Source organism: Medicago sativa, chromosome 1 (genome assembly GCF_051527215.1).
Source record: "Medicago sativa cultivar Bolivia chromosome 1, Bolivia_mono, whole genome shotgun sequence".
Classification (NCBI taxonomy): Eukaryota; Viridiplantae; Streptophyta; class Magnoliopsida; order Fabales; family Fabaceae; genus Medicago; species Medicago sativa.
This window is the reverse complement of record NC_140749.1, coordinates 77,483,590-77,771,947: the sequence shown is the minus strand read 5'-3', so window position 1 is coordinate 77,771,947 and position 288,358 is coordinate 77,483,590. Positions and strand designations below refer to the sequence as shown.

General features: G+C 33.9%; 22 protein-coding genes, 6 long non-coding RNA genes, 3 other non-coding genes and 1 pseudogene across 45 annotated transcripts in view; 19 read left to right on the top strand and 13 right to left on the bottom strand.

The window, feature by feature from the left end:
- LOC146957693 (putative LRR receptor-like serine/threonine-protein kinase RKF3) overlaps window positions 1–1,621 on the bottom strand; it is a 2,376-nt gene extending 755 nt beyond the window's left edge. Inside the window, exon 1 of the mRNA XM_085738275.1 lies at window positions 1–1,621. This exon is cut by the window's left edge and continues 755 nt beyond it. Within this exon, the coding sequence (XP_085594401.1) occupies window positions 1–1,421 (1,421 nt within the window). The 5' untranslated portion in view covers window positions 1,422–1,621.
- Window positions 1,622–7,353: 5,732 nt separating this feature from the next.
- LOC146957692 (receptor-like cytosolic serine/threonine-protein kinase RBK2) lies at window positions 7,354–10,955 on the top strand. Its single transcript, XM_085738266.1, has 7 exons — window positions 7,354–8,251; window positions 8,461–8,712; window positions 8,971–9,125; window positions 9,559–9,638; window positions 9,753–9,888; window positions 9,987–10,136; window positions 10,236–10,955. Exons 1-7 carry the CDS (start codon window positions 7,879–7,881, stop codon window positions 10,341–10,343), a joined length of 1,254 nt encoding a protein of 417 aa, XP_085594392.1. The 5' UTR covers window positions 7,354–7,878; the 3' UTR covers window positions 10,344–10,955.
- Window positions 10,956–16,197: 5,242 nt separating this feature from the next.
- LOC146957691 (autophagy-related protein 18g-like) lies at window positions 16,198–21,943 on the top strand. Of its 3 annotated transcripts, XM_085738254.1 has the most exons (10): window positions 16,198–16,551; window positions 16,748–17,182; window positions 17,292–17,696; window positions 17,803–18,048; window positions 18,593–19,426; window positions 19,503–19,660; window positions 20,426–20,562; window positions 20,795–20,902; window positions 20,948–21,367; window positions 21,496–21,943. In XM_085738254.1, the coding sequence occupies exons 1-9, from the start codon at window positions 16,384–16,386 to the stop codon at window positions 21,364–21,366; spliced, it is 2,910 nt and encodes a 969-aa protein (XP_085594380.1). In that variant the 5' UTR covers window positions 16,198–16,383; the 3' UTR covers window position 21,367; window positions 21,496–21,943. The 3 variants fall into 3 exon arrangements, with proteins under 3 accessions (XP_085594380.1, XP_085594374.1, XP_085594368.1); XM_085738248.1 differs by having other exon boundaries at window positions 20,429–20,562; window positions 20,795–21,367; XM_085738242.1 differs by having other exon boundaries at window positions 20,795–21,367.
- A 4,375-nt stretch (window positions 21,944–26,318) lies between these two features.
- On the top strand, window positions 26,319–29,507 carry LOC146957690 (histidine-containing phosphotransfer protein 1-like). The gene is made up of 6 exons (XM_085738227.1): window positions 26,319–26,624; window positions 26,793–26,923; window positions 27,354–27,422; window positions 27,521–27,592; window positions 29,004–29,076; window positions 29,199–29,507. Exons 1-6 carry the CDS (start codon window positions 26,571–26,573, stop codon window positions 29,247–29,249), a joined length of 450 nt encoding a protein of 149 aa, XP_085594353.1. The 5' UTR covers window positions 26,319–26,570; the 3' UTR covers window positions 29,250–29,507.
- A 5,133-nt stretch (window positions 29,508–34,640) lies between these two features.
- LOC146957689 (RNI-like superfamily protein) lies at window positions 34,641–40,856 on the top strand. Its single transcript, XM_085738212.1, has one exon. It carries the CDS (start codon window positions 39,372–39,374, stop codon window positions 40,572–40,574), a length of 1,203 nt encoding a protein of 400 aa, XP_085594338.1. The 5' UTR covers window positions 34,641–39,371; the 3' UTR covers window positions 40,575–40,856.
- A 1,290-nt stretch (window positions 40,857–42,146) lies between these two features.
- LOC146957688 (U6 spliceosomal RNA) lies at window positions 42,147–42,247 on the bottom strand. The gene has a single exon (XR_015025209.1). It is a non-coding gene; the product is annotated as a U6 spliceosomal RNA (small nuclear RNA).
- Window positions 42,248–44,075: 1,828 nt separating this feature from the next.
- Window positions 44,076–49,377, bottom strand: LOC146957687 (transducin family protein / WD-40 repeat family protein). 4 transcript variants are annotated; one of them, XM_085738180.1, is made up of 10 exons: window positions 49,261–49,377; window positions 47,699–48,217; window positions 47,510–47,629; window positions 47,330–47,407; window positions 46,967–47,143; window positions 46,553–46,630; window positions 46,060–46,235; window positions 45,234–45,398; window positions 45,004–45,064; window positions 44,076–44,425 (listed from the first exon to the last, which is right to left on the bottom strand). In XM_085738180.1, exons 2-10 carry the CDS (start codon window positions 48,125–48,127, stop codon window positions 44,222–44,224), a joined length of 1,488 nt encoding a protein of 495 aa, XP_085594306.1. In that variant the 5' UTR covers window positions 48,128–48,217; window positions 49,261–49,377; the 3' UTR covers window positions 44,076–44,221. The 4 variants fall into 4 exon arrangements, with proteins under 4 accessions (XP_085594306.1, XP_085594300.1, XP_085594312.1 ...); XM_085738174.1 differs by having other exon boundaries at window positions 49,266–49,377; XM_085738186.1 differs by lacking the exon at window positions 49,261–49,377 and adding an exon at window positions 48,306–49,241.
- A 2,604-nt stretch (window positions 49,378–51,981) lies between these two features.
- LOC146957686 (uncharacterized) lies at window positions 51,982–54,136 on the top strand. 2 transcript variants are annotated; one of them, XR_015023743.1, is made up of 2 exons: window positions 51,982–52,379; window positions 53,187–54,136. It is a non-coding gene; the product is annotated as an uncharacterized LOC146957686 (long non-coding RNA). The 2 variants fall into 2 exon arrangements; XR_015023747.1 differs by having other exon boundaries at window positions 51,982–52,401.
- Window positions 54,137–70,298: 16,162 nt separating this feature from the next.
- LOC146957685 (gibberellin receptor GID1B-like) lies at window positions 70,299–72,972 on the bottom strand. Its single transcript, XM_085738159.1, has 3 exons — window positions 72,660–72,972; window positions 72,475–72,544; window positions 70,299–71,756 (listed from the first exon to the last, which is right to left on the bottom strand). Exons 1-3 carry the CDS (start codon window positions 72,674–72,676, stop codon window positions 70,761–70,763), a joined length of 1,083 nt encoding a protein of 360 aa, XP_085594285.1. The 5' UTR covers window positions 72,677–72,972; the 3' UTR covers window positions 70,299–70,760.
- Window positions 72,973–90,598: 17,626 nt separating this feature from the next.
- Window positions 90,599–91,346, top strand: LOC146957684 (uncharacterized). The gene is made up of 4 exons (XR_015019306.1): window positions 90,599–90,764; window positions 90,876–90,955; window positions 91,034–91,108; window positions 91,200–91,346. It is a non-coding gene; the product is annotated as an uncharacterized LOC146957684 (long non-coding RNA).
- Window positions 91,347–113,121: 21,775 nt separating this feature from the next.
- On the top strand, window positions 113,122–115,133 carry LOC146957683 (protein VAPYRIN-LIKE). Its single transcript, XM_085738140.1, has one exon. The coding sequence runs from the start codon at window positions 113,548–113,550 to the stop codon at window positions 114,940–114,942; it is 1,395 nt and encodes a 464-aa protein (XP_085594266.1). The 5' UTR covers window positions 113,122–113,547; the 3' UTR covers window positions 114,943–115,133.
- A 1,330-nt stretch (window positions 115,134–116,463) lies between these two features.
- Window positions 116,464–118,980, bottom strand: LOC146957682 (elongation factor 1-alpha-like). Its single transcript, XM_085738130.1, has 3 exons — window positions 118,846–118,980; window positions 117,963–118,451; window positions 116,464–117,865 (listed from the first exon to the last, which is right to left on the bottom strand). Exons 2-3 carry the CDS (start codon window positions 118,272–118,274, stop codon window positions 116,699–116,701), a joined length of 1,479 nt encoding a protein of 492 aa, XP_085594256.1. The 5' UTR covers window positions 118,275–118,451; window positions 118,846–118,980; the 3' UTR covers window positions 116,464–116,698.
- A 4,104-nt stretch (window positions 118,981–123,084) lies between these two features.
- Window positions 123,085–127,122, bottom strand: LOC146957681 (elongation factor 1-alpha-like). The gene is made up of 3 exons (XM_085738123.1): window positions 126,920–127,122; window positions 124,678–125,166; window positions 123,085–124,580 (listed from the first exon to the last, which is right to left on the bottom strand). Exons 2-3 carry the CDS (start codon window positions 125,134–125,136, stop codon window positions 123,339–123,341), a joined length of 1,701 nt encoding a protein of 566 aa, XP_085594249.1. The 5' UTR covers window positions 125,137–125,166; window positions 126,920–127,122; the 3' UTR covers window positions 123,085–123,338.
- Window positions 127,123–127,213: 91 nt separating this feature from the next.
- LOC146957680 (uncharacterized) lies at window positions 127,214–131,088 on the top strand. Its single transcript, XR_015023724.1, has 3 exons — window positions 127,214–127,492; window positions 127,661–127,732; window positions 129,110–131,088. It is a non-coding gene; the product is annotated as an uncharacterized LOC146957680 (long non-coding RNA).
- Window positions 131,089–133,562: 2,474 nt separating this feature from the next.
- LOC146957679 (uncharacterized) lies at window positions 133,563–135,774 on the bottom strand (annotated as a pseudogene). The gene is made up of 3 exons (XR_015023713.1): window positions 135,625–135,774; window positions 135,311–135,411; window positions 133,563–134,801 (listed from the first exon to the last, which is right to left on the bottom strand). The product of XR_015023713.1 is annotated as an uncharacterized LOC146957679 (transcript).
- Window positions 135,775–143,684: 7,910 nt separating this feature from the next.
- On the top strand, window positions 143,685–154,430 carry BSL1 (BRI1 suppressor 1 (BSU1)-like 1). Its single transcript, XM_085738043.1, has 21 exons — window positions 143,685–144,160; window positions 144,243–144,303; window positions 144,401–144,479; window positions 144,603–144,682; window positions 144,768–144,862; window positions 145,714–145,813; window positions 145,915–145,984; window positions 146,231–146,332; window positions 148,107–148,188; window positions 148,327–148,494; window positions 150,171–150,342; window positions 150,453–150,654; window positions 150,731–150,898; window positions 151,019–151,257; window positions 152,277–152,361; window positions 152,462–152,560; window positions 152,632–152,831; window positions 152,918–152,993; window positions 153,396–153,531; window positions 153,757–153,896; window positions 153,999–154,430. Exons 1-21 carry the CDS (start codon window positions 143,959–143,961, stop codon window positions 154,080–154,082), a joined length of 2,640 nt encoding a protein of 879 aa, XP_085594169.1. The 5' UTR covers window positions 143,685–143,958; the 3' UTR covers window positions 154,083–154,430.
- Window positions 154,431–156,357: 1,927 nt separating this feature from the next.
- SWA1 (transducin family protein / WD-40 repeat family protein) lies at window positions 156,358–158,286 on the top strand. The gene has a single exon (XM_085738036.1). The coding sequence runs from the start codon at window positions 156,530–156,532 to the stop codon at window positions 158,120–158,122; it is 1,593 nt and encodes a 530-aa protein (XP_085594162.1). The 5' UTR covers window positions 156,358–156,529; the 3' UTR covers window positions 158,123–158,286.
- A 5,258-nt stretch (window positions 158,287–163,544) lies between these two features.
- Window positions 163,545–163,889, top strand: LOC146957676 (uncharacterized). The gene has a single exon (XM_085751032.1). The coding sequence runs from the start codon at window positions 163,545–163,547 to the stop codon at window positions 163,887–163,889; it is 345 nt and encodes a 114-aa protein (XP_085607158.1).
- A 3,320-nt stretch (window positions 163,890–167,209) lies between these two features.
- LOC146957675 (rho GTPase-activating protein 2-like) lies at window positions 167,210–169,609 on the top strand. Of its 4 annotated transcripts, none has more exons than XM_085738079.1 (2): window positions 167,210–167,747; window positions 167,922–169,045. In XM_085738079.1, exons 1-2 carry the CDS (start codon window positions 167,413–167,415, stop codon window positions 168,013–168,015), a joined length of 429 nt encoding a protein of 142 aa, XP_085594205.1. In that variant the 5' UTR covers window positions 167,210–167,412; the 3' UTR covers window positions 168,016–169,045. The 4 variants fall into 4 exon arrangements, with proteins under 4 accessions (XP_085594205.1, XP_085594219.1, XP_085594212.1 ...); XM_085738093.1 differs by having other exon boundaries at window positions 167,226–167,747; window positions 168,070–169,045; XM_085738086.1 differs by having other exon boundaries at window positions 167,232–167,747; window positions 168,177–169,045.
- Window positions 169,610–174,051: 4,442 nt separating this feature from the next.
- On the top strand, window positions 174,052–177,212 carry LOC146957674 (rho GTPase-activating protein 2-like). Its single transcript, XM_085738072.1, has 4 exons — window positions 174,052–174,600; window positions 175,471–175,591; window positions 175,693–176,043; window positions 176,314–177,212. Exons 1-4 carry the CDS (start codon window positions 174,266–174,268, stop codon window positions 176,968–176,970), a joined length of 1,464 nt encoding a protein of 487 aa, XP_085594198.1. The 5' UTR covers window positions 174,052–174,265; the 3' UTR covers window positions 176,971–177,212.
- Window positions 177,213–193,576: 16,364 nt separating this feature from the next.
- Window positions 193,577–197,093, bottom strand: LOC146957673 (Mitochondrial substrate carrier family protein). Its single transcript, XM_085738060.1, has 9 exons — window positions 196,916–197,093; window positions 196,679–196,783; window positions 196,170–196,231; window positions 195,844–196,080; window positions 195,596–195,766; window positions 195,443–195,492; window positions 194,516–194,648; window positions 194,177–194,214; window positions 193,577–194,078 (listed from the first exon to the last, which is right to left on the bottom strand). Exons 1-9 carry the CDS (start codon window positions 196,938–196,940, stop codon window positions 193,982–193,984), a joined length of 918 nt encoding a protein of 305 aa, XP_085594186.1. The 5' UTR covers window positions 196,941–197,093; the 3' UTR covers window positions 193,577–193,981.
- A 5,200-nt stretch (window positions 197,094–202,293) lies between these two features.
- LOC146957672 (uncharacterized) lies at window positions 202,294–204,100 on the bottom strand. Its single transcript, XR_015023672.1, has 2 exons — window positions 203,343–204,100; window positions 202,294–203,142 (listed from the first exon to the last, which is right to left on the bottom strand). It is a non-coding gene; the product is annotated as an uncharacterized LOC146957672 (long non-coding RNA).
- Window positions 204,101–204,738: 638 nt separating this feature from the next.
- Window positions 204,739–205,796, bottom strand: LOC146957671 (uncharacterized). 2 transcript variants are annotated; one of them, XR_015023669.1, is made up of 4 exons: window positions 205,594–205,796; window positions 205,341–205,455; window positions 204,982–205,036; window positions 204,739–204,881 (listed from the first exon to the last, which is right to left on the bottom strand). It is a non-coding gene; the product is annotated as an uncharacterized LOC146957671 (long non-coding RNA). The 2 variants fall into 2 exon arrangements; XR_015023667.1 differs by having other exon boundaries at window positions 205,341–205,459; window positions 205,594–205,794.
- A 536-nt stretch (window positions 205,797–206,332) lies between these two features.
- Window positions 206,333–207,171, bottom strand: LOC146957670 (uncharacterized). 2 transcript variants are annotated; one of them, XR_015023663.1, is made up of 2 exons: window positions 206,783–207,171; window positions 206,333–206,707 (listed from the first exon to the last, which is right to left on the bottom strand). It is a non-coding gene; the product is annotated as an uncharacterized LOC146957670 (long non-coding RNA). The 2 variants fall into 2 exon arrangements; XR_015023665.1 differs by having other exon boundaries at window positions 206,946–206,994.
- Window positions 207,172–208,776: 1,605 nt separating this feature from the next.
- LOC146957669 (U1 small nuclear ribonucleoprotein C-like) lies at window positions 208,777–212,242 on the top strand. The gene is made up of 5 exons (XM_085737955.1): window positions 208,777–208,981; window positions 209,073–209,115; window positions 210,628–210,669; window positions 210,762–211,017; window positions 211,485–212,242. Exons 1-5 carry the CDS (start codon window positions 208,974–208,976, stop codon window positions 211,751–211,753), a joined length of 618 nt encoding a protein of 205 aa, XP_085594081.1. The 5' UTR covers window positions 208,777–208,973; the 3' UTR covers window positions 211,754–212,242.
- Window positions 212,243–213,195: 953 nt separating this feature from the next.
- On the top strand, window positions 213,196–213,267 carry TRNAP-AGG (transfer RNA proline (anticodon AGG)). The gene has a single exon. It is a non-coding gene; the product is annotated as a tRNA-Pro (tRNA).
- A 1,909-nt stretch (window positions 213,268–215,176) lies between these two features.
- On the top strand, window positions 215,177–225,387 carry DEG2 (DEGP protease 2). The gene is made up of 21 exons (XM_085738002.1): window positions 215,177–215,452; window positions 215,657–215,773; window positions 216,630–216,680; window positions 217,176–217,249; window positions 217,330–217,393; window positions 217,819–217,863; window positions 219,794–219,901; window positions 220,690–220,767; window positions 220,849–220,915; window positions 221,106–221,164; window positions 221,946–222,045; window positions 222,473–222,552; window positions 223,045–223,101; window positions 223,198–223,301; window positions 223,652–223,739; window positions 223,832–223,917; window positions 224,035–224,059; window positions 224,153–224,224; window positions 224,393–224,443; window positions 224,526–224,586; window positions 224,675–225,387. Exons 1-21 carry the CDS (start codon window positions 215,285–215,287, stop codon window positions 224,923–224,925), a joined length of 1,806 nt encoding a protein of 601 aa, XP_085594128.1. The 5' UTR covers window positions 215,177–215,284; the 3' UTR covers window positions 224,926–225,387.
- Window positions 225,388–226,184: 797 nt separating this feature from the next.
- Window positions 226,185–226,265, bottom strand: TRNAL-AAG (transfer RNA leucine (anticodon AAG)). Its single transcript has one exon. It is a non-coding gene; the product is annotated as a tRNA-Leu (tRNA).
- Window positions 226,266–227,320: 1,055 nt separating this feature from the next.
- Window positions 227,321–228,331, top strand: AGP26 (arabinogalactan protein 26). Its single transcript, XM_085737990.1, has one exon. The coding sequence runs from the start codon at window positions 227,658–227,660 to the stop codon at window positions 228,171–228,173; it is 516 nt and encodes a 171-aa protein (XP_085594116.1). The 5' UTR covers window positions 227,321–227,657; the 3' UTR covers window positions 228,174–228,331.
- Window positions 228,332–228,828: 497 nt separating this feature from the next.
- On the bottom strand, window positions 228,829–232,823 carry NET3C (Kinase interacting (KIP1-like) family protein). 3 transcript variants are annotated; one of them, XM_085737979.1, is made up of 3 exons: window positions 232,259–232,823; window positions 231,541–231,702; window positions 228,829–230,373 (listed from the first exon to the last, which is right to left on the bottom strand). In XM_085737979.1, exons 2-3 carry the CDS (start codon window positions 231,650–231,652, stop codon window positions 229,007–229,009), a joined length of 1,479 nt encoding a protein of 492 aa, XP_085594105.1. In that variant the 5' UTR covers window positions 231,653–231,702; window positions 232,259–232,823; the 3' UTR covers window positions 228,829–229,006. The 3 variants fall into 3 exon arrangements, with proteins under 3 accessions (XP_085594105.1, XP_085594098.1, XP_085594094.1); XM_085737972.1 differs by lacking the exon at window positions 232,259–232,823 and adding an exon at window positions 231,837–231,857; XM_085737968.1 differs by lacking the exon at window positions 232,259–232,823 and having other exon boundaries at window positions 231,541–231,787.
- An 8,484-nt stretch (window positions 232,824–241,307) lies between these two features.
- Window positions 241,308–245,142, top strand: TLP3 (tubby like protein 3). Its single transcript, XM_085737946.1, has 6 exons — window positions 241,308–242,043; window positions 243,291–243,378; window positions 243,560–243,689; window positions 243,777–243,953; window positions 244,161–244,647; window positions 244,770–245,142. Exons 1-5 carry the CDS (start codon window positions 241,705–241,707, stop codon window positions 244,633–244,635), a joined length of 1,209 nt encoding a protein of 402 aa, XP_085594072.1. The 5' UTR covers window positions 241,308–241,704; the 3' UTR covers window positions 244,636–244,647; window positions 244,770–245,142.
- Window positions 245,143–275,772: 30,630 nt separating this feature from the next.
- On the top strand, window positions 275,773–279,025 carry LOC146957662 (protein TRANSPORT INHIBITOR RESPONSE 1-like). The gene is made up of 3 exons (XM_085737934.1): window positions 275,773–276,443; window positions 277,199–277,691; window positions 277,808–279,025. Exons 1-3 carry the CDS (start codon window positions 275,956–275,958, stop codon window positions 278,600–278,602), a joined length of 1,776 nt encoding a protein of 591 aa, XP_085594060.1. The 5' UTR covers window positions 275,773–275,955; the 3' UTR covers window positions 278,603–279,025.
- Window positions 279,026–288,358: the final 9,333 nt, after the last annotated feature.

The window sequence follows — 288,358 nt, the reverse complement described above, 5'->3', positions numbered from 1 at the left end:
GCATACTCAGGAGCAACATACCCCATAGTTCCAGCAACCCTAGTACTCATATGAGTCATTCCCTCAGGATTAAACTTTGCAAGTCCAAAATCGGCAACCTTAGCTTCAAACTTATCATCCAAAAGTATATTATTAGCTTTAATATCCCTATGAATGATAGCAGGTTGTGCTCCATAATGCAAATAAGATAATCCCCTAGCAGTTCCAAGAGCAATCTTCTGACGAGCCGGCCAACTAAGTTTCACCCCATTAGATTCAAACAAATGATCATGAAGACTCCCATTTTTCATCAAATCACAAACAATAATCCTCTGGTAACCCTCTAACCGCGTTGTCGCACTACAATAACCTCTCAAAGCAACAAGATTCACATGCCTAACACTAGCAATAACCTCAACCTCATGAGTGAAACTAGTATCACCAGCAGCAGAACAATTCTTAAACCTCTTAAAAGCAACTTCACTTCCATCATTCAACAACCCTTTATACACATTCCCATAACCCCCTTTCCCAATTATATTATCCCTATGAAAATTCTTCGTTGCCTTCTTAATATCATCAATTGAAAACCTAATCAAAGTAGTACTATTATCCATTGAACCCAACCCAGAAACCGAACCCGACTCACCGATATTAGCACCATGATCCTTACCATCCCCAATTGCCTTATCATTAAATTTCCTATAAGCCCAAAACCCTATAACTATCGACAACACAATCAAAGCAGAAACAATTGAAACAACAATAGCAACAATCTTTTTCTTACTACCAGATGAACCTCCTGAAGTAAAATCAAGTTGAAATAAACACTTAACAGTACCAGGATCAGACGGTCCAAATTGATTGGCAAAAGCTGCAGCATAAATTGAAGGATAACCAGTACAATCAGATAAATTACCAATGGGTTGACCAAGAGAAGGTAAACCAGATAAACTAGTAGTACAAAGAGCACAAGGTGAGTTATCTTGAATTGATTGGTTACAATTTGATTGCATATTTTGAATAGTGGATTTAGGAACAAGTGCTTCAAATTGTTGTCTTGTAGTAACGTTGACACAACCTTGTGAGATCCATTCAGTTTGGAAGCCACAATAAGAACGAATGTTGAAGGTTGGTGCGAATTGGTTGATGTAGGATTGGAAAGAATCCCAGCATGGTGTGGAGGAATTTGAGGGAGGGATGAAAGAGTCGGTGCGGCGGAGGTAGTCGGATTGGACAAGGCGGAGAGCTTGCCGGACGAACTGGCATCGTGTTGAGGTGAAGGAAGATGGTGGCTTTGAGGTGGCTCTGCCGCCGCTGAGGGTGGTTAGGAGGGTGAAGTTGAGAGGACACGTGGCGGAATGGGAAGTTGTTAAGAGGGTGGTGAAGATGAGGACGAGGATGATGTTCATAATCATTGTCATGTTCATGTTCATGTTCATGATGATGTTTTATTTTTTGTTTTGAAACAATGAAAGTGTTATGTTTATGTTTATGTGAATGTGAACATGAATGAGAATTGGTGGAGGTGGTTAGTGGTGGTGATAAGATATTGTTCTTTTCTTTTCAACGATCTTGTTCCTTAAAGAAGACAAAACCAAAAAGGAACAAGTGAAATCAAACACAGACACAGTACGTATGTAGTAGAAACTAGAAAGGCTGCTAGCTTTAGTTACGACTCGAATATCTGATTTACTGTGAAACAAGACAAAAGAAATGCTGCTTTGACTTATGACTGATATATGGATCGTTAATGAATCTATTTTGATGTCTTTGTCTATCTTACTAGGAGTAGTTTTTTGCTTTCTTTTCTTTCTTCTTAAAATAAAATCAAATCTTATTTTCAATCACTCACCAAACTAGGAGAATTTTTATATGCTACATGAAAGGATGCTGCATTAATTTAATTGATTGACTTTGAATAGATAAAAACAAACATCGAACTAGTAGTGCTTGGATTTAAACTAATGGTAATTTTAAATTTACAGGTTCATAGTCAACAAGCATGTTATCTTGTGTTTTCTCCTCGAAATACCCGTGCTACAATACGGGTAACGTGGCTTCGTCGGACGGTGTTGTGTGCGGTGATGTGTGGTTGATTTACATAATTCAAAACATTAGTTAGTTATACATAAAAATTGAAAGATGGAAATGACTTACATGGTCAGCTTAAAAAAAATGTAAGCAAATAATATATACAAATCAAACTAAGATAAATACAACTTTTAGTCAAATATTAGTTCATACATGACATTGACAATATGATATGAAAATAATAGATTGGTAAAGAGGTTATTAGGGTAAATAATATTTAAAATCTCTAAGTTAATATAAACAAATAGTTGTCCTTGTTACGTGGCATTAGATCCCAGGCAACATAGATTCCATATAGTACTATAATTCTATTATACGTATAGATATAGAAATTAAACTAAAACTAAAGTTGAAAATGATAAAAGATAACAAACTTATGGAGATAATTCTCGATTTAAAACATGCCTGGTTGTGAATTGAATCTTCACAACTTTAATAACATTTGAAGTTGCTTTGCTCACAAAGTTAAAGCGCAAAGTAATCTAAAAAGAAAAACTTTCATTCAGTTCCAAATTTTGTTTTTCTCTTCCCATCTTTGTTCTTTCTTTTAAGACAACACATTGAATCTTGGTTCGTTTCGGTCCGTATAGCGAAACAGCATCATATCCGGTTGATCTAACATAGTCACTGAATTTAGTGTTTAAAGTCTGCACAGTAAAGATTTGTATTAAAATTCCAATTTGTTATGCTTAAAATACCAACAACATTGATGCAATTATTTGGAGTACTTACCAATTGTGACGCAGTTGCAGCATAATTAGTCAGAGTGACTTTAAAAATCTATCTCGTGAATTGAATTTCCTTTCATTTGTGAAACGTACGCGACAATCAATACAATACATAACTTGAGGTGAAACTTTGATTTTACATTGTCGAGAGCTTTCTCAACTAGAGATGGAGCCTCAACTTTGCATTGTCGGATGGATCCGCAACTTGAGGTGCAACGTCTGACTTCACATTAACCGGAGAATCCATAGTTGGATGTGAAATAAGTCGGAGGATCAATAAGAGCATCCATATATGAAATAGTGCCAATTTCAAAAAACTAAACTATTTATGTAAAGACAGAGTTTGAATTCTATAATATAAACCGGGTATTTGAATTATATAACTCAAACGACGTCAGTACAAATAACTTAATGTGAATGAAATGAAAACACATGGAATTCGAATGAGAAAGGTTTTAAAGTCACATTACCATTGTGTTCAGACGGAAATAGTGTGCATGGAGTTCTCGTCCTAAAACGTGATTTAAATCAATATTTATTATGTTTGATTAACTACAAAATTGAATCTCTAAATCATGGATCAATCCCAAACACGAGTCACTTAAAATCCATGAATTTGAGCTTCTACGATAACTTCAAGCTATTTGGTGACCAATACATTTTCTGTGATCACCTATTACTTTTTTTCTATTTTTCTACAAAGTTGATCAAATCGATGATTTTGTTGTTTCTCTCTCCTTCCCTCTCGACGAAGTTGAAATTGGACTATTTTTTTTTTGTCAAAAGGAATTGGGCTCTAAAAGCCCATTAATGTTTCCCTTCTTAGACAAGCTCATTAAATGACAAAAAGTGAAGAAGAAGAAATATTATAGTTTTTATTTTACCAACAAGTAAGATAAAATACTTTTATTAATTACCTTTTATACAAAATATTACTTAGTAGTACAAAATCACCCTAATGGGGGTTGGTGTAAATGTGTAATAGCTAAATGCCCCACTAATGAAAATTTTCTTATCTGGTGAAAATGGATTAGAGCCACCAACCAGAATAATCAAATAATTTATTTTTTGTGTGACTCAATAACCAAATAATGTTGACACTGCTTAAACCTCAATCAATCAAACTATTCAACGCATAAGAAATAGATTCATTCACTATATTTTTTTATCTAAAGATATACTATGATTCTTTTTGTTTAGAAAAAGTGAAAGGAACTCTAGACAGATAATAAAGAAGTCTATAGCACGAGATCTATCTTTCAGCCCTTCTAGTACTAAATAAATTATGCATATAATAGGATCTTTTATTTTTGTTGAGGCAAACATATATAGGATCTTTCAACATGAAAAATGATATATACATTTTAATTACGTTCTCTAATAGGAATAGGATTCGATTCTGTTAGATCAATTGTTAACAAATAAATAAATAACCATTTCTTTACATTACACATGCATATATATAACAAATAATTACTATAAGAGTGTTAAAACATTAACTATTAATTTTTTACTATATTGTTTTGATGTGCCAAATCCTCTATACTATATTCCCATATTATTGCTTGCAAGAAGCTATATCAGAGGTAACATTGAATTTGAGTCAAAATCGCAGATTCCCCTAGAAGACTCCTTCATGTTACAACCAGAACAGTATAAAAATGATTTCATATGAAGGTATGATTAAATGTGGACCCTTGAAGTTGATTTGCTGGCTAAGAATGGTCTGTGTAATAATAAAAAACAAGTATGGTATTGAGTGCCGTAGTTCCGTTTCTTGGCTGAGGGGTTTGGTTTTTGTGTAGTGATCGATTGTGTTAATTACGCTGAAATGATAGCGATCATGTTAATGTTTATTACTACTAGTATACTTTTTCAGAATTGGTGGCACGTTACGCCGTTTACAGATATATGAATGAATTGAATACGATTTAATGAACAAATTAGCAGTCACAGTTGATTGGGATTAATTAATTAATTCAGCATGTACATGTATTATTAATAGGGTTTTTGTGTAAGCTCCCATGTATTGACTGTAGCATATCATCATGGAATTTTTTTATAAGAATACCATCTTGTTAATAGTGTTTAAAAAATAATTATTGAGAAATATAAAATATTATTCTATTTAATATGTTAAAATTGTATCATAAACTACAATTTTTTTTTTTTTAATTTTCAGAGTTTTGGCAAAGAAAAGGGCAGGGCCTCTATGTCTTGTACTCGTTTATATATCATTTATTAATTACATGACGAAGATTATAGCGTGGGCACACGTATAATAACTAACTTGTGGAGTTGTGGTATTCTTTTTAGTATCCTTCTTTAATAAAGGTCCCTAAACATTGTTTAAATGCCAACGGAATCTAGAGGAATGTTCTGTATTTTATGTCAAACAGGGTTGATATGCTTCCTTGATGTGGATTTTTTGCAATTAAAAATGGTATATTTTTATTTATTTTTATAGAAAAGGGGTATGGTTATTGGCTAGCTATACAAGTGAGTTTGAACACCACATCTTCATTGAAAACAAAGATATTGGGTATATAAATATTATACTTTGTTCAACATCTATTCTTTTATCAAACTTGAAACTTTTAACTAACACTTGATATGACACCTGAAACACTTTCATTCCCCAACAAGTTAAATCAGGCTCTACCTCTACCAATGTTGGGACATGCATGAGAGCTTACACACTCTCTATATATCGACATAATAATTGGCTAAGAACAACCACATAAATTAGTTTGAACACCACATCTTCTTACAAATCTTAAGACAACATGTATATGAATCATCTCGATTATATGTTGTTCAAAACCTATTCTTCTATCCAAATTGAGACTTCTAATTTACACCTAACACGTCAGAACACATTTGACATTTTCATTTGATGGTGACCAAAATTAGAATTCTTGTCTTATTTTAGTTAAGGAAGCAAACTAAATTTATGAGAGTAAGATGAAAATTAGAAATAGATTCTATCTAAAAAAAACATATTTTTGCCCATGGACATTGTTTTAGGTAACATATTCTATCAAAAGTAAAAATTTCTATTTCCTTAAAAAAGAGACAAAATTTCTATTTATTGATCTTTTAACCGGTGCTTCGCCCAAGACACTGATTTGCAAGATCCAATTAGAAACAATACAAAATAATCTTAAAAAAAAATACAAAATATAAAAGCAGTCACCATTGCCCTAGAAAAAAAAAAAAGTGACCAATGACAGTAAATATTTAATTAAGAATATTTTCTTTTGAAAAATTTAATAAAGAAGATATATCGTTTTCCTTACAAAAAAAAAAAAAAGATATATCGTTTTAGTCATGTTACAATATAATAAATTTTTTGACAAGGCAATGTAACAATTTTGGTCCTGTTAAAAAATATAAATAAATTCTTGACCTTAAAAAAAATGCTCTGCAAAAGAAAATTGAAACGAGGCGATAGCTATCAAAGAGCCAAGCATACCGTTTATTTATAATACTATGTTAAAGATTAGAGCCATCTGATTTGACTAATTGTAAAATCAATTGATTGCCAATTGACAATAACCTTTATAATGGAGTACCTAAACACCAGTACTACTGAGAAAACATTGTAAATTCATGAAAATGAAATGTTTTATTTTTTTTAGAGGAAAAATGAAATGTTTATGAAATTTTGATAAAGTCAAAATTGCATTTTTTGAATTAATAAACTTTCACAAACATATTAGCATAAGCACCATTTTCCACGTGAGATATCCAAAAAGAGACCACAACGCATAAAGACAGACATGAGAGCCGTCTCTGACCCGGACCAATGAAGCAACCGTGACAAGGACAAGGATGATTTATTCTAACCTTAATATTTGTATAATAATACTCCTATATTATAAAATCATTAAACATATTTTTCTAAAAAAAAAAAATTATATAAAAAAACGTGTAAAAAGTGCATAAAAATCATGTTGGCAACTTGGCATGGCCGATGGCTAAAGCCACTCAACTCAATAATCCATACTTTTATTTGCATAATTATACTTCCCATCTTCAAATCTCATTTCTTAATTTATACTCATAAAATATTATTATTTACACCCAAAAATGTATATATCAAAGATAACACTCCAACCCAACCTATTGAATTATTACTATTTATTATTTTTTTTAGTCCTCAAAATAGGGAGGATATATTTTACAATATTAGGAAAGAAACTCAACTCCCACGTTTATTTTATAGCATTTAATGTGTCAGATCAATATTAAGCTTATTGATATTTTTAAAAATAAAATAAACTATAAAACATACAAAAAATGTAATAACATTTAGACATTCCAAATTTCTCAAAACTCACGCAACACTTCATTTTATATCATTCTTTTCGTTATATCATCTAACACATCACATCTATTTTGTTACTCTATCTATTATGTATTTTTTTCTCAATAGAGGTGTTATTTAGGTGTATCCATGAAATATTTTCTTAAATAAAAAGTGCAAGAAACATTGTGACTAGTAGCACTAGGGAAACATTGAAAAGGGTAATGATAGTAGTTGTTTGTTGAAGCGGAGAGGTCAAGTAACTGTAAAATAGCAGCTTCTCATCTTCCTCTCTCTTCTCCCTCTCCACTTTTTCTTATTGTTCTGTTTTCCTCTGTTTCTCTCTGTTCCATTTTTAAACTGAAAAAACAATTCTTCTTTTTCACTCCACCTGTTTCATTCAATCTTTTATCATCTTCACAAGTTTCTTTTCATACTCTAACTTCTGTTGTGAATTGCATAGCAATCTTTCTTTTTTAGGTCTCTTCAAATAATGGTTTTTCTCTTTTCCTTTGGTTTATCCTATCCCTTGGGATTCTTTGATTCTTACACTTCCTAAATATTTCCTTTTTCTCTTTTCCTATTTCATTTTCCAATCTTGGATTCAATTCCTATTCTCTCTAATTTTTCATTTGATGGATCACTCTTAATTTATCATCTTGGTTACTTTTTGTAGTATATAATTTATATATTTTCATTGCAAGAACAAAGAAAGAAAAAAAATCCATTAAGCTTTTCTTAAGCTTTATACATAATTTATCTTTCACCATGAAGGAAAAAGTGGATTCACCTATTACAGTTCTTGAGGATTATTTCAGAAGTTCAGATTCAGAATCTAGTTCTTCCAAAGAACCTACTTTGGATTCTGAGTCTCATCATGATGACATTTCAAAACCTGTTTCAAGGTGGCATTCATTTTTACAATTGTTGAAAACCAGATCAAAGAAACAGTTACCACCTGCATTGAATTTGAATCATCCTCTTAATGGACAATTCTCAAGAAGAATGAGCAGAAGCATGAGGGAAAGCATTCTTCCAAGTTGTCTCACTCTTGCAAATGCAACTTCAACACCTTGTAGATCACCATGGAAAATCTTTTCTCATCATGATATACAAGTTGCAACCAATAATTTTAGCCAAGGTATGCACTATATGCTACGTGAAATCGTAAATGTTAGTAAGTTAGTCGTTAAGTTAGTTTTCAGGGTTTGAACTTTGAAACCAGGATTAATTCACCAACCGAGCTTTCTGCGTGGGACACATGCTTTAGATTTTATTAGATTTCTTATTAAGGTAACATTGAGTGTTGCTTTGCTTGTTTTGAAATTTACTACAATAAGTTTGGTGCAGAAAATTTGATTGGAAAAGGTGGTTATGCTGAAGTGTACAAAGGTTGTTTGCCTAATCATCGATTAGTAGCAATCAAACGGTTAACAAGAGGAACTCCTGATGAAATTATAGGAGACTTTTTATCCGAACTTGGTGTAATGGCGCATGTAAACCATCCGAATACTGCTAAGCTGGTTGGCTATGGAGTGGATGGAGGAATGTATCTAGTTCTTGAATTGTCCGAAAAAGGAAGTCTAGCTTCAGTGCTATATGGTATTGAATCTATTGATTAATAACTTAAATAATTTTGTTGCGCTGAAATCAGATTATCTACATTGGCACGACCAATAATTGCCTATATTTGTGTTAGATGAAGATCAGACGACTCTTGTTTTCAGCTATATTTCTGAAGTTAGCTTAGTGGAGTCACAATACGAGTTGTCAGATCTTCATTCAACGACTAAGATTCTCGAGAGTGCGTGACCGTGTACTTTTTTTAATCAAATTTTTATCTCTTTCTTCTGACATTAGGTTCCAAGGAGAAAGTACCATGGTGTATTAGGCAGAAAATTGCATTAGGAACAGCAAAGGGTATATTATATCTTCATGAGGGCTGTCAAAAAAGATTTATCCACAGAGATATAAAAGCTGCAAATATCTTGCTCACAGAGGACTTTGAGCCTCAGGTACATTATATATGCTTTGGATTCTTTTATATAGCATTTTTGTGTTTACCTTATAGACAAAATACAATTTTTTGGAAGATTCTGCATTATATGTGATGGACCAAATCTCTCTTTCTACATCACCTTTCTTGTCTCGTGATCCTTTTTTGTTTTGTTACATGTTATGTATTGTTCCATTTCAACATGTTTACAAAACTTTTAGTGCCACATTTAATATTTTCTTTTAGGGTCATGTTAACTTGTGTCCTAAGGGTACATGTTAAGCAATCAAAAAATAGAAATATTCCATTAAGATTTGTGCAATCAATTAGTTAAAAGTTAAAAAGTTAAATTCAATGCACAAATTCCAACAAAAAGTTTCTACATTTAACTCATTACCTTTAAGGACACAAGTTAGCATTTCCCTTTCTTTTAATATTTTTTTTGGGCGCAGATTTGTGATTTTGGGCTAGCAAAATGGCTGCCAGAGAATTGGACTCATCATAACGTTTCAAAATTTGAAGGAACTTTTGGGTTTGTAACCTTCAAATTAATTATTACTGTACTTTCTGTAATAGTAAAATTTTGTGGCTTCCCATTAGTATATTAATTAACTCATCAAGTTTAATTTATGATGACTTTTCACAGCTACCTTGCTCCTGAGTACTTGCTTCATGGCATAGTAGATGAGAAAACAGATGTATTTGCATTTGGTGTATTGCTATTAGAATTAGTCAGTGGGAGAAGAGCACTTGATTATTCACAACAAAGCCTTGTTTTGTGGGTATAGTTTCTTAATTATTTACACACAAATGTTATGTTCATGTTGTAAGATTAGGACTCTAGGCATTAATTTTGTTTCCTCTTAAATGATACTTTCAGGCAAAACCTTTGTTGAAAAAGAATGATATAATGCAGCTAGTAGATCCTTCACTAGCAGGTGAATTTGACTTTAGGCAGATGAATCTTATGCTCTTGACAGCTTCTTTATGCATACAACAGTCCTCCATTCGCCGTCCCTCCATGAGACAGGTATGTCATCTGTCTATCTATTTATCTATCGATATAAGAATGGCTCGATGCACATTCATCTGTGTATATTTTTACGAGAGTTTCACCGTTTTGGTGTAGGTTGTGCAGCTTCTGAACGGAAACCTTAGTTGCTTCAAGGCCATGAAGAAATCTCGTTTGCCATTCTTCCGAAAAGTATTTCAGGAAGAACTCATTGATTCTGATTAGTAAATGGAATGGAAATTGTGATTAATGAATGGGTTTCTGCAGCTAGAAATTGTCTCATCAAACACAAAATTTTGTACTTTGGAATGCACAAAAGAAGCATTATGTTGTCCATAGTCCTATGTACATAATACTAGTAGATTTTTTTTTCTTCCCTTTCGAAGTAATACTCCAACAAAATATAAGCAAACAATGGATTAAAAAATATTGATGTATTTGGTCGATCAAATACATCAACTTTCTTTGATCATTTTGTTTATAGTTTGATGCAGAGAGTAGTTTTGTAAATACAAAGAAATATTGTAATACCAATGAGTTTTGACTCATTTGGCGTCTCTCTTCATCTACTCCCTCCGGTCACATTTATAAGCAAAAAACACATTTTTAGGTACATTGAATAACTAACTAATGTATCTAACATATAAATGTGACCGGATACATTAATTATTCAATGAACCTAAAAAGGTGTTTTTTGCTTATAAATGTGACCGGAGAGAGGATTAGATTAGGAGATGCAGTAGTAGTAGTAGAATCTCTCCATGTTTTTATTTTATTTTTCATTTTACAATGTATTAAATTTGTTTTTCATATTATACACATGATTATTTATTATCATTTTTTAATTCTTGTAACTTTTCAAATGAGTATATTTCGAGTAAAGAAAAAAAAATGCTAACTTGTGTCATGATGACATAAGTTATGAAGCCAAAGGTAGAAGTTTTTATTGAAAATTGTGTATTCAATGTCTTAAAAATTTCAAAAGTTACATTTCAAATTGTCACGGATGAAAACTTGTTTTTTAAAAAGAAAAGGGTTATTAAAATTTATATTATTTAAAGATATTTGGAAACAATATTATAAAATATAATACAATTTATAAATTTGTTAATATTTCAGGACCACTGTATTATTTATTTTTTTGAAAGATCAGGACCACTATATATGAATCCTTTTAACTTTTTGTTAAATAAAAAAATGAATACTTCTAACTTGTATTAAAAAATGAAGGGTACACGTTTCTTAGCCAACCCGCCCCACAGACCACAGGACACATGTTTAGGCAGTAAACAGTTTGCATACACCAATGAATGACTACTAAAGAAAGCTAACTGTAATTTAAGAAACACGAGAGATAAGTGAATTATGTGTCATTTTCTATGAGAAAATACCCGTTTATCATCCATAATAATACGATTTACATTTCGTTAGGACACCTCTAAGGGTTTTACTTTACGGATCACCTTTTGATTGGGTTTAGATGAGATAATTTTTTGGGTTAACGGTGTTTTACCCTCTGTAATATAGGTCATTTCCGGTTTTACCTCCTGTAAAATATATTTTTTGGATTTCATCCTTGTAATTTGAAGATTTTTGGTTTTGGACTTTCTTGAATTTTGACGGTACAAAATAGAAGATACGACAGAGGGTAAACTGAAATTTGCTCAAATTAACAGGGGGTAAACCGAAATTTTCTCAAATTACAAGGGGGCTAAACCTAAATTTGCTCAAATTACAAGGGGTGAAATTTTCCATGAAGGTCCAAAATCAAAAAATCTTCAAATTTCAAGGTTGAAATTCAAAAAAAATATTTTACAGGGGAAAACCGGAAATGACCTATATTACAAGGGGTAAAAGACTATTAACCCTAATTTTTTAGATAATAACAAAAGAGTTTACACATGATCGAAAGTCTTGTACAACAATGTCATTATCTCTTAGGTGTACGAATGTTGTGTTTACAATGACTGATTTTTTTTTATCTAAAATGGTCTAGCGACGTAATTTGTTGTCTACTTGTTTTCTATTCATGTGTAATTAAACTTTCATAAATAAAAAGAATTTCATATACCTTTAAAAAAAAAAAAAAGAATTTCATATAAAAAGTTATAGTCTAAATATTGCAAATACAAATCTCAACTCTCAGTCTCTGATATTGAGAATGTGTTTGTGGATTTTAGAGAATAATTCAAATTTATAAATGTAAATTACATTGTTTTAATGATAAATTTAAAGAATTTCTAAAACGAAGAAAACTATTTATGAAATATTTTGTCAAAACTAAATTTCAAGACCACATTTAAAAAAGAAATAAAGAAATCAAATGCCACATTAAAACATAGGAGACCCATAGAGATTCTGTGAGTGTTTAGAGTTGGAGTAAAGTGGCTCGAGTTTTGGAGCAAGTATTCACCTTTCTTTAGGATTTTTTTTTTCTCCATTTTTCTTTGGTACAATTTTTTTCTCCTTTATTTTGATTTTTTTTTTTGACAAATCTCCTTTATTTTGATGAACACTATTATTCTTAATTTAATTTTGTTTATGATAATTAACAACTCAATCCTCTTCTAGCATCTATATTGGATCTTGATATTCTCTGGTCTAAGGTCTCACATATAAATAAGTTGTTAAATAATTAATGTATTTTTTTCTATATTATAAACGAGATACTCTCCTATTTTTCTTTCTCTCTTCCTCCTACCATTTTTCTCATGTTTCCTTGTGTTTGGGTAAACTTTCATTTTTATTTTCCACTTAACCTTTTTAGCATTGATTGTCAATTTCTTTATGTGAATTAGCGTAAACGTTTATCTCATATTAAATCCTTGAATCAACTTCATGACAAACAAAATGTATGTAATATGATTTATCAAATAAATAAATTTTAATTAGGATTAGTCTCTTAAAGAATGACCAAAAGATTCAACAAAATCATTAAATGTTATGATTGCTTCAACAAAACATTAAATCCAAAATCAATTTAAGACTAGAATAAGGTATTTTGTGATAGTTTATAATAGGATATAGCAATCATCAATACAAAGAAATCTCAAATGATAGCTTGGATCCATATAAGAATTAAGATCATCACGAGGCTAAGAATGTTTAGAACCGGAAGTGGAATTACAGAGGAAGAGTAAAAGAAAGTTGAGAAATACATAATCAAAACTAAAATTTATTCACGGTCCACTCACGAAAGATATTTTTACAACCATAATATTGTCAACTTATGTATTGTTGAATTTCGATCGTTTGTGTATTGTTAATATAATGCTGAATTGATACAATGTTATTGAACTGTGAATAATGATGTTTTGTTGTTGATTATAAGCGATATTTGTTGTTGGATAAATATTGCTTATTGAATGGTGTTTCTTACTAACATGTGTGTTTAGATAAGCCATTTTGTGGTATGCAGTCTAGTTTCACAAACTTGGTTTTTCTCAATAATTGATGCTCAATTTCTGTTGTTGAAAACAACAATTAACTATCATTCAAAAGCAAACAATAATTAATTGTCGTTATGAGTAAGTTCAGAGCTTGAGAGTAAATTATGGGTGCCTAAAGAGCAATTTTCTAATTATTATTAGGCTATACATTTACGAGTTCGACATGACCCATGTGAGATAAAGTGTCAGCCTGACCCATCTCATTTTTGTTTTTCACCTCCCCTGATTTTTTACGCCATTCTAATGTATTAGTTCTCCGCAATAACAATTTGTTGAGATATGATTTTTTTTTGGGAAAATAGTCACTTTGGTCCTTAAATGAGTGATGAGTAGTCACAATAGTCCCTAAATGTATCGAAATAGCAAAATAGTCTCTGATTGTGCACTTTGTTAGTCAAAATAGTCCTTGATATTAAAATATTTCGTTAATATTGTCATATTAGTCCTTCAATAGACTTACTTATTGTCATATTAGTCCTTATACGTACTTACTTATTGTCATTTTAGTCCTTATATCAAAAGAGTTATTGTGAGTATTAAGGGGTTATTTAAGCTTTAGGGACTATTTTGACTAACAAAGTTGACAACAGGGACTATTTTGAAATTTTGATACATTGAAGGACTATTATGACTACTTGCTACACATTTAGGGACCAAAGTGACTATTACCCTTTTTTTTTCAAAGGTTGAGATACGATTGGATGCAAGCGTAAATAATTTTGCATTAACATTAAATATTGATTTACGCGTGTCTAAATAACACAATTTTTTTCAACTACCTCGTTAACACACAATATTTTTTTAACAGTCCCTTAGACTGACGCGGCTTATCTATACTATATATAAAGGAAACTACCCCTTTCAGCACACTTTTGGGTTGAAATTTTCTTTCCAAAAATACCCTTAATTTTAAATACAAGTAACACAAGTAAGAAATAGATAAGAATAAATTTAAATATTAAAACAAATGTAACAAACAAGATATATATATATATATATATATATATATATATATATATATCCTTTACCATTTAAAAAGTATAACAAACTAGATAAGTATATTTATACTTACTTTTTCATTATTCCAATTATACTCTTAAACAACTTTTTCTATAATAAAGATTGTTGTTCGTGTCATTAAAAAAAGCAACAAACATTCATATTTTTACTTTTAATCAAAACCAAAATTTCATAATAAAAAATACTGTTCATAATTTTCAAACGTTAGCACGACGGGCACGGAGTGCCCGTTTTTTGCTAGTATCAATAAAAAATACACATTAGTAAATTTTATTTTTATTTTTATGTTAATCTTTTGACTTTAGGGAAAGATGCCTTAGTAACTCGGAGTTCGTTCGAGAATTTTTAACTCTATCAGATATCAAACTCAGATTCTTTCGAACAATTCGTTTATATGATGTTTATTAATCACTTGAACTCAAGCACTTAGTTACATATAATTAAATTTCTATGGTTTCGTTTACTTCCCATATTTCATGTTTTCATTTTATCACTTTAAATAATAATGTGAGAAAATATAAATTCAATCACTTGAAACCCCATATTTATTTTAAGGGCAAATTACACTCACCTCCCCTTAGTTTTCTTTAAATGACACAAACAACCTCTCTATTTGTAAAACAAACACTGACCTCCCTTAAATTCTCGTTAAAAGATAAATACTTCCCTTCTCTTTTATCTTTCAGTTAAAATACAAACATGAAGTTGAAGTTCTCACCCCTGACTATCAAGCGATTTCCCTAGTTCAAAAAAAAACTTAACAAGAAGCTTTAAATTTTCCGGAGTCTGAAATAAAGCTTCACCCTGCATCTAAAGCACACAAGCCAATTTAAATAGAAAGTATTCTAAAACACATCAAAAACAAACTTTGCAGATGAACAAGATTAACTAGAAGCCAATTCAATTTTAATTTTGATTTTATGTTTTACATATCCCTAGCCTCTGGACTCTCTGGTAGGTTTGGATAAAAAGGGTTTGAAGGGACCTTAAATTTGATTTTCTTTTTTGTGTGAAAGTTGATGTTGATTACCATAGATATATATTAGATTTCTAGTGATACTAATTGGTGTAAATAAAAAACAAATTGACGAGGAACACACATTGAATTAATGTTGGATTAATCAGAATTGAAAAACAATTTAATAATGTAACCATCGCTAAGAATTTGGATTAATGTTGTTAGGATTAAATGGCTGCACAGGCTTAATTGGTAATGCGTAGCACCAAGATTATTTTGTGAGGTTTTGTCTCTGAACCTAACAGATTGTTAACATGGTTAACAGAGTTAAATTGAGGGGAGGCTAGTGTATTTTTTAAACTAGAGGGGAGGTGTGTGACATTTAACAAAATCTTAGGGGAGGTTAATATAATTTGCCCTTATTTTAAATATTCCTATTTTCCTAGATTCACTTTTATTCACCCCATTTTAAGAAGCAAAACCAAATAAACCAAACCAAAAACAACAAGAGAAGCAAAAAAGACGTTAGAAACATAAAATAAAATAAAATATTCAAAAAAAATAAAAATATGGGGAACAAAACATAAAAAGAAAGTAAATTGAAAAAAATAGAGAAGAAGTGAAGAAAAGAAAAGAAGCAGTCACATTCATCATCACAACAATAGCAACAAACAACAACGATGGACAACGATAACTTCTCTTCTTCGATTCTTCTTCTTCTTCCTTCTTAACAACGTTTCGTTCTTTTCAATTTCCAACCTCAAAAGTCAAACAAATCTTCTACGATCATGTTTTTTCTTTTCGCTCTTCTTCAAGATTAAACAATAATCAAAGAACGATGAAGAAAGGTAAAGGTAAAAACAACGGTTTATTACCTAGTTCCTTCAGAATCATCTCTTCTTGTCTCAAAACTGTTTCCACCAATGCCTGCACCGTCGCTTCCACCGTCCGCTCCGCCGGCGCCTCCGTCGCTTCTTCCATTACCTCCGATGATCATAAAGACCAGGTCTTTCATTAATCTTCATTTTCATTAATTTATTTCATGCGGTTATTAACGTTTTTTCAATTTTAGTTAGTTAGTTAGTTATTTATTGCTATATGTGGTTAATTCATTAATTACTATTGGCGTATTAATTTTATTGTAATTATTGTTATTAATGGTAATCATATAGTAAAGTTTATATTTTGATTTTATTGGGTAGGTTACTTGGGCTGGTTTTGATAAACTAGAGCTTGTTGATCAGAAAATTTTCAAGCGTGTTCTTTTACTTGGTTATTTGAATGGATTTCAAGTTCTGGATGTGGAAGATGGTTCTGGGTTTAGTGAGCTGGTTTCGAAGCGCGACGGGCCAGTTTCGTTTTTACAGATGCAGCCTTTTCCTGTTGGTTTAGAGTCTGATGGTCAAGAGGGGTTCGGAAAGTCGCATCCTTTATTGTTGGTTGTTGCCGGGGATGATGAACAAAAAAGAGACGGTGATAAGGTGGAGACTCAATCTGGGAATGGTGGTAATTTGGCCACGGCTGTTCGGTTTTATTCGTTGAAGTCTCATTCTTATGTTCATGTTTTGAGGTTTCGATCTGTGGTTTGTATGATCAGGTGTTGTTCCAAGATTGTTGCTGTTGGTCTTGCCACACAAGTATGCTGCAGTTATTTCAGAGTCTTTTAGAATTTTGAATTATAAAATTAGAGCATTTTCTTGTGTATACCGTGATTTATTTACTTTCTTGGTAATTGTTTTTTCACAGATATACTGTTTTGATGCATTGACACTTGAGAATAAGTTCAGTGTTCTCACCTATCCTGTTCCTCAGTTATCGGGACAAGGAACAATAGGAGTAAATGTGGGTTATGGTCCAATGGCTGTGGGTCCTAGGTGGCTAGCATATGCTTCCAACAATCCACTGCCTTCAAATGTCAGATGCATAAGCCCACAGAACCTGAGTCCTTCTCCAGGAGTTAGTCCATCAACATCTCCAAGCAGTGGTAACTTGGTGGCTCGTTATGCAATGGAGTCCAGTAAGCATTTGGCTTCTGGTATATACAAATACTGTCAAGAGTTTCTTCCGGATGGTTCTACTTCTCCAGTACCATCAAATTCTGGATGGAAAGTTAGCAGAGTAACTGGAAATGATGTGGACAATGCAGGAATGGTTGGTATTATTTCATCATGGCTCAGTTTATTGATCTGGACGTTTTTACACTTCAGAGTAGAATATTAATCTCTGATTTGTTCTTGGTTCATGTGCTTGGTTGCAGGTAATTGTTAAGGATTTTGTTTCCAGAGATGTTATCTCACAATTTAAAGCTCACTCTAGCCCTATATCTGCTCTATGTTTTGACCCTAGTGGGACACTTCTGGTCACTGCATCAGTCTATGGAAACAGTATTAATATCTTCCGGATAATGCCGTCTTGTGCACGCAAGGGTTCAGGGGTTCCAAGTTGTGACTGGAGCGCTACTCATGTGCATCTTTTTAGACTTCATCGTGGAATAACACCAGCTGTTAGTATATCTTAGTTGCAACATTGTTTTTTTTTTTTTTTTGTTTTTTTTTTTTTTTATGGATAAATTACACTCCCCTTGAGAAAATCTTGAGCTACTGTTTCCTGTCTTATTTTAAATCTACACTCGTCATTTTAACATAAACAAACCTTTGATAATGGTGAACAGCTATGAAAAAGCCTTCCATCAAAATTTCTCGTTTCTTTACAACTTTCAATGTCACTTGCAACTAGTTTTGAACACTTTGTTATTGATTTTAGGATTTTAAAAGATAAAATGAAGTTTTAAACATCTATTTTAAAGGCTTTGGAACTTTACCCAAAATATTTATTTTACATTTTATTGTTTTGTAGTTGATAGTAGGGGTTTAAAACTTATCAGGGGAGGGATGTAGATTCTAAAATAAATGAGAAGGAAATGTAATTTAAGCTTCTATCATGGGGAGGGGAGTATAAATTTCTCTTGCTTCCTTTGTTTTGAAGTTTGTGATTCCATCTGTGGTCTGCATTCATAATTTTCATCATTGTGTTTTCTTATTTGACAGATGATCCAGGACATTTGTTTTAGTCATTTCAGCCAGTGGGTTGCAATTGTCTCCTCCAAGGGCACTTGCCATCTTTTTGTTTTGTCACCTTTTGGAGGCGATACTGGTTTCCAAATTATCAGTTCCAAGGGGGAAGAGCCCTCCTTACTTCCCGTTTTGTCTCTGCCTTGGTGGTCTACTTCGTCTCTCATTTCTCATCAGCAGTCTTTGCCTCCCCCAGCACCTGTTGTCCTTTCTGTTGTTAGCCGAATAAAGTATAGCAGTTTTGGATGGCTTAATACCATTCACAATTCTACTGCAAATGTATCAGGAAAAGTGTTTGTGCCATCTGGGGCTATTGCTGCAATATTTCATAATTCCATGTCTCACTCGCCGCCACTTGTTAAGTCAAAGATGAAATCCTTAGAGCACCTGTTGGTATATACACCATCGGGTCATATAGTTCAACACGAGCTTCTTCCATCTGTCGGTCCAGAACCAAATGAAACTGGTTCGAGAACACAGTCAGCTTCAACCCTGCATATGCAGGAGGATGAGTTCAGAGTGAAAGTTGAGCCTATTCAATGGTGGGACGTATGCAGAAGGTTAGAATGGCCAGAAAAAGGGGATCCTTGCGGCAATACCTTTGACAGACAAGATGGTGTCAATAGAGTTCAAGAGAGAATGTATTCTGGTGATGGCTATGAATTTAATTTTGTAAATATAAGTGATGGTGTTGGGGAAAAGACAACAAAGCCCTCTATAGGGAAGCCCCATGAGATGTCTCACTGGTATATATCTAACGCGGAGGTGCAACTAAATTTTGGAAGGATTCCAATATGGGAAAATTCGAAGGTATTTTATTTGTGCAAAGTTTTGATTTTCATATACGGTACTTGGCATTGGTTGCTAACTTATTTTGCTTCTTCAGATTTGCTTCTACTCGATGAATTCTGGCAGAACTGTTTCTAGTGCCGGTGGTGAGTCTGAAATTGAAAAAATCTCGGCCAACGAAGTTGAAATAAAACGGAAGGAGTTGTTGCCTGTCTTTGACCATTTCCATAGCATCAGACCGAGCTGGAACGAGAGGTGGTGACTTGTTCTTTTTTCTTTTTAGTAGACTGGCCATGTTGGCATGTCAATCATGTTGTGCTATTTTCATGCGGGTTTACGACAACATAGATTATTAAAATTGATTGACTATGGTTCATGATGCAATCAAAACGGACTTTTGGCAAAGATATTAAGAAACAAAATGATCATTTAGAGGCATTTTTGGGAAGAACTTTTGTTACGAAGGATAATTCCTACAGGGTAGAACAATATGATGCCATTTGATTTGATCATCATTAAGAAACAATATGCTGGCTTTAGTTTTGTGTGATTGAAAATTATTGGTTTTCAACTGCATCGTTGGCATATGCACCCCAACTGGCTTGCTCTATCATGTCGTAGATGAACAGGTTTCTGTATTCCGCAGCTTAATTCATTCTTTCTGTGTCCCCCTTCGAAGAGAGAAACCATCTATTCTTTTCAATTTTTCTGTAGTGTTATTTCAAATCTTGAACAAAATTAGACTCGCACACTTTTAGCAAAATTAGACTCTGACAAAGAAATACATTAGTATTATCCAATGTCGCAATTGTCTCTGCATGGTCATTATTTGTGTTCATCCATATTTTAGCATTTTCTGCTTTAAAGGAATTTGTAGGGAACTATTACCTCAACAAGTTAGGTATAATGTCCTACAAATTTCATAGCTTATCACTTGAGACATTTCTTGTGGTCTTGGTTTATCTGCGATCATCAGTAGTCCTTTATTTCACCATATGCTTACTTGGCTGTTTGACTCAGAAGCCTTCCAGAGGGAAAATATTTGCGGCCTGCATCTCCTGCTCTTGATGGGGCTGAAGACAAGCAGACTGCCGACATGACTGTTATTTGTCACTCAAAACCAGCATCACTAAGCTCCACTGAAAGCTCTGATGGAGGTAAGAAACTGGTATTGTAACTTTCAAGGAGCAAATACAAATTTAATCATTTAAAACCCATCTTATACAATAACATGGATGTATATTTCCGTAATTCCGTTCTAGATCATTGTAAGCAATTTCCTTTTTTTTATCACAAACCTCCTGTTTGAATTTTTTTTTTTTTAAAATATGTTATTGGAATCTCCTGTAATAATCTATGCATATATTGGATGTTTGTAAATTAATTCAGGTTCATCAAGAAGGACTGAAAATTTGCTTGACCTGGATCAAGTTTCTTCTTGTTGTCAAATTCTTGGTGAAATCTACCTGGAAAGAATGGAGGCAACCAATGTCGAGCCTTCTCCGCTCTGCCTGGAAAGAATGGAGGCAACCAATGTCGAGCCTTCTCAGCAAAGCAAGATTGTGTTAGAAAATTTGTCGCAATCTGGAAATATGAAGCATATGGATTCTCCATATGACCATTGTCTCAATGGCAGTCCATTACTGCAAGGGAAAAAGACAAACTCTAATGGAAGGGATAGTATAGAAGGTGTTGGGATTAGCGACGGCTCAGCATTGTTCCCAAAACATGATTTAGATAAGATAAATTTTTTGGATGCGGCCTCTGAAATTCAAAATGCATGTGTCGAGCATTCTTTCCCAGATGACCACTGCAAGACACTTGTGCATGATGAAAGTAATGTGTTAACTGAAGAAGTAACTGATGATGTTGACAGCAGCAGCAGCAGCCATGAAAGAGACCAACCAGAAGATAGGGAGGATGACGAAATGCTTGGTGGCCTTTTTGCCTTTTCGGAGTAAGGTAAAAACAATATAGCCTATAATGGCAGCTGCATCTTTTTTCTTTGGGGGGCGGGGAGGGTGTGTTTAATGTGTATCATCAATTTATCAACTTTCATTAACGAACTTATGAATTTTATTCTTCTTTAGGTTGATTACCATAAATGAAGTTGAAGAAGTCTCGGAATCAAAAGAATCATCTCGTTTTCTATTACCGCTGAAGTCTCAGTAAGAAAATGCAAAGCAATGTCCACATTTGTGAATAAGAAATGACACGAGCAACTATCATGCTGATCTGTTGCTCAACTGTGTGACCTCCCTCTCTGTCCCTCAGCCCTGTACATTGCTGGAGATGGGCATCCAAATATTCTTGATGGCTTTACCAATGTCGGGAGCTATCAGTATATCAGTATATGTGTGGGTTTGCAATCAGTCCTAAGCTTAACTTTTATCAAGCTTGCATGTAAATATGAATTGAACATGGATTTCATTCAATGTATATATTTTTTTTTATTAATTCTGGAATTTGGCTATGAGAATAAATGTACTATTTTTCTCCTCAAAGGGAAAATGTTGAAAAGCAGGTTTTAAGAGGTCATTTAATGGTGCTTCTTTGTTTATTTTTTAACTCTTCAATTTATTCTCTATTTGGTAGGAGACTACTTTGTGTTTTTATATCAGGAATAGCATTGACCGTTATACAAGGGAAAGAAGGGTTGAGTCTAGTCTCATACACCATGACAAACTAATACTTAAATTTAGTTAATAGGGATCCACATTAGTGTTCAACGGTGTCTCAATGGGATTTTCTCTAATCTATAAGAACCCCTGAAAAACATGACCGATTTGTTAATTCAATTTATTATATCGTAGACTTGTGAAATTAACCGAGTGTAAAATATTTAAAAAAATATTTAATCGTTATCAAAAAAAAAATATTTAATCACATTAGTTACTAACTTTTCTTTACAATCAAGCAAGATGAAAGTAACCATAATATCCCTTGATGTTAAAATTTTAGAATTGCATGAAACAAGTTGAAAATGAATTGGGAAATGCTAACCGGTGCCCCCGGGGCACTGGTTAAGGATATGAAAAAGGAAATTATATAGTAGTTAATGCATTGGAATTGTGTAATAATTTATAATAAAGTCAAAAACAGTTTCCTTTTATGATAATAATTCTCTTTTATGGTATGCTTAACCAGTGCCCTGGAGGCACCGGTTAGCAGGACCCAAATGAATTTTTGGTTGAGGTTTGTAACTCAATGCATTAAAGAGATTTATGATTTGTCTTCCAACACACTGAAGCAATAAATTCATGTGAAGATAATAATAGTAATTTGGAATAGAGTATATTAAATTTAGATAGAACAACTTATTCAAGTTTTTTTACTCATGAGTGATGATAAAAGTATTTGACAAAGTCATTCATGTGATAATTTAATGAATCTTTTTACAAAAACACGACTAAGTAAAACTTTTGAAAAGTTATGAATATGAATACAGTGAAAAGTATTTAATATTGAGATTTATGGTCCGTTTGGTGCGCAGGATATGATAAAGACATGATAGGATTAGAAAATGAATAACAATAGGATAGGATAGGATAGTGACAGGATAGACACTAAACCTTTCATGCATTTGGTGCACGCTTGTTACTGACATGATAAAAATCAACAACCCTAACATAATGTTCATCTTCCACCTCCGTCTCCTTCGTCATTCAATCACCAGATTCATAGTCTTTGAGCACCGTTGCTGAGACTCCATCTCCGGCCGATGAAGCACCTCACCCTAAACCCCTGACTTCACCAATTGGAATTGGATTAGGATTGGAATTGAAATATAACTGATTGGGAAGAAAACGTTGAAATTGTTATTGAAGAACTAATTGGGAAGAAAACGTTGAAATTGCTATTGGAGAACTGATTGGGAAGCACCTCATGATTGGAATTTGGACGAAGCAACCGGAATATATGCGATTGGAGTTTGAATAGGAATTGGAATTGGAATTGGAGTTGGATTTGGAATATATACGAATGGAGTTTGAATAAGAATTGGAATTCTTCTCAATTAGTTGGAATTGGAATATAATTGAACGGCCAGGTCTTGTGAAAATAATCGATTGGAAAAATAATAGTAAAAAAAAGATGAAAAAAAAAAACAAAAACCAGAAGCGGTGGGAGTTGAAGAGAGGATACGCGCGTTTGATAGCTATCAGGTTTCTAACCCACCAAAAACTAAGGATAAAAATAACAAAGGGGGAGTTGGATAGGATTAGAAATAGGTTTAAGTTATCCTTTCCTATTGATGCACCAAACAGCGGATTGAATCAGGATATGATAGTTTTATCATATCCTATCTTCCTATCGTGTGCACCAAACGGGCCCTTATAGTCTTAGAGATGACTGTTTGTAAGAAGAGAAGTAAATGTTACTTACTCTTTTTCCGATCACCAATATTTTGTTTCGTGGTTTTTTTTTTAATGACTATTGACTCATTTCGTATACTTACCAAAAACAAATGTGTGCGTCCCACTTAGTCAGGATTCTGTAACCAAAAAAAAAAAAAAAACTTAGTCAGGATTCAAACATTATTTTTCTACACTGCAAGAGATTAGTTCATTTCTCTAAAAAAAAAAAAGAGATTAGTTCATTCCATTTTCTTAAAAAAAAGAGACTAATTCGTTCCGCTAGATGCAATATTTGTTGGTCTAAATTTGACTAATTTATTTTTGTTACAAGGGAAAACTAAATTGTACTTATTTCATAACAGATATTATATTTCATTTACTCAAAAACACTTAGATGAGATGATATGAGATTTTTTTTTCTCGTTTAACTTGAGGTTTTGAGTTTGAATCCAATCCTTAGAGTGTATCAATGCTAAATCTTATGAAAGAAAATTTTGGCATCTATTGCGGTTCCATCCCAACTTCGAATACCCGATTGACACCTTATAATTGAATATCTTTTAAAAGGAAATTAACACTTTATATCGGGTACATGTTTATTTATACATTAATAAAAGTTGAATGTTTTTTATATAAAATATACAGATTAATTATTAATAAATGGCAATAACTGAAAATTATGAAACATTACTTGCCTAGGGTCAATGATGAGACGATAAATACAAACTTGAACTTCACAGTTAAACGATTGAAATATTCAATTATAGTTTAGTTTGAAGTTCCTTTTTTGTTATTTTGTTATACAATTTGGTATTAAAAATATCAATATACGTAACCAAAAATAATAATATCAATATAGAGTTATATTAGTGTTAGAAAAATATAGAAATATTAGCAAAAAAAATACAGAAATAATAACAACAACTTATTATAAATATATTTTTCTTCAAAATAAAAAAACGTATTATATATATTAAAATTTTATTCTAATCTTAATTGTCAATTTCATTCTTTTCTTTCTTATATGGTAAAAAAAAAAAATTCTTATAAAGCATCATTTTACGGGGAACTTTTAAGTTTTTACTCGTATATCTTCTTCTTCAAAAAAAAAAAAAGTTTTACCCGTATATCTAAAAATTAACTGTTAAGAGAGTTGTGTCAAAAAAAACTGTTAAGAGAGCTCTCTTTTTTCTTTTATTTTTCTGGGTACATTATTGAGAGAGCTTCTAAGCACCTCCGAATGAAAAATCCATCCAATAATAATATTAATTAAGACATTGAGAAAATATTATGTATATTTTTTTTTTGAAGAAATATTATGTATACTATAAAATCCAACAATCTATATGTACTCTTGTCAAAAAAAAAAAATCTATATGTTCTATTGCCAAATCTATCTTTCCTTAGTCTATAGTCAAAAAAAATCTACCTGTCCTAACAAGTTAATCAAAATATTAGTCAAAAAGAATCTATCCCTCCTAACAAGTTAATCAAAATTAGTCAAAAACACATCTATCTCTCTTACAAGTTAATCAAAATTAGTCAAAAAAATCTATCTATCCTAGCAAAGTAATCAAAATTTGTCAAAAAACTATTATTCAAAAAAATTAGGGTAGATTAGTCTCAAAAAATCATGATTAAAAAATCTATCTCTCCTAAAGTTATTTTGGAGTCAATTAACCGAAATAATCTATAAAAAAAATTAATTAAGAAATTGCACATAAAAAAGAGTGAAGATTCATTTGATTCTCTCAATTTAGTTTTTGACAAAAAGTTATTACTGCCACATTAGGATAAATTAGTCATTAATTTATTATAATAGAGATAATAATTTTTTATTATTTTTTTGTTCAAAAGAGACTAGTTTATCACGGTATAAAAAAATTAATAATTAGGCTAGATGGTTTGTCAGAGACGGCGGATCATCTTTTTCTAGCTTGCGACGTTTTTCGTATCGTTTGGAATTTGTTATGGCATTGGCTCGGCAATTCATATGTTGCCACGGGTGAGCTAGGTGACCATTTTACTCAATTTACTCATATGGCAGGTATGCCTAGATCTTAATTTTCATTCCTCAAAATAATTTGTTTTGCGTGTGTGTGGATAATTTGGAAAGAGAGAAATGACCGTATTTTCAACAACGTTGCTTCTGATCTGATTACACTCACCGAGAAAGTCAAGCTGAATTCGTTTCATTGGTTGAAATCTAAGAATTCTCTGTTTGTTTTTAGCTACCATGAATGGTGGCGCCACCCACTTCATTGTATGAGTGTTACTATGTAATTTTTGTTTCTTCGTGATGCCGGTGTCATCTATTGTAGGCACCCGCTCATCTTGACATTGTAAAGTTTTGAGGGGTTCACTCTTTGCACACCTTGTGCGGGATAAATCGCTTTTGGTTTTAATTTTATATCTCATTTTGACTTGTTCAAAAAAAAATTAGGTTGGATAATATTATTTTTTGTCATGATTAAATTGGACCCATAGAAAAACCCATGTTGGGTCTTCACTCACTCTCCACTCTAAAAATAAAAAAGGAGCTTTTAGAGTTTTTGACTGAGAGAGATTGTTTTGACTAAAGGGAAAGAAAGTACGGAGAGACATATATGTGCAAATTAAGGAGGAAATCCTCGTTTTCGGAAACAAACAAAACAAAACAATAACGTTTTCATCTCCGAATTCAGACCAGACCAGATACAGACACCAGAATTTTTAGTACTATTTATTATCCTTTTCAATTTCAAGTCAAAAAACCTTCAACCCTGTTTCTGCGTTGAATTGAGATTCAATATCGAATCAGAAAATAACACATGGATCATTTACATAGGAAGCTACGCGACCACGAAGCTGCTATGTTTCAACAGGTTCCTATAATCTTTTCGTTACATGTTTTTCATAATTGTTTCATTCAAATATATAATTACCTTTTTTTTTTTGTATTCTTATTTTTGAGATGAAATCACGTCAAAAAAGCTTGATTATTGTTTTATTATTTTTAATAAATTTGATATTATTGGTTATTGGGGGAGCAGGGTTATCTGGATGATCAATTCAGTCAGCTTCAGAAACTGCAAGATGACACTAGTCCTGATTTTGTGATTGAGGTTATGACTATGTTCTTTGATGATTCTGAGAAGCTTCTCAACAACATGTCACGTGCCCTGTAAGTACTATTACTATTACTCTCTTTAATTAATTGGATTTTATTTTCTTAGACTGTGAGATGACACATACAAACATATGAATCACATACAAAGACACTAGATACGATATTGACACTAACATGTTGACACAAATAATAATTTGAGAAAATAAAATACTTAAAACATCTTAATCAATTAAAAAGGCATCAGATACGACATTGACACTAACGTATTGACACATCTGATAATTTTAATTATTGAATAATATGTGCCGGGTGTCGCACACGTGCTACATAGCACAAAAGTTGGAGGGAGAGCGCGAGCTTTGCTGCCCAAATTGTCGTATCCTAGGGTACGATACCTGGGTTATACCAAAAACTTTCGTAGGTGACTTTTAGTTTGTTTGATGCATGGAAATATTCAACTGGTTCTATTTGATTATTTTTGTAGAGAGCAAGTACCTGTGAATTTTAAACAAATAGATGCTCATGCCCATCAACAAAAGGGAAGCAGTGCTAGGTATTAAAGCTGTATTTGTATTTCATGATCTGTAGTGTATTAGTGCACTAACCTATGGAAGTAGATTTTATTTATTTGTGAATTTATTTGTTAAACAGTGTTGGTGCTGCTAGAGTTAAAAATGTTTGTGGCACGTTCAGAAATTTTTGCGAGGCTCAGAACCTGGAAGGGTGAGTTTTCTTAAATTCTTTCATGTTCCCGGAAACATTTAGCTGCTTAAATCTATCGACATGCACTTCGATTATTGCTTCAACATTTGTATCTCATATCATTTGAATTATCTTGTTTTTGCACGTCTTTGAATACAAGATTATACTTTGTTTGATTCATATGTCCCCATGTATGTTTGGTGTCGAAGTCAATAGAGCTTCACTTGTTAAAATCTCTAAAGCTTTAGCAATCTACCGAGGATCTAATTCAAAGAAAACATTTAAAATGCTACGTACAAAGTATTAACTACATCTTGAATCTGCCCGGTAGTATCTTTTGTAATCCCCTCTAAAACTTATTCTCAGCGTTCTTTGGTATGTACTGCAAGTGCTGACAGCCTATTTAGTATTTAACCCTTACCTATAATTCTGACTTGGACTCCTTCACAACTTATCTTGAGGCCACTGATTTTAGCTTAATTCGTGGTGAGAAATTATAGTGATAATTTAAAAGAAAGTTCTGAACTCCCCAAATTGTTTTTGTTTGTATGAATTTTTTATTAAAGTTTTATACATTTTTGCGAAATTCCTAATACATATAAATTGATGTGTAAGAAACAAAATTCTCCCCTTTTGAGAGTAAAAAAAGGGCAAAAAAGGAGCCTCCTAATTCCTGTTATTTTTCTTTTTCAAATAAATTACTGAAGTGTTATTGGATTTTGCATTTCCTACACAATTCTCTACTTTTGAAATGTATGAAATGTTTGTGCAAAACTTTACGGGAAGATTATGTAGATTTTTCAAGATTATACTCTACTTTTAGCATCATCTCTTTTCAATCTTTTCCTTCTACGTTTCCCTACCTATAAACCAAATGAAATGTCATCTAAGTCTTCCACGTTTATTGAGAAAGTAGTATTGGAGACAAAGAGAACAAGATGATCTGAAGTAGTTGACAAGAGTTTCAGAGATCTTTCTTGAATTTTCTGATTTGTATTATATGAAAGGTCGATGACTGCACGAAGCATACAACAAACAGAACTAAACAAATAGAATCTACAGGAAGCCACAACACAGTGATAGATGAGCAAACAGAAAACGTAGGCAATAAGTTGAGAGACACATCGGTAGATAGCAACAAAATTACTGTGGAGATTCACATTGTCTAGACTTTAATCCTCACCTCTTGGACTAACTTTTGAGGTTTAGCTAGCTTGAAAGTCTAAAATTTAAGATGGTATTAGAGTCTATTTTATATCAGTTATTCGGCTACTTGACCAATGAAATGTCCACAATAATCCTTAAAAGGTGTATTCAATGGTTTGATTTAGTGTTTATTACATGTTTTCTCAACACTCATCAAAACAATGGATTATACATCACTACCTATAAATGTTGGAGTATTCACTAACAAAAAAAATGTTATTTGCAGGTGTGTTAGATGTCTGCAACAATTGCAACAGGAATACTCTCTACTGAAGAACAATCTTAAATACCTATTTAAGGTATGTACTGTTACGTTTCATTTTCGGAGTCAAGCTATTTCGTTAAAGACGGAGTTGCTTTTCGCCTCCTAATACACACCATCTATTCCGTATATTATATTGCTTGTATTAATTTTTTGCAGCTGCAACAAGAAATCAAGGCTGCCGTTAGATCTATTCACACAAGAGATTAAGAGATGACATGATTGCCAACAGTTAGAAATCAAGAAAAAGAAAATGAAGCTTTTAATTTAGCAGCTGATTTTGCTTGTTTTGGTTTTTGCTGGATTATTCCTTCAGAATTAGAGGATGTTTGAATGTTGGGATAGAACAGATGTGGATAAGGATTTATTGCTTAGTTTGATAGAAAGATGATATGATTTTTTGCCAATAAACTTGAGACTTATTTCAAGTTTCATGTTTGCTCAATATATGATAAAAGTTTATAATAATATTAATTGTTGTTTGTTATTGCTATACATGATTCAGAATGACACGATATAATGGTTGGATTGGTAAAAATTTGTGTTCCATATAAAGTTTTATTGCTGTTGTCAATTGTCCTTTTTTTTTTTTACAATAAAAATCAGATTAGCTTATTCAATCTCAAGAATACAATAATTACTAGACATTTGCTCCATAAAACCCCTCATGTTTGCTCAAAAGCTTATCAATTTATTGGAATGTATCTTGATTGTTTTTATTAACCAATAATCCATCAAGAACCTATCTTTCGATAGGCTTTTTTGCAGGGTTGAGCATTCAAGAGGGCCTATAGAGCAACTTTCTAGTTACTTACTGGCCATTGGACTTTCCTCAATCCAGAATCTATGTGGATTAAAAATTGCTCTTTAAACTTCTAAAATTATTGTTAGCTACCCCAAAATTACATTAATACCCCCAACAACACCTAATTTGGTATGCTTAAAAAGTGCGCCGGGACATTCGTTAACAAGACCCATAGTTAATTGCCATTCCAATTGCATTTAAACGTCGTTAGATCATTTTTTTCTTCTAATTTTTTTTTTTCTATTGGTGCTATTAACTGCATAGAACATGGAGCAAGCAAGCAACCCTTTTGGGGCACTTTTGAATTAGCCTCGAGTTTATTACGTTATTTTCCTCTTATCCAATATGAAAATTGTTCTTTCCACTTCAAAAATTGCTCTTCCACACCTCAAAATTCCACTTCGAATGGTAGTTAGTTACCGTTCGATCAATTACCAATGACATTTAACTGTCTTTTTATCAACATTACTTAATTGTCGTTTATCGCAGAAATTTAGGCAATAGACTTGCAATCTCAACCAAGCCATAAATCGTCTTGTCTATGGACCTATAAGCTCAGAACGACAATTCTAGAAGCAGCACAACCGATTCACCAATAATACTAGATCATAAGCAATGGTATCACGTAATCTTTCATAATTCAATAACATTAAATCAATTTTACTTTACATTAACAATACACGAATGATTGAAATTCAATAAAAGTGCAACATTAAGAGTTTTAGACAACATATTACAAAACAATACATAAATAAACTTAAAAGTTCATAAAATGACATCAAATCTCTAACGACAGTTTGGACAGTTGCAGTTGAAACGAACACAAAGAATTTATTATTTTCAACCATTGACCTAAACATAGATGTAACATCGCCATCATTCTGAATAACCTGAGGCTAATAAACATTTTTTCACATGTCTTCATCTTTATCCGCTCACAGATCTACACATGGTACCTGTACAAATACACGAGACGTGGTATGATTTTCACCAAGATGGACAAAATATTTGTGAAGTTATGTTTTCAACTCATCCAACTTGTCGGTGGGAGTTAAATAAACCTCAATCGTCCTCTTAAAAGCGGAGTATCGAATATGAACTTCAATTTGTCCATCTTCAGACATGTTTCACATCACATAAGTTGATGGAATAGCAATATTAGAATAAAATGAAATGAAAGGTAAAGTAAATTATTGATGAAACATAGACATATATTTATATTAAATGTGGATCAATAATAACCAATAAAATTGTCGTTGATTTGTCAACCACATAAAAGTCATATATTTATATAATTTAAATAATGTTGGTTATATATTGACCACAAAAATTAGTGTTGCATTATCGACCACAAAAAATATGTTGGTGTAATATCGACCAAAAAAGGGACGAACACTGGCAAAAAAGTTTCATAGCATATCTAGTAAAATTGAATCATCTTCATCTTCTTTAATAACTTCAAATTTTTCTTTTCCTTTTTTAGGAGTGTCACACAAAATTGGATTGACTTTGTTTGACTCCTTTTTCAATGGTGACAGTTTCTCTCCTTTTTCAATTTCCATGAGCTCTCGAAACCAAGTTTGTATATGCAAAAAAGCATCTTCTCATGTCTCAGCCTCTTCACTCTTGTATAGCTTGCACTCCATAGATGATATAGGTATTGGATAATCATTTAAAAAAAAAAACAAGAACAAAATGACTGAAGATTAAGCCAAGACACATGATGTGGGTTTTTGGGTTAAGTGGTGGCCTACCTTTAATTGGAAAAAAAGTCTCTGAAATATCCACTTCATGATTTGTCAACTCAAGTGCAAGCCTATCGTAACAAGATGGGATTCGACTAGTCGATGTCTCTTTTGGTGTAGATCTTACTTTTTTCTTGTCCCCTTTGGTTTGTACCTTTCTTGGAGGTGGAGACAACATTGTCGCTTCTAGAAATCCTAACTGACACATAACCTTTTTCAAAGAGGCTTATCTCACCTAATCGAATAGGCTTGTCGTGACGAATCTTCATAACACTAATACATGCACAAGGTAACCCATACGATGTACTTATCATGTCACTTCCACATTTATTCTTGATAATTTTTTTTTATCTTTATTCATTTTAAAAACTAATATTTTGATTTGTCGTAAATATCTCAACAAACTACATACATTACTTTGATCCTATCCACTAAATATTTCATTTAATTTTAATCAATTTATGATATTTAATGTAGCATAAATATATCAACAAACTACACATAAGTATTCATTTATCCAGCCAAATATACACATTTTAAAAATTTCTAATTGTTTTAAAACGGTCTTTCAATAAGTTTAATAATTTAATCCAAATTCAATTTTTTTAAATATATTATATTTTGATTTTTTAAGTACATGTGTCACTCCAATGTTAATTTTGTTTTACCTTTCCTCTATTTCTTCATTTGTTTTTTTATTGTGTGAATTGAGAATTGTTTCAGCGCAACTACATTGATTAATATATTGAGTCGGTTAGGATCACAATGAATGGAAAAGCTCTTAAAATATATATTAATTTGATACTACCATCTAACTATTTCATTTAAATGTTTAATTAATTTTTAATATTTATGTAGGATAAATAAATAAATATATATATATATATATATATATATATATATATATATATATTAAAAATACACATAAATTTTGATTATATAAAATTATTTTCTTTCTAATTTCTAATTTTATTTTAACATATTTTTTCAACTAATTTAACTATTTAGGATTAATTCAAATTTAAAAATTATATTTCGTTTTTCATGCACGTGACCACTCCCATGTTAATTACTATAATTTTTTTATCTTTGCATAATTAACTTATTTTTTTATCTATCAAAAACATTTCAATAAAATGCACCAACTTTCGGTCACTTGCAAATTTCAACACGTTGCTAGTATTTGTCATTAAAAAAATACTTTATTTTAAGGAGAAAACTTAGGTGTGTTTTCCTTCCATGCTTTTTGTATGGTTCTTCACATAATTAAAACTCTTTTTTTTTGGGTGGTTATTACAAACTTTAAAAAAATTGTGGATTGAGAAATCATAGGTAGTTGTGAGTATTTTATGTGAAGTACCACACGAAAAATCATTTAAAAAAGTACGCCTAACTTTTAACCTTATTTTAATTCTAACCAAAAACTTAGGTGTATTTTCTTTGGTGCTTTTCATATGGTTCTTAAATAAACTACTCATGAAAAGTGTACTTTTTAGCTAAGAATCATATGAAAAACACATAAAGAAATTCACATGAGTTTTGTCCTTCTTTTAAAAAACTATTTATTTGTTTCTCAGTTTTAACCTCCATTAAATTTCATTTTTAATCATATTTTTCATTTAGCATAGATTTTGTCAAATTTAATAGATAATTCATTCAATTTTTAAAATATTAAAGCAATGGAGAAAATTTTAGATGATTGTTTGCTTAAATTATATATTTTAAATAATTTTTTTATATTTATAAGGAAATAACTTTTTTTCCCTACATATTCTTATTACTTTCATTCTAAACACACACTCTTGATAATTTTCCAACTTAAATATTATGCATATAAATCAAACATTAATATTATTGATAATTTTTTTCAATTTGGATAACAAAAATTTACTTATTTTTTTGTCAAAAAACTAGAATTTATTTATTTCATATTTTGAGCAGATATTAATAGTTTATTTAATAAAATACGAGTTATAATATGAGTAATCTTTTTATAAAATGATTTATACGAACTTTTAGTAAATACTATACATAAAAACACAAAACATTAATATTATGTATACTAGCGGTTGACGTGCACTTCATTCCCATCTATATACTCTTTTATTGCGTGAACACGTGTAAATTATAAATACTTTTTTTATGAAATTTAGATTTTGATAAAAGTTATATTCATAGATGTTTCTAAATTATCGCAACAAATCATGCTTATCTTTTTCAATTACACAACAATATTGTAAATATTTATCCTTTTCAATGACATAAAAAACATAACATTATCATAGAAAAATTTGTTTAAGGGTATAATTGGAATAATGAAAAAATCCAACCTGAAATATCATATTTCCATTATATTATATAATTATATAAGATAATATTGTTCTTGTTGTAGTGGGGTATTTTAATGAGATTTTGATAAATAATTTTTATTGCTCTTTTATTGCGTGAACGCGTGTAAATTATAAATACTTTTTTTTATGAAATTTAGATTTTGATAAAAGTTATATTCATAGATGTTTCTAAATTATCGCAACAAATCATGCTTATCTTTTTCAATTAATATTTTAAATGGGGTATTTTAATGAGATTTATCTATTTTTTTAATTAATAATTTAAATATTGTTATAAAAATGATAAAATAGTAAATAAAATACTTTAAATGAAGGGTAAAATTGGAAAGGGAAAAGGTCAGCTCAAACTCATGTATTTTCCTTTATATATAGTATAGATAACCCGAATAACGATGGGAAAATACACTAGTTTTTAAGAAAATAAAGTTTTAGTTCCCTTATTTTAAAAAACAACTTTTTGGTCTCCCAATTTTAATTTTTCTTGAGTTTTTGTCCCCCACTCCATTTTGAAGTGATTTGACATCATCATTAATGACGTGGCAACACCTATGTAGACAATTTATTGTAAATGTTATTTCTAATATTTTTAAATTTTATAATAAACAATTACTAAAAAAAAATTAAGTCATAAATTCTACCGTTGTGTTCATCATCTTCAACAATAAACTCAAACAAATAAAAAACATCTTCTATTAACTTCAAACATTTCTTTATCATCTTCAAAAATAAGTATGCCCCGAATTCCACCTCCACTTCTTTCCACCCGCTCCCTTTCCCCTTCTCATTCTTCCCCCAAGCCATAACCCACGCCTCTTTCACATAAAATAACCTCGTTGATGAGTTTAATGTAACAACCTAACAATCTCTTTCGTAAACTTCACTTAACCTATAAATTAAAGATGAATCATTGAACTTAAAGTTGATAATTTATTTGGAAACTAGAATTCTACAACTAGATATTCAATTAACCCAATATTTCCATTTTCATTCTCCAGTTCAACCAAGGAATTCAACCTGCACCTATCGACAATGTCACTTGACATAACAAGTGGTGGGAGTTTTTGTTGCTGAAAATGTAGGGATAGTGTGCTTTTGTTTTGTTAATTGAGTTATACGTGTTTGGTAGGTCGTGTATGTTTTGTTTAGTTTATAGTTGCATTTGTTTGGAAGGCTGTTTGTGGTTTCAAAACGAAGGTCTTGGCTACAAGGATTTATTGTTGTTCACTTTTTATTGAGGTGCAATCGATTTTGATAGCAGGGTGGTGGGGGAGAAAGAAGTAGAGTGAAACTGTTCACTCAATTGTTTTCAAACTGAAGATTTTTTTTAAAAGCTATGAAGATAAAAAAGTATACTCGTCAAAACCTAATGTTACATGTTTAGATTGTTTGGATTGAGTTTTGTATTTAATGTTACTCGATATAAATTTGGGTTATGTATTTTCTTTTCAGACTCCTCTAATTGATACATAATAAATATTTGGTGATATTATTCTGTTTTGTTTTAGCATAAATCAACACTTTAGCTTCTATGTATAAAGTTCATTGATAGTTAAACAATCAAAATTTATTATTTAGTTTTTATTGACATTTTTGCTTCTATCGATAAATATAATGGATTATTAAGCAATCAAAATTCATTCTTCTTAGCATAATTGACATTTTAGCTTCTATAATAAAATGGATAGTTAAGAAATAAAAGTTCTTTTTTTAGCATCATTGACATTTTGACTTTTATTCGTAAAGAGAATAGATAGTCAAGCAATTACATTTTCACTAGTCAACATTTTAGTTTATGTCCACAAAGAAAATGGATAACTAAGTATTTTTAATCAATGTAATTAGAAATTTCATATTTTTTGTATTTTCCAAGTTGAATGCGTAGTAAACATGTTCCAACTTGCGAGGGAATATTACTTGGGCTTGTTCTCATCGGCTATATAAGTCTGGTTGTATCCTTTCATTTTTTTTTATGAATTGTTATATCTTTGTATAAACAACAATTCTCTAATTAATCAATATATTTTCTGTATTTTTCTCTCATTTATGAGTTTTATCAATAATCGTAATAAAACCAAACATAAAAAAAATGGTCAAACCATATTTGACAATTTGCAAACTCAAATTTGAGAGTTTCCACGATTGAACCATACAAACACTCAATTTTCTTTTCCATAATCAAATAAATACATTTTCATACGGAATGACAAATAGTTTGATGGAAAGAGAATTGAAAATGTTGATGGAAAAAAATAATACCATATGATCATAGCAAAGGCAGGACGAAAAAGACAACACAAGGATGTTACATTAATACGCATGCGGAACACTAGAGATAAATAGTGCAATCACCGCTTATTAAAATAAAAAGTAGTGCAACTGCCACACCAGCCTCAAAAGCCACCACCTTAAACTCCATAAATTGAAGATAATATTGAGCCCGAAAGACACATGTTTTTGGTGGTTATGGTTGGTACGATCTTCAAAACTTATAAGGAAACGATGACTATTCTAGGAGGATACTATTTTTCCTGGCCATGTGGAGTGTTTCTTTAAGGTCCGACTCAAAGGCTCGTAGAGCATTAATAAAGTTACCTACAAAATTATTTATTAAATAGATCATCACGCTGGTAATGAGAGTTGAACTTATTATATCTTTGTGGAATATGAGTCAACTATTTATAAACTAAACCAATTTTTGTTAGTGATTTTAGTATATTTTCATAAGCTCAAGATATATATGGCTTAAACAAACAACTTATAATTTAGAAGAAAACAATTTTTTATTTTATTTTCTTGTTATATAGAAATAATTTACAAGTAAACATTTATCATGAATAAACACTTCTAATATAAACAACAAATTAAGCTATTTATCCGAACAGAATCGTGGATAATGTGATGCGATGTGATCTGAAAATCTGTTAATAAGTGAAATACATGTAAGTTGATTTTTTACAATTGAATTCATTTAAATAAATTCTATAAAAGTAAGAGTGGTTTGATCATGATCACATTCTATATCCAGTAGGTGGCGTGTCGATAATCCACATTAAATATAAAATGACCTAAAAAACCTAATCTTTGAAGAGATGAGTTAAACAAAATCCAAATTGTAAGAAGTAGCAATGTGGTTGTTCGTTTTCTTATGTTTGGGACCGAATAAATTAACTCAAGGGACATATATCATTCTTTTACATTCAGAAAAATGCTTTTTATTTTTGTCTTTATGGCTTGGCCGGATTTGAGTTAGAGGTAGACACATTTCTACTACCACATTAAATATGTAGCCAGGTTGTCTGTCTTGTGTTCACTTCACTTTAATCTTTATACAAGGACACCTTTATGTTTGTTTCTCATACTCACTAATGAATATGTGGCAATTTTATCAACTGCCATGTCATATCACAGATTTCTACTAGAAGCCATAACCATATTTTAACTAGTCATAATTAAGTAAGTGTACTTAAGTGTGAACTTAGAGAACAAAGTATTTATAACCTCAGAAATTGTCATACGGATTTGTAATAAGACTTGCCCTCCACGAAACCGTTTTTGTTAGAAAATAATTTAGTTATCTGGGACTACCTTTAATATTTTTCATTTTTTTATAATATAGGTTGATTTTAATGTGACTTTAGACCCACGCAAAAGCAAATACAGCTCAAATAGTTTTTGGCAAAAGAAGACAAGAGTATAGAGGACAAAAAGGTGAACAATTTAGGAAAACGTAACAAACTTTCCCCAAGTACGTAGCATAGCACATGATATAGTTGATTTGGTTCTGTTATATATGTTGACTTTACACTCTGTAACCCACCCAGAGAATAAAAATAGGATATGAAAGTATGACACAATTCTTCTACACAGTAATTGGTGAAAGCTCAAAGCATAATGTATGTGAATTGCCAAACAAGCTTTGAAACATACATGACTTTGACTGAATATGATATTTGACTATGCTTACTTCACCTTCAAACTACCTCCTTTAAATTTTATCCAAGAAAGACATGTATTTTCATATCAGTGTATGTTCCTTTTAAGATAAGTGTTCAAAAAAGAAAAAGGTAAAAAGTGTAAGCCAACCACAATATTTATCAATTGAAGAAATATTTCAATTTATGATGGTTACCTTGATTAATAAGAAAAAGATTGGGGGAGTCTCTCATAAATGACATTTATGCTATCTATCAAGGGCTTGAAGTCCAAGCAAAGTATGCATCACAATCAATTTTCCTATTAATGGAACTCATTCATCAAAGTATCCAACTTTGATTGATTAGGTAACTTTTAAATGTGATCTTACTTACTTAAAACAGAATTGGAATCAAAATGAGGAATTCACATTTATTGGTTATTATGATTTATTTACCCATAATAACTGATCATATAGCGAAATGGGACGCGTTCCATATATACCAAAAAGTCTCAAACAGCAAGAGGGTGAAATTAGAGAATCATAGCCCAGCTTTTACTTTATGGATGTCCTATTCGATTATGAAGTATCAGCTGCATTACATTAATAGCTGTCACTCACTCAATATATCCACTCCACTACTACCCCCACATAAAATTAAAACCCACACTTACCCTCTGTCTCTTCCTAGTGTGTGCTAATTTGTTCCTTTGGTACCAAGCTTTTGTCACACTTCTCCCCACTAGTAAAATTAATCATATTTTTCACAATTCCTATTATTTAATAGAAAGTGAAAGATGTTAAAATTCAATAGATTCAATACTTAATAAACATAAGGAAAAAAAAAAACAGATTCTATGTCCTTTTTTTTAGAGAAGTGAGAAATATGTCCATAGTGTTGTCTTACAATTTGTCAACAAAATATTAATATTAATTTTTTACAAGGCAGTAATTGGGTCAATATTGCCACGTGGTGGTAGTAAAATAATGACCAATCATTTTAACAGCTCCCATAGCTATCCAACGTGTTTTTGCTTCAGGTTCGGAAGAGACATAAAGGACATGCGAGTCACGTGATTTACAGTGTTTACCCGAAGCAAAGATGATGACATGTCATCCGAAGCTAAGGTACGGAAGCCAAGTAGGCTCGGACAACCGTTTGATGAGAACATTTCCCAAGAAACAAAAAAGAATAAAAAATTATTACAACCATTAAAAAATTAAAGTTCGTTGGAAGCGAGTGAGCGTACCAAGTACAACATAACAACAAAACAAAGTAGTAAAAAGTAGCAACATAGTTGTTGTGTTCGTTCTCAATATTCATTACTCTCTGCAACTTCTCTCACAAGCCAAAAAAAAAAAAAAATTCAGATTCAGCTATTGCTTTCTCTTCAAGCTTAATCACATTCTCTCTTTCTTCATTTTTTTTTTTGCTATAAAACCAAACACTTATCAACCAAAAAAAAAAAACCAAACAGTCTGTTTGTTCCTCTTGCATTGAGGGATTTTGTGTTTTCAATGGCGAAAACTATGATTCATTCATGTTTTCTTCTGTTTTTCTTTTGTTTCTTACACAATCAGCTTATTGTAAACGCGATTTTAGACCCAACTGATTTTCTAGCTCTTCAATCCATTCGTAAAGCTCTTGAAGACATGCCTGGTTCTGATTTCTTTTCTTCATGGGATTTCACTGCTGATCCATGCAACTTCTCCGGTGTGTTTTGTGATTCTGATAAGGTTATTTCTCTCAACCTCGGTGATCCTAGAGCCGGTTCAGCTGGTTTAACCGGTCGACTTGACCCGGCCATTGGTAAGCTTTCTTCTCTAGCTGAGTTTACCGTTGTTCCGGGAAGAATATATGGTCCTCTGCCTCAAACAATTTCAAGCTTGAAGAATCTTAGGTTTCTTGGTGTTAACAGAAACTTCATCTCCGGTGAGATTCCGGCGGAGCTGGGTGAGTTACGCAGTCTTCGAACTATTGATCTTAGTTACAATCAGCTCACCGGAAAAATTCCTCCGACGGTGGGTTCATTACCGGGGTTAACCAATCTCATTCTCTGTCACAACCGTTTAACCGGTTCACTTCCCCGGTTCGATTCTCAAAGCTTAAGCCGGTTGGACCTAAAACACAACTCTCTCACCGGTTCGATTGGTCCAAATTTTCTCCCTCCGTCACTTCAGTATCTCTCATTGTCATGGAATCAACTCACCGGTTCAATGGACCGGGTTCTAACCCGGCTCAATCAATTAAACTATTTAGACCTTAGTCTTAACCAGTTTACTGGACCTCTTCCGGGTAAGGTATTCTCATTTCCACTTACCAATCTCCAGTTAGAAAGAAACCAGTTTACCGGTTCAATTGAACCGGTGGATCAAGTTGCAATTCCCACCGTTGATCTTAGCTTTAACCGATTATCAGGTCAAATATCACCTATGCTAGCTAATGTGCAGAATCTTTACCTGAATAATAACCGGTTCACCGGTCGGGTACCGGCTAGTTTTGTGGACCGGTTATTGGATGCAAGCATACAGATATTATATTTGCAGCATAATTATTTAACTGGAATTGAGATTAGTCCAACGGCTGTGATTCCAGAGAGAAGTTCACTGTGTATGCAGTATAATTGCATGGTCCCTCCCGTAGAGACTCCCTGCCCTTTGAGAGCTGGGAAGCAGAAAACAAGGCCTACTACACAGTGCAATCAGTACAAGGGTAGATAGAGTGACGTTTATCTTCTTCACATTGATTAAAAAATCATATAGGTTTCAATCTTCTTGCTTCTAATATTATTTTATTTTGGTTCTGTCTATTGATTCATTATTATTATTATTATTGTTAAATTTTGTGATAGCTGCCTGTGGGGGAATGGATAGTGAAATAAGAAGAATGTGAATACTTATGAAACTGTAGCTATTTTTGTTGTTTTATGCTCTAAATATATTACTCATGTAATATTATGATTCATTATGTTATGCAAAATTACTGATCATTATATCTCATAACACTATTGTGTTGCTGTTACATTTATTTTATATGTAAATCTGTCTGAATTGAAACTCTATTATGCCATCACATGTGAAATTATTTCACTTACCATTTACCATAACAACAAAACTTTCTTGTGTGATAAATGAGTGAGACTCAGACAACATTTTTTTTTTCCAAGGACAATGCATATGGAATGCTTAATCATATATTTCTGCTTTTTTAAGAATAATCATATATTTTTATTAATGGTCAATTTATTTTTTAATCTCTCTATAATCACCTTCATTTAACTGAATTCTGCTATTTCAGACAGAAAGTTTCCCGCATTCATGTAGTGAAGACATCAGTGGTCGTAGGATTAAGACCAAATGGTCGAGATTCAATCTCAATTTAGACTGTCTAATCTTGATTACCACCTATGTCACATGAATACATGAATAGAGAATTCCCCGATTACAGGAAATCCAAATTTAACTATTGGGATTCTCACACACACTCTTTTTTCTCTTTTGTTATGGTCATTTTAAATGATGTTTGGGTCCTAGTAGAAGTTAGTTCCTAATTATTACAAGAAAGTAGCATGGCACCCCATCCATTCTAAACTTAGCACATGTAGAAATCAAGGCTGCTTGGTGATAGTTCCACTCATTTCAGTTTGGTTTTTTGTATAAGAAAAGTCTAAAGTCTAAAAAATGATTGCAATATTTCAGCTTGTATCCTTTAGTGGGAAGAGTTGTGGTTTGGCTTGTGGCTATAATTAACGTTTTTGTTCAGCTTTTTTTAGCTTTACATAAGCACGGGGTGCTGCTCTTTGTAGTGGAAAATGTTTGTAGGGACAACATCACTCATTTGGAAATCTCTTTATTGTAAATGTAAGCTTTTGAGGCTTTGGCTTGAAGTTTAGAGTGTGACCACAAGGAAGCTTTGTAAAAAAGGCAACTGTGAACAAACACACATGAAGCAGCCAAACAAACCTAACACTCATTGTTAACTAATCAAATGTCACTCCTTTTTCTTACTCGTTTGTCTTGTCCTAGTCTCGTCATGTTGCCTTGTAAGATTGGATGTTTTTCATTACATAAATTTTAGCACAGTGCATTTCTCTATCTGCTAATTTATAGTTAAATTCATCTTCAAAAAGCTTAAAGTCTGATTTGCTAATGTTTGAGCCAATCCATTGGGAATTTTCTTGTGATTCGGCCTAACTTCTAATATTAATCAACTTTTAAGGGTACTTGTGTCAATCAGAAAACAAAATAAAATCAATGCTACTGTCATTTATGCAGTTTATTTTATTAATACGACCACGAGTACCAAATTTTCAATTTGTGCGCGTCATCCTTGCCAGAGACCATGCTAATCTTTTCTGTATCGTACAAATTTCATGAGATGTCCTCAAAGGGACAACTACAAGTACCCAATTTACTTGACATTCATTTTCCTTGTGATTTATTCCCTCTTCTCTATTAAGTAAAAGTTGCATCCCTCACTTTACAAATCAGTTGTAAAAATGAGTTAGACTCATATAAAAACTTAATATTGAAATATATCAATTCGGGCCATCCACCATCTACCCACACATCAAGCTCAATGGTGCTAGGCTTGAGGTATATCGCGAAAAATTAAAGTCCTGCATATTTTAAAGACAAGGCTTGACAAAAGTTTATAAAAAAAACATCCCTCACCTTACAAACCAAGCCACCCACCATTTATCCACGCATCAATCTCAATTGGAGGTGAGGAAGTGTATTGAAAAAACTCATGTCCCACTTGTCTTAAAGATAATGTCTAACTAAAATTTATAAAAATAAGAATCTCTTACATTACAAGCCGATGTTATGAAGATGGGTTAGACTCAATATTAAAACCTAATATTAAGTGATTGGTTTAGCATTACTTGCGTAAATAAAAAACTAGTAAACTGTTTTTTTGGAACTCGGTATCCGAACCAATCTTCGACTAAATGAAAGTAAGATTAAAACTTTGTAGCAACTGACCCAATACAGAAAGTAAATTGTTATTTCTACTAAAATTATCTTGTCTTTCCTATAATACTATTAACTATTTTTATCTCAATCAACCTATTTATTTCTCTGCAACAAATACTTGAAGTATTATTAATTAAATAATAATATATTGCATTAAATTTTAAAAACAACGAAAAAATAAAAACAAAAAAATTATAAAAGCAACAAGTGATAAAGGAAAGAGGCAATAAAAGTTAAGGGTCACCAGACTTGGCATTATTTGGTTCCAATATCACTGGCTACACTACAGAACAGAAGATAGAACACAGCCCCAATTTTTTTTTTTACAAAATGTTAAGGTATCACCTTCGTGAGGGTGTTGGCCCTTTCTGGAGAAAGAGCTATCTCCTGCCATCAGTGGCGATGCTAGCACAATTTTTACGAGGGGGTCAAATATAAAGAAAAAATTAATATATTTAAAAATTAATATATTAAACATAATCAATAGGTAAGATAAATTCACAATAATTTTTAATTATATTTAATGAAAAGACAACGAAGAAAATAAAATCTACCAATAATTATTTATGCAAGTTGAACTCTGAAGTTTTAATTTTTAATTATATTTATGAAACGACAACGAAGAAAATAAAATCTAACAATAATTATTTATGCAAGTTGAACTCTGAAGTTTTAAGAAGTCAAATTTATCTATAATTGACATTAAAATAAATAAATTTTCAACATTTTATTAATATCGTCCCTCTTTAAACCAACAAAATTGTTTGGAGTAGCCAAATAATATATCAATGAGGTAGCTCGATACAAAACTATACTAATTATTCTAAGATATTTTTTTTCTTTTGGGGGGTAGCATTGGTATTAATATCGTCCCTCTTTAAACCAACAAAATTGTTTGGAGTAGCCAAATAATATATCAATGAGGTAGCTCGATACAAAACTATACTAATTATTCTAAGATATTTTTTTTCTTTTGGGGGGTAGCATTGGCTACCCCATTGATACAAAGCCAATCGCCCCTGCCTGCCATCAATGTGAGAATATTCTCCTTTCTTTTAAAAAGAAAAAATCAAAAAATTTGGCATACATATGCCTTTTAGGCAGCAACTAGTTTGTCCTGACTTTCTATAATAATCGTAAGTTCATGACCTGAGTCTATCAAATTCAAGGAAACATGGGCATCATGACAAAGAAAATAATACCGACCAATCGCACTGTGTACAAATGAATCAATCACACTATCAATTTTTAAGTTGTTTTTTATTATTTATGTACAAGATTGTGGTAGTTCATATTACACCTTATTATGTCAAACACCATATACAACTTCAATATCAACAAGTTATGTATCTTTCAGATCATTTCGTAATTCTTAACTGATCTAACTGACATCATAGGTAATCTTCATAAAAATGTCTTTTGTATACCCTCTTCTTAACCGACGAGGCTGCCACATCAGAGCTCCCAGCAGATTGCCATTTTACAACATCTCCATCCCAAGAAGAGCTAACGAGCATAGGGTGGAAAGGATGCCAACTACAATCTCTTACAGGTGATTTATGGTGCTTCAATGTTGCAACTTGTGTTCCACTCACCTGTAATGAATCATCAAAGTTTCTTATTGAGCAAGGCATTGTATTTTTATTGGGAAAAATAATAGAATTGCAAAAATTCATGTTTTTTTACCGCTTAAAAATAATACATTACATGAATAAAAGAGAGATACTGCTTATAAAATTTGGTTATGAACAGCGGCGAGGCCAGGAATCAAAGTTCAAGGAGACCATGAACAAAACTCTAATACTCGTATAATATATTATTTATGCTGCAGAATCAAATAACAATTTGACATAGTAGTTTGCTGATTGTTTAGGCATTTTGCTATGTTCGGTGCAAAAATGACTAAAAATTCTCATTCTACCACTCCAAATCTTAAATTTCATCTTTTATTAGTCTAGCTAATATTTTCATGCAGAAATGGCTTGATAAATTATTCAATCATTGGACTATAAAGTAATTGACTATGTAACTCTCAAAATAAATTATAAAACTTGAGGGGATCATGAAACTTGCCTATCCTCCCTCTTCCCCCTAGTTATAGATTATACTATTTTAAAAATTATTCCGATGATAAAAACATAAAATCTAAAGCAACAGTATCTAAAATACATACCAAATCATATACATAAACACATGCATTGTGTGATCCAGTATAGATATACTTCTGGCCAGTGCTGTAAATTTGAAGAAAACAACATCAGGTTAAGCACTAAAAATAATTAAATCTCCAATAATTTTAATATGCTCAAGCGAGCTGCATGCTTGTCCAAATATGAAAATCAAAGGGGAACATGACAAAGAAAATGAAGAATGATGAAAAGGTAAGGCCAGTTTAGTGGTCACCTAAAAGCTGGAGAGAAAAAGCAGCGGACAAGAGTGCGTAAGACTGAATGGCCTCTATACGTAGCCACTGACTGATCACAAGGATGATTCAAGTCTTTTGCTTGTGGCGGGTAATCCATCCACCTGTAATCCCATTCAAAACTCCTATATCCACGAACACGGTTACTGAAATTTAGAGAAAAATCGGTTAAGAATAAAGCCTTTGCATTGCGAACAATCATATAGAATTAGCTTAGTCTCGGATAGGAACAGACAACATTAGCTAGGCTAAAAGTTCAATTTCCAGACAGACAAGCTGACACAAATTGACACAGAATCATCGTTGATTGGTTAGTTTGACATAACTTATACATGAAATGTAAAAATAATTCTATAAAACTCTGTATTTTTCATTTTGGCTATGAAATGTAGTGATAAATTGAAAATACTCCATAGATAATTCACAAGTATACTGAGCCTCACAATTTTACAACATAATTACCTTATAGAAATGTGTGCTCGGATGAACCTGTATCTCTATTATGCATTAGCAAGCATAACCATACCCATCAGTCACAGACTTATGGTTCAACCTAATATAAGTCGTCTAATTTATTCCAGATACAAGTTAACTAGAGTTGAATCATGAACAAGACTCTAAATTTCCATGAACAAGGTGTATTTTACTTAGCACTTTACAGTCTTTTTTCTTGTTAAATTCCACATGAATTTTATCTTTCCCATCAGCAGAAGTGCTCTAGCACTATTATTTATGAACATTTTGTCAAAACATGTCATATTCATATAATTCAACAGATATGGATACCAAAAGGCTAAAAGAGCATACCTGGTAACATTGGATGACATTTTACGTATGTCCCAAAGTTTGATGGTCTGATCTTTACCGTTTGAAATGAAATAGCGTCCATCTCCACGGGTATCAATAAATGTAATGCCCTCAAGGTGTCCCATCAAAACCCCTGCCGGCTTGTCTTTAGCATTTAAGCAACGACGATCCCAGACCTAAACAATTTTGTACATTAGAATATGTCCCTAACCTGAAGTCCAGAGGGAAAGAACAAAACAACTCCAACTACAATATAAACTTTCTGCAATAAGTGATGATAATCAAAGCTAAGATCTTTGAAATTTATCTCAACTAATAACTACTCTCAAGTTCAATACTTAATTTAACCTTGACGATATAAGTATGAGATTGAACTCCTGTGTAAAAGGTGTTCATTACTTCTATGTGAAATCAAAAGTTGGGATACTCAAAAGGAGGGAAAAAGCAAATAATAATAACATAACAGAAGAAGCCATCTTATTGTAGAACATACCTTGCAGAAACTATCATCACTTCCAGAGTAAATAAGATGGCCAGTTTCATCAGCAAAACATACGGTGTTTACATCAGCCTGCACGTAAAATGAAAACCAAAATTTAGAAAACCTATGGTATGTGTAAATACTTTTGATCCATATAGAGCCATCCCAATATGAAAATGATTTCTCCATAAAAATGATAAATAAATTATCAAGCAGAAACTTTGAAATAAAATTTCATAACACTAATATAAAGACACTGTCAATAGATTAAGTGGTTGCATTCCTATTATGCAGCTAAGCAAACTATTCTATCACATGAATTATAAAAACCACCCGCTTCAAACTGCACCATAAATTATAGATTCAGACAATGGTCCAAATCATATGAAGCTAAATAGATGTAATATTTATGGCTAGTAACATTACCGTGTGCGCTAAAATTCGAAGCGAAACCTTATTTGTTTCAAGATCATATACATATATAGAATCGCCACTAGTTCCTGCAACTAATTCCCTCCCATCTGTTGAAAATTTCACAGAGAAAATTCCAAAAGAGTATCCTCCATCGTCATTTGATGAAAAATCCAACCCATCGTGGATCTCCTGCATATTATAAGAACTGAAAGCACATTATGAATATGAAAAGAACACCATCAAACGGAACCTTGTACATACACCAGTTACAGACATCTTAGAAAATCCAATTTGTATCTATTCCTCTGATCATAGCATTCAAAACATTATCGAATTACAAGTTAAAAACCAAAGATCATAATTCAATGTGGATACCGTCACATTTGCTAGTGACTCTGTCTCAGAAGATCCAACATTTACAATGTGTACGATAGGTGACATGCTGGCATAAACCTGAAATTGAAGAATGCAAATGCCATAAGAAAAACTATGACAGTTACAGAAGAAAAATAATTGATTAAAAGGATGTAGACATTTTTGTTTCCAGTTACTTACTAGATGGCTTTGATCAGGGGAAAGAGAAGTATCAGTGATTGTCCATCTCAAACTCTTAGTTAGAATGTTTTTTTGAACTTTCCAACCTTTGTCCACATTGTATATTTTTATGTGGTTTCCCTGAAAAATAAATTAATTTAGAATTAAAACTATAGATGCATACATAGGGTTAAAAGTGAGAATGCTTACCTGGAACCCAGCAACAAAAAGTGAACCATCAGCTGAAAACTGAGACACGTATGCTCGACTAGGCATTTGGTCGATAGGCCAAGGACCATTTACAGGTAAATATCTGCTCAAAAGATGACAGCGATCAGCGGAAGAAAACCTTCCCCGTCCTGAACAATTGGATTCGCGGCCTGCCAGCATCTTCACCGGGGAAACAGGCAACTCTTTCCTTCCAGACCCATCATGTACTAGCAGTTGATGAGGTGTTGATTTCAACTTGGTTATCTGAGCAATTTCATTGTCTAAATTTTCAAATGCCTTTTTAGATTTTCCAGTGCTAGAATCTTCAAGGATTGCATTTCCATCTTCAGTATCACTAGAGTCCACGTCTAATCTACTCATAGCATAACCCATTTGGTCAACGTAAAGTGCACCAGATATAGCGTACATAACTATTCAAATCAACACGGAAAAATGTTGTGGTGCCAAAGCATCTGAGCTATTTAAAAAATCTTCATAAATCCCCTGTGTTTGTCAATCCTGCAAAATAAAATGTATGACGAAACAATAGGTAAGTTTTTCGATCTAACTTTCCATATAGATAAGAAAAAATTGTTAAAACAACAACCTGGTTAAAACGTAAAAAGATACGAAAAAAGCAAACAAAACACATGATATTTGATCCCGGATTACGGTCAATTGTGTCTAACTCTCTTAACTGCAGAGCAATTGCAATAGAGAATACTCTATTCATACAAATTCCTTGTGTTCTCCTATTTATGCACATACTCTCTAACTAATCCAAATAACAAACTAACCAATTCTCTAACAACTCAAAACTATAACCCAAATAACAAACTAACTAACTTCTCTAACAACTCATAGCTATTTCAACTACTCTAATTTTTATCTACTACACCCGCAGTTGAAGCCCAACAAACTCGAGCGACCTACCCACTTATCAGTAAACTATGAATCATACCCGACAACTCAATGCATAAAATTGACTCAAGTTAAGTTCTTCCCTAGTGAATACCATATGCATACTAGTGTATCAATATGGGGGAGCTTCGTAGAACAAGTGTGGTTCTTTCGCCTTATAATGGGGATGGTTTTCTTCGTTGACACATCAAATTTACAGAAAAGTACAAAAACAGGTTCATGGGACCAAGGAATTTGACAAACATCATCAATCATCATATTCTGAAATCAAGAACATTATTTCCCAAGCCACTTCTTTTCAGTCGTTGTTTACACTTTATAAAGCATGATAACAAAACAAACCCACCTCTATGACCCCAAAAACCCTTTCCACAACATCATCAACAGTGACTAAAAATTCACAGGAAAACAAACAAAATTCAGAAATGAATAATACATCAAATAATGCACAAATACATATTAAGAGGTACAATTATGATAATAATCACATAGATTAAATGGGAATCATCAGAATAAAGTGAAAGTCAACTGAAAGGGGAATTAAACTTGAATTTGATTCTGTAAATTTTGGATAAGACTGAAAATGAAAAGACATAAACACAAACGTAATAGTAAAGTCAATACTAAAAAGTGATACAGACCATACCTCTTAGGATGGAATTTTTGGTTTGTCTGATATGGTGTGATTCTTCTGAGATAAACTATGTGCAAATTGTTACAAAAAGGGAAACATGTTCATGGAATCTTCTGCTTTGGGTAATTGGTACACGATGAATCTTCAAGATAAAGATATATTTTGTATTTTTTTTTAAAGAATATATTGTATTATTATTCTGATAAACAAATTGTATAAATCCCTTTGTCAAAAAACAAATGTATAAATTTGAGCCATAAAAAAAATATTGGATAATAAAAACCAAAAATGTTGTCTAGAAGTCCTAGCTCAACTGACAAATGCCAAAATTGCAAGGCCGGACGTCATGACCCAGGTTTGAACTCGGAATCTCACAGTTGTGTGTGAAATGTCTCTTTATATATTTCTGGTTTGTCTAAGTATCGAACCAAGATCATCAAAATTTAAAAACGAATTTTTAACCAAATGAATCTAAAATGAAAAATACATTTATTAAGAAAGTTAAATCCTTAAATAATCACAATTTCTTTTAAGAAATTAAATTAACACGTCGAAATTGGTACATAAGATAATCGAATTTGAGACTTTGAAAGGAGTAAGGCCCAGGATCTCAAACCAACACCACCGCAACAATCCAACTCGGTTTAAATGATCATATTTAATTCGAGAAAATTAATATATGTAGTTGTGCGCGGATGATATCATTGTCGGATATCACTTTGGTGACATTGGCCAACCACAATGTCACAAGTGTCTTTATTCTCTCTCTTTCAAAAAAAACAAAAAAATTGTGAAAGGGAGAGAATAAAGACACTTGTGACATTGTGGTTGGCCAATGTTACCAATATCACCAACCACAATGTCACTCTCCTTCAAAAAAAAAACAACAATGTCACTCAAGTGCTGCCCATCTTTGTCTTAATGGTTTCTTATACAAATCTCTTTTCAATTTAATTGAATAGCCGATGTATTTGATCTATTTTATAATCGACCATACTCGTTGATAACCGATAAACAAGTTGATTATCATGTTGCACTTAACTCTTATAATGGACAAAAAAAATTGAATGATAGCATTGCCTAAGACATCTAATCAATGACTATTTAATGATTTTATAGTTTTAGTTGTTTTTAGTATTAAGTAATCCTTTTGAACCAGTAATGCTTGTCATGGATGTTTGATGATGTAGGTTAAGGAATGGCTTTGAAGATATGGGAAGCTACAGCGTGGACGAAGGTTGCTTTGCTGAAGATTTGGAAAGTTGCAGTGCCCTGGATTGTTAGCCGGGCCGTACATAGTACAAACGCATGAGACCACGTTTGGCCATTGCTTAATGAGGAAGAATATGAGTTGTCCCCAATGATTGACATCCTAGGAATAATAAAGGAATATGACAGAAGTAGGTAAGATATGATAAGGACAACCCATATGTAAAATGATCAAATGGTACAACTTGTAGTGGTTGGCCTTGTACTATAAAAGGACAACAATGTGTTGGTGCCAATGGTTCAAAAATTCATTATAGAATTGGAGAGACCAGTTTACGGCTAGGATTAGCAGCTTTAGAGTTCTCATTCTTCTCCATAGATGAGCATGAGTGCTAGATTTTAGAGGTTTAAATTTAGATTACATGGTGATGCTTCGGCTCACCATTTTCCTTCAAGGATTGCAATATTGTACTATCTCTATTTAATCTATCAATTTAGTTTTCCATATTTTTATTTATGCTTGTCTTTATTTCTATTTCTGAGGTTCAGCTCACCATTAGCTAAACCTCTTCTTTTGGTTTAGATATGGTGAGGTTATGACTTTTATTTACTTGCAATATATAAAGTTGTAGCACCGAGTTACTTTCTAACAAATTGTTTTAACTCAAAATCTTTAGAAGTAAAATTTGATCACTTTTATTTCTAATAATATAGCTCCCTGATCCTTAACCAGTATGAGAGTGGAACATGTTTGTTAGATATGAATTTGTCCTTATGCATCGTGAGGTGAAAGAACCACAAGAGACTGTTTGAACGTTAACTTGAACTTAGAAGAGACTGGTAGCTATAGGTAAGCGCTAAGATCTTGGTAGGAATCTTGTTATGGGCTAAAGGGCTCATGTGGAGTACTCTTCGTGAGGAAAAGGTGAGCACCTAACCTAGCAATTGTTGCGTGTTAAGTTCTGTATAATCGTACCCCTAACGATTTGTCGTTGCAGCCTTAACATGATGGATGAGGTAACACTCCCTAAGACCAATTGGTTGCCAGGAAGCCGGATAGAGATACAACTTTGTAAATCACAGTAGCTATAGGAAGCTATAACTCTGTGAGGCACAAGAACCATACAAAGTTATCGCTCTGTAAATCGCAGTAATGTTTTATTATAGCTGAACCTAGTTTAAACCACACTTTCCATCTTGAGAATTTCTAAATCGTTTTAACTGTTTTCCTAAACTTAACCTTTTATATTTATTGTTGTGACAAATGATTTATTTTATTTTCTTAGAAACAAGTTTTCTACTAGAAAACTATACAAAGCTATAACTTCACAATTCCTATGGGATCGATATTTTTTTTATACTATAACTTGGACATTGTATACTTGCACTTAGTCTTTCCACTTTAAAATACTCATAGTGTTTTGGGAGACACCGCCCGTCCATTCGTTGTGGCCCTAAACTCTAGTAGGCAGTTTAAATTAGGTCATCGAGTCATTGAGGTCATTCGTATGGTCAACTACAAATTGGTCTGGGTGGGTTTTTGGTTCCACCAATGACCGAACTGAACAATAATTATTTTGATTTTTTACCCTTGGCCCAAATCCATTTTCTGAAGCCCAATTCCCCCTGACCCAAATGTGTTTCCATTATAAAATGCAATATTGCACAACTACAAGCCACTTATCAAACCCTAACAGCCGCAACATCGATATCCTGAGAGGCACAACGAACCATTTCTCTCTCAAAATCATATCATCATCTCTAAAAAATGATTCTTTTCTCGATCTTCATCTCTCAATTTTCCCTTCATCACTCAATTATACTTTCTGTCTCAAAGTTTTCCTTTTTTGTTGATATAGTTTTGGCACGAAAAGGTGTAACAAGGAAGCAAAAGGAGCACCGAGGGCGAGGACCATTGTATGGTTTTCTTGAGTTTTATGTTGGTATTCCTTTAGATCTATTGTTTTGGGTTGTTTTCTTAAGTTTTCTGTTGGTATTATTTTAGATCTATTTTTTAGGTTTTTTTAGATCTATGTTTATGTTTTAGTCTACCTTTTTTTTGTGTTTTCTTGAGTTCTCCGTTGGTATTCTTTTAGATCTGTTGTTTAGGATTGTTTTCTTGAGTTTTCTGTTGGTATTAGTTTAGATATATTTGTTGGGTTTTTTTAGATCTATGTTTATGATCTAACCTACCCTTTTGTTTTGTGTTTTCTTAAATTTTTCGTAGATATTCTTTTGGATCTATTTTTTGGTTTTTTTTTTTTTTAGTTTTCCGTTGGTATTCCTTTAGATCTATTTTTTAGGTATGTTGTTGTTATTGATTTGAAAGGACACATTTTATTTTTACCTTGTATATTCATGATTTAATTCATTTGTGTGTAATCTAAGGGACTATTGTCTATTGACACATTTTTTGGAAGCTCGTTTATTTTATTTTTACTCCATTCATTATATATATATTTGACATAAAAATAATAGAAAATATAAATAATTTTCAACTACGATCATAAAATGGAAAATAATTGCTAACTTAAGTGCAACTATCCCGTTTTGGTTTGCTTATCGGATAACTAAATTGTGATTTTCAGGTATACCGCCTAATTTCGGAAAACTTTAACATGTTTTCCGATTATGGATTTTTCTTTTTCGTTTTACATCTTTATAGGTTTCTAATTGGTTTTAGTTTGTTGATTTTTATGTAGTAATTCTTTGACATTTTTTCAGTGGCGTAATGCAAAAGATGAGATGATAGGATAATACATGTAGGGCACAACGACACAACACCAAGTCATGATATGGTTTGTGATCAGCAACATGATCAATCACTTGATTCAGACGAAGAGCAACCCATACATCAAGAGATGGAGCAGCTTGCACATGTGGCAATGGAGCAAATCATATATCAGGAGGTGGAGTAGCCCATAGATGGGGTATAGGGGAGGACCTTATGACTTGTCTCTTCTCACATAGCATGAGGACCTCATTTTTTGTAGGTTGTGGTATGGTCAAGTAAGTACTTAGTTGAAGTTCAAAAAAAAAAGTAACACCTTATTAGAAGAGGTTTTGAAACCCCAGTTTTGTCAGCTAATAATAAGTAACTAATTTAAACGAGACATCTTTTAAAAATCATCAATTCAGTACCACTTTCACACACCAATTTTGCAAGAGCATCCACACAAGAATTGAATTCCTGATAAACATGACAAATTCAAACATCCTAATCCAATCCCAAAATCTCTCAAAAATTAATGAGTAAACTCTATCAAGATGCTGAAACACCTCTACCTTTCATAAATTATTATTGTTTTGATATTTATTATTATAATAATTTATCATGGTTTCAATTTATTATTATAGTTTTGATTTATTATTATTTCTATTTTTTTATTTTGTAACACTGTTGGATTCTTGATTATTTTTTTTTCTCTTTGTAATCGACCACAGATCTAGATTTTCTGAGATGGGCCAGGAAGAGGTGTTGCTCGAGCTATGTGATGGAAGTATAAACAGGAGACTCTTAAGGTTCATCAGATACATAGGGTGATAGATGACATGTCTGACACTTATAGATGTCATATGTCATCCATTTGAGAATTGATGTCAGGTAATCCCTGATAGATAACTGGCAAGTGTACCAAAAACTATCGAAGTAATAAAATTTATAAGTTCGTATCCACAGGGACTGTTTCAATTTCTACTCGACAAAGACGTTAAAATTTAGGATGTATTAAATTTATAGGTTGCCCTAGGCAGTTGGATTTGGTTTTATAAAACTTAAACTAAGTAAATAAAAGGATTTGATAATTGGATTAAAAACAGATGATCAAGCCTTTCGAATCCTCTTTTGCTCACTGTGAGTAATTTGCCTCTCTTCTCTCTCAAAGCAATTAACCTAGCTTTACGACGGATTAACTAAGTGGTTTTGATCAATCTCTTGACTCAAAACCCTTTCCTAAGCTATAACCCTATTAATCTCTTAACCAGATTGAATAACCGTGGAAGCAAAGTCAGAACGTTAATTGATATGTCATAACTCTCAATTTCCTATCTCTAGGTTCCTAGTGTTGAGTTAAACAGAATTACTATTTCAGGATTAAAAGCTAGGGCTAGTAGTCATTCAATTCCTAAGATCAATTTATGTGATTGAAAGAAGCTAGGGTTAGTAGTCATGCAAACAATCATACAAAAAGCAATGAACACAAATAATTCTGAATAAAGACTAAGTTTTCATTGATGTCAAAGAGAGTTCGTAACAAATTACATGGTTCACAGATCACAAAGATTCATCTCATGGCTTAATCAATCTAAGAGTTTAGCTACTCATAACTAAACAATCAAATACATAGAAAATAGTGAACATGCATAAACCAGAACCAACTATGAGTTGGGTGAGATCCACTGCGTGTTCTGCGGTTTCCTGGTGCCGTCTATGCTCTGTTTTAGTCTCCAAAATCGCTCCCCAAGCTTCTGGTCGCTTCTGGCTTTTATAGACACAAAATTAGGGTTTCAGAAAGCCCACCATCGTGCCACGTTACGATCCAATCGTGGCACGATTACTTCATTAATCCTATGTGGCAGCAGACAAACTTTCCTATCGTGGCACGTTCTAGACTTCATCGTGGCACGAAATTTCCAGTGACAAATCCTTTGTCCCACGTTCATCAAACGTGCCACGAGATGCTCCCATCGTGGCACGATGCTTCATTCTTAGGCATTTTTCAATCTTTTCATCAATTTCTCCTGTCGAGCTCTTATTCCAGTTTTGATCTGATTTCACCATGAATTACAAGTAATTGACTCTCAAAACATTACAAAAAGGACTCAAATATGACTAAAAAACTAGTAATGACGTACTGTCATCACAACCCCCAACTTGAACCATTCCTTGTCCTCAAGGAATCTACTTGCAATATTGACAATCGACAGTAAAATAACAATTACCTGATCAAGCGATAGTACCCAAAAGTTCAACACCTTGCTAGCTAAAGATGAGCTAGTTTGACTTGTTAGCAACCACCAATTCACAACTCCACGCAACAATATGAAAAGGGTTCACACACAGTCGACATGCAATCTACATATTACCATAAGCTTGAAAAGTGTCTAAACGTCAATCAAAATCAATGTCAATGCACACTTTGAGGTCTTTAAGGGTTATAACGGGGCTTAGGTGAAGGTGGGATAATATTTGGATAAGTAGGTTACACAAAATTTGAGTTAGGCACTCCTACGGATATTAAAGCATAGATTCAATCCCTCATTCACCCTTTGAAACAACAATTTGTAAAGGTACTAGAGAACATTTGTAGCTTGTTGGGACAATCGAGATTAAAGTTACTCAGATTTTCAATGTTTTGTCCCTTTTTCATTCTCTTCTTTTTTTTTTCTTTTTTTTTTGATACACCATTTTTGAGTGTATATACACCATTTTCCAGTGTATTTTTCATGATATGTTCTTTCTTTGTTCTCTAGTACCCCCACCCCCAACTTAGTTGGTTGCTAATTCCAGAAGCAACCTCAAACTTAATATTTAGCAACATTCTACAATGCCTAACTCAGAAAAACAATATGGGACAAGTCCTAAAAGTCTCTAAGCTTGTAATGCAGTTTGTCACCGAACAAAAAGATCTAAACCTACCGGCTCAATTTGGCTAAAGAAAGGATAATTATTCAAATATAAACAGGGTAGGCTTCAAAAAGGCTCACAGGACCAAGCACTTTGCCTTAGTGTGCTAATGACAAAGATCAATCGACAGTAGAGAAACAATGCAAGTTCTAGAAATGTAAAAGCATGGAACACTCTATATAAGTAAATTGAAAAAGGAAATTTGGCCATGAACCTTACATTTATGATATTTGGGAGTTGTGACTACCTATCTTTAACTGCCGTACACTTCGCCTTTGAAACACAAGTCACTCCTCCTTTTGAACTTTTGGAATACCACTTGAACAAGCATTTGTTACTAAACTGGAAAAAGTCAATAAAACAAACAAATTCATCAATAATAAACAAGTGCAAATTCAATACATAACATGGGGTACAACTGAGTTATTCAAACACACCGACAATTGTCTGACTCAACAATAGAAATAAAATACTGAAAATAAAGACATAATAAAAAGGATGGGTTGCCTCCCACCAAGCGCTTTCTTTTACGTCATTGAGCTTGACGCTTCAACCACTGTTAGGGTGGCAAATATGTTAGAAAGAAGACATCATCCTTCTTCTTCCTCTTGTTTGGTAGGAATTCCATGAATTTGTAACAAAGAAGTAGATGCTCCCATGCGCTCACAGTTAAACCTTTGGAATTTAAGCTCTCCCACCTTAGAGAAGGATATGCATCCATTTGCACACGAGTGATTTCCTTAACCTCTGTTTGTTCAGACTTCGGGAAAATGTCAGCACTCCTCACTTTTGGATTTTCTTCCACCACAACCTTGTGACACTTAGTCTCCATCTGAACCAACTTCCTCTGAGACTCATGTGCTTTCTCAACAAGATCACCACACTGAACATCAAACTTCTCAAATGAAACTTGATTGGACACCAAGAAATCATCTAAAATATTTTGCAGTTGAGTATTGTAATCGATGTTGATCACCTCTTTCTTCCCTTCACAATTACTACCTGGTTGATTCGCCTCATAATGACCACAACTCGAGATTTTGTTGTCCAAAATTCTGATCTTAAAAGATAGCATATATTTTTCATACTGCAACTTAGCAATCTCTTCTGTGTCATAGAGGAGTACCCTGTCTATCATAGCTGCAAAACTTGGATAAACTCTTTAGTAGTAAAGCACAAAGAAATAGAAGTGAAGAGCATAAATAATAATTTTTTTTTATATAAACAAAAAATATAAATGACAGAAATCCTAAATAATAACGAAATTACCAAGTTGAAATGATTCAACAGTCCCCGGCAACGGCGCCAAAAACTTGATAGATAACTGGCAAGTGTACCAAAAACTATCGAAGTAATAAAATTTATAAGTTCGTATCCACAGGGACTGTTTCAATTTCTACTCGACAAAGACGTTAAAATTTAGGATGTATTAAATTTATAGGTTGCCCTAGGCAGTTGGATTTGGTTTTATAAAACTTAAACTAAGTAAATAAAAGGATTTGATAATTGGATTAAAAACAGATGATCAAGCCTTTCGAATCCTCTTTTGCTCACTGTGAGTAATTTGCCTCTCTTCTCTCTCAAAGCAATTAACCTAGCTTTACGACGGATTAACTAAGTGGTTTTGATCAATCTCTTGACTCAAAACCCTTTCCTAAGTTATAACCCTATTAATCTCTTAACCAGATTGAATAACCGTGGAAGCAAAGTCAGAACGTTAATTGATATGTCATAACTCTCAATTTCCTATCTCTAGGTTCCTAGTGTTGAGTTAAACAGAATTACTATTTCAGGATTAAAAGCTAGGGCTAGTAGTCATTCAATTCCTAAGATCAATTTATGTGATTGAAAGAAGCTAAGGTTAGTAGTCATGCAAACAATCATACAAAAAGCAATGAACACAAATAATTCTGAATAAAGACTAAGTTTTCATTGATGTCAAAGAGAGTTCGTAACAAATTACATGGTTCACAGATCACAAAGATTCATCTCATGGCTTAATCAATCTAAGAGTTTAGCTACTCATAACTAAACAATCAAATACATAGAAAATAGTGAACATGCATAAACCAGAACCAACTATGAGTTGGGTGAGATCCACTGCGTGTTCTGCGGTTTCCTGGTGCCGTCTATGCTCTGTTTTAGTCTCCAAAATCGCTCCCCAAGCTTCTGGTCGCTTCTGGCTTTTATAGACACAAAATTAGGGTTTCAAAAAGCCCACCATCGTGCCACGTTACGATCCAATCGTGGCACGATTACTTCATTAATCCTATGTGGCAGCAGACAAACTTTCCTATCGTGGCACGTTCTAGACTTCATCGTGGCACGAAATTTCCAGTGACAAATCCTTTGTCCCACGTTCATCAAACGTGCCACGAGATGCTCCCATCGTGGCACGATGCTTCATTCTTAGGCATTTTTCAATCTTTTCATCAATTTCTCCTGTCGAGCTCTTATTCCTGTTTTGATCTGATTTCACCATGAATTACAAGTAATTGACTCTCAAAACATTACAAAAAGGACTCAAATATGACTAAAAAACTAGTAATGACGTACTGTCATCAATCCCACTTGATAATATATGTCTTTACGGTGGTTGTCGTCTTTGATGGTGCAACAAAGTGATTCTTACTTGTCTGAGAGGTGCCTCCGACATGTTGGATACATAAATATATACCACCACCACCTTCATATGGCCATACCTTTGATGTAAACACTGAGCAAATTGATTACTATTTTAGTGTGCATTGAGTCATTGGAAGAGCACTTTTGATGACTTATCCATTTGAGGTCACATGGACATACATGGAGTGGTACTACAAAGTATCACATCCTTGTTTGATATGCCTTGCTGAGATATGTATAGACTAGTCTCTATTCCAATGTATAAAGTCCCAACTGATGCATGATCTTCTTATTTGAGATCGTCTTTGATTGCTTGAGAGCTACAAGGTTACTTAGACGAGTTTGGAGAGATGCCAAAGGAACCCATTTTAGGGGTTTGTGTGAGCATTAGACTTGACTCGTTGTGGACATTTAGATTAGTTATCTTATCTTATTTATCTTAAAGCCCAATACAAATGCCTAAACACGAGTTCTTTTGCATTCCCCTGAACTTGTCTATGTGACCATGTAGCTCGGAAGAAATTGAGGACAATCTCGAATTAAAAGGTTATACCAATCTATCTATGTTTATGTGGATCCTCGGTAGGGCATATCAAATGAGGTTGTGAAGCTTTGTCATACCAATTTATCTATGTTTTTTGTGACCTTAAATTAATGTCACCATAAGTGATCCTTCAATGAATCGATGCACACTAGAATGGTAATCAATCCACTCGACATCTACATCAAAGGTATGAAAATCTAAAGGTGGTGGTAGTATATAGTCTATGTCCAAACTGTCGAAGGCAACTCTCAGGCAAGTAAGGAACTACTTTGTCGCACCACCAAAGACAACCAATGTAAATACATGTATCATCAAATGAGATTATCTGACAATGACTCTCAAATGGATGTCATATGACATCTATGAGTTTCTAAACATCTATCAACCTATGTATCTAATCAACCTTAAGAGCCCCCTGCTTATACTTCCACCGCATAGCTGGAGCAAAACCTCTTTATGGCTCATCACATGAAATCTAGATTTTTGCTTGATTATGAAAAGTTATAAAATATTTATGAATCTAACTGTGCTATATAATAAAATAAAATAGAAATAATAATGCATTATAACTATAATATATGAAAACTATAATAATAAGTTGAAACTATAAAAAAAATTATCATAATAAATAATCAAATCAATAATAATAAAAATAAATAATTCATCTATAACATTACTATAAAAAATACCTGTAGAAGAGTCACATATCCCCTGAGCTACTTACAAGTAAATATAAAGCCATATCTCAGGTACTTGTACAATGTAACTGAAGCAGCGACACCCCAATAACCTCTACCGCAATTGGACAAATTCCTAAACAACAATATATATTTTGCCTCTACAAGAATAAAATTCTTGCCTGTAGAAACAGCACACCCAAATAGCAACAACATATGTATAACCTAGCAACACAAACAAGCATTCCAATTTGAGGATACCTATCAAACAAAGATAACAAGTTCAATAATTCCATCTTTATTTACAACCACGCCTGACTATAATAGTTAATCCTAATCCTCTTTGTCTCTTCCCCAACTTCAGGAACACTTATCCTCAATAGCTCCTCAACAAGTGAAGTTTCTCCTTCTTCATTTACACATGGACAAGTAGCTAGCCAAATACACTACTTTCATCGAAATTTTCTATAACTATAGATAGACTATGTGAAAACTTTGCTTAAATCGTACATCCAACAGTTTTCCCGTTGAGATACCGCTGGATTTTATGTAACTATAATTATAGGTTAAGTCTTTAGCTTGAAATTGCATGATCTTCTTTTTTCTCTTTTATTTATCAACTTAAATCGGCAAATTTGCTTGGATGGTTCCTCTATTGAATATTCTCGTGCAAAATCACCCTTCATTGCAACTGCATTGGTGTTATTGAATATATTAGAGATACATAGTTCTATTAGTATATATAGGTGTAACCTCCCCATAAGTGGGTTAACTTTCTCATATTGTAACATTTCATTTTCCATCAATAGAAAGAATTCACAAGCTTTTCTCTCCTTCATCAATGGATGCCATGTTTCCTAACATGGTATCAGAGTGAATCTGGTATCCACCTTGAAGTAATTTTCCGCTGCATTTTCTCGAGAAAACTATTTTCTCATCTTCTATTTCATTTTCCTTTTTCGTCTTTTCTTTCTTATTCATTTTTTTTTTGCTTCTTTTTCTTTTCTGAATCAGTTCAGTTTGCGTCATCCTCCTTCCTTTTTTGGATTCGGTTTCACTTTCTCGATCGAAATCCAATTCCTGATTCCATTTCATCTTTGATTCGATTTCACTTTCATGATCCGTCTTTGATCGGTTCTGTTTCTTCTCACACTGCATTTCTTTTTCGTTTTTCTATCCGATTGTCTTCGTTTTGATTTCGATCTTTTTCGTTTATGATCCGTATCTCAATTCTGTTCGCAATTTGGTTAGATTGCGTTGTCATCATTTTTCCCCAATTTCTAGGGTTTCATAGTTCTGAAATCATCATTTTCTTTTGTTTCGATCCGTCTCTTTCATAGTAATTTCGTTTGCTCTTGTTTGAGATTAGATTGCATCACTGATAGATGTTTTTCTTGAAATACATGAAGTTATTAGCAATACTTGAGGATTTCAGATTGATGCAATTTTTGAGATTTGTCTATGAAGCCTATCAAATTTCTTTGATGTTTTGGAGTTATCAGTTCAGATGTGTGGAGCTTCGTTCATTGCTTTGAATTTCCACATCTTCATTCATATGCTCACAAGGTGTTTGTGACAAGTTTTCAAAATTAGGTTCTGTTTTTCAAACACCGTCAGGTTCTTGATTTATCTTTCTTCAAACTGAATTTTGCATCAATAATCCGATTTGATTTGTGCGGTTAAGACACTGCAATTCCAGTCTGAGATTTTGTTCTGGAATTTGTTGGATATGCTTTTGCAAATGGCTCTATATTAGAATCACCAATTCAGGTTGCTACTTTCAGTTTTTAGACTTGACTGATAATGGATAACTAGTACTCTTATATGCTGATTGAAGATAATTTTGGATTGGATTTCCTTTGTTGATACATATGGCTTTGTTACTACACTGGAGTTGTTCCCAATTTGAAGAAATATGCAAATTCATGTCTTCCTATACTTCAGTTCAAATGAATTGGAAGTGGTTGTAGCTGTTTGTTCAACTTTTTTTTGTTCATTGACAGTGAATTGTGTTTTACCATTTCAGTTCTTGGTTATTTTGAGGTTTGATGATATGACATTATGTGTTATGATGGTTACTAATCATGCCTGGTATTAATGGTCATGGATGTTGAGATGGTGCATACTCATTAATTTGAAGTCTTCTATTTGGTGATTTGGACCATTATTCACAGCCATTGATTCTTAGTGGATTGGTTTTCTTCTTTTGAAAGTACAAGGCTTGCTGCCACTCATCAGTTGGTACATGTTGACTGCATAATTGTACCCATCTTTTGTGTTCTATTTCTGTTTTCCAGCAGCTGCACTTTATTGGAGATGTAAGTTTTGTTGTTATTGCCAACAGTCCCTGTGCATTTCAGCTCATTAGTTTTGGAAATGTTGGACTGTTTTTTGGACATTGGAGCCTTGTCACATGTATTATGGACTGTTCAAGGGTTTCTCACTACATTTGTATGTTTTGGAACCGTGATATAGTTGTCAAAAGATTCTTGCTCAAGGAATTGTTTGTTCTATTGGTCTTTAGTGAGGTTTATGATTCTGGCTCAGTTTTGGATTGTTGGAAGATTCTTGGATTGATTATCTTCCCTCGGTTTCTTTGTCCTGGATCGTTGTTTGGTTTGGCTTCATTATTGGAAGCATTGGTTTTTGGCCTATGGTTTGAATGCATCAACATGGTTTTGTTTTCTATGATTTGAAGACACATCACATGGCTATGCATCTCTATTGGCTTGCTTTTGATTTTTCTTGTCTCGGCTTGGCATAGGAGGGCATCACTTTTATCTTTGGAAGCTTGGTCTTGTTGCTTCATGGTCCTTTTGGTGTGAAGTTTGTTCAACATATGACCTCCTTCCATTGTTGACTATGGCTCTTCCTTGCATTTGGTTTTTCTTGTCTCGGCTCGGCATTGGAGGGCATCAATTTTATCTTTGGAACCTTGGTCTTGTATATGACCTCCTTCCATTGTAGACTATGGCTCTTCCTTGCACTTCTTTTTGGATATCATCATTGATTTTGGATATCCTTGTATTTCTTGTCTTGTGCTTCTATCTTGAGTGATTGAATACTCTTGATGGTTAAGCGTTGTGCCTTAATTGGCTTTGTTGATATTGGCTTCTACCGGATGGTGGTTAAGCGTTGCTTTGATGCTCCTTCCTTCAATTGGTTCAACCTTGAGTTGTGGTTGCTTCTTGTTGGATGAGCACTTGTTTGATTTTTTTTCTTAGCCGATGTATTTCCGGCATCTTTACTTGTATTTTCTCATTTCAAGTTGGATGTGTTTTTGAACACCTTCCAACTTGAGGGGGACTATTAGAGATACATAGTTCTATTAGTATATATAGGTGTAACCTCCCCATAAGTGGGTTAACTTCCTCATATTGTAACATTTCATTTTCCATCAATAGAAAGAATTCACAAGCTTTTCTCTCCTTCATCAATGGATGCCATGTTTCCTAACAGAATATACAAAGAGTATGGGAGAATGAATTCTTATTGATTATGAAGAATGAACTGAACTATAAAAATTAGCCTAAAGTTTTTTTTTTTGACAAAAAAATTAGCCGAAAGTTAAAACAAATAATGAATTAGTAAAGGACGAACCTCTTAAATAAGTGATCAGAGGTTTACCCATTGTCAAGTAACAATAATAATTTCATACCAATTTACGTAAAGAAAAAATAACAATAAGTTTATACCAATCATTTTTATTGGTTAAAATCAACGTGAATCTCACCTTTTTTGTAAGAATTGTTTTTAAAGTGTAGAACTCACATAATTTTATCAAACAAGAGAGTAATTATTAGAGAAAGTGTTGAAAAGACAAGGTTGTTAGCACTTCCCAAATAAAAATTCTTAAATGAAGTCTGATTGGTACATCGAGCTCTATCACTCGATGAAACAATTTTTATTGAGGCTCTAGTTATCTTTCAACTAAAGTTTAGATAATTAGGTCTATCTTTCCGTGAGAATGGGAGTGTTAAAAAGAAAGAAAAAATGATATGTCTAACACGGACTCTTAAAGAAATACTCCCTCTGTTCCGTTATATCTGACGTTTTTGCCAAATTCTCTTCAACCAAGGCGGAGGTTAATTAACTCTCTTTTTCCTTTTCTACCCTTAACACTCTCTTTTTCCTAGGTACTCAGCTGTTCTTTGATATGCATGCAGCAATACATAGTTGACAGCTCCACAAATCACGTTTCTTTGATATGCAAACAGCTCCACCAACCAAGACTTGACACCTATGTATTAGAGCTCTATGTATTGGAATTAAGAGAAATGGGTGTGGAGCTGTATGTATTGGAATAATGAAGAGTGAATTTAATAATTGAGAGGTTAAGGGTATAACTGACATATTACTCCAAATGTGACACTTATTTAGGAACAATTTTTTTTAGCAAATGTGACAGTTAAAAAGGAACGGAGGGAGTAACTAAATATGAATGAGAGTCTTCCACTTTCTGATTCGGGCATTACTTTTTAGGCATCTAACAATTACTTAGAAACACCTCAAAAAAAACATTCTCAACGGTAGTTAACTATTGTTAGCTGCCGACCAGTAGTTAACTATCATTAGTCACTTTCTTATTCTCTCACTGTTCTCAAGTGTAAGGTAAACTGGCTTGTGTTATTTGTTTTGGGCATTTTTTTTGGCCACATTGGATAAGCTATTTTTTGCTGGACCAATATTATCTTCAATTGGGTTTTCTTATGTACCCCTACATTTTTTGTTTAAGAGTATCTTTTACCCAAAAATCATAAACATAAGAAATAGATTTGATAATCATTATAATTAAAAAGAGAATCTTTAAAAATATTTCAAGACTTTTGCATGATGAATATGGCCTTTTTTTAATACTAGGCTAACTTTACCATCGAAATCTAGAGACCAATTCAATTCTAATCAGAAAATGTTTGTAGTGGTTTTTTTTTTTTCTATTAATGTTTGTGGTGAGTTTCAAGCATTCTGCTGCTTCTTTTTTCTTTCCGTAATATAATCTTTTGCAAAATTATTGCTTATGTTATTTATGTTCGGTGGATCAGATACGAGGAGTACGAGACAAGCATGGAGAAACATGGGTCGAATACTGAACTCAACAAATGCATTTTTTTAAGCACGATATTGGTATGAAGTTTTTACCGCCGTCTATAGTTTAGTGATGATTAATCTCTGTCAGAGAACTTCTAGGACACACAAGGTGGATTCTCCTTTTTTAATCGAATTTTTTCATATGCATGAACCATGGATGATGGATCAAACCACTAACCACATTCTTAAGGAACTTAAGTCCCTTACCATTTGGATTCATCCATTATTAGTAGAAAATGCATATTTTAACTCATCAAATATGAATCGGGATTTGGCTCATCTCATTTTTCAAATTACTCTTTTCTTCAATTGTCGATGGTCCAACGACAGTTAACTGCAGTTCGACTTTTCAAGCTGCAGTTAATTGTTGTTGAACGCTTTTAAAATCGGTTAAACCAACTTAAAAAGTGATTAGACCGTTGGAAAAGCCAATCAGTCGTTAACTGCCACCGAATATGTTTTTGAACAATTTTAGAAATGAGATGAGCAATTTCTTATGAATTGAGGTGTGTATAATTTTGTGACAATCCATAACCTCTAAGCATGATTTGGCTAGTTTACATGTAATATTTTTATCAAATGATTTTGATCGATTAAAAGAATATCTTTAAAAACGGTTGATTAATTGTTACACTAAATACAAAAGTTAGAGAGAAATATTTCTACCGTCAATCAACTGTACACACAAATAGAAAAGGAGTTTGTTTGTTAGTCCCCTTTCTTTTTCAATCTAGTCTTCTCTATTCTAAAAGTTAAAGTTCCTTCTGTTCATGGATTTCGGTTTCTCAGAATGACAAGTAGTTTTTTAAATTTATTTGTTAGAAACATTGAACAAGATACGTAGGCCCCAAACCCATTTTTACCCATTTGAAGACATGTTTTATAGCACAAATTTTGACTACAAATCAGTTAATAACAAGCTGTTTTTGTTAAGTTCTGTCTTTTGTGATGAACCGTATTTTATTTTATTTTTATCCTCTTTGTTCACCTAACTTGTCTTTGTTTTTACTCTCAACTCGACATGAAATTTTACATATAATTTTAAAAAATATATATTTTATTTGTTTAAAGTTATTTAAATATTTTCGTAAAACTTAATTCAACTAACAATGTCGATATAGTTAGGCTGAATTAGGGGTGACAAAGCAGGCCCAATCTACGGAACCGACTCGTTTAACTTGCTATTTTTTGTGGGTTAAGCTAGAGTTTTGAACTCCCCGCTTCTAGTTGACTCGCCCCGTTAGACATAATTTAAAGTAAAACGAGCAAATATCTATCCAAATTTGTCTCATAAGCTTGTGTTTTACAACAAATTGACTTGCTGCCAATTTCATTTTTATAAAAAAAACTGCACCATATTCATTTATAACAATATAGTTGTACAAAAATGCATTAAAAATCATGTTTTTTTGTTTGACAGACCGGTCCGTCAACCCGCCTTAAAACAGAGCTGGAAGAAATTTTAGACTCGATCACCTAAATTAACTCTGCCATTCTCGTCCTGTTTTTAGCGGACTTAAGCGGGTGGCCTAAATGGGATTGGGAAGGGCTGGTTATCTTCATCTGAATTTAAGTCTAAAATCTCGAAATTATGTGTAAATTTTAAACAATGTTTATGACTTCGTCACAAAATATCAAATCTTGTATAAGTATTATAGCTACATCAATACGATTTTTTTTTAAAACCGTCGTTAAAAAGATTTTTTCTTGTAAACCTTGTTAGAAGACTTTTCAAGAAACTCAATATTAATATAAAATCTATTAATATTACAAATTTAATTAATTTTGAAACAGAATCATTTTACAAATTCAAATGAGGAAACGTTACTTGTTTTAGCAGCATATACAAATGAATTACTAATACCCTACTCCCTCCGGTCACTATTATAAGCAAAGTTCATTTTTTAGATTCATTCAATAAATGATGTATGTAGTCTATATATAGACCACATACATCATTTATTGAATGAACCTCAAAAGTCAATTTTTGTTTATAATAGTGACCGGAGGGAGTATGTAGTTGCATCTAGTCAAATGCCTTTCTTTACTTTTATAAGGAAATTTAAATTAAAAGAGACACACTCCAAGTAAGATCAGAGACTTACCAACTTACAACGGATATGAATATATACGTGATCTCAATTGGTAATGAAAGATCTCCATAGTAGTTTAATTTAACTTATCTGATATAAATAAGACAATTCATTGTAAGTTTGATAAATAAACATGAACTATGTGATCTTTATTTGCAGTCGAGACCATCCATAATTGCGGAAACTGCTAATAGTAGCGAATTGCCTTTACAAATAAAAATATGCTGCAAGGAAGTCGTTCCCCATTCACATAGCTGAACTTTGGACTCGTGGTAAGGCATTTTCTATTATGTTTTTTATGAGTTTTTTTTAACAAGTTAAAATAGAATATATTAACATCGAAGGAGCATTCTCCTTAACACAAGATCTCCTAAAGAGAAACATCAAAGTTTACAACAATAACAATCCGAAAAAGACAACAAAAGAAACAAATTAATCGATGTTCAAACAAGCAAAGAAGTTTTAACTACCAACTGTGATAACCAAAAACAAAATTTACTACCTTCATCCCAAAAAAAAAAAAAAAAGCAGTTTTACTTTACGGAGAAACACATGGATTGATTTTGCTTCCATTTAGTGTCACAACTCTTACCAATAGCATTTTCTAAATAGGAAAAAGTTAGTAATATAACTAGTATTTTGTTATTATTAGAAATTAAACTATCTTCTTGATTATCATTATATATCTTTATATATCTTATGCTCTTATAAGTAACATAGTCTATATTTGATATCACGGTATGCATGTCAAAGTCACGGTGACTCTTTATAATTTTGTAAAGGGGGCTGTTAACTTGCACCCACCTAAAAACACTAAGGCGCAAGTTAACAAGCTGCAACTACTTGTACTTTACTAAAACACCATTTTGTCTCTATTAAACTTTATTTTAATTAAAAGGACATTTTTGTAAATAGCATAAATAATATTTGTTTATAATAGAAAAACATGGGTGTTTTGGTAAATAACTAGTAGGTGCAGCTTGTTAACTTGCACCTTAATGTTTTTAGGTGGGTGCAAGTTAACAGTGGGGGCTGTTAACTTGCACCCACCTAAAAACACTAAGGTGCAAGTTAACAAGCTGCACCTGCTTGTAATTTACTAAAACACCATTTTGTCTCTATTAAACTTTATTTTAATTAAAATGACATTTTTGTAAATAGCATAAATAATATTTGTTTATAATAGAAAAACATGGGTGTTTTGGTAAATAACCAGTAGGTGCAGCTTGTTAACTTACACCTTAATGTTTTTAGGTGGGTGCAAATTAACAGCCCTCTTTTGTAAAAGCCACAAAATATAGCTTTTAAAAATTACAGTGGATCATCGTGATTATGACATACTCACCGTAGTATCAAACATAAACATATTGATATGTTTTAAACTTTTTCATTTCTCATGTGAGAATCCAATTATGCAGAAACGGATTTGAGCTGAAAGCATAAAGCTAAAAGTAGGTAGAAAACCAGAGGTGGAAGAACTATGATTTAAGAATACAAAGTTCATCTCAATTATATAGAATACAATGTATATAAAATTAGGCACTAACGACACGCTTGAGTAGAAGATTCGTCATAATGGTATTGGTGTGAATGCACAAACCACAAGTAATGACCCATCAAATATTTTTAATTAATAAAAAAGCAAGGTACCAAGCAAACAAATAAAATTTGTCCATAATCCAAAATAAAGAACTCCCATTTATTGACAATGACTCCCTTCTCTGTCGTATTAGGGAATATTTTCAAAGACATAAAACAGATTAATAATATTACTAAGGACTATTCATAATAAGACATGTAGTAAAGTAGAATAATCTTGCACAACAAAGGTGGATAATCAAGCTTTTCAAAGCCCTAACAAAAGTCTTTGTCCCTTAATCGAATAAATTTGCGGTGTTATACAAAGGCTCCACGCACAAAAAAGAGGTAGATAAGGATTCCCAAGAAAATCAATAAAAGACAAGAGTTTCATGTCTTTGTCAAAGCTTAGCTGTTCCCGAATACTAGTCAGCATAAAGAAGAAAAGAAAATGATATTAGTATATAGTATAGTTCAGTATTTATGAGATGATGAAATCAAATGGAACAAGGTAGAGGGGATAGAATAGAATAAAGTCGTATTTTATTGAATATTTTTCAATGAAGCTTTTTGTTAAAAGAACAATGACTCCATCCTATACCCTCAAATTAAAGAGGAATAAAAGGTATTTTCTGATGGAATAAACACAATTCATTGTATTCTTCATGGAATAGATGCATTTCATCTAGTTTTTCACATTGTACTTTTTTGGGATACATTTTCAAAGTTCTAATTCAAGATTGAGAATCTATGAATATAAATGAGACACGTTGTATTTTATTCCACTTGATTCTTATATTTATTTTATCAAATTGTAACATAGCCTAAGAATACATCCAAAAATTCAATAATTGAAATCCATCATTAACTTTGGTTACAATAATTAGAGACAATTTGTTTTCTTAATCACTATTTTTTGTAGTTAATTCAATTATTTCAAGAAGTGAAACATAGTATTTGAGAATAAGGAATATGATGATAAAAGAATTAATCAAACTGTTGTTTTTTTTTTTTTTTTTTGAAGAATAATCAAACTGTTGTTGAAAGATGGACAAATTCATGATTCAAATTCGTGCCAAGCTTCTGATGTCCTTTTGGTGGATGGGATTTGACTTTAAGGTAATCAATGAACAAGGACTGAGGATTGTCCTCCAAGCCTACCCACCCCTGTCATGTTATATTACATGTTCCATTATTCCTTTCTAAAAGATAACTAAAGATCACACATGACAAGAAAACGCATCCCTTTTCCACATTGGACATTTTATGTCACCCTTTTCAAGTGAATCTTATGTTTGAACCTGTGTCTGAGATTTAAAAGAGTGGATGAAAAACCATAGAATAATTCAAATTCATATGCAAGCTTCACTATTTTAACCAGTGTTACTGTTTTATCTTATATATACTACACTTGGTCATGATTTCAATGCTATATACTCCAAGCTTATTGAAACAGACCAAGTGAATAACAAAAAGGTGTAAAGGGTAAGATATTTTCCAACATTTTACTAACTTGAATGCATAAACAAAACCAAATATATATATAACTTCTGTGTCAAGAAATTGAAAAAACGTAATACAACATTAGCATTTTGGACAAAAATATAACTAAAAACCAACCAAACAAGATATTTATATTACTATATAACATACAAAGTTCATAATAGGATGGGCTATACTCAAAAGTCCCCACTCTATATAATAGTTATACAACATAAAAGACACTCACATAATCAAATTGATCATCAACCAAGCCCTATCTTGTATCTCCCCTCGTGCTTTCGAGGTCGAACAAGTGGAATGGGGAAAGCCTTGTAAACGGTGGCGCAGCCAAACCCTACCTCAGACGCCTAAAACTGATGCTACCCTTCAAAAGATATAGGCATACAACAGGAAGTAGTGGTTCACACCGGTTACAGAAAGCTCAGATTTACCACCATAGATGTTAAAACAGAAAGTAATGCTACATAATAATATTGTAACTACACACCGCCACTATAAAGTAGGGACATAAAAAATACAAGTCAGGCTTTTAGTCATGTATGGTTAAGTGGTAGTAGCAGTATATCAGCAGTTAGGATGCACAAAGGCGTTTATCTCATTCATGAGGCAATAGAAATGATCATTATTAGGAAGGAAGTAGAAACCAATAGTGGCTTCCTTTAGGTAAAGAAGTTTGACATCTTGGTTAGATTTCTGGAGACCTTCCACATATTCCAATTGCCAATCTTGTAGAAGATCCAAACCAGCCACACAAACAAGGCTTTTAGGGAACTTGAGTCCTACAAGGCTTTTACCTTTAGGACCAAATGGATTACAAGCAGGATGATCTCTATCTTCCCCTTCAGGTAGAAAAGCTCGCCAATACCAATCACGATCTTGCAACCTCACAAAATACTTTCCATCCAGTTTCTTCTCCGATTCTGTTCGCTTCTCCCCACCAAAGAGTGGATGGAGAAGAATGTTACCTAGTACCTCAACATCTTCCTCGGCAGCTCTCACCGCAACGTGATGAGCAATGTTGCCTCCGGAACTATCACCAGCCATGTAAGCATAAACCTTGGAGTCCTTTCCACTTTGAAGCCATGTCCTTGATTTGACCCAATTTAGAGCATTCCAACCATCTTCGTAAGCACACGGATACCGATGCTCGGGTGATCTCCTGTAGTTTACAGAAACAATAACAGCCTTACACATGCTCACAAGGCGACGGCAGAAAGTGTCATAGATAGCACTATTAGCCGAGGAATGAGAGAAACTTCCACCATGGAAGAAGATTATGACAGGGACAATCTCTGTTGTGCTCAAGGGCTTTTCTAGCTCTATAATTCCCCAAGTAGTAACATTCTCTGGAGCAGGTTGATAAACCCTATTGAAAAGTCCTGAATTTCTATCGACATGATCGAAAGAGAATACTCCATCTACAGGAATTGTATTGGCTGGGACCTTGCGGTCAAGAAACTCAGCTAACTCTCTATTGAATGTTCCATCGGCGCGTCTTAGTAGATTGTAAGCAAGCTTGAAATTGGAGATAAGCACCCAAGTATTGAGAGGAACAACACTCTACAAAGATTGTAACATGTTATTAGAACCCTGTCCATATCAACTATGCATTTCATTTGGCACAACAGTACTTAACAAGAAAGAAAAAATATTCTCTAATCAAAGCTTATGGATATGAACTATGTTATTAGAACCTTATCCATATGAATTATGCACTTCATTTGACACTATAGTACTAATACTTCAAAAGAAGAATAAAATCATCTAATCAAAGCTCATCCCTTTAGAAAAGCAAGAAATTATTGAAAAGAAGGATCATAAAAAGGAAGTATAGGCGTGAAAGAACCTCACAAATCTTTGAGAAAGGTGGGCAATTTTTCAACTTTGGAGAGTAAACCAAACAGAAATTTACCAACTTACCAGAACAAGTAAACCAAGAGGCCTACATGTAAGAAAAAATAGAAAGTACAAAACAAAAAATTGAAACAAACCCCAAAAACTACATAGGGACCATCATTATCAACAAAACCCAGAAAAGGATAACAAAAACAAAGAAACAACACTCTCTTTAACTCAAAGATGTTCCCAACAAATATGCAATCCTTCGCAATCGATGTTAAAGATTCAAACTTTTCCCCTTCAACGCCAAAACCCAACATCAAAAACACACAAAAAAAACTTCTAGAAACAAATTAAAGAAGGAATACATAAAATAAACAATGCTATAATCAAATAAAGTAAGAAGAAAAAGACCAAAAAAAACTAAGAAAGTTGTTACCTTAGATTCATTAAGGTTGACTTCATTACTTCCAGCCATGTTTATGTCTATGTTGTTAGTTTTCTTCGCTCTAAATATGAATATGAATGAATATATCTATAAGATAAGAGTGTGATTGAAAAACAAAATCAAAAGAAACACGCTTAAAAAGTAACAGTGATCCTCACAAACACAAAATAACCGACCTTTTATGCCGCCTCATAATAATAATAATAATAGTAATATTAATTAATAAACTAATTAAGGATTATAAAAGTAGAAAGAAATGATGGGTAAGGTTGATTTGTCGGTTTAATGTGAAGAGTGAAGAAAGAAATGAAAAGTTGTATGTAGAAAACTGAAAGAGATCACGAATCACATTCATTCATTCATTCAATGAGATAGTATATTATATGATATGATGATGAGGTATGAATGAGAAATGAGGAAGATAAGAAAGAGTGATGAAGAGGAGAGAGAAAGTGAGACAGGTGTAGAGAGAGAGAGAGAGTCAAACACAAAGGAACGACGGAGCGAGGGAGAGAGATGTAAACGGAGACAAGAGAGACGACAAAGCTGGCGGCCGAATTAAACTGTTCATCTTGGGTCCCACTTTTATCTTTTCCTATATTAAATATGGGAAATGTTAACTTGTGCCCTGAGGGCACAAGTTAATGATTCAAAATAGAAATATTCTAATGTAATTACTGCATTTGACTTTAACTTTTCAATAATTGAATGCACAAAATTTAAGAAAATGTTTCCATTTTTGGATTGCTTAACATGTGTCCTAAGGGCACAAGTTAACATGACCCATTAAATATTTGTCATTGCGATTTTTCTTTATCGATATCATTTGCGTGTAACTGCAAAGATTAATTTGTCTATAAATAAAAAAACAAACACTCGAAATATTTAACATTTTGCATTCTCAAACTTGGATTTGAACGGAGACATGTGGTTAAGGTGGAGTAAACTCACTTAAATTAATATGATGGTATTAGTTTAAGACTTGATAGTGTATTCATCTTCAGGTTTTTGTTTGATTCTCTCCGATGTTTGAGCTAATTTAGTTTCTTAAAAGAAATTGAAAGAAACAATTTATCGTCTATTGTCGTGACCAAATTATTATACTTATATTATTTATTATTGAGAAATGTTATCAACACACTTTTTAACACACTATTTTTGATTGGTTAAAATTCACATGGATCCGCCAAATTTATATGAGATTCATGTGAATTTTAACCGATCAAAGAAATTGTGTTAAAAAATGTGTGTTCAAATGTGTCGCTAGCATTCCTCTTTATTATTTATAGCTATGAATAAATGAATTAAGATATTTATTTTATAGTTTTTTTGACAAAAAATAATGGGTTAAATATGTTTTTGGTCCCTGTAAATATACCAACTTTTCGTTTTAGTCCCTCTAAAATTTTCCTTCAACTTTTAGTCCTCAAAAAAATTTCCATCTTCACTTTTGGTCCCTCTTTTAAAGTAAACTCATATGTAGAATTCATATTTTTGAATAAAATTTTGTAGAAAAAAAATAGAATCTCTCCAAAAAAAAAATAGAATCTTTTACTAAAACTTGAATTAAATATGAATTTTTACATGTTTGGTGGTAAATAATCATATTTAATTTATGTTTTGTTAAGAAAATCTAATTTTTTTTGGAGTGATTTTTACAATATTCTACACATTTCTGAAAACTTTTATTAAAAAATACAAAAATTTACTTAAAAATAAGGACCAAAAGTAGTGATTGAAAATTTTATAGGGATTAAAAATTGAAGGAAAATTTTAGAGGGATTAAAACGAAAAGTTTGTATATTTATAAGGACAAAAACATATTTAACCCAGAAATAATTTATGGTTATTGTTTTGTCTTTATGCTAATGTAGTTGAGAGAGAAATGACTTGTGACGTACGAGTTTGTGTACAGCCGAAGATTTCTTGTTCTTGTTCTTGTTGATGGCTATTGACAAAACCCCGTTTTGGACTTGTTAACAAATTTATGTCTTTCAGTTAACCTTTTTTTTCCTTACAAATTCCATGATTTAAGTTTTGTTTTCCCACATTTATCATAACGGATATTACCTATTACGTCCACGCAAAGCCCCCCATTGTTTACTTACTAGACCATCGACCCGTGTGCTCCGCACGGGTCCCACTGACTAAAATATGTACCAATAAATTATATCATAATAATAAAAAATATATGAAATATTCACATGATAAAAATGTATTACATTAATCATATCATTTTGACATTAATATATAGTTTAAAAACCGACATTTTACATTGGATATCATACATTATGAAATACTATAAAAACGACATTTGAAGTGGCATTATATTTTCACATTCATCATTGGAAATCATCAACCTTTTTTTTTTTTTTTTATGTATTCAACCCATCTCTTAAATAACTCTTGTTAATAGTCATTACAAATAAAACAAACAAAAATTGACTCCTTTGAAACTTGATCCAAGCCTTACACCAATTCCATATTAAGTTTGTGCTTGTGTGGCAAGAGTTTGTAATTCCCCTCATTAAATCCTATCATGACATTCTCTAGCTTATATATTCCTCCTTCTTCAACCATTCCTTGAATCGTTGGCACCAGGAACTCATGAACAGTGGCATGGATCCGTCCTCACTAAACAAAAAATAACATGTCATTAACATAAACCATAGTATATGTTATCGTAGTGGCAACTTGAAAAAAGGATCATTTATTTATACAATCGATTTATATAATATACCTTCTCATCAACCAATATCATGTTCATGAAGATGATATCGTCTGGATTTTACTTATCACGGATCAGCCATATATGGGCCACACAGACAATCAACTTCAAATCCTTCTTTCCACCTGTCACAGCTGAAATGGGGGTGAAAATGTTTGTCATATTAGCAAGTGCAAGAAAGAGTTATATTTGCTTAATTTTGCTTAAAGTCGAGAATGGCTGCATTAGCACAACTAAGTGGTATTTAAATAGGTAATTGACAATTCTCTTCGTTAGTTTCAAATGTGATTATTAATCATAGTTTTCTATTGGTAATAATTACTATTCAAAAGTTTTTAATTGCCATTAACTACGTTCTTGATTGCCATTAACACTACGTCGTAATTACTATTCAAAATCAAATCAACCTTGATAAGTGTTATTTTTTGAAATAAGTACGTCATAATTGCTTTTAATAGGTAGTAATTGGTAGAGTGGTTAGTGCATAATGCATAAAAGCAATTAAAAGTAATTCCTATACGAAAATATTCGACTTTCAAGTTTTTAATTGTCATTAACGACGTTTTCAAGCCATTAACTACATTCTTAATTGCCTTTAACAGTACGTAATAATTACTATTCAAAATCGAATCAACCTTGATACGTGTTAATTTTTGAAATAAGTACGTAGTTAATTGCTTTTAATAGGTAGTAATTGGTAGAGTGATTGGTGCATAATGCATAAAAGCAATTAAAAGTAATTCCTATACGAAAATATTCGACTTTCAAGTTTTTAATTGTCATTAAAGACATTTTCAAGCCATTAACTACGTTCTTAATTGCCATTAACAATACTTAATAATTACTATTCAAAATCGAATCAACCTTGATACGTGTTAATTTTTGAAATAAGTACGTAGTTAATTGCTTTTAATAGGTAGTAATTGGTAGAGTGATAGGTGCATAATGCATAAAAGCAATTAAAAGTAATTCCTATACAAAAATATGCGACTTAAAAGTTCTTAATTGTCATTAACGACGTTTTCAAGCCATTAACTACGTTCTTAATCGCCATTAACAATACGTAATAATTCATATTCAAAATCGAATCAACCTTGATACGTGTTAATATTTGAAATAAGTAGGTCATAATTGCTTTTAATAGGTAGTAATTGGTAGAGTGATTAGTGCATACTTTAGTGGTAAAATTCGAGGGAAATTTCACCTTGAAACGCATATCTTCCTATCACTCTATATCGGATAACACATTATAATGTAAAAAATGCATGCGTGAAACATTGAAATATCAGTAGAATAATGTGATAGGAATTAGTGTATGCGTGAAATAGTAAAAAATGTACGCGTGAAACATTTTCAATTGCCGCTTTCTAAGGGATGTTTATATTATTTCTGATTAGCAATTAGTGTAGGGGAATTAGTTATTTCTGATTAGAAATTAGTGTATGGGAATGTTGACCGACTTGATTAGGCTTTAATACGTATTCAATTGCATTAACGAAGTGAGAGAACTTTTTTCAAGTTTGAATAAACGGATGTGATCAAGTGCTTGAACGAATGAGATTACTCGAGCAAGTAGTACATGTTTAGGAGGGAAAAAAGCTAGGGAATTAGGGCAAAGTAGGGAGGATTAGGGCAAACATGATAGCCAAACAAGTCTAGCTTTTATAATAAAGGATACTTTTGGATCTAAATAAATAAATGAAGCTCTCTCTTTTGTACCAAGAATAAATTAAATTTCCATAGTTTATTGTGACATATGAATATGATTGAAACAAAGAATAAATCAAATTTTTCAATTGTCTTTTACTATGATCAAGTTTTGTTAAAAATAAAATAAAAACTACGAAAAAATTGTATTTGAGTTCCGACTTGATTGAAATATTGAATTGCCTTTTTTTAAGGAAAAAAATGAATTACCTAAATTTTTTAATAATCATTGCAACATCATATCATATTCATATACATTTATTTAGGCCGGATGCCCCGATCTATGAGCGTAGCCCCCGTTAAAAAAAGTATTGTTAACGAATGTTTTTAGTATATTTTTTTAGGATCCTAAATTTATAAATTATTAGTCTCTCCGGTCCTACTTACAAGAGACATTTCAGTCAACAAAAGTTAATGTATCTGGTCTAATTTTTTTAACTAGATACATTCGCTTTTGTTGACCCAAATTTTTCTTACAAATAGGACCGGAGGTAGTATTCTTTAATATAATGAACATGCGAATTTTCATAAAAATTTACCATTTAAAGTCCTTAAAGAATGCCTCAGACGCATTGTTAGCATTTTCCTAAAAAAAATTGTATAAGTGTAGCCCAAACACAATACCAACATCCTTGAACCATCGTAAATTAATATGGGTTTTTATTCGAGAACACTTATGTCTAGGACCGCGATATCCTCAAACCTTAAATGAGACCAAGTCGTTCCAACATAAAACTCATGTGACCTTATTCGATCGCCAAAGCCACAATCACATGACATGGGTAATAGGAGGCGATTATTCGTGATAGAGAGTATAAGCCACATTACTGACCATGATTATCGCTCTCTCTATCCTACCAACCCTGTATATATACATGACTAGTGGTACTTATTGATCCATTCACTTTTCTACACCATATATACTAACACCAAGATCATGACCGCGGTACATCAAAATCAAGGTAACCACCACACATCTAAGCAAGAACATTTGACCCCTGGCGTGGGGTCGCGGTAAAGCAGTTTCCTCAACCACACCAAACCAGTAGTGAAGATGGTGTGAATCCAATCTTCGTCGTCAGGAGAACGAGGATCTTTACGAAATTCAGCCATGATGGAGGAATTGCGTTGCAAAATGAAAACTTACAAACTCAAGTTCAACATATACATCAAGAGAGATTTGTCAGCGAACAATCTGGCGACAAACTAAAGGATTCACAATCGCTATCTCAAGAAATCTAAAAAGCCCAAGTATCAGAGAATTTCAAATCTCCCTATTTACCAACTTTTGACAATAAAATTGATCCATTGCAGCATTTTTGTAGCAGTGGAGACCCAGATGGCCAACATCGAAGCTGCATATATAACCCCTCAAATGCAAACTCTTAACGGGAAATTTGAAGGATGTTGCCTCTGATGGTTCATGAACCTACCTAGGCACTCAATCACGATATATGATGACTTCTACCACAAAGTCTTTCAATTTTCGGGAAGAGAACACCAGAAGGTCGTTATTACCAACTTCTTCAACATACATAGGGACATTCAAAATACCTCTTAGAGTATCTCGCCAGATTTAGCGAAGGTTGATAGCAATCAACAAGTTTTATTCACGACGATCCTAATGATTGCCTCACTAAATCGAAGCCAGTCGTTGGAATTCTTCTTATTGCTACCTTTTAATTTTGTCCTTATAATATTGCATACCTCTTTTCCATTGTCACATCAATTTTAGAAATTTATAATTCTTGTTCTAATCATCACCATTTTGGAATTGTATGTGAGAATTGTCAATTATATGCATAAATAATGACAAACTAATCAATTTAGGCAGACATCAACATGCCACCTTTTTTATCACTCCATTTCACCTATTGAGAAATTTTTGCGTCAAAATGTTTGTTAAGTTAAATACAACATCACTTTTGTAGATTGACAAGGCCAATACTTCGCTCGTGGACAAATTGGTTTGGAGCATTCACCAAAATTGTGATTCATTATGGGTACAGGTGTTAAAACACAAGTATATTAATCAGGACATGTTCCTTACCATTAGTATGAAACTAGTATAAGTCACTTGAGATGTTATATGAAAGCTCCTTTTCCCCTGAGGGAAGGTTTTGATTTTCGACTAGGTGATGAAAACTCATATTTCTAGTTTACAAATTGGTATGGCACTGGTAAATTAGCGGTGCAGGTCCTCTACATGGATGTCCACAACTTGCACACGAGTGAGGGACATTTACATCAATTTTGTACACGTGAATAAGGGTGGAAATGGGCTATGTCGGGCCGAGCTTTGTAAGACCTAAGTTTGGTCAACTTCAAAAATTATAAGCTTGGATCTGGCCTATTACCTGTAATAGGCTCATTTTAAGGTATGTCCTTACATTTTTAAAGGCCTAATAAAGCCTTAAAGGCTATTTAAAAGTCTATTTTGTATTAAGGCCTAACAACACCAATAAGTCTATTGCTAAATAGGTCAAAAATTATGAAGGCCTAAAACACACGAATATGTCTGCTACTAAATAACAAAATCTTACGAATGTCTGATCACACCAATATATCTACTAATGAATAACCAACTCATATGAAGGCTTGATTTTATGGAAAAAAACTTCAACAATATCAATGATGAACCGACCTGACAGGCTTAATAGATTTTTTTTGCAAGCTTAAGACTGGCCTATTCAATTAAATAGACTTTAAAAACAACTTGAGTTTGACCTTTTTATTAAACAAGGTTGACCGAACTAAGCTTTAAAATAGGCTAGGTTGTATGTCCATTTCAGATGGTCAGACATGTTTCCACCCTTACACATGAACACTAGTCCAAAATTATTAAATTATAAGTACATATATTATTAACTTGGTTTCTCTCAAAAAAAAAATATTAGTAACTTGATTATATATGAGTATATCGGTTACTTAGATAGTATTGTAATTAGAGACAAGCGAATGTTCTAAACAGATTATGTGTAATTAAATGCTAATTTTGCTTTAGGCAATCATAGTTGGTGGGCATGCTTTTTCGTTTGTTTGTGCATTTGTTGATTTTTTTTCTCTTTGCAGTTTTTCTGGATTGTTATTGTTGTAAAGTTTGGTGGAAACACATTCTTCTGCTAGGAAGAATCCTCATTCAACGTTACTCCCTCCGTCTTAAATTAAGTCAGATATTTGCTTATTTCATACTAATTAAAAAAAATGTATAAGTGAAAAAGAGAGAAAAATGATTTTAAGTGTTTTTGTCAAATATTGGTACATTTTCCATTATCATAAATACAAAGTGGAATATATTGAATTATAAGTGATGAAAGTGATATTAATTAGAGTTTTTTTAACCAACATTAATTAGAGTTATATTTGATAAAAAGTAATTAATATTGCATTGAATAGTAAAATGACCGAGTTATTTTAACACAATACTTTTTTACAAAAAGATCACCTATTAAGAAACGGATGGAGTAATATCTTTCATTTTAACTTGTTAAAAAAACACTTATAAATTTGTTAAAAGAATTATTCAAACACATAAACAAAAAAGTATTTGATTTTTTGTTGTTTTATTTTTTTTTTAAATCGTCTTCTTGGTGGCGGGAGGTGGGAAGGTTGAGGGATGGGGTCGGTGGGGTGGGAGGTGGTTGGTTTGATGGGTGCGTGTCCAGGAGGGGGGGGGGGGGGGGGGGGGGGGGGGGGGGGTTGACACGCTCTTTTGGTATGATAGGTGGTTTGGGTTAGCTGAGAACAAATCTATTACGGTGGCAAATTTGTTTTCTCTTGGTGTGAAGCAGGGGGGATGCGTGGAGGTGTAGGTTGTGGGCGTGGGAGGAAGATATGTTAGAGGAGTGTATGACTTTACTTCTTGATGTTTCTATGCAAACTAATGTTTCAAATCAGTGTGCGTGGCTTCTGGGCCCCGTCCGGGGGTTATCACGTTCTTAGCGTGTACTCCATGCTGACTACGAAGGATGTCGCACTTGCGGCTTCAACAACGGACTTAGTTTGGCATCTGCAGGTTCCTCTAAAGGTCTCAGTTTTTGCGTGAAGGTTGTTGCGTGACATATTACCCACTAAATCAAATTTGGTGTATGGAGGTGTCATGCAACAAATGGTGGAAAAGCTAGCCGATCATTTCTTCAGCTCATATGACTTCTTTGTGTCTGGGTTGTATGGAACGAGCGAAATAATCGCCTGTTTAATAATTTTGTGTTCGGAACTACTAGTTGGTGGTCGAGCCCTTTTAGTTGTCTAGACATCGGCTAATTGTTTTGTTGGTTTTAGCTTTGACAAACTGACTTTGTGTATCTTTTATAGTTTCTTTAGCACACATTGTGTTATTGGATTTGCTTGTTTGTGGTAATATATATATTCCATTTTGACTCCATTTTTTTTTTCTTCTTAAATTGGTTTGAAGTTTTATTTTAAAAAAATTAATTGGATAGAGTTGGAAGTAGTGAAAAACAGCGTAGGGGCAAATAGAGCTGTACCTATACGAAAACCTTTTGAAGCCAGCCAGAAGGAGACAAATTAGTTTCTCAGCGTGCGGCCGACGCCAAGCACGTGTCGACAAAGGGTTTCCTCTCAACGTTTTTTTCCTTTGCCAAACGCACCCTTCCCTTTTCAATTCCTCAAATACCCTTCACCCTTTCACTATATTTCTCAAATGCCACTGACCATGACAGCTGTTTTGTCCGTTACTGAATACGCGTGACGGCATGTTTTTTGTCAGGTACTGAGTAATAATAACAGGGAAAGCAACCTTTTATTTTTCGTTTTCTTTTAGGCGTGTATTGCTTTATTTTTTTGATGAGGTGTATTACTTCTTCTCTTTAATAATTTTATTTTAAATAACAAGGTGTTATATTTTCCCGTCGAAAAATAAATAAACAAGTGTTGGATTCTTTATCTTCTATCATAAATGCATTTTAATTTTATCATATTTTAAATGTATTTTAGTCTTTTATCTTTGTAAAATGAATCACATTTTTGTCCTTTACTTGTAAATCATAACATACGTTAACGGAAATTTACTACGTGACACTTACAATGTTAACGTAAACTCATTGAATCGGAAAACAACACCATTTTTAAAAATATTGAAAAGAAATATTAAAACAAAAACAAGAACATAGCCGTTTGAAGAAGATCCTTAAAAAAATCATTTGAAGAAGATTTTACTATGATGTCTTTGAAGGATCACAATCTTGCACAATTTTATGCTTTGAAAAAATATCTTATCTTTTTTTATTTTTATTTTGGCAATGAATGGTTGAAAAAAATCTTTGCTAAATCGTATTATTGATTAGATTAATTATTAGCAAGATTTATTAATGATTAAAATTTGTCGTATTGGGTGGAACCGGTTCTGTATAGCTCACCGTGTGGTGTACAAACAAGTAGCATAGTTTTTTTTTTTTTTTTTAGGGAAACAAGTGGCATAGTTATGAAGCACTCGTTGATGAAATGGGTCCCAATCATATAATCACAAAACGAGTTTGTATTTGTACGATGATCAAGGGTCCCTTTGTGGGGTGTATCATATGTGTCCCTCTCTCTTGTTCTAAGCTAGTGCCATGATCAATCAGATTTTGATTTTTCTTTTTGACGATTGGTTGGGACCCACTACTCCGATGGATTACCGCCGTCGGTTTTGCTTGATTATAATTGGTGATGATAATAATACGAAGGTGTGAATCAAAGATAGGCACGCGGAAAATGAATGTGTAATTGTGGGGATAATTTGTGTGTCACAAATAATCAAATGGAAATGGAGATAGCCACGCTGTACCAATTCATTCTTGTAATATATTCTTGAATTTGGACCCCATGCTTGATCAAGTTCATGCTTGTTTTGCACACTCACTTCATCAATAAAACGGTCACTTGTTTAGAGCGAATCATATCATGGATATGTTGATGGAGATGATTTTAACTCGTTGTTGAGGCAAATGCAAACAGATGATTAAATCAGGACTGCATGATGAAGATCACATCTGGTCTCTCTACATCTAATCTAACTTATTTCTAATACTAATTACAATGTTAAGAAAAATTGTCAACCCTAATTCTACTACTCTTTGGCGCTAAAGATGCTTTGTTGTTATTGGTCCACATGATTTTATAACTCATCTATTTACTAAATATTTCCATTTACATATATTAATTATTATATTTATTATGTAACTCACCATTTGAGCTTTGTAACTTCCCACTATCTATTCTTACATCTTTCAACTACATCTGGCTGTGTTTTTTGTACGATTTATTCATCTATAAGTAGTGCTAACTCATTCATTAAAAAAATAAAATAAATAAACGGTCGGTTACATTCCTATTCATATGTAAATAACAATTAATTATTGTTTGTACAAAAAAAAACAATTAATTATTGTAACTCCTTTTATTTTTATACCATCACTATAGGATGTGTCCCTTTACATTCCTCCACGTAAAACCTAAAAAAATGTTAGGCTTTAAATCATCTTAATTCCCTTATTTCCCTTTCACGTATATAACCAACACTAATCTCTCATATTCCTTTTTTTACTCATTATATGTTGCATTTGATCATTTTTCTCCTGATCTTTTGGCTTTACCACCAGGTTTGTTGTTGATGTCAATGACACAAAGTAAGCTATTTTCTACGTTTTTTTTAACCATGTTATTCAAGTGTTCTAATCTTATTGTCTAATCTTTACTTTCACAGGCTGGGAGTAGTTAAAAACAAAGGTATGCATACCTTTGTGGATGATTTCTCTAATATGCTAATTGATGAGAAGGTATTGATTGTTCCTCTTAAATTGACCATATGGTTAGGTTATGTAATTATCTATACTTATCCTCTTTCATTTGTATTGCTCAGTTTATTCTCTTATATGAATATGATGTTGTTTAAGAAATTAAGAAATTTCTTAGTTGTTTCAAGTGTTTATTTCTAATATTTTTCTCTATGATTCTAAGAACTCCAACTAATCCTGCCAAGGCCGGTCCCAAGCCCGGGTAAAATGGAGAGGGTTGTGTTAGGCCTCGACAGCCAACGTAAAACTTTGTCGAATCTCTATGACATGGACCAAATACGAAATAGTGTGAATGCTAGGTCGTTGCCCGGAAGCAACGCGCTGTATGGCTCGAGTACAGTGTCAAATGAGCAAGGGCCGCTGCATCGCCGCCTGGATGTAGTGAAAAATAAGCAAGGGTTCCCACATCTTCGTGAACGGGTGCGGGTAAAGAAGCTAGTTCATGAGAGTAGGATTCGTTTTGGAACTTGGAATATAGGTACTCTTACGGGTAAATCTATGGAAGTAGTAGACACTATGACTAGGAGGAGGATTAACTTTATGTGCCTACAAGAAACTAAGTGGGTGGGGAAAAAGGCGAGAGAATTAGATAGTTCAGGATTTAAGCTTTGGTACACGGGTGAAGTTAGATCGAGAAATGGGGTAGGCATCATTGTGGATAAGGAGTGGAAGAAAGATATTGTGGATGTTAAAAGGATAGGAGATCGGATTATAGCCTTAAAGTGTGTAGTGGAACAAGACACCTTTAACGTAATTAGCGCTTATGCACCTCAGGTAGGACTAGAAGAACACCTTAAAGTAAAGTTTTGGGAGGAGCTAGAAGGATTAATTCAGGATATTCCATTAGGAGAAAAGATTTTTCTAGGAGGGGATTTGAATGGGCATGTAGGGAGGGTTTCGAGAGGTTTCGAGGGCGTGCATGGGGGGTATGGTCTCGGGGAGGTAAATGCGGAGGGAAATTTCATCTTAGATTTTTCATCGGCTTTTGATCTTACAATAGCAAATACGTGTTTTAGGAAAAGAGAGGAGCATCTCATCACTTACAAGAGTGGGGCCTCTTGTTCTCAGATCGATTTCTTTCTCATTAGGAAAACAGACAGGAAGATCTGTTTAGACTGTAAAGTCATACCGGGAGAGGGCTTAACTACCCAACATAGAGTAATGGTGATGGATGTAAGGGTTAAGAGGAGGGCAGAGAGAAGAGACCGTAGCGGGGCTCCGCGAATCAAGTGGTGGCATTTAAAGGGTGACAAACAAAGGATATTCCAACACAAGATATTAGAGGGAGGTTTCAGGCAACCACATGGAAGCGCTAATGATATGTGGGAGAGGATGGCTCATGAGATTAAGAAGGTGGCAAAAGAGACATTGGGAGAATCTAGAGGTTTTGGACCTAGGGGTAAAGAATCTTGGTGGTGGAATGACAGTGTTCAGAGTAAAGTTCGGATCAAGAGAGATTGTTTTAGAGATTGGTCTAAGTGTAAAAATGCCGAAACTTGGGATAAATATAAGATAGCTAGGAAAGAGGCTAAGAAGGCGGTGAGCGAAGCGAGAACTCAAGCATTTGAAGGATTATACCAATCTTTAGGTACCAAGGAGGGGGAGAAATCTATATACAAGCTTGCGAAGGGACGAGAACGAAAGACAAGAGACCTGGACCAAGTGAAGTGTATTAAGGATGAAGAGGGTATAGTTTTGGTGCAAGAGAGAGATATTAAGGATAGATGGAAGAAGTATTTCCACAACTTATTTAATGAAGGATATGAGATCTTACCAGACTCTAACAGGTTAGACATCAGAGAGGAGGACCGAAACTATAACTATTATCGCCGGATTCAGGAGCACGAGGTGAAAGAAGCGTTGAAAAGGATGAGTAATGGCAAGGCAGTTGGGCCGGACAACATACCTATTGAAGTGTGGAAAAGTCTTGGCGATAGAGGAATTGGGTGGCTCACAAAACTTTTCAACGAGATTATGAGGACGAAGAAAATGCCGGACGAGTGGAGAAGAAGCACCTTAATTCCAATCTATAAGAACAAGGGGGATATACAAGATTGCGCGAATTATAGGGGAATTAAGCTAATGAGTCATACCATGAAGTTATGGGAAAGGGTAATTGAGCGAAGACTAAGAAAAGAGACTCACGTTACGGATAACCAATTTGGTTTTATGCCTGGGAGGTCGACTATGGAAGCGATCTACTTACTTCGACGCGTGATGGAGCGATATCGGACGGATAAAAAAGACTTGCACTTAGTTTTCATTGATTTGGAGAAGGCGTATGATAGAGTACCTAGAGAGATTTTGTGGAAAGCCCTGGAGAAGAAAGGGGTGAGGATTGCCTATATTAGAGCTATCCAGGATATGTATGAGGGGGCTTCGACTAGTGTGAGGACGCAGGATGGGGATACCGGAGATTTTCCCATAACAATAGGACTGCACCAAGGGTCAACCCTAAGTCCTTATCTTTTTACTTTAGTTTTGGATGTACTGACGGAACACATCCAAGAGTTAGCACCGAGATGTATGCTTTTTGCAGATGATGTAGTCTTGCTTGGTGAGTCGAGGGAGGAGTTAAACGGGAGGCTAGAGACTTGGAGGCAAGCCTTAGAAGCGTACGGTTTCCGCCTGAGTAGAAACAAGACGGAATATATGGAATGTAACTTCAGTAAAAGGAGAAGTGGGTCTACCTTAGAGGTGAAAGTTGGAGATCATATCATACCCCAAGTTACACGGTTTAGATATCTTGGGTTCATAGTACAAAATGACGGAGAAATAGAAGCTGATGTACATCATCGTATTCAAGCTGGGTGGTTGAAATGGAGAAGAGCCTCAGGTGTTTTGTGCGATAAGAAAGTACCACTTAAGCTGAAAGGAAAGTTCTACCGGACAGCAGTCAGACCGGCAATGTTGTATGGTACGGAGTGTTGGGCGATTAAGAGCCAACACGAGAGTAAAGTAAGCGTAGCGGAGATGAGGATGTTGCGTTGGATGAGTGGTAAGACTAGACATGATAGGATTAGGAATGACATCATTAGAGAGAGAGTGGGGGTAGCACCTATAGTAGAAAAGTTGGTAGAAAATAGGCTTAGATGGTTTGGACATGTAGAGAGAAGGCCCGTAGACGCCGTGGTAAGAAGAGTAGATCAAATGGAGGAGAGTCAGGTTAAAAGAGGTAGAGGAAGACCTAAGAAAACTATTAGAGAAACCATTAGAAAAGATTTAGAGGTCAATGAGTTGGATCCAAATATGGTCTTTGATAGAACATTATGGCGGCATTTGATCCATGTAGCCGACCCCACTTAGTGGGATAAGGCGTTGTTGTTGTTGTATTCTAAGAACTCCAACTCAATACACATGAAGGCCACAAAGGAAATAAATAGGAAATCAAAGTAGAATGCATTTAGATTTGTACCAAAATAATCTCATGGTCAAGTAATGTAATTTCCTACTTCTTATGAATTGAATTGAGCGATGACAACTTATGTTAGTCTTAACATAATTCGTTGCAAGTGGATTTATCACGTAACATAATTTTCTACTTATTCTGAAGTTAATTGAGTGATGACAACTTATATTAGTCTAACATAAATCGTTACATGCGGATTTCTTTATTTATATATATTGCGCCTTCTACAAGAGGAATCACATTTTGTATTTTTTTTAAAATTGGCAAAGATGTATTTAAAGAACTCCGATCCAAGCACAAAAGATGTTCCCAAATAATGGTGACGACAACTTATATTAATCTAACATAAATTTTTGCATGTGGATTTCTCTCTCTCTCTCTCTCTATATATATATATATATATATATATTGCTACTCACAAGTTGTTTTTTAATCATCAAATATATTTTAAAAGAACTCAAATCCAAACACAAGATGTACCCGATTAAGAGATAAAGATATACAAAAATATACTCTAGCAGGAAAAATAAAAAAACCCATATAATCAAAATAAGAAAGCTACTAAGTAACAAAAATACGGAGATGGTGTGACGACAAAAAAAAACAGCGGAATAAAATGACTGAGAATATATTGACTTCTTTTACATTCCTAATTTTAATTATATGACATAGGTAATTGAACAATTGTAGTTTTTTTTTTGGGATTTTTCAAGTGTGAATCACATATTCTATTATAAAAAAGAAAGATGTCAAACCACATTTGATTATAAGTTAAGTTTTTGAATAACAAAGCCAGTCATAAGCATAGTTCATATGATCCGAGAGAAAGACAAAGAAAAATTGACAAAGTTGCCTCACGGTGGAGTGGCTGTCCGAGAATACATTAGTCATGCTATTATTGGCCATTGAACAATGCATTCATTATATGCAACTTCTTGCAAACTTCATTTTTTCTCTATTGATGTTATGGTGTAACAAATTTGTGAAACTAATGTTTTAATTTGTCACAAGTGAATCTAAACTTATTTCACAAGACCGGTCCTAATATTTTTTTCTTCAAGGGAGACTGGTCCTAATATATGTGACTATCTTTTATGTTTGGTCATGTATGTATTGGTAAAATATTTCTGAAACAACTATTATCGCAAAACTCAAACTAATTTTTTTCTTGCAAGCTTCATTTTTTCTCTATTGATGTTAATAGGTCACTCCATGAAGTCCATCACATTTATTTTCATATATTACTTTTCAATGTAAATGACCCGTGCGGTAGCACGGGTAAACGGTCTAGTTTAATCAAATCTGTGTTTTGCATTCCATAAACCCTAATCCCTCTTTTATAAAGCTTATGACTCATGTCCGGTTCTAAACCTAAAAATATTGCACTTATGACCTCTACTAATTCAACGGTCGGAATGTTTGAAGGTACACTATCTTGAGGAGACGACAGTGTCTTCGTCTAATCAATCATTACTATGCTTGCAAATCTTAGGCCTGGAAAGATCAATGCAATATGTGTTTGGTGTATTATATTTTACTATATTTTGCTAGCTTTTTGTTTTTTCATTTTTATGTAAAATCAATATTCAGTTGAGGTGGAGTTTAACATGGAAAAGGTAAATCCTTTCCCACCATAGGTAAGTAGGTCTGGACCATTTGATAAAAGAGAAACATTGATCTTATCATAGCCTCTCCACACTAGATTTTTTTCACTTCATCTTCAACCATGAAAACAACCCAGAAAAAACTTACTTCTTAAACAAAAATCAAATAAAAAATCTTGTTGTGCAAGTGTGCATACGTTCTTGTAGTATCTTAAAGAATAACTTATGAATTTATCCAAATTTAATAGTTTCACTTCCTCCATAAATCATAATAAAAATCAAAGGAAAAACCAACATTCAATTCCACAACCCATGAATCAAAACGAAATCAGTGCAAATACTTGCTTATTGAAACCTCTTGTTTGAAATTTACTAAAAAGGAATGATTAAAACATATGAACCCATTCCATCAAATTACTTTACAGATTTATCTCCTCTCTGTTGAAGTCTCCAGTTTTTTCTATTTTGGTTTTTTTTTTGTTCACAAATTACTTTTCAAATTTGACAAAATTCTTTGATTTTGTTCCCCTCGTTTGAACTGATTGTTGACCCTTTGATAATTTTTTCTTCCATATGAAATGGGTTTGAGGTTTCATGATAAGATTTGAATTAAAAATGGGTCTGTAGCTAAAGGTTGTGGGGATGCAGCCGATGCAGATGATGAGAACAGTTTGGAAAGAGAAGCCAGATTAGGGCTCTGTTTGGTAAAAATAGCGGATAGCTTATAAGCTAGCTGATAGCGTTTAGCTGATAAGCTAGCTGATAGCTTTTAGCTGATAGCTTATAGCTGATAAGCTAATTAAAGTGTTTGGTAAAAATAGCGGTTGAACTAGCTGATAAATGTAAAATTACATAGAAGGACATTATTAATTCATATAAAATTTATACTACTATAAATTAATATTTAAGATATTTAATAATTTAAATTAATCAATTTAATATATATTTTATAGATTAATAAATTAATATTTTATTTTTTGGTCAAAATACTTAATTTACGATTCATATTACGTAAAAAAAATTACTTATATTTACGATTCATATTACGTAAAAAAAATTACTTATATTTACGATTCATATTACGTAAAAAAAATTGAGAAGTGCTATATAGTACAGGATTTATTTTCACGAAAATTCACGGACGCTTGAACATATAAGCAACCTGAACGGTATCTATTATTATGCACTATGTCTTTATTGTTATGCAATTCAACCAAAGAAAAAGGTGGTCAGCACCGTTTCAATTTGTTGCACCGTTTGCTTAAGATTAATTCCCTAAAAAAAAATAGTGCTAAAGATTAAAGAGTGCTAACCCTTCACGAAAAAAAATAAAATAAAAAGAGTACTTACCTTTAAACTCTCTTTTATAAGTTAATTAAATCAGAACCAAAAAGTTAATTAAATCACTTACTATTCAAAAAAAAAAAAAGTGCCGCAGTTAGCCTGTCCGTGAATTTTCGTGGCCACAAGTTCCGTACTATTTAGCATTTTTCAAAAAAAATTACTTATATTGCTAAATGAAAAAAAAATCATGTGACAAAAAAATGGGATTGAAAATTGTTTCAGCATTAACGTAACATGTTTCAGATTGTAATAAAATATAAAGGGTAAAAAGGGATTTTAGATAAAATAGCAAGGGCAAAAGTGGAATAAAATACAATAAGCTATAAGCTATAAGCTCAAACGCTACTTGAAATAGCTTCTGAAAAATAGCTTATAAGCTCGTGGAAATTCGTGAAATAAGCTATAAGCTCGTGGTAAAAGATCGTTACCAAACATAGTTTTTTTTGTCAAACGAGCTTATAAGCTATAAGCTATAAGCTATAAGCTCATTTGGTGGCCTTACCAAACAGAGCCTAGGTGTGGGAGAACCTGATAAGGTTTAATAGAAATGCAAAATCTAGCCATTTATTTTATGTGACCCATTAGTGGAAAAGGATTCACCTTTCCCATGTTAAACTCGACCTTCAGGAGTTGATTAGAGTTTACTTGATACAAATTAGTAGTGGTTTCCGACACTTTCTCGCTAGAATTAGGTTTTTTTTTTTGTTACTTCTTTCATTCTTCCTTCCCTTTTTGCTTACTTTTCTATTATCTCTTTTGCGAAAACATATTATAGTCTATAATACTTCACTCTTTAATTGCAGTTTGTCAATGACCTGCATGCTCTGATAAGTCCATCACCACAGGGCACAGGGTACCCCTCCCCCTAATTCTGTTGGGAAAGGTATGATAATTCTTAGGACATTATCCTTTTCAATCTTTAATTTATTTTCCTAATGTCTTGTTGAATTTTTGTTTTCAGTCCAAGAATGCATTGCTGTCCACTTTCTTATTTCTTGATCAATTTGTGTGGCTTGGTAGAACCGGTGTCATCGACGTAAGAAATAATTGTTTCCATCAGCTCCTGTTGTTTGCTTCTGTATTATTACCATCCAACACTATACACGGATTTTATTGTGTAACTACAGAATAAGGAACGTACTGAACTAGTTGGCCGGATTTCTCTCTACTAGTAAAATTTCTAGTTTCTTCTCGATCGTATAATACAAATGTACATACATTGTTCAAAACTCCTAATTTGGTTCTTTTCAAGCATATATAAGAAACTTTGTGTGACACCGTAAGTTCATGTGTTCGTCATGATAAAAAATAGGAGTATATAAATAAAATAAAATAAAATAAAATAAAATAAAATAAACATATATTATGTCTTAGATAACTCTTTATTTGGTAAGTTAGTTGGTCTAAACATTATAATAATTACTAATATATAAATTACTCATTCAATTCTTTTTTAAAGTGCTGTTTTAGGTTAACCTACAAAAAATAAATAATTTTATTGTTTACTATGAAATCAATTGATTTTTAATGATGTTTTTACTGCCTGGTTATTATTTTACGACACAGTTTTCTCTACAAGAACCAACTATTAATTGACAATAATAGTATTGGTATTAAATCTTTTTTTTTTTTTTTGAGAGAAAGTATTTGTATCAAATCTTGAAAAACAATGTAGCCAAAAAAAAAATCTTGAAAAACAACAAATAAATAAGAACCAACTTTTTATGAAAAATCTTATGAAGTACCGTACGGAGGAGAATGCAAAGGCAGAAAGTCACTGATACCACTTAATTAGTTGAAGTACAACTGTACAAGTTGGTAATAGTCACAAATTATTTTCTCAATTTAAAGAGTAACTACACAATATGAATCTTGTCTTGCTATGGCAGTTGGTAATAAGTGTTAGCGCACCAACAAAGTTAATTTATTTTAACCCGGACAAAGTGAATAATAAACATATACGACAAAGACAACATGCCTTTTTACTATGCATCATGCATGAGAAGAAAAAATTATGCATGATAAAACAAAAATAAAAAATGTATGAAAATATTCTTTCTAGTCTTGATTAGTTTAGGGTGGCATTTAGTATGGGAAAGGGAAGTAGTTTCCCACCATAGGAAAGTAAATATTGACCATTAGATAAAGTAGAGAACATGATTTTATCATAGACAATCAACACCAAATCTTTTTCCACACTCACCAATCACCACCAACTGTCTCAACTCTCTTTCTTCCTCTCCTACTCGTGAAACAAAAAACATGGTTCTTTTCTCAGAAGCTCTAGGAAGCTATCAAAGACAAAAGGCTAAAAATTGCTTCTCTTCAAAACAATCCAAGAGTCTGCTTCCTGTTTAAACACATCAGAGCTGTTCCACAACCTCTTATGCTTGCTTAACACCATCTTTCAAATTTCAATTGATAAAAAATTCACAGATCCAGGAAAATTAAATAATGAAACTAACATGAGGACCCAAAATCTCAATAACCAATTGCAAAATAAAGAAGAAAAAAACCTTAGATTGGATTTGGTTTTTTTAGTTTGGGGAATTGAGTTCAAGGGTTAAAGAGAAGCACAAGCCCCATTAACAAAGCTTGTAACTTTCTTAAATTCTAATTGAAATTTCTTATATGATGTTATGTTTTAATTTTTGTTTATGTTTATTTTTTTGTGACTGTGAAGAGAAACACATGTCTGTGGAAATTTTTTGTTTAATGATTTAGGTTCATCATTTTAATTGTGAAAGTTTGCCATTAAAATTTAGAGAATGGTTTTTAACAATGAAGCTTGTTGTGGTAGTTTTCCAGATTCGAATCTGTTCTTGTTGTTTTGATGTTCTAGATCTCAACTTGTAGGAAGAGAAGATTGGTGAAAATGAATGATTTGTTTGAAGAACACATAAATGAATTAATGAAGATGAATAGTTGTTTGAAGGGAGAAATAAATTGAGAGCTGAAGAAGATGTAATTTCCATCGTGACATAATAAACTGAGTTGTTAAAGATGAAGTGAAAAAATATATAGTGCAGATAGACTATGATAACAATGGTGGTACTACTTAATCAAATGGTTAGAAAAGGACTTTCCCATGGTGGGAAAAAAAGTCTCCATTCCCATTCTAAACGGCACCTAGATTTAGTTGATTTAGTTGATTTATGTCAGCACAAAGAACAAATTAAAGTAAATAGTATGTCCTAGCTAGGTCGGGTGCACTTGTGAATTCTTTTACATATTTTACTAGTGAGTGATTCTTTTATCAAGTGAGAAGAATAGTCTTTACAACAAATATTCTTAATAGCTCACCACCAAAAGGCTAAAATCATTTCCCCCTTCCATTTATAAATACATATGTTATACATTTATGTTCATGCACCTCCTTTTGTAGGGTTGATTTATATTACATTTACATATAATAGTACAAATACAATATGCTGACTAAGGAACATCTTAGTCAAGATAAATAAAATAAAAGCACAGCGTGCATTTATGTATTTGGCTGGATATGTTGTCGTATAGCATGGAACGGTGGCTATGCATGTGCCACACACACTCGAATTATACCAAACAAAATTGCCGTGTTGCATACTACTACCTTGTTTAATTCATTTTCTTCCTTATTCTATTCTCACCCTCTTTATGATTCAACTTACTATGGTGTGAGTGACGGTGTAAAATTTGAAAGTTAAGCGATGATTTGTTTTTTGTTTTTGGTAAAATTCTCATTCTCTTTTCACAAGGAGTACAATTGCTAGTAGTAGTAAAATAAAAAGATTGAAAATGTATAACGTGCGGGCCAGCATTGTGTTTGGCTTTTTGTGCATTAGGTCAACAACTAGGAACAGGTTTTGTCATGTTGTGCCGATTGGTTCAATCCAACCAAAGGGAAAAGAGTCCATTTATACATGCCTGTCTCTGTTCAATCATCACCTACCTAGATCATCACAGAGAGGTTTGTAATGCTAATGTGACACACAAAACCAAAATCATGTAACCAAATCTGCGTGTCATATTGGATTATCTCCACATGCACTCCAATATTAATTTGTTTCATTGGATTACATTTTGTTTCTACCTTAAAGTTAATTCGTTGCGTCCCAAAACATCATTGCATCAATCCGGCCTTGCAATATTATTTATTTGATAGCTTCTTCTCTACACAATTTTTCTTTGAAGACTGAGGTAGCATAGCTACGAGGTTAAAACTAAAGACTAAATACAAATTATTTTCAAAATTAATATAAAGTTAACCAATAAGCTAAATTGTACTTTGTTCTTTTAATTTACTCATAAGTTTTGGGTTAATTATGTTTCTAGTCCCTATAAAATAGCGACCTTGTAAGTTTAGTCCCTACTTAATTTTAATAGCATTTTTAGTCCCTATAAAAAAAAATTTACTTATAATTTTAGTCCCTGCTAAAACAAAGTTTGATTAATTATCCTTAAACTCTTAAATTTTTGAACGATTTTTTTGAGACAAGATTAGAACACTATGAAAGGTTCGTTTACTAAAATTTAGAATTTTCTGACATGAAATGAATTAAATATGAATTTTTTAAAACGACAAAAGTTAAAGATAAAAAGTAATAAAATCTGGATGTAGAAATCAAATTTTGCAATAATTTTTTGCGAACGAACTTTTAGTAATGTTCTAAACATGTCTGCAAAAAATTGTTCAAAAATTTAAGAGTTTAAGCATAAATTAAACAAATTTGAATTGAGTAGGGACTAATACTCAGTGCAGAAAAACAAAATTAGGGACTAAAAATGCTATTAAAATTAAGTAGGGACTAAACTTACAAGGTCGCTATTTTATAGGGACTAGAAACATAATTAACCCTTTTACTTTTGATTCTTTAAATAATTTTCGATCTATTTTGATCTGATGACGGATTCAAAAAATTTGATTTATGAGAACAAAATTATATACTAGATGTTTGTATAAAAACACGTTAATATATAAATGTTTCAAATATTTAACTGGGATAGAGTGTATTATCAATTTACTCTTTTTTTTGTCAAAAAAAAAATTTACTCTATTTTTGTCAGGGCAAGATTTACAGGGACGGATCTAGAATTAGATTTTTAGTGTGGCTAAAATAATAGTTTCAAACAATTTATCCAATGAAATTAAATATTATGTATTATTTCATCAAAAATAATAGTCTTAGTAGTTTTATTTGAGTTAGTTTTACTATCCCAAATTCATTTATAACCTTACGAATTGCTAATTAGAACAAAATAAGCACTTAGATTTCGCTAACATGTCATTATTATAGCTAACGTGTCATTATTATAGACATTCTTCATACGAAAAAAAATTGGAAAAAAAATTGGTGTGGCAATAGCCACACTAAGTTGCATACAGATCTGCCCCTGGCAATATATATATATTATATTAATTGAGTTTCAAATATTTTGCATTGGCAAAGTTAGTTTTGACCGTTAAAAGTTGAGCATGTTGCAATATATAGAAGAATTAATAATAAAAGATGATATATTTATATAGATAAAAAATTTAGTTTAAACCCACTTAAGTTGGTCTGAGGATTTTGGAGTGTATTCTTCTCAGGATTTCTCTGATGACAATTTTAGTTGATTAGTTTATTTTTTTTTTACAAAAACTTTATAGTCCCTATAAATATAATGTGTCACACGTTTATTATAATAACGAAATGTGACATTGGAAGAGACTAAAAAAACTTTATTTGCAATTTATTCTTCAATGATATGGCATTAATGTAAAATATATGTGTCACACGTTTATTTGATATTGTACATCTATACCTGTAATTATAGAAGTTAAAAGAAAGTCAATTTTGATTGACAGCATATAATTGGTAAATTTGGTTATCAATCTCTAAAAGCTCTACTTGTTCAAAAAAATCTCTAAAAGCTCTAATTAGCATTGGTTTAATTTGATAGATGCGCACATTTTTATGAGTCGGTTTACCATTCTTAAACTTATGGTAAAGACAAAAAATAAATAACATTCTCCTTAAGTGAGTTTAAAAGATTACTATTATAGAGTGAATGGTAATATTTGTTTAAGCTGAAATGTCATTGGAAGATAATGCTTCAACCCTAATTTCCCTTGGCTTTGCCATTTTTTTTAGGGTATCGGCGACTTAGCTGAAATGTGTCAAGCAATTCGGAGCATATTTGAAGTTTCATATTTGAAGGTTAAGACCAATATTTGTTACATGATTCTAAGCCAACTTTAATTAGTGGATGATGGATTGTATTCTTATTTTGTGACAGCATATACTTATATTTATGAATGTTTCCCAATTTCTGATTAATTATGTAAGGGTCATGTTAACTTGTGCCCTTAGGGCACATGTTAAGGAATCCAAAAAAAGAAATTTTACATTGGAAAACATGATATTTTAACTTTTTAGAAGTTGACTACACAACTTTTGATGCGTATATTTCTTTAATGAGTTCCTTAACATGTGCCCTTAGGGCACAAGTTAACATTTGCCATTATGTAATGTTCAGAGTTGGTGTTTGATTCCTTTAATTAGATGCCCAGTTGGTTGTTTATCATATGACGAAACATCTCAATGATTTTTCAAATGACGAAACACTATTGAATTTTATCATTATTTTATGTACAGGCACTGCTATATTGTCAATTATACATTTTTTTTGAAGGGGTTATTTTTTTATTTTTTTTTTATGTCAGGGATTATTGTCAATTATATTGCTATTTTATTTTCAATTAGTGGACCTTCATTTTAATATTAGTAAATTTGTTGAAATCGAAATTAGTTTTATACGATGGTGTTTAAAATACAGAATTTTTTTTAGATGGTAATAAAACTAGAGGAACTTAAAACTCAGTAGTCAATTCAATAGGGAAGGGTATTAAACGAATTTAACTGATATCTCTCTAACTCTTCCAAATTTTATTGCATAGTTGCATCTACATGGACAGCATTTCACTATAAATTTTCCTTTTTCCTTCAAATCTAGTATCGGTGTTAGTTATCGCACTGCGCAGTGTAGCCTTTTGTAAATTATGTTGGGTGATGTTCGTTTTTAATACTACCACACTAGTAATATTTTGAAGGAACTCTACTAATAATAAGTTGATAAAAATATTATATTAGTCTCAGTCATTTATACCACGTTTGTTATCCAGGAATTCAATCGCAAAAAGTTTGTGTTTAGTACTGTAAGAAACAATTGAAATGAATTTTATTCACAAATTTGTCGCTAAAATTAAATGCTAGCATGGCCGAAACTATTAAGATCAAGTTTGTGAACTTAAACCCACTTTGCATCTCAGTAATGTGAATCCCCCTTGTATGTCTCTTTAATTTTTGGAGGGTTTTCTATCTTGTTTGTAGGTCGTTGCGGTAGCTGTGCCATGTGTGCAACCAGAGCCAAGTTACCGGCCACTAATTACAGATATTCTTCACGAAATGCTCCAGGACACTTAGTTGCCGATGGATGGAATTGGAGATCGGCAGTTAACTACCGTCGGTTAACTCCCGCGGCTGTTAACTGCTAATGGGATCATTTTAGTAATTCACTGGTGTTTTCCAGCAAACTATGAAGTGTCAAGAGCAATTTTCATATATGTTTAGAAGGTAGCAAATGATGTTGTAAAATTTAAAAAAGGAGGAGTTCATGACATTTACAAATACTTGTCTTGGGCCGTTGTGTGTTGAGTAGGAAGGATTTAACATGTACCCCTACACATATACGTTCACCCCTACAAATCATTAGAGTTCAATTCTTTTAAATGAATCGATAGAATTCACATAATCTTATCGTTAATAGCTAAAATTTCAAGGAACTTTCTTCAAGTTTTATGGTATGTAAATTTAATTGTGAAAATTATTCCATACCAAAAATGTTTTGTTGGGGTGAATCCAAAAGAATTTTAGTGGTAAAATTGTCATTTTTCATGGTTTGTAGGGGTGAAGGATTAATTGTAAGGGTATGGGGGAATAACTTTCGTTGAGTAGCTGATGGTTGTATATTGTTGAGTTTGGGGCTTTGTCCCATTGACATTTAAAGAAATTACTTTCCCACCCCTATGTTTCTCTTGCGCCTCCAAAAACGCCTTTTATTTTTTAGATTTTAGAACCCAAAACGTGTTTTCTATCATTTAAAATGGAAAAAATTTACCCACAGTTGAACCATGACTAACTTTTGTTTTCAGGATCTTTACACGTTTGGATTCTAAAAACTGAACGACAAAAAAATCATATTTAAAATTCAAATGACCTCTTTACATGTTTCGAAACAAGAATGAAGAAAAAATAATGATCTTATGTGGAAAAATAACGAACTTATGTAAACAGGAGTGAAGAAAATCATGATAAGCTTTTAATATTGGTTGTATTTGGATAAATCATGCTTCATTATTTTTTTTTAAGGGAAAATAAATTCCATTCATCTTTTAGAATAATTATCGGTACAAATATAATGAACATGTGTTAGAACATTTTCCATTCACACTTCGAGAACAACACACATAATTAATTTTATGTTTGGTTCCACTCATAGATGGATCATAATTAAATATGACGGTGTATAATTGATTATGACATGTTTGATTGTTGAGAAGATTTGATTCCACTTTTAAAATTGATTTTACTTGAAGTTAAAATTTGCAATTTTGTTTAAGAATTGATTTTTACACACAGATTTTTAGTTCAACTCACTCTTATTTAAAGGGAATGTTGACATGTATCTTTAAAACATTGTTTAAACATTCAAAAGTAATAACTTTTATATAGAAAATTGTGTAGTTATGATTTTTACATATATTTAACTTGTATTTTTAAGATAAAATTTCTTTTTATTAATTTTTTAAACATTACTCTTAGAATATTCGTTAGTAATCCGTTCATTTAAAGTTTAAACACCATGGAGAGAAGAACACGCCTCTTAAAATTAAAGCAATCAATTCAACTTCAATTTCCTGATTTTTTTTTATAATCTCGCTCTACCACAAGACATCCAATTTTTTTTTTTTTTTTGACAAAAACAAAACGATATTCATTCATTCAAATCGATAGAGTACATCAGATACAAACTGTTGGAACAAAATGTGTTTAACAATGAACCTTAAAGAGTTTTGATGATAACAAGGTATTAAAAATTGTAAATTGGACTAGCTAATATTTGTTCAAGTGTACAGGACCATAATTATAAAGTCACATCATCATTGGTTCTGAATGAGCAAATAAAGAGCAAAAGAAAATGAAGCTTAGATGATTCTGAAGGCAAAGCGCTCCTGAAGTCAAGCTGCTTCTGAAGAAATAGCGCTCCTGAAGTAAAGCTGCTCCTGAAGAATAGTGCTTCTGAAGACAAGAGGTCCAGAAGCCACATCATCAGAAGCTGCGTCATCAGAAGCTGCAGAAGTCATATCATCAGAAGCTGCATCATCAGAAGCTGCCTCATCAGAAGCTATTTCACCAGAAGCTGAATCTCAACTGGATTTGCAAAAGATTCAAGAATTGAAGAATTATCAATGCAAAAGCTGTCCATTGGATTCGAAAACACAAACAAAGGATTAGTGGAATTTTGCAACGGTCATTTCAAAGATGTTTGAAGGCTTGTGCTTGCATTTTGGACGAAAGCGTTGACATTGTACTTTGTACGAATTGTACAACCACGTTCTCCACTACTCTGTTTTGTGTCCACGCTTCAAGACAAGAAAACAGCTCCAGAATACGGTCTCGCCTGCATATATGTTCCTTTGGATAAGGAATGGATTTCAAATTGGTTCTTCATAGGACAACAACCAAATCAGGCAAAAGATCATTGGTGAAAGATCAAGCTTCAACTAACGACTCTTTGGTGTGCTGGCAATTTCATAACGTCTCTTTCACACCTCTATATAAAGGAGTGAAGACCTAGAGAATTGGTAATGCATGAACGCAAAACGAAAGACTCACAAGATTTTCACAAGTACCAAACCTCTGCTGAAATTGTTCTGCATTCACTTAGAATTTCTGTGTCTCAAAGTCATATCTTAGAAATTCTTAAGTTCATTGAGTCTGTATCTGATTTGTATTGTGAGCACCTCTGATTGTATATCAAGTGTTCAACCTTAAACAATTTTCTGTGTAATTTTGTTTAGTTAGGAAGTCTCTTGCAGTTGTGCTTGAGCAGGAAGTCTCTTGATTGTGTTCTTGAGCAAAGGAAGTCTCTAGCTTGTGTGCTTGAGCAAAGGAAGTCTCTTGCTTGTGTGCTTGAGCATTTGTAATCAGATATTACTCATAGTGAAATCTCCTTGGAAGTGCAAGGGGGACTGGACTACTTCCGGATTGTGGAAGGAACCAGTATAATTGCTTTGTGTCGTTTTTCTTCTCTCTCTCTGTTTTATTCCGCTGCATTTAGATTCTGATTATCACTTCAGAAGCTGTCTCACCTAGCTTCTGATCAGTGTGTTCAGTTTTTAGGAGAAACGAAGAATTTTTCAAAACACAATTCAACCCCCCTTCTTGTGTTTTTCTCACCTTCAATTGGTATCTAGAGCCTTGGTCTGTTGTGTAACACTTAACCGTGCAACAGTCAAAGATCTGAGAAAAACATGTCTACTCCTCCTCCTACTGGTTCTAGTGATACTAGCTATAAACATGTCTCACATGATTATAGTGATAGTAAGAAAACCAGTGTTGGAAAAGTTCCAAAGTTCAATGGAGATGCTGAAGAGTTCTCTTGGTGGAAGACCAACTTTTACAGTTACATCATGAGCCTGGATGAAGAATTATGGGATATTCTGGAAGATGGTGTTGGTGATTTAGTCCTTGATGAAGAAGGAGCTGCTGTGGATAGAAAGAAACATACTCCAGAACTGAGGAAACTTTACAAGAAGCATCATATTATCAGAGGAGCCCTTGTCACTGCCATACCCAAAGCAGAGTATATGAAGATGAGTGACAAATCCACTGCTAAAGCTATGTTTGCTTCTCTCTGTTCAAATTATGAAGGGAGCAAGAAGGTCAAAGAAGCAAAGGCTCTCCTGCTTGTACATCAGTATGAGTTATTCAAGATGAAGGATGATGAAACTATTGAGGAGATGTACTCAAGGTTTCAAACCTTAGTTTCTGGGCTACAGATTCTAAAGAAGAGCTATGTTGCTTCTGATCATGTAAGCAAGATACTCAGAAGCTTACCTGCCAGATGGAGACCAAAAGTGACTGCCATTGAGGAAGCTAAAGATTTAAACACTTTAAGTGTCGAAGATCTTGTTAGTTCTCTCAAAGTTCATGAGTTAAGTCTTAATGAACATGAGTCTACTAAGAAGAGTAAATCAATAGCTCTTCCATCCAAAGGCAAGTCATCAAAAGCTCTCAAAGTAGTTGAATCTGAAGAGGAAGAACAGTCAAGTTCAGATTCTGAACCAGATGCTGCTGAAATGGCCATGCTCTCAAACAGACTTCAATATCTGGCCAAGAAGAACAGAAAGTTTCTCTCCAGAAGGGGTAACTCCAGAAGCTCAAAGAAAGAAGATCAGAAGGGATGCTTCAACTGTAAGAAGCCTGGACACTTCATTGCTGAATGCCCTGATCTTCAAAGAGAAAAGTCAAAGGACAAGTCAAAGAGGTCTACATTCAAACCAAGCAAACTCAAGAAGCAGATTAAGCAGAGTTTAATGGCAACCTGGGATGATTTGGGTAGTGAATCTGGATCTGATAAAGAGGAAGCTGATGAAGATGCAAAGGTAGCTGTTGGGTTGGTAGCAACAGCAACTTCAGAAGCTGGATCAGATTCAGACTCAGAAGATGAAAACGAGGTATATTCCAAAATTCCCAGAGATGAACTTGTTGAGTCACTTAAAGAACTTCTTACACATTTTGAAGTAAGAACCAATGAGTTGAAGGATTTAAAAGAAAAATATGCTGGTTTGGTACAACAGCAAAAATCAACTCTATTGGATCTGAAAGCTTCTGAACAAGGACTTAGGGGCTTTGACTTCATGTGTAAAACATATGAAGATCAGCTCAGGTTCTTATGTCAGAAGCTACAAGAAAAGTGTAATGAAAAACCTTTAAGTAACCATGAAATTGCTCTTGAAGATTTTATTATATCTGGCATTGACAGAAGCAGAGTAGCTTCTATGATTTATAGCATTTACAAGAACAATGGCAGAGGAATTGGTTTTCCAGAAGTGAAACTTGAGAAAACCAATCTAAAATCTTGTTGTGAATGCATCAAGGAAGGTCTGAAAACATTCTTTGTACCAGAAGGGGCTGAGTTGGAAACTGTTATTCAATCAGAACCTGAAGCTTCTAGTCCTAAGGCTAAGATTACTTCAACGCCAAAGAACTCTAAGTCAAAGGCTATGATCAAATCTGATTCCAAGACTTCAAAGGTCAGGATCCTGAAAAGATCAGAACCTATTCCTCAGAGTCTGGTGAAACCAAAATCTGGGGTTCTGAAGTCTAAGTTTCAGAAGAAGATAGTTACTGCTTCTGAAGTACCAAAACCTAAGGTGATGGTTAATCAGAAGCAACCCAACTCACAGCACAAGGTACAAGAAGTGAAGAGTAAAGCCTTAAGTACTAACCTTCCAGGACCCATAGAACAATGGGTACCTAAATCTAAAAATGTCAATGATGCAGGTATGTCTAAGAGCAGTGCCAAAGCAAAGATCATGGTACCTAGACAGCGGTTGCTCAAGACACATGACAGGAGACAAGTCCATGTTCCTCAGCCTAACAATGAAAGAGGGAGGAAATGTGAAATTTGGGGGCAACCAGTCAGGCAAGATCATAGGTACAGGAACTATTGGTAATTCCTCTACCTCAATTAATAATGTATGGTTGGTAGATGGTCTTGAACATAACCTTTTGAGCATTAGTCAATTTTGTGATAATGGTTATGATGTGCTTTTTGAAAAACCCAACTGTACAGTAATCAACAAGAAAGACAAATCCATTGTGTTCAAGGGAAAGAGAGTTGACAATGTCTATAAAATCAATTTTTCTGAACTGGCTGATCAGAAGGTGGTTTGCCTACTATCAATGAATGATAAGAAATGGATGTGGCACAGAAGGTTGGGACATGCTAACTGGAGGTTAATCTCTAAGCTTAGTAAGTTACAACTTGTGAAAGGGCTACCAGACATTGACTATCATTCAGATGCACTCTGTGGTGCATGTCAGAGAGGGAAAATTGTGAAATCATCTTTTAAAACCAAAGACATTGTTTCAACCTCCAGACCTTTAGAATTACTCCATATTGATTTATTTGGACCAGTGAGTACTGCATCCCTATATGGAAGTAGATATGGATTAGTCATTGTTGATGATTACAGCAGATGGACTTGGGTGAAATTCATAAAGAGTAAAGATGTTGCGTGTGATGTATTCAGTAGCTTCTGCACTCAAATTCAATCTGAAAAAGAATCAAAAATTTTGAAAGTCAGAAGTGATCATGGTGGAGAATTTGAAAATGAGCCATTTGAAGCTTTTTGTGAAAAACATGGAATTTTCCATGAGTTCTCTTCTCCTAGAACACCACAACAAAATGGGGTTGTAGAGAGAAAGAATAGAACTTTACAAGAAATGGCCAGAACCATGATTCATGAAAACAATTTACCAAAACATTTTTTGGCAGAAGCAGTGAATACAGCATGCTATGTTCAGAACAGGATCTATATTAGACCTATTTTGGAGAAAACAGCATATGAACTCTTTAAAGGAAGAAAACCCAATATCTCTTACTTTCATCAATTTGGATGTACATGTTACATTCTGAACAACAAGCTCTACCTAAAGAAATTTGATGCCAAGGCCCAAAAGGGAATCTTTTTAGGTTACTCTGAAAGGTCAAAGGCATACAGAGTGTATAATTCAGAAACACTTTGTGTTGAAGAATCTATGCACGTTAAATTTGATGACAAGGAGCTTGGAGATAAAACTTCAAAGCAAGGTGAAAGTTCTGCAGAGATACAGGTTCCTGAAGCTACTCCAGAACCTGATCAGATAGCTGAGTCTGAAGATAGTCCAGAAGCTGAACCCACATCAGAAGCACAAGATGAAGCTGCTTCTGATGAAGCACAAGATGGCTCACATCAAGCAGATCCTCCCAGAAACACATTCAAACACAAGTCTTCACATCCTGAGGAACTAATCATTGGAAACAAAGATAGTCCAAGAAGAACAAGATCACATTTCAGACAAGAGGAGTCAATGATTGGACTAATCTCAATGATTGAACCTACAACAGTTGATGAAGCACTTTCAGATGATGGATGGATCCTAGCTATGCAAGAAGAGTTGAATCAATTTCAAAGAAATGATGTGTGGGATCTGGTACCCAAACCTCAGCACAAGAACATTATTGGAACAAAATGGGTATTCAGAAACAAGCTGAATGAGCAAGGTGAAGTAACAAGAAACAAAGCCAGGCTTGTTGCACAAGGGTATAGTCAACAAGAAGGCATTGATTACACTGAAACGTTTGCTCCAGTTGCAAGATTGGAAGCAATCAGGTTACTTCTTTCCTATGCAGTTAATCATGGCATAATATTATATCAAATGGATGTCAAGAGTGCTTTTCTAAATGGTGTCATAGAAGAAGAAGTGTATGTCAAGCAACCTCCTGGATTTGAGGATATTAAATATCCTGACCATGTTTTTAAACTGAAGAAATCACTATATGGCTTGAAACAAGCTCCCAGAGCTTGGTATGATAGACTAAGTAATTTCTTAATCAAAAATGACTTTAAAAGAGGACAGGTTGATACTACACTCTTCAGAAGGACCCTTGGGAAAGATATTCTTGTTGTGCAAATATATGTTGATGATATAATATTTGGTTCTACTAATGCATCTCTTTGCAAGGAATTTTCTGAGTTGATGCAGGATGAATTTGAAATGAGCATGATGGGAGAGCTGAAGTTCTTCCTTGGCATTCAAATCAATCAATGCAAAGATGGAGTCTATGTTCATCAATCAAAGTACACAAAGGAGCTTCTGAAGAAGTTCAAACTTGAAGATTGTAAAGTGATGAACACTCCAATGCACCCTACGTGCACCTTGAGCAAAGAAGATGAAGGAGCTAAAGTAGATCAGAAGCTGTATAGAGGTATGATTGGTTCTTTGTTATACCTCACTGCATCTAGGCCAGATATTTTATTCAGTGTATGCTTGTGTGCAAGATTCCAATCAGATCCTAAAGAATCTCATATGACTGCTGTCAAGAGAATCTTCAGGTATTTGAAAGGAACAACTAATCTTGGACTCCTTTATAGGAAATCCTTAGATTATAAGCTAATTGGATTCTGTGGTGCTGATTATGCTGGTGATAGGATTGAAAGAAAGTCAACCAGTGGCAATTGTCAATTTCTGGGTGATAATCTTATATCCTGGGCTAGCAAAAGACAAACAACTATTGCTATGTCTACAGCAGAAGCAGAATACATTTCAGCTGCAAGTTGTTGTACACAACTACTCTGGATGAAACATCAGTTGGAAGATTATCAGATGACTGCTAACAGTATTCCCATTTATTGTGATAATACTGCTGCTATTTGTTTGTCTAAAAATCCAATTTTGCATTCAAGAGCGAAGCACATTGAAATCAAACACCATTTTATCAGAGATTATGTTCAAAAAGGAATTTTAGATATACAATTCATTGATACTGAAAATCAATGGGCTGATATATTTACTAAGCCTTTAACTGTTGAAAGATTTGATTTTATAAAGAAAAATTTGAACATGCACCTTGTATCTGATTAAATGCTTGCTTGCTCCTGAATAGGATTTTAGGTTCTGAAGTTAGTTCAGAAGCGGTAGTCCATCAGAAGCTCTTTATTGAGGTTCTGAGGAAGACTCGCTTCTGATGATGACGTCAGCATCTGAAGTCCAGAAGCTGGATTTATTGCTTCTGAATAGTTGAATTAGTGGAAACGTTGGAAGTTACCTTTTAAAAAGTAACTTCTGGCCCACTAACTTGGTAGTCACTCTGTGAACTTCTTACGTGGCCTGTATGTGTTGGTGTATAACTAAAAGGGCAATGATGATTTAATAGCTTTGAAAGTACTTTTCACGCACCCCCAATTTTGTCATTAATGTTATGATTGTTTGTCTCTTTTGAATTGCAATCGTTTTACTTTTAACACTTTGACAATTCACACACTACTCACTCACAACAAACACATTTGCTCTCAAACCTCTTGCAAAGTAAGCGCATTCTCTCAACCTTAGAACCCTAAAATCTTCATCTTCTTCAAATCTTCGTCAATCATCAAATGGCATCATCAAGCTCAAAAGTTTCAGAATCTACATCAAACAAGCAAAGCGTATCAGAATCTGGGTCCATCTACAAAGAGAAGACTATGGATATTCCATGGAAATCCTTAATCGTCCAAGTAGAATCACCAGTGGACTTCACTTCACTCAAGAAGTACGAAGTGGACATGGAAGGCTACGTAGAAACTCAGAAACTGTCTGGCTACTTCAACATGCTAAATGGGCCAACATATGTGAACTTGGTCAAAGATTTCTGGTTAAGGGCTGAAATCGTCAATAGAAAGCCTGTGAAGGCAGCAGATAAACCAGCTGGGTCGAAGAAAGGAAAGAAGGAGATTGAGTTGAATCCCACTTCCTTCAGTAGCCTTGAGATAAGGTCTGAAGTGATGGGTATTCCTGTAATCATCACAGAGGAGATAGTTGCTAAAGCTTGTAGAATGGATGCAGAAGGAAGGTTTCAAGAAATTGTTAAAAAGGATGATGTCCTTCTGCAAAACTACTACAACACTCTTCTGGGTGGAAACAAAGATGCTAAGCCTTCTGAAATGGAGATTCACAATAGAATGTTGGTGAAATTCAGCAATGATTGCTTCTTTCAAAGAGCAGGTGGGTCTGATCAACCCAACAACCAACAGAAGCTAGCAATCTATTTCATGACCAATCTGGAAAAGATAAACTTTCCAAGATATGTATTGGATCATCTCTGCTGGGCTATTAATGAAAGCACAGTCAAAGGAAGGAAACAAGTGCCCTATGGAAGATTGCTCTCTGAGATCTTTTATCAAGGGAAAGTGCTGAATTTGTTGAGAAGAACAAGGGATGCTTCTGATAAATGCTTCGAAGTTTCTACTGCAGAGAAGACTATCAGTAGCAAGACTTTGCATTCAATGCACTTTTTCAAGACAGCTCCTAAAGATGAGAAATGGTTGGAGTTGACCACAGAAGAATCTGAGATTATCAGAGACTTTCCTTCCATAGTTAAGGAAAGCAATCCTGAACACTTAGCTAGATTAGTAGCTGAGTACGTCTTGGAGGAAGATGCGAGGTCTCAGGAGGAAGCTGCTCTTGCTAAAGGGAAAGGCAAGAAGGCCAAAGCAGTTGCTGTGTCAGAAACTGCTGTTTCTGATGCACCTAAAGGGAAAAGGGCCAGAACTAGTTCTGAATCTGATGCTGCTCCTACTAAAGGAAAGAAGGCCAGAACCAGTACTGAGTCAGAAGCTGCTATTGCTAAAGTTGCTAAGTCTGAAGCTAAACCTGTTTCTATCAAGGATAAAGGAAAGATGCAGAAGATTGGTGCTGCTTCTATTCCTCAGAAGAGAAGAAAAGGTAAGGCAGACTTGGTAATCACTCAAGAGCAGCTGGAGGAAGCTCTTGAAGAAATGGAAAAAGAAGAGGCTGATCCCAAGCTGAAGAAGAAGAAGGCTCCCCTTCAACTTGTGAGTCCTATGGTTGAGATGACTCCAATAAGGAAAAGGATGGCAGATGAACGTGCTTCTGAACTTATTGCAGACAAAAAGGATCTAAAAGCACAATACACTCATCAAAGAGATGAAAAGCTCAAGGCTTTGGGATTGGAAGACTGTGATAGGTTCTACAAAGATAAATTGGCTGAAGTAAGAGCCATTGCTGGTAAGCCCACTGAAGACAATGAGGAAGACGATATGATGCTCATTTTTGAAAATGCTCCAGAAGAGGGAACTTCAGAAGTAGTTCCTCAAGCTGCTGATCCACAGAAGATCACTTCTGAAGCTGGCCCTGCAGATCAGGTAATTCAGATTCCAGTCACCTCTATCCCCATTTCACCTTCTTCACCATCTGTACCTGAACCAATAGAAGACACTTCTGTCTTAGACAATCTTGCTCTCCATTACTCAGGTGAGTTACCCATAGACAAATCTACTTCAGAAAAGGCCTCTGAAGCAACTCCAGAAGCAGCTGCTTCTGAAAACGTTGTTTCAGAAAACCCCCATCAACAAACACCTGAACCACATAAACCCACAACACCCCCACAATCACCAACAGCTACCATTGACCCCCAACTCAACACTCAAACATCAACTTCACCACAACAACCACCAACTGAAATTGAACACTCCCCATAACCAACTCCCATGGATGTTGACATCTCTCTAGTCAATGTTCAAGCCTCAACCTCTACCACTCACATTGCCTCTGACCAGCCTTCATCTTCAAACACTCAAACACACTTTACCATTCCAATTCCTAACCCTTTTCAAGATTTGGAAATCAGTGATTTTGATCTTGAAATCCTTGAACAACCACCCACAAACATCCTGGAATCTGGATATATTAATTCTGAGCTTCTGACAATCCTTAGTAGATTGCATAATCTTGTGGATCAACGAAGGACAATTGATCTCACAAGTGCATATGAAGACTCCTGGGCATCTCTTCAGAACCGGGCAGCTGAGCTTATTGAAGAGATCAAGGCTAAATGCATCAGAGTCAAGCAAGCATCAGTCAGAAGGTTAATGGAAAATCTGAATCAGAGTCTTAGAGTAAGAAGTTCTACACTGCTCCTGGCAAACCAGCCTTTCTTCTTAGAAACGGATTACTTGACCAGAGAAGCAAGGTTGTGTAAGCTTCTGAAGAAACAGATGGCACAACAGCAGCAAGAAGCTAAGGAAAGGGAACAGGCTCTTCTCCAGAGGCAACAACAGCTTGAAGAACTGTTGCAGAAGAAGATTGAAGAAATGGAGGAGATGAAGAAACAACATCAAACCAACACTTAGTTGCACACCCTTGTGTTTTTCTTTTTGTTTGTTGTTTGTTTTGAATTCCTAGTCCTTGCTTCTGAAACCATTCTGTTTTAATTCTCTTTGCTTCTGAATGCTTACTGATTCTGACTGTTTAGCTGCTTCTGATATTTTAGATATTCATGTTCATATATTTTTGATCTGATTAATTTCTTGTATACTCTCTTTTTGTCTTTTATGTTTTTTTTATTTTTTTGATAATGACAAAAGGGGGAGTATATGTGACAAGTATTTAAAGGCTCTGAGCCCCATTAATGGCATTTGAAATTTTTTGAAAAACTTCTATCATTTTTTTACCTTATTGGTATAAGCTATGAACGAACGAAGGAGTATCAAAATTCAAGTAAAATTAATTGAACCATTCTTCTTATCTATAAGTTAATTCTTTCAATGATTCAATTTTGTTTTTAAGCTCTGATATTTTTTATTGTGCGAAAAATGAATTTAATTAACCTGGATAGAACTTAGGGGGAGCTTACAAACCTCACCTTAAAGACTATCAGACTCAGGGGGAGTTTGAGCTTACAAACCTCAGATTCTGAGCTTACAAACCTTAGAACCCCAAAGTCAACTTGTTAATTAGATTAACAACAATTGATCAATTTTAAATACTTTTGTTTGTCATCATCAAAAAGGGGGAGATTGTTGGAACAAAATGTGTTTAACAATGAACCTTAAAGAGTTTTGATGATAACAAGGTATTAAAAATTGTAAATTGGACTAGCTAATATTTGTTCAAGTGTACAGGACCATAATTATAAAGTCACATCATCATTGGTTCTGAATGAGCAAATAAAGAGCAAAAGAAAATGAAGCTTAGATGATGCTGAAGGCAAAGCGCTCCTGAAGTCAAGCTGCTTCTGAAGAAATAGCGCTCCTGAAGTAAAGCTGCTCCTGAAGAATAGTGTTTCTGAAGACAAGAGGTTCAGAAGCCACATCATCAGAAGCTGCGTCATCAGAAGCTGCAGAAGTCATATCATCAGAAGCTGCATCATCAGAAGCTGCCTCATCAGAAGCTATTTCACCAGAAGCTGAATCTCAACTGGATTTGCAAAAGATTCAAGAATTGAAGAATTATCAATGCAAAAGCTGTCCATTGGATTCGAAAACACAAACAAAGGATTAGTGGAATTTTGCAACGGTCATTTCAAAGATGTTTGAAGGCTTGTGCTTGCATTTTGGACGAAAGCGTTGACATTGTACTTTGTACGAATTGTACAACCACGTTCTCCACTACTCTGTTTTGTGTCCACGCTTCAAGACAAGAAAACAGCTCCAGAATACGGTCTCGCCTGCATATATGTTCCTTTGGATAAGGAATGGATTTCAAATTGGTTCTTCATAGGACAACAACCAAATCAGGCAAAAGATCATTGGTGAAAGATCAAGCTTCAACTAACGACTCTTTGGTGTGCTGGCAATTTCATAACGTCTCTTTCACACCTCTATATAAAGGAGTGAAGACCTAGAGAATTGGTAATGCAAGAACGCAAAACGAAAGACTCACAAGATTTTCACAAGTACCAAACCTCTGCTGAAATTGTTCTGCATTCACTTAGAATTTCTGTGTCTCAAAGTCATATCTTAGAAATTCTTAAGTTCATTGAGTCTGTATCTGATTTGTATTGTGAGCACCTCTGATTGTATATCAAGTGTTCAACCTTAAACAATTTTCTGTGTAATTTTGTTTAGTTAGGAAGTCTCTTGCAGTTGTGCTTGAGCAGGAAGTCTCTTGATTGTGTTCTTGAGCAAAGGAAGTCTCTAGCTTGTGTGCTTGAGCAAAGGAAGTCTCTTGCTTGTGTGCTTGAGCATTTGTAATCAGATATTACTCATAGTGAAATCTCCTTGGAAGTGCAAGGGGGACTGGACTACTTCCGGATTGTGGAAGGAACCAGTATAATTGCTTTGTGTCGTTCTTCTTCTCTCTCTCTGTTTTATTCCGCTGCATTTAGATTCTGATTATCACTTCAGAAGCTGTCTCACCTAGCTTCTGATCAGTGTGTTCAGTTTTTAGGAGAAACGAAGAATTTTTCAAAACACAATTCAACCCCCCTTCTTGTGTTTTTCTCACCTTCACAAACATCACTAAAAACGTAAAGGGTGAATCTGCGAACAAACTCACAGCACCCAAGTTAATAGCATACAATGACAAAATGCCTACATATTATATGATAAAACCTAAGTCACCAAAATACACATGCTTCCGGATCTGCAAAGTTGACGCCCAAATCATTGGTTGAATTTGTAATTGACTGATGTCGATCTTTCAATAAGAAATAAACGAACACCGCGACAAGACGCGAAATCAAACGCCGCACAAGACGACCAACAACACAACGCCGCACTTAGACGACGAAATCACAAAAAAACACAAAAGGAAAAACTTGATATATGTAAAAACCACTTATTTAAATTGAAAGAAAAGGGGAAAAAAAAGATGTAGAGGGGTGATTCTAGGTCAAAAAATGACCTAAAACCACCCATCCTCGATGAATGAAGGAGAAAGAAAGTTTAGAGAGAAGTTAGAGTTTCTCTCACTACCCATAACTTGATTTGGTTGCTTTTCTATATACCTATAAGAATATAATCCCCTAAGACATCCAATTTTTTTATCAAGTTCTCACTTCTAGATAAATTTATATCATTCCTATATATAAAGAAAACTACTCCTTTTAGTATTTTTGGGTTGAATTTTTCTTTTCAAAAATACCCTTAATTTTCAATACAAATAACACAATTAACAAATAGATAAAAATAAATTTAAATATTATAGCAAATGTAACAAACACGATATGAATATATGTATATCTGTTTTTTTTCCTTTATCGTTTGAAAAATATAACAAATTATGAGTATATCTATACTTACTTTTTCATTATTCCAATTATACTCTTAAACAACTTTTTATATAATAAAGATTGTTGTTCATGTCATTAAAAAAAAACAACAAACATTTATATTTTTACTTTTAATCAAAACCAAAATTTCATAAAAAAAAAATACCGTTCATAATTTTCAAACGTTAGCGCAATAAAAAAAACGGAAAGACAGGTGCCCGTCTTTTTGCATAGTTTTTAATGAAAAAATTCGCATGTAGCTGACCAACCAAGACACCAAAATGGATATTGGATAATGAGTAGTGCTAGCAACACTCTCTTTTGAACACTCTCACTAGCACTCACTCTTTTATTGGGTGAAATCAATGTAGGACCTACACTTTGGAAATGGAACCCACATAAAGTGGTGGGATATACATTGATTTCACCCAATAAAAGAGTAAGTGTTAGAGAGAATGCTCAAAAGAGAGTGTTGCTAGCATTTTTCATTGGATATATAGTGAACATTGTTACCTTGGACATGGGACTTAATTTTGGTAAATAAAATAATGTCATATAGAGCAGAAGCTGTAGAAGTTGAAAATTGAAATAGAATGAAAATCACCTAAAATTACAACTACATAAGCAATCACCCAAAAAAAGAAACAAATTCCAATTACTGTTAGCTGACTTGGCTCAAATAATCCAAGATGAAGACAAGTATCATTAGTCATAAATTTATAAAGTGACTCATGGCTGCTGAATATGACCTAATAATATACAGCAAAAACTAAAAAATGGTATGTGAAATCGCAACTGCCGCATTTTCTATTAAACATGGTCCTCATATTCATATACAGCCAAAACCAGTGTGGAACAGAATATAAACGTATATACACACAAGATGCCCTGTTTTCACTTTCAGATATTACAAAAAATATATAAAATTGCACTATGACAATCCAATGAGCAGGAAGTTTGTAAATTTCAATTCCCTCCTCTATACCCAACGTTTTGCAAAAATGAATGAATTAAAAATAAGTATATATTTTCTATGAGTAATGATATTTTGACATCCGACAACTTTGTTTTTCTCACTTCTTATTGGTCAAAAACAATGGAGAGAGAAAAAGGAAGAGAGAGGATAACAATATCATGTGAGTATGAGAGAGAAAGTTGTCCAAAAGTTATCAAAAAGTGGTTGTCAAAATATCATTTATCATTTTCTATGTACTGGTTCCACAAAAATGGCTGGTTGAATTGTTTCAAATTCACACCATTTTACCCTGTCTATTCAATATCAATTAGTTAGCTAGCATGAAAAGAAAAACATCTAATCTAATAGTGTCTTATTCAGAGTCTTCTCTAACTTATTCATATCCGTCTTCATCCCACCCACACCTTCCCTGTCACATTCGCACCCTAACCAACGAACATCTATAATCAATTCATAAATAATTTCTAAACCTCAATAAGTCAACAATAACAACAATAAATTAAATCAAAATAAATAACAATGATATTATAATTCAATTAGTAAGCAAAATAAACAGTCTCATTCCAACGAGCATCTTAATTTCTTTCTTTCTCATAAGATACCAATAACAATTAAGCACTCTCTTTGTGTTAATCATCAAATTAACCATCACCACCATGGATAGGTTGGTGAAAACAGAGTTCAACGAAGTGAACCTTCCCTTCCAGAAAAACCAAAAATGTTGTTCCTCGTTCAAGCTCACAAACCTCATGCACACCATGTCTGTTGCAGTTTCCTTAACAACAACAAACCCAACAACCTTTTCAATCAACAAACCCTTATCAGTAATCCCACCACTCTCTTCATCAACATACACACTTCATCTCACAAACCTTAATCAACCACCTTTGTCTGAACCTGCTGACGTCATCACCGTTCGAACCTCCATGTTACCAACCGGTAAAGCCACTACAGACGATCTCCGTCGTCTCTTTAACAAACCTGGTCCCCACGTTTTCCGTGATGCAGTTATAACCGTCGTTTTGGTAGGTCCCACCGTCGCTGAGTTTGTTATCTCAAATTACGAAACTCGTAATCTTTTCACGAAAGCTATATCGGTTTGCACAAAATTAAATCTCACGAATTTGATGAAACTCGCGGTTGAAAGCGGGAAAGTTGAATACGTCACCGATCTTATCGCCGCCGGTGGAGATGTGAATTTTAGAGATTCAAACGGTAAATCGCTTATTCCGTTTGCAATAAGAACAGGGAAACTCGATATTCTGAAGCTTCTTGCAGCTAATGGATGCAGAATCAACGATTCAGTGGATTTTGTTTTGCACCAAGCTGCAACAATGGATAGAATCGATGTTGTAAAGTTTTTGCTTGAATCTTTCAGCGACGAATTGGATGTGAATTCGGTGAACAGAGAAATGATGACACCAGTTCACGTGGCAGCGAGTGAAGGTCACGTGAGTATAATTGAGTTTTTCGTTTCAATCGGAGGAAACGCTAACGCCGTTGATTCTCGACGGTGGACACCACTTCATCATGCAGCGTCGAAAAATCATTTAAAAGCGGTTGAGTTTTTACTACAAAACTCCGACGTAAAATACGCAAGAGAAATAAACGGTAAAACAGCGTTTGAAATAGCATCGGAGAGTGGTCACACGCGCTTGTTTGGTGTACTACATTGGGGCGACGCGCTTCTACGAGCGGCGCGTGTGGACGACGTACACGCGCTGAAGAAGTGTTTAGGGGAAGGGGCGGAAGTGAATAGTAAAGATCAGAATGGGTGGAGCCCACTACATTGGGCTTCATTCAAAGGGAGAATAAAGAGTGTCAAGGTTTTGTTGGAACATGGTGCTGAGGTTGATAGTGTTGATGATGCTGGTTACACTCCTTTGCATTGTGCTGCTGAAGCTGGACACTTGCAAGTTGCTTTGGTCTTGATTGCTCATGGTGGTTGTCAAACTAATCTTAAAAGTTTTCAACATGTTTCTCCAATTGCTTCTTTTCAAAAACATGTTTCTCTTCATTATACTACTAAAAAATCTGAGACATTTGCTTAATTGCTTGAATGTATGTATAGTCATGTAAATTTGTACTGTATTTTGCACATACTAGGTTTCTTATGAGTTTTGTATTAGGCTCAGTTTTTTCAGGTGAAAGTGTCTACTACTGTAGCTTATTTTGCGCTTATACTATGTATGATCTCTGGCTTCAACACCAAGCTGGTTGAGAAAACTTATTTTTGCTTTCATAGATTTGTGCAATCCAGCTACCGAGTGTTTTTTTGGCAATAAGAATCTATATACATGTATATAATATCCAATGTCCAATTCTAATATTGATACTATCATAACAATGTATGTCGTTAACATTGATATCATGTTTATAACTTTCTCCAATTGTATGTGAAATTTGAGCTCAAAATGTAAATTTGTGTTATGGATAAACTCTCTCAGAGATGAGAACTATCCCAGGTAGATGATGATAGGGAAGATAGTTTCTTTTCAAAGTCAATGGCTCCAAGTTTTAAACGAAGAAAAAGGGTGAAAAACTTCAATGTTAAAGGAATTCACCAGATTTCCCTCAAGTTTAGATCAAGTAGTATTCCTCAATTACTCAACAAAACTTTAATGTGCTCAAGATTAAACCTATGTGTTCCCTAAGTATTAAAGGTGTTTAAATCCAATCTAATCCTGATTAAAATCGTAATACAATTAAAAATATTGAAATTCGTATAAAATCGTATTGAATGTTACTTTATCTTTTATTTACACCTAAAAACAACGAACTTATTAGTTGAATTCGGCAAATAGTCGAATTTAAGGTTAGGCAAGTTCTCCTCAGCTGAATGAAGGCTATACATCTGAATGCGAGTTAATTGAATTTTTCTATGCTTATAAAAAAACTATTAGCACGTTATGAGGAGAAAAAAACATGTGTCAATAGAGGAAACGAGAAATGCCGAGAAAGAGAGAAGATCAAGTCAAACGCGAGGCACCACATACCCCAACAACAATAGAAACCACACGATTTTTAAACTAGTTATAGCAATCGTTTGAAACAAATTTCAAACAGGTTTTAGAATTTAATCAGATTTTGAAAACAGTTTTACAACTGGCTCAGAAAATAGTGCTACTTTTTATTGTCATATGCTGCATTCTGAAGTTCATATTCAGAACTAAACAAATGAACCATCAAACCGTGCTCAAGCTAAAATTTAAAACTCCACATGCTGCTTAATTAAGTCTCAATTCAGTTCTAAACTGGTTTAACAAGTTCAGAACCATTTAAACTAATTTTAAACATGTTTTAAAATTGAAACCGATTTTGAAAACAATGTAACTGGCTTAGAATATCAGTTCACATTCAGGACTAAACAAATGAACCATCCAAACTGTTCTCAAGATAAAATTTAAAGTTCCACATGCTTCCTTGCATTTGTACTTCAAGAACTTAAATGAACAGAAAGCAAAAATTAGTCTTGTTATGAAAAGAGATTAGCTTGCTTGAATATTCTTTTAAAATAAAATGTTACTTGTAAATACAACCATTGAAAGCACAATTACAAAAATGATGGATAGTTAATATTCAAAAGATAATCACCAGGTCCATATTCTTGCTGCTTACATAATCCAAGTATTCACACTAGACATAATATTCATAGCATAGAAACAAAAAAGAAACGGTCCTGCCACCGTCGATCTAGAAGTCAGTTCTGGGAACAAAAGCTGCGAAGTAAGTTTACTAGACTAGACCAGAAATAGACATACTTTGGATCAAAGTCCATTTTTTGTGTAATAACGACAATAGACTTGCCTAGATAGATAATCCAGCAAAATTCACTTCTTCAATCCCTTTCTTTTTCTTCGATGCTGACTTACTGCCTCCTGCATCCTGATCCTTCTCTTTCGTCCCATCACCAATCTTCAAGATCACATCCTGACCCTCCTTCCTTTTCTTCAACCTATCCTTGACAAATCCAACGGGCACAGTTTGAGGCACAGTTTGACGCATGCCTCTGGCAGTAAAACGTGGGAGTGGAAGATGATAGTTATGGCGAGCTTCTACCACGATGGGTTTGGTGGGAATTATATCAACAGCCCCAGAATCACCATTCTTCAGGGTCACATCCTGATACGTCTTCGCTTTCTTCGTCACATCCTTGATGATTCCAACAGCGACAGTTTGACGCGTGTCTCTGACTGTAAAACGGGCAAGTGAAGGATATTTTGAATAAGGCTCTACCACCATGGGCTTGGTTGGAATCATTTCAACAACCCCCCCATCACCATTCTCCAAAAATTTGGGCTCCTGCTCAAGCACAAAATTACAACGCCTGTCAAGTTTGTTAACAAACCTATCGAACCTGACAGGAATGTGGGAGGTGTGGCAGTCAACAACAGGTGTATAGCCAAGTGGAATTTTGCCATCAGGGTGATTAATGACAATAACATGAGAAGTAAATTTAACGGCTTCCATGGCTGGATCATCGTTGGAGTTTGAGGCAACATAGCCTCGCTTGAGATCCTTAACAGACATGTTCTTAACATTAAATCCCACAATGTCACCAGGAAGGGCCTCGATGAGACCTTCGTGGTGCATCTCCACAGACCTCACTTCAGTTTGCACCCCAGTTGGGGCAAAAGTCACCGTCATTCCAGGTTTCAAGACACCGGTCATAACACGACCAACAGGCACGACTCCAATTCCTCCAATCATGTAAACAGACTGGATTGGTAATCGGAGAGGCTTATCTGATGGCCTCTTCGGTTCTTTGATTTGGTCGATAACTTCAAAAAGGGTGGGACCTTTGTACCAGTCAAGGTTAGTAGAGCGCTCAATGATGTTTTCTCCAACAAAACCAGATATGGGAACAAATGGAATGTCAGATAGGTTATAGCCAACCTTCCTCAAAAAGGGGGAGAAATTCCTCACAATTTCTTCATACCTACCCTTAGAGTATTTGGGTGTAGTTGCATCCATCTGTCAAGATAGATGATAATTAGTACTTAATATAAAAGAACTATAAATAAAAATAAACAAATACAACTTTAAAGGGGCTGGAAATATAAATAAATACCTTGTTGCAGCAGCAGATCATTTGATTCACGCCAAGAGCATAGGCAAGAAGAGCATGTTCACCGGTCTGACCCTCCATACCAGTCTCAAAACTACCAGTTGTGGAATCAATGATGAGAACAGCACAGTCAGCTAGGGACGTGCCGGTTAACATGTTCTTGATGAAATCTCTGTGTCCGGGGGCGTCAATGAGAGTGCAGTGGTATTTGGTTGTCTCAAACTTGGACATGGAAATATCAATTGTGACACCTCTTTCACGCTCAGCCTTGAGCTTGTCAAGCACCCAAGCATACTTGAATGAGCGCTTGTTCATCTCAGCAGCTTCTTTCTAAAATCTCTCGATGACATCCTTTTTAATACCGCCAAGCTTGTAGATCAAATGACCAGCAGTGGTTGACTTCCCAGAGTCGACATGACCAAGAAATGCGATGTTAATATGAACCTTTTCATCATCACCCATTAGTCCTTGAACTTGAAATCACAAACAGATCTGTCCATTCAACACAGAAAACGACATTATAACTACTATATATCCCAGTATTCATTCAATAGTAAAATAAAATACTTATATAGCAACAACACAACATTCCGACAAGTCAAAAATTGCATAATGAACCACAACAATACAGAATAAAATTGAGTGTTTCAACAGATAAAAACTGCCGATTAAAAACTACCGATTCAGACACATAAACAAAACTCCAACGAATCAAAAGGAAAAGCAGAAACTTAAGCATAATTATCATAAACACAAACATTATTATCATGATCGAATACGGAAACAAAAAGAAAAAACAGAAAATAAACGAACAAAATATCTAATCTAATAAGAACACATCAAATAGAAACTAAATCGTACCCTAAATTGTGCGAAAGAAATTTACCTTGAATGAAGTTACTCAGAAACCCTAGAGCCGGTAGAGAAAATGAAATGGTGAGAGAATAAACAGGGTTATGAGATTTATATGGAGCAGCGTAGTTTTTCTTTATTTTGACGGAATTGCCCTTTGTTTTTGCAGTGTTCAACGAAGTGAACCTTCACTTCCAAAAAAACCAAAAATGTTGTTCCTCGTTCAAGCTCACAAACCTCATGCACACCATGTCTGTTGCAGTTTCCTTAACAACAACAAACCCAACAACCTTTTCAATCAACAAACCCTTATCAGTAATCCTGATTAAAATTGTTTTTGCAGAGTTCAATGAAGTGAACCTTCACTTCCAAAAAAACCAAAAATGTTGTTCCTCGTTCAAGCTAACAAACCTCATGCACACCATGTCTGTTGCAGTTTCCTTAACAACAACAAACCCAAAAACCTTTTCAATGAACAAATACTTATAGTAATCCCCAAATATTAAAGGTGTTTGAATCCAATCTGATCCTGATTAAAATTGTATTGGATGTTACTTTATCATCTATTTACACCTAAAACAAAGAACTTATTAATTGGAATCGGCAAATAGTCGAATCTAAGGTCAGACAACTTCTCCTCAGCTGAATGAAGGCTATATATCTGGAATGCGAGTTATTGAATTTTTCTGCGTTAATAAAAAAATTATTAGCACGGAAACACGTTATGAGGAGACGACACTGTGTTGATGGAGGAAACGAGAAACACCGAGAAAGAGGGAGGATCAAATCAAACGTGGGACACTGCATACCTTAGCAACAATAAAAATCAAGCACTGTCAGCTTAATTAGCATAGCAATGCTAAACTCTGTAAGCCACATTGTTTTGGCTTGTAGAGGTAATGTTTGCCTATAAAATACCGGTAGAGGTACTTTTACAAAATTTATCCTTTTATACTTTACTTTTATGTCTTCTTTAGTTCACACCATATTACACTCACCATAGGAACCAAACCAAACCAAGAGGTAAACAAAACCATATTAGACACCAAACACTATAACCAATGGAGGAATTCGCAACAGAAATAAACATAGCCTGAAGCTGAGGACAATCTTGAAATATCAAAGGCAAGAAACCCAATTCTTAAGGACAACATCAGCATCTTAAAGGATCTACTCGATCTGTTTTAATTTTGTTTCAATTTCAGATGCTTTCATGTCAAAATGATACATTTTTTTGGATATATGTGTACTTTGTATCTTCTTCTACATGCCTAACTTGGAGAAAGAAGTTGCAGACACATTTAAATTGAAATCAGGCCAATACAGAATATATGTTAAATTGAAACATAACCTATTAAAAATATTTTAGCAAAGCTTAATTATTAAGAAAAATGGACAGTTCGAGGTGAAAGGTCTAAACTAATTTGATAACAATCGTAACTATAGTACTTGTTTTAGTTGTATAAATTTAATAGCAAGTGGTTTGCATTTTTGTCGAAAAAAGCTAATGAAGCAAGGGAATGATCCAGCTACACATACGCCCTTCATCAATATTGAATCTTTTATAAAGGAAGCAAATGAAAGCCTAGCAGCAACTCAAGAGTCAAAAGATCTTAACGAACTTGAATGATTTGCAAGCATAGCAGACATCCCATTTTTTTTCTCTCGGCAAGATTAATTACATAGAGAAATCTCTAAATACATGATTTTGAGGAAAGTTCAGAAGACAAGTGCACATGATGGAAGTGAAAATAAGGTGTGATGTGATGTAGGAATATTCCAAACTCAAAGCACATTTACAAGCAGCACAAGAAGCCGTACTAGTTCTAATAAATATCTAATTTAGCATATTGTGAACTCCTAAAGGCTGAATAAAGCCATAGCAATAGAGTGATGTTCATATGTCAAAAGCATGAGGGAAAATTATATTTTCAACATACCAATTGTGTGGAAACATTCACATGTAACTTTCCTCTATGCCTTAGTAGACGCAGTTCCTTGTTCTATTGAAACCAAACTAAATTGAACATAACTAGAATTAACAAATTGAACAAAACTAGAATTGTGGTTTAGTATTATCAACCAAAACTTGTTAAGTTTTCGTAAATTACGGTTATTTTAAGGAATGCTAACATGAGGCACATGTTAATGAGCTAAATGTAGAAATATTTATCTTAATGGTCGTGCATTCAACTTTTGAAAAATCAAAATATTATTTTTTCAATTTAAAATTTTTACTTTTAAATTGCTTGACATGTGTCCTTGGGGCACAAGTTAACAAGACCTTTATTTTAAAAGCGGCTCTGAACCAAAACTAGTTGAGTCAGCTCAAACCAGACGAGTTTTAAACTAGTTCTAGAAATCGTTTTAAACAAATTTCAAACAGGTTTTAGAACTGAATCAGATTTTGAAAACAGTTTCGCAACTGGCTCAGAATATTAGAGCTACTTTTTGTTGTCATATGCTACATTCTGAAGTTCACATTCAGGACTAAATAAATGAACCATCAAACTGTGCTCAAGCTAAAATTTAAAGCTCCGCATGCTGCTCAATTAAGTCTCAATTCAGTTCTAAACTGGTTTGACAAGTTTAGAACCATTTAAACTAACTTTCTTAAAATTGAAAACGATTTTGAATATAATGTTATAACTGTCTTAAAATATCAGTTCACATTCAGGACTAAACAAATGAACCTTCAAAAATTGTTCTCAAGATAAAATTTAAAGTTTCCTTGCATTTGTACTTCAAGAACTTAAATGACCAGAAAGCAAAAATTAGACTTGATATGAGATTATAGAAGATTAGCTTGCTTGAATATTCTTTTAGAATAAAATGTTACATGTAAATACAACCCATTGAAAGCACAATTACAAAAATGATGGCTTACAATATCATTCTTATGAATTGAAAAAGATGAATGAAATGTGATCGTTTAATTAATTAGAAAAGAGAATACAATGGTTATTTACACAAGCTAACTATGGTAGGCTAACTAGTAGAGAATTCTAAGTTCTATAGATACCTTGTTACACAAGGAAACTGTCTAATGAATCGAAAGCAATGTGAATCAAATGCTAATATGTAAAGGCGACGCGTATAATAAATCCAATTTAATAAACCGTGATAGATTGTGTTAAAGGGTGTGACTCTAGCACTTTTTCTTAATACTAATAATATCCTAATCTAGAATGTTTCCTTAAGTCAAAGTGTACACGTCATTTTGCTATTTTTACTCTGCTTCTAGAATGGTCATAAAATGCTTTGCTGTTGTGATTGCTGTGAAATCCATTTAAATCCAAACAAAGACATTCAAGCACTAATTAATGAGTTGTCACTAATTTCAACCAATGACTCTCATGGCTTTGCCAACCAAATATTCACTGCCCCAAAATATATAAATAGTAGTATATGGTTCCATTTTTGCTATTCCCTCTAAACCATTTCTCTCTTTTGCTTTGAGCCAACCCTAACAACAAATTCAATCATCCTTTTTTTGAAGGTTGATTGAGTATCTCTGATCAAAAGAAGGTCAAGGAAAATATAAGGATTAGTTTGGTTGATTACAACTTGTGATTAAATTGATTAATTAAATGGCAAGGAAGATGGTGAAGGTTGTTGAAATGAGAGGCATTCAAAATTGTGGTGACAGCTCCTGCTCTCATCATAACCCCTAAAAAGTGTTCTTCTAAACTTCCAAGGTTGGAGCCTATCATTGAAGAAGGACCCAAGAGCTTCCAAATTATGCCAAAGAGAATGTTGTTTCTTGTTCCCGCTTTCATTTCTTGTGTCTCATACTTCTTGTTGTACAGATATGTCGGTGCCTTAAATTAAGATATTATTACGGATATGTATAAGTGCTTTTGCAAACCAAGAGGATGAATAATTACTAATTATATCATATTAGATTGGTTCATATTGAATGTTATCAATTTTCTTGGCACCAATTCAAAAATAACAATTTTCTTTGTTTTTCATTTGTTTGTGTTTATTTTTGGGATCAAATGCCAATATTCAAATCCGCAAAAGAAAGCAAGCAAAAAATATCATTTAAATAATAACCAAGGAATGGTTCCTTATTTGAATTGAACTTCAAATAAGAATCCATAAGATTTGACCCAAAAAAAAAAAAGAAACAATCCACACATTTTGTAAATTGCTGATTTGAATATTAATATGATGTGAATATTTTTTTTTTTTTGAAAGAAAGAATATTATTGATCAATTATAATCCTCAATACATTAAAAATATGCGTAGTTTTTTTTCGTCAAGGAATAAACACACAGATAGGTAGTTAATATTCAAAAGATAATCACCAGGTCCATAAACTTGCTGCTTACATAATCCAAGTATTCACACTAGACATAATATTCATAGCATACAAACAAAAAAGAAACGGTCCTGCCACCGTCGATCTAGAAGTCAGTTCTGGGAACAAAAGCTGCGAAGTAAGTTTACTAGACTAGACCAGAAATAGACATACTTTGGATCAAAGTCCATTTTTTGTGTAATAACGACAATAGACTTGCCTAGATAGATAATCCAGTAAAATTCACTTCTTCAATCCCCTTCTTTTTCTTCGATGCTGACTTACTGCCTCCTGCATCCTGATCCTTCTCTTTCGTCCCATCCTTGATGCCTCTAACAGGCACAGTTTGACACGCCACCATGGCCATGGTGGGAATCATCTTAGCAGCCTTAGCATCACCATTCTTCAAGATCACATCCTGATTCTCCTTCCTTTTCTTCAACCTATCCTTGACAAATCCAACGGGCACAGTTTGAGGCACAGTTGGACGCATGCCTCTGACAGTAAAACGTGGGAGTGAATGATGATAGTTATGGCGAGCTTCTACCACGATGGGCTTGGTGGGAATCATATCAACAGCCCCAGAATCACCATTCTTCAGGGTCACATCCTGATACGTCTTCGCTTTCTTCGTCACATCCTTGATGAATCCAACAGCGACAGTTTGACGCGTGTCTCTGACTGTAAAACGAGCAAGTGAAGGATATTTTGAATAAGGCTCTACCACCATGGGCTTGGTTGGAATCATTTCAACAACCCCCCCATCACCATTCTCCAAGAATTTGGGCTCCTGCTCAAGCACAAAATTACAACGCCTGTCAAGTTTGTTAACAAACCTATCGAACCTGACAGGAATGTGGGAGGTGTGGCAGTCAACAACAGGTGTATAGCCAAGTGGAATTTTGCCATCAGGGTGATTAAAGACAATAACATGAGAAGTAAATTTAACGGCTTCCATGGCTGGATCATCGTTGGAGTTTGAGGCAACATAGCCTTGCTTGAGATCCTTAACAGACATGTTCTGAACATTGAATCCCACAATGTCACCAGGAAGGGCCTCGATGAGACCTTCGTGATGCATCTCCACAGACCTCACTTCAGTTTGCACCCCAGTTGGGGCAAAAGTCACCGTCATTCCTGGTTTCAAGACACCAGTCATAACACGACCAACAGGCACGACTCCAATTCCTCCAATCATGTAAACAGACTGGATTGGTAATCGGAGAGGCTTATCTGATGGCCTCTTCGGTTCTTTGATTTGGTCGATAACTTCAAAAAGGGTGGGACCTTTGTACCAGTTAAGGTTAGTAGAGCGCTCAATGATGTTTTCTCCAACAAAACCAGATATGGGAACAAATGGAATTTCAGATGGGTTATAGCCAACCTTCCTCAAAAAGGGAGAGATATTCTTCACAATTTCTTCATACCTACCCTTAGAGTATTTGGGTGTAGTTGCATCCATCTGTCAAGATAGATGATAATTAGTACTTAATATAAATGAACTATAAATAAAAATAAACAAATACAACTTTAAAGGGGATGGAAATATAAATAAATACCTTGTTGCAGCAGCAGATCATTTGATTCACACCAAGAGCATAGGCAAGAAGAGCATGTTCACCGGTCTGACCTTCCATACCAGTCTCAAAACTACCAGTTGTGGAATCAATGATGAGAACAGCACAGTCAGCTAGGGACGTGCCGGTTAACATGTTCTTGATGAAATCTCTGTGTCCAGGGGCGTCAATGAGAGTGCAGTGGTATTTGGTTGTCTCAAACTTGGACATGGAAATATCAATTGTGATACCTCTTTCACGCTCAGCCTTGAGCTTGTCAAGTACCCAAGCATACTTGAATGAACGCTTGTTTATCTCAGCAGCTTCTTTCTCAAATCTCTCGATGACATCCTTTTTAATACCGCCAAGCTTGTAGATCAAATGACCAGCAGTGGTTGACTTCCCAGAGTCGACATGACCAAGAAATACGATGTTAATATGAACCTTTTCATCATTACCCATTAGTCCTTGAACTTGAAATCACAAACAGATCTGTCCATTCAACACAGAAAACAAGACATTATAACTACTATATATATATATCCCAGTATTCATTCAATGGTAAAAAAAAATACTTATATAGCAACAACACAATAACATTCCGACAAGTCAAAAATGAACGACAACATGATGAGTCATTAATTAGTCTGTTTTATGGCATTATTTAGTTTAGTTTTATCAAAGATTTAGTTTTATTTTATTGCATTTTATTTCCTTTTAGAATATTTTACTTTAAATTGCTTTTTATTATATTTTAGGAACGAATATATGGTGGAAGGTGTCTTGGAGCAAAAGAAAGAGGACTGGAGCAAATACGGTGCAGAAATACGAAGATACAGGACAAAAATATGTTCCCACCAAGTCAGAACCTTGGCACGGCCAGTGCCAACATGTGGCACGGCCGTGCCACCCTCCAGGCCAACTTTTGCTGCTTTTCTTCAAGCCCAAGTTACCCTGTTGCAGCTTTACTGTTTTGCCCTTTTAGTTGCTTAGTTTCTAAGTCGATTGTAAAGCTATAAATAGAGTAGCTCTCCACCATAAACATTCACCTTACTTTTCCTTACAATATTTCAAGTATTATTTCAATAAAGTCTTTTATTTTATTTACCTTCCTTCGCAATTTATTTTATTGTCTTCTCTCTTCTTCCCCCATGTCTACGATGATCATGAGTGAGTAGACTTCTTTGTCTTGGGATTGTTGGGAAGTCTAATGACATAATCCTAACGAACCAAGCTTTAGCCCTAATTCTATGTAGCCGTAATTTCTAATTTGGATTCACCGTTTTAACATGAATTAACAATTATCAAACTGTGGAAGCGAAAGCGGAGGGTTTGATAATTGTTAATCCATCATCCCAAACATCAATTCATAAAGCGAGAGCGGAGGTTTGATGTTGGAACAAGTGAATCTAGACAATAATTGCAAGACAGTGAAATAGTCCTTGCAATTATTGAGACATATGTGGTTTCAATCCTGTAATCAAGTCAGCGAAATAGGCTTGGTTACTAGAAGTAAACTTTCACCGGACTTTCATCGGAAAGGTGAGGGGCTAAAGGGAAACCGGTCTTAAGAAATTACGGTGTAAACCATGGAATTAGAAGTTAAAGTCTTGTCTAGTGAAAGATTTGTTATTATGACAAACCAATAATCCCAAGGCTCCTTTATTATTATTGTATTTATCTTCAGCAATCAAAACCTCCTTTTACTAAACTTTCTCCTCCTCTGATCATTCTTTTAAAGTTAATTGAATTAAACAACTCCCTAGCGGAACGATACTCTTCTTACTACTATTACTTCGATAGGCCGTGCACTTGCGGTTTGGCGCTATCACAACAATACAGAATAAATCGGGCATGAAATTGAGTGTTTCAACAGATGGATGACAAACACATTCAAACAGAACTTCTTCGTCGTCATTATGACATGTATAAATATAATAATAGGTTACAGCATAATTCAAAAACATAAACGATTAACACACTAAAAAAATAGAACGATGCTGAAAAAGAACATAAATTCACAACAAATAAAAACTGCCGATTCAGACACGTAAACAAACATCCAACGAATCAAAAGGAAAAGCAGAAACTTAAGCATAATTATGATAAACACAAACATTATTATCATGATTGAATACGGAAACAAAAAGAAAAAGCAGAAAATAAACGAACAAAATATCTAATCTAATAAGAACACATCAAATAGAAACTAAATCGTACCCTAAATTGTGCGAAAGAAATTTACCTTGAATGAAGTTACTCAGAAACCCTAGAGCCGGTAGAGAAAATGAAATGGTGAGAGAATAAACAGGGTTACATGATTTATATGGTGCAGCGTCGTTTCTCTTTATTTTGACGGAATTGCCCTTTGTTTTTGCAGAGTTCAATGAAGTGAACCTTCACTTCCAAAAAAACCAAAAATGTTGTTCCTCGTTCAAGCTAACAAACCTCATGCATGAAACATACCATTTCAGTTTTGAAAAGAAATAAAATAAATAAATAATTATATATATAGTTAAATGATATTAAAACAAAACACACACATGACACATACACTTTCCCATTCTTTTCTCTCAAACTCCCGAAACTCCCAGCTTCTTCTCGGTTCCACCTCTCCTCATTTTTTTTCAGTTTTTCTTCTTTTCACAAACCACCAAATTCCATCACCAAATCAAACCCCATGAGAAAAATTGCACATATAATCAAAGCTATTTCATGGTACAAGTGATTTTGGGTAAAGTTTTGGAGTTGGAGTTAGTGCTCCAAAGAAGGAGAAGAATATCTGTCTCATAAAACTTGTCTATTGGGACTCTTTGAGGTATTTTTATCAACTTATAATTCAATTAGTGCTAATTTAGACATGATTAGTTTGTTTAGAAATTATTTAGAGGTTATAATATATACTATGAGGATTTTATGGTTAATTATAATTAGTGAAGTAGTAGAATGAGTTTCTAATTCATAAGAAAATATTATTGATGCTCAGATATGACGCCGGACGCTTTAGGTGCTTCTTCAGGAGTGGTTAGAGAGCAAACTTAGTTGATTCGTCATAACTGTGAGTTGATAACGATCATTATCGCATATTTTCACTATTAATATTATTGATATTTTGATAATTTTCTATGTTAAAGTGTTTATAAAAATGGGGAACACACCCGTTGAAATTTTCTCCTCAAAGATGCTCATGTTTAAAATCATCGATATTATTATGGTCTCTATTTGGATTTATCTATGATTTATTGGGCAAATGGCTGAAATGGAGATTTGGTTGCATATATTATAACATGTGTTTGAGATATGGAAAATACGGTTTTGAGATATATGTTCTTGGGATTTTCGGTACTAAAATGTGCTTTATTTGGATTTGGATATTACTCGTGATTTATAAAGTAGCGGAATTAAAATGAAGAATTTGATTATATGTATTTTCATAGTAGTTTTGATATGTTGTGAAACATGGTTTTGAAATATGCGTTTTTGAAAGGATTCGATATTAATATGTACGCGACTTGGATTTGGATTTACTTATGATGACAAGTAGTAGATTTTCAATTGAGTCTTGAAGAACGTATTTTGACATAAGTTTTGTGATGTTGCGAAATATGATTTTAAACATGTATTTGAAGAATGGTGTTTTGAAAATTACAGTTATAATGACGACGACCTAGGTGCACCTAGTATGTGATTTCAATTAGGTAGAATTACCCCATTAGATGGAGCCGCCCCTATGGAAAGGCCGCCATTAGGAGGAGAGGGCTATCAATGAGAGGTAAACTCCCTAATTGAAAATGTTTTACACACTTTGTTTTGAGTCGAGAGAAAAGAGCTATCCGTTAGATGGAGCCGCCCCTATGGAAAGGCCACCATTAGGAGGAGAGGGCTATCAACGAGATGGAGCTAGTTCTCGATTCACCCATTTTGATTATTTTTACTAAATTGAATTGACTATTCTTTAAAAACATTTTGTTTTGAGTCGAGAGAAAAGAGCTATCCGTTAAATGGAGCCGCCCCTATGGAAAGGCCACCATTAGGAGGAGAGGGCTATCAACGAGATGGAGCTAGTTCTCGATTCACCCATTTTGTTTATTTTCACTAAATGGAGTTTTCTATAATTTCTTTAAAGGCTTTTATTTTGATTTTCGGCAATTTATTTTTTAAAGGCTTGTAATGTTATCTTCATGTTTTTACGATGTTGGACTTTTCGTGGAAGTATACCTATTTGATTGGAAATATATTTACAAAGTGTGGATTTTCATGCGTATAAACGGTTGCGGATTATTAGAATTTTATACGGTTACTAGATTTGTAAATTGACATTAAATTTTTGAAAAATGAAAATAATCGTGCTCTTGTGTGTTTCCCTTCTAGTTGGTGGTGGTTGTTGTCTCTCACTAAGTCTTTGTGACTTACCCCTTTTCTTATATTTTTACAGATTCAAAGTCAGTCACGTAGAAAGCTTCTAGCAGGGTTAAAGATCTATCAATGTCACTCTTTTGGTATGTTTCCTATGTGTATTAATTGAATGATCGATGTATCTGCAGCTATTGGTAGTTTAGAAATGTTTTGTTTTGAGTTGTGCAATTATCTAGATATGTCACTTTGAGATTCTGATGAAAATATAAGTATATGACATGATTCATATCTTGGAAATGTTGAATTTACAGATGAAATATTGTCGAAATTTCAGTAAATATTTTTTTAAGTGAAAACCGAATTGAAATTGTTTGTTTTATAGTTTGTCTAGTTGAATCAACAGGCTTGCCGAGCTAGAATGTTCTAGTTCGTGCGCCGGTCACGATGGTGTTTTTGGGTCGTGACAATGCACACCATGTCTGTTGCAGTTTCCTTAACAACAACAAACCCAAAAACCTTTTCAATGAACAAATACTTATAGTAATCCCCAAATATTAAAGGTGTTTGAATCCAATCTGATCCTGATTAAAATTGTATTGGATGTTACTTTATCATCTATTTACACCTAAAACAAAGAACTTATTAATTGGAATCGGCAAATAGTCGAATCTAAGGTCAGACAACTTCTCCTCAGCTGAATGAAGGCTATATATCTGGAATGCGAGTTATTGAATTTTTCTGCGTTAATAAAAAAATTATTAGCACGGAAACACGTTATGAGGAGACGACACTGTGTTGATGGAGGAAACGAGAAACACCGAGAAAGAGGGAGGATCAAATCAAACGTGGGACACTGCATACCTTAGCAACAATAAAAATCAAGCACTGTCAGCTTAATTAGCATAGCAATGCTAAACTCTGTAAGCCACATTGTTTTGGCTTGTAGAGGTAATGTTTGCCTATAAAATACCGGTAGAGGTACTTTTACAAAATTTATCCTTTTATACTTTACTTTTATGTCTTCTTTAGTTCACACCATATTACACTCACCATAGGAACCAAACCAAACCAAGAGGTAAACAAAACCATATTAGACACCAAACACTATAACCAATGGAGGAATTCGCAACAGAAATAAACATAGCCTGAAGCTGAGGACAATCTTGAAATATCAAAGGCAAGAAACCCAATTCTTAAGGACAACATCAGCATCTTAAAGGATCTACTCGATCTGTTTTAATTTTGTTTCAATTTCAGATGCTTTCATGTCAAAATGATACATTTTTTTGGATATATGTGTACTTTGTATCTTCTTCTACATGCCTAACTTGGAGAAAGAAGTTGCAGACACATTTAAATTGAAATCAGGCCAATACAGAATATATGTTAAATTGAAACATAACCTATTAAAAATATTTTAGCAAAGCTTAATTATTAAGAAAAATGGACAGTTCGAGGTGAAAGGTCTAAACTAATTTGATAACAATCGTAACTATAGTACTTGTTTTAGTTGTATAAATTTAATAGCAAGTGGTTTGCATTTTTGTCGAAAAAAGCTAATGAAGCAAGGGAATGATCCAGCTACACATACGCCCTTCATCAATATTGAATCTTTTATAAAGGAAGCAAATGAAAGCCTAGCAGCAACTCAAGAGTCAAAAGATCTTAACGAACTTGAATGATTTGCAAGCATAGCAGACATCCCATTTTTTTTCTCTCGGCAAGATTAATTACATAGAGAAATCTCTAAATACATGATTTTGAGGAAAGTTCAGAAGACAAGTGCACATGATGGAAGTGAAAATAAGGTGTGATGTGATGTAGGAATATTCCAAACTCAAAGCACATTTACAAGCAGCACAAGAAGCCGTACTAGTTCTAATAAATATCTAATTTAGCATATTGTGAACTCCTAAAGGCTGAATAAAGCCATAGCAATAGAGTGATGTTCATATGTCAAAAGCATGAGGGAAAATTATATTTTCAACATACCAATTGTGTGGAAACATTCACATGTAACTTTCCTCTATGCCTTAGTAGACGCAGTTCCTTGTTCTATTGAAACCAAACTAAATTGAACATAACTAGATTTAACAAATTGAACAAAACTAGAATTGTGGTTTAGTATTATCAACCAAAACCTGTTAAGTTTTCGTAAATTACGGTTATTTTAAGGAATGCTAACATGAGGCACATGTTAATGAGCTAAATGTAGAAATATTTATCTTAATGGTCGTGCATTCAACTTTTGAAAAATCAAAATATTATTTTTTCAATTTAAAATTTTTACTTTTAAATTGCTTAACATGTGTCCTTGGGGCACAAGTTAACAAGACCTTTATTTTAAAAGCGGCTCTGAACCAAAACTAGTTGAGTCAGCTCAAACCAGACGAGTTTTAAACTAGTTCTAGAAATCGTTTTAAACAAATTTCAAACAGGTTTTAGAACTGAATCAGATTTTGAAAACAGTTTCGCAACTGGCTCAGAATATTAGAGCTACTTTTTGTTGTCATATGCTACATTCTGAAGTTCACATTCAGGACTAAACAAATGAACCATCAAACTGTGCTCAAGCTAAAATTTAAAGCTCCGCATGCTGCTCAATTAAGTCTCAATTCAGTTCTAAACTGGTTTGACAAGTTTAGAACCATTTAAACTAACTTTCTTAAAATTGAAACCGATTTTGAAAATAATGTTATAACTGTCTTAAAATATCAGTTCACATTCAGGACTAAACAAATGAACCTTCAAAAATTGTTCTCAAGATAAAATTTACAGTTTCCTTGCATTTGTACTTCAAGAACTTAAATGACCAGAAAGCAAAAATTAGACTTGATATGAGATTGTAGAAGATTAGCTTGCTTGAATATTCTTTTAGAATAAAATGTTACATGTAAATACAACCCATTGAAAGCACAATTACAAAAATGATGGCTTACAATATCATTCTTATGAATTGAAAAAGATGAATGAAATGTGATCGTTTAATTAATTAGAAAAGAGAATACAATGGTTATTTACACAAGCTAACTATGGTAGGCTAACTAGTAGAGAATTCTAAGTTCTATAGATACCTTGTTACACAAGGAAACTGTCTAATGAATCGAAAGCAATGTGAATCAAATGCTAATATGTAAAGGCGACGCGTATAATAAATCCAATTTAATAAACCGTGATAGATTGTGTTAAAGGGTGTGACTCTAGCACTTTTTCTTAATACTAATAATATCCTAATCTAGAATGTTTCCTTAAGTCAAAGTGTACACGTCATTTTGCTATTTTTACTCTGCTTCTAGAATGGTCATAAAATGCTTTGCTGTTGTGATTGCTGTGAAATCCATTTAAATCCAAACAAAGACATTCAAGCACTAATTAATGAGTTGTCACTAATTTCAACCAATGACTCTCATGGCTTTGCCAACCAAATATTCACTGCCCCGAAATATATAAATAGTAGTATATAGTTCCATTTTTGCTATTCCCTCTAAACCATTTCTCTCTTTTGCTTTGAGCCAACCCTAACAACAACTTTAATCATCCTTTTTTTGAAGGTTGATTGAGTATCTCTAATCAAAAGAAGGTCAAGGAAAATATAAGGATTAGTTTGGTTGATTACAACTTGTGATTAAATTGATTAATTAAATGGCAAGGAAGATGGTGAAGGTTGTTGAAATGAGAGGCATTCAAAATTGTGGTGAGGTGGCTCCTGCTCTCATCATAACCCCTAAAAAGTGTTCTTCTAAATTTCCAAGGTTGGAGCCTATCATTGAAGAAGGACCCAAGAGCTTCCAAATTATGCCAATTATATCATATTAGATTGGTTCATATTGAATGTTATCAATTTTCTTGGCACCAATTCAAAAATAACAATTTTCTTTGTTTTTCATTTGTTTGTGTTTATTTTTGGGATCAAATGCCAATATTCAAATCCGCAAAAGAAAGCAAGCAAAAAATATCATTTAAATAATAACCAAGGAATGGTTCCTTATTTGAATTGAACTTCAAATAAGAATCCATAAGGAGATTTGACCCAAAAAAAAAACGAACGAATCCACACATTTTTTAAATTGCTGAGTTGAATATTAATATGATGTGATGTGATATTGGTACTACGGCATACACCTAAAACCTTATTTTTCAGCAGTTGCAACATATAGTAGGTAAGATAAGTGCCAACAGAACTCAGCTAAAATGATCATACTCTCCTTCCCAGTACGTAAAATCCAAAAAATAAAAAAAGAAAGAATCAAAATCTGTACATTTGATATGACAATATAGAAAATGCTAGCTTCCATAAACATAAAATCTATAATCTAAATGTAAAAACAAATCATGCTGTCACTGATCCTAATCCAAACTCAAAATCCAAGAGGCAGAGTTTCTTTCTTACCTAGAATGATTAGAAAAATGTCGTTCAATTTCCATTTCTAATACTAGACAGCTGAGCAGAGCCGCCTCTACTGCTACTAGCTTCAAAATTTTGCACAGTGCATTTTTTATATATTTTTATCCGTAAAAGTAAAAATTAAAAACACCAAAAATAAACAAACTACAAATGGCCAACCCATTCAGTTCTGATACACATCTGAATTCAATTCTTTCTTCAATCTCAATACTTTCCTAATATTGAAACTATAAAACATTGCAAGTTTTTCCTACACAAAGACGACAAGTAACGTGGTGTACATTATGCAAGTTACTCAACTAGAGAGTAATCTACCTCATATTGTAGATGTCTCAAACACCAATCCAACATGGTAGAAAATGTTCCATGACGAGCCGGAAGCGTAATACATTTTTGCAGTTTTTTACCATCCTTTGAATACACACTACATTGTGTATATCTTGAATATTGATGACATACACAGAGTTGCTCTCATATCCCCACCTATTAGGGCTGCTCAATGCGTAACAGTTTCTCTTCCCAACATAAAATAATGCAATGTTGCCCAAAGTTTCCAGTTTGACATAACTCATGGTTGAGAAGTCTATCTTGTATACATTCCTCATTTTATTGCACGATAAATCAACCACCAAAAGTTGCTCATCACAGTTAACCAATCTAAGGTACAAGGAAGTTATGTCGGGAATACTCTTCAGTTTTAGAAATTTAATATCTGCAGAATTCAAGCTGAGTACCCCTATGTTGGCCTTGTCAGTGACAACATATATTATATTATGCAAAACCATAAAGTCAACAACCCTCCCTAGATTTCCCATTGTCGAATAAGCAACCCAACCACGATTTCGAGATTGGTAGACATGCAATCTCCTAGAACTTTTGAATGAAAGCACCAAGACAAATTCTTCAGAGCATTTGCCAAAAGCAAGCTCTTCAGAGCATTTGCCAAAAGCAAGCAAGGCATGGTTATGAAAGAAATCAGGAATAACTTTAAAGGTAGAGGGAGGGATTACCTTCTTTATCCTTCTTGTAAATGGATTGATTACTAGAAACGAATTATTAAATCCTGCCATGATAAAATATCCGCTAGAAGACGTAACATAGACATAGCCGTTTAAGTTCATCATCTTCAAGAAATAAATCTTTTGCTCGGGCAAGCTAATAAAGGAATATGATGCCCCACGATTATACGAAACTTGAAGAAGTAACGGTTCTTGCGATACCAGAAAATTTCTCCAGTGAAAAGCCCTCCAATTCTTGCACACAAATGCAAACCGAAAGAGATCGTCAAAATCTAATGTTCTGGAGATGATATCAAGCACGTCCCAAGGAAGTTCACAGTTCCCTGCTACCTTCTTCGGCTTTTTCCCTTCAGATCACAACAATAAAACATAAACATGTTTCTTTAGTTATTTTGGGAACATAAGATATTTTATTGTTTATTTGATAATATCATGTTTATTTGATATTTTATTTTTTAGTTATTTATTACCCTATTTTCCTATCTTCACTTTGTATGTGCTAAAATCTCTTCTAATATATACTTAATATTGTAATGACGGTGACAAGTATTTATGTATGAAACATCTCCAACTCGTAAATATTAATGACCGGTCGACATAAACTTTTGCAATAATACCAAAACTCAGCAGACACATACAGCAGTGAAAAATATAAAATTTGTAACACCAAAATTCACTAGTATCAAACAATAGTACTTTTGCACGGATAAAACTTGTATCACCAAAACTCACCAATATCATGTATTAAACAAATAGTATCTTACACAGCTGCAGCTAAAACATAACAAATTGAGAACCAGAGAGTCCTATTCAAAACTCATCAACCATATACAATAGTGAAAAATATAAACCTTACCACGATTGTATCCAATTTTCAGATTAACTTCTTCAGACTGCTCTTCAATCATACGATTTTGTGGTACCACATTGTTAGCTGAATTACTATTTGCCATGATCCTGCAAATATTGAATGGTAATTGTAGAACATAAATTAATCAATTACAGACAACATATTGAACCCTAAAAAGAAAAACCTAGCAATTGAATCATAATTATAGAAACTATGCTTTAGCTAAATTCATGTTAGATAGAAATTAAAATAAAGTAAAGGATCATAATTGATGGTTATAGGCCATGCAATGGTGAAGAAAGGAAAGGGGAGACGTGTACTGTGTGTGGAAGGACTATTTTGCTATGAAGTATGACAGACAAGGAGAGTAACGTTTATGCAGCCTGGAGGCTATGCGAGTGTGTTGCACCGAGCGATCCACAGTAACGAAGACAAAGACACGAGGATAATCTCAAGCCAACGCACCGGTCGTGCTTTAAATACACCGTTTTGATCAATATTTTGTTTTGTGTCGATAAAAAAAAATATTTGTTATATTGTTTTTTTCAAGCAAATATTGTTTTTTTTTTTTTTTGAAGGATGGGAAATATTTGTTATATTGTTGGTATTATTGAAAAAAATAAATATAACTTATTACAATATAAAAGATATATATTACTCATGTCTATAATTTTAACCAAATCAAATTAATTTTACTCATAATTTCGTAAAAAGATAATGTTTTTGTAACCGTGAGTTGATTTGATGGTGAATGCTTAATACTTAAGAGTGTGTTCTTTTCTACATCTTGTGTTTAAATCTTTTAGATGTCAACAATTTATGCATTGAGCTAGTTCATACAAAGCTCTGATTCTATTGAGCTCCCACCATTAGATTATGAAATTAATCCTTTAAATTAATCGATTCTTAAGTCGAATACCAAATTTTAAATATAAATAAATGTTTTATAGAAAAATATTAAATTTAATGGTTGAGTATTTCTAAAACTCATTCACATTCACTTGTTAGTGGAAGATTGTTTTGCTAGAAAAGTTGAGAATTGATTTTAGTGAATCGCATAAGCTAATAAAAATCACAGTTAGAATCGATTTGCTTTGATAAAAGCCAAACATTTCAATTTTTGGTCAAACCATGTTTAACCCTCCTAGAATTTATTTAAAAGAGTGTAAACATTTACGCTGATTGTCCTCATGAGTTTAACTCAATTGGTAAGGACAATGCATAATATCTATGAAGCCCGGATACTCCAAAATGGTGCCGTACCCGTGTCGGATACGTATCGGAGTATCCACGGAGTATCGGAATTATTTATTTTAATTTAAAATATATATTTTATCGGATACTTATAAGATACTCGACAGATACACACAGATACTTATAAGATACTTCCTAGAGACGTATCCTAGAAAAAAAATGAATGGTAAAAAAATAAGACTGTTGTGAAAATTCGATGGATATGTATATAATTCAATTTAAGATATGAATCACTATAATTGTTTTTCCATTAACCAATTAAAAATTATGTTTTTGGTGATGAAAGTAACAAGAGAGAGGAAATTCAATCAATCAATATTAAACAAACTTTGTTTTGAGTTCTTCTATTGATACATTTGTTGATATCCTAACATATGAATGAAAATAGAATATGATTTATACGAAAACTTTACATTTTTTATTTTGATTACATGTATTATTTTTTGTAAATTGTGACTTTTATGATTATATAGTATTAAAGAGTAAATAATGTTTTTTTTAAGTATTTTACATGCATATAAATTTTAGAATAAATATCTTGTTAATGTATCTTAGCCGTATCGTATCCCAAATTTTAAAAATTTTGCGTATTCGCGTACCCGTATCGTATCGTACCCGTATCCTACTACGTATCCGGGCTTCATAGCATAATATATACTCCCTCCCTTTCAAAATGTAAGCAAAATTCACTTTTTAGGTTCATTCATTTAATGATGTATGTGGTCCATATTATGAACCACATACATCATTAAATGAATGAACCTAAAAAGTGAATTTTGCTTAGATTTTGAAACGGAGGGAGTATAAGTTTGGGGTTCAAACCTCAGCCACCACAGGAAAAAAAACGTTAACGTTGATTTTTCTTTTTGGAAGAAGCTTTGTCATAATTTTTTTTTTTGGAAGAATTGTCATAAAAATATTTATGACAAAGGCAAATATTTTTTCATCTTATATGCATGTAATTTTTCTTCTTCTTTTTAACAAGTAATGAGGCAAAAAAAAAAAAAAGAGCAGGAATTAAGTTCCAAGTTTATCTGTCAGGATGAGAGACTCTGTGTCACATGGGGACAGTTCCAATAAACATAGCACCTTTAATGTGGTCTCTCCTTAGCCATAAAATCTGCACACATATTTTGTTTCATAAGAACATAATAGCGCAACCGTTTCCAAGCAATTATACTCAATAATAACGTTGATAGTCTTTGTTATGACAAAAATCAAGACTCATCTGGATAGCATGCAACTTAGCCAACACATCACCTTCAACTTCATAATGAGAAAAATCAACTATTCGATCACTATCATGGTTACGAACAACACCACCAACACCTAAGCACCCATAGCTTTCTAGAAAACTACCATCGACATTGAGTTTGAGAGTACCATTCGGAGAGAGAGAGCTCCAATGAGCTATTAGTGTGGATCTATTCAAAAATTTGGATAGTAATTCATCATGCAAAGAAAAGGTCTTTTGTACCACATCATGAATACGCCATCCAATGTTGACACGAAGGTGAAAATGATTTTGTGATTATTTTTCTTTATCTTTATCTAAAAAAAAGTTTATTTTGTTTAAATAAAATATTACATAAATATCCTCTTATAAGTGGTTATTTATAAGAAAGGCATATGGGAGAATTATTAATTAAAAACATATGGAAGTAGACTTAGCTAACTTCGTATTTTTATGTCCGAACTCAAAATTGGACTAGATCATCTCCTTCACTCTCTATCCTCTCTCTTCTTTTATCTCTTCCCCGCCCTTCAATTCTCTATTCTCTATCATCCCTCCCTTTGTAATCTGAAGGAGATGAGCCGAACATCTCAAAATCCTAGAGGCAGAGTTCCTTCCTTATAATGGCGTTCACTTCTCATTTCTAATGTGAACGTGTTTGTTTCAAGTTATATTTGTTGATTCATCGGAATAAAATGATAAAACACATATGCCCATATTTGTTACAAGTTTACTAAATTTTATTCTCAGGTGTAAAATGTTCTTGGGAATAGAAAAAAATTTCAAAAAAAAAATGAGAATAAAGTTCCCATGAAGATGAGAATAAAGTTCCCATGAAGATGAGAATAAATTCATATGAAGTTACCTATCATAATGGTGCCATTTAATATACACAAAGCACAAATTTGTGTATATGTATAAAGTTACTTTTTCAATGCACAACTTTTTTGTCCACCGTTAGATCAATGAAGAGTACCGATTTTATCATGGTCTAGCTATACTATATTTTTTTTTTCATCCTCTGTTATGTTGTCTTCAACCTCCATGAGCATTATTTTTCCAGATCTAAGAATTTTACAATAGATGGTGCTGATAGGATTTTTTTTTTCACAACATGTTATTCATAAGAATTTTTTACAACAGATCATAAGAATTTTTTCACACATAATTGATAAATTGAATTTGAGACTTAGATCATGATAATTCCCAAACAATCACTTTCTTCATGAATCAATTACAATGATAATTGGACCAAAATCAAAACATCCAAACGTGTTAATGGAGAAAACTGGAATGCCAATCTCTCTGCGACTCTTCTTCACAAGTTTAACATTTTTAATGTTTATTTGTTGAACCCATTTTTAATGTTTAATCAAAATGGGTCAATTTTCATTTTCTCTTACAGAGACGGACGACGAGGTGAGGGAAAGGCAGAGACAGAAATTCTGCTCCAGCAAAGAAGAGTGAGAAAATCGTGGATTTGTAGTTCAGTGAGGTTGTAATAGAAGATGGAATTGGTGCGCATTAAGAAAGGTTAGACGGAAGTGTGGGAGTTGTGGAGAAGTTATGTACGGAGAGGTCGTGGTGGCGGAGGTGGCCACCGGAGCGGTTGAGTTTGGTGGTGGTGGGGTGAAAAGTGGGAGGTTGAAGACAAAGTGAAAAAATATATAGTATAGACAGACTATAATAAGATCAATGTTCCTCTTTAATCTAATGGTGAAAAATAACTTGAGTATAATTTGTGTATGGTACACAAATTTGTGCATTGTGTAGGCTAAATGCCACCTATTATAATCCCTGTTTTTATGGGTGGCATTTAGCCTACACAATGCACAAATTTGTGTATCATACACAAGTTAAGGAAAGTTTTTTCTAAATCATTAGATTAAAAAGAACACTGATCTTTATTATAGGCTGCCCACACCATATATTTCTTACTTTGTCTCAAGTACTCTTCTATCTCCCTCTTTTCACCATCAACACCACCACTACCAAACCAATAGCAGGAATTATTTCACTTTATTAGACCTCACCCCCTTAATCCTGATGTCAATTTTCAATCTCGTTTCCTTATTCAGTTATTTTATCCCAATTCAAATTCAGCTCTAAAAGTGTCAAAAGTTTTTTTTTTTTTTTTGAAATTGAAGAGACCCATCATTTGTTGTGATAAAAATTAAAACTTTATTGATTTTGATTGTGCTGGTTTGAACAACGATGTTGAAGTCATTGATGGTGTAGTTGCTAATGATGAAGTTAAGATAATTCTGATTCATCAAAACTGTGATGGATGCAACAACGTGAATCTAATAAGTTAAGCTTTGACAATATTTTGTCGTCCTGAAGCCTGTGAAGCACACTCAAAAGGGTTTTTGGTGAAGAAGTTGGAAAGGAAGCAATTGAATAAACCTTCATGGTAGTTTGATGCCGCGGCTCCATTACTAGATATGAAGCTTCTCATGTGATTTATAGAGTAAAAAATTGATACATATATGGTGTAAAAAGAACTAAGAATTGATGCGCAACTGTAACGCTTGTTATTATTGTAATAAATCCATTAGATTTTTTGAAATTAATTTGTTACTGTTTATAGTGATGTGAGATTTTCTGGCATAAGATTTTGACTTGGGTGAAAAATGATAGTTTAGTGGTGTGTGAATGTAAAATTCTGAGATCTGAAAAATAGCACTCATTGGAGGTTGAAGACAACATGATAAAGAGTGAAGAAAAAATATAGTACAGGTAGACCATGATAAAATTGGTACTAACTCATTGATCTAATGGTGTACAAGAAACTTGTGCATTGAAAAAGTAACTTTGTACATATGCACAAATTTGTGTAGTGTGTATACTAAATGGCACCGTTTTTATGGTTCGTAGGAATATTATAAAACTAATCAAACATATTTTTTCTAAATACCTTAGAATAACATTATCATCTTTATATTCCAAGAAATGTTATTCCCGAGAATAAATTTGGTAAATTTACTTGAAACAAACACACCCCAAGTTTTTACTACTTCTCTTTTTTATTTCATTTTCATTTCATGCTACTTTTACTACTTTTATTTAACTTTAAAAAGTTATAATTCTTTTTTTTTTTAAGAAAAAAAATAGAATACTTGAAAGCTTCATGAAACTAATTGATTAAGTGGAATGCTAGCAACACTCATTTTTCAACGCTTTCTCTAATACTCACTCTTTTATTGAATGATATCAATGTATGTCCGACCACTTTGTTTGGGTTCAATTTCAAAGCATAGATCCGCAATGATTTAAACCAATAAGAGAGTGAGTATTACAAAGAGTGTTTAAAAGAGAGTGTTCATAGCATTACTTATTGATTAAGTGGATAAGCAATCTTAATAAATTAAAAATGGATGAATTTAGCTCAAAGTTTTAAAATTCTAAAGTTTATAAATTATTAATTTGATTCAATCGAATGAATAATCCAGAGTTTAATTAATATTCAATGTCAATGTGAAAATCATTTACACTTTTATGTTCATCCAATCATATTTTAGCAAAAAGATGTTAGTGAGTTAGCAATATATAAAAAAAATACATAAAGAGTGAATAAATATATAAACAACTAAATCAATGTCTACACTACTAAAAGTGGCTATGCCTGGCTGTTTTCTCATACTAACACGGTTACAAATGTTCAACCCTTCACCACTTGGTCTTGGATTTGGAAATTAAAACTTTCGAAAAAACTAAAATTCCTCTTTTGGTTGGCGTGCCCACTCTCTTTTTGCTCAACAACAGGAATATGGCCTCTTCGGCCCTTTGCTCTCGTTGTGGCCTTGAAGATGAGACTTTTCTACATGCATCTGTGACTGCAATTTCTCTAAATCTATTTGGCACCGTGTGGGTTTTCATGATGAGAATTTCTTTTTAGATATGGAGGTGAGCCATTGGTTAAAGGAGGGTTCTTTAGGCCATATTTCTTTCATTTTTGCGGCCACTGTTTGGTGGGCTTGGCGCCATCGAAATCTCACGTGTCTCAACAATGAGACTTGGACTCTCAGTCGCCTCTCTTGCAACATTCACAGTATGGTAAATTCTTTCAATCTTTGTTTCAAAAATAGTTCTCAAATTGATCAGGTTGATAGATTCATTAGATGGAATAATGATAATTATTCTTGTGCCATTCTTGATGTTGATGGTAGTTGCATGGGTACACCCGTACGATCTGGTTTTGGTGGAATTATCCGTAATAGTTCATGATACTATTTATCAAGTTTTCCTGGCTGCATCAATGTTTCTTCTGACATCCTGTATGCTGAGCTTTACACTATCTACCAGGGGCTTATTTTGGCAAAAAGCTTGAACATAATTGAGCTTGTTTGCTATACTGACTCCTTGCATTGTATTAATCTCCTTAAGGGGACACCAATGAGATACCATGTTTATGCTGTCTTAATTCGAGATGTTAATTGAGCAAAGTAATATCATTGTTTGTCACACCCTTAAAGAGGAAAATCACTGTGCAAATTTGCAAAACTTGGTGCTAATTCGGATACTAAGCTGCTCTACCATGCCTCTCCTCTAGATGATCTCGTGCAACTTCTTAGGATGGACGCAGTTGGAACCCTCTACTCTAGAGAGTAATTCCTTCTGTTTTTTTCTTTCTTTTTTTTGTTGTTGCCGTTTTCTTTAGTTGAGCTGACTCATTTATGTAATCGGACCTCTCAGACAGGACCACACCAACCCATTTGATACATCTACTTCTAAGAACACATTTAGCCCAACTTTCTTTCAGAGTAAAAGTTGTTTTAATATTAAAGCTATGATTAATAGCTTTATAAGTCAAGCTAAATACTTCCAAACAAAAAACATACTAAACTCTGTGCATATTTGTTATCACTCTTGTAAATTTTAAAAGTACATCATAATCCTGTTTAATAGTAAACCATTAGAATTTTATGATAAATACACTTTGTAACTCAAAGAGTCATCACTTGAGTCATTATAATTTCGGTAAATAAGCGTGATACAAATTTAAAATATATTGTAGTTTGTTGAGGTTTTTTTCTTCTTCATGTAAACTCGTTATTTTCCGTTTGTACAACTGTAGAGACGAATCCCTCGAGCTTTGCAAGACTTAAATGGACGACAAACTCTCCACAAGAATTCTAACGCTGCTGCACGTCCAAAGCTAGATTCGAACACATGACCTTTGTTAAAGCTAAAAGAGACTCGTGTCATCTCATTCAAACGCTTTTGGGTTAGTTTGTTGAGGTTTGATTTACTTTGTGTTGGAAAAAACCAGCATGATTTTCTATTAGTCATCTTAACTACTCCATGCTTACCACAATAAATGATTTATTCTACTTTGTCATCAGGCCAGCCCGCTTGAACGATTCCTTATTCTTTGGAGATTAAGGAAAACATGTTGTTCTCTTTTTGATTTATAATTTTTTTTTAATATATGTACAAAATGATCAAATGACTCGATTATTATGGGATGAAATAATTATCATTTCTGCTTCGTAAAATATGTTAAAACTAAGATTACCATACATTTCCCACAGCAAAGTTACTAAATCTTGGTCTCTATTATACTCAGTTACTTACTCTAGAATTTGATATCGATCATTGTAATTGTGAGTGACCGGCGTGTGATTTTAGTCATGTGTTGTGTTTTGACATTGATTCATGACAACCTGTAACACTAGTTTGACTTGCGCGGGCCATCTGTCTGAGAAGTGGTGGCTAACTAGGTTCCCTTCTTTTCCATCCCCACTACCCTTTCTTCAATTCAATTCAATTCAATTCAATTCAATTCAACAATTCACATAAAATAATTATCAACTAGATTCAACCGAGTCTTTTCTCTGTTAATTACTCTAAATAAATAAATAAAACTCCTCCCTCCACCTTTATCAACCCAATTTCAACATAAACAAAAACAAATAAAACTCTTCTCCTTACTTCATATACACTTCCAATTCTCTCTCAATAATTTAAGATCAACACAATTCTCTACTTAGTTCTTGATCTATCATCTTAATTTGAAATCAACAAAGAAAATACGTTACAGTTATTATTATAGTTTACTATATAAATAATATAAACGGGTCCGGAGCTATTCCGGTCCGGGTCCACCACCATTGCTTAGGGTTCTTCTTCATTTTCTTCTTTCTCTTCAACAATACAATTTTCGATGGGTTCGAAACCGTGGCTATATCCTGCTCCAACTTATAAACCTATAGAAAGTTTTTGGGATACTGATGAAGATGCACCTGGTCCTCGCTGTGGTCATACTCTCACCGCCGTCGCCGCCACTAAGTCGCATGGTCCACGTTTGATTCTCTTCGGTGGCGCCACTGCCATTGAAGGAGGATCTACTTCAGCTCCTGGCATTCGTAATAATTTTCTACTTTGCATTCATTTTTGAGTTATGTTATGTTGTTGAATTTTGCTTGAAATTTGTTTCTCTGTTTGTAGGATTAGCTGGAGTTACGAATTCAGTTCATGCTTATGATGTTGATTCAAAAAAATGGACTAGGTTCGTTCATTCATTTTGAAATTCAGCTTCATTTTTTGTTGAATTGAATTGCCACTCAAGTAACTGTGTTTGTTTTATATTATGATATGGTGTATAGGATTAAACCGGCCGGAGACCCACCCTCTCCTCGAGCTGCTCATGCCGCAGCCACCGTTGGCACAATGGTTGTTTTTCAGGTGATTATGTGATTAAATTTTGATGATACTTTCTCTTTTACTTGGTTGGTTTGTTTGTTTTGATACGGTGTTATGACTTAACATATCTGTTTGTTTGGTGTTTGATTGGTTCTGCTTGGCTAGGGTGGGATAGGTCCAGCCGGGCATTCTACCGATGATCTCTATGTGCTCGACTTGACCAACGATAAATACAAATGGCACAGGTGAGTTCGATATTTCCTTTTTCATACTTCTAGAATTTTGACAAAACTGTGGCATTTGTCAATATTTCAATTGATTTAATTGTAGAGTCGTTGTACAAGGGCAAGGACCGGGGCCTCGCTATGGCCATGTGATGGACTTGGTTGCTCAGAGGTATCTTGTTACTGTCAGCGGAAATGATGGTGAGTGAAATTCTGGACTAGTTGTCGTTTTCCACATTTTATTAATGAAACCGCGTTGGACGATTAAATGGATGTTTGCTTATCATTCAAGACATCACAAACGTATGATTAACTACATGCAATCAATTTTTACTTTTACATTTATTGTCTTGGAACTGTGCAATTGGATCGGAACGGTTATACAAACATGCCACAAGTTGTTGTAAAGACTAGATGTATGGCCGACTTTTTGGACGGAACAATAGTTAACGCGGCCCACTACACAAGGCTGTAGTTAGGTGGGGTCTGGAGAGAGTAGATGTATGCATCCTTACCCCCGACAAGTGGATAGGCTGTTTCAGGATTTGAATCCGTGGCCTCCAGGTCACAAGGCAACAACCTCACCGTTGCAGCAAGGCTCACTTTCATGGAAAATTAATTAATGAGTAGGCAAAATGGTTAAGTAAAACATAAATGATAAACTTGACTTGTGAATGCCTTAAATACAATTGCCTTTCGGATCCAGGTTTTCCATACTAGATTGAAAGTTGGGGGAAAACTATTAAATAGTCACAAGTCACAACGCAATCCTTTAAGAATTTGGTGGTTATAGTTTGACTTTTTTTTATTCCAGTGTTATTACGTAGTACCGGCATTTCGTTTTGATACAATTTTTTATTTTATTTTTATAAAAAATAAACACTATTAAATTAGCAGGGAAATTTCTCCAAGTTGTTTTCCTTGTATAGTCTTATGCTACATATTTCCGTGATCCGTGTGGTTGTAGAGTGCATGTCTTAGTATACTATTGTGAAGAAATATTATGTCGTCTGGTGATATATTACAAATAGTTTTTTTTAACCATTTGGTAGGGAAACGAGTTGTGTCTGATGCTTGGACTTTGGATACGGCTCAAAAGCCTTATGCGTGGCAGAAGCTGAACCCAGAAGGTGATAGGCCTTCTGCTAGAATGTAAGTCTGTCTAGCCTTTTGGCAAGTGAGTACTTACCTGTCTTCACTTTTTAATTATACAAGCATATTGCCATTTTACATTATTCTACCTCAATTTATAGGTATGCTACTGCTAGTGCCCGCTCAGATGGAATGTTTTTACTTTGTGGTGGAAGAGACTCTTCTGGAACTGTATGTCTTGTACTTACTGTGTTAATTAGATAATCGTATTATGTAGCTCTTAGAAAACATGATGTGATAATCTTTCATGCATGGATTATAACACCCCGTTTTTCTAATTAAATTGTAGTGTGTTGAGTAATAATTAATTTTGTTGAAGCAGAAAAGAATACTTTGTGATGTCATATTGTTATGAATCTTGCATCTGAGGCCTATTTGGTGAAATATAATATCACTTATTGTATTTGTCCTCTGCAGCCACAAGCAGACGCCTATGGACTGCTCATGCATAGGAATGGCACGTGGGAATGGACTCTTGCTCCTGGAGTTTCCCCTTCACCTAGGTATCAACATGCATCGGTAAGTGGGATATTTGAACAGTAAATTTCTTGTATGATTTCTCTCGTCACTAAGATTCTGGATCTCTGTTAGTTATTATTACTTAAAATGGTGACATGATTTGATTCTTTATTTTTGACTATTCATTCATTCATGATATAGATGTCAAGATTAAACTCCTTTCACTTTTGTAATAAAATCACAGATGTCAATTGTAAGAATTCATTTTATTTCTATCTAATGGTTAAAAACATCATGTTTTCACTGTGTGGTCTCCCTTTTATTAAGATAACTACCCACTTAAAGCTATCTTACGTACACACACCTTGGTTGGCAAACTTTCGAGTTAACTTGTTTATGCTGTGTTTGGTGTGGTGTTGGAAAGTAAGAAATCGCGGCAGGAAACCGCGTTGACGTGGAAGCCGTGTTTTTTAGCTTGCTTCTTTTCACGTCTAGTGCTCTTTGAGACGTACGTTTAGCACATATACCGCCAAACCAAACAGGCTATTACTCATTCGGGTTTTCATTGCTAGATACGGAAATCAAGTTGAATGGCATGCAGACTCGTTATTGAGTAAACTCTACTTAACTCTTGTGGACTCGTTCAGACTCAATCAAAATTGAGAGTTTATGCTCGAGTGAGCAAGTTCAATAAAAAGAAAAAATCAGACCTAAAAATATGCTAAACAACAGCTTTTCAACTTTTACCTGAAATATTCTCATTTTGGTTACCTCTCGATGCTTCCTTGTCATCATTCCCACCTTTGTTGTCAAGATCGTGATCTAAATTGTCCGATTGAATGCAAAATAACATTTTAAATTGGCGAGATCGTGGAATTTATTGCAATCCCAAAAATGCCATTTCTAGGTCAAGCTGTGTAACATAATACCCTAAATGCAGCCCGACTGCTGCAGCGAAGCATCACCATCCCCATGTTCCACCTCTAATTGCCATCCGTAGTGCGGTCAAGTTGGTATGGTTCTAGCTATATCGTGCGGCTGCAGCATAACTACATCTTCGTCACACTGTCTCCATTTTCGTCTCTCTTGTTTTTACCATCAGTCTCAATCTTATCATACTGTCAGCGAGCCCTATCTCTGAAACTTAAAGGGCCCTTTTTTTAGTTTTTTTTTGTTTATTTTCTTTATCTTTATCTTTTTACTATTTTGTTCAAAATTGGTTTGGGCCGAGTGCTAGCTATCCATGAAGGCCTAATAATAGATAAGTAAAGAATGATGGGTTAATTTTAAATATTCCTTATCCATAATAAATAAATTAAAATAATTTTTTATAAAATTAATTAATTTATAATAAAATATTAATTTTCTAGTTTTTTTGTCAACTATTTTTAAGTGACGAAAATGTTAATTTAATATATACTAGTATAATTTTATATATATTAATTGATTGATTTGCGAAGGACGTTACAAATGATTAGGCACAAGCTTAATTAATATTTAATAGATGATTCATAATCCTAATGAAGGAAGCAAATCATGAATTACTAGTAGTATATAAACTATTCTGTAGAGATAATCTTTGATCCTCTTCTATTTAAAAAAATTGAGGAAGGGGGAAATTATCATTAATTAAAGTGGCAATAAGACCATTTTACAACTTTCCAGTTTCCACCCAAGGGATTTGAATTCTGTCCCATGAGGTTACAAGGCCAAGCTCTTATCACTGTCTTCCACGCTATTTTAAGCTAAAATCCTGATATCATGAGATGTATTCTAGCTATTCTAACACCTTTGAAGATTGTTTTTTGATTGAATATGACATTCATTCTATCAGGTTTTTGTTGGTGCACGGTTACATGTTACAGGAGGTGTTCTTAGGGGTGGGCGAGCTGTCGAAGGTGAACCATCCATTGCAGGTAACTTGTATTTATAATCCATTACAATTTTTTTATTGTACGTGTTTCTTGCCATGCTGTCTTATTTATTTGGTCTACTGGTGTGTGATTATTATTTATTTATATTTATATATAAATATTATTTTCTTGTTTTGACAGTATTGGACACTGCTGCTGGGGTTTGGTTGGATAGAATTGGCATTGTGTCCTCGTCACGCTCAAACAAAGGTCATGATTATGATCCTTCGTTGGAGCTTATGCGTCGTTGTCGCCATGCAGCAGCAGCTGTTGGTGTTCAAGTCTATATCTATGGTGGTCTTAGAGGAGGTACGTACTTGCATTATGAGCAATGAACGATAGAATAAGGGTTCATTTTCACTTGAAAAACCAAATGCAGCATATTACAAAAGCAATTAGCTGATATAAGAACAAAATGACTTTTTATGCATTATGCGAGATAAATGCCGTCAGTCAGTCATATTGATGTACTGATTTTGCCTTTTTATCAAATCAAATGGCATTGATTGGTTTGTTGGCAGCTGCATGCGGCTCTAGTTCTGTGTACTACTCTCCTGGCAAGCATTAAGCAAAATCCACATTTTACTTTTCAAATTATGTCCTGTGTTTTTAAATTGAAGCAGATGTGTTTAGTTCATTTTCTTAACCATGTCCAATCATACAGCCATTTGATTTCCATATCATAGCAGGAAATTTTGTTTGCCTGTGATATCTCTGATGGTGAGCGATCATCGAATAGGTTATCACATCTCATGCTGAAAAATGATTTGGCCCCCTTTTGAAAATATAACAGTGTAATTGTATTTGCTCTTCCACTCCTTTGTTGGCTTTCTTTGACAATCTCGCACATTTTTCTGAAAGTGGTGTTATACTGTATTTTTCTCTCAACATATTCTAATTCATTAATAACCTTTTTTTCTTTCTTTTTTCCATGCATCGTATCGTAATGCCTCCCTGATTCACATGTGAACTTTGAAACAATGCACAAGGGGAGAGTTTGTTTTGTTCTAACACACACACACACACGCACACACCCGGCACGTGGAGCATATGATCCAAGCTTGTTACAAATATATTCAATGTGAGGTTCCCTGAGAGATTTAGCAAACATATTTGCTAATTGGTCGTTTGAGTTGGCAGAACCAATTGTGATTTCCCATGAAGAGCGTTCATTCATGAAAAGGAAGACAATTCCTATGTGTTCACTTTTTCATGAAAATTGGGATTGGGGAAATATGTAGGGTAGCTTGGTTATCACAAATTAATTTCATGCGCTTCATATCTGCCAGCTGAAGCAATTGTTTTAGCCACATAATTCCCATGTTGTTGCCATTGCATGATACTCTCTCTGCCTTTCCATTAGATCCAACAACAATGATCTTCTTCTTGCTTCTCCATGAGATTAAGTTTCCTGCAATGAAGATAAAATATCTTACGGTGATCATGCCAAGCAATTTCAGCACTGTGTTTGTTCTGATAAAATAACCCTCTGCTTTTAGAAACTAGCTTACCAAAGTTGTAGCAAAAACGATGTCAATTTTGGTTATTGTAAGATCGTTGAGAATGTAGCAAGACATGTGTATCTTCGTATCTTCCAGGACCTTTTTAATGGGTCCCCAAACCTAGTAGTAGTTTTACATTTAGATCCATTGGAGTGTAGTGTCAATGGGTTGAAAGTCCAACATGCTTGTTTGCTGGGATGACCATGATATGGAAGATGAGTAAAACAAGTGAGTGATGTCTGTTGAGGAGTGGAGAACTATTGATACGATGCACTTAGAAGAATGTGTTTTATTTTATCAGTTAGCTAGCAGGAACTAGAATTCCTATTTAAGGAATTTATAGGTTTTTAAGTTCTCTAATTTTACTTTGGACTGTGTGTCTTGATAAATTTATATCTTTGTTCATCGTAAATTGTTTCTCAAATATTTCTAATCTGTTTTCTTTATTCACCAATTATAATGAAGCCATGTTATCCTGTGCAGATCTACTACTGGGTGATTTCTTAGTGGCTGAAAATTCGCCATTGCAGCCTGTCATCAATGAGAGAGGTTCACCTCTTACAAGTCCCAAACACAATCAGTCTAACTTCAATTATAATGCAAAAACACCAAGTTTGGATGGTGGACCAGGAATCCCGTCATCTGGTGGCTCAGGGTATGTCATTTGTTGCTTCTTTCGTTAGAAGCTCGACACTTCTAGCTTGTCATTCTTGTGCATGGGCTATTTCAATTTTATGACAGCTTGATATGTGTTGATTTTACCAGCTTGGACACAGTTTCCCTGGAGAAACTGAGGGAAGCATCAGCTGCTGAAGCCGAGGCCGCCAGTGCTGTCTGGCAATCTGTGCAAGCTATATCAAGTAGTCCTGCTGATGAAACATTCGTGTCAGATGACAACTCACATGCTGCCGACACAGTTTCAGATGGAAGTGACACAGAGGGAGATGTTCGCCTTCACCCTAGAGCTGTATGTACTTGGAATCCGTACCTATAACTGATGAAGTTTCTCTCAAGGACGCAAATTAATAATGTTTTTATTACAGGTTGTAGTTGCTAAAGAGGCTGTAGGTAACCTAGGTGGATTGGTGAGACAATTGTCCCTGGATCAATTTGAAAATGAAAGCAGACGCATGCTTCCCATAAATAATGATTCGCCATATCCTACAAAGAAGTTCACTAGACAGAAATCCCCTCAGGGTTTACATAAAAAGGCAAGCATTATCAGATGCACATTCTTCTTCCCTTATATTATTGGAGCTTAACATGTGTGTCCATTTAATTGTCATATTGGTACAATAGATAATCACTTGTTGTCATTCTCTTCTTGCCAGATAATTTCAAATTTGCTCAGGCCACGCAACTGGAAAGCACCTGCAAATAGGCGGTTCTTCTTGGATTCTTATGAAGTGGGTGAGCTTTGCTATGCTGCCGAGCAAATATTTATGCATGAACCAACTGTTCTTCAGCTGAAAGCCCCTGTCAAAGTATTTGGTGATCTTCATGGGCAGTTTGGTGATTTGATGCGGCTTTTTGATGAATATGGATTTCCTTCAACCGCAGGAGACATCACGTAAGCTTGTTATATGTATACATGGGTAGATTAACATTCCTTATACCAAAATAGCTTATGCTAATATTATCAATCAACTCTTCTCTATTTCTCTGACACTATGTAATCCTGGATTTTTATTCCTTTGCGCCAATTAAAATTTAGTTCCAACGTGCTAGTCTTAGACTAGCATATTGTAAAATGTCATTCATCCAACTTTTTTTCAATTTACAACTCCTTGGCAAGCAGATCACCAGATTCTTTTAAGAGTGTTTATTGGAAAATCTTATAGATACATCACAAAGATTTTATGTTAGAATTTAGATACACTTGAGACCATGTGGATGTTATTGTTGACTTACGGTTTCATCCTTTAAAACACAGTTAAGCACTATTTGATTGACTCTAAAAATATTCCTTTCCTTTGATCTGTGGATTTCAATATGCATTTCTTCTGAGTGGTTTGTTGCATTTGAACTCTTCAACATGTCTAAAATTGTTTCTATCCAAAACCAAGTCTAGAAATGTTTACTCGCAATTTGTTGTGAATAGAAGTAAAACATGCAGGGGGGATGTTGTGGGTTAACTTAACATGTGCAATGTGTTTCTTAATACTATTGTTTAATTCTGCACTAGCGGTGCATTTGGATAAACAACTTAGTTAAGTGATGATTGAATAAGCACTTATGTATAAGCTATTTCTATAATCAAAGAGAAAACATGGTTAAATTGTTTTCTTATAAGATTTAAGCTATTCTGAAGAGCTTATTGAAATAAGATGTAAACATCTCATAGATATCTCACACCCTTCTATTTTCAAAAGCTACAATCTAACAAGTGCATATGTCAATAGATAAGTTCAAATAAGTCGTTTATAAGCCAATCCAAATGCAGCCTTGGTATGTTTCAGTTTGTTTTGTGTAAATAACACAGTTCTTCTATTACTATTTAATGTTGTGAGAATTTGTTGATTGCGGCATTCTCCTGCTGTTCTACTTAACATGATCATTTTGTAATTAGCTAAATAATTGATGTTTCAGGTATATTGACTACCTGTTTTTAGGAGATTATGTTGATCGAGGACAGCACAGCTTGGAAACCATTACCTTGCTACTTGCTCTTAAGGCAAGCTACTTTTAACTATAAAAAAGTTGTCAGCTATTATGGTATTTGGTCTTCATTTTCTTTATAATTGACTTTTGCTGGCGTTCTTCTGATTGTGCAGATTGAATATCCTGACAATGTTCACTTGATACGTGGAAACCACGAAGCTGCTGACATAAATGCATTATTTGGTTTTCGTATAGAGTGCATTGAGCGAATGGTATAGACAGAAACATATTTGTTTTGATTCAGTTTTTAGGTTCAATTCTGCAACTGACTAGATGCTTGTAGGGTGAAAATGATGGAATATGGGCGTGGACAAGATTCAATCAACTTTTTAACCATCTTCCACTCGCTGCTCTTATTGAAAAGAAAATTATCTGTATGCATGGTGGCATTGGAAGATCTATCCATTCAGTAGAACAGATAGAGAAGATTGAAAGGCCCATAACAATGGATGCAGGATCTATTATTTTAATGGACCTCTTATGGTATCCTCCTCTTTTTTTTCATTCTTTCTTTTCATGTTGGTGTTATGTATGCATTCTTTTGTCTTATATCATCTATACACTTGAAGGTCTGATCCCACAGAAAATGATAGCGTGGAGGGTTTGAGACCAAATGCTAGAGGCCCAGGGCTAGTCACTTTCGGGGTAAGTACGCTGTCATTCATTGGAAAAATGAGCCTTTCATGCAATTAGACAAATTCTCTAAATGATTTAGTTTAGGTTCTTAGTTACTTGAAAATGTCCACTCATCCTTGTCATCCTGTAGTGATATAAGTTAATGTTCTTGAGAACCAAAAACGAAATCAATTGAAAGTTTTTGGTGGCCTCCACAAGATCAAAAAGGATTAGGGTATAGAAGTTCGACAGTACAATTCTTACACAATTTTACATGTAAAATATCAATAGTTGTTTCTGAATACAAATCAAAGTTCATATCTTTTCTTCACAACATTTGTAGAATTGAATATTACTCAATAGCCACACATGCCTTATAGCTTTTGCTATTAAAATGCAAAATTAACCTATTAACTTCCTTATTTTCTACAGCCTGATCGTGTTGCGGAATTCTGTAAGAAAAACAAATTACAGCTCATCATAAGGGCCCATGAGTGTGTCATGGATGGTTTTGAGCGATTTGCCCAAGGACAATTAATCACACTTTTTTCTGCAACTAACTACTGTGGTAAGCATGATTTCTCATCTGCATTCTCTTTCATATGTAAGGAGGGGTTGGGTAGCTCATTGAGCTAAGGGAAAAGGAGTTGGAGGTCCTGCATTCAAACCTAAGCGAATGAGTAAAAATATTAATCTAACAAATTAACTACTCGCATTTGCCATTCGAAAAAATAAATAAATTTCTCTTTCATATGTGGTAGCATTTCAATCTTATTTTGGGTGTGTTATTTAGGAACTGCAAACAATGCGGGAGCTATACTGGTGGTAGGCAGGGGTTTGGTTGTGGTTCCAAAATTAATTCATCCCATACCCCCTCCCCTTCAGTCACCAGAGTCATCTCCTGAGCGTGTCATGGACGAGACATGGATGCAGGTAAGCTTGATTCTCTGTACCATGTTTAACAATAACTGAAAAAATGCATTTGCTGAGTAGCGAAATGTATACAAACTTATATTTTATTTTTTCTTATTATAGGAGCTTAATATTCAGAGGCCACCAACTCCTACTCGAGGTCGACCACAGCCTGACCTTGACCGTGGCTCCCTAGCGTATATATGACATGATGAAATGCAACCCTTGAGGATTTGTAATCAGGCCCCCACCAAATGTTGTTCAAATACCTGCAAATTGTTGCAGAATGCATATTTTGTACTGTATTCTTTTTCTAGTGGCAGATGATCAAATTCTCAGTTAGTTTGCAAGTAGCCCGAGTGTGGATTTTTGTAATTTACATTTAGCCTATTAACAAATGGGTGAGTATTGTTGATATTGGGTTTATAAGGGAATGGGACGTGGACATAATAGAAGAGATGTTGGCATCTTTGTACCCCTCAATATAGGGATAACTTTTAGTGAGGGAATACAGTATGTATATTGTATTATAAAAGAAATATATAATTTTTTCCATTTTAGGTTTTTGTAACATCTGGATTATTTCATGATACGATGAGATGAGAGTAGCAATTTCCTAGGTTTCAAATGTATTATTCCGGTTTCATGAAATGATTGACCACTTGATCTTGGATATAAGTATTGACTAATGACAGGAGGGTGAAGATTATTAGAGGAAACTTGAGATAATGACTGGAGGGTGAAGAATAATAGAGGAAACTTGAGGTATGAAAGTAGAGGCGGAAGAAGTTGAAGCAGAGTTGGGTAAGGAAATTGCGATTCATCAAAGATAAAATTGTTTAAGGTGTAGATGTGACCATTTTGGTCAAGGCATTTGTGACCATAATAAATTGGTGATGCACCCAAGTAGACACGTTATTAGGACCAGAACTATAATTTGTGGTTATTGTAAGGTGAAGTAAATAAAACCAGTAAGGTCAGGAACTCAGGACTGGGGGGGAGCTTGTTAATAAGGTATACAGCTTATTCCAAATTGGAGCATCATTGAGTGAGAATCAGTATGTCTTTGATACAGTAAAGATCATCTTAGCCAATAGCGTCTTCATGAAGGATCTACTTAGACACCGGAGATTTAAGAAAGTAGACATGTGACCGAAATTCAAAGAAGATACCATTCCCTTCGGCAAATTTTGACACCGAGACAAAATTCTTTATAATGTTTGGAACACATTGTAATAATCAATGGATACTATACGTAGACCTTGTCCGTTTATCAAGAAAACATGGTTGGGTCCAAATTGTGTTAGATTTTGCTGATATGCAGTAACATCTCCGGAGTCCAATATACCAGTCCATTGTGTCAAAGGATTAAGGTGCAAGGAACTCGTGTGTTTGTTGCCGTTGAGTTTATATATTTGCGCTTGGATGTTAAGGCTGCAAGTAGCATGTTGAGACTTGCGATCCGAAGAAGGTTTCTTCATAAAAATGATGTACAACATTGGAAGGCATTATGACATACTTCATGCAAAATTAATAAAGTGATTGCTAGCATGGGAGTCAATAATTTCTTCTAGTTAAGCATGGTGTTTTTTAACTAACCAATTTGCTTGTCAAATGTCAATAACTCATAAAAACAGTGAATAACGAACATAAACTTTTATTTGAGAATGTCTTCCCTCTAAATTTTCTCTATACATACACTTAAACATGCATACTAAGCCGCAACAATTGTAGGACATCTCTCTTTCAAGGAGGCAACGGGGATTCGACTTCCCCTGGGGGTAAGGTACTACAAAAGGAAATTGATCACGGATTATCAATAAAGACTAAAATTGATTCTTCTTAAATATACACAAATTTCAATCAAATACATTTCAATCAAATACCTCAACATTCTCAATTCATTATCTAAAATTCAACATCGAGCTGATTTGAAATCCACCTGGACTAACACACCATCATCCACAATGTTTGAAGTTAATTGATGGATGAAAACGCAATACAAATTTAGAGATTTTTTTGAGGGAAATTTAGAGATTATTATGCTAATTCAAAAAATTCAAAAACTAAACTAAATGATAATAACAAATTCAGTGACTAATTGTATATTCACTCATAATTTTTTGATCAATTGATTCTACCATTTGAAGATGCAATGCGAAGTACCCCTCGGATCATTATTTTAAGTAAAAATAAACTTTTTAAATTTATTAAATAAATACATATGTAGTCTATAATATAAGGGAAAAAAAAGAATGAATCAATTCTTTCAAAAAAAAAAAAAGAATAAATCAAATACAACCACATATTTAATATCACTAAAATATAAAAATGAATTTGTAAACAAACTTACAACACTTGTCAAAAAAAGAAAAAAAAACTTACAACATCTAAATTAATATTTACGATATGATAAAATCAAAATTACCAAAATACTATTGAATATTGTTATTTCTTTAAAAGGTATTTGGACATTGTTTTTTATTTTTTTACACGTTACACAAACCTCTACTCTTGATTGATACTACTATCATTGTCGCTCTCTCAAAAAAAAAACTACTATCATTGTCGCGCCGTGCCTCCCTCATTCATTCTTAAACCCTAAAAAACCAGCAAACGAATAAGACAGTGTTGAAGGTTTAGCAGCTTCATCAATGGAGGAAGCAAGAGTATCAAAGAACTTTCCAGTTAAACCTAAACTCAAAACCAAACCAAGAACACAATCCCAAACCTCTGAATCCAAATACTGGTCTTCCTTCAAAACCCAACAAATCCCTAAACAATTCTCCATCCCTTCCATCACCTTCTCCCCAAATCCACCCTATTCCTTCGCCGCCGCTAATTCAGCTTCCCTCTCCATCTTCAGCTCTCAAACTCTTGACCAAACCGCCACCATCTCCTCCTTCTCCGACACCGTCTCCTCCGTCTCTTTCCGTAACGATGCTCGTCTCCTCGCTGCTTCTGACCTCTCCGGGTTAATTCAAATCTTCGATACCAAATCACGTACCTGTCTCCGTCGTCTTAGATCAAACAATCGTCCTGTTAGGTTTGTTCATTATCCGCGTCATGATAAGTTGCATTTAGTTTCTGGTAGTGATGATGCCGTTGTTAGGTATTGGGATGTTAATGAGGAAACTCCGGTCATGGTGTTTCGTGGCCATAAGGATTATGTTAGATGTGGTGATTCGTCCCCGGTTAGTTCTGATTGTTTTGTTACTGGCTCTTATGATCATTTTGTTAAGGTTTGGGATGTTAGGGTTAGAGGTGAGACCAACTCGGTGATGGATTTTAATCATGGTTGTCCTGTGGAGGATGTTGTTTATTTGCCGGGTGGTGGGATGATTGCGACGGCTGGTGGGAATGCGGTCAAGATTTGGGATTTAATTGGTGGCGGGAGGCTTGTGTATTCCATGGAGAGTCATAATAAGACGGTGACGAAGATTTGTGTTGGGAGGATTGGGAAGGATTCGGGGAATGAGTCGGATCAGTATAGGATTATGAGTGTTGGTTTGGATGGTTATTTTAAGGTGTTTGATTACGGTAATATGAAGGTTACTTATTCGATGAGGTATCCTGCGCCGCTTTTGTCTGTTGGGTATTCGCCGGATTGTTCTACTAGGGTGATTGGAACTTCGAATGGGATAATTTATGCTGCAAAGAGGAAGGTAAAGGTGGATGAGAAGGAAGTTGGGGTGAGTGAGGCTAGTTCGGTTTGGAGAATTAGGCCGGTGGAGGATACTGAGAAGAAGGTTTTGAAAACTACTAACTTTAGGTATTTTCAAAGAGGGCAAGGTGAGAAACCATCTGAGGGTGATTACTTGGTTATGAAGCCAAAGAAGGTGAAGTTGACTGCACATGATAAGCTTTTGAATAAGTTTAGGCATGGTGAGGCTCTTGTGTGCGTGTTGGAAGGTAAGAATCCAGGGCATGTGGTTGCTGTGACGGAGGAATTGGTGTCTAGGAAGAAGTTGTTGAGGTGTGTTTCTGATTTGGATTTGGAGAAACTGGAACTTCTTTTGGCTTTCTTGCATAAGTATTGTACTGTGCCCAAGTATTCTAGTTTGTTAATGGGATTGGCTAATAAGGTTATTGAAATGAGGGCTGATGATATTAGGAATTCTGAAGTTCTCAAGAAGCATATAAGAAATCTCAAGAGCACTGTTGAGACAGAGATTCGGATTCAACAGTCGTTGCAAGAGATACAAGGGATAATTTCTCCTTTGTTGAGAATTGCTGGAAGAAGATGAAGTTTTGGCCTTCTGTCCTCATATGCGAGGTGTTTTAGTTCACTTATTGTGTTATTTTAGTGTTGTCTTTGTTTTTGTGGTTTAAGGAAATTTCAGTTTTAGAATTTTTGTGTGCCTTGTAAAGCACCCGGAAAAGTTATGGCTAATTTTTGAGTTGTTCTCTACTTGCTCAGTTACTCTTTCATCTATTGTCTCATATGTTATCTCCATATAGTTTTGTTGTGTACGTTATCCATCTGAAATTGCATATGTTTTAAGTTTGATTTTTTACTTTTGAATTGCATATGTCTCATATGACAAGTCTTTTTTACACTTGCGTCCATTTTGGGCTCTTGGGATATTTATCAGATTGCAGACAACCATAGGTGATTCAACATTTCCATGATATATAATATTTATTTTTCATCGGACTTGATCCATTTTGTTGAAATATTTGAAACGCTTGGATATAGCCGTGGTTTGTTAAACTCTCGAATTAACTCTTGAACTCTTACAAGTTTACGTTCTTAGGTCTCAAAAACAAGTTAACTCGCATGTAAATTCTCTTTCCGGAGAGAGACTCTGATCTATTCCTTTCCGGAGTTTTAAAATACTGAAGTTTCATCAAGTGGAGCTATTTCTTTATTGCTTCCAGAACCTGCAGTGTCAAGGGGAAAGGAAAACCAGTAGTTTGAATAGGTGAGCCTTGGAACTGCTTTGAATATCATTGCAGGGGCAGTTTCTGTTTCTATTTCTAAGACTGCTTTTAGACAAGCTTTAGTGGCATATATGTATCCATTCAGATTGTTGTTGCTGTTCTGTTAGAGTCAAGACTCAGGAGGTGTTGCACCCTAATTGTAGGCAATTTGGGTTGATAACAATTCCTGGCTTCTGCTTTATGTTATATCTTTGACTCAATCTTGAGTATTCCTTATACATGAGTTGGTTTTAACGAACACTTTGTTAAAAAAAAAAAAAGTAGTGGTAAGAACTGTTGCTGTAGGTCTTTTATTAGTATTCACTTCAGAATACCTTCATGGAAAGCAAAGCTATTTTCACTGAATATAACACTCTTCTAGTTGAACCTATGGTTGTTTTCTGTACATATGACAGTAGCAGTTCTGTTGCACATGAATTGTAGTGTGAATTTGTTATTCGTATGTAGGTGCTCTGCTCTGTTGGCAAATTCACAAACTTTTGGTGGGATGCACAGAATTTACAGAAATTAAAGGATCAAAGTTACTACATAACTGAAATAAAAGGATCAAAGTTACTCATAATTGTGTCACTGTAACCCCAGTGCTGCATTACTGCTACATGCTTTATATTTTATTCCCCATGATCATAAAAATTTGCCTTCATACTTACGGATACACTTTTAGTTATTTTACGCATTAATTGATTTCTCAAAACAATGCAAGTAATGAAAACAATATCAAAATCTAAATGATTGCCTTCCAGTTCTAAATGATTGCCTTTTAGTTAAGATATATTCTCTATATCACCCAACTAATGCTATCTGTGCTTCAGTTCTGAAGCAATATTAAATGGTCAAACTGTTTCCAAAAATGTATAACTTTCTGATTGTTCAAAGCTGTTTGGCTTTGCCAATAGGATATCATGTTTGTTGCCTTCTTTTAGAAATAATATACCACTTAATGCTAAAATCAGAGTTGGAGGGTTTCCATTTGTTGGATGCTGAGGAACATATTCATCTGGGACCCTACTGCAAGTACAGAACAATCTATGTCACGAGGATAGCTAAAAAAATTGCTGCAATCATTTGGAAAAAAAAGTTTAATACTAAACCTTAGTGCTTCAGCTCCCAGAATTTGTTTTTGTGGTATCCATCAATGTTGATCAAATCTAACCAGTGTTCAATGAGAGATAAATGTTTCACAATATCTTGTCTAATTAGACTTCTATAATGAACCAGAGAATAGTCCCATATCATAAGGATATCCTTTTGCAGGGACTGTTGTTTTTTGTTTTGATGTTTTGTTGTGATATGGTGGGTTAATCTTGATTGAACACTCCCTGCTAGTGTAGTTGGCATTGTAATTTTTGGCTTTATCCGGGTACCACTTGTGCTTGTTGTTCTAGTAGTTTCAATATGTTTTTCCGTTCCAAAACTAAAAGTATTTTATCGGTTGAGACTTGAGCATCTGCACCTGAACTGATATGCGAGATTTAGTTTGATCAATCCTTATCAAACCTCGATACAACACGATAATAATTGGATCACTAAATTTTACTTTAGTCATTTGGTTAAAATATTAATATATATTATACTTTTTTCCAATTTACTAAAAATGTGTTTGTGCTTATTACTACTAACAACTGTAATTGGAAGAAGGAAGAAAGTGAATGTTGTAAAGAAATACTAAGAACTCAAAAGTTTAGTGTGTCGAGTACATTAAAAATATAGTTGGTTTTTGCAGCTCAGATTCCTTGACAAGTGAAGGGAACTTTATTTTCCCTGTTAAGTTGTGACTTGAGAGTCTTAAGTAAAGATGATATGAGGATAAGAAAGATTTTAAAAGTGGGTAGAAAGGAGAGGATGATCTTCCAATATCTTCTCTCCATGATCAAGTCATTGTCTTTAAAAGACCAAAACTTCTTCCATTCATCATAATTTAACCTTCATTACTTGTTTAACTTCCCTTCCTAGCTGACATTATCTCAGCCTCATTCAATCCATGTTTTCTTTGCCATTTTCTTAACCATGTCAACCTCTAAAAGCTCGTATTCATCTTTCAAAGGATATGAAACAAATTAAGTACTAATGTGTCTATCTCTCCTTCATTTATTATGGGTTCTCTTCTACATGTTCAAGCTCTTTTGCCAACTTCACAGTTACTCACTACTATTACTCGAACCAAACAACAAACAAATCAAAATAGTCTTTCTCAATCTCAGCTTAACAATGAAAACTCCTCCTCATTGAACAATGACACGATGAGTTTTGATCATGAAAAAACAACATATGGAACAACTAATCGTGATGATAATGATTCGAGAACAATATAATTTCATTAATTCAATTTGAAATTATTACATAATAATGGTTGTCAAATGAACCCACAAGCCCCCTTTTACAACCATTGACTAAATTTTAAAACCACTATCAATAAAGGAAGAGCCATAGTTTATTTGTTTGAGCCATAAACCTCTTGAATTTCTGTTAGGCATACACCTCTGCCAAATTTTTCCGAGTCTTTGTAAAAATTAGGCATAAACCTCATTCATGCAAGAATTAGGCATACACCTCTGCCAAATTTTTGCAGTCTTTGCACTAAATTTTTTGACCATGTTGCCATCTCAATAATTGCTTCATAACACTTAATTGCCATAAAACTTAACAAATTATCTTGCAAGAAGAAGCTTTGCATTACTAGTATCCTCTTGAATCCATGCATGTACATCTATGTACTCTCTCTTATTGACAAGATAATCTTTCATGACTTTTTCGTGTACTAAATCCCTTTTTACTAGGACAGAACTTCTTGATCTGAATTTCCCCAGCCAAGCCAGTGAGGACCTCAATGGCTCCCTTCCTCTTCATTGATTGTGCAAACTCTGTGAAGAACATGTTTTGGTTAACCAATTCTTCAGCAATACCTGTTGTCCTGTTGATTGATCTTGTGTTAGAAGAGCAGCATCTGATTGAAATGGACCCTTTTTCTTTAGAAGGTTAGGATAATGGTCACCGTCGAAACAGCACCCCTAGCAGCCAATGCCAATATGTCAGCACAAGAGACAGTTTTGGCACATTTTTCCTCGGCCGCATTTTTTATGTCATCTATGAAATCAAATCCAGCCAAAGTTAAATTAGGAATTGCATCCTTCTCTGCAGTGTTGTTGCCAGTGGAGTTCAACAAAACTGAGCCACCGCAACCTGAAATGTACATGTTTGCAATCTATGTTATACACATATTGTCATGTTGAAATGCTACTCATAATATTACACACACAAATATTCATAAAATGAAACATAACTACATAAAAGTTTTGGTGTATGGATTTACCCTGACAAAACAGTCATGAAAATGCATTCTAAGCACCTTAGAGCATCTACAATGCTAGAATCAAAATTTTGTTCTTCAATCATTTTTGTGGGCCCATGGATGACATATAAGATTTAAGAACCATCACTCATTTTTACTCCAATGAAAGAACCATATATGTTTTCTTATATTACTTTTTAGGGTCCCACAAAATAAAAAATAGGATATTGCTAGACATACGAACTACTACAATCATGGCTCAGAAAACTTCACATAATTCACATTACGTGGTGGTAGTTTTGATAGACTGGTATTACCCCGGTTTTAAAAATAAGCAAAAAAAGTCAAACAAAATTGATGTATTTTAACCAAATACATCTACTTCGTTATATTAATTTTTTTTGTTTATATTAGAAAGAGGAGGGGGTAGAGAATAATGTGAGCTAATCTTTGTCTCTTTCAATGCATGATGCATGGCTCGTAGAGATGAATAAGACCATGAAAAAAGACAATCTCAGCCAGCCAGCATGGTGTCTTCAAAAGAAGACAGGATGCAACTTGCATAGGATCCAAATAACTATAGGACAAAATGAGAAATAGTTTTGGTAAACCAATGAAAGTGTAATATCCAACAAATCATTCTTCACATCCTTTAATCACGCCAATCACATAAAAAGGACCCATCATTATTGGAAATACAAAAGATGATTAATGGTAAAAGAAAAGGAACATCATTGCTATAAGCCAATCAAGATCAAAATAATCTCTACTTATTACTTACAAGGAAATTGAGGCCCCTCCTTGATCCTTCTGACCGATAGAAGCAAAATTTACTTTTAAGCAATGACCTTCAAAAGATTCGAACTCCACTGTCCAAGTGTCTCTCTTGGATTCGTGGAAATTGGTGATTCTCTTTAGTACATGATACTCCTTTCTAAAGTAATTGATTTGCTATGTGAATTATTAAGAGGGTTAATATATGTTTAACCATTTGATATTAGCGATTTCCAGTTTACCTCCTGTAAAAAAATTTGTTTAGATTTCAATAATTTGAAGATTTTTTGATTTTGGACCTTCATGACATCAAATTACAAAATTTAAGGTACTTTCGCCCCCTGTAATTTGAGAGAATTTCGGTTTACCCTCTGCCATATCATCGATTTTGTACAGTCAAAATTCATGAAAGTCCAAAACCAAAAATCTTCAAATTACAAGGTTGAAATCTAAACAATTTTTTTTACAGGGGGTAAACCAGAAATCGCTAATATTATAGGGGGTAAACATATATTAACCCTTATTAAGATGACACTTTGATTATATTTTTTGACTATTATATAAAGGAAAATGGTAGTATATAAGTTGTTGTTAAATTCGTTTCCTCACGTCTTTTAGCACATTGAATTCCCCTCCATAAGGTACACTTAAACTCAATATTGATGGTAGCTTTCTACAAGATTAGGTTGCTTAGGTGTTGGTGGTGTTGTTCCAACCACAATGGAGATTGGATAGCTGGATTTTCTCACTGTCAAGTTGGAGGTGATGTGTTATTAGCTGAGTTACGTGCTATCCAGATAAGTGTTGATTTTTGTGGTAAAAAAGGTTATGCCAACATTATTTATGAGAGTGATTGTTTGGAAGCAGTTGACCTGATTATTGCTGGTCGTGATTATGCTACTCACATTCTTCATATTAGAAATGTTTTACATGGGAACGGAAACACAACCTTGGTGCATGTTTTTAGAGAACAAAATATGTGTGCAAATTTTATGGCTAAGGAATGATCACATGCAAGGTGTTCGGCTCACTGGAACTGCCATCCGCCTGACATGGAATCTCTCATCCTGATAGAGATAAGCTTGGAACTTAATTTCGTCTTTTTCCTTCTTTTTTTTCTCTTTCCTTTTGCCTCGTTATATTGGAAAATCACAACAAAAAAAAAAATCGTCTCAATGGATATTTTTAAAATGTCAACAATTAAATATATAATTAATAACATTAAAGGCCAACCAAAATTATGTATTGACATATATGAAATTGTCAATTATGTCGATTATTTTGAGACGAAGGGAGTAACATAGCATCATCCACAAAGTTACAGAGGGTATATGTTCTTTTATCGCTTCATGTCAACTGACTAGCTAGGATCACAAAAATGGATTTGAGACCTCTCAGCATTGATTTATTTGAAATTACATATATAAACTATTTTCTGCTTGTGTTCATAAATTTTCTAGTACTTATAGTTTATGCAAACAGCTTATAATATCAAAATAGATTGATTTTATTTATCTTTTGTTATATAAATAATTTATTTATACATTTAAAAGTTATATAATAAATACTTATCTTTTTTTTAAAGGAATAAATACTTAGGAGCAAAGCTATCCTCTTCCCACTTTCTCCATTCATATGATTTTCATTTAGGCTATATTGTTTAAAGAAAATTAAGCTATTTTCTACTTTCATAGTTGGCCAAGTCCATTGATTGTTGGCTAAGTCATAGCTAACAAATTTTAGGTTGGGTGGGTTGGGTTCAAGCAACTTAATAATTAAATTCTGTCAACAATCCATATTTTATACAAGACTAATTGGGGGTTGATTTGTTGTACTTGTCCTATTTTGACACCCCCAAAGACTAATTAGGAAGATAGCCCAAGAGCTGGGATGAAATTTGCATAGTTTGGTCCCTAACAAATATTATAAGACACATATTAGTCACTGGGATATCATAGAACGAGACGAGTTTTTTCATCAAAAATAAAATAATACTATGAATTTTCTTAATTTATTCATAAAATAATATTAACCCGATACATAAAAATAATATTAACAATCATATATTACATTTGCAGGAGAGTAATATATGATTGTTATAGAAATTATCAAAGGGAAAATGACTGTTATAGGAATAATAAGGCTAACATTCATAAATTCTATAACATGGTTAGATTATTAAATCCTATCATTGTTAATGCACATATGAATCAGAATCAGATCGAATCTAAGTGGAAGATGATTGTAATCAGGATTGCGTGTTTGTTTATTTCTCCATTACTACGAAAAAATGCAATCATCGGAAAAGTAGGGGTAGTAGATTTGCTAATCTAGCCTTCTTTCAATGGATATAATGGAATGATTGGTAATTGAAGAGTGTTTTAGTTAGGAAGCAATTATCAACTTTTTATTTTTGGTATGAAAGGCAATCATTATTATTCTAGAAATTATTTTGTCAAAAAAATAGTATGCTACTTGAAACGGAACGATTCCGGTCATCATACACACAAAAGAAACTTATGACATGGAACATCACGTATTCACCTAAATCAGCAAACCCTACTTAATCCCTTATGATCATAATTTAATCTAAAAAAAAGTATACACAAAATCCAAATAATTTCACATACGTTGGTTGGTTGAGTTGATAAGAACTTGGCTTATTATATCTAACAAGAGGTGTGTTCAAGACCCCGATATCGGCATGAGCATCTTCATTGCGAGTAATTTGTAAATATTTCTGCAGTGTTTTTAAGTCTTGACGTAAGTATCGATCCTTTTTTGTTTTTTAGGCGAATAAGATAAAGAGATGCAGAGACTGGCGAGCATTAGGCCTGACCCAGGTACAACCCAAAAGGGAATAACACAATACAATACAACCCGGGCAGCCCTGCCTTAAATAATCCTAACAGAAAGAGCACTCCTCACGAACGCAACCCAGCATGCTCGCATACGAGCGCGAAACCAGATTACAAAAAAATATGAAGAGTGAACATCCATAGAATTAAAAAAGGTTTAGAATTGGTGAATGGATCCACCGCCAACGCGGTATCAAGATCCACATACCAGCAACCCCCTGAACAAAACAACATGTATAATAACTCTTTCGAGCTTAACAGATCGATAACAGTTACATTGACTGAGATGGATAAGAGGTTAGAACCAGAGAGGAGGTAACTCTGAAGACTTGAGGTCTGCAGATCTCAACAGACTTGGAACATCAGAGAGTCAAGCACACAGGAACACCAACTCAACCGATTGTAAAGAACCCAAACAACCCTTTCGGGTTAAAAGAACCAGACCCTTTCGGGTTTATGAAACCGAATCACCACCAAAAAGGCCATAAATACCACCACCTGAAGTCTATGATCTGAAACACAGAAGCAAACAATAAGAAGCAGCAAAAAAAACGATATGAACAAACAACTAGTAACCAAAAGAACAAACCACCGACAAACCAGCCAAAACAGAACAAGAGGTGACAGCGCTGCCACCCACCTCACCACCGCAGCGGCGCCACGAAAGCAACCCAACCCAACCAAACAAAAGAAAGCACAAAAACACAATCCAACCTTTCCGACGCGGAGGAGACAAGCTGAAAAACCTTGAATACCCTTCAATATACAACTAAACTAATTTGTGTCAGTATAACATTAACCACTAACAATAAGGTGCAAAATAGTCGACAAATAACTAAATCCCTTAAAAATATAATATCTTTTTGTATATGTGTTCGACTTCTCCAAAATTGTGATAAAATAAACACAACAACACGAAGCTAGATATTGAAACTTCTAATTTCGCAGTGAAAAAACACTTTGAGGCGCAATTTACTTCCGATTTCAAACACCCAGTCATGGATTCAATTATAATCATTCTATATAAGAAACAAATGTTGGGAGAGCATAGTTCATTAAATGGATTTAATCTCAACCTTCCGATTGTAGATATATATTAGCGGTAGCTCACTAACCACTCATTGATTATCAACTTCAAAGATAAAGAGAAATTTAATTAACATTTGATATTCATTCCTATTCTTTTGAAAATCACACATAAATCAATAAAAATTGATGTATTTCATTCCATATCAACATTGATATGAATATTGACGTAAAAAAAAAAACATTGATATGAATATTAATACGGATCAAATACATGAATTTTTTATTAACTTCATCGTTTCTTGTAATAATATCGGAATAACAATGAAGATTATTTTTTTTTAAAAGAGTGGAGTGGCAGTAATGGTAATTCATGTAAACACAGAGGTCAAAAAGAACAAAAGCCCTTTATAGAAATGAAAGAGAAAGATATAGAGAATTTGAAAGGAGTGGCCGTTTGAATTTAGAAGTTCAAAACCAAATCCATTGTTTTCACATAAAAGCTTCTCTTTCTGAAAAATTGAATGCAACCCAACAAAGCTCATTAACTATTCCAACCTCTCTCAAATTTAAACCACACTGTCCTTTCCTTCTCTTTCTCTTTCTCTTTTTAGAGAGAGAAACATTTTAGAGAGAGAGAAATACAATGACTGGTCTTGTAATGGTTACCAGAGGCGGAGGATGCGGTGGAGGAAGCAAAAGAACAAGACCAACACGAGCAGAAGAAGAAGAAGAAGAAGAAGAACAGCAGAACCAGCTTTCATTGGTTGCGTTGCTTTTGGCTGCTATAAGAAAATCAATGGTAGCATGCAGAGTAGATAGACCAGATCATGAAGTCATCTCAACCGTTCATCAAATGGAGATCGGATGGCCAACTGATGTTCAGCATATTACTCATGTTACCTTTGACCGTTTCAATGGCTTTCTTGGTCTTCCTGTTGAGTTTGAGGTTGAGATCCCTGGTCGTGTTCCTAGTGCTAGGTAAAACGTTCAACTTTTACTTTTTTCTTTTCTTTTATTTCTTAAAGTTTTATTTTTTTATTTTTTTTTATGGTTAGATTTCAAATGAGTCTAATAAAAATTTGATTTTTTTTAGTTGGTTTTGTTAGATTTCAAATGGGTCTGAAATTTTTTTTTGATTTTTTTTTTTGGTAGGAAGAGTTTTTGGTGTAATGGGTGTGTTTCTATGTGTGAGTGTGTGGAGAAGAAAGAGAGAGTAGTGTATGGGATTTTTGTCTTTCATGTGTGAAGTGAAGCCAAATTGAGGGTCTTATTTCCCTAACTGAAAAGTGTTTTTGTGTAGTCCAGAAAATGCTAGAACTATAGATTTGTACCTTATGAAATGAAATTCCTTTGAACTGGTGTTTTGAACTTGTACCTTATCCATGATGGAACGGGAATGAACAAAAGCTGCCTGTTCGGGGGAAATCCACTTGCTGATCAGAGGCTTGAGACGGTTGGCTAGTACCTTCGAAATAATTTTGTACAGGACATTACATAAAGATATAGGACGGAGGTCCTTCATAGATTCTGGATTATCTCCCTTTGGTGCAAGGACAATATTTGTAGCTCTCAAATCCGGAGGGAGGGTACCAGTTGCGAGCCAAGAAGAGGCCGATGAAAATATGTCACCTCCAATTTCATCCCAAAATCGATGATAAAATGCCGGATTAAGACCGTCGGGACCCGGAGATTTGTCTGGATGCATGCTGAAGATGGCTTCCTTAAACTCAATTTCAGAGAAAGGTTGAGTAAGCAAAAGATTGTCCTCGCTAGTCACTCTTGAGTGCACGCAAGAAATAATAGGATTGTGATCACCGTGTCGGGCAGCAAAAATTGTTGTGAAGTAGTCCCGAACTAAGGTGCAGAGATCATCGTGAGCCATAACCCAATTGCCGTGAGCATCCTTCAATTTTTTTATTGTGTTTTTCTTTTTCCGAGCTGACGCGGAAGCATGAAAAAATTTACTATTGGTGTCACCGTCAGAAAGCCAGAAAATTTTGGAACGTTGCCTCCAATATGTTTCTTCCTGTAACAACAAAGAAGCAAGGTTTTTCTGCATACCTTCAATGGATGGGTCGCTGCCATCTAGCATGGAGTTACGGGCTTCGTCAATTTTTGAACGCTGCTTATTGATAAGCTGCCTATAATTTGGAAAAACATCTCGGCTCCAAGTGGAAATGTCCTCCACACAGTAATTGAGTTTTGTAATAATATTGGAGGAATGCTTCATAACACTTAATTGCCATAAAACTTAACAAATTATCTTGCAAGAAGAAGCTTTGCATTACTAGTATCCTCTTGAATCCATGCATGTACATCTATGTACTCTCTCTTATTGACAAGATAATCTTTCATGACTTTTTCGTGTGCTAAATCCATTTTTACTAGGACAGAACTTCTTGATCGGAATTTCCCCAGCCAAGCCAGTGAGGACCTCAATGGCTCCCTTCCTCTTCATTGATTGTGCAAACTCTGTGAAGAACATGTTTTGGTTAACCAATTCTTCAGCAATACCTGTTGTCCTGTTGATTGATCTTGTGTTAGAAGAGCAGCATCTGATTGAAATGGACCCTTTTTCTTTAAAAGGTTAGGATAATGGTCACCATCGAAACAGCATCCCTAGCAGCCAATGCCAATATGTCAGCACAAGAGACAGTTTTGGCACATTTTTCCTCGGCAGCATTTTTTATGTCATCTATGAAATCAAATCCAGCCAAAGTTAAATTAGGAATTACATCCTTCTCTGCAGTGTTGTTGCCAGTGGAGTTCAACAAAACTGAGCCACCGCAACCTGAAATGTACATGTTTGCAATCTATGTTATACACATAATATTACACACACAAATATTCATAAAATGCTACTCATAATATTACACACACAAATATTCATAAAATGAAACATAACTACATAAAAGTTTTGGTGTATGGATTTACCCTGACAAAACAGTCATGAAAATGCATTCTAAGCACCTTAGAGCATCTACAATGCTAGAATCAAAATTTTGTTCTTCAATCATTTTTGTGGGCCCATGGATGACACATAAGATTTAAGAACCATCACTCATTTTTACTCCAATGAAAGAACCATATATGTTTTCTTATATTACTTTTTAAGGTCCCACAAAATAAAAAATAGGATATTGCTAGACATACGAACTACTACAATAATGACTCAGAAAACTTCACATAATTCACATTACGTGGTGGTAGTTTTGATAGACTCGTATTACCCCGGTTTTAAAAATAAGCAAAAAAAAGTCAAACAAAATTGATGTATTTTAACCAAATACATCTACTTCGTTATATTAATTTTTTTTGTTTATATTAGAAAGAGGAGGGGGTAGAGAATAATGTGAGCTAATCTTTGTCTCTTTCAATGCATGATGCATGGCTCGTAGAGATGAATAAGACCATGAAAAAAGACAATCTCAGCCAGCCAGCATGGTGTCTTCAAAAGAAGACAGGATGCAACTTGCATAGGATCCAAATAACTATAGGACAAAATGAGAAATAGTTTTGGTAAACCAATGAAAGTGTAATATCCAACAAATCATTCTTCACATCCTTTAATCACGCCAATCACATAAAAAGGACCCATCATTATTGGAAATACAAAAGATGATTAATGGTAAAAGAAAAGGAACATCATTGCTATAAGCCAATCAAGATCAAAATAATCTCTACTACAAGGAAATTGAGGCCCCTCCTTGATCCTTCTGACCGATAGAAGCAAAATTTACTTTTAAGCAATGACCTTCAAAAGATTCGAACTCCACTGTCCAAGTGTCTCTCTTGGATTCGTGGAAATTGGTGATTCTCTTTAGTACATGATACTCCTTTCTAAAGTAATTGATTTGCTATGTGAATTATTAAGAGGGTTAATATATGTTTAACCCTTTGATATTAGCGATTTCCAGTTTAACTCCTGTAAATTTTTTTTTTTAGATTTCGATAATTTGAAGATTTTGGACCTTCATGATATCAAATTACAAAATTTAAGGTACTTTCGCCCCCTGTAATTTGAGAGAATTTCGGTTTACCCCCAGCCATATCATCGATTTTGTACAGTCAAAATTCATGAAAGTCCAAAACCAAAAATCTTCAAATTACAAGGTTGAAATCTAAACAATTTCTTTTACAGGGGGTAAACCGGAAATCGCTAATATTATAGGGGGTAAACATATATTAACCCTTATCAAGATGACACTTTGATTATATTTTTTGACTATTATATAAAGGAAAATGGTAGTATATAAGTTGTTGTTAAATTCAACTCATCACGTCTTTTAGCACATTGAATTCCCCTCCATAAGGTACACTTAAACTCAATATTGATGGTAGCTTTCTACAAGATTATGGTTGCTTAGGTGTTGGTGGTGTTGTTCCAACCACAATGGAGATTGGATAGCTGGATTTTCTCACTATCAAGTTGGAGGTGATGTGTTATTAGCTGAGTTACGTGTTATCCATATAAGTGTTGATTTTTGTGGTAAAAAAGGTTATGCCAACATTATTTATGAGAGTGATGGTTTGGAAGCAGTTGACCTGATTATTGCTGGTCGTGATTATGCTACTGACATTCTTCATATTAGAAATGTTTTACATGGGAACGGGAACACAACCTTGGTGCATGTTTTTAGAGAACAAAATATGTGTGCAAATTTTAAGGTTAAGGAATGATCACATGCAAGGTGTTCGGCTCACTGGAACTGTCATCCGCCTGACATGGAATCTCTCATCCTGAGAGAGATAAGCTTGGAACTTAATTTCGTCTTTTTCCTTCTTTTTTTTTTCTCTTTCCTTTTGCCTCGTTAGATTGGAAAATCACAACAACAACAAAAAATCGTCTCAATGGATATTTTTAAAATGTCAACAATTAAATATATAATTAATAACATTAAAGGCCAACCAAAATTATGTATTGACATATATGAAATTGTCAATTATGTCGATTATTTTGAGACGAAGGGAGTAACATAGCATCATCCACAAAGTTACAGAGGGTATATGTTCTTTTATCGCTTCATGTCAACTGACTAGCTAGGATCACAAAAATGGATTTGAGACCTCTCAGCATTGATTCATAAATTTTCTAGTACTCATAGTTTATGCAAACAGCTTATAATATCAAAATAGATTGATTTTATTTATCTTTTGTTATATAAATAATTTATTTATACATTTATTATATAATAAATACTTATCTTTTTTTTTAAAGGAATAAATACTTAGGAGCAAAGCTATCCTCTTCCCACTTTCTCCATTCATATGATTTTCATTTAGGCTATATTGTTTAAAGAAAATTAAGCTATTTTCTACTTTCATAGTTGGCCAAGTCCATTGATTGTTGGCTAAGTCATAGCTAACAAATTTTAGGTTGGGTGGGTTGGGTTCAAGCAACTTAATAATTAAATTCTGTCAACAATCCATATTTTATACAAGACTAATTGGGGGTTGATTTGTTGTACTTGTCCTATTTTGACACCCCCAAAGACTAATTAGGAAGATAGCCCAAGAGCTGGGATGAAATTTGCATAGTTTGGTCCCTAACAAATATTATAAGACACATATTAGTCACTGGGATATCATAGAACGAGACGAGTTTTTTCATCAAAAATAAAATAATACTATGAATTTTCTTAATTTATTCATAAAATAATATTAACCCGATACATAAAAATAATATTAACAATCATATAGCAGGAGAGTAATATATGATTGTTATAGAAATTATCAAAGGGAAAATGACTGTTATAGGAATAATAAGGCTAACATTCATAAATTCTATAACATGGTTAGATTATTAAATCCTATCATTGTTAATGCACATATGAATCAGAATCAGATCGAATCTAAGTGGAAGATGATTGTATTCAGAATTGCGTGTTTGTTTATTTCTCCATTACTACGAAAAAATGTAATCATCGGAAAAGTAGGGGTAGTGGATTTGCTAATCTAGCCTTCTTTCAATGGATACAATGGATAATGATTGGTAATTGAAGAGTGTTTTAGTTAGGAAGCAATTATCAACATTTTATTTTTGGTATGAAAGGCAATCATTATTATTCTAGAAATTATTTTGTCAAAAAAATAGTATGCTACTTGAAACGGAACGATTCCGGTCATCATCCACACAAAAGAAACTTATGACATGGAATATCACGTATTCACCTAAATCAGCAAACCCTACTTAATCCCTTATGATCATAATTTAATCTAAAAAAAAGTATACACAAAATCCAAATAATTTCACATATAGTTGGTTGGTTGAGTTGATAAGAACTTGGCTTATTATATCTAACAAGAGGTGTGTTCAAGACCCCGATATCGGCATGAGCATCTTCATTGCGAGTAATTTGTAAATATTTCTGCAGTGTTTTTAAGTATTGACGTAAGTATCGACTTTGAAGACCCTTCAATATACAACTAAACTAATTTGTGTCAGTACAACACTAACCACTAACAATAAGGTGCAAAATAGACGACAAATAACTAAATCCCTTAAAAATATAATATCTTTTGTATATGTGTTCGACTTCTTCAAAATTGTGATAAGATAACCACAACAACACGAAGCTAGATATTGAAACTTCTGATTTCACAGTGAAAAACACTTTGAGGCGCAATTTGCTTCCGATTTCAAACACCCAGTCATGGATTCAATTATAATCATTCTATATGAGAAACAAATGTTGGGAGAGCACAGTTCATTAAATGGATTTAATCTCAACCTTTCGATTGTAGATATATATTAGCGGTAGCTCACTAACCACCCATTGATTATCAACTTCAAACATAAAGAGAAATTTAATTAACATTTGATATTCATTCCTATTCTTTTTGAAAAACACACATAAATCAATAAAAATTGATGTATTTCATTCATATCAACATTGATATGAATATGGAAAGTGCTAACCAGTGCCGCAAGAACATTGGTTAATCATCCAAAACAAGTAAGTTTTTATGAAAAAATTAATGTAATCATTACTTAATCAAAAATAACCTCTTGTATTTCCAAGACGAAATTTATATTTTGAGATTACTCAACCATTGCTATGGGGACACTGATTAGCAAGACTCTATGAATGTTAATATGGATCAAATACATGAATTTTTATTAACTTTATCTTTCTTGTGTAATATCGGAATAACAATGAAGTTTTTTTTTTTTTTGAAAGAGTGGAGTGGCAGTAATGGTAATTGATGTAAAGTGTAAACACAGAGGTCAAAAACAACAAAAGCCCTTTATGGAAATGAGAGAGAAAGATAGAGAGAATTTGAAAGGAGTGGCCGTTTGAATTTAGAAGTTCAAAACCAAATCCATTGTTTTCACATAAAAGCTTCTCTTTCTGAAAAATTGAATGCAACCCAACAAAGCTCATTAACTATTCCAACCTCTCTCAAATTTAAACCACACTGTCCTTTCCTTCTCTTTCTCTTTCTCTTTTTAGAGAGAGAAACATTTTGGAGAGAGAGAGAGAGAGAGAAATACAATGACTGGTCTTGTAATGGTTACCAGAGGCGGAGGATGCGGTGGAGGAAGCAAAAGAACAAGACCAACACGAGCAGAAGAAGAAGAAGAAGAAGAAGAACAGCAGAACCAGCTTTCATTGGTTGCGTTGCTTTTGGCTGCTATAAGAAAATCAATGGTAGCATGCAGAGTAGATAGACCAGATCATGAAGTCATCTCAACCGTTCATCAAATGGAGATCGGATGGCCAACTGATGTTCAGCATATTACTCATGTTACCTTTGACCGTTTCAATGGCTTTCTTGGTCTTCCTGTTGAGTTTGAGGTTGAGATCCCTGGTCGTGTTCCTAGTGCTAGGTAAAACGTTCAACTTTTACTTTTTTCTTTTCTTTTATTTCTTAAAAGTTTTATTTTTTTATTTTTTTTATGGTTAGATTTCAAATGAGTCTAATAAAAATTTGATTTTTTTTAGTTGGTTTTGTTAGATTTCAAATGGGTCTGAAATTTTTTTTTGATTTTTTTTTTTGGTAGGAAGAGTTTTTGGTGTAATGGGTGTGTTTCTATGTGTGAGTGTGTGGAGAAGAAAGAGAGAGTAGTGTATGGGATTTTTGTCTTTCATGTGTGAAGTGAAGCCAAATTGAGGGTCTTATTTCCCTTACTGAAAAGTGTTTTTGTGTAGTCCAGAAAATGCTAGAACTATAGATTTGTACCTTATGAAATGAAATTCCTTTGAACTGGTGTTTTGAACTTGTAAACTACTGTCCTAGATAATATTTGCAAAATGGCAAAACTTGATATTGTTTGGGGTTTGGTGGACCTGAGTTGTATGCTTTGGTTGCATATGAATAGGGTTAAGGTTCTTCAAATACATATACATCAGAACTACTTGTGCGAAATTGGTTGAAGCTTGAACTGTTCTATCTTTTTTTGAGAGATATTTGAGGATATGACATAATGTTTTCTAAACTTAATCCCTTATTTGATGCTAGAGCACATTAGATATGCAGTACTGCAGATTAAATGTATGTCTGGTGTCCAATAGGTGTCGACGTCAGACACCAACACATTTGATCATTTTCAACCAATTTCATTTCCTCAAATTATTACCAATGTTTACATGTTGGTGTCGGTGTTGTGTCTGTGTCTATGCTTCATAGCATTTTTTTGTCTTTGACCGTTTTTGTTGCATTGTTCTGACTTGCAAATTGCTGTCATCTATGCTTACAGTGTAAGTGTGTTTGGAGTGTCAGCAGAATCTATGCAGTGTTCTTATGATTCAAAAGGAAACAGTGTCCCTACTATTCTCATGCTAATGCAGGACCGTTTATATTCACAGGGAGGATTAAAGGTACCGAGTGTGTGATATATTTTGTCCTTTTTTAACATTATTAATGTCTTGCGTGTAGTCATTTGAGGCTAATTTGATTTCTCATTTCAATGAAATTTCAGGCTGAAGGTATATTCCGCATAAACCCGGAAAATAGTAAGGAGGAGCATGTGAGGAACCAGTTGAATAGTGGTATTGTGCCGGATGACATTGATGTCCACTGCTTGGCGGGGCTAATCAAAGCGTGGTTCCGAGAGCTTCCTTCCGGAGTACTAGATGGACTTTCCCCTGAGCAAGTTCTTGAGTGCAACACAGAAGAAGAATCTATTGAGCTTGTGAAGCAGCTAAAACCAACTGAGTCTGCCTTACTCAGTTGGGCTATTGATCTCATGGCTGATGTTGTCCAAGAGGAGGAGTATAACAAAATGAATGCAAGAAACATTGCAATGGTTTTTGCTCCAAACATGACTCAGGTAAGTAAAAGGATGCATACCCTTTGTTTAATGTTCACATTATGTTGTCCTAATTTGTTAAAACAGAAAATCAACCTATCATGGCCATATTTCACATTAGCATTTGTAGTTTCCATTATTAAACAAGTTGCAATAATCTGCTTTTTTTCTTAAACAAATTAGAACTTTGCATACTGAAAAATTGTCTATTATACTTTTAATTTATTTTATGTGCTTTTAATTTATGTTGTTTATTGTACTTTTTCATTTATTTTCTGTTTCATTTAACAGATGTCTGATCCTCTAACTGCTTTAATGCACGCGGTTCAAGTGATGAACTTGCTCAAGACATTGATAATGAAAACCCTTAGGGAACGTGAAGAAACAGCAACGGGTGGATATTCACCCATGTCCTTTCGCACATCATTTCGCCGTTCAGAGGATGAATATGACAGTCAACGAGAAACCGCAACAGGTGGTTATTCACCCATGTCCTTTCGCTCATCATATCGCCCGTCTGAGGATGAATATGACAGTCAACGAGAAATAGATGCTAGCGGTGAATTGAGAAGGACTAAATCAGACTTTGATGATCATGCTCATTATAGAAATAGCAGTCAAGAGGAATTGGAGGCTGAGTCTCTGAGCGAGATAGAAGATTGCTTCTTAAAAAAGTTGGATGAGCACACCAAAGAATTCTCAGAAGAACCTGAAAGTTATTTGCAAGAGTATGTGAGCTCTAAAAGTTGCTGTGACTATAGTGTGGAACCTGCTGTACCAATTACCGATAACGAAATTGTGAAGTCCTGCTTGAGTTTCGACAGAGAAAAGTTCAATGCTGACACAACGATTCCGTTACGTCTAGGATGGACAGACACTGAAGAAGTGGAGATGATTGATAAATTTACAGATTCTGTTTCGCCTGTGCCGCGGCTCACATCTAGCTAAGAACTTGTTTTATTTTTTAGTAGTTTTGAAGTACCTTGTTTCAGATTTTGTCTGTACAACCAGGTGTGCTTGTGTAAATGATTACTTCCTGGAGTAGGAACTGTTTGCTTATTGTGGATTCCGGGCAGGTTGTGTTCAGCTTAGAGCTGAATTTAAGCTGGTTCTGTATGTTTCTGTACTTGACAACTCTAATTATGACAAATGGGAGTGGCTATTGGCTAAAGAGTAGCCATATTTTCATACTTCACTTAGGTGAATGTTCTAAGCATAGAGTTGATTGATTTAGCATGAGATGATGCTTGCTTGCTATTTATCTTGTTTATGATCATAATTTGATAGATTTCTTTGTTGTTTGACTAGATTGACTTTAGAGTTTAGGCTTTTAGTAAATCTAGATCCATGGAGTTGAGTTCAATCCAAAATCTAACACATTATATTGAAATCTATCTTAGATTTGTTACGAGTCGTTTGTGCTATCCACGCTCTAGATCAAATAGTGTTGAAGGTGGGAAAGTGTGAATAACAACTAGTTTTCACATTTTGGTTGAATACCCGGGTGAAAAAGAAAAAAAAATTATCAAGAAGAAATGACAAAACAGAACAAAAACTACAATCTTAATCGAGTAACTCCAACAACATCATTTAGAAGGGAGTGATGCAGTTGAGGAGGGCAAAAAAATCCAAGACTTTAGAGCATCCGAAGAAGTACCATGATTAGCAAGCCAATCCGCACACTCGTTGCCTTGACGGAGGGTACAATGAAGATTAACAATTCAATCTCGATGATGCAGTTGAACAATCTGACTAATTAGAGGAGCATAAAGATGATGAGGTTGGACATCTAAGATGATTAGATCAAAAGCCACCTAGAATTTGATTCAATACGGGAGAATGAAGATGGTGAGAAACATTTACTTCAAATTAAGTTGTTTTTTTTCTTTTTCTGCCATGGATGATAGTTGTAGTTTCCCTAAGAAAAAAAAAAAAGGAGAATCAAGTCTATTTTTTGTTTTGTTCAGAATAAGTCTAATCTCTTACCTAGACACACTAACATAATATTTTCTATGGATGCATTCACATAAGTACAAAGAATGAGCACATGTTCATAGTGACAAAGTAGAAACCGATATCTAGGAATGTGTTTTTTATATGGAATCGATGCAAAGAATTGTGTACTAAAAAATACCCTATACCAAAGAATGAACACATTTTCATAGTGACAAAGTAGAAACTGATATCTATGAATGTACTCCCTCCGTTTCTTTTTATAAGCAAATTTTACTTTTTAGATTCATTCAATTAATGATGTATGTGGTTCATAATATGGACCACATACATCATTAATTGAATGAATCTAAAAAGTAAAATTTGCTTATAAAAATGGACCGTCATCATATTCCTAAAAGCGTAAAGCCCTCCAAAGAAGGCTCTGAGCCCTCCAGAAGGGCCTGGGCGCCCTCCGGAAAGGCCTGGGCGCCCTCCAGAAGGATTCCTGAGCCCTGGCGCGCCCCCTAAAGGGCGCCGCCTCATTAAACTTCTAGAAGCCTCTAGAGGACGCCTAAAAAGCCCAAAATACACAAATACCCCTGTTGCTTGGGGACCAAGCAACCGAAACCCAAGCCCATGGCAGGCTATAAATACTACTCTTGAGAGCATTCTCAAGGAATCTAATCATCAGTCCAAAACCCTAGTGTACGATTCTTAGCCCTAGAATCCTTACCGTACTTTTGCAAGTACAGTTGGCGCCGTCTGTGGGAAAAGGTAAAACTAACCTCGACCACGTTCCTGGATCGAAAAATCGTGATTCAGAAACCCTTAAACGAGACCTCTAAATCGTAAAACTCCTTTGCGATTTAGAAACCCTAACCCCTTTCGACCAACCTAAATCGCACCTCACGTACGATTTAGAGAAAGGCCTCTCATCATGGCAACAGCCGAAGAATTAGAATCCATGTGAACCCAACTCGCTCAGCTGAAGGATCACAATGATGCCCTTCAGGCCTCGATGGAGACCATGCAACAAAAGCAACTGGAGGAAAGAGAAGAATCACACCAGGGCGAGCTAGATGACCCTGAACCACAACCATTATCCGCTGAAATTTGGGACGCACCAGTTCCAGAGGGCTTCAAGCCGCCCCACCTATCCACCTTCGACGGAAAGAACGACCCCATGGAGCACGTCACGGCCTTCAATACACGCATGGCGGTTGTCGGGGCTCCCGATTCTCTGAAGTGCAAATTACTAGCAGGTACTTTCACTGACGCCGCCTTACGCTGGTACATGAATCTCCCACGGTTCTCCATCCTCAGCTACCAGGACATGACCAGAAAACTCACACAACAGTTCTCCGCCAGTCGACATCGCAAGGTCCCAGCGACTAGCCTTTTTAATGTACGACAAGGGCATAATGAATCCCTCAGAGACTACCTGGCCAGGTTCAATGATACAACCATCAAGGTAATCAACCCCAACCAGGAAGTGTTCGTAGGAGCTTTCCAAAACGGACTAAGGGCAGGGTAGTTCAACGAGTCTCTAGCCCAGAAACCTGCGGATTCCATGGAAGAGGTCATAGCCAGGGCAGAATGCTACATCAAGGGCGAGGAGAGCAACGCAGAAAAGAAGGCCAGAGACGCCAAGGAGCGCGCAAACAATCCAGAACGGCGACCTTATCAACCAGCAGCTGGCAGAGATCGCGCCCCCTACAGAAGGCCGGAGAGGCGACCGTTTAATCCGTATTCTCAAAGGGACTTCACGCCCTTGAATACTAGACCAGAGCGCATCATGAAGGAGGTCTTGGAAGCAAGACTGATCCCAGAGCCCTTGCCAGCCCGAAGCCCCGTCATGGGAAGGGATGAAGATAAATGGTGCAAATATCATAAGGTACGAGGACACGACACAGACTCATGCATTCATCTTCGCTAAGAAATCGAACGACTAATACAAAGTGGGAAGCTAAGAGGGTATGTCAGGGACAGAAGGGGCGAGAATAAACAAAAAACGGATCATAAAAAGGAGGAAGTGAACGACGAAAAAAGACACGCCATAAACACTATCTCAGGTGGCTTCGCCGGAGGGGGGGAGTCAAGTTCGTCGCGAAAGAAATATGTGAGACAGGTAATGCTATGCCAGGAATATGAAGAATCGGATCAGAAACACGAACCAGAGGTATCATTCGCGCCCAAAGATTTTCGAGACGTGGTACCCCACGACGACGACCCCATGGTCGTCACTTTACAAATCTTCAAGTGGGATGTAAAGCGGGTGTTGATAGACCCAGGAAGCTCTGCGGATATTCTTTACTATGACACATTTGATCGAATGGGGCTAGACCCGGAGCAGCTGCAACCTTTCAGGGGAACTCTGGCGGGCTTCACGGGCGAGCAGGTTCATGTGAGAGGATACATCACCCTAAAGACAACTTTCGGAAGCGGATCTCACGCCAAAACCATTCGAGTCAGGTACCTCGTCGTGAACTCGCCTAGCTCTTACAACATCATCATTGGTCGCCCTGCCTTCAACCTGTTGGGCGGATTCTTATCCACAAAGTATCTAGTAATGAAGTACCCTCTTGACTCTGGAAAAATTGGAACCATTCGAGGCGATCAAAAACTCGCCAGGGAGTGCTATCATAACAGTTTGCGTTTGCAAAAGACCAGAAAGAAGTCAAGTAACGAAGTAATGCACGAAGTCAACATGATCGATCTAGACCCCAGAGAAGGCTTCCAGCAAGAACGCCTAGAACCCACTGAAGAGTTAAAAGAAGTCTCCATCGGACCAGAAGCCCACCATACAACAAAGATTGGCACGTCACTACCCCCTGAAGAGGAGGTCGCCCTGGTCAAGCTACTAAAGAAGAATCTGGATCTCTTCGCCTGGCATCCATCAGAAATGCCAGGGATGGACCCCGACATTGCTTGCCACCACCTATCTATCAAGGCTGGCGTGAAACCAGTAGTACAGCGGAAAAGGAAGATGGGCGAGGAAAGAAGAAAGGCAGTTGATGAGGAAGTGAAAAAGTTAGTTGAAGCCCACTTTATCAGCGAAATAAAGTATCCCACGTGGTTAGCCAACACCGTACTTGTTAAGAAAGCAAATGGGAAGTGGCGAATGTGCGTGGACTACACTGATTTGAACATGGCGTGCCCCAAAGATCCTTATCCTCTCCCTAACATCGACCACCTGATCGACAACGCCTCAGGTTACAAAACTCTAAGCTTTATGGATGCCTATTCAGGTTACTATCAAATACGGATGGACCCTCTGGACGCTCCAAAAACGGCCTTTATGACCAGCACAAAGAATTATCACTATGAAGTCATGTCTTTTGGTCTAAAGAACGCAGGCGCCACCTTCCAGCAATCTATGGACACCGCGTTCTCCGCACAGATAGGACGGAATCTGGAGGTATATATTGACGACCTAGTCGCAAAGACGAAAGAGGGATACAGTCACTCTGAAGATCTGGAGGAGATATTGAGCCAGGTTCGAAGATATAGGATTCGTCTGAACCCATCAAAATGTTCTTTCGGGGTGCAGGCGGGAAAATTCTTAGGTTTCCTCTTAACAAGACGAGGCATCGAGGCAAACCCTGACAAATGCCAGGCGATCATCAACATGAGAAGCCCCACCAACATCAAGGAAGTGCAACAACTCACAGGCAGGCTCGCCGCTCTTTCTCGTTTCTTGTCCTGCGCCGGCGACAAAGCCTTCTCTTTCTTCGCCTCCATTAAGAAAAAGGAGAGATTCGAGTGGACTCCAGAATGTGAGGACGCTTTCCAGCAAATAAAGAAGTTCTTATCCAGTCCTCCCATCCTTCAACGACCAACCCAGAACGCCATTCTTTTCCTGTACCTGGCGATATCTGACAACGCCATGAGCACGGTTTTGGTCGAAGATTCAGCAACAGGAGAGAAGCCAATTTATTTCGTCAGCAGGGTGTTCAGAGGAGCAGAGCTGCGATATCAGAAGATAGAACGTCTCGCCCTTGCTGTTGTCATAACGGCCAGGAAGCTTCGCCCCTACTTCCAAAGTCACAAAGTCGTCGTCAAATCAGATTACCCAATCAGGCAAGTGCTGGGAAAACCTGACTTGGCCGGAAGAATGGTGGCCTGGTCCATATAGCTTTCAGAGTATGACGTCCAGTTCGTACCAAGAGGGAGTATTAAATCCCAAGTGTTGGCAGACTTTGTAGTAGAACTCGCCTCCCCAGTAGAGGAACAACCTCCTTTCGTATGGCTCTTATCTGTAGATGGTTCATCCAACCTAAAAGGCAGTGGCGCAGGTGTTATCTTGGAGGGTCCGGACGGCGTCCTCATCGAGCAATCCCTCAGATTCGAATTTAAGGCAAGCAACAATCAGGCCGAGTATGAAGCTTTAATAGCCGGCATGACCCTCGCCCTAGAAATGGGCGCCGAGAATTTAAGAGCCAAGAGTGACTCCCAACTCGTAACAAGCCAGATCACAGGCGAATACCAGACAAAGGACACACAGCTAGCCAAATACCTGACCAAGGTGCAGAGTCTCGCCAAGAAACTTCACTTCTTCGAAGAATTCCAGAGCAGATTTGTTGGCAAAACTCGCCAGCACCAAGCGACCAGGCAACAACAGGACAGTTATCCAGGAAGTAGTCGCAACACCTAGTACGAAGGTGGACGAAGTGCTTCAGGTCAACGAGAACACAGGAGGATGGATGGAGCCATTGCTTAGATATTTGACGGGGTCATTCACACCAACCGATGACGAGGAAGAACAGACAATCAGAAGACGAGCGTCCAAATTTACTTTGGTTTCTGGGAAACTCTACGAAAGAGGCCGCACGACTCCCTTGCTGCGATGCTTAGGATAAGGCGAGACGCACTTGGTCCTTTTGGAAGTACACGAGGGCGTTTGCGGCAGTCATATAGGTGGGCGGGCTCTAGCCGCCAAACTCCTCCGCGCCGGATACTATTGGCCCACCATGCTTCAGGATAGCTCGAATTTCGTAAAGAAATGTGATAAATGCCAAAGATTTTCTGACAGGAAGCATGTCCCAGCTCAGGAGTTGACCTCTGTATACTCACCATGGCCATTTCACAAATGGGCGGTCGATATCGTTGGACCCTTTCCTCTCGCCCCAGGGCAGCTGAAATTTCTCATAGTCGGAGTGGATTACTTCACCAAATGGATCGAGGCAGAAGCAGTCGCTAAGATAACTGCGGAAAGAGTAAAGAAGTTCTACTGGAAGAAGATCATCTGTCGTTTCGGCCTACCTAAGTGCATAGTATCAGATAATGGAACTCAGTTCGCAAGCTCAACAGTGTTGGACTTCTGCAAGAACCTAGGGATACAGACAAAATTCGTCTCGGTAATTCATCCGCAAGCCAATGGACAAGTTGAATCGGCCAACAAAGTTATTCTTAGCGGGATCAAAAAGAAATTAGAGGCCGCCAAAGGTTTGCGGGCAGAACAACTCCATGAGGTATGAATAATTTTCAAAATTAATTTACTCTCACCTCAACTTTCCAAAGTTTTCAATCTCTTTCAAGCTACTACTATACTGTGTATAAACAATGCATCGACCAAAATAAGTACAGGTACTATGGTCCTACCACACTACCCCTCATTCTACAACCAAGGAGACACCGTTCACTATGGTCTACGGCACCGACGCCATGATACCTGTCGAAATCGACACCCCCACATGGAGGCGAGATACGTTTTCAGAAGAAGGTATCTATCTTATTTCGCCAGGCGACTAACATTTTTTGGTGCAGGGAAATATTGCTATTGTAAATTTACGCGTTATTTTCTTTAAAAAAGCTAATGAAGTAGGTATGGCGGTAAGCATGGACGTCATTGATGAAGTCAGGGAGCAAGCACACATCAGGGAATTCGCAGCCAAGCAGAGAGCAGCTAGACGATATAACTCTAGAGTGACGCCCAGGGAGATGAAAGAGGGCGACCTAGTCCTCAAGCAGGTCGTCGCCCCAACCAGAATAGGCAAACTATTTCCAAACTGGGAAGGACCTTACAGAATCAGGGAAAAGTACGCTCACGGGGCGTATAAGTTGGAAGAATTGAATGGAGACGCCGTACCTCGCACTTGGAATGTGGCCAATCTGCGTCACTATTATAGCTAGATTCCTTTTCTTTTGCATTTTAATTTTATTATGTATTAAATAAGGATGATGTAAAGATCACCACTGCAACTCTTATCTTTTGACTTTATCAATAATACAGGGTTAGGGTGGCACTCTTTTCCCCTGCAAGGGCAGGGGTTTTTAACGAGGCGCCCTTTCCTTTTTCATATCTATGATTCTATCCACATTTTTTCTATCATGCAAACAGAATTCGCACACTGAAAGTACAAAGATCCACAACGCCAACCACGATAAGGGCTCTGGCGGCGTCGACGCAATAACTCGCCTAACCTTCCATCAGAGTTGGAAGTGTAAAATACAAAGTCTTCCCCCAGAGCGGGAAGCCCAAAGTCCTCCTTCAGAGTAGGAGGCGCCTTCCATCAGAGTTGGAAGTGAAAAGTCTTCCCCCAGAGCGGGAAGCCCAAAGTCCTCCTTCAGAGTAGGAGGCGCCTTCCATCAGAGTTGGAAGTGAAAAGTCTTCCCCCAGAGCGGGAAGCCCAAAGTCCTCCTTCAGAGTAGGAGGCGCCTTCCATCAGAGTTGGAAGTGAAAAGCCTTCCCCCAGAGCGGGAAGCCCAACGTCCTCCTTCAGAGTAGGAGGCGCCTTCCATCAGAGTTGGAAGTGTAAATATCTTCCCTCAGAGTGGGAAGCAAAACCTTCCTTCAGAATAAGAGACGAGCAAATAAACGCCAGGCATCTCGACGGGCCCGACGAAATGCTTATATCGACATTTTAGGGCGACAAAGTGCACCAGATGAATAATAGAGATTTAAATTTAGAAAGAGACGAAATCGCTGAAAACTCTCACTTTTGGAGAAACAACTCACAAAAACGCATTCAACATATGGAATGAAACTAAAGCAACAAAGAAAATCGCAAAAATATTTAAACATTTGCAGAATGTCAAGCCACAACAAGTAAGAGGTACCGCATTTGATATAAGCATATGTAAGCATTCAAAGTCACAAATCGCCAAGCAGATAAAAGTGTTTAAAAGGGCGCTCTAAGAAGCCGCCAATATCAAGTTACAGACCAAGAAGCATAAATTAAATAAAAAACAAATAAAAAAGCACAAGACTATTCATCGTCCACCAACTCGCCGTTCGCAATGATCTTGAAAGGATCAAGCTCATCAACTTTGGCCTCTGGGTTAAACAAAAGCACCTGATCTTTAGCACGCATAAAGCCATCCTCAAAATATATCGCCAGAGCCCGCCGTCCTTCATCTACCGCCAACTCTGACTTTTCTAGCGCAGCTTTCGCCGCGTCCCTCTCTGTCTCCGCGGCCTCATTAGCCTGCTTCATTTCTTCTAAGGCGGACTCGGCGGCTGCTTTGTCTTTCAACGCATCCCTGAGACGGCTTTCTAGTCCAGAAGACTTATGTTTCCATTTCTCCACATCTTCCGCAGCATCAGTGTGCTTCTTCTCCACCAGGTCATACTTGCTCTCCAGGCAATGGCTCAACAGCATAGTCCTCAAAGATGCGGTATGGATATCCGCCACCAGGTCGCTGCACTTAGCTTTCAATCCAGCTTCCACGTCCACCTTAGTAAAAGGCACCTGTTCTTTCATATACCTGCAGGATCCTCAAACAATAAGGTCACTAGAGTTCAAAAACCTAACGGCCAAAAGGAATCAACGCCTAAGAAAACAAGAATAATATTATACCGGCGAATGTCGAATCCGGAATGCCAGAAGGAGTCCATCACGTCGTCATTCAAGGAAGTCCCTCCGATTTCTTTTCCCGAAGGCGGGCGACTGTTGCTCGGCTTAGATCCTCTTCCCGTCCTCGCCTTCTTAGATGAAGGAGAGGCCGCCGAAGTAGGAGCATTTCCTCCACCAACAACTTCTAAGTCGTCCACCTCAATCACACCAGAGTCGCCTTTGCCAGTTTCTTTCCTCTTCAACCTCCTCAAGGAAACGCCTGCTGGACTGCTGGACACATAGCCATCAGGGTTCTTACTCCTATCCAATTCGGCCAAGTACTTCTTCATCTCGGCACCAGTAAGGGGCAACATTTCGCCTGCACAAAGTAGAACAAACTCAGGTGAATAAACCAAACAAAGTGACAAAACAGAACGAATGCAAAACTTTTAAAGGACACTCACGCAAATAAGCTGCCATGCGGACGACGTCGCCCTCCCTATTTAACAAGTCATGGATATTTGTCATTGGAACCTTCTCCAGAAACTGAGTTAGCTCATATTCGTAGGGCGACATTGCATCCAAGTCATACCCTCTCACCGCCAGAGGGGCACTGGTCCACCGAAGAGGAAACTTTGGTTCGCCATTTACCAGAACTGAAGCCGTCGAACACCCAGGCGCCCCCTGCACTCTAACAAAAGTATCCCGCCACTCCTTCTTAAAGTTACTAGCGTAACTAGGAAAGAGCCTCTTCCCAGAGTGAGCAGAGATAGCTATCCAGGTTCCTTTATTAACGTCTTTGGTGCCATAAAATTGGAAAAAGACGGCGACAGAAGGCTCAAGACCCAGCGACTTACACAGAATTTCGAAACCTCGAATGAACGCCCAGCTATTAGGACGAATCTGTGTGGGCGCCACATTCAGAAACTTTAATACGTCCATCTCAAAAGGCGTGAAAGGAATTTTCACGCCAAACTCCTCTAAAACGGCGGTATAAACAAAGTAGGATTCATCCCCCTCACCCGCCATCTCCTGATCACACACGCGTTCATCTGGGTCACAAGACAACAACACTACATCCTCTTCCCGGCCAGTGGCAGAAATATCGAACTTACTTCGAAATAAATCCATAGCAGACACATCAACGTAAAGGGAATCTTCTAACAACACTTCCTCCGCAAACAAAGACATCCATATTAGCCTAGAAGGTAACCTCTTTCCCTCCACGCGAGAAGTCCCCTGAAGTGGACGAATTTCCCAGCACTCGTCCTCCTTAGCTGCCCGTGAAGTGGCAGACAGAAACACACAATCACTATCACGACCTGAATTAGCACTTGACTCGCTCGAAAGGTCACTAAACAATTCTTCCCCGAATAACCCATCGTAATAAGCATCCCAATTGATAACCCCATCAGCACCAGTAGCGTGCCTCAGACACGCTTTCCTCAAATTCTCTTTTTCAATCGGATCACTGGGTTGGATCAGTTTCCCCTCACCGTCGCACTCTCTAATTAAAACCATATCCTATGCTAAACGTTTTCGCTCTAAACGTAAAAATACAGAAAAGGGAAAAATGAAGGGATAAGTAGTCAAAGTACCTGCGAGAGCGTGGAAGGCAGATCTTCGGATGCTATAAACCAACGAACAAAAAGAGAAGAGAACCGGAGGAGAAGGCAGCAAGAAGCGTCGGGAAAATGAAAAGTGGAGAAATGAAAACCTAGAAAATTCGCTTTTAAAGAAGGCCAAAGGTCGCCTCGGGAAGCGTGTCAGGCACAGTTAAGATCAAGACACGTGGCGGTCATCGACGATTAATGGAATATCAAAGGTCCGTGAATACACCAAGAACGCCCTGGGAAACTCGCCACACAAGAGGGACATGCAAGATCGCCTGATGGCGACCCCCTTCGAACGAAACACACACAAAGCAAACCCGGTTCACGACATCATCACTTCGCCTTGTCCCAAGACTCGTGCTTGGGGGGCTGTGGACCGTCATCATATTCCTAAAAGCGTAAAGCCCTCCAAAGAAGGCTCTGAGCCCTCCAGAAGGGCCTGGGCGCCCTCCGGAAAGGCCTGGGCGCCCTCCAGAAGGATTCCTGAGCCCTGGCGCGCCCCCTAAAGGGCGCCGCCTCATTAAACTTCTAGAAGCCTCTAGAGGACGCCTAAAAAGCCCAAAATACACAAATACCCCTGTTGCTTGGGGACCAAGCAACCGAAACCCAAGCCCATGGCAGGCTATAAATACTACTCTTGAGAGCATTCTCAAGGAATCTAATCATCAGTCCAAAACCCTAGTGTACGATTCTTAGCCCTAGAATCCTTACCGTACTTTTGCAAGTACAAAAAAGAAACGGAGGGAGTATTTATATCGAATCGAAGCAAAGAATATCCTTTCGCACTTTTTCCTGTTCTTACATACATTGTTGCACTTTTAGTGTTGTTGCTATATTTCAAAAGTTACAAGTACAACACATGATGGTTTAGCGAACATTTAAGCCCTTACATATTAATATGTGTGATATGAGCTTATAGACAAAGGAAAAAAAATGGGACTCCTTGCAATGTCATCAAATTATGTAATTTCATGTGTGATATTTTTGTGTTAATTTATTTAAAATTAAAATTAAATTTTGAATGAATTTCGCTTATAAGATACCGATATACAACCAAAAGAATTCTCCTTTAAATAATTGGACCAAACACACAACTTTCGTCTAAATCATCCAAATTCTACAACCTTTTACTTCGGTTTATTATTTTAGAAAGAATAATGATACATATATAACATAATATCATTTTTCGGAAGCTCATCCTCTTGTTAAGGACAAAAGTGTGGTCGTTTCACATCTTCTTTGTGCTAACTACAATCTTGAGGATAATGTTGGTGTGGACGGATGAAACAATGATATATTCGATAAGTTAGTAACTATATATATTCGATGAATATATGTTTTATAGGAGGTTATCGATGGTTGGGAAATATATATATATATATATATAGGTTGTATATGTAAAATGTGTAACGAGAAAGATAAAAAATAATTTAGAAATAAAATTATAGTCTTCCTCTAATTTCTTAGGTGAGATATTCCTTCTCGAATTGGAATAATTATTATTATATTCTATCATAATGCTAAACATAGCGAAAAATTGTCTCATGATTGCTTCACGACTGTACACTACCACGTGCCTTTTTTTAATAATTATATATCATTTTTTTTTGTATTAACCCTCCTATTCACATAAAAAAAGGGTTTAGATAATCCAGAGTTCGATCTTGAGGTAAATATAAAGTCATAAAAAATTGTTTCCCTTAAAAATCAAACTTAATTCTTTCAAACGATTCGTTATTTGATAAAGCTTATTAATCAGTTATGCATAACTATATGCCATTTCATTTCAATATCCTATCTATTTATTACAAGTTTGATGAGACTAAGACTCTCTCAATTGGAGATGTTTTGATCCGGCATTGTTAGCGCCCTCTGTGAATAAAATTGGACAACAACAACGATTTTTTTTTTGTTTGTGTATGTGAAGACAAACGGTGATTTATGAAACGTAATAAACTAATTAATGTAGATAAAATGCATATATATGTATCATACAATTAATAACAAAAATAATAATTATTATATGGCGAGAGGGACACATTAAAAAATTATTGTTATTAATTTATATTTAAAGTTAAGCTAAGGGAATTAAAAGCTCCCATGTAATGTATAATGAATGGGAAAATATGGAAGAAAAGCAGCCTAAGCAAATACTACATTCAATATTGAATCAAGATGCCAAGCAAGCTTCCCAAAACCTCCTATTCTTTTCCATCTCATCCATCGACTCATGCGACTCATACCCTAAATCAAAAGACACATAGCATTTCTTCTTCTTATGTTGATCATTTTTCTCATTTTTCTTATCATCATCATCATCATCGTCGTCTTCACTACAATATGATGTTCCATAAACAACATCTTTCTCCTCCTCATCATCTTCTAATCTCTTCTCATCATCATCATCATCACACCATGCATGATCATGCTCATTGACAGCAGATCCATCATTGCTGCAAGACATAGCATCGTCATTATCATCATCATACACTGACCTGGATATTTCATAATCCATATTGATATTAGGATCACAAATATCAACTTCAGAATCACCAGTGGCTTCACAAAGACCATAAGAGAAAAAATCACCACTGTTTTTCTTCCCATCCATCGATCTAGTAGTGATCAATATTCAATATGAGGCTACTTTTTTGTTTTAGTATGATGTATTAGAATCCTAGAATATAATAAGTGTTCTATAGTATTGGTTTGGAAAAGGAAAGAGAAGAAAAATAGAAACAAAATAAACGTGGGGGTCTATTGTTTGACACTTTTTGTTGACAAGAACCGACCAATGACCCCATGCTTTAATTTATACTAGTCTCCTCCCAATTGGACTCAATTTTGTTGGTTATTATTAAAATAAGAAAAAAGATGAGGCTATGTATGTGTAAAGTTGGTGAAGATTTTCTAGAAGCATGGCAACAAATGCATGCACACATGAACAGTGTTAGAAAACACACGTTCTCTTCTAGAAGACTAGAAATGGTAACGACTAGAATATATGGGTAATGATTTAACGTGAATGGATTCTCCATCCTTGTCATAACTTATCCATATTTATTTATGCATCTAAATAGAAGTTGTTGGTTACGTGATTTATCTTGATTGAAGAACCATATTTCACAATATATTAATATGCGATGTCGGTTAGAACGGTGAACTTAAAAGATTAGACGTTAGAAATAATCATTGATCTAATAATAAACAAAATTAATGGTCAAGATTTACCATGGTTTTTGTCATTATATTAACTAATAGATCGCTTTTTATCATATTAAAAAATATATAATAAAAAAATTAGATGAGTAGAGTTTCGAAATCTATCAAATTACGATCATTCATCAAAGATGTTTTTTCATCGACAATAAATATTGAACACATAATATTGCAGATCGACCGAACCAATCTTCATTAACTTCGTTACATGTCATATTGAATCGTTGATCTTTATATTTTTTTTTTGAGCAATTATATTTGTTTATTATTTATTATTAAATTATCAATTACTTTTCAATTTCACCACGATGGATCGATGTTTTTCATTTGTGCTAATCCTAATATAGTAATATTCTATAAAGGGGTATTGTGTTGTATTACCTTTGTTTACTTGGTTGGTGGCGTGAAACGGTGAATGGTTATGTATGTGCTAGCTGTTTAGGGCCTGCGCCAGCCAAATGTAATCAAAGGCTTGATACAAAAAAATGGACATTAGACTTTTGAGGTAAGAAAGAGTAAAATAAAATTATATTTTATAAAAATAATATCCAATTTCATGGTGGCAAGTATCAGTATCAAATACCTTTAGCGGTCCTTTAAGTTGTATGTTTATAATTGATTAGTCCTTTAAGTGTTTTATCTTACCAATTGGTCCTTTAAGTTATTTTTTGTTACAAATTAATCATTTAAGTCATAGAATAGTTACACCGTCATCCATCTTTTCAGTCAACTTCGTTAAAAAGTGTTTATAACCATTTAACATTAAGATGGTAGGTCCAAAAGTGCTTATGACATCAAACATGATTACTTACACACATTTCCTTCTTCTTGTTTTTGAATTTCAAGCCTAATTTTACATCTAAATATTTGATCAACAATATTATAAATCAAGTAATCGGTCAATTTTGTTTTGCATAAAGACCGGATAACATATCTTTGAGCTCTAGTTTTGAGAGAAATTTGGATAAACCAACTTAACATTAAACATACATAAACACTTTTTGATTGAGTTTGATGAAATTAGGATAATGGTGCAAATATTTTATGACTTGAAGGACCAATTTGTCACTAAAAAACTTAAAGACTAACTTGTTATAATCATGTAACTTAAAGGACTGCAAATGATATTTGGTCTATTATATATCAAGGAGTTTCGTTACAATTTTTTTCTCGCAATTCAAATTAGTTTCAACAAAAATAATATTCAAATTAATTTTTGACATTTTTATATTGGTTGTCCCTGGTATGAATATGATCGAGATTAATTTGAATGTTATATAATAAAATTAGACCGCGAGCAAGTTACAAACGATCAAAGCAGGTCTCCACTTTTTATTAAGAGAATTTATATAGGGGAGGAATGCTATATCTCCCGAGAGAAAAAATCATGATAGCCTCGCGAATCACAGTTCTCTCAGTTAAAATTTAATGTTCAACATTAAACGTGGGATTTAGCGAAATTTAAGAAAAGTCAGTGCACATTATAATTACACTGACTTTCCTTGAATTCTGCCAAATCCCACATTTAGCACTGAACATTAAATTTTAACTGAGGAAATTGTGATTCGGGAAGCTATCGTGATTTTTTTCTCTCGGGAGATATAGCATTCCTCTTTATATAGTACATCCGAAGATTCGATAAATATCGGTATATTTGGTTTTTAAATTAGTTGCTAAATGAATTTTTTATTTAAAAAACAACTTTTTATCTTTTAAATAATGAATAATTAAACATTTTTTAGAGGAATTAATAATTAAATATTTATAAAAAATGTCAGCAAAATATTTTAGTTTTTTTGGTAGAAATTTTTTTCTGAATGCTTATTACAAATAGTGAATATTGGATTTTTTTTTTTGCAATAAAATATAAAAAATAGTATAATTCTTATAAACAATTTTTTCTATGAAAAATAAATTGAAAAACATTGGACATTTCTTGAGGTTTTTTGAACCATGACTTCTACTCTCCATTTTTCTGCTAAAATGATCTTTTGGATATAGAAATTTGTATTTGGTTTTTGTTTGTGGTATATGTCATTTTTGGTTTGTGTTGCCCAAAAAAAATGTATTTTATCAGTTTGCAAAAGAAATTTTGGCTATTATATTTTTCTTCTTTGATTATAATTATTTCTTAAATAAGTCATTGGGGTGGTGATAAGTGTGAACCTGTGGCTGTTATGTACTTCACTCTACTATGTAAATGTAACTAACAATCTTACAATGTGTGTTGTCAATATCGCTTTTATAAGTAATAGTTGTTTTCAATGTTGTCAACGGAGTTTCTATCATTGTTTTCATTAAAAAATTGAGAAAATCGGGTACAATTGAATTAATTTATATCAATTTTATCCGATTAAAAAAATTAACTCTATGTCTGGGTTTGTTTGAACTTTAAAAACTTATTAAACTCTTGTTATTTGGATAGTTTTTTTTTTTTTGGATGTTTTTATGATTTGGTTGGATAATTACGCTGTTTGATACAAATAGGTGAGTATGACATTTTATTATGATGATTTGGATATTTTAGCTTTATAATTAAGTTGAAATTGTGAATTATTGATTCATTTATAGTATTATATAATACATATGTAACGTATATAAACTTTTTTTTTTTTTTTAAATAAGCCAAACTAACCCACCGAAATTGGTTGAAATTGTGAATTATTGATTCATTTATAGTATTATATAATACATATGTAACGTATATAAACTTTTTAATTTTTTTTTTTAAATAAGCCAAACTAACCCACCGAAATTGTTACCAGGAGAATCGAACCTAAGACTTGAGAAGAACACACTCTAAAGTCTCGAACTAACACCACCAGACCAACCCAAGTGGATTTAAACCTTTTTAATATTAGTTTAATATGAGGTAAATTCGTACAAGTTTACGAGTCGAGTTTACAAGTCGATTCCACGTAGGCAAAACAAATTGAGGTAAAAACTCGAGTTTGACAACCTTTAATAAGAAAATAGGCAGCAGCTATTTTTGTGTGTGAGTAGGCAGCAACATTTGAGAAAACAGAAAAATCATCTTCACATCAACATCATCCAGTCCCTTCTTAAACTGGAGGTTGAGCAATATAGTTTTTCGATTTAATACAGTGATAATGATAGAAACAAAACAACACAATAAAAAAAATAATCAACTTCCTGTTGTTTGTACTAATACAATAGTGGTGGTATGGGAGTGAGTACAACAACAAGCACCTGCTCGAGTAGATGAATCTCTCTTAAAAGCGTCTGCTTAATTGCGAGTAAAAAATATGATCCGATTCTCTGCGATATAAACCTCAGATCACCAATGTAGAATGTAGATATTAACTATCTAAAAGAATTCCCCAACGGGGGGTTTGCTTGCAAAAGGAGTTATTCAGCACTGCAAGAATCAATTTGGTCAGCAGTGGAGACTTGTCACTAAATTGCCTCCAAGCCAGCAATTTTCCTTAGCTCCTCACATAATATAAATGTAATTGTGGTCTGTGGTCCTAATCTTGCAAATAGTGTGAAGCCCCTAACAAAACGTACCTCGGATGTTAAATAGCATTAAAGTTTAGGATGAATAAAACAAACAAGCTCCGTGTACAAATGCATCCCAAACATAAAACTCACCCTTTATAAAGTGCTCTTGGACCCTCTGTAAGTAGGACCTGAAACCCACCACACACGACAAATGCTCTTAATAAGTGAATCCAGATCAGAAAATATATCATTGTTTTACATGATTGGGTTTTACGAAAGTCATTTCGTTATCACTCCATTAAAAGCTAATAACTAAGAAGAATTAGGAAAGCCTAGTCAAAGTTAAAGAATGTATGAAAGAAGTATAGAACTTATATGGCACAGTACAAAGTAATGAACTAAAGTCAACCACTTAAAATAAAGAAGCAGAGATCAGTATAGAACAAACAAAGTACTGCAGGTTTGAGAGGTGAGAAAACAATTTAATACCTGGTATGCACAGTTAAATCCATTTTTATATATTCTACCACCCTTGGATTCTCGTTGCAACATGAGACGTGTTTTAACCATATCCATGGGAGCAGTTATAAGGGTGCTCAGGATGCCTGCAACTGTGCTTGAGCTGTATAAGGTACATAACACAATCAGTTAAGTCACATCTCTGATAATGGAAAATGGTTTTGATTTCAAAATAGTAATACTTCTAATGAATTCAGACTTGTGTGGTGTGCTGATAGAAAACATAGGTAATCCGATGCTGACAAAGGATTGGTCGGATCCATTTAGAATTCATGGCAGGCTGGCTGCCTAATCTTGCATTTGCAACAAGTTAATGTCACAACTTAGATCCGTGACCTAGTCTCCTGGCAACAATTCCAACTGTTACAATTAGGTTTCCCTTATTGTATTTTATTAGAAAACACAAGGAAGAATTTCGCTGACTACAGATAAGAACACAAATTCTTCACGGTTACATTGACCTACCTGGCCCAAGACCCGGATTTCCCTCACCTCTTGACATTGTTTCATATAACAATCCCTGCCTTTAGACTATCTCAGTCCCAAGTTCCCAACTAATGTCAAACTAACTATCTAACTTTCTCTCCCTCAACTAATAGACCTAAGGGGTGCCAATGTTGAAAATCATTGTTTCAATTAATTAGACAAACAAAACTAGTTTTGTAAGAAAATATGCACTTCAGTTTGAATATATTTTATGCACGCAAAAACAATTATAAAACAAACATTAGTTATGCGAATTTCATTTTTCAAGATATGTCAATCTTCATTATTCTTCACTATATGGTGAAGTTGTTGCCCATGATTTTGGTCAATCTTTGGGCTCTAATGATGCTTCATTAGTTCAGTCTGCATTAAGAGAGATATGGAGAAATAAAAATGACGAGAGAGCCATACATAAGATGTAGATGAAATCCTTCTTTGAGAGATGTCCATTTGACTAGAATCTGCATAAGCAAAGCAAAACAAATTTAGAAAAACAATGGTTTAATTGAAAGTAAATTAGGGAGATGACGAATAGATGAACAAAAATACACTTTAGAAATTGACCTGCTTGGTTTCATCATAAGTAGCCAACTGAGATGCAGTCAAGGCAGCGGCTCTGGCCATGGCAGGGCCCACCCCCTTCCACAGAGCTTTGATTCCCTCTTCAGATATAGTCCTCCGGAGCTCTAAAATTGGTCCACCCTTTCCCATATCTGAATTCATTTGCAAACGCACCTGATTGCGGGAATATGGTTTTGAAGATGAAACAAAAAAAATTGTTTAATATACAAGTAAAAGATATGATGGCTCACCTTGAGAACTTCCATTGGATTGGTGAATGCAGTTGCAAAAGCACCAGCAAACATTCCCGAAGCAATTTTAACTAAAACATTGGAAGAACCAAAAGCAAGATCACATGCATGCTTAGAGGGTTCGTACAAACCCAAGCGTAGTCCTCCATAAACAACTGACCTTGTTAAAGCAGGTGTCAAACCCAGATATAAAGACTTAGGTCCTTCATTTTTCACCACGCTTAAAAACAATTGTCCCTGGAAAAATGCTTAATTGACAAAAGTTTTGTATTATAATGTAGTAATAGGTAAGGTCTAAAGAGGAAAGGTTGAACTAAGTGAACTACCATTCCACTTAAAGGACCCTTCTGACCAACAAGTTGCATTTGTAGCCTCACTTTCAAGACATCTGCACGGAATGTAGAAACAAATTAAATATAGATATTTTTAAGGATTTGTCAATTACTTTTGCAAAACCCAAATAAAATAGTTTCTTCTCAACATATTATTAAAGGTCTCAATGTGAACTTCACCAACTTAATGATAACATCTTTATTAAATTACTACAGCTGCTAACTTGATCTGTTAGTTCAATAAAATTCCAATTTACCCTGCCCACATGTGAAGTGTGACTACCCAGAAAGAATAAGAATAAAATAACTACCTAAAAGATCTATCCTCGATGTATCAATAAATCATCACAGAATTCATTTGCCATCACTAATGAGTAGTAGTAGTATTGAATTGAGTCTCAAAATCTATCCCTAACTATATAATATACAAGATATCAATCAAATTGGTCATTTGATATCACGTTCATATTATTATTATTATAAAGAGAAAAACAGGAACGAACCTAGAGGATGAGTAATTGATGTTGCAACTGCGACAGAAAGTCCACTTGTTGCAAAGTGATTGAAAACAGTGGAAGGGGACTTGGCCCAATTTTGCTTCTCATCTCCTGATACATTCATTATTTTTCATCTTCATCAATATAATATTACAATTACAACTTGTGATGGTGATAATGCATTGTTAACATGTTATGTTAGAGAGAAATGGGTCAAAGAAATAAAAGGAGCAAAGTCGTAACCTGAAAGTGGGGAATTCCCGGCCATTATTTTGTTCTATCTACGAGGAACAAAGAAAAAAGTCAGCAGATCTATGCTCTCTTAATTACACACGAGGGAGATTAATGAGGCGAACAAAAACACCTGTCCCTTCGGGTTCCGGACCGGTACAGAAGCAATGATAAACAAACTCATACTACTATTCTCCAAAAACCAGTTTGATTTCTATATTTCGTGGTAAAAAAAGTTTGGGTTAATTATGATTTAGGTCCCTACAAAATTACGACATTGTAAGTTTAGTCCTTACTTAATTTTAATAGCATTTTTAATCCCTACAAAAATTTTCTGCACTCAATATTAGTCCTTACTCAATCCAAATTTGTTTAATTTATGCTTAAACTCTTAAGTTTTTCAACAATTTTTTACAGGCGTGTTAAGAACATTATTAAAAGGTCATCCGAAAAAAAATATCGCAAAAATTTGATTTCTACGTCCATATTTTTATTACTTATATCTTAAACTTTTGTCATTTTAAAAAATTCATATTTAATTTATTTCATGTTAAAAAATTATAGATTTTAGTAAATGAACCTTTCATAGTGTTCTAAACTTGTATAAAAAGAATCGTTAAAAAATTTATGAGTTTAAGGATAATTAAACAAAATTTATTTTAGCAGGGACTAAAATTATAAGTAAATTTTTTTTTGTAGGGATTAAAAATGCTATGTAAATTAGGGTTAATTATGTTTCTAGTCCCTATAAAATAGCCACCTTGTAAGTTTAGTCCTTACTTAATTTTAATAGCATTTTTAGTCCCTATAAAAAAAAATTTACTTATAATTTTAGTCCCTGCTAAAACAAAGTTTGATTAATTAACCTTAAACTCTTAAATTTTTGAACGATTTTTTTGAGACAAGATTAGAACACTATGAAAGGTTCGTTTACTAAAATTTAGAATTTTCAGACATGAAATGAATTAAATATGAATTTTTTAAAACGACAAAAGTTAAAGATAAAAAGTAATAAAATCTGGATGTAGAAATCAAATTTTGCGATAATTTTTTGCGGAGGAACTTTTAGTAATGTTCTAAACATGTATGCAAAAAATTGTTCAAAAATTTAAGAGTTTAAGCATAAATTAAACAAATTTGAATTGAGTAGGGACTAATACTCAGGGCAAAAAAACAAAATTAGGGACTAAAAATGCTATTAAAATTAAGTAAGGACTAAACTTACAAAGTCGCTATTTTATAGGGACTAGAAACATAATTAACCCTTTAAATTAAGTAAGGACTAAACTTACAAGGTCGCAATTTTGTAGGGACCAAAAACATAATTAACCCAAAAAGTTTTGCACGTAAATTTATTACCCGAGCGTCAAATTGTAAATCGTTTTGATGAAAAAGAAGTTATCATAAGTTGTTTTACAATAAACTAATGTTATTTGTTTTATTTTATTATAACTTCAATTATTTATTACCCCTGCACTCTTATTTATAAGAAAATTTTCAAAAAAATTCTTGGTCTTATTTATAAGAAAAAGTCGCAACTTATTATCTCTTATTTTAATTTTGCAATTTATGTTTTTCATATCTAAAACGAAATGTTTTGTTTTTTTTAGGAACGAAACGAAATGTTTTGTTGGCAAGTGTTATAAAGACATTATTTAAGGAACCCATGAAAATAAATTTTGTCGTAAAAATACAAGTCAAATACATGTGATGGAATCATAAAGCGGTAAGTAGGGAATTCAAAGGAGATTAGGGACGGAGCCCTTCATGGGCTGAGGTGGGCCGTGAAAAAATTAAAAAATTAATAATTATAGAATTATTTTGTCAGATTTTAAACAATTTTTGCGACGGTTTTAGTTTTTGGCACATCCAAATCTCCACAAAATGGCGTATTGACCCACCGAGAGAAATTAAAAATTAGAAACCATAAGTCCATTTTGCGAGATTTTAAACAATTCTGCAACGATTTTAGTGTTCGGCAGGCTCAAAAGTGAAAGACATGATTTTTGTGATGCTTATTCTCAGCTGGTTAGCAAAGGTTTATACCTTCTAATTTGTGGGGATTTCAAACCTCCCTTATCCTCCAGTTAAAAGTTGTACTATAAAAAAAGATCATAATTTATTGGTCCACCCAAACTTTTTTTCTGGCTCCGCCACTGAAGAAGGCGGCTAAAACACTTGACACCATTCAGAAGTTCGGGCAAAATTGAGTCTTGAATTGAATATCTGTAAGACTAAGATATTTTGGCATTCACGTGGTGGCAATAAGCAATGTGGGGGTTGTTTCCTTTGGACCATAAAAAGGGCTTCCAGGGTTGTTGAGTTCATGTATTCTTCCAAAACAAATGGATCCTTAGAGTGATCTTCTTCTACTTCAATCATGAACAGGTATCGCCAAATTGTTTTTGGCTTGAGGACATACTAACTGATTCACATGGAGGGAGGCGGCTATGTTGTTTGATAAAGGGTTGTAGGGTGTGATTGAAGACATCATGGTTGGTGGAGATCCCTTCTTTGGGGACCTTCAATGGAGGTTGATTTCCTTGCCAAATCGGGTTGGAGGGTTGGGTTTGTACTCGACAATAGAGGCTTCCTCGTGTGCTTTTGTGCCTTCTAAGTCCAATCTTGGTTGTTACATGATCATATATTGAGAGACAGTGGAATAAATTGTCCGAACTTTGATCTTGACTGTGCTTTGGATGGTCTTCGTGATACGATTCAATATTTTGACTTTAGATGTTTTACTAGCAAGGACATCATCTATTCTAAAGCACAACATGGTTTTGTGAGTGCACTTTTTTTGTAAAAGTGTTCGAGAAATCTAGAAGTTTGACATGACCACAATAAAGAAAACAATTTTTGGATGTTTGCAAGCAGCACATGCTTAAGATTTTCTTCTAACCATCTTTATTGATGGATTAGGCGAGCGCATGTCATCGATAAAGTATCATATTATCTTGTATATCGTCTTATCATTCCATTATTTCTTATTGAAAAGATGTGTCGTGTCTGTTGTATTATCTTTCCTGACTTCAAATATAGGCTCAACTTTGTTAAGGATGTTCTTTGATATATTTAGGTGGGAGGAAATATTTGAGAAGAATGAGACACATGCGAACTTCTTGACTAACCTACAAGAAACAGGATCAACACTTATGCCAGCAGATGTTTTGTTGCACAGATGGGTAGGAGGAAAACATGCATGTGTGCACTTGATTGTGGTTTCCCCACTTGTGGGATTGGGGACCAAGGTTTTTATTGCGGGACAAGCAATCCTCAAAGCCGCATTAAGAAAATTAGCCAGACATGAAAAAATGTGTTTTGACAATCATCATGCTTTCATACTATTTGTATTTAACATTTTTGGTTTCTAGCACCAAAGGTTATTGAACTTTTACAAATAGTTCAAAAGATAATGCGTAACAACGTGGTGTCACCTAGGTCTATGGACGCTGTATTTAAGAGAACTAGACTCTAACCCGTGCGATGCACGAGTTTTGTATATAAATATTATATTGATTGTACATTCAATACTATCCTATGAAACGACTGCAAAAAACAACAACAAAAAATGCAAAAATTACACTAATTTAAATTATGAAATTTATTTTCTTACCAAATAATATTACCAGGTTGTGTTCTTGAATTTCTTTTTTCTCAATCTTCATATTTGATTACATTCATGTTAAAAGAACAACTAAAATAAACAAATTGAAAATAGTAAACATTTTTGAAAAGTCAGAGGGAGAAATCAAAGTAATGTTATAATCTAGTCAGAAGAAATAACTTCAAGTAATAATATATGAGAAACAAAGAGGCTGACAAAATTATCATCGGAATTAGTCAAATTATCAACAATTTTAAAAATACAACTTTAATATCGTAACACGTAGTAAGCATACACCAAGAAACTGATCCTAACCGCAAGGGCCGTTAATACTATAAAAATGAAAAGGAAAATGAACTTTTATGTGGTAACTGAAATAAGAAGAAATATGAAAAGGAACTTTTATGTGGTAAACGACAGGAAATAATAACAACAAAAATAATAATAATAATAATAATAATAATAATAATAATAATAATAATAATAATAATAATAATAATAATAATAATAATAATAATAATAAATACTGCCATCAATAAAGGAACCATTAAAAATGAAAAGAAATTGTTATGAGAAAAGGAACCGCTAGGGCGTTTGCGTCTTCAAAAAAATGTTTTAGTACTGTGGTATATCAATTTTGGAAGCAACAATATTTCAATCAAAAAGGAAGTGACTTAGTGGGGAGAGTTGTAAAGTGTAGCCAAGAGGTACCCGGTTCGAATCCTTGAAAAACCTTTTTTTTCAAAAAAAATATTCAGATCCGCCAAAAAGGGCGGGATTAGGGTTAGGTCAGACTGTCTAACATTTATATATACTAGAACGCAGACCCGTGCGCCGCACGGGTCTTATGAGTTAGAATAATTTGATATATAATAGACCGAGATATAGTGGAATGAAATTTAAATAATTAAACTACATAAATGAAATTTATCGCCAAACAAAAGCTACAATATCGATAAATATTGTATTGCCAACCAAACATGTTACACCAAAGAAATAAACGGTTTTTAATGACAACATAGCATATATTATGGAATATTACACATTTCGAAATACTTTTTCGTACACAACATTAGACGTCACATCAATATCTTCACCATCTTCATTGGTTATCGCCCTCCTCTGGATGTAACTCTCGAGACAACAACATATAATTGTCAATGTGAAAATACTGGCGTTGAGAAATATAATCCAACATGTCACAGTAATTGCCCTTGGCTCTCGTTAATTGTCACGAAAAATGAGACAACTAAAAGAAACTGTCGTCTTTGAAACTTGAAAGATCACGATTGATGCACAGGTCTTTGTGATGCACACATGAAATGTTTGTAAAACATGTGTAAAATGTATAGTTGCTTCTAATTTTTTTTTTTGTTACAAAAATAAATAGAAAGAAAAGTGGTGTAATTTTTTGGAAGAAAAGATGGTATAATTATTACTTGACAAAATACACAATTATTTTTAACCCAATTTTTCATTTTACGGATCATTGAAGCAATTGTTAGAAAGACGCTTAAAAATAGTAGCAATCACATAAATGATTTGCTATGTCATTTAATCATTCATTCATATTAGCAAAAAATGATAAATAATCATTCATTCAATAGCTTTTTCAAATGGACAATGGTTTCAATATCATATTTTTTTATAGTGATTTCAATATCATTGAATCATGCATTCATACTGTTAACATCAGTGAAAAAATGCTTTACTTTAAGGGAATAAGGATCAACAAAAAAATTACAAAAGATATTACTAAGTATAAAAAAAAAACTAAAAAAAATTGAAGCTTCAAATGTGCACTAATATAATCAAACACTAAGTATAGCCAAAAAAATATCAATGTGAAAAGGATCTTAAGTGGCAATAAGTTTTTTTTGAATCAGCAAAATATTATGGATAACCAAAACACTCGCAACACGCTAAGAGACGGTGGAAAATAAAAACAAAGAGGCCGCGTATATGCGTAACATCCACCCAAACAACCAAAACTATAATCCCACACAAATTCATAACAGCCCCACTAACGAAACGAAGCGAAATAGCGTAAGATATGACACTGAAATCCAATAATAACCACCGGAATTCAGACCCATAACTATGCCACAACCTGCGGAAATCGCAACACTAAAAACCGGAACCCCCCAAGCACCTGAAGCGGAGAGATCAGTCAAAAAACAGCAGCAGAAACAGGTGCCGAACCAGAAAAAAAAACAGGTGAAACAGGTGCTGCACTGTCATGACAGCAACAGAGCCACTGCCCACCTACATGCAATAAGTAAGAGCACATCATGATGTTCACCCCTCATTTTTAGTACAATCCACTATCAAAGCAACATAACAGAAAATTTCATTATGTACACTAATTATATGGAAGACTTAAACATTTGCCCACTTTTCCAACCCACTTTGAGAGTCTTGTATACTTATCCTTTATGGGAGCCTAGCTTCAACACAGGTACCAAAAAAACTATCTTCATTTGTGCTTACACCTTTAATATAATTGATAAAGGTTCATCTTCACAAACCTGCAATGCAATTTCATAAAAATAACAATAATTTCAGATGAAGTCGACCCCTTTGCTTGAACTCAGCCATATCATAGAAGTATTCCCTATTAATTTCTTCATTTCTGCACAAAACTCCATCAACATCACTTGATCAATACTACACTTCATCGCATCACAACTACTCAATTTCACTACTAAAAATAGTCACATCTCGAATCGAGTTCATGATACTTCAGAGGTTGAAATCAATATATGATGAATTTTATATAAAAACACTATAGTTGACATAAAAGTTTTAAGACTAAAGATTTAGGAACTTTACCTGAAGTTTTACAAAACAATCACAGGAAGTGATAATCATGATTATCCAAAATGGTAGTGGTTTATGTATGGGGGAATGCAGCCGCCCTTCAAGGGAAATCAAACCATGCCAACACCTTCACATGTATTTAGAGAAATGATGAGTACTTATCTCATTGATAACATAAACCTGTGCAAGAGAAATCGTGATTGCTTAAGTAAATAAAAAACTATGACAACATAGAATAGAGTGCACTAATTACATAATATGTGGTAAAACGTGCAAGCAAGTCCATTGTGTCATTTTAACAAATTGTGCAAATATCCTTCTGATAGCCTATAGCTCACATCCAATTGAAATCATAATGAATGGATTTAATTGACAGGCATCCTTATAAACACACTCAGATTGATAACCTTGCTATATAAGAGCTTGCTTGTAGATGGTAAAACCTTAACCTAATTTCCAAAAAAAATGTGACAAAAAAAAAGGCTCAGGTATATCAGCCATTTTTATGGACATCTGGTTTAACCATGACACTATGGCACCTACAATATACATGATTTGCGCATCCTCATGTATCCATTTCTGCATCATTCACATCAGAACACGAATGACCCTCACTCATCCAATCATTAAATTTAATGATACAACAGATAAGGACTTAATGTGATTGAAGGGTTTCCATGAATTTGTTTTGAAGAGTTTTTGTTCATAACATCTGGTATAAACTAATGAAACTAAACTTTTTTCAATGTCCTTTTCATGTATATTTTTTAAACTCTGATAAACTGTCATTCAGAAAGCGCGTAATCTCTGACCACATTCACTGATAGCTATTTTACCACATACTCATTTTACTAACAGACCAAAGTTCAACAACCATAATTTATTCAGCAACTATTACCCCTGCAACTGAGGGTAAAAATGGATAATAGTCTACCATACCATATATTCAACAACCATATACATTGACATGATCAAACTTCTAGCTTACCATAATTTTTTTCGATGCACGGCAAGTAAATGTCAACCATGTGTTGATTAAGGATTGTTAACTTAATTGGTTGTCCATCATACAAAAAGATTGAGAATCATGATAGCAATTACTATCATATATAAAATTAAGATGAAATGGATTTTCATTATTTATTTGGGTGAATATCTATCTTTTTTAAACATACAAAATATGAGTTGATATAGAAAACTCAAATTGGATGTCGCTGCTGTTCATCGAAAGATAAAATAGGCATCCACAGATTCACATGGTTTACTCTAGAGCGAATATCAAATCTATGAGATTCAAGCTTAAAAAGAAAACATCCTTCAGTAGTATCCTAAATCATTGATTGTAGAAAAAAAAAAGTATAAACTTATCGACAATACACTTTTAAGTTAAAATTAGAGATTATTTAACTTGCCTTGCAGACCTTGTCATTTTTCACATAAAATCTTCACAATAATAGTAATAACTCTCGATGCACATTTACTGTATGCCTGATAGACCATCCTATACCAGTCTTAAACTCACAGGTTCTTGCCAACACTGAACTGAAGCATCTATGAAGCAACATTGTTACACACACAAAATAAATTAATTTTGGCATAAAACAGTAGAATGAAGAGTAATCTTGCGAAAATCATGAACAAAATAATTAACCTCAGCTGATTCAACCAAATCTTCGATAGTTGTAGAAAATTATCAGAGAGAGGGACTGTAATCAGACCAGTAAAACAAATTAGAAACTTTAGGCAAATCATTAGTTAATTTTTTAAATGCACACAAAGGATAGAATAATGGTTGTAAAAGCTGCACCCTATAATTTTTTCTAAATCACGGTGGCGCACCGTGATTTTGATAAAGTCACCACAGAAACCCAAAATAAGCTTGGATAAAAAATATACACATCTAAGTATAACCTTATGAAATAAGCTCCTTATAGCAGTCAAAGAAAACTACCTTAAAACTCAATTTAAATTACTTGCAACTTGAAATAATATGAAAAGGGAAGACATTACACATGTAGAGCAGACTCTAATAGATAATGTTGTTTCTTCCTCATTTTCCTTTGTCCCTAGAAGCCACAAACCAAGCTTAGTCGCCTTAAGATTCTGATCGTTCTCATACGTCACTCTGCCTTCATAAAATGATACAGATAATGAGCAAACACCTTTATAGAAATGATTCCTCAAAAAAAAATAGAAACTATAGAGAAATGAGAAAATACTCGTGCCTTGGTTGAAGTCAATAGAGAAGAACATAGCAAAGTACCTTGATATAAAGTAAGCTACAATGTGATTCCATAAGTATGCCCACTTGCAAAAATATGTAACACACTTCATATGTTCTTGCCAAATGATTAGCAACACAGAATGAAAAATAATAGCAGATTCAGATGTTCCTTTCAAAAACCAAAATCATATGTTAAATAATTAAGAGGTAATTACATATTGTCAAGCAAGATACTACAACAAATATCAGCGACATACACAAAGAAGTGGAGAACAACAAAACATATATAGCTTTAAATCAAGGCAAACCTGATGCAAATACAATGTTTCAAAAAGCAGGACACAAAAAGGAAAGAACTATAAGTGAAAAACCTGAAGGGGAAAGAAACCTGTAAAAGCATCACCTTCTCATCAAAGCTTCACTCTCCATCATCATCTTCAACATATGAACTCAAACCTAGTCACACTAACTATAAGAGAAGTTACAGCTCCTAAAGAAACAGAAGAAAAAAAATATGCTAGCATAAATTGTGTGAGAAGGAAATAGTAAAATTGAAACCACGTTAAATCACTTCTATCAAATTGCGAAGTTGGTGAGATGAAATAATATTTATAAAAAGATATTGAAGTGATACCAATGAAACAACCAAAAAATACAATTTTCGTACCTTTTTTGCTTATGATTGTAGCTAGTTCTTTGAACAATGGAATGAATAGACAACATGAACGACACAACAATTAAATCAAAACAATAGACATACAAATTTGAATGGAAAAAGTGCAACAAAATTTAGGATTTTGTTACCTCCTTTTTGTATTCCAGAACCAACTACATCCTCTTAATATACCATAAACAAATACATGTTGCATCACATCTTCAAAATGACCCGGATCTTAAAATACACATAAATCACAAAAATGATTTAAAATCAAAACACGGATTAAGATTTATATTAACTTTCTTCAGTGGAACAGAGGTGAAATTATCACAACATCCTAACCTAATTCAACCTTTATATCCATTCCATTTCTTTCCATCAGCTTTCCCAACCTAATTCAAATTCACGGTAAAACTATATCGCTTCACAAAACTCACCACAACAACGGATCTGTTGCTTGGATTCTCTATCGTAAACCTCTCTCTGAATTCAGACCTAAAAATCACAAAACAAAAATCATCAGAATCAAATCGAACTTCAACAGAACAAATTCATAACGTAAACAATCACCCTTCGGTCGCCGTCTTGGATCCATCAATTTGTGCGTTCAACAAATTGATGCGTGCAAGCGAGTAACTCGCTTAAATGATTGAAGCAGAAAGAAAAAGAAATCGAAAAGGCCATGGTCACAGCAGCAGTGTCGCAGAGAGAAGGAGAGAGGGAGAGAACTGACCGTGCGGTAATACGTGATTGCATAAGGAATGGGGGAGAGGGTTGGCGGTGGTGACGATGATAAGAGGAAGAAGAAGAAACGCGTGAGAGAAAGAGAGGAAAAATTGTTAGGTTTAGGTTTAAATTAGGTTTCGTAATTAAGATTTAGGTTAGGGTTAAAACAGGAATTTTAGTCATTAGGGTTTAGGAAAAATTAGGGCTTCAAAATTGGCTTGGGACAACTTTTATATATAGAATAAGATTTAGGTTAGGGTTAAAACAGGAATTTTAGTCATTAGGGTTTAGGAAAAATTAGGGCTTCAAAATTGGCTTGGGACAACTTTTATATATAGAATAGATTAAAATTGATTTTGTTATCCAGAAAGGATTAGCGACACAACTCTTTTTTTGTGGTGGCCGATATTTGAATCCCGGACCTTGCATATATTGTGCATTTGTCCCTACCAACTGAGTTAAGCTCACAAGGACAGCGACACAACTCTTTGTCCGCTTGCTTTCCATTGTTGTATAAGTTATATTTGATATACATGTTCAATTATAAATAAAAAATAACAAAAAAAATAAAAAATAACACTTGCTTTCCATTGTTGTATAAGTTATATTTGATATACATGTTCAATTATAAATAAAAAATAACAAAAAAAATAAAAAATAACACATGTGAAAATGATAACTACACAATTTTCAATGTAAAAATTATTATACTACTCTCTCCGTCTCAAAATAATACTCCCTCTGTCTCAAAATATAAAAAATAAAAATAAAAAATCACTTTCTTTGTCTCAATAAGTAAGCAAAAAAGACAAATTTTTATCCTATTTAATCTTGTTTCTTTAAAAATTCATATTTGCGAAGAAATTTTTTTTTGTTTATTTTCATGAAATTAAATGCAAATCACATTCAATTTTCTCTCTTTTCCATGTTCTCTGTGTAACCAATAGCCAATGAAAATTGTTTTTACATCTTCCTATAAAACTTATTAAAAAAAAACACAAAAAACCATACTCCAAATTTTTATGTTTTAGTTTTCTTAAAAAAACAAGTATTAAAAACACAAAAAAACACAAAAATTGTATGTTTTTTTGTAACCAAAAAAACAAGTATGTTTTGATTTTTTTTTCCTTACAATTTGGGACGGAGAGAGTAGTTGTTAAGGTTTGTGCACAATTTTTAAGAAAATAGTTAATTGTATTGATTTCAATGATAAAACTAATATCATTTACTAAAATACTCTTACTTATTATATGAAATTCAATAAATAAAAATATAATAGTGAAAAAAATAATAAATATTACATTAATATTATAAATTGACAATAATTTTGAATCAAAGAAAAATACTAAAAATAACAATTATTTTAAAACGGAGACTATTTTTAGATTTTAAACAAAAACACTGGTTAACATTTTCCTAAAAAAAAAAATCCCCTAAAAAAAAATCCTAAAAAAATTGTTTCAAAAATAGTTTAAAAAATATGTCAAAAAATTGTACAAAAAAAATAAAGAGAAATTCTTGCATGGTCTCTCACCTAACACTTCATATTTAGTCTCAACCAATGAAAATAAGACACAACATTTAAATTTAAAAAACTGTAAAATTAAAAAATCGATTTTTTTTTTTGTTGTTGTCTCCCTTGATTATGTTCAGCCATTTTTTCAAGCGGTTCCATTATCAATATATGCAACTGAAAGTGCACTTCTATTAAATTAAATTTAAATGATGGGTCCTATTTTCATTGGTTGAGACTAAATATGATGTGTTAGGTGAAAACCCATGCAAGAATTTCTCAAAAATAAATATTAAAAGCAAATACTAGCTTCGATATGCTGAATATCGAGAAAGTTCCACAGTTTGGGCATAGACGCATAGTGTTCCTGCATCAACCTCCTTTCATCAGTGATCAGTTCCTTATTCAACAACAACAATAAGCTGAAGGTGCGCGCGTGCCTCATCATCCTTCATCTTCTTCTAACTTGTGATAATTTGATTTTGCCCCATAACTAGGGTTTTTTGCTGCACTCAAACAGCCATGCCTCGGTACTGCAACTCACTCCTTCAAGCCTAAATCACACAAACCTTCATTCATTTCATAACATTTAATTCATTTTTCTTCGATTTTGCTTTGCAGGTACTATTGTGACTACTGCGATACTTATTTGACCCACGATTCTGTAAGTTGCTTCCCTCACCAATCGCTAATTATGTTCCCTTTCACTTTGATTTCAACATAGCATGCATTGTCTTATGTGCACAACTACATTATGTGGTGCATTGTGTACAAGTTTTAATTAACATTCATTTTTTAAGTTCATTAGATCTTACAGTGTTTCCAAACGACGGAAGGCCTTAAAATGTTTTATGTGATATGAAAGTACTCGCTGAAGTTGAAGGGAAAATATTATCCAACAATTGCAAGACAAGTAATGTTGTATGGGACAGAGTGTCCGGCTGGAAAGAACCAACATTAAAGTAAATTAAGCAGCAGAGATGAGGTTGTTGCGTTGGATGTGTGGGTTAGACGATATATGATTAGAAATAAAAACATTAGAGACAGAGTTGGGTACCACCCATAGTAGAAAAGATTATGGAAAAATAGGTTTACGTGGTTTGGGCATATAGAGAGAAGACTTGTAGATTTTGTAGTAAGGAGAGTAGATTAGATGGAGGATAGTCACATTACTAGAGGCAGAGAAAGGAAGGCGTAGAAAAATAGTGAAACTATTAAGAAAGATCTTGATATTAATGAGTTAGATTGAAATATGGTATATGATAGAACATTATGACATCGTCTGATCCATGTAGTCGACCCCATGTAGTGGTATAAGGCTTGATTGTTGTTTTTGTTTCCTTCCACACCCGGTCCCACCTACATGGTTATCTTCTGTGGTAGCTAGTTTAAGGTTTAACAGCATAGAAATAAAAAAAAAAAATATCTCACATCTCATAATGAATCTTTTTTTTTTGTTCTGTTTTTCATTTTAAACAATATGTATGCTTAATGTCCCAAGAGAACATCATTTCACCGTTTTGTTGTGTTCAAAATTTCTTTAAGCACCCTTTCAAATAATAAAGTTGGCCAATGGCCATCTACCGTATGAATTCATTGATGTGAATTGTATTATAATCAAAATCAAAATTGGAAGACTCTGGATCTGTCTTGATGTGTCATCTACTCAGAATTGAAACCAGAAATGAAAGTTGAAATTAGAAAGGGATTATGATTCTTGCTTATGGAGCTTAGAAGAACAAACAGAAGTTAGACGGATGATTCAGATAAATTTTGTGTTTCTGAAGCCTGAGGATAAACATTTTCGATACGTATAATATCCATTAAACGGTCGGAACCATGGGGCCATGGTGGGGAGAGAGTGACTAGGAGGGAAGGGGGGGGGGGGGATTATGGTGTTTTGGGTGTACATCAAATCTTCCAAAACCCTTAATTCCAATGGTAGGGAAATGCTGTGCGCGGTGCACCACCTAAACAACTAGTGCATGTTAGAATAATTGCTTATCGATTTACTCATGCTTGTAACCAGCAACAAAAGATTAATTTCTTACAATTTCCCTTTCTTATTGTTTCTGAAGAAGTTTTTCACTTATCACTTATCAGTATAATTTGATGAATGTTAGTTAGCCACAACTAGACACTTGCATATGTTGCTAACTTTCTGTTCGTATTGCAGCCATCTGTTAGAAAGCAGCATAATTCTGGTTATAAACACAAGGTGCTGTGAAATTTTCTCACTTTTTTTAAAAATAAAAGTGTATTTCAATCTAGGTCATATTTATGAGGTTTGATATGTATTTGTGCTTTCAGGCTAATGTAAGGTCCTACTATCAGCAATTTGAAGAACAACAAACCCAAAGTTTAATTGATCAACGGATCAAAGAACATCTTGGGCAAGCTGCGGCTTTTCAGCAGGTTGGTGTGGGTTATAATAATCTAATGGTTCAAAGACCAAACCTTCCTCCTGTATTGCCACCCCCGAGATTTCCCATTCCTGGAGGTCAACCACCAATGCCAGGATTCAGACCTCTCATGCCTCGACCTTTACCTGTTCCTGGGGCACCAGGTGAATGTTTTCCCATCCACATCTTTCGCGGCTTTTATAAAACTGCAATAGCCTATTATTGAAGTATTTGACTGTTCATGTCTTCTGCATTTTACACATAGTCCATTAAATTATACTTTCAAGATGAAACGAGCATGATTATGCACATCTTAATGGCTAACCACATTATTTTTGGCTTTCATTACTGAAATTTCCTTTTAGTTTGAATATCATGTTCTATATGTTACTTGTGTCTTTGGCTTTTTTCTATCATGACATGACACCTATTCTTTACATGTAACCTTTCTTTTAGTTGCGCTTGTATGTTTTGGTTTGGTTTTTTGGATAGACAGAATTTTCATTTGAAAAGCAGCAAGCTTTCTTGTGTCGAGAGTTTTGGAGAATCGGGTAGCCCAGTTCAAGCATTATAAACCGGATAATTTATTCTATCATATCTAATATAAGTGGTTTTCAATTGGAGTTTTCAGGGTATCCTTCCGCACCTAACACCATGCCACAAATGATGCCTCCACCTGGTGCCCCCCAGATACCAGGTCAGCTAAATACCCTACCAAGGCCACCTTCATTCGCTCCCCCACCAACAGTTCCTGGAAGCACCACAGCACCACCTTCTAATGGTGCTCCCTCTATGGCATCATCAGCCATGTATCAAGCCAATCCACCGGCACCATCATCTGGAGGGTATGGTAATTCCAATTCCAATTCCAATGCTCAAGCACCTGAGAGCAATCAATGACCTGGTCAAACTTGTATGAAATTTTGCACTAATGCAATTTGTTCAGTAAAATCATACTGCCTTGTTCGATACTATTTTCCATCCGTAGCTCAGGAAGAAAACAGGCTATTTGCAGGGACTCGGTCATTATCAAGTTCTACTAATCAGCATTCTCTTATATTATTTATTTATGTGCTATGCAGTTCTCTATGCATAATTTTATCTATGTTCGATTTTTATGACTAGGAATATCTATGCTCTTCCTCTCATTTGTTTACTGAATGAGGACTCGCACAAGCCATATATTTGGCCATATTCAGAGAGACCATGTACTTTAAATTATTAGAATGCAGATGACAAGCAACTTGAATGCTTGTCAATGTTAGTTGTTGTGTAAATTATTAAATGGACAATTTACATTGAAGTGTTAGTTGCGTGTAAATTATTTGGCATAGGCGAATCTTCATTTTCCAACTGTTTTGGATCTATATGCTATACATTTTTCCACTATCTTTTTATTAGGGTTATAATATGCACAATCTGATTTCAATCGCAAGGCTTGCATGCAACACACCGGCTTCGTGATTGCGCTGCGTCGTTCTTTGATTGTGGGAAATTCAGGTCCACAAATAAGACATTGACACTACCATGAAACAATTCCTGATGTTTACTATAAATGATGATTATGTACAGAGATGTATTACTTGTACTACAAATATCATTAAAAATTACTAACTTCTCATTGGATTGGGATTTTCCACTAGGGTTTTAACTGACAATGCCGCTCCTGTGTGATGTTGAAGAAGCTTCATTTGTATTTTAGATAGCTGCACCTAATTAACCAAGAAAATGTTGTGTAGTGTGTTTGTGATTGTTTAGTTTTTTGATTTGAAAGTTTGATGGATTTGAATTTTCCGCATTTGATTTTTTTATTGAAAGAAGTTTTGCTGGTTTGAATTATGTTAGCAGAAAGAAAAAAGGAAGAAGGTGAGAGAGGAGAGAGTAGAAATTAATTACGTGTAGGGAGATGTACGGTGCATTTCCTGTTCTTTCACTTATCCACAACGGAAGATATGTCACACTCATTCATCCTAACAAACGCCATGATTTTTCAACACACGACATTTTTCTACTTTAATGAAAAATCGCATCATTCTCAACCGAGCTGGAAATGGAATAATGAAAATGAACTGACAAGCAAATGAAAATTGTTGGTTGTATCACTCTTTTTGATAGAATTTATCATATAGTGTATTTTATTTTGGGTACATTTTTTTTTACAAGTGTATTTTATTTTAATGATAAATAAACATAGATCCTTTACCTCAAAAAAACATAGATCCTAAAATATACATAGATAGATACGATTTCCTCTCAAAAGATGATAGATAGATTGGATATGATTTATTTGCCACGCGAATTAACTATTCTTATTAATTGTTTGAACATTTGCAACAACAAATGGGCATTTGGTCTAGTGGTATGATTCTCGCTTAGGGTGCGAGAGGTCCCGAGTTCAATTCTCGGAATGCCCCTTTTTCGACCAATGCCCCTTTTTCGACCATAAAAATGTTAATAAATTTCAACTGTGTCATTTTGAGTTCTCTTAAATGGTATGGTGTCATTTTGAGTTCTCTTAAATGGTATGGTGGTCCACCGTCCATGCCAGTTACCAGTTAATAAATTTCAACTGTGTCATTTTGAGTTCTCTTAAATGGTATGGTGGTCCACCGTCCATGCCAATTATTTACAGTTTACATAGGTCTGAGACATGGAAACCATTATTTCATTACTAGTTTTACTAGCATTACTAGTTTATTTGGTGTGCTGAAATTTTTTCAAGTCTTCTTTCTAGAACTATTGAAATGAACACTCTCCATGGAATCCAAATTGCAAGAGGACCTCCTATTCTTTCTCATTTGTTCTTTGCAGATAACACACTCATTTTTTTGCAAAGCTAACTAGTCTTTTTTTATTGAATGACAAATGTTAGATTATTTTTTAGCTATGCAATTTGGCCTATCAAAATTAAACTCTTACTAATTTTTTAAAGTTTTATTTAGATGCGTAATTGCTATAAAACATTTCAAATAGTTGTATTTTCTCATCTGTTCTTTTAGCATTATTTCTTCTGTATCCCTGTCAGGAAACAAAACAAGCAAATCTTCTCATGCTTCTATAACTGAATTCGTGATTCTTAAAACTTTCAGTATAAGTGTTCATCCTCCAAAGGCTCCTATTGTTAAGGAAATTATCTGGCACCCTCCCATAGTAAACTGGATCAAAGCAAACACAGATGGTGCTGTGATAAAAAAATCACACCAAGGCTGCTTGTGGATGGATTTTTAGAGATTATACAGGAAACTTTATTGGTGGTTTTGCTCAGAATCTTAATACAAACTCATCCTATGTTGCTGAGCTTATTGCAGCTATAATGGCAATAGAGATTGCCTACTAGTTCTGATGGCCTTCAACTCAAAATCTATGATACCTTGGGATTTAAGAAACAGATGGATCAATTGTATAGAAATGGTCAAGCATATTAATCTTTTTGTAAAGCATATATACAGAGAGGGGAGCTCTTGTGCAGATGGATTTGCTAACATTGGTTTAGCTCTTTCTTCATATGTTTGGTTCCCCTCTCTTCCTGTGGAAATTAGGCAAGATTACATTAGAAATAGGTTAGGTTTACCTAACTTTAGATTCACTTCTTTTTAAAGAGGTATTGATCAAGTTCCCCTTTTTTTTGATGTATTTTCTTTTGTTTTTTAATATATTTTTGTAATGGTATTTGCATTACTTTTGCAGAAAAAGAAAAAAAAAAGTTGTATTTACATCCAAAGAAAGAAGGAACAACTCACTTAATATTTAAGGTTGGATGTTAAATTCAAAATGTATAATGTTTCATTGGTTAGGGGACTTGAAATAGTCCGTAGTTCGATCGAAGATAAATAAAGTTTCAATTGTGAAAGAAATTTATAAAATATATGTTATGAAAATTGCTTGATTGTAATGGTTAAAGTGACGTACTTTGCATAATCAATACATAATTGAGAATAACCTAATGACCGGATTGATGTTAATCTTATGGTATGGTGTTTAAGTTATGATTTGAATTCGGATTCTTTCGAGCAACTTATCTTTAACTAAAATTCATTCATTAATCAATTGAGTTCAACCGATCGTTAAAACTTATTACATCTTATATTCAAATCACACATTATTAACATACTAATTAATGAAATGAATTATAATATATAGTAAAATAAAATTAGATAGACACTCAATAATTTATCACCATTTAAATATATCATAATATTATTTCTTAAAATACATAGAATGATAACCAAAAAATGAAATATGTTTGGATGATAGTATGTTTATAAATTAAATGAAATTAAATTCACATATATTATTTAAATAGAAAAACATTCAAACATAAATACTAGAAGGTGAAGAGGATAAGAAAACAAGAACAAGAACACAAGTACAAACAGTTGAGCAGACACGTTGAACTCAATTCTTGTGTCTGTCTCTGTTTGTGTAGTGAAAATGGCTGTTGCACTTTCAAGTTACTGTTCCATGTTCTCTGTGTTATCTTCTTCCACTGTCAAATTCCGCTACTCACATAGACACACTCACACTCATACACAGAGACCCTTCATTTCCATTCGTTGCAGCCGCACTCCTTCTAATTCTGACCCCAATTTCAAAGGACAGGTAATCCCAATTTTTACCTCTTACTTTGTTTTTGAACTTATTTCCCAAAATTCACTTGTTTTTTTGTTTGTTTGAAAATTAGCATGAATTTTGTTTTTTAAACTGTTTTAACTAATGTTTTTTCTGTGTGGATGTGATGTGACATGCAATGAAATATAAATACAATGAGATACATAATGTTTACTTTTTGTGTTGATGTTTCAGAATTCGTTGGAGCTCTCATCCAAAGAGGAAAGGTCTACTGGAGGGAATGTGGTGCCAGCTTCTTTTAAGTCTTCAAGGAAAAATAAGGACTTTGTGGTAGACTCCAAGGATCAGCAGGTACTTTTTATATATATTTTTTGTATCAAATTGATATGGTAGATGACAATTTGTAAATTGCTAAAGTGAATATGAATGTGTTGCATTTGTCTGGAAATTTGTAAATGTTAGTGTAGAAACTGACAATTTGACATATAAGCACTGACATTTCATTACGGGTGAAGGGTTTGTTTGGATGGGGGAATCATCTCTCCCCTTAAAACTCCAGACAAACCCTGAGATAGGACCTAAGATTATCTTTTCGAGTCATGTTATTCGGCCTATTACATTAGTCTCGAACAAGTTAGGCTTAGGATTATTCAATTTTTTGTCTTGAGATTTCAACGTCAAGTCACTATTTTGGGCTGTGAAATCATAATATATAGTTTGCGTTTGTTCTGCATTCCTGATAATTGAATTAAGAGTAGAATTGTGTGCTTGTCAATGAGAGTTGACTCCACCAGTAGGACTGAACACCGTCGACAGATTTTTGATTCCTAGTGTAGTGCTTTTGGCTGGCATGCCTTATAACCTTGGATAGGAGCAACTTCCTCTACTTTAAACAATTGATATAGAGCTAGTTTGGATAAACTTTTCTACAAGCCTTTATAAGGGGGGAAATGTTGAAATGAGATTGTTATAATTACAAGTATTATAACTAATGGCTTTTTATAAGTTGAAATCAACTTATGCACGCCAGGTTTTTTAGAAGTCCCGTCATCTAAATCTTTGTAAGCATCCATAAACCTACAAGAACTTATTTTACAAGGTTGGGATTAGATGCTTATTCCAATCGAGAAACCGCCATAAGCCAAAATGATTCTTTCTCTTTGCATGCTTCTCCTTGCCTCTTCAAATGATTTTATTTTAATTTCAGGGTGAATCAAGTGTTTTACAAGATTCGGCTTTCCTCAATGCTGTTGTGAAGGTGAAGTTTTACTCTTTATTCCTGCTTACAAATTACTTTTTATTTTGTTTCAGAGACCCTTAAGGGTTGCACCTCAAATTCAAAATCCGAACGCAAATATTTCCTTTATGCCATGCCTCAATTATGTCTGACATCTGTGTTTCTGTTGTTGGATCTTGTCCTTGAAGCTTTCATGGCATGTCTCTAGGTTGTTTAATGATTTCAAAGTTCAACATTATTGATTGTCTTTGTCGCTTTGTCCCATATCTGATCATCATTCACTTCACAGTGCCTTAAAACTGTATCTCTTCTTCTGTTAAATATACTCTTGTCTATAATGCATATGGTTTCACTTTTTACAGTGCCTTGAAACTGTATCTCTTCTTCTTTTCATCATTGAGCAATTACCATGTCTTTAACTTCATATAGTATTTTTGTGTTACATATTTGCACTGCTCTTACACACATTTTCAGCATCCTTACACGCAGTTTCTCTTTTCCCTGTTTCATCCTTAGGTTTACTGCACGCATACTGCCCCAGATTATTCACTTCCCTGGCAAAAACAGAGACAATTCACAAGCACTGGAAGGCAAGACATGAATACCTTAACTGCATAATAGTATGAATTATTATTTCCTGAATTAAACTAACAGGCCACATGCTTTGCAGTGCGTTTATGATTGGAGGCAAGAAACTATTAACCAACGCACATTGTGTGGAGCACGATACACAGGTAATTTCCTGAACTGTAATTTCTTCTGTATATTGTAGATTTTGCAATATGAAATTTTTAAAGTTCTTAGAATTGGCTTCCAAATGAATCTTATATATGAAATTGTCAACTAAAAGGCAGAAAGTTAGGAGAAATTTCATGATTGATCAGATCTAAGAAAATCAAAATTATGGAAGATAGCTCGTAGAGTTTGCTTAGTTACATAAACTGATAACATGCACTGAATATTGGAATTTTTTGTGTTAATAGGTGTTATCTCGTTACAAGTTTGTTCAGATAAGCTATAAATAGCATGCCCAATAAGACTTTGAACTTTATATCGACATTCTTTTGATGTTTATACTTTATTCATTTAATTGTAAGGTCTTATGTGTAAAGAAATGTAAGGAGATTCAATTGTTATATTTTTTGGGGGATAATTGCAGGTTAAAGTCAAGAGAAGAGGGGATGACTCGAAATATGTGGCTAAGGTATGTCTGTCATGATGGAGGTGTATTGTTTTTTCTCAATATACTATTATGTTATCAAACCTTGGGTGTCGAGAATGGTTCGCTTAGCATATCTGACTGAGTAGGATTAACTCATTTAACCTCAGTAGTATATGGGACTAGAACGTTATGACCATATAAATCATAAAAATGTAGTTTGTAAAAAGAATTGCAGAAGAGAAAGTTGATTTCTATAGGGTAAACTGCAAGTTATAGCATGTTTGAAATTCTGAATGAATCAATTGTACAGTGCATGTTAGCCATGAATGGGTAAAAATAGGTTATAAATGGTAGAATATCAAGAAAGCTTGTATATCACTCGATTGCAACTTCGAAGGGTTGGGGACTTTCAATATAAGTTTATGGGAGATTATTGTAATTCAGGTAACCTGCAGCAGTGATGCTTTCAAGAACAATATTATATATTATAAAATGGTTTTGTTTCTTTCGACGATTCAAAGAAATTAGTTCTCCTGGGAACGTTTTGTTGGTTCACTTGTCCTGTTTTGATTTATGATGATATGGAAAAAGAAGTTTTTGTACATACAAGTTATGCTTTGAACATATGGAAATAAAACAAATTGTGACAATAGCCAAGTAATATGGACATTACTCCTAGGAGTTAATCTAAGGGTGCGTTTGATTTGTTAAAAAATAAAGGACTGGACAGGACAAAAATATTTGTACTGCGTTTGATTTATAAAAACAAAAAAGGACAGCACAAAAGAAGTAATCAGGACAGGACAACTATCCGCTTTTCTGTCCACTGCATTAGTTGGGGACAACTTTTTGTCCAGCGGTCTACTGTTCTAAATTTACGTTCTCATCCTTCGGTTTCTCGCTGCATCTCTCGTGTTTGCTATTTTATATTTTTCTCGTTGCTTTTTCTTATTCCGTTTAATTTTTTTTTCTTCCAGTTATTGTTTGCTTACTTTATCTTTTGTCTCCATTCATGTCAGTATAGTGTTTTCCTTAACTCATTCACGTGTTTGTCATCACATAAAAGCCATTTTTAGTTTCTAATTTTTGTTTGTACCCACAATAGACATGTTCATCTTTGATATAATATTTTCTTAATTATTTGTTTTATTCCTGATCTATACATGTGTAAAAGAAAGTAGAAAATGTATTCCATTTTTCTTATATAGTATTTTTTTACTTATCTTTAATTTTTATAATTGTTTTTTTACGTAGTGGGATGATGAACAAATTTATATATATAAACACAATTAATAAATTCATATTGCTTAAATAATTTTTAAGTGTGTTAATAATATAATAATAATAATAATATAATGATAGATATAATAGTTAAAAAAAGTTTCAAAATAATAATAATATAACAATTAAAAAGGGTATTATAGTAAATTTGTATTATTTTGTCCAGGACCTTAACATATCAAACAAAGTATAGCACAAAATTCTTTGTCCTGTGCATCAACTATCAAACAGAGTGAAGTACAAAAGGTTGTCCTGTAACTCAGTCATTTGTCCTATACTGTTCTGTCCAGTATCCATCCTTTCGCAAATCAAACGCACCCTAAGATACTTAAAGCTTGGAAGTTGATCCTAGGAGATAAAATCAGATTTTCTAACATAATATCAAAGATATTCTGAGATATTTCATATTTCATTTTTTTTGAAGAAGCTAAACTAGCCCACCCAAATTAGCACCGGGGAGAATCGAACCTGAGACCTTGAGGAGGAGCACACTCCAAGGTCCCAAGCAATCTTTCATATTTCATATATTCTAAAAATGACAACATAAATTATGTATTAATAATTCCAATAAATTTTTTAAAAAATTTTTCCAAACAAGTATACAATTGTCAATAGAAGACTCTTAGACATGGATATTATTATGTAGCACACGTCAATATATATACGTTATTCTCACTGATGGAATGTACAGGTTTTAGCCAGAGCCGTTGGTTGTGATTTAGCTTTGCTTTCAGTAGAAAGCGAGGAGTTTTGGAGAGATGTGGAACCTCTTAAATTTGGACGTTTGCCAGTTCTTCAGGTTTAAAACTATCACTGTTAGTTTTTTTTTTTTTTTTTTTTTGAGTTTGCTTCTTTCTGCTTTGGTAATTCTTCATTGCAATCGCAGTAGCTGAGTTGTTGTTGAAGTCAAAGTGAACTGGGTAACTGATGTATGAACACTCTCAAAGGGTGTTGGATGGATGTATATAGTTAGGGTGGTGAAGTGATATTTTCGTCTCTAGTGTCATTGTTAGGAAATGATGCTAGTCGTACTTTCTTTTTGGCTATTAAGTGTTTAAAATTGGTTAGGTGAAAAAGTAATGTCTAACATGAATTTAGAAAACAGTTGATTAATGTCACTTGATCAATATCTTCTATCAAATATGTAAATGACACCAAAATACACCGTTCCTAAAGATTCCATCTTTTATTTGAAATAGTTTCCGTCAGATAGTTTAGCTATTATATGTATTGCTCCTAATCGTTAGGGATTACAATTAAGTTTCCCATGTATATATAGTTGAACAGATTCACTGTAAAATAAAAATACAATCATTCAGATTCTTCAAACATTTTCAGTTAGTTCATGGAAGAGTAGTTTTCCTTCCTTTCTCCTTCCACCTATTCTCCACCACTTCTACTTACCAAATAATTGCTGATTTATTTTGGTCTGTGATCCATACCAACTACCAAGATTATGTTGTTTCAATAAATTTATTAAAAAAAAATGCTAGAAATAGTATTTAATTGGACTATTTTTGAGTGTATATATATAATATATGTAGTTTGTCCTGTTTAAATTTTCTTACAAAATACTTTTGTTTGAAGGATTCTGTAACGGTTGTGGGATATCCTCTTGGAGGAGACACAATTTCAGTGACAAAGGGAGTTGTATCTCGTGTAGAGGTTTGATATATTGTTATGAAATCAATCAATTTTTTTATCCGAGATTTTAGTTCTCAGTTGCTGAATAAAAATTGTAACCAGGTTACATCATATGCTCATGGATCGTCTGAGTTGTTAGGCATTCAAATTGACGCAGCAATAAATCCTGGTAAGTATATCTAAAAGTGGTTTTAGTTTTAGTCTCACCTCCTCTCTGGCAAATGATTTTCTCTGTCTATCTTTTCTTATTCCAAATAGTATTTCTGCCACCCAGCATTGAAATAATTTCTTCCTTCTTTATGGGATATTATATTGATACGAAACTGTAATAGACATTACTCACGCTTGTTAAATTTTAGGCAATAGCGGAGGCCCAGCGTTCAACGATCAAGGAGAGTGCATTGGGGTGGCATTTCAGGTAGATTTTATGGCCTGCTGTTAGTTGATGTATTAATGCTTACTTGGCATGTATACTTATGTGTGAAAGGTCCATTTTATAAGAAAAAATATAACACACCAACACTTGCAATCTTAGACACATCAAAATAATCTTGTTGGAAAGAATGACTATTTTTTTTTAAAAAAACTCGGTATCCAGCCCAAGAATCGACTAATCCGAGGGGTCCAATCTCATCGTCCACTTGCGGGGGGACCATTTAAAAGCCAGAGCATAGCTCTTTATGAACTCAGCCCACCGAAATTGGCACCAGGGGGAATCAAACCTGAGACCTTGAGAGGAGCACACTCCAAGGTCGCAAGCCAACACCTCTAGGCCAACCCAAATGGGTTGAAAGAATGACTACTTAAATTCTATTAGTTAAGAAATAATATTACTTCAGTTTTTGTTAGATAGTAAATCATTCACAAGGCTTCATTTAACAACCTGAGCTTTTGGGAAGCTGGTTCTTAATATGGTATTTAAGGGTCTTGCTCTCCACATTTTTTTTAAAAATAAAAAAGGGTGAATTTAAGCACAAGGTAAGTGGGATTGTATAGTGTCTACACTTCAAGCCAAAAGACCCGTGTGAAGAAGTGTGCTAACTGTTAAGTGTAGTGTAAATCCTTTCACAAGCTTTCACCTAACAATTTGAACTTTTGGGGGAGTTGGTTCCTGCCAGATAATCCTGTTTTAACTGATCAAACATTTCATTACGTTGTTTTCTATTCTGGATCATTTACTTAAGGGACAATGCTTCTAGGTCTACAGATCTGAAGATGCTGAGAATATTGGATATGTGATTCCATCAACAGTTGTATCTCATTTTCTAACTGACTACGAAAAGAATGGCAAATATACTGGTAAGAAATGTTAACTGGAGGCATTGCATCATACTGCTTGTGAAGATTCAGTGTTTTGTCTGAAACTCTAATTATCATTTGTATGACTCAGTTCCAGAAAAATGTGTTACTGATAAAATCAATGTTTTACTTAGAAATAGACTTTGACAAATATTTATAAGATGAGGTTTAGAATCCTGTGCACATTGCCTTTTACATGCCAATTTCTTAACCGCCTAAAATTGTTCTTAATGTGTGCTTTTTTGTTATGCCAATACATTGAATCTGCTGATCTGATGCTCTGTGAATTCTAGCATGTATCTGGAAAATAGAGTATCACTAATTCACTATTGTATTTCATAAATCATACCATGTATTGTATCAAGCCTCCTAAAAAGCTTAATATGCAAACTATGCTGGTTGTCTAAAACTATGTTTTCACTCCTAGGTTTCCCTTGTCTTGGAGTACTTATACAAAAGTTAGAGAATCCTGCACTGCGAGCATGTTTGAAACTACAGTCTAATGAGGTATGTTATGCATGGAGATTATTTGTTTGAACACTGGTGATTGCAGATGCCAGAACGGCTGTTATTCACATATACGGGGTCTGCTTATCTTCATACCGCATTTGATGTTACTTCGACTCTTCTAAACTGTAGTGTCCTAATAAATATCATACACTATTTTTACATTATCATGTTTGCTCATCAAGTTTGTGAGGCCTTTTCTTGTGCACTTCTCTTTCATTTTCTCTGTGGCACTACTATTGGTTTTGCAATACCTACTTCATAAAGATGGAGTTTTTAACCATCCCATGGTGATTTCTCTTCACACCATGGCTCATATTGATGGTGATTAGTTTCCCATCTCATCATGATACACCATATCAGTGAAGTTTTGTTATTTTTACAACTCTTTCTCTCTCTTTTCTTCTAACATTTCTTAAACCCAATAACTTCAACAATAAATAATTTTATATATAATGAATTTTGATTTTTCACTCTTTTTGTCTTGTGCAGGGTGTATTGGTACGTAGAGTTGAACCAACTTCTGATGCAAATAATGTATTAAAGGAGGTATAGTGATTGTTGAAGATTGTTGAATGTGAATTCTGAGGAACTTATGCCCATTGTACCAGGCATTAACATTTTAGATAAATCTTGCCATTACAGGGTGATGTGATTGTCAGCTTTGATGATATACGTGTTGGATGTGAAGGAACAGTTCCATTCCGCTCAAATGAAAGAATTGCCTTCCACTACCTCATTAGTCAAAAGTAAGAGCTTCTTTTTCTTCGAAATTCAAGATATGAAAAACTGCATTTGATCTACATGAAATTGTGTGGGGACTAAGTCTATAATACTTCACTATTGGTTTCTCGAATATTTTTTCATGTTAATAGTATTAATTTCTTGCTACTCCAATGCTTTTGCAATATGTGTATTATAATTTCTACATGAAATTTTGTGGGGACTAAGTATATACTACTCTTATATGTTTACTTTGTGGCTTATTACGATGCCTTATATAAGAATATCATGAAGCAAGGATCCGAGCATTTGACATTTGATTTTATGGGCCATTTATATGCTTAGGATGGAACCCTAGAATAACAATGTTATACAGATTTGCAGGTGAGACTGCAGAACTTGGTATCGTTAGAGGCGGAACATCAATGAAAGCTAAAGTTATTTTAAACCCACGAGTTCATTTGGTATGTGATTTGTCATAGAAATTTGGTATCAATCCATTCCATGATTCTATTGATCTGATGCTCTTTGTTTTGCAAAAAAAATTCTCTTCAAGGTTCCCTTTCATATTGATGAAGGTCAGCCTTCCTACTTAATTATTGCCGGCTTAGTGTTCACACCTCTTTCAGAACCATTGATTGAGTAAGTTGCATTTATTCTTTATATAAGCCTTGTTTTTTTTTTTGTGGGGGGTGAGGGAGTGGGTGGCCTCCTTTAGATGAATTATTATTTATTTCATTAATTATGGAACTTTGACAGGGAGGAGCGTGAAGATTGTATAGGGGTAAGTTTTGAATTTGCAGATTAGCCTTAAAGCACAAAGCTGGAAAGAAATGAGTTTGTGATTGAGTTTTTTTTCTTTTCTTTTCGTGATCAGCTAAAGTTATTGGCAAAGGCACGTTATTCATTTGCAAGGTTTAAAGGGGAACAGATTGTAATTCTCTCACAGGTTGGTTGTTGAATTTCTTCAAAAATCATGTCTATTATGTTTGTTTGATTGTATGATGTAGAGGAATTAGTCTATCCAACAATGTCATATCATTTTACATTTTCTAGTCACATATTTTTTGTTTCTTTGTGTAGTATAATTTTGTTTTACTTCTTTTCCGATCGACAGGTCTTGGCAAATGAACTCAACATAGGTTATGAAGACATGAGCAATCAGCAGGCAAGTCATTTTAATTTGTGAGATTGACTCCCGCTGGCTCACTACTTCATGTATGTTTCTCTAAAATGATGTTTTTTTGCAGATTATAAAATTCAACGGAGTTCGAATTAAAAACATCCATCATCTTGCTCATCTCATTGATTGTAAGATATTGCTTTATCTAATCCATTGTGCGATCATTTTCTTTTGCGAAGTGTCTCATGGTTGTTCCATTGCTTTTCTCCTCTTCAGCATGCCAGGACAAATATCTGTGTTTTGAATTTGAAGATTGCTATGCTGCTGTTTTGGAGAGAGAAGCTGTTGCTGCTGCATCATCATCTTTGCTGAGAGACTATGGTATTCCATCTGAAAGATCTTCTGATCTTTTGCAACCATATGTGGATTCACAAGAAGTAGAAGGTGACCAACCACCAGACCAGGAATTTGGTGATAGCCCAGTTTCAAATTTTGAAGTTGGCCACGACGGATTGCTCTGGGCATAATGAATTTTCACCTGGAGATGTCATGTTAGCGTGAAATTTCTCTTGGAGGCCATATTTGAAGCATATGGTCACAATTTTTGGCGGCAAAAAGTCCAGCAACAGTATGAGGGGCAACCTTGATGTGACCACATGAATAATTTCATGTTGCCATCTGAAAATGCTTGAGGCGATGATTTGTTCTCTCTCACTCTCTCCCTCTGTCTCATATATTATTTTAGAGAAGGGACGGGACTATAGGCAAGAGCTCATGGATTTTTCTTCTATGTAATTTTTATTCTTTTAGTGTGACTCCTTGATTTGATAAACTTGGAAGATCTCTTTAGATTTGATCTCTCAAATTTTATCGCATATTCTGTATTTTGGGGGAAATAATAATCCACATAGGAGTGACTCTTACAAGTTACAACTATGTCTTTGATGCAATTAATGCAAAATTTCACATTACATTCTGTATTTTGTTAACTATGTCTACCATTATTTAGAGTCCAGCTCAATGAGAACATGTTCTAAGCCTTTGTCAGTACAAAAATGCAAGGCAGAAAGGATCCCAAGTTTCTCTTTCATGAACTTCCAATAATAGGCATATTCCTAACAGAATTGCATTGGAAGGATTCCAATCATGTCTGAATTTAACAGATCACACTCACATGACAATATTGGCATCAACTTTATTCAAAACATTTCTGAAGTGTGTGTGTGTGTGTGATTCCATCACTTCTCCACTAGAAGCAGCAAGGTTTGGACTCTACAGGTCTGCTGGCTCAGCTGAAGGGTGATCATGCTGTCTGAAATTATTAAAAAGTAAAAGAAAGTATGAATTGAATTTGAAGTTAAATTTCATGTTTATATCATTGGAAAAATTACTCAAAAGAATTTTTAAATTGAATTTTACTTTGAACAGAATTGAGTTGGTTTTATATTTGCTGTTACTTTGTTATCCTTTCTTAAAAGTAAAATGTCAATTTTAACAATAAAAACTCAAAAAATCAACCAAAACTAAATGATTTGTATTTGATAAGAAAATCAAGTCGATTTAATTTTATAATAAATTATGAAGAAAAAAAAAAAAACCCAAACCTAACCTACTATTGCATTGGAGAAAAATATTCTTCACTGGAGAACAACTATAACGAACGAAATTTTCTATTAAATACTGAAAAAACATAAAAGAAAAAGAATATGTTGTTGATACTGAAAAAACATAAAAGAAAAAGAATATGTTGTTGATACTGAAAAAACATAAAAGAAAAAGAATATGTTGTTGACAGTGGGATTCGAACCCACGCCCTTTCGGACCAGAACCTTAATCTGGCGCCTTAGACCAACTCGGCCATATCAACTTGTTGGCATTTTTTCTGTGCGAAATGTTATTATTCATAACTTCATAAATTCTTTATAAAATAAGGAGCACTCGATAATAAAGTTGGTTCAATTTGCGAGTGACACCTTCTCCATAATATACAGCTCACACTCACTAGTCCCTACCACTAGTCACACTATATTGTCTTATTACCATTTACATTGTGAAAGTTGCATATGTATAGTACTACCCAATAATCAAAAACATGTTTCTTCCATATGTGTTGTCCGTGATTAAAATATGACCCATTCACATTATCACATACATACAATGCAAAGTGACCCATCAACCCACCTAATTAATGAAGGAATACATACATGCATGAGAGAAGAGAAAACAATACTTTTTTACGAAGTTAAATTAAAATCCATTTAATTGACATCAGAAATAATCGAACCTGAGAAAAGTCTCAAGCCGTTCCACCAGGCCAACCCAAATGGGCTAGAGAAAACAATACCTTAAAAGATGTTTTGTCTAACATACACTAATAAATTATTCTTGTACCGTGCATAAGTCTTTTTCTGTATCATTAGATCAATAAACTTTATCATATTTCATTTAATTTAATGATGAGATTTATTGATTCAATGGTGGATACAACGATGTGCATAGTGCAAGACTTATCATCGAACCTTAGATATAGCCTACCTTAAGATTCCCCTACTCTTTACTGTTCATTTTAACAATTGTATAAAGAATTCTGTTAAACCTTTTAGAGTATTTTTGGATTTCCATCCAAACCACTCACTATATATTTAAGATTAGATGTTGAATTCTAGATTTTAATGATTCATTATGTGTAAATGAAGCACTCTTCATTTCTATTTCAACTAAACATAGTTTACTTTACTTGCTTCATGCCTAAAAAAAATTCTATTCTTCAAATTCTTTCCCTAGAATTCCGTAGCATTATCATTATATTTTCATAGACTAAGGACCTACGGCTACCATGTGTACTCAATGAAGGTCTCTCTAGTGGAAACTGTTATATGGCCCCTAACAGCTCTCTAGAAAATAGGCAGGACATAAGAAGGAAGAAAAGTAGAGACGAAAAATATTGGAAATAAGAACTGTGAATCTCAGTATTTACAGTTGCATATTCTGAATTCCTAGTAACTATAACTAAGATGCTAACTCATACCAATGTTTTTTCTTAATATCTTTTAGTGTTTACTTTTATGCTAAAGACACCTCAGATTCATGTGCTCCACAACCACAAGGTAAAAAATACCTATCAACTTTGTCTTGTAGCAAAACAATGCTTTATGTGAAAGCTGTGACATAAAAAAGGTACCAATTATCAACTACCACTAGAACTTTTGAGCCTACCACCACTTCTTATACACCCTTTTGTAAGTTCCATACTTCAATCATGAACCTCATCAAAAACATTTTTCTCTCTCAGACACATTCATTAAGAACTTCAAAAAGAGTCCATCATAAAGCAATTAATTTTTATCCATCATCATTTATGGCTTCCTTTTGGTCATTCTCAGCAATATTCCTAGCCTTAATAGCATGCAATTGTTCATTAGCCTTGGCTTCTGCAAAAACCATGCATGTTTCAACAATCTCAGCAGCACCTACTACATTACCAGAAGCTCCTCTCTTTTCTCCTGCAATGTCACCAGATATGGAGCCACTGTTTCCTTCCCCTGGAGGAGTTGCTTACTCTCCATCAGATTCTTCATTGCCAACAATTCCTTCAAGTCCCAGCCCTCCAAATCCAGATATCTCAACTCATCAAGGTCCTGTTTCGGCTTTTCCACCGTCCGAGTCTATGCCGCCGGCTTTAGGCCCTTCTTCTCAGGGTTCATCTCTCCTAATGTATTCAATTTTACATCTTGCTATCATGTTAGTTTGTATAATTCAGCTTCATGGTATGTGATTACATGCTGATGTTTGTTTCTGCTTGTCTTCTAAAATCATGTAATAATAATTTTCTGAAAATTTAAGGCTTGTTAGTTAGCATTTTTAAGTCTGTCTGATGAGTAATTTGACTGTAGAAATAATAAATGGAGGTAAAGTTTTGTCATCGTTCTATCATATCGATTTTTTATCTTAACCCTTCGGTACAAAAGGGAAAATGGCCCTGACAATTTAGAGTTTGACCATGAGGTAAGTAAAGTCCGTCAAAGATAGTTCGGATAGATTTGAACTCCTGATAGGAACTGCAGAACTGAGATATAAAACATGAGGTGTTTAAAGCTTGACTCTTTATTTTTCAGTGAATGTTACTTTTTTTAGTGTATTATAAATGTATATTCTTTTGATATCTCTTTATATGGCTTTAAAGTGGGGAATATACCATAGAATTTAGTGATGCAGTGACAACTTCCTATTTATTTATAAAGATCGTTGGCTTTAGCAATCAATTGAACAATGAATGCTTTCCTCTGTGGCAGAAAAGAAGCTTTTAATGTGCATTTCACATTAAGATATAGGGGAAATTAAACTTTTGAGGCATGAAAAGGAGAGATGGGCACGTTGGGTTGAATACAGTATTAAACAAATAAATAAATAAAATTGTAACATTTGGAATATCGGTAAGAATGTTAATTAGTTCTGTAAGAAAGTACACTAGGATTGGAAGACAAAGAACATATTGTACTGATTTCTAGGCTACTATCATAAGACACTAACATATTACATATGTATATATCCATCTTTATAATATTGTTTAGAGAACTATATAGTATTTTAAACTAATTGAACCATATTTTAGAGAGCTACAATACTAGGCTTATTCCTTGGAATCCCCTTAAGCAATTTCCCTGAGAATGTTTCAATAAGTTTGTTGAACTCAAATGGGGTCTTCCATTTCTTGGCAGATTCCTTAGCTATGAAGCTTCTCATCTTTACATTTTCCTGCTTCAGCATATCTATTGTTGAACTCAGCTGTCTTATTACCTCTATTTTCTCTTTGTCTTTCAGCTTCAGATCATTCTTCTGAGTCATATTCTCTTCTCTGAAACTCTCTCTCTCTTCCATCAACATCATCACTTCATCACAAATGGTATATTTTTGCTTGAGTTCATCCTTTTGTGCTTCATTCTCTTTCTTGTGTCTTTCTAATTCTTCTCTCAACTTCATTACTTCATTGCAAATGGTGTCTTTCTGCTTCAGTTCATCTTTCTGAGCTTCATTCTCTTCCCTCAACTTCACTACTTCATTGCATATGCTATCTTTCTCATTGAGTTCATCCTTTTGCACTTCATTCTCTTTCTCGAGTCGTTCTATCTCCTCCCTCAACTTCATTAGTTCATTACTGATGGCATCTTTTTGCTTGAGTTCATTCTTCAGTGTTTCATACTCTTTCTTGAGTTCATCTGTTTCTTCCCTCAGCTTCATCACTTCGTTATTGACGGTACCTTTCTGCTTGAGTTCATTCTTCTGTGCTTCATTCTCTTTCTTGAGTCGTTTAATCTCGTCCCTCAACTTCATTACGTCATTACAAATGGTATCTTTCTGATTGAGTCCATCCTTCTGTGCTTTATTCACTTTCTTGAGTTGTTCTATTTCTTCCCTCAACTTCATTACTACTTCATTACTAATGGTCTCTTTCTGCTTGAGTTCATCCTTATGCGCTTCATTCTCTTTTCTGAGTTGTTCTATCTCTTCCCTCAACTTCATTACTTCATCAAGAATGTCATCTTTCTGCTTGATGTGTTCCTTATGAATCTTCTTCTCTTCACCGAGTCTCTCAATTTCGCTTGTCGGCTTCATCACTTCATTTGCAGCCACAAACTGAACCTCCTCTTCGTGCTCAGGATCATCAATTTCTGATTCCACAGATTCCTCTACATCACAATTCTCAGAATAGCTATCATAAGCACGATCATCATCAAAACTCACCGACTTCTCTGGTTGAGAATGCTTAAATGAAGCAGAAGGGGTGAGCAGGCGAATTCCGGATTCAGGCCTGACTTGATCATACCGTTCAGCTAACAAGCGGTGTTTCCTATAGAAATCTTCAACCATGCTCACAAGCTCTGGTCTCTTCTTGTAAAACATCTCAGCTCTTTGTGCAAAGGAATCTGCATCTCCTTCAATTAATTTCAACATTGCCTTTGTCTTCTCATTCAGCTCTGCCATAAATAAACAACCATATACATATTACTTAATTTCATTTTTATCTCTCAACAACAATAAATCATGTTAATTATTTACACTCTGGTATGTGTTCACAAATCACAAAAGCCTAGATACCATATGCAAATTGCATAGGGAAACAGCTAAAAGATGTCAAGAGAAAAAAGCTTTTGAAAAGTAACACTCCAATGAAATAATAACAAAGGCCCATAACCTTTTCACTTTTCAATACTACAAATTATATTACTCAGTCAAAAAATGTCAAGAGAAAAAATGTTTTGAAAAGAAACACTCATTAAACTACTAACAAAGGTTCATTACCTTTTAACTTTTCCATACTAAATACAGTCAAAAAATATTCAGAAAAGAAACACTCTTTGAAATAATAACAAAGGCTCATAACATAACCTTTTCACTTTTTCCACTCATGTTAAATTAGTATCTCTTTTTGCCCTTCTAACTTCTTTTGAAAAGGGGCTTTCTTTATTTCTCAAAGTTTCCCTCCACTAGAGGGAATCCCCTTCCAGGCATCATCGGACAATAAATACAGATACCTCTCTCAACCGGAATTCAAACGAAGGAGATAGTTTTCAAGTGTTTTTCAGTACAGAATCATGCGGGTCCGGAAATTTAATAGGCAACAAACACACTTATATGAGTCTACTTGGGAAGAAAAAAAAGAATGATTGGTGAGATGGTCAATCATATGGTACTATGCCTTTATTACAAGGGTTAGACACCATCAACCAAAACATCATTGAATGCATTCCTTGCAAATCATCATTCATTTTCCATATCCAAAATTCCATGTGTTTGAAAGAAAAAAACAATATTTTTCAATAGTTGTTGCTTCTAATCTAGTACTAATTAATCAATATCAATTGCCTAATTCTTCATCAAAAACTAAAACAACTAGCAATGAAGCTCGGATATGGACACGGACACCAGACACGACACGGACACGCCGATACCGTTAATAATTTGAGAAAATCACATAATTCAGTGTAATCATGTGTCGTGTCGGTGTAAGACACAACACGTGTCCAACACCAGAACACGTCTAATCCGAGAAGTGACCGTGCTTCATAGCCTAGCACTAATTAAAAATATTTTAAACAGAAACTCAAATGAATAAAAGGAAGGAAAAGAAGTGGTCAGGATACCAGTGAGTGTAGATTGAAGCCATGTTGATCTTCTAACGGTGGTGTTGTCATCAAGCCACCACCAGTGTGACTGTGACGGTTGATTCTTCATCTTCATAGTACTTTCACTCATCTTCTTTTTCCTTGCTGTTTCTTTACTTAGATATCACCAACACCAAAAACCTAGTACATATATATCAAAAAAATAAAAAAGTTAGTCAAAAATAATTTACTATAAAGGAAAAAACATTAAACAACATTGAATAGAATAGTATATAAAACAACATTGAATTCCACAAACAAATTTGCGGAATTACCATTAAGATAATGACTAATAATTAGCACGTCTTAATCACAAAGGCAAAAAAAAAATTCATTTTCCAAAAAAAAGTGAGTCAAAAAAACATGAATAAAAATGAAAAATAAGCGATAATAGTAAGAATGAAAAGAACCAAAAACATCAAATTAACATGAAGGGACAAATGCATGAACCGACTTTTACACTGACACCGCCTCTTCGATTTTTACAAGGGAGAACATAGAAAAACACAAAAAAAAAAAAAAAAAAAAAAACTAAAATGATAAACACATAAAAAAAGGAACTTTTTCTATATTTTTGATTTAAAACGTTGACCCAGTTGAATAAAAACTTCAAGAATGGTACTAACATGAAGAAGAAGTAAAAAAAGATATGATCTTTGCAATGTTCAGCTATGAAGAAGAAAAGAGAAGCACCCACCTTGGTTGAATTGAACAAAGAACAAAAGCAGAGAGCGGTAGGAGTAGTAGAAGTGCAGTTTCTGTTTGGTTTTGAATGTGTTTGTTTTATTTGAGAGGGTTCAACCTGTTATTTTGTGACACGTGTGTTTGATATTGACAGTACCTATATCCTCGAGCTAAATGCCAATAGAATAGAATAGTCACTCATCAGTTACTAGAGATTCAAAATTTGTTTGACTTGGTGATAGGATTGAGCTTAGTTCACTACAGAACAAAGGGTTTCAAATTCTAAAGGAGGGAAAAAATGCATGTTTTGTGGAATGGGATTAGTATTAATAATGTTGCTTAAATAATATGGTGATTGATTAATTTAATAATTAAATTTTCATTACAAAAAAAAATTATAGTTATGTGCTTATGGAATGAATATGGGAAAAGGAAAACAGGAGGAGGAAGCGTGACTGTGGGCGTGGATGGATGTGAAATGTGATCCTTCCTGTTGATTTTGCCAAATATATAAATTTGATGTTGCCGTTGGAAGCAATGAGTCAAACATATCATCAATAAACTTCCATCTATACTTTGGTCAATAGTTGTCAATAAATTTCCATTTATACATTGAGTCAAAAAAGAATTGTCAAAAATAAATACTAGTCAAAAAACTTAAAAAATAAGATAAAATTGAAAATTGGTATCGATAATAATAAAGGTTAAATAAGTTTTTTGTCACTAAAAATATAATGAATTTTGATTTTACTTCTTAAAAAAAGATGTTTACGTGCTCCCAAAAAATGTTCTTGTTTGTGGTCCTTGATGATTAGTTTATCTTCATATTAGGCTTAATTACAGTTTTGGCTCCCTAAGTATACAAATGTTGTGATTTTGGCCCCCTAATAAAAACAATAACAGTCGAGCCCCCTATGTGTTAGCCCCTTTTGCAGTTTTGGCCCCGCAGACCAATTTTGGCTCGGTCAACGCACACGTGGACGCCACGTGTAATTTTTAATTTGAAAAAATAATAAAAATGCCACATGTAAATGCGTTAATTAAAAAATTTTAAAAATAATTTAAAAAAACAAAATAATTTTTAATTAAAAAAATAATTATTTTATTTATTTTAAAATTTAAAAAAACTAAAATAATAAAAAATAATAATAATTTTGAAAATAATTAAAAAAAATAATTACACGTGTGCGTTGACTGAGTCAAAATTGGCCTAGGGGACCAAAACTGCAAAAGGGGCTAAACATAGGGGGCTCGGCTGTCAAGCCGAGATACTTCAAAATGGATGATGTATTGTATCCCCTGCGTATCCTGCACCGATACCTGTCTGATACTTCCCGATACGTATCCAAAGATTAAATTTTATTTTTTAAAAAACAATTATATGATACTTTTCAGATACATCTGGGATATGAGCGATAGGCGGTGGAAAACCAATGCGGGCTACCTGATGTTTCTATTATTTTTGGTATATATGTAATTGACTAAGTTATGATGTTTTCTATTTAGGATATATCATATATGTAATTGACTAATTGTCGCTTTCTTTATTATCAATATTACTTACATTTATATTTCTATGTTGTCGCCGTCTATTTTGTGTCTCTTTGTTTGTTTGAGAACGATGCTATTGTTGATTGTTGTGTGAAGGCAATTTCATTGTTGTGTCTTATCGTTTTTCTATGTCTGTTTGGTCTAGGTTTTGCGCCATTTTTTTTGTTTTTGAGTTTTAGTCCATATTTTATATTTTGAGTTTTAATATGTAGTTTAAATATAATTTTTTATTGAAGTATCACAGCCGTATCGTATCTTGAATTTTAAAATTTTCCTATATCGACGTATCGTATCATGTATCTGGGCTTCATAGGGGCTCAGTTGTTATTGTTTTTATTAGGGGGTCAAAAATCGTAACATTTGTATACTTAGTGGGTCAAAACTGTAATTAAGCCATCATATCATATTAATGTCAAAGTTATGACCATTTTATTCGGTTTAAGATTTGTCCAAGTTATGTCGATCTACTATGTCCAACTCAAATTGCGTTCATATCATGTTCAGGAAATGTCAACATCTCAAAATTATGACTATCAAGAATAAAAAATGAAAGGGAAAATTTTGGGAGGCCAAAAACATCTTATTTTATTTTCTAAGGCTGAATTCAAAATTTTATATAATTTTAGAGACGGAAACTTATTTAACCCTAATAATAATAATAATAATAATAATAATAATAATAATAATAATAATAATAATAATAATAATAATAATAATAATAATAATAATAATAATAATAATAATAATAATAATAATAATAATAATAATAATAATAATAATAATAATAATAATAATAATAATAATAATAATAATAATAATAATAATAATAATAATAATAATAATAATAATAATAATAATAATAATAATAATAATAATAATAATAATAATAATAATAATAATAATAATAATAATAATAATAATAATAATAATAATAATAATAATAATAATAATAATAATAATAATAATAATAATAATAATAATAATAATAATAATAATAATAATAATAATAAGTCACCTTAATGATCAATCTACAACTATTCTAGATGATATTTAAACTTTGTCTCCTTCAAGCTACCATGTCAAACTCTTATTTACCACTTAAGCCGTATCTCATGAAGAATTCAATAAACTTCCATGGGTACACTAAAATATAATAATAGTTTTAGTCATTAGAACTCGAAATTAAATCCCCATGTTATACAATCATTAATCAAAATTTCTTTATATCATGCTCAAATTCAAAAGATGTCTTCCCGTATTTTAACCTTTTCCGAGATCGGATGTGAGATTTGTTCATGTTGGCAACAAATTTTCAAAGAAGTTATTCAAGTTGCATATATTTTTGACCAAACACGAATTCACTCTTTTCTTATCAATTTGTGCATAGATGTATTTATTAATGTTTTCTCTTTAAAGGTGAATTGATGGTAGTGTTAGGGTGGATTCTAGAGTGAGGGTTCACTTAAGTCCCTCACCTAAAATATGGGTTGACCATCATTAAAAAGCCATTAGATGAAGGAATTTATGAGATTGTATCATGTGTTAGCCACACTAGATTGGACCCAACAAATTATTTCTTCTCCATCGCCCGTATAGCCCTTTCCCTCCCTTTTGTCACCGTGGTTCTCTGCCACCCCCACCATATCATTCAGATCTTAGTATAAATGAAATATGAAACCACTGTCTTCCATCTTCTTAAACTTCTATTTGCAAATATTTGAAGCACCTGAAAATCACCAATACATAACTAAACGCTTTTTATTAAAATGGAATTGAATTCCAATTGCATGGCCACAACCTTATGGTCGTTAGTTCACTGTTCAAATCTTAAAAGAACGACTTTTTGGCCAACACTTTTTCCATGTTCCTTACACTATTGCGTATTTTACGAGATCTCATTTCTTCTAAATTTTGGAGAAGTTTGTGTTTTTTTTTATTTAAGAAGTCAAAATAAAATATATTACCAACAAAAAATGTCCTTCCCAGCATAAGGTGTGTCAAAGAAGAACAAAAGAGTTACAAATAAAAGTTACAAGATACAACAAACAAAAATAAGAAAAGAAATAACAACTAGCCAATGCCCAACATTGTGAAAGGACTAAGCCACCAACTATGATAATTGATAGGGAAAGAAACAAACTTCGCCTTCAACCACAAAAAGGAAAGAGACTTGATCATATCCACTACCTGCAACATTGAACATTCTTTACCATTGAAGATCGTGTTATTTCTTTCTTTCAATATTTTCTACACACTAGCAAACCAAATCAAATGCATAATAGATTGCCGCACCTTAGACCCACCACCTATATTACTAAACTGAGTAAAATGGTCCACTACATGATCTGGAGGAACCGAAGAAATACCCAGCCAACGATGAATTAAATGCCAAAAAGACCCAAAACAACAATGTAAAAATAAATGTGAAGTTGTTTTCAAAGAGCCACAGCCACCAACACGCAGACGAGAATCATGCTCCTTTCATTATTGTCTTTCAACCAGATGAATTTGATTCCATATTTTGTAATTTTTAATTTACAAGTTTCACATAGAAGAAACATGGCAGAAATTAGATGAATTTTTCTTGTAAAAAACATGAATTACAACAATTAATACATACGTCTTAAAACAAACAATTATGTAAAAAAAATTAATTAAATATTTTCTTAGTTGATATTTTAGGCAATTTCGTTTACATTGGAAAATAAAAATTTGGTAAAACAATTATAATAAAACTAAAGATACTTCGATACAAATATATTAATTAAATAATTTCTTAGCCAATTTTTTACGCAATTTCATATTTTGCATCACAAATCCTAAACAAACAAATTTAAGAAAGAGTAGTGCTAACAACTTTCTTTTTTAAACACTCACTTTTTAATTGGGTTAAATCGATGTGGATCATACATTTTGAAAATGGAACCCATGTAAAGTGAAGGGACATACATTGATTTCACCCGATAAAAGAGTGAGTGTTTGAAATTGTTTAAAAAAAAGGTGTTGCTAGCATTCCTAATGTGATTAAAGTCCCTTTGACGAATAATCTTCAAACACTGGTGGATTACCCAAAGAAAAATGAATGATATTTGAACGACTATTTTATGACAACTTTTGTGACAATTTTCTCTCTCATATCACATTGTGTTTTTACTTTCTCTCTCTATTGCTTTTATTTTTGTGACAATACTCGTATTTCTTTGTATATTTAAGTTGTCCTATAAGTTGTCAACAAAAATGGTTTTTCAAATTTTCCTAAAAAAAAAAAAATGGTTGTTCAAATAGCACTTCTCTTATCCAACTATGTTTATCTCTTGTATTGTAGACATGTCCAAGACTGGATGTGAGGCTCGTCGCAACATGTTTACAAAGAATAAGATCATATTGTTGATGTTTTGGCTAAAAATGAGTTTAGTTTTTTCTTATCAATTATGTATAAATGCATTTAATATTGTTTTTATTTTATTTTGAAAGAGATTGATAATATTAATGAGATGTATATTAAAAAAAATTGTTTCTATAAATTTCCAAATGGTCTTATATTTGGGGATTTTTTTTTATGGTGATTATATTTAAGGATATAATTTTTTTTCTAAAAAGTTTTATAATTAGGAGCGAGAAAGAAAAAAAGTGGTTGATCAAGAGAAAGATCATACAACTGGTTGCGGAGTATCCTCTCACCAATGGAGGAGATACATGAATTTTGAAAATTAAAATGGATGCAATGTGAAATCAAGTAAACAAACCGAGAAATTTGACGAAAATTGCAGAAATTCACTACCCTTCTTCCATCAGAGTGATTGAACAACAGAAATTGAGGTTTGAGTTGTTGCAGAGAGTGCGGGGAAAGGAGAGAAGAGGCAGAGTAAAGTGAGAAACGGTAAAGGGTAGAGAAGAAGGTTGGAATATTCTTATGACTTATGTGATGAGATTGAGGGTAATGTAGTGTACTTGTGTGGGCTTGTTGGGTTGGGACTTATCCAATGGGTTTGGGGATTATGTTCTACAAAATCTATTTGTTATTTTTTTTTTCATATAGAAGGTGAATATAGGTATATAATTGTCTAAATTAGCGTTGAATTCTAAAACGTCGTCTTTCTTATTGTTAATCAGATCAACAACTCGTTTAAAATCTAACTCGAAATCACTGGTTTCAATTGAATACCGTGCACCCATTCTAAAGCAAGCATGAGCTCGTAAGCTTCACCCACATCGATTGCACTATTGGGGAAATCCACACAGCTTTGGACGTAACATCATTGTTAGCGTCACTAAAACATGCGCATATACCTACTCGGTTATGACGAATAGAGAATGAAACATCAATGTTGCATTTGAATCTTCCATATACTGGTTTGATATGTCTCACTTCACTAGTATGCACAACGTTGATGCTCAAACATAGTTGAACATGTTGTGTCAGACACCATTCTTCTAAAACATGAGTGGCACGGGTCTACAATTGTTGAGACATATTTACTGATTGGATCTAAAGCATGTTGTGTTGCTTCAATAACTATATACCAACGGCGCAAACATCAGAAATACTATCATCAAGTTGTTGCAAGGCTTCAAAACTTATTTCATGGATATTGTCACACCTTGTCATAAATGATTGCATGATATTCTATAACACGCATCTTTGCCCACAACAAACATTGTTTAGACACATCAACAACAAATAAAGTTGTCCCACAAACCTCCATTACAAATAACACAGTTGAGAGAGACATTTACCCCACAATCTTGCAGCCTCGACCTAGTTGGAGGGAAAATTTGTGCATTCGACAATACTAATTCTTTACATTTAGTGGAGTTTTAATGTACCAAATAAATTGTCATCTTTCTGTAACTCGAATGTAAATGGTATATTTAAATTCATTGACATGAAAGTGGCGAGCACTACATATCAAATAGAATTCATGTTTCTCACCTTCCAAATCATATTATATTAAATCAAGTAACATAATCAACAATGTTATGTTTGATATCGTGGACAAACATATAGTTAATCAAATATCATATCCAAATTAGATATAGTTGTTGGTTTTAGAATGTGAGAAACCTGAGGATATACTATGCGTGGATTGAGGCCAACAAGCTTCAACATCATGGCTTTATCAAATAATTAGGTTTTGGGCCAAATTGGAATGAAAATATTCACAACAATGCACCAAAAATTGCCTTCTTGAAGCATAGATTTAGAATTAAAAATACTCATCCATGTATGTTGGGATTGTGACCAAAAACTGACAAGTCCTTGGTAGGATGAAGGGTACGATGTTTGTAAATCAATAGCTTTACTCGATCCAAAATTGGGTTTTGATCAACATTTTTTTAACCCAAAACCTTCAGCCCTTATCGAAAACCAATTGAGGTAGCTAGTTATCCCCCCCCCCCCCCCCCCCCCATGTTTTGGTCAACACTAAGGATCCAATTCACTTAAGTAAGTACAAAGTCATATGCAAAAGACTGAAAGGCTTATTAATTGAAACCGTGAGAAACATAATTGTAATGGGGGCATTAGATATGTATGTATTATGTAGGTCAGAAATTAAAAAAAAAATTGAACATTAAAATATACCTATTATCCACAGAGTGTGTAACAAGAGGAGTTTCAATTATCTTCAGATACTAACGAAGCAGCTCCTTTAGAGATCATCGTAGAATCCTCACTAGAAAACACAATTAGTCGAATCCATAAGAAAAATTGCACTTTCCCCATCCAGGTCCCCAACTAAACCTTTGCAACAACACAATCGTAAACAATAATTAAAAATAGGGAAATAATATCTGAGTGGATTTTGCCACCAAAAAACATTTACAAGATTTATGTAGATGATGCTCACTTGAAAAATGGCTTGGGAAGCGTTGTTGCTTTAGCCATAAATGAAAAGGGGTGTGCTGGAACTGACGCGACTTGAAATTGACCTTACATCAATGAGCCAAACACGATGCGATGATCGATTGACCATGGGTTCGCTTTGCGAGAGACTTGTGTTTTTTAAGAGTATCTGATAAGTTTAATGTAAAATAAACCACAAGGTATTTGATAAATAAGGTTGTGCAAAATAACCACATGGGCCTTATATTTGACAATTGTCTTAATCGAAGCTCACTTTAAGTATCCTGACCATTGTCAATATACTCATGATAGCGAAACTTGCTCTACATAATCCTAATCATATATGGGTGAAATATGCTATGTTTTGAAAGAAAAAATTATTGTATCTAAAATGTTGCTCAAGATGGTTTTTTTAACAAGTCTTATTCTTTGATGTAAAAAGAAAGTAATTGAAAAATTAACAAGAATGGGCTATCATTGTAAAATATGTATTACATCCAATCAGAAATAACCAAATATTTCATGTCACATTGTGCACCTTTTTAAAATGGCTTTACTTTTTTTTACAAGAAAAATTTGTCCGCGATGTCAAACATAACATTGTTGATTCTGTTACTTGATTTAATATAATATGATTTGGAAGGTGAGAAACATGAATTCTATTTGATATGTAGTGCTCGCCACTTTCATGTCAATAAATTTATATATACCATTTACATTCGAGTTACAGAAAGATGACAATTTATTTGGTACATTAAAACTCCACTAAATGTAAAGAATTAGTATTGTCGAATGCACAAATTTTCCTTCCAACTAGGTCGAGGCTGCAAGATTGTGGGGTAAATGTCTCTCTCAACTGTGTTATTTGTAATGGAGGTTTGTGGGACAACTTTATTTGTTGTTGATGTGTCTAAACAATGTTTGTTGTGGGCAAAGATGCGTGTTATAGAATATCATGCAATCATTTATGACAAGGTGTGACAATATCCATGAAATAAGTTTTGAAGCCTTGCAACAACTTGATGATAGTATTTCTGATGTTTGCGCCGTTGGTATATAGTTATTGAAGCAACACAACATGCTTTAGATCCAATCAGTAAATATGTCTCAACAATTGTAGACCCGTGCCACTCATGTTTTAGAAGAATGGTGTCTGACACAACATGTTCAACTATGTTTGAGCATCAACGTTGTGCATACTAGTGAAGTGAGACATATCAAACCAGTATATGGAAGATTCAAATGCAACATTGATGTTTCATTCTCTATTCGTCATAACCGAGTAGGTATATGCGCATGTTTTAGTGACGCTAACAATGATGTTACGTCCAAAGCTGTGTGGATTTCCCCAATAGTGCAATCGATGTGGGTGAAGCTTACGAGCTCATGCTTGCTTTAGAATGGGTGCACGGTATTCAATTGAAACCAGTGATTTCGAGTTAGATTTTAAACGAGTTGTTGATCTGATTAACAATAAGAAAGACGACGTTTTAGAATTCAACGCTAATTTAGACAATTATATACCTATATTCACCTTCTATATGAAGAAAAAAAAAATAACAAATAGATTTTGTAGAACATAAGCCCCAAACCCATTGGATAAGTCCCAACCCAACAAGCCCACACAAGTACACTACATTACCCTCAATCTCATCACATAAGTCATAAGAATATTCCAACCTTCTTCTCTACCCTTTACCGTTTCTCACTTTACTCTGCCTCTTCTCTCCTTTCCCCGCACTCTCTGCAACAACTCAAACCTCAATTTCTGTTGTTCAATCACTCTGATGGAAGAAGGGTAGTGAATTTCTGCAATTTTCGTCAAATTTCTCGGTTTGTTTACTTGATTTCACATTGCATCCATTTTAATTTTCAAAATTCACCCTGATGGAAATTAGTTTTTGTACATGCAATTGTGGTTACTCATAGTGCTCAATTTCATCAACAAAATATAATTTTTCTGTTAAAAATTTGATTTTTATTCATCAGCTATGGTTTAGAAGAATTGGGTAAGTTAATTTAGTAGAATTGAGGAATTGGGTGGAGTTGGAATTAGGTTAACGATGTCATTTAGGAGTATGATCATGGATAGGAAGGGATTTGACGTGAAATTCGGGTATGGTATGAGATCAAGATCACAGTCACACTGTGATGTTAATGTTATTGCCAATGGTGCTTTGGTGATTGATGATGGGTTGAGTCAGAGTTGTTGGGCTAACATGCCCCATGAGCTTTTGAGGGATGTGCTTATGAGAATTGAGGTTTCAGATGATACTTGGCCGACTCGGAAGAATGTTGTCGCGTGCGCCGGTGTTTGCAGGAGTTGGAGAGAAATTGTGAAGGAACTTGTTAAGCCTCCTCAATTGTCCAGCAAGTTGACATTCCCTGTCTCCTTGAAGCAGGTAGCACTTGTCTCTATCCCGATGTATCTTTTATTTTTTTCAGCTGCAAACTTGTTGTTCTTTTGTGACTTATAGCTTTCTGAGTTAAGCTCAGAGTAGTTTGTGATTGGCTAGACATCCTTTTTGAGCTGAATTGGGTTTGTTTTCTTGACAGTAGTATCATTATATTCTTCACTAGTATGTGATCTTGATGACTATACTTTACTAACTTGAGAAAGGTTGATGAGTTTTAGATGTTTTGCAAATGTTGTTTACTGTTTGATGTCATTCTCACGTTGGTGAAATTAAAAATCAATAAAACCAAATATTTGTTGAGCAGGAATGGTTGAGGAGTGGGTTGTTATCTTGGTTGTTGCGTGGCTCGGTGAATTCCCAACCCACACCTTGGTTGTTCCGTGATGCGGTGAATTCTTAACCCACACCTCATTCAAATAGAGTGAGTTAGTGAGAGAGCAAGAATGATTGTTGGCTTTGGCACATTTTTGTAAATGAAAGCCAGGAAACATTCTTGCTCTTTCACTAACTCTTGTTGAGTGAGGTTGGCTTTGGCCTATTTTTGTAAACGAACAATTTCATTTACAAAACTACGTCAAAGCCAACAATCATTCTTGTTCTTTCGCTAACTCATTCTCTTTGAGTGAGGTGTGAGTTGGGAATTCACAGCACCACGCAACAACCAAAGTAACAGCCCACCCCTCAATCATACCTGCTCAACAAATATGGGTTTTATTGATTATAATTTCACCAATGCAAGAGTAGCATCGAATAGTATACAAAGTACAAACAACATTTGTAAAACATATTAACTCATCAACATTTCTCAAGTGAAGTATAGTCATTAATTCAAGATCATACATAGTGAAAAATATAACAAAACTGCTGTCAATTAAACCTAACCATTTCAGTTCAAAAGGATGTATAGTTTCTTCGACTAGCTTCCTTGTGAATAGTGGCATTGGTGTAAGGATAATATATACACCATTGCCTGTAACTTGAAATAAGCATTGAATTTTGATACACTTTTTTCTACTAAGATGCAAAGGTTTCATCTAATGTGTGTAGTGCTGACTAGACTTGTTTTTTCATCTTTCTCAACTTTTGTTCAATTGGGAAAACAAACTCCAATGTAGCATGAGTTTAAGCATGAAACTATTTTAGTTTTATTCTTATCACACAAAGGAAACACAACTATATCTAAATTAAAAATTAGTAGTATCTATAAATGACTTATTATTTTCATCATGCAGCCTGGTCCAAGGGGCTCTCTTATTCAGTGCTATATTAAACGAAATCGCGGCGACCAAATTTATTATCTTTTTCTCAGTTTGAACCAAGGTGAGTGCTGCCAGAGATTTAAATTTAAGATGTGTGGTATAATGTGTTCTATATTCTGTGACACATGGGTTGGACTGGGTGTTACTTATTTTACCTTGTAACCTCAACTTGTATGATATTAAGAGAATATCTCTCATCTCTTTATCATTGTTGCCTTTGTAATGTTGATTTGATTTTGCAGCCTCAACTGATGACGGCAAGTTCCTTCTTGCTGCACGCAAGTGTCGACGTGCAACCCACACTGACTATATCATTTCTCTAAATTTGGATGATGTATCAAGAAGGAGTAGCACCTATGTTGGGAAGTTGAGGTATTTTAATTGACCTATGACATGACTTGTTGATTATTACCTATTGCCTTCTGGGTCTGAAATCACTTTTTGGTTCATTTGTAACAGATCAAACTTTCTGGGCACCAAATTTACAGTGTATGATGCACACCCTCCAATTTATGGAGACAGATTTGCAAAGTCCCGCACCACCAGGCTAAGTCTCAAGCAAGTGTCTCCAAGAGTTCCTGCAGGAAACTATCCCATCGTGCATGTCTCATATGATCTGAATGTTTTGGGCTCTAGGTATTAGTTTTTTCACTTGACGTATCTCTCTTTAGGCAAAGAGAATATCGTGGTCTGGAAATCATTAGATGAAAATAGCTGCTAATTTTTTTCCCTATTATCGATTGTTTCTTAGTTTCCTACTTTCCTTTCAAGAGTTGGCTCTATTTCCCTGCTATTGAATTCTTATTTAGAATAACTACAAGTTAGTTAACAAAATGTTAACAGGGGCCCTAGGATTATGCAATGTGTTATGGATGCCATCCCTGCCTCAGCTGTTGAACCTGGAGGTGTGGCCCCGACGCAGACTCAATTTCTTCATAGCAGAGTTGATACTTCTCCATCTATCCCGTTCTTCAGATCAAAATCAACCCGCTCAGAGAATCTCCAATCAGCAGCACCTTTGATAAGTCAAAATGATGGGGAGCTGGTGTTAAAAAACAAGGCTCCTAGGTGGCATGAACAACTCCAATGCTGGTGTTTGAACTTCAATGGACGTGTGACAGTCGCTTCAGTTAAAAATTTCCAGCTGGTTGCTTCTCCTAAAAATGGAGTTTCTGAGGAGGCCCAGGAAAATGTCATTCTGCAGTTTGGAAAAGTCGGAAAGGATGTGTTCACCATGGATTACCAGTATCCAATCTCTGCCTTTGAAGCATTTGCAATATGCCTTAGCAGCTTTGACACCAAGATTGCTTGTGAGTGATTGCTGGAACAGGCAAGTATTCAAAGTACAACAAGATTGTAGTATTTGATTCAATTTAACAATTTTAAAGTTGCTCATTGATGTGATCGTTGAGATTAATGAAGGCTGACATAGTTGCTGATTTTACTTGGCAGGTTTTAGCCAGGTGGAATTGGCCCTCACAGTATTGCAGGTCTGATATAGGCAATATGTCTGCTTTCTGTTTAGTCCAACCCGGCTTCTAAGTCTCTCCCCTTTCCCCCTTCTCCCTTTTATTTTGTATATAAGCGACTTGTGTGCATTATATTTAACAGACATGGACCATATGTTGTATTTTGTGTTTTAGTTTGCAAACCAACTTATGTTTTTTTGGCCATGAGATTGTAGACAACGACCTTAGATGCAATTGGTTTGTGAAGTTTCCAGTTGTGTCTGTTTGATAGCTTTTGGTTTTCAGAATGTATGTACTTGCCTGCTTAGGGTTGCTACATTCCTTTCAAAGATTATCCAATATTCAATTGGTACAAAGTGTGCTCCCAAGTCTTTGTTGTGTTATTCGTAGTTCTGTGTGCAACAAATTACTAAATGATAACTGATACGAATCGTTTCTTAACTAATGACGTTAAGGTAATCAAATTCAGTTGTAATTTAGCTTGTGTGCATACAGTGTTTTTATGTGTAAATATTGATTTTCTTTTCAATTCATTAAATTTAGCATCTGGTGCTTTTTGTTTATTAGGAAAATGTAAAAAAAAAAAAAAAACACCGGTTATTCAAAGTGTGTTTTCTTTTTTTAAACTACTCTATTGAGATATATAAACATGTTTTTTACAATGTAAACAAGCTTCTTATTGCCTGTTCAAAGAAAGAAAGAAAATAGACAAGCTTCTAAATCATAGAATGTAGTTTTCAAACTTTGCGGCCATATAATAATGCTGGCAATTTGTTTTGACATGAAGCAATGCTATGTATGCTTATTTTGGATTATTTTTCAATTTGTGGAAGTTTTTATATATTAGAATATGGGTGTGTTTGGATTAACTTGTTTTTGAACTTATGAAAAATAGTTTATGCATATAAATAAGTTTTTATGTTAATTTGTAAGTTCACAGTAATGAAGATTGTATTTTCTTAAGTTGTTTTTTCGTAAACTAGCTTGATAAGCTTATGAATAGTACATAAAATCTCATTTGTTTGCATAAGCTTAAAAATAAGCCCTTTTTAAGACAATCTCATTTATTTGTGTAAGCTTAAAAATAAGCCAATGATCCCTATGTTTATTTAGATTCTTGCTCTTTAGTCTAAATTCGTAAGTCGCATCCATTTCATAAATCTTTTGGCTTATTTAGCCACAAGTAGTAGCACGAACCTCTCGACCATTCATAAATCAGTAGTATTAAGGATGTGTTTGAAAAAAGATTTGAAAGATAGTTTATACTTAGAGATACATTTACATTTACATTTTTTTCTTCTTTCAAACGAGTCCTTATAGTTAGAGTATGATATTTGAACATAAAAAATAGGACAAATTATGGGACAATTTGGTTAAGAGAGAGAAAGAAAAAATGATAATAAAAATCTCATAAGTTGTTTTTAACGTGATTTTATACGTTTTATTTTTTGAAATAAACATGATTTTATAAGTTTCCGAATTTTGATGTTAAAATATCAACACTCCTATAGTTAAGGATAGAGGAAGTATTGTATTAGTTAATCGTGTGTACGTAAGTGGAACCAATGGAGAAAAATAATTTGAAGACCATCACGTACATTAATTCATATTTCTTTAAAAATAAATTGTCTGAGAGGGGAAAGAAATTCAGGGGTTCCACTTTGGTGCCATTAATGGCACCAATGTCACCATCCAATTCCATCTCCACCACACACACACACATCACACACATATCCCCATGCGGACCCACACACATCAACGGCCAAGATCTCCCCAATGGCACCAATGGCACACAAGCTAAGTCACTGAAGTATTTCCAGAAATTCAGGCGGTGTGGCCTTTGAGTCAGACTAAAGCTTCTTTGTCGGTTCTTTCTTGTCACTTGTTCATTTGTGTTGGGTCATAATCTTGTCCTTTCTCACTTGCAACCAAATCTAAAAATCGAGTTTCTTTTCTTTTTCTTTATTTTTTATATGAAAATGGAAAATCGAGATCCATTTTCTTAAATGTAAAAAACAAATGATAATTTTTCTATAGAAAGCTGCAGAATTATTACATTTATAGGTATTTGACTTATACTCCGATAACATCTTTATGAATTCTTAACCAAAGTCCCAGGGCTTTGTTTGGATGCAAAAAGGAAAGAATGTTTAAGGAATGAAAGTGAGTGGAAAGAGTGGAAAGTAAGATGATTATTTGGTTGTTTGGTTTGAGTGATAGTATGAAGAAAGTGAAATGAAAGATAGTTATATTGTTAGTAAATTGACATAAATATCCCTACATAATAAATATAAAATTTAAGTATTTATTTATATAATTTATAGATATAAATAAGTAGCTTTCTCAAGTAATTTATAAATATATTATATTATAAATTAAAAATGGTAGATTGAAGTGACGGTTGAGGGAAGCAATACTTAATTAAAGGAAAAAAATAGCATAGATAATATAATATGGACATGTTTAAAAATCAAAGAACATGGACATGTTTTCACGTAATAGTAACACGACGCATATCCTTTTTATTTTTTTTGAACGGGAAGCATTTATTTTGTTTCAACATCCAAGGTTACTTTGGTCATTTTCAGATAAATTTGGTCTCTTCCTCACCTTTCCGTCCAATTCAGCAGGGAAAGGTTTCCACTGTGGGTCTCAGTTAAAAACATTCTTTCCTCAACTTTTTGCAGTATTGCCAAACAGGAGAAGGGGGATCAATCCACTCACTTTCTTTCCTTGGTCTAATCTCTCCATAGAACCAAACACACAGCACGACCCTTATTCATAACGTGGCTTTACATTAATTTTAGTGGACGTTAACATTTTTGGCACATTCTTCACGGTGACGGCAACAACACACCGTGTCTGTAACACCCACGACGTGGCTTTCGATATCCCACCAGTTGGATACGAAAGGTTCCCGCCAGTTGGAACGGGCACTATCCGTAAGGATGACCCCACGTTAATAAGAGGAACCGAATCACATCGGAATGAGAGGGATCCGAAGGCCGTGTAGGTATGAGACTACATGGTTGAAGGAAGGCTTATAAGAATTGTTAGGTACTACCCATATCAACAAGATGCATCTTCTTTTCGGTAGCTCATTCCATAAGAACTCCACAGTTAAGCGTGCTTGACTTGGAGCAATTTTGGGATGGGTGACCTACCGGGAAGTTTCCCGGTAAGCGTGCGAGTGAGGACAAAACACGCTGAAAAGACTCGTGTTGGTTTGTGGAGTTAGTTGGCAATCCTAAAAGCAGTCTGGGATGTTACAAATGGTATCAGAGCAGACCTCTCCCAGTACGGTGTGGTTCGGGGACTAACCAGGCGGAAGCTGGTGGGCATGTAACACCCACGACGTGGCTTTCGATATCCCGCCAGTTGGATACGAAAGGTTCCCGCCAGTTGGAACGGGCACTATCCGTAAGGATGACCCCACGTTAATAAGAGGAACCGAATCACATCGGAATGAGAGGGATCCGGAGGCCGTGTAGGTATGGGACTACATGGTTGAAGGAAGGCTTATAAGAATTGTTAGGTACTACCCATATCAACAAGATGCATCTTCTTTTCGGTAGCTCATTCCATAAGAACTCCACAGTTAAGCGTGCTTGACTTGGAGCAATTCCTGGATGGGTGACCTACCAGGAAGTTTCCCGGTAAGCGTGCCAGTGAGGACAAAACACGCTGAAAAGACTCGTGTTGGTTTGTGGGGTTAGTCGGCAATCCTAAAAGCAGTCTGGGATGTTACAGTGTCAGTGTACGCAGTCTGGGATGTTACAGTGTCAGTGTACAAATGGTGCATATAAAATGCTGTCCTCACTCATGCTGTCCTCACTCATGCCAATAATACCGTCATCATCACCAACCGTTTTTCAACTCTCCTTAATTTAAAAAGTTGTAGTAAAAAAAAAGAGGAATGATATTTTGACATCCAATTTTCAACAACTTTTTAGGGACAACCTTTTTCCTTCATTTTTATTGGACAATAACAATAGAGAGAGAAAGGAAGAGAGAGAATAAAAATATAATGAGAGTATGAAAAAGAGTTATCACAAAAGTTGTTGAAAATTGGTTGTTAAAATATCATTCCTCCCAAAAAAAAATTCCTGCTTACAATACTTTCAATCAAACTTAACCATATGCTTGCAACTCAAAGTACAGATTCAAGATTGAAACCCCTAGATAGACTTCATTAAGCTTTTAGTTTGTACTCCCTCCGGTCCTTATTATAAGAAACAATTGACTTTTTTGGTTTATAGAATAATTAATGTATCTTGTTATAAATATAGACTAGATACATCACTTACACAATGAACCTAAAAAGTCAACTTTTTCTTATAATAAGGACCGGAGGGAGTACAACGTTTCATTGTGATCTTTCAAGTTCTTTTGGCAATTGTAGTTTATGGTTAACTTATTACTGAATCCATAGTGTCATTTTATTAAGGGTTAATAGTGTTTTTCACCCCTGTAATATATGTTATTTCTGGTTTTCACCAATGTAAAATTTTAGGTTTGATTTGCACCCGTGCAAAAAATTTATTTTTCGGAAAACCCCCCTCCTCCATCCAACTCACCAAATCAGCTTATGTGGCGCTGACATGGATTTAATTTTTATTATTTCTTTTTTTTCCACTTGCCACATGTGAAATTCGTTTTTTTCCATTAAAATAATTTTTTTTAAAAAATTAATAAAAAATTTTATTAAAAAAGATTAATAATTTTTTAATTTTTTTTCAATTAAAATAAAGTGAAAACAAAAATTTATTAATAAAAATTAATCAATTTTTTTCAATTAAAAACAATTATTAAAAAAATTAATACATTTTTTTAATTTTTATTCAATTAAAAAAATACATGTTTTTTTAATAATTATTTTAATTTTGATTGAAAAAAATGAATTTCACACGTGGCAAGTGAAAAAAAAAAGAAATAATAAAAATAAAATTCATGTCAGCGCCACATAAGCTGATTTGGTGAGTTGGATGGAGGAGGGGGGTTTTCCGGAAAATAAAATTTTGCAAGGGTGCAAATCAAACCGAAAATTTTACAAGGGTGAAAACCGAAAATGACATATATTACAGGGGTGCAAAATACTAATATTTGAGACTCGACAATTTAATTTAAGATTTAAAATAACTCAGAATAAAAAAAAAATTGACAATCAGAAGAATTTAATAGTTGTTTAGTTAAATTTGACATTTTAGTTGGCAAGTTTTAAGTGAAATGGTACTTATATAAATATTAATTGAATTCTATTATTTTTTTAGAAATAAAATTTAAGATTTAAAATAACTCAGAATAAAAAAAAATTGACAATCAGAAGAATTTAATAGTTGTTTAGTTAAATTTGACATTTTAGTTGGCAAGTTTTAAGTGAAATGGTACTTATATAAATATTAATTGAATTCTATTATTTTTTTAGAAATAAATTGAGTTCTAATTTATTTTAATGGATTATTCTAAAAATTGAAAGGATCAAAATTGCTCAAAAAAGACTAGTGACCAAAATTACACATAATCTAAACTAGAGGGATAAAAATGAAGGGACATATCAGTATGCAAGAGTCAAGGTTCAAACTTTGAATTTCTCATTTATTCACTTCAAAGTGTAAAATTTTGGTCATTAGACTACTTGACCAAAAATAAAATGTAGTTAAACTTGAAAGAAATAATACGTTGTTCAATCGAAGAATTGTGTGTGCTCTCTTTCTAGGCCAGGACTCTTAGGCCCAAAGGATTTATATGGGCCTAACGAATTCAAACACACATAACCAAGGATTCAATTTTGAAAATTGATTTTCCCACTTCAAATAAAGCTAAGAAACACCATGAAATGACAAGTTTAACCCCAACGACAGTTAACTACCGCTGAATTTTAACCGATGGTAGTTAGCTACCGATGGAAATTAGGGTTAAACTTGTCATTTCACCGTGTTTCTTAACTTTGTATGATGTGGAAAATGCAATTTTCTTCAAATTTACCTATCAAAGTATGATTCGATTGATGAGAAACAATGTTGGTCTTGTACTCGTCGAGTTACTTTATCCAAAATAACAAATGAAATTGGAAACAATTTAGAATTGCTCTTTATAGTGCTTTTTGCATGTTTAGGGGGCTTTGAAGATTATAATTCAAAATTTTGTAAGAGTTTAAATAAGAGAAAATCGAAATATGATAAGAGACTATTCAAACCGATTAGGCTTTAAGCTCCAAAAAGACAAAGTTTCAGGTTGAATTAAAAATATCACAAAATGATTGAAAATATATAAACACTTGACAACAATTATATATGGTTTGATTTTATCCCTCAATTTTTTAGGGAAAAAAAGGTTATGGTACTTTGAAGAACACTTGGGATGTAAGTAAAACATATCTAATATTGTTCTAATTAGAGATTAAACTTGGATGTTGTTGATCGAGAACTAATTTTGAACTTAATTTAAAATTGAGAATTTCACTTTTGATTTATTAATTTAAGTGTTACAAACTTTAATTAAAGAAAGGATGAAACACAAATAATATTATATAAATCATACGTAATTGATTTTTTCTCATTTTAATGTATTAAATATGACTCATAGAGTTATGCAATCAATCATCAAAAACACCACCAACCAACTTCACGGAAGTCAATTACCAAAAAACACCATCATCGAACTACATGCATGAATTTTAAATCAATTCTACCGAATTCTTCATATATTAAAAATGAACTTTAGATTCATACATATCATGTGATAATGGATATTATATATGTTAGTTAGAAGAATAAAATGATTGTAAAGTCTAACCAAGTTTATATTCATGTATCGGGTATCTATTATTTATCAAATAACAGATTTTTATATAAATAAACACATAAAATTTCGTAATATTCTATTTTTTTTGGACAAATTATAATGATTTCAGTTATGAAGAACGTAATTAATAAAAAAAAAAGTTATGAAGAACATAAACTATTTCTCTTCATTTATTCTCTTATACTTTCTCGTTTTCCATTCTTTCATCTTTGCACATACTATCAAATAAACTCTTTAAATTTACATACAAGGCCAGCTTAAACAATTTTAATGTACTGTTCTAATCTTAAAAATTTGGCCCTTAATAAAAAGAAGCATACAAAATTTAAAAAGAGGAGGCACTTATTTAAATATTAAATAACATCGATAACACCAACAAAAGTCGTCCTTGTAGATAATATAAAAAGAAAATTGATGTTCACACATTGGAGAAGGCTGGGACACACATGTAAAATACGTTTTTGCCCCCTCGGCAGTTAACTGCCGAGGAATTCAAAATCCGGCTGCAGTTAACTGCCGAGGAATTCATCGGTAGTTAACTGCCGAGGAAAACTGTTTCATCAGATGAAACAGTCACCTGCTCCCCCTACACACTATTTTCATCATCTTCCATAAAACTTCATTCAATCCACCCAAATCCAACATTTTTTTTTTAATCAAATCTTGCTCAAAAATGATTCAAGCATCAAGCATAGGATGTATCAACACACTTTTGACGTAAAAAAACAGGTATTGAGCATTTTAATCGGTTTATTTTTTTATTATGCAATGGGTTTCTACGTCAGTTACGTAGAACCCTGTTATGGGGAATCTCGGTCGCTTACTGCCGAGGAAAACCTCGGTAGTTTAGTACCGAGGAAAACCTCGGTAGTTAAGTACCGAGGATTACATAGGCAAAAATTTTGGAGCGAAAAAATGGCAGCTACTACCATTTTTTCAAAAAAAAAATTTCTTTGTTTTTTCTTTGTTTTTTTTTGTTTTAGTTCATTATGGCATTGATGTTTATGCATTAGTTAGTTGTTAATTCATATTTATGTGTTGTTTAATTATAGTAATGACCGAGAACGCGGAAGATGTTTCGGGAGAGACAAAAAGTAATTTTGTCCAAATTTCCGGAGATGTCAAGCCGCCTAAGGTTGAAGTCAAACCAAACATTGAACAAGCTTCTAAATATGTTAGCCCCGGTGTCGTCCCACTTCAAGCCCACGAAGTGGACACGGCTAGGTTTTTTTTCTGACGACATTAAGTTTCAAGATAGAGAAGAATTGCTTGGGTGGGTACGTTGTCAAGCAAATAAGGCGGGATTTACAATTGTTACACAAAGATCAAGCTTGATCCATCCAATATTGCGCCTAGTGTGTGAAAGGAGTGGAGCTCACAAAGTGCCTAAAAAAACCAAAGCATGCGACAACGGGCTCAAGAAAATGCGGGTGCTTGTTCATGATTAGTGGATATCAAAGTACGCAAACAAAGGAATGGGGATTGAACATTCTTAATGGAGTTCACAACCATGCGATGGAGCCGGCTTTAGAAGGAAACATTCTTGCCGGTAGATTAAAGGAGGATAACAAGAAGATTGTACATGACTTGACCAAGAGCAAGATGCTTCCAAGAAATATTTTGATACACTTGAAGAACAAAAGACCACATTGCATGACAAATGTGAAGCAAGTGTACAATGAACGTCAAAAAATATGGAAGGCAAATAGAGGTGACAAGAAGCCGTTGCTTAACAACTATACTTATTACTCAAGAACACATGGTGAAAGTTGGAGGAGCACAACTATACTTATTACTCAAGAACACATGGTGAAAGTAATACAATCAAAGATATCTTTTGGGCTCATCCAACATCTGTTAAGTTGTTTAACAATTTTCCAACGGTTTTGGTTATGGACTCCACCTACAAAACCAACTTGTATAAGATGCCAATGTTTGAGGTAGTTGGGGTAACTTCGACCGATTTGACATATTCGGTTGGGTTTGGATTCTTGATGCATGAGAAAGAGGAAAACTTTGTTTGGGTTTTAAAAATGTTGCGTAAACTTCTTACTTCAAAGATGAATATGCCTAAGGTGATTGTTACCGACAGGGATGGGTCTTTGATGTAAGCGGTTGGAATTGTTTTCCCTGAAAGTTATGCTATGAATTGTTACTTTCATGTGCAAGCAAATGTTAAACAAAGGCGCGTCTTAGATTGTAAATATCCTTTGGGAAAAAAGGATGGGAAAGAGGTGAGTAATCGCGATGTTGTCAAGAAGATCATGAAGGCATTGAAAGATATGGTTGAATCGTCCACTCAAGAGTTATATGCAAATGCATTAGTGGAGTTCCAAGATACTTGTAGTGATTTCCCACCTTTCCTAGCCTATGCCATGACCACCTTGAATGAAGTGAAGGAGAAAATAGTGAGGGTATGGACAGACCATGTGTTGCATCTTGGTTGTAGATCCACCAATAGGATAGAATCGGCTCATGCTTTGGTGAAGAAATATTTGGACAATAGTGTGATTGATTTGGGTACTTGTTGGGAGAAAATACATAACATGTTGTTGCTTCAACACACTGCGATACAAACAGCATTTGGTCAGAGCGTTACCGTGTTGGAACATAGATTCAAAGATGTCACTTTGTACTCCGGCTTAGGTGGTCATGTGTCTAGATATGCTTTGAACAACATTTCTATGGAAGAGTCACGTTGTAGGGAAACGTTGTGCATGAACAAGGAAATTTGTGGTTGTGTTCAAAGGACATCTCACGGCCTACCATGTGCATGCGAAATTGCAACTAAACTCCTTGAAGAAAAGCCAATTTTATTGGATGAGATACACCACCATTGGCAAAGGTTACGCATGGGAGAAGAAAGTAATGAACTTGGTTTTTCGGTCGATGATGAGTTGAAGGGTATTGTAAAACGTCTCAAGAAACTCCCTTTCCAAATGAAGCTTGAAGTCAAAGAGGCTTTGCGGCAATTGGCATTTCCTGAAACCACCATGATGTCTCCACCACCACAAAAAGCAACAACCAAGGGAGCCAAGAAAAAAGTGGACATTGCGAGGTCTAAAGGAAGAATTACATCGACTAGTCGGATCCCTTCTTCTTGGGAGGTTGTTGATTCCCAAAATCCGGATAGTCAACCATCACCATCACCAACAACATCATCATATAAAAGGAAAAAAGGTGCTCGTCTGGTAAAGCACCAATTTCCCCACTTCCACCACCTTCTCGGTATCCAAAGCCTAAGGCTATCCCGGTTATGAGGCCTATTGATTATATGCCACGCTTCATGCTTCCATTTATTGAAAAAGTGGTGGATGTTATTGGCGACGGACATTGTGGATTTCGGGCTATAGCCGAGTTCATGGGCTTAACCGAACAAAATCATCTCACGATTCGTACACATCTTATTCAAGAATTGAAAGATCATAGAGATGATTATGTTGAAGTATTTGTGGGTGAGGATCGTTATAACTACATTTTAAATGGCTTACATCCTCCCGCAAATACAAAAAGTTGTGCACATCTTGTTGATAAGTGGTTGACTTTTCCGGACATGGGGCACATTGTTGCTAATTATTACAAAAGGTGTGTGGTTGTGTTGACAAATCTTGAAGTTGGTAACTCAGAATCTTTTTTCCCACTAAGAGGGCCACCACCGCCGGGTAATCAAAAAACTCCCATCATGTGCCTTGGGGTAATTCCTAATCACTTTGTGCTTATTTACTTGAAGAATGGTTGTCCACTACCTCCATCATCTACGGAGTGGCACAGTCACAAGAAAGAAGATGCGGTGACTTGGGAAGATGAGTATTTGGATCAACATGAGTTGTTCCGAAAGCTCATGGCTATTGAAAGTGGAAACAAACCGCCGAAACCACAAAAGGAATCAAACAAAGCGGCGCCTATTTTGTTGGACACTCCCGAAAAACCAAAGCAACAATTTGAAGTTATTGCGGAAGATGAGGAAGATTTTATGTCACTTGATCTTCTCCAATCACTTGGCCTTTAACGAGTGATTTTTTTGTCGGTGTTAGTCCTTTTTTTTGGTAGAAATTACACCGACGTATATTTTGGGGTCAAAATTGTAATGCAAATTTTTTGTGGCCAATATATAAGTAACATTATGTAATTAATATTGATATATATGATAATATGACTTTTATTGACTTGAAACTAGTGCAATACTTATTTATAGCTTATTAATGTTTACGCATTTGATTTATTCGTTATTACATTCCATTTAATTTTGTTCTAATCTATGATTATTTTGTTAAAGCTTTTGTCAAGTGAAACATGTCAGAGGTTGCAAGAATTGAAGGACGTGTTAGGTATTGCGCGTTTAAAAAGACGGTTAAGGTTATGATAACACCGACAGACTCTATTGATGATTTGAAGACACAACTTAACACTTATTTTGAGCATCTTGGTGAGAATCAATATACACGTCACTTGTCTGCTCTAATGCCAATGATAGACCTAGGAGAAGATAGAGATTAATTCGCATGGAAAACGACAAGCTATATGCCTTGGATTATTAAAGACGATAGCGACGTCGGATTTATGTTTAGGAATATGGTGGAAAATAATGTATTATATATATATGTTCGTTCCATATGCAATTGTAATGAATGTAAGTAGGGATTTAATTTAATGATGTGTAATGAGTTGTAATGTGTTGTTTGATTATGGACACTATGTTCCGTTTTGATGAATTTCAAACTTTTGTGTGGTTTGAACCAAATGTCGGTTTGATTTAATTATGGACAAATGTAAAAGATATTGTATTTTTCTTGTTTATGACCGAGTTTTATTGTTGTATAATTTGAATTGCCTATGGAAATGCTCTGGTGAAATTACAGGTCAAAACTGGCCTAAAAACGGCTTGGTAAGGGTTAGCATTAATGCAGAACCTGCTGTCTGCATAAATGCTTTCCTCGGCAGTTAACTACCGAGGAATTCCTCGGCAGTTAACTGCAGCCGAATTTTGAATACCTCGGTAGTTAACTGCCGAGGGGTAAAAACGTATTTTACATGTGTGCCACAACTTTCTCACATGTGTGAACATCAATTTTCATATAAAAAAGATCCATTCTATCATATAACATGGTCTTGATAAATACTTTGTTGTATATCCCCTATCCCCTAAAAAAGATACTTTGCATATATATTTTTTTTGTTATATACTTTGTATATATTAAATTGCAATGAACCGTATAACTTGTTCTATAAAATTTTAAAAATAATTATAAACTTATAAAAGGTAATAAAAAAAATTAAACCATTGTTGTCAATATGTTTTTCATAAAATAATTATAAACTTATAAAAGGTAATAAAAAAAATTAAACCATTGCTGTCAATATATAAAAGGTAATAAAGGTCGATTAATTTGGTTCATGAACCAAATTCATGAAGTTAATTGTCGAGTTGAATTTCGAACTATGTTCGTGTTAGGTCATTCATTGTCATTTGTCAGCCCTATGTGTTTTCACACCAGTTTAAACCTTTTAAAATTTGCTCCACCTCCTTCATTACAACTCAAAGGCTTTTTAAGTTCCATCATACCTGTCATAGCATTTTGTTTTTTTGGGTAAAACTAATACTTCTGTTCATTTACTCTTTGAATTTTGAGATTTTTTGTTTTAAATTTTTCTGTTCCAATTTTTTCAATGTCATCATTTGAAATCACCGTTTTTTGCTTCCTATTGTCTCGTTGCTGTGTAATTTTTTTTTTTACCCTGTAGTGCTTTTATTTTTGTTAACACGAAAGTTCATATTTTATTAATTCTTTAGCAAAATATTATTTTGGGTTTGCCTCTTAACCTTTAGATTTAAAAGCTTTTTCTTTCTTGTTCATCTTTTTTTTTTTTTTTTTCTTCTTTTGAATTGTGAATATGAAAGTTATACTTTTTAAATCTTTCAGCGATTTATTGTTGATAGGTTGTATGACAACTGGGTATTGGGTGAAGACGAATGGTATGCAATACCACACTCTTGGTGAAGAAGAAATGAATCTGCATTTTAGACACGGGTGAGCGGTGGCTAAACTTTGAAAAACTTTATTCGAGTTTTCTGGTTTATAAGAGAAACTTAACTCTATGTTTTCCGAAAATTTACTCAATTTCGGGAAAGTTTTGCATACTAAATTTTGTTTTGGGGGTGATGTCAAATATAAAATTAATATTTTTATAATTTGTAGGGGTATCAGAATAAATACAGGTGTATAAGGCATAATTTTCAAGACGTGGTTTCTGTGTGTGTGCTCTCTCTGTGGGCCAGGTCTTTTAGACCCAAAGGATTTATCTGGGCCAAAAGACTTCAAACAAAGCTTAATGCGAAAATTTTACCCTACACCTCTACATTTATACTTTCACCCATATCAATTATAAAAATTCTAATTTTACTCTATTTATGATTTGACTTCACCCCATACAAAATATTTCTACTAGTTAAAATTTACTCGGAATGGTATGCATTCTACAAACTCATTGTCACTTAATTTTGAACCAAGAAGTTCTTCCATGATCGTCGTTGTATTAACAACAAATCTTCCACAAACTTAAATTCACGAGGTTAAACCTATGTTCATCCCTACAATTCATATAAATTTCCAAATTAGCCCCTTTTGTAATTTAATTTCAGCAACAATAAAAAAAACTCAATTTATTTGTCTTAAAATATAAGCAAAAAAGACAAGCATTTATCCTATTTAAGTTTTTTTTTTTTTAAACCATCTTTTCCAAGATTAGTTTTTTTTTTTAAACCATCTTTTCCAAGATTTTTTTTTGTTTATTCTTATGAAATTAAATGCAAATTACATTCAATTTTCTCCCTCTTTCATTTTCTCCATAACCAATAGCCAATAAAAATTGTTTTTACATTTTCCTATAAAATTTATTCCAAAGAAAACTCAAAAAACTATACTCCAAATTCTTATATTTTAGTTTTCTTAATAAGTGTGATTTTTTTTTCCTTACAATTTGGACGAAGGATGTATTTCCCATGGATACATGTTTTTTCCGAACTGAATAAAATTCCAGAAAACTTGCTCCAAGTTTTTCGTATACAAAAATTGTATAGAACGATGTAACAGATTTATGAATTTTTAAACACGTAAACCGAGCACTCCATAAAATTTTATTTAATTTGTTGTATTTTCGACAAAAAATTATGGGAAAATTACTAGATTCATTGGAAAATATGAACAACCTTGGACAAATCATGTAAATCATAATCAAACGCTTTTTGATTAAGTGCTAATTATTTGTATCCAGGTTGAAAAAAAAATTATTCCATATTCTCTTTTACTTTTTCCTTTTTGGTTTGTGGTTTATTTTTAGTTTCGTGGATTTAGATTTAAAGTTCCTTTAATTTTGATTATGATCCATACAATTAGAAATTGTGAACGAAAATTGAAAACGAAAAACGTTTTACGGTAACATAAACAACTATAATTTCATCGATGGAAATCTGCAGTTCATCCACGGTTTAAATTTCAATTTTCAGAAATCTTGTGTTCGATTTCAACTCCTGGAAAACTTGTTCTATAAAAAAAAAATTGTGGGGGTGAAGTCATATGATTTTATTTTATTTTTGACAAAAGGGGTGAAGTCATATGATTAAAAGGTCAAAATTGGCATTTTTTATGATTTTTAGGGGTTAAAGTACAAGTGTTGGGGTGCATGGTAAAATGTTCACTTAATGCACCTGCATATGCTCAGTAGTTGTGGCGGATTTCTACATTGGGGTCTGTATTTGTAGTTAGGTAAATAATTACAAGGATTATTTTTCGAGGGAAATATGATAATTAAGTAATAAATACTATTATTACCAATGAAATTAATTGTGATATCAAGTTTATTTCTTGTAAAAAAATTATTTCATATTAAATTATGATTTGCAGGATGATAATTATGTTACATAATTTTACAATCACAAGTTGGTCCACTTGATATTGATGTATATCATAGAAGTATATAAATTTGATTCTCGTTGTCAATATGCAGACTTTGTTTGGGATTAATATGTAAGTACCTCTGACATCTATGAAAGTTTTCCGACCTTGAAAGGCCTCTGTGATCCAATCCGTCTCACTTTTTTATATATAAAAAATTCAATATATTTTATATTTTTCTTGCAAAATATGGTTTTCTTTTCTCTAATAAAATGAACTGTGATTTATGTTTGTAACAAAAGTAGAGTTTGATATTTATTTTGATAGATGCGAATTTCTTGTCCTCATGAGCTTAATGCATAAAATATACAAAGTTTAAGGTTCAAACCTCAACCAACACCAAAAAAAGATACGAATTTCTTGTTTTACGGATAAAGTCATTAATGGGATTGTAATCGGTTAATCACTTATTTGAGCTGTATATATTTTTCAGTATTTCTTCTTTTTCGAGTTGACCAAAATGACTTGCTTGTCCTTATCACCACACCACTCCGAATTCATAGGACAAAAGAAGGAAAAAAGTTGAAGGATAAAGAAAAGGATGCGTATGGAGCTTGAAAAATATGAATGCTAAATTAAATACTGCTAAAGTTAACTTGTGCCCTCAAGGCACAAGTTAAAAAATAAAAGTAAAAATATTTTGTTGTAATTAATGCATTTGAATTTAATTTTTTGACTTTTAACTAATTGAATGCACAAAATTTAAAAAATAATTTCTACATTTAGGTTGCTTAACATGTGCCCCAAAGACACAAGTTAACATGACCCATTAAATATTAATAGACCATGGAGTGACCCACATAATTGTGAGAAGGAAAATGAAAGTTGTTGAAGAGCAAGATATAACAAAATAGATACATCTCAAATCAACAAAGATTTATGGCCACACCACAACTCCTGATTTCTCATTAATGCCAACTTGCACCGAATCAATTATTTTCAAAAGACAAAAAATTGTGGAATTAAAGATACAAGAAGTCACTATATGATTTCCAAAATAGTCTATTAAGAAAATGTTACGACTACTTAATTAGGTTATTCAAGCAGAGTAAGAATGGAAATTAAATTGATGATTTTAGGATGATTTGAGAATTTAATTACGTTAAGGATCCTAATTGTACGGGTGCATGAATAAGTCAGTGTCACACAAACAGAAATTGGTCCCTAGAATGAGTGGTGTATAATATCAATGTCCAAAAAGATAATAGTGCATGAATCACAGCCATCCACTCTAACTTCAGGATTCAACCTTATGGACCACACTTACCTTTCAATGAATAGAAAAGCTTCATGGTACCATGATAAATGCTGCATACATCTACAGGTGAAATTGATAACTCATAGCTACAACTTTTAATTTATGATATCCTTCCTTTTCACATTTTTGTTTTCTTTAATTTATTTCACTTTTAATTAGGGTGTGGTGGTGGGGGAGATTTGATAGTTGTATTTAGTGAATGAGTGATGTATAGTCCCAATAAATACTTGAACAATTATAACAAATAATGTCACCTGCTATGCTTAATAAAAATAAGAATAGATAGTGGTACATATGGAACATGGTAGATTATTCATATCATTTCTTCATATATATTTTTAGTAGAGTACAAACCAACCATTCATTCTATAAACTGGAAAATTCAATCTAAGCCAATTGAATTGGTATGTTTTTTCTATTCTATTTGAGTCCAAGGCCAAACAAATCCGACTTCTATTGATTCGAATATCGGTCTCATATGTTTAAAATCGATCATCCAAGACTTGTTTCATGTAAGAATGGAATTCGGGTTCTTTTGAACGAGTTGTTCTTTCGTGAAACTCATTGATCACTTGGGTCTAATCACTTGATTGATTATACATTTGTTTTAAAATAATATAAAAAATGATTAGTACTTAATTTTTTTTCATAGATTTTATAAAATGATTTTTCTAATTTTCAAAATTTTTTAATTTGGTTGAACCAAATAAAATCAAAATGCTGTTCTTCATTATTTAAAAAAAATGTTGTTCATCATTTTGGTTTATTCAGGATTACGTGAAAAAAAATTGTAACCAAATGAAGCAAACCAACTATTTTTAGTTAGTTTAGATTTTTTTTATTTTATTTTTGAAGAATTTAGTTAGTTTAGATATTTTTTCTTCCGAAAGTTGAATCAACCTCGACCTATTATGCCACCGTCATGTTTCCTTGGGCAAATAGTTCCCAAATTTCTCCAATAAATTTTTTCTCTCATTTTACTTGCCACCCCCACCAAATATTGCAAATCAAGCTTTCATACAAGTTGATCACACATATTCCTTTAGGTAAAAGGAAGCTACTCATAGCATAAATACGATGACTTGGACCGTTGATTCTATGAGATGCGATACCAACAAATGATATACTTCATCCGTTTTAAAATATAAACAAAATTCGACAATAAAAGTTAATCTATTTATTTTAAAATTTGTATTAAGTACATCAATTTATATTTATCCATTTTTGTTTATATTTTGAACGGACAGATGAATTAAACACTTGCTTCTAGATCTACCCGCACTTCCCTCAAAAAAAAAGAAGATCTACCCGCACTAATAGTTAGTCCAAGATATTTTAAGTGTTTTGCGACAATCTTCATTTAAATCCAATTATGAATATCTTGTTTGCTTGACTCTAAAATCTTTTTGCTGAAAATAATCTTAGTAGTTATTGATACGTTGTTTGGATGCCTTTTAATAAACCTTCATCACATGTTTAAGCTCCTTCACTTATTTTGCGTGCCCCTACAAAAAATAATATTGTCATCAATAAAAAAAAGGCGAGAAATTTTTGGATCCCCTTTAATCAATTTAATCACATGGATAATATATATATTGAGCTTTAGAGAGTAATCTCAGAAAAAATTACAGTGCAACTATATGAAGAGAGACGGGGATGAGAGGTCTCCTCATCAAAGACCTCTTAGGTTGAAAGAGAATCGGGAAGGATTACCATTAAATAGAATGGAGAAAGGTAACATAGATACACACGTAATAGGAAAGTCCCATACATAAAAAAGTTTTTTATTTTGAAAAAAATATAACTCAATACGATCATAGGCATCAGCCATGACTAGTTTACTGCCAACAAAACCTTTATTTTCTTATTACTAGAATGACTTATATAATTAAAATACTCAGACAATTAAATTATTATTATAAATAACTCTGCGAGACACAAAATCACTATGGTAATTTCCTATAATGTCATGACTCATGAAAAATAGTCTTAATTATATTTGCTCTTCTATTGAGAATGATTTTAATCATAATGTTGCTATCGGATATAAGTCTAAAATCATTAGATTTGGTAGGACTTTTAATTTTAGGTATAAGACACATAGTTTTATTAAAGCAACTTCATTGTTAAGAACATCGAGAGCCATGGAAATGACATCATTATCAATGATGTCCTAATACTTCTAGTAAAAAGAGGAAGGCATACCATCTTGCCTCAAAGAAGCCAATGTTAGCTAAACAAAGTAGGAGGCTCTTTATTAATCCTAATTCTCCTACGTCTCAGTGCCTTAAAGCAAAACACTACATACATTCTCCTATTTTAGAAGCAAAAATTGTTTATGATCCTAGTTTCACTTGGAGTAACATTCACCATTCATCATTGACTTTCAAGACAGGGTGTTACCAGTAATGGAAACAACAACAAAGTGTGGCATGATATATAAAGCGTTTCCTTTTTGAAATGAGGTTAGAATTAGAGCCCTAAAACCTCCTATATATATGCAGCATTACTATGATCATGGTGGATGATATTCTCAATAAAGTATGCTTCACTTGGAACAAAAGTTTATTTAACGAGTTTCATTAAAAAAAAAACAACATCTATACTAGCGGTCAAATTCCGCTAATAAAAAAAAGTAGCTTGTAATGCAATCTTATTGATCGGCTACCGATCAGGATTACGCCAGTAATAACGCGTTAAATTCCAATGCATTGTTAAAGAGGTTCCTAAAGGTACTCGTTAACATTTCCCTTATGAGAATAGCTCACGGAACCGTAAGTATTTGTCAACTGAACCACACATCATGAGAATGAAACCTAAATTCTCAAGTAATTTGAAGTTTAGTTGAGTATGATACTATGTAGACAAGATTTATTTTTAAATAAAAATATGACATGATATCGAATGATACTATGTAGGAAATTACTTTATCACCACTTTATTGCTCATTCCTTTTAAAGAAAAATAGAAACCCAAATCGTTAACTATTTTTCTCACGTAGTCAGAGTGTATCTGCCAGACGACACTCACTCGAGTTCTCTCTCTTCTCCTTCACCAAATCCATCAATCTCCATCCTATCCTTGTCCTCGGTTAATGAAATGTTAAAGTGAACATATTAGTGGATAATGCATTACAACATTTCCTTCGGGACCAAAGAAAACTTTTTTTCTTATTAAAAAAATGATTCACTGCGGAGGACGATGATGAGCGGGATACCAGAACCCGTCGGGGCAAGGATGAGATTTAATTTCCCATCCGCATTAGATATATGTAGGATAACAGGTAAGTATATGAGAGTTGGAGATGGGGACGGAGAAGGTAAAACCCGTCCCCATCCCTCTCCATTGCTATCCCTACATCCTAGCCATTTAATACTTAATTATGAGTTGCATGGATGGATTAACCATGTTTCCACCTTAAATCCCACTATGAGTTGCATGTAAAAGAAATGTACGTTCTTTACCAAAGAAATATGTACGTTAAATGTGAATCTGTCGGAAGAAAAATAAGTACGTTCTTCACCAAAGACATCTTAATGAAACCAAGTAACACTAGGATACAAATCTGTGTATGTTTTACTTCACAGTTCATGCTATATATGGTTGGTTCATCATGTATATGAAACAAAATGCAAAGGATTGACCTTTCAATAAGCGTGCTGAATCAAAATTTGTCACGTAGTAGAAAAACTAGGATAAAGGTATTTACCCTTTTAGAAAAGACTGTCCACATAACATGGGTTTGTTGTGGCGTGATGTTACTTTTAAGGATGAAAATTAACTGAATGGTGACTTCTTAGTTAGTTAAAGTGACTACTCCATGAGTCTATGTACGGTGTGTTTCTAATTGTGGCTGAAAATGACAAAAAATTCAAGAAATTAAACTAATAGTAGCCTTCACTATCCAAAATACTACAGTACTCGTATATGAGATAATCACAATTTTCTTCTTAGGATGTGTCATAGAGTGTGTGTGTGTGTATGGACAACATAACATGGGTTTTCTGTTGCCATTAGTCATGTCATGTTTGCTACCTGTTGTGTAAAATCCACAAAGTATGATCACTTAGTACAACTTTATATATAGTGAACAAAAATAGGTCACGCTCATAGTTTAGTTTTTGACCATGATCCTAACTATATAGAAGTAAAATAAATAAATTGCATTGTGATTTGTTGAGCCTTGAACATTTCTTAGAAGAATGGCATGTGTACAAAATATCTCACTTATGATGCTTCATGCATGAAAAACACAACTAGAATGAAATTAATCACGGAAAATATAAGAGCAGGGGTCTCTCAATTATGAAGATTGAAGGAAACTCCTAATCCTAGCCTAAAGAGTTATTACTAGAAGAGTGACAGAGCATATAGTTCCTCTTACGGACATATATTCATAATTGTGCCAATTAACTCAAAAGTTCAACAAGATAAATAATAGCTTAATAGATTTATCTTATTCTACTTTAACATGCATACTTAGAACCCTTTTTATTATCTTCTATGATTTCTCATTTTACGTGGAAGAAGTCTTTGCATGTTTTTTTTCTTTCAAAAAAAAAATCTTTGCATGTTTTTGCATTCTTTTCTCTGTTGCACCGACACTTCTGATTTGAGATGTGTCTCGATGCCCAACACGGGTCGTGTCTGACACTGACACGACACTGACATTTATGTTTGACATTGAATTATATCATTTTCTCAATATTATATTGAGGTGTCAACATGTCAGTATTAGTGTCGTGTCCGTTGTTCGTGTTTGTGTCTGTGTTTCATCAAATTTCTTTTTGTTCAATGTGTGTCAGAGATGATTTGTTGTTCTGAATTCTTTTTAATTTTGACCACCTTTCTCCATAGCCGTAAGTATAAGCCATTTTTTTTCTTCCGTTACTAAGAGGAAAAAGATTTTGGCGATCCAAAATTTGATTAAGTGGTAAATAAAGTCTAATCAATGATTATTTTAGTCGGAATTTGAACTAAAGTTCTCCTAAACAATTTGTCTTTAACTAAAATTCATTAACTATTTGAACACTACGAGTGTTTGATTAAGTATGAGCCAATCATTACATGGAAAGGGAATTCTCCAAATATGTTGAAAAATCAAACGAAAAATTGAAATTGCAGAAACACTAATTGAACATAGGTGGTGCTTGAAAAGTGAAAAGTTAAAACAGTCCTTACCAATGTGAAGTTGTTCCCCCAAAGCAAAATACGCAAAGATTGCCACTAAAACTGTGTCAAGGGGAATATTAAACGAGTAGCCATTTTTGTTCCATTGTCCACATTTCAATGAAGATAGTCAAGCCACCACATACTTTTTTGGTATCCTAATATGTACATACTTTTGCTTCACACACAAGATAATACTCCCTCCGTTTCAAAATGAGTGTCGTTTTAGGTGTTTACACACATATTAAGAAATGCAATGATTAAGAGAAAGAGAATGGTTATTTTACCAAATTATCCTTATTAACTATTGGTTAGTTTTAAAAGTAATACTTTGGAAGTAGTGTGCATAGTATTAATTGGAGGGTACAATTGAAAAGAAAAAGTTATTATTGCATTGGAAACTGAAAGCGACACTCATTTTGAAACAAATTTTTTTGGCTAAAGCGACATTCATTTTGAAACGGAGGGAGTATTTCTTTGATCATACAAATATATGTATATTGTATACTAGATAATGGTATTTTAATATCTTGTAATTTTTTGTTTTGTCTGGACATGTAGGTGTAGTTTTTTAGGGGAAAAAAACAACTTAAGCAATATTTGACCCAAACACAATTTTTCGGTTGTGTAGCTAATCAACAATCTTATTTGATGTTGACTAGAAGGCACATGAGTTATGCACGTAAGTGGCCTCTACGTTTGAAACACATTGCGTTTTATTCACAATTTATGCTATGCTTTTTCTAATTTTGATTGTGGTGTCAATCCAAAAAAGTAAATAAGTTGGTGTCAAACTCTATACCATTATGAAAATAGATAAAAGTTCTTTTTAAAAAAAAAAATTATGTAAGAGCATCTCTCATCTTATGCCGATTTTTAGGACCAATGGTAAGACAATAAAGTAAAAAAAAATGGATAAGGAAATTAATATGATGATAATCCTTCTTATCTTTTTAGACTTACTATTACCAATTGAATGATTATATTAATCAGTCAATTACTACCTAATTTTTGTAAAGATTCTCACAAGTGGGACTCCATAGCCCATACAATCCAGTAGTCAATGATCTTCTGCACCTTATAGCCTTGAAATAAAGCTCCTTTTATTCTTCTCTATCATCTCTGTTTTGAATGTCAACAAAAGTTAGCTGCAGCTACTGTTTGATTTCATGCCCACGAGAAATTACAAATAAAAAACCGACAAAACAAAAATTACTATCTAAAAAATACTGCTGTCCTTTTGATTAAAAATGCAAAATTGAGTACTAAAAGGGCCTGTATGTTCCAACCTTAGGACTTATTTTTAGTAAATATTTTTGAGATACTATTATCATGAACGATTTAATTTCTAAACTGACAGTACAAAAACTTTTTCACATGTATATATCTAATTAAATCTCATCATGTAAATACATGTGGAGATTTTTAGGAATAAACATAAAAAAATGACATCATAATATGATTTGATTGAATGTAAGTGTAAAAAAATGTTACATATTGTGAGTGAATAGAGATTAATATCTATTAATGAATGTAATTTCCAGCAAGATGTTAAGCAAATATTTATCATTCCTGCTAAAATATTATTTTGTTCGAAAAAATTGCTTAAAATTTTTTAGTCCATAAAAAGAAGAAACAAAATGCATTTAATGTGAGTATAAAGTTTAGACCGTATTCGATGAGTGCAAAGTTCGCGATAAGAATATACAAAAGGCGACCAACCAGTCACTCTTTAAAACCTGCAAGTGCGTGGAGAAATTCGCGAGCTTTCCTTAACTATAGCGCGATTAGAGTCTAGCTCAAACCAAATTACTACCAGATTGCTAGCACGGCGAAAAGGGAGAGAAGGAGTGTAATAACCAAACTTGATTCCCTGCAACAAGCTTTAAACCAAATTTCTTCCTTACAAGTTACAACGGTAGTTGTTAGTAGTTGTGGGCTGGCATTAGTTCTACTTGTGTAACAAATAATTTTGCTGGTCATTTATTCTTTTTTATTAATAACATTAAATATATTTTTAATCCTTATAAAATTACAATCTTTAAAGTTTAGACTCTACATCCATTTTATTTAACTTTAGTCCGTATAATGAATTCTTTAGATACATACATTTTATTTAACTTTAGTTCGTACAATATATTGAATTCTTTTTAGATGAAACGATTGTTTTTTTTTTGAAGGGAGATAAAACGATTGTTAACATTATTAGCAAAAAAAAAAGTGTTAATAGTTCCTATATGGCATAAAAGGGACTAAATCAAATTAAAATAAATTTACGTAAGGAATAAACCTAAAAAGTTGTGAACTTTCTAATATTTAACTCTTATTAATTATTGCAAATATCTTTTCAAAAGCATACAAAGTTCTGGGGGTTAAAGAACTTATTAGCAAATAATGTTAAAAATGCGTCAACTTAGTGATAAGAGTTTGACTTTATAATCTCAAATGTCATGTTCAAATTCTATCTGAAACAATTATAAAATGATTATTAATGTCACTATTATTATTATTAATAATAATAGTTTTTGTTATCCCGTTTAACAAGCATAAATTGAAAAAATAATTGCAGATAAGTATAATGTATATTCCAATAAAAATCATTTATGTAACATACAAAATATTTGTTTTGTACTTTAACAAATTATTGATGTAATTAACGTTTGATAAATTCCAAGTCCCTTCAATCATTAAATCGTGGATCCGACCCTGGATACAACTTATCGAAGAAAGTCGGATTAAACAAGTCGGCCCAATCATGTTAAATGTAAATCCTTTCACCACATACATATCCTCATTATACTATCAACATGAGACATGAACTAACTAATTAGGTGGGTGTGAATGACTTGTGAATGATTTTTTTGATGCAAATGAGTTGTGAATGATGATTCAAAGTTAGTAAATTATATTTGTCGGTAGAGTGAAGTTAACAAGGATTGAGCTGGTTACAGCAGCAAGCCAAGTCCTATTCAATATATGTCTATTCCATATAGTAAGAATTAATACTTATTGAAGCAAAGCTGTGTCTTTGTCATTCCATTTATGATATTATCAGCATGTGAGCCGCCATGCATTCCGATCTATCACACACCTTAGGTTCTTTAGTTGCTTCTAAACTTCCCCTACATTTATTTCATTTAATTAATTTAATTAAGTACTACTACTATTTGTCCTCCTTCCCTATAGTCGACCTTGGTTTGCACCACTTCACGTGTACAGGAGGGGATTTCCACAAAACAAGAAACCCAAGTCATTTTAAACATTATAAATCAAATTTTATATTGATCATAATCAACAAGAGCACGAGCAAGCCAATACAATAATTTTAATGTCTCTCATCAATCGAAGCTCTAAAAAATTTAAACTAATGGGTGAACAGAACATTGGACTGCTAAGAATAACAATATGAAAAGTTTTTTGAATCATGCTAATCACTAATCAGTATCCACACTGGCTAAGGAATCAATAACGAAAGTTATGTATTCAGAAATATAATATATAACAATAATAGTATTTAATAGTACACTAACAACTTTAACTTAAAATATCATATTTGAAAGAAAAAATCAATTGTACACAAAAAAAAAAAACAATTAATAAATTTTGAATCCGTTGCTAGTATCTTTGTTAACTTGTATATATCTAGTTTTATTTTGAAAGGTATATATAAAAAACATATATAATGGAAAGTATAATAAATTATACTTTTTGCAATATATATATATATATATATATATATATATATATATATATATATATATATATATATATATATAACATTTTAGCTTTATATTCTCGATATCAGTTCTTAGAGTTAATGGTAATATTTGCTGAAATGAATATCATATGAGTTGACCCTATTTCACTTGTATTTTAGTGTAGGAGTATTTGTTTTTCAAAAACATTTCTAAAATCAATATAATGGGAGGAGTACCTTAAACAACGGTACACAATAAAGTCCAAGCCAGTTCCACTCGAGGGATAGAGAGATTCCCGGAGAACCGAGCGTGGGCTTAATATTAAACCCATCAATTACTAGTATCTCAATTGATTAATGTATCTTTAAATCTTAACCACGATATATGGTTCATAATAAAATGAGTTATACGTGTAGGACAACTAAGCTTGTTCTATATATTGTAAGCTTGTTCTATATATTGTTTTAGTAATTAATAAGTATGAAAAATGTTTGGTGTACATCCATATGAATGTAGTTACATCTTGAGAGATAAAGAAATAAAAGATAGATATGATAGGAATAGTGTTCGAGATAAAATTAAGTGTTGAATAAGTGTAAAAAAAATGTCAACAATCGAATGAAACAAGATATTAACATAAATGAAAATAAAGATTGAGCCTTAAGATACATATTAAGTGTTGAATAAGTCCTAAAAATAAAAATTGGTTGTTTTCGTTTTATATAAAGATTAATACTCTTTTATGTTCAAATATGTCAAAATTATGTCAATCTATCATATCCAACTTCATGTATGTCTATATTATTATGCTCAAGAAATGTCAAGAAAATGTAAAAATGTTCAATATAGGGACTAAAAACGAAACAAAAAAATTTGTGAGGGTGAAAAATTCTGATTTAATTTTTAGATGCGAAAAACTTATTTAACCCAATAATAAATTGGGGTAGTCATCACTTTATAAGTTGGTTTTTTGTTTGTGTTAAGTCCAACCCAAAATTCTAATTGAAAATTGATTTTCTAACATGTGTTTTTTTCTTAAAAACACATGGAAAATACGTAAATTCTCCCAGCGGTAGTTAACTACCATTAAAAAATATTGGCGGTAGTTAACTACTATTGCGATAAATCTTAGCGGTAGTTAACTACCGTTGCGATCCTTAATTCCATTATAGACCCACACTCCTACCTCTTATTCATCCATCACATTCCATCAATGTGCCTCAAAAAACCCCAAAAATAATTTGTGTCCCCCCAAATCTTGGTTTCAAATCGTTGGAGAAAGATTGTTAGAAGGTTTCTACACACATTTGACGTCAAGAAACAAGTAATGCATCTTTTAACCCGTTTACATGTGTTGATTTTTCTACCAATTTTTTGAGTTTTCTGACATGCATTGCAGCGGTAGTTGGGATTAGAATCCAACCGCAGTTAACTACCAAGATAGAATGATAGTTAACTACCGCCGTGGCCTTCAAATTTTCAAAATTTGATCAGCTACTGCCTATTTTTTCTTTCAAATTTTTTGTTTATATTAGATAGATATTAATTAAATGTATTTGCAATTATATATTAATTAATTATAATTATGGTTGCGAATGCGGATGATGATCCGGTTGAGACAAAACATAGTTTTGTCGATTATTCCGTCGAGATCAAACCACATAAGGTTGAAGCTTTGGTGAAAGTTGAGGTTTTACATGTTAATTCCAGTGTGTCCGAACTTGGTGACAACGAATTAGACACGGCTCATTTCCTTTCAAGTCTAGATATATGGAGAGATAAAGATGATTTGCTTGGTTAGGTACATCGACAAGCAAATAGGGTTGGATTTGGTTTGTGAAAGGAGTGACAATCACAAAGTACCGGAAAATTGAAGCATGAAGCAACATGATCAAGAAAATATGGGTGTTTGTTCAAGGTGCATGGATATGTTAGAAAGGAATTAAATGCTTGGAAGTTGGTTATTCTTAATGGAATTCACAACCACAAGATGTTGTCATATTTAGAAGGGCACCTTCTTGCGGGAAGATTAATGAAGGATGACAAAAAGATTGTATGTGACTTGACCAAGAGTTCGGTGTAACCAACAAATATTTTGACGAATTTGAATGGAAAAAGACTAGAGTGCATGACAAATATAAAGTAAGTATACAATGAACGTCATAAATTAAAAAAAACAATTAGATGTGACAAGACGGAGATGCAATATCTAGTGTCAAAGTTGGAAGAGTCCAAATATGTTTTTTTCACAAGAACAAAATGTGAGAGTGGAACTATTCATAACATATTTTAGGTTCATCCCCAATTAGTTAAATTGTTTAACAATTTTCCGACTGTTTTGATTATGTTTAAGACCTTCCCATAGAAGATGGTCAAGTATCTTAGATTTGTTCAAGAAAATAGCTAGAATTAGATATACTTACATACAGTTTTAGACATGCACTGGCACTAGAATAAAATAAAAAATCCTCTAAATGTATATACTGTAGCACTTACATGCCATTGATGTCCAAGAGATTTGGGGTTATATTACACGACGGTTTGAAAAGGAAAAAAAAAAGATTAGCTGGCTCATTCATACTCTACTCATAGCATACGGTAAATAATGGAATTGATGATTAGAAGATGTGCTATAATCAATCCATTTCATTACTTTGGTCTTTTGGGTAGATAAGCCGATTGTGTGAGTTAATGAGTTTGATATAACTGTTGTGGAAACAAATACTATCTCATTGTCAGAAATTAGAATGAAAACAGTCACATAGGATTGGACGGCTATGTATGTTGTCATCATTTCCATTTACCCCCACTCATAATTCATTCATCCATAATCTAGTCGTCCATTACCATTTTGATTTTTGAGAGCACTGTTGTTTTACCCAACGTAATATTAATAAGAGATCATAATTTTCAATTCTTTAAATTGATGAAATACTTTCCTTAAAACTTTTTATTACTAAGATTTCTTTTTTTGTCAAAAAAAAAATTACTAAGATTTCTTTTAAGAATTATTAGTATTAAGCTATTGTTATTTCACGGAGTTTATAAAATATTCAGAGATTAATTGATGCTACTACAATATATATTTAATATTTTGATTTTTTCGTCCATACATGAGAAATGCTAACTGATACCTTCAGGACACTAGTTAAAAAAACAAATATATAAATATGGTATTGAAAAGTGTAGAAAAGTTGTATATTTAATTTTTTTTTTTAAATTAAAAGTCTGTTGTTTACAATGAAAAAGTTATACTTTTAATTTTCTTAATTAGTGCCTCATGGGTACTAGTTACCATGACTATATATACTACGTCTAAAACATGTATAGGGAATGTAAAACAAAAAAACTTATAGGTAAATTTTGGTACATTGCGATAAATAGAATAGAAAGTATAAACAAATATGATTTTTGTAAGAGGCTAAAATGGAATATCCTAACCAAACTAAATAAATTTTTCCGGCACAAAATGTATTAGAAACGGACTTAAAGAAAGTTTACAATGTTATAACTTATAATACAAAACAAACTTCAAAAAGAGACACAAGACAAGTAACAAGCTAAGAACCTGAAGACAACACACATGAAGAGAATTAAGCCATGGGTCGTGATAGACAAACGTGAAAGTTGCATATCTTGCTTTCAACCACTAGAATGACTGATACTTGATTTTGTCACATAACATGTGCAAGTTCTCCTGCTTATGCTGAAAAATTCGCTTGTTCATTTCTTTCGAAATAACTTATACACGTAAGAGCCAAATAATGTTTAGAACCAAACATACTTTCTTTGAGGACCCACCTAAATCGTAAAATTGGAAAGCTTGATCCAAAAAATAGCCCATATTTACTGTAACAAATCTGAGCTAATCTGAAATGAAGGACTAAATTCTGCCAAAAAGATCACATATAATGAATAAGTGATCCATACAATGGTGAAACTAGCTTTCTTTAGACAAGGGGGACCATATGTATATATAAAAAAATATTGAATGTTGTCTTCGTAGTTTTTATCGTTAATAAGCCTCTTCTTGTTGTTAACTAAGAGATCAAAAGTTTCAAAATAAGGCAAAATACATCTATGAAACTAGTAGATATCTATTAATGTTCTTATCTCTACTAATTTCCGACAAATAAAATCATATGTGGTAACTAAATATAAATTATTGGGGCACTTTATTCAAATACAAAATTATTATTTGGGGTAGCCAAACCTACCCCATTCCAACACAAGGCTTCACCCTTGGATCCATGTCTTCATTCATATCGCAGTCTCCCATACACTGTTGATCATTACCTTTAAGCACACCCCTTATGAGCAAATTATCTTTGTTAGAGAATATGATTTAGAAGAAGACGTCGTGTGAAGAGATTAACTTTGAGAGGAACCAAATTATACCAAAGAACATTTGAGGAATTTGTTGGATTATCATGATTCACAAAAGTCAAAAATTGATGAGCACCACTGTAAAGTAACATTTGGATAATGTAATTGCCAAACCCATTTGTTCGTCGTACCATCCTGCAAAACAATATAATTTAACAAATTGCTACACTCCCTCACCTGATCCTCCTCCCACGCCAACAACTATCTTTTCCACTTTTACCCCTCTCCGTCAACTCCCCAGCCTAATGAATTCATTTACGAAACAATTAGTAATTTAATTTCAGATAAATCGTACAACCTTCTGAACCCAACCTTTAACGTCCCTCCTTCTAACCATAAATCCCGCTAAAATAGTGTAGCGGATCCATCAGCCACTTCACGTCCCATGTTATCGTCTAACCGACTCTTTATACCCAAACCAACACCCTCTCAAACCATGTTGAAATTCTTGCACCAAACTGAGCCAACCCCCACCCCTCACAATATAATCGACCCCCTTCATATCCGTAATGGGTCACTAACATCCTATACAACAAATTGTCCCTTTTCTCCAAATTAAACTCCCTTTACCTTCTAACCCCTAATCTAGTTTTTTCGTTATTCAAACAAATTGTGTCCCATTTTATCCATGAAAATTTCCTAAAATCCTCTCCCTCCACCACCACCACAATAAAAAAGCAATTAAAAATAATATTAAATAGGAAAAAATGATACATGCGAGAGCCTTAAATAAGGAAAGAAAAAATATATATTAAATAGAAGAAATGATACACACGAGAGTCTTAAAGAAGATAGACCGATAGTAAGGACGTGACATACTTCAAAAGAACTATACGACCGTATAAAATGACATTTGCATCGCTAGTTATCATAACACAAGATAACAAATACTCCCTCCGTCCCTCAATAGATGACCTAGTTGACAATATACATTATTGACTTGACATACTTTGACCATATTTTTCTCTTAATTCTCAAAGATAAATAATATCATGTAAGATGTTGTTGGATTCGTCTAGATGAATATTTTTAAAATATAATTTTCATAATTTTTTTTAGTAGAGAATTGAAGATATCAAAGATAAAACATATGTATTGGTACATGTGTCGGAGTCAACTAGGTCATTTATTGAGGAACAGAGGGAGTATTGAATAAGTGTATGAAATTTAGAAATGTTAAAATACAAAAGTTGTACGATCAAATCACATTGAAGCAATGTTTTCTACTCACATTAAAGTGATGTTGATTCCTATATCATTGCTCGCAAATATCTAAAACAAAATTTGGTTAAATAAATGCTCAACGATTTCATAAAAAATAATTTTTACTTAAAATGCTTAAAGATTTCATAAAAAATAAATTTTACTTAAAAAATGTCTAAATTCTTTTAGATACTACCAATACAACCTTAACCCTACCAAAAAAGATGCGGTCCCCACTCACAATTCATCTCTAAAGATAAAATCAAACCATGTAATAACAATCATAAGATTCTCTTCCACACACATTAGAGTTTACAGTACTCACTCATAAGTCATAATAAAACCACCACATCCTCACCGTCCATTCCTCCCAAATCTTCAACAAATAATCCAATGGCTTAAACTTACGCATCACTCATCTCCACGCGTCTCCACCAAAATCACCAATCACAGAATCCCCTTCACTCACACCACACGACAACACCTATTTAACCATAGTTACTTTCTAACCTCACCACCGTGTGTGTATGTGTTTACAAGTACAATCACAACACAAACTCCTTATCCTCTCTCTCTCTCTCTCTCTCTCTCTCTTCAAGCACTCTTCAATGGCGTCTCAGATCTAACTCATCAAAATCCTCTTCGTACATTTTCGTACCACAACATTCTAGATTCTTCTTCATTCTTTTCACCATCGTCATGGAGCAGCAGCAGCAGCAGAAAGTAGCAGCGTTATCGTACTCATTCCCCGAAGAAGTTCTCGAACATGTCTTCTCATTCATCGAGTCAACCAAAGACAGAGGCTCGATCTCTTTAGTATGCAAGTCATGGTACGAGATCGAACGCTGGTGTCGTCGGAGAGTCTTCGTCGGAAACTGTTACGCTATCTCACCGGCGATGGTGATAAAACGGTTTCCGAAGGTGAGATCTATTACGCTGAAGGGGAAGCCGCACTTTGCGGATTTCAATTTGGTGCCGGAAGGTTGGGGTGGTTATGTGTGTCCGTGGATCAAAGCTATGGCGGTTGCGTTTCCGTGTTTGGAAGAGATTAAGCTTAAGAGAATGGTGATTAGTGATGATTGTTTAGATTTGATTGCTAAATCGTTTAAGAATTTCAAGGTTTTGGTTCTTACTTCCTGTGAAGGTTTCACTACTGATGGTCTTGCTTCCATTGCCGCCAATTGCAGGTTCCTTTTCAATTACTCTCTCGTCTTCATTTTTTTTAATTTTTAATTTAATTTAACTATACTTGCACGGCTATGAAATGAAAATGATATATAAATTAGGTAGTTCTGATGGGTGAAATTATAATCCAGAATTGTACTTTGGTTAATATACTTTTTTTTTTTAATAAGGACCCACTTAGGAAGTTTTAGAAATTATAAGGACTCATTATTCATGAAAAGTTATAAAAAGTTAGTTGGTTTTAGTGCTTAATTGAGAAATTGAAGATTTTGTTTTTACCCAGTTTTTATAGAGACAAGTTAATGTGAATCTGGTAGAACAATTAGTTTCATTTTTGTCTGATTTTGGGCCTGTTTGGATGACTTAATTGGGATAATCCAATGACATTATGAAAACAGATTATGACATTGTTCATAAACTGTTTTTAGCTTATTTAGATATGTTCTCCAAGATAGCTTATGAAAACAGCTTTATTTTATGCATAAGTGCTTATGATGATAAGCTCTTATAAAATAAGCTGCAATTAAGCTGTTTATCCAAAAAAGGCCTGATTGTATTATGGATGTTAGGGTGTATCTAAAATGTTATGTAATTGTAAATGTAAATGTAAATTTTGGGTCATTGTCTTGTGATGATGGCAGTGGTGTGGAGTTTAATTTTGAAGGCTTAGTCTACTAAAAGAAATTATGGTTTATGAACTGATGTGCCTGTTTAACGTGTTATTGACAAATCTATTGTGTGCTAATGGTAATTGTAGGAATTTGAGGGAGTTGGACTTGCGTGAGAGTGAAGTGGAGGACATTTGCGGTCATTGGCTAAGCCATTTTCCTGATTCATACACATCCTTGGTTTCTCTAAACATCTCTTGCTTAGCAAACGAGGTGAATTTTCCTGCGCTAGAGCGACTGATTAATAGGTGTCCTAACATGCATACTCTCCGCCTCAATCGTGCTGCACCCCTTGACAAGCTTGCAAACCTTCTCCGTGGGGCTCCGCAGCTGGTTGAGTTAGGCACTGGAGCCTACACGTCTGAGATGCGGCCGGAGGTCTTTACAAACTTGGCTGCAGCATTTTCTGGGTGCAAGCAAATGAAGGGCTTGTCTGGCTTTTGGGACGTGCTCCCATCATATCTTCCTGCTGTCTATCCTGTATGCTCCAGGCTCACATCACTGAACTTGAGTTATGCTACAATCCAAAGCCCGGATCTTATCAAGCTTGTGGGTCAATGCCAGAGTTTGCAGCGCTTATGGGTATGTCCGGTTTATGTAATATTTTCAATTAATGCATGTGTATCTTCATATGTTGGTTCACTATACCAAAATTGAAATGTAAATGCTTGCTGATTAAGGTATTTACTAACATGTAGGTTCTGGATTACATAGAAGATGCTGGCCTTGACATGCTTGCTGCATCGTGTAAGGATCTGAGGGAGTTGAGGGTGTTTCCCTCTGACCCATTTGGGTTGGAAGCAAATGTAGCGTTGACAGAGCAGGGCCTTGTTTCTGTGTCTGAAGGTTGCCCCAAGCTCCATTCAGTTCTATATTTTTGTCGTCAAATGACCAATGCTGCCCTAAACACAATTGCTCGGAACAGGCCTAATATGACTCGTTTTAGACTATGTATTATTGAGCCTCGAACTCCTGACTATCTCACCCTTCAATCTCTGGATTCTGGTTTTGGAGCTATTGTTGAACATTGCAAGGATCTTCAGCGCCTTTCCCTTTCAGGGCTTCTCACAGACCGTGTTTTTGAGCATATTGGGACTTATGCAAAGAAGCTTGAGATGCTTTCTGTGGCTTTTGCTGGAGATAGTGATCTGGGACTCCATCACGTGCTGTCTGGGTGTGACAACCTTAGGAAGCTGGAGATCAGGGACTGCCCCTTTGGTGACAAAGCTCTTTTAGCCAACGCTGCAAAGTTGGAGACAATGCGATCCCTTTGGATGTCCTCTTGCTCAGTGAGTTATGGAGCATGTAAACTGTTGGGTCAGCAGTTGCCTAGGCTCAATGTTGAAGTCATTGATGAAAGAGGACCTCCAAATTTAAGGCCAGATAGTAGTCCTGTGGAGAAACTATATATATACAGGACTATTTCTGGGCCTAGATTGGACATGCCTGGTTATGTATGGACAATGGAAGATGATTCTGCATATCTTGAATGACTGTACTACTCAATAATGAACATTTGATGTGTGACTTGGTGATGGCAGGTACAGGCTCAACGTACCCTACAATGAATTTAATCTGTTGACCGTCCTATGCTGCTGTTACGGTTGGTTTCTGAGCTAGGTACAGCAAGGAGGGTATACAGTATACACAGAAAGCTTGAGCTCGATTGCCATTCAATTTTTACTTTTGGCTGAGCGACTAGATACCGATTCTGATCACAAATAAAACCGGAACTTTGTTGTTGTATGTGGCATAAGATTGAGTTGTTAAAACTTGTTATATCATTTATTTTCGCCTTTTTATTTCAAGGACTTCTGCATAATTTTTATGCATGATACTTTGGTCGAGTATTAAGATATTGGTGGGCTCATTGTTATTATTGACCTTTGCAAAGGAATAAAACCTGTATTCTAGTACATCATTGTTTGTTGTTTGCAATGTTGATTCATTTCATGTAATTATGCCCTGGCTTCAGCGCATGTGAACCAATGAATGACTCTGTTGGGGAGAAGGTTTTTGAGTTCAATGGAAGAATTTGAGATATTTCAACAGTTTTATTATCTGTAGCTTTGGCTGTGTGCCTGTTAATGTCTCCCCTTCACAATCAAAATGGACGTTTTAGGCTGGTTCTCTTCGCTAATTGAAGTAGTCTTATTGTAATTTCAAAAAACTACGTATGTTATTATTTTTATTGCATGAAACTACGTCAAAGCTTCCTAGACTTTTTCTTTCTTGTGAATAAGATACGTGTAGCCCTGTTACCAAAATCGAATATCTTGAATCCTAGGGAACCTAAACTGGTTGTCGTATTTTATGGGAGCTTCAGATTAGACCGTGGGTAAAAAACCAAGTCCAAGAAGTGTCTTATTAACACCTGCAAATGGCATCTCTGGTGTTCTTTCAAGCCTATTTCATAGTAGCAGAAGATGTTTGAGTAGTACTAATCACTGTAATTGCACATTATTTACTCCATCACAGCAAGGAGCGGTAATGCAAGTAAGACTAAGACCAGTGGTAAAATGCCCTCAGGTGTGGTGACACTTGCTTTTCATTCAATGTTTATTGGGGAAAGAGAGAGTAGAAGAGCCTCGACTGGTGAGCCACGTGATAGATTCGGTGACATTGGATGGTGTCCACAGCTTTTTGATTCATTCAATCTCTATTTTTCTACTACTACTTCTAGTACACATATCCACCACCTGATAATCAGGCAAGTGAGAGTGAGTGAGTCAATAATATAATCAAAGAGATTAAACTATTCTATTCTTTTCTAGCTCCTCATGAGACAGAATAGGTAGCTCTGTTCATAAAGTTCTCACAAAGTAATAACACTAATTGGACCGTTAAGATTGTGTTAAGCTATAACTACCTAAATCATCCTAATTCCAACTTGATTGATGCCTTAGGTACATTTCTCTACTAGGCTAATGTCCAATGACATTGATGTGATTTATTATTTTATGTCTTTGGGTTTAATTTTATGAATTAAAGTACACTAACGGTTTCCAGCTCGTATACATGTTATGCTAAACTTCACTCCTATAGTATAAAGCCACATTGCCATGGCTAATTAATGTAGAGCACGTCAAGGTCAAATGTAATTGGTAGTGTTAACTTGTGTCTTTAGGGCACATGTTAAGAAACGCAAAAGAAGAAATATTGTTTAAAATTGTGTGCATTCAACTCATTAAAAAATTAAAAATTAAATATAATGCACAACTTTCAATAAATCATTTGTATATTTGATTCATTAACTTGTGCCTTAAGGGCATAAGTTAACATTTGCCAATGTAATTAATTGTCGGACAATAGATTTGGATTTGCTATCTGGTCAATGGGTAAAGATCCTCTCTATTTATAAATTTTTTGTTGCAATTTGGAGAGAGATAGACAAGAAAAATAAGTGGTGGGTCCTATCACTAAGTGAATCCCACCATCATTATTTTTATTTGTCTATCTCTCTCCAAATTGCAACAAATGAAAAAAGTTATAAATGGAGAGGATCTTTATCCTGGTCAATATTTTCTTTTTGGATTTGCTACGGGAAGTGGTCTATAGTACTTTCACGCACGTAGCATGTTGATAGTCATTAGATTAAATTGAACTGTCAAAACTCAAAACAATGATTTTTAATTTGATATTTCAAATTTTTTTAAAAATCAAAACATGCATTAAATTTTTTTAAAAAAAAAATGCAAACATGACTTATAAAAGCACAAGTTAGTGCATCAAATATAATTATATAAAAGTTTAAAAATTTGCCATTTTCAATACAAAAATTTTATGCTTATCTTCCTTGATTATTTGTGCTCTTAGGAAGTAAGTTAGCATAACCCTAAAATTTTATACAGTATGATCTTAATTCAACCAACAATCATTGATATGCTAATTGCGTAGATGCACGAAATTGACGAGTGCAACAAATTTAATGCCATCATATACGACAAAAACAGCAATGACTGACTGTTGCTAGAAGAATAAAGTGAAAAAATTGCAATACCCATATGAGAAAAATAAAAGTAAGTTTTAAAAAAAAATTAAGACAACATAGTCTTTTCCTAAATAACTGTGAGAAAAAATAGATACTTAGGTCCCCAACAATAACTTAAAAAGGATAATTTAGCCTCTCACAATAATTTAAAAGAGATTTTTACCTCAATGAAAATAATTTAAAAGAGATTTTGTTATCCTTAACAATAAAAAAAGGTCCCTAATTAATTTCTTTTTTAATAAACCACATATCTTTGTTATTATTCTTCTTTACCATTCAAGAAACCACCATCTACAATCATACGTCAAAATAACAATGAGATAAGTAACATGGATTTTGTTTGTTTGGAAAATGTTAACCAGTACCCTGGGCACTAGTTAAGGAAATCAAATATAGTATAAGTATCTTGGAACTTGTGTAGTCAAAGTTTAAAAGTGTAAATAATGATGTTTTTCATGCAAATATTTCTTTTTTTGTTTCCTTACTAGTGCTCCGGGGACACTAGTTAACAAGACCCTGTTTGTTTATATCATTCTTGACATAATTTGTTTTAATTATTGCTATCATGGGTTTGATAAATAACATGTCAAAATAATTTGGCCTCTCACAACGGTTATGGATGAAAATTGTTCTTCTCCCTTTTAAAATGCTTATTCCCTTGACCCATCAGGAGTTAATTCACGTTTGTTATTTTTCAACGTGAGTTAACTCACGCGGAACTTTTAAGATCGGTTGAACCGGCGTAAAAAGTGATTGAACCGATTTAAAAAGTGTTAGCGTGAGTTAACTCACGTTGAAAAATATCGAGAATAAGTTAACTCCCGCTAGGTGTAGGGAGTGAACAATTTTAAAAGGGAGAAGACAATTTTCGTTATGGATGGACTCAAGCTCAATTTAGAGTAGACTTATCTAAAGGATACATCCTAAGAAGTTACACTGTCGATCCATGCTAGCGTTCCTTCTCATATGATAAATACCGCGATCTACATCTCACGATGATTTTGAGAATCACCCCAAGACTCATACCTAGATTCCCTCAACGGTCAAAACAAGGTTAACTCTAATTTACATAACCTCATTTATAAAGGGAAAACGTCTCAAGAAAAAGTTGCACTAACTTTTTGGATAAACCTCTCAGTCTACTCAATAAAATAATGACTTGAGTATCAGAGTGTTGGTAGTAGATATATCACCTCCATCCGTAAAATTCAATTGTCACCCTCAGTCTATTTTTTTTTAATAGATAAAGAACAAAAGTAGATGATTTATTGAAAAAGAGATTATTTAGCGACTTTTAAGTTATATAGACCAATTTATATGTTTTTAACTATTGTTATTGATCTAATTGTGTCTTTTCTGATTGTTATTCAAGTAAGTATGAAGTTATCTTGATTTTGTTTTTCTCATAGATCAAAAACTTGTTTTATTTTTGGTTTAGAATGATCTCCATTTAATAAATACTTCTATTTAAAATGTAATATATCTACAATAAATAATAGTATATTATTTAGTGGGCCTATTTCTCAAGATAAAATTGTTCATTTACTAAAGAAGATTTCAACTCTTCATCTTTTCAGAGATTAAATTAGATTTCTATTTATGTCTAAAGACTAAAATGAGTTTCCATTTATCTATGTATTTATTTAATAATAATAATAACAATAACAATAATAATAATAATAATAATAATAATAATAATAATAATAATAATAATAATAATAATAATAATAATAATAATAATAAGAGCAATGCTATATCTCTAAAAAAAAACATCAAGAATTCTTCAAGAATAAAAAGCAACCAATCACAATGCACTATTTGCCACAATTCAAGGAGGTGTGGCTGAAAAATAGGAAGTGAACAAATAAATCATGCAATTAAAACTTGCCACATGTGTCTTGAAAAATTCTTGATGCTATTTTTCTAGATAAATAGCATTTTCCTAATAATAATAATAATAACAACAACAACATTAATTATTATTATCATTATTATTAGGAAAATATACAAGTGAAAATGGAGAGAAAGAAAATGAAGGTTAACCCCGGGAAAGACAAGTGGGAGAGACAGTAATAACAATACATTGGAGGGACATGCCCACCCCACCAACTTATCTGATAAAAATAAAGAAAAAGTGATGAAATGAAGGAAAGGTTAAGATATGTCTGACAAGTAAAGAGTGATCGTTTCATTGGTTCATGATGACCGCACGTTTCATGTTCTTATTCATCATCATTTATATTCCCCTTATTATTATGGAACTTTGATGATTAAATTCACTCTCTCATTTCATTTCCCTGCTTCATAGGAAGAGTATCATTCATTCTCTGATTATTTTTACTGTTCTTTAGCACACTCATTATTATATTACAGTGTTAAATAAAATGGATGCCGTATGATTAGAAAAGTTACAATGATGCAGCTGCCCAAAGTTAATTATATCAGTTTTGCTTTGCAGTAGGTTAGGTGGCCAGACACTTCCTAAGCTTTCAAGATTCATTCAGCATGCTGAATTGAAAGAATATCTAATTAAGCAGTCACAAATTATTTTTAATTAGTCCACTACATAGATCACCATAGTTTAATTTGATCCTCGGTCACGAACTGTGCTCACTAATTGCCAATAGTAATACAATTCCATAATTTTTTTTTTCCAGTGGTAGATTTTTTTTTTTGTTGAGGGAGAGAGTTACATATTCTTGTTCACTGTGTTGTGTATTTGCTATATATTAACGGTATTTCTTTCTCCACCTATCTCTCTTGTGCATCTTAATTCTGAAACTAATAGGGTGGAAAAAGAAACACCTCTATATTAATCACTAATTGCTCGTCGTAGATTTTTCTTTTGGCCCAGCCTGTTCTAAACAATGCACGTAGGTTAGGAAAATTGCTATTCTCTCTTTAGTTTTTGCTCATTTCCATCCCGATTTTCTCCTAACTAACTGCAACGGAAGTTAACTCATGCTTAGTATCCATCGTGAGTTAACTTGCGTTGGTACCTAATGTGAGTTAACATGCGCTGATACTCAACGTGAGTTAACATGCGTTAGTTTTAGGCAAGCTAACAAAACATTTCTTGACATATGTTGTTTTTTTAAGCCACTAGATGTGCATTTTTCACAATATTCATCATCGGCTATCGCTACATTCATTTACAATACCTTATGTTGATTTTTTTAACTCCCAATCATTCATTACATTTTTTAAAAACATTCATTTGCTCAATGGTAAGCATGTCTCAGAAAGATCAATTCATTCATTTTCAAAATAAATCATAAATAAAAATGCACAAGTATGCAAAATCAATTCCAAAACAATAGAATACGACAAGTTTATTTTGTTTTAATTTTATCTTTGCTCAAATCGGACAATAAACGAAGCGTTGCATTACATTATATTCTCCCAGTGATGTTGTATCACCATGATGTTGTATTAAAATTAAATTCAAGGTTATTTGCTCAAAATGTTGACATAAAAGTGTCTTATACTCAGTGTAAAAATTTGGAAGTTTCTTTGAAAACTTGAAAGAATGAAGAGAACTGTATTATACCAAATCAACTATATAGATTCTCACATCGAATTCCCTCATATAAGATGAGTAGTGACAAAAAGGAGCACATTCCAATATATTATTTTGAACTTAATCTTATTGCCCTGTCAACTGACAAGTTTTAATTGAGAGAGAAATTTGATGTGAGAACCAATATAGTTGATTCAGTTTTGAACTTAGTCTTAGAAATGCATTCCCTTTTGTCACACTCATCTCATACGAATGAATTCGATATGAGAACCTATATAGTTGATTCGGTAGAATATTGCATGTGTTTTCTCAATTCTTTAGAGTTTTCAAGAGACTTGCAAACCTTTACACTAGGTATAAGACACTTTAATGCCAACATTCTCAGCAAACTACCATGAATTAAACTTAATTCCAACAAAATAGACACTACATAATAATAAAGCCTAATCTTCATCTGGCCGAATCAAATGCTTGAGATATATTTAGAAGATCTCAACAACAAAACATCCAACCCAATCATTGAGAACATGTTGTGCTGACCAAATATCGCAAACAAGCTCCTCACGTCGTCGTCATTCTTGAGCATCATCTGGCTGAACTGCAATCTCTTGACTGAGTCGATTGATGGATGTCAATATCCAACGCCGTCCACCCTCCTTGTGTGTCTATGGTTGATTCATTGGTTGATTAATTTGATATAGTTGATCCTTCATATCTACTAACATGACATCAACCCGAACCCTGAACAAATTGGGCTTTCTACCGTTGAAGCAGACTGCATCTAACATCGTGTTCGGATCTATTGGATAAATGTCCATTGATTCAGATCTACACCATAAGAAATTAAAAACAATCAATGAAAGACTTATTCAAACATTTCATCAAACACTTGGAGAGCAAAAATATCCATAAACTTAAAACCAAAAACTATATCACAAACATGAAAACATCTAAACATTTAATCAACTTAAATATAATCTAACAAGAATTCATAACATTTACATGCAAACATTTAATAATTTCTTACCAAAAAAAATCAAAAGTTACATAAAACCTAAAACTAAAACATTTTTGATGTAAGAGAAAAAATGTAACATATAAACACAAAATGTCAATGGTAATGGATCATGAAAACTTACTTGTTATTGTAGTGGTGGCTAATTTGAATTTGAAGAAATTTAGTGTTGGATGATTTGATAGAGTTTTCGATAGGGCTGAAAATGAGTCGAGTCGAACTTGTCTGAGCTCGACTCGACTCGACTCGTTAAGAATTGGCTCGACTCGAAACTCGGTTTGAGTTTGACATGAACTTTTTTTCCAGCTCGAGTTCGGCTCGTTTAAAGTTCACGAACAGTTTGGCTCGACTCGTTAGATTCAATTCATTTGTTCAAATCAAAGCACATAACTCTAGATATAGAAATGAGTAAAGCCTCTTGAATTGAACCACATAACTCAAAAGTCTAAGAATTTAAATTTTTGATCCATAAATGAACCAAGAAAGAGAAGGAAAAAAAAAAAAACTATGGTTTAAATGAGCACAAAAATAACTCATAAACCTTTTAATTGGTCTAAAAACCACTAAAGAAAGTAGGTAACAACACTATAACTTAATTCCCATAGTAGATTAGGATTGAGGCGCTGCGCTTTTATAAGATAATTTGCTCAACACCCTTCAATAAACTTTCAATGTGGGACTTGTAAATTGCAAGCCATCCTGGTTCTTGAATAAACTTATTTGATGTCAACATTTTCAAGTGTGCATTACCATCGTACACTATCGTTTTTTTTTTTTTTACTCAAGTGGCCATTTCTTTGGCTATTAGATTTAATTATTTTAAATTTTATAGTTGTTTTTTTTTAAAGAAGATTAATTTTATAGTTGTTATTAAAAGTAGAAACAACGAATTATCAATGAATTATATACGTATATATATACCGAGTTGGCTCATGAACCAAACGAGTCGAACTATACTTAACTCAAGTTCAACTCATTTGTTTGGCGAGCTTTATTTTAAACTCAAGTTCGACTTATTTGGTTCATGAACCAAGTTCAACGAATTAATTACCAAACCGAATCTCGAACTATTTTCGAGTTGGTTCGGTTCATTGTCATCCCTAGTTTTAGAGATTAAGTTTTGTGAAATGGAAGAAATGAAATGTTGTCTGCTATATAATAACGTAACTTGAGTTAACTCACAGTGGTACCAACGCAAGTTAACTCACACTGTGCACAGACATTATTTTTGGAAGTTTGGGGTGGGAATGAGAAAAAACCAAAAAGAGAAGGAATTTTGCTCTCCACCCAGCACTTTTCGCTCGCGCCCTGCAACCATTTCGAAAATACCCCTGCGCTAGTTAACTAGCGCAAATGTAAAAAAGTGTTCAAAAAACAGAACTTAAATTTTACACTTGCGTGACTTAAGTCACGCTGCATGAGTTAACTCACGCAGAAATTAACACTTACGTGAGTTAACTCACGCAGCAATTAACACTTACGTGAGTTAACTCACGTAGGTATTAGCCAACGTGACTTAAGTATCGTATTTCAACACAGCAACGATTTTTTATTTTGAACAAGAACACATCAACCTATTGAATTGAATGAATTGGAATCAAAGGTTTCTAGAACTTGAATTGTTATTCTAAATTGTTATTCTCTTTTTAATTATTCTAAATTGAATGAAACTCTCCAATCGGTGGAATAATTTCATATCTCAAGAACAATTTTTTAGACCAGTCACTTGATAAAGATGAAGTGTTCTAAATTGAGAAAATATAGGTGGAGGAAAATGTTGCTGCGGCAAGAGAAATTGCACCTTCTGGAATCGACGAAGTGGCTCTGTCAGAAATTGGAGCCATTCTAAAGCCTGTCAAAAATGGCATAATGGAATTGATTGTTATTTTAATTATTCCTAAATTTTAGAAAAATCGGTGGAATCAAAGGAGCATGAATTTAGAATAACAATTCATACTCTTTTTGAGAAAGAAAGAGTAGAAGGACGGTTGATGGAAGAAAGAAAGAAAGGCTGAAAAGCTGGCAGTCATGCTTTTGCATGAGTTAACTTGCGTCGCGTGAGTTAACGTACGCTGCGTTACTTAACATGCGCAAGGACAATTTTGGCATGGCTGCAGGGCGCAAGCTAAATGTGCTGGGTGGAGAGCAAAATTCAAAGAGAAGAGTAAAATTCGTAGGTTAAGATGTTGGAGAGGGGACATAAATTAGGCCCATTTAAACAAGTATAATTCAATTTAGATGAATTCTCTTTACCCCCTTTATATGTACAAAAATGTCAAAATACACTACCAGAGGTTTTTTTTTTTTTTTTTTTTTTTAATGTAAGATTCTCCATTTTAAGAGGGTTGGATGAACAAATCACCTTCAGTTTAGTTCAGATAGGATGCTTGATCACCACAATATGTCCATGTATCACCAAGTCACGAACAATCACCAATCACGGACCGTAGACCTAGAGAATGGACAACAAAATAGAGAGGAACCATTGTCCATGTGTAAAGATAAACATCAAAATTCAAACGTGTGAAGAGATATTGCCGTCAATGATTTATTTACCTAAGGCAAAAATCACCAATACAATGTTTGATTTCTAGTTTGTATACGTAATCCCTTCAATGTGCACCATGACAATCCAACAATGTTTGGATGCAGATATGCATCCTTGAGACATGTCTTCTTGAGGTTGGTGTAATAAACTATTGTTCACCATTTTATTAGATTTT

Bases quoted from the DNA above. Each gene is read 5' to 3' on its own strand.
- LOC146957676 (XM_085751032.1), top strand. From the start codon at position 163,545: ATGGTAGCTTTCTACAAGATTAGGTTGCTTAGGTGTTGGTGGTGTTGT.
- TLP3 (XM_085737946.1), top strand. From the start codon at position 241,705: ATGTCATTTAGGAGTATGATCATGGATAGGAAGGGATTTGACGTGAAA. The intron at 242,044-243,290 runs GTAGCACTTGTC...TTCATCATGCAG, and splicing joins TCCCTGTCTCCTTGAAGCAG to CCTGGTCCAAGGGGCTCTCT. The intron at 243,379-243,559 runs GTGAGTGCTGCC...TTGATTTTGCAG, and splicing joins TTTTCTCAGTTTGAACCAAG to CCTCAACTGATGACGGCAAG.
- LOC146957669 (XM_085737955.1), top strand. The intron at 210,670-210,761 runs GTGCTGTGAAAT...TTGTGCTTTCAG, and splicing joins ATTCTGGTTATAAACACAAG to GCTAATGTAAGGTCCTACTA. The intron at 211,018-211,484 runs GTGAATGTTTTC...TGGAGTTTTCAG, and splicing joins ACCTGTTCCTGGGGCACCAG to GGTATCCTTCCGCACCTAAC.
- NET3C (XM_085737979.1), bottom strand. From the start codon at position 231,652: ATGAGTGAAAGTACTATGAAGATGAAGAATCAACCGTCACAGTCACAC. The intron at 230,374-231,540 runs GTATCCTGACCA...TATTTATGGCAG, and splicing joins GCTTCAATCTACACTCACTG to AGCTGAATGAGAAGACAAAG.
- LOC146957689 (XM_085738212.1), top strand. From the start codon at position 39,372: ATGGCGAAAACTATGATTCATTCATGTTTTCTTCTGTTTTTCTTTTGT.
- LOC146957673 (XM_085738060.1), bottom strand. From the start codon at position 196,940: ATGGCCGGGAATTCCCCACTTTCAG. The intron at 196,232-196,678 runs GTTCGTTCCTGT...CATTCCGTGCAG, and splicing joins ATCAATTACTCATCCTCTAG to ATGTCTTGAAAGTGAGGCTA. The intron at 195,767-195,843 runs GTGAGCCATCAT...TCCCGCAATCAG, and splicing joins ATCCAATGGAAGTTCTCAAG to GTGCGTTTGCAAATGAATTC.
- AGP26 (XM_085737990.1), top strand. From the start codon at position 227,658: ATGAACCTCATCAAAAACATTTTTCTCTCTCAGACACATTCATTAAGA.
- LOC146957662 (XM_085737934.1), top strand. From the start codon at position 275,956: ATGGAGCAGCAGCAGCAGCAGAAAGTAGCAGCGTTATCGTACTCATTC. The intron at 276,444-277,198 runs GTTCCTTTTCAA...TGGTAATTGTAG, and splicing joins TCCATTGCCGCCAATTGCAG to GAATTTGAGGGAGTTGGACT. The intron at 277,692-277,807 runs GTATGTCCGGTT...ACTAACATGTAG, and splicing joins AGAGTTTGCAGCGCTTATGG to GTTCTGGATTACATAGAAGA.
- LOC146957687 (XM_085738180.1), bottom strand. From the start codon at position 48,127: ATGTACGCTATATCTGGTGCACTTTACGTTGACCAAATGGGTTATGCT. The intron at 47,630-47,698 runs GTAAGCATTCTC...TTTATTTTTCAG, and splicing joins TTTTTGTTGCTGGGTTCCAG to GGAAACCACATAAAAATATA. The intron at 45,065-45,233 runs GTGACCACTAAA...TCAAATTTACAG, and splicing joins TTTTTCTCTCCAGCTTTTAG to CACTGGCCAGAAGTATATCT.
- LOC146957682 (XM_085738130.1), bottom strand. From the start codon at position 118,274: ATGAACAAGCGCTCATTCAAGTATGCTTGGGTGCTTGACAAGCTCAAG. The intron at 117,866-117,962 runs GTATTTATTTAT...CTATCTTGACAG, and splicing joins TGATCTGCTGCTGCAACAAG to ATGGATGCAACTACACCCAA.
- LOC146957691 (XM_085738242.1), top strand. From the start codon at position 16,384: ATGAAGAAAGGTAAAGGTAAAAACAACGGTTTATTACCTAGTTCCTTC. The intron at 17,697-17,802 runs GTTGGTATTATT...GCTTGGTTGCAG, and splicing joins ATGTGGACAATGCAGGAATG to GTAATTGTTAAGGATTTTGT. The intron at 20,563-20,794 runs GTAAGAAACTGG...AAATTAATTCAG, and splicing joins CACTGAAAGCTCTGATGGAG to GTTCATCAAGAAGGACTGAA.
- LOC146957692 (XM_085738266.1), top strand. From the start codon at position 7,879: ATGAAGGAAAAAGTGGATTCACCTATTACAGTTCTTGAGGATTATTTC. The intron at 9,126-9,558 runs GTACATTATATA...TTTTGGGCGCAG, and splicing joins CAGAGGACTTTGAGCCTCAG to ATTTGTGATTTTGGGCTAGC. The intron at 10,137-10,235 runs GTATGTCATCTG...GTTTTGGTGTAG, and splicing joins GCCGTCCCTCCATGAGACAG to GTTGTGCAGCTTCTGAACGG.
- SWA1 (XM_085738036.1), top strand. From the start codon at position 156,530: ATGGAGGAAGCAAGAGTATCAAAGAACTTTCCAGTTAAACCTAAACTC.
- LOC146957674 (XM_085738072.1), top strand. From the start codon at position 174,266: ATGACTGGTCTTGTAATGGTTACCAGAGGCGGAGGATGCGGTGGAGGA. The intron at 175,592-175,692 runs GTACCGAGTGTG...ATGAAATTTCAG, and splicing joins ATTCACAGGGAGGATTAAAG to GCTGAAGGTATATTCCGCAT. The intron at 176,044-176,313 runs GTAAGTAAAAGG...TTCATTTAACAG, and splicing joins TTGCTCCAAACATGACTCAG to ATGTCTGATCCTCTAACTGC.
- BSL1 (XM_085738043.1), top strand. From the start codon at position 143,959: ATGGGTTCGAAACCGTGGCTATATCCTGCTCCAACTTATAAACCTATA. The intron at 144,480-144,602 runs GTGATTATGTGA...CTGCTTGGCTAG, and splicing joins GCACAATGGTTGTTTTTCAG to GGTGGGATAGGTCCAGCCGG. The intron at 152,561-152,631 runs GTATAGACAGAA...AGATGCTTGTAG, and splicing joins TAGAGTGCATTGAGCGAATG to GGTGAAAATGATGGAATATG.
- DEG2 (XM_085738002.1), top strand. From the start codon at position 215,285: ATGGCTGTTGCACTTTCAAGTTACTGTTCCATGTTCTCTGTGTTATCT. The intron at 221,165-221,945 runs GTAGATTTTATG...CAATGCTTCTAG, and splicing joins GCATTGGGGTGGCATTTCAG to GTCTACAGATCTGAAGATGC. The intron at 223,918-224,034 runs GTAAGTTGCATT...GAACTTTGACAG, and splicing joins CTTTCAGAACCATTGATTGA to GGAGGAGCGTGAAGATTGTA.
- LOC146957675 (XM_085738079.1), top strand. From the start codon at position 167,413: ATGACTGGTCTTGTAATGGTTACCAGAGGCGGAGGATGCGGTGGAGGA. The intron at 167,748-167,921 runs GTAAAACGTTCA...TTTTTTTGGTAG, and splicing joins GGTCGTGTTCCTAGTGCTAG to GAAGAGTTTTTGGTGTAATG.
- LOC146957683 (XM_085738140.1), top strand. From the start codon at position 113,548: ATGGATAGGTTGGTGAAAACAGAGTTCAACGAAGTGAACCTTCCCTTC.
- LOC146957690 (XM_085738227.1), top strand. From the start codon at position 26,571: ATGGATCATTTACATAGGAAGCTACGCGACCACGAAGCTGCTATGTTT. The intron at 27,423-27,520 runs GTATTAAAGCTG...TTTGTTAAACAG, and splicing joins CAAAAGGGAAGCAGTGCTAG to TGTTGGTGCTGCTAGAGTTA. The intron at 29,077-29,198 runs GTATGTACTGTT...AATTTTTTGCAG, and splicing joins ATCTTAAATACCTATTTAAG to CTGCAACAAGAAATCAAGGC.
- LOC146957685 (XM_085738159.1), bottom strand. The intron at 71,757-72,474 runs GTAACAACTTTC...CAATCTTTGTAG, and splicing joins TCAACCTTAATGAATCTAAG to AGTGTTGTTCCTCTCAATAC.
- LOC146957681 (XM_085738123.1), bottom strand. From the start codon at position 125,136: ATGGGTAATGATGAAAAGGTTCATATTAACATCGTATTTCTTGGTCAT. The intron at 124,581-124,677 runs GTATTTATTTAT...CTATCTTGACAG, and splicing joins TGATCTGCTGCTGCAACAAG to ATGGATGCAACTACACCCAA.